Genomic DNA, 284,274 nt, shown 5'->3' with positions numbered 1-284,274 from the left:
AGATCGGGCGGCACTCAGAGACTTAAGTTCAGTGAAAAAAATGCAGTGACTTTAATGTCAACATCAGATCTACGTTTCGGGGTCGCAGCCCCGTCGTCAGGATAAGTGACAGTGTAAAACAACAGTGTTTAAATACCTTAGTGTGGAGTATCACCTCCCACCAGTTCAGACATCGCTGCCCGGTTTCCGGCCACGTCTCCCCGGTCCCTCCGGATATGACACTGCGCCGGTCCGCCCAGCTCGCGTGCTGTTACTGTGGACAAGGTTACCATAGTTACATATAAACAATTTTTGTGCTAGAAGAGGAAGCATATCGTCCAGGCATATGTGTAATGGCAAACAGTAGATTCTGTAACCTGTTCAAATAAAGTGCATAGTGCAAAATAAAACATAATTCATACAATAAACGTGCTAAACAAAAAAACTACGTGTTGGTTACAGAATGCTGTACCCTAAAAATTGTGTTAATAAAAACAACCTCATAAAAAAACAGACAAGTAAACAAAACAAATATCATCTTCCCTCTTGTTGGATACAAAGCTATATTATATTTAAATTAATATCCATACAGGGAAACCTCTATTGATGTATAGATGGACTTAACTTTAAATTATAATTAAATATGAAATATTAAATATTAAATATAGGAGATGCTACATATTATATCTGAACTATCACAAAAAACTACTTTGCTACTGACTATATCTATCTCAGACCATATACATCACAGAAGACCATCTTAGAGAAAACATCGAAGATACAAAGACTCATTAAGTCCCTTTGGGTGGATGGTGTTCAATTTATAGATCCATCTGGATTCCAGTTGCAATAATTTTTTTGATCTGTCTCCACCACGTAAGGATTTGGGGACGTGGTCAATGATCTTATATCTAAGAGTGGCCATGCTATGTTTGGCCTTTGCAAAATGCCTAGCTACTGGCTGCTCGCTATCACCTTTCTTAATAGCTTCCCATATGGCATACCTATGTTGAGCCATGCGTGTTTTAAAGGCACAATCCATCTTGCCTACATAGGCCAGCCCGCATGGGCATGTCAAAAGATATATCACGAATTTAGAATCACATGACAGGGGATATTGAATGGTGAATAATTTGCCCGTGTGTGGATGTCTGAAGTCATCACCCTGAGTAAGGTAGCTACATGTAGTGCACCCACTACAGCGGTAGCATCCCTGTTTCCTACTCATGAAATGTAATTTGGGTTTCTCAAAGTCAGAGATGTCTGTCTTGACTACATAGTCTCTAATACTTTTATTTCTAGTATGACTAACCAACAATTTAGAGTTGTTCACTTCACCCAAATATTTATCTGAGGCTACAATGGGCCATAATTGTTTCACTCTCCTAGAAAGATACATGCTACTGGAGTTGTATTGTGTGACCCACGGTAGCCTGCCTTCCATCGATTTTTTATTGTTGGGTCTAAGCAGTTGTTCACGTGTGAATGAAAGAGCTTTAGCTCTATCTTTTTGCAGATCACACAACGGGTAGCCCCGATCTAAAAACTTTTTAGTCATCTTGGTCAATTCTTCATCCCTAACCCCTAGATCACTGTTTATACGACACACTCGTAGGTACTGTGAGTATGGAAGACTTGCAATAGTGGATCTAGGGTGGAAACTATCATACTTAAGAAGATTGTTTCTATCAGTTAATTTAACGTATAGTGATGTACTAATTACCCCTGCTTTCAGGGAGATTTTGACATCTAGATAGTTGATGGTACAGGTGTCCATGTTGGCTGTAAATTTTACTGGGCTGGTGAAGTGGTTATGTGTTTCTAAGATGCTTTGAAGATGTGTCTGCGTCCCTGTCTAAAAAATAAGGACATCATCTATGTATCTAAGATATAAGCCTAAATGGCATGTTATCAGACTATCTTGTAGAAACAGATCTTTCTCTACCTCCCACATAAAAGCATTTGCAAATGCTGGGGCTACTGCTGACCCCATAGCGCATCCTGTGCGCTGGATGTAATACTTTTTGTCATATAGAAAGAAATTGTGAGGAAGTGTATATTCCAATAACTCCAGAAAAAATTCAATTTGGGGGCCTTTATACAGGGGATTGTTAGTAATTAGCCTTCTGACTGCTGCTAGTCCTGATGCGTGTGGTATGCAGGTATATAAGCTAGTTACATCTGTTGAAGCCAAAATGGTATGCGGAGGAAATACACCCAGTGCTTCTAGCTTTCTCAGAAGCATTGAGGTGTCCTTAAGATGTGTACTTGTTTGCTGAATACACGGTTGCAAATATGTGTCACAAAAGACTGCCAGAGGTTCACAAAGAGATCCCCTGGCCGAAATAATGGGCCTACCTGGGGGATTGTGTGGGTCCTTATGTAATTTGGGAATGCTGTAAAAAATGGGTACTACCGGGTATTCTCTAGACAATGCTTTAGATAATGATACAGAAATAATGCCATTACTAACCGCCCTAGACAACAATAGGTCAAGCTCACGTTTGAACACATTAGTGGGGTCTGCTTGGAGGCAACTATAAGTATTCTGATCAGATAGCAATCTTTCACATTCCTTTTTATAATTAACTATGTCTAGTACCACTATGCCTCCCCCTTTATCAGCATTCCTAATAATAATGTCCCTCCTTTTGCCCAAGGATTTAAGGGCTGCAAACTCCTCTTTGGACATATTAGGACAGGGCTTCTCGCATGTTTCTTTTTCCAATGTGTCCATCAGTCTGTGGAACGTTTTAATCGAAGGATTCACAGAATTAGGCTCAAATGTCGATTTGCTGAGTCTACTCACCTGAGCCGGGGTGTCAGATGCAGATAAAGCCCCTTGATCAGGTGGTGACTTATGAAAATGTTCCTTAAGTTTAAGGGAACGTGTTAATTTGAATGACTCTATCTTCCATTGCATTGGATTGAGCGAGTTAGTTGGTACATATCCCAACCCTTTACTTAACACTTTACGCTCAATTGGAGACAGGTCTTTAGCAGAAAGATTGAATATTAGTTGCGTCCCCTCCTCGGCGGTTTGGAATTTGCTCTGGGACCTCTCCTTCCTCCTCGTTTGACCCCCTCTCCTCGTGAACGCGGTCCTCTTCCTGCGACCACCGCCCTGGTTCGTACCCCTAAAGGGACATCCGCTGTTTGTTGTGTGTGCCCTTGAGTAACATACTCCACTTCACTTGCTGAGGTACTTGAATAAATGGGACGTTGTTCACGGCGCTTGCTATAATGCGGCCGCCCAGGGGCCTGTCTCACAGTGCTGTTATATAACCAGGAATAAACTCTATGTTGCGCATAGTCCTGTTGCACCTGTGTGAGTTTCTGCTTTTTAAATTTAATTAAATTGATTTTATACTGCTCAAGCTCTGTCTCTAACTTGTTCAGCCATTCAGGGGGCGAGGATGTTGAAATACCATGTTCTGTGGTAAATGTCTCAATTTTCTGTTTAGTGCTATTCATTTCCCGTGCTGACTCCTCAATAACAAGCAGCAGGAGATCCATAGAGCACTTGTTTAGCACGGAGATCCATTTTCTGCAGAATGTCACATCATATCTGCCTATAGTGGGCATATTATGAATGCGAAATCCTCGCGGGATTTGCTTAGCCCTGAAGTAGTCCGATAGAGTCATTCCATGATACTGGTAATCTATCTCCCGTTTACGTAATTTCATCAATTCTCTGTATAGGTCCTCATTTGTAGAACCAGCCGTAGATTCAAAGGCAGAGGTTTTAAACAAAATATTTTCCGCTTCAGCCTCAGAGAAGCTAAGCGTATCTGAATTGTCACATTGTAAAAAGTGTGTAGCACCATCACTGTCTCCTGTTTCCATAGCTGCCATGTATAGATGGGAAGTATGCAAAAGGCTTGCCTGTGTGGAAAAGTGCTAAGTGCTGTGCAAAGTAGTGCGTCCGCAAAGTGCAATGTGATGCGGGTGGGAAATCTCCTGATTAGAAAAGGAAGGATGCCCCGGTGCCTTGGTCCAAATAGGAATCCTGTGCAGGGATCCAATTTAAATGTATGCTGCAGAATGACCCGGCGGCACTCAAATATCCTTAAATAGATTACTCACTGCTCACGGTGCCTTCCCACAAGGCTTCTCAGCCAGTAATACACACGAACAGATCGGGCGGCACTCAGAGACTTAAGTTCAGTGAAAAAAATGCGGTGACTTTAATGTCAACATCAGATCTACGTTTCGGGGTCGCAGCCCCGTCGTCAGGATAAGTGACAGTGTAAAACAACAGTGTTTAAATACCTTAGTGTGGAGTATCACCTCCCGCCAGTTCAGACATCGCTGCCCGGTTTCCGGCCGCGTCTCCCCGGTCCCTCCGGATATGACACTGCGCCGGTCCGTCCAGCTCGCGTGCTGTTACTGTGGACAAGGTTACCATAGTTACATATAAACAATTTTTGTGCTAAAAGAGGAAGCATAGGCAGATATGATGTGACATTCTGCAGAAAATGGATCTGCCTTTGAATCTACGGCTGGTTCTACAAATGAGGACCTATACAGAGAATTGATGAAATTACGTAAACGGGAGATAGATTACCAGTATCATGGAATGACTCTATCGGACTACTTCAGGGCTAAGCAAATCCCGCGAGGATTTCGCATTCATAATATGCCCACTATAGGCAGATATGATGTGACATTCTGCAGAAAATGGATCTCCGTGCTAAACAGGTGCTCTATGGATCTCCTGCTGCTTGTTATTGAGGAGTCAGCACGGGAAATGAATAGCACTAAACAGAAAATTGAGACATTTACCACAGAACATGGTATTTCAACATCTTCGCCCCCTGAATGGCTGAACAAGTTAGAGACAGAGCTTGAGCAGTATAAAATCAATTTAATTAAATTTAAAAAGCAGAAACTCACACAGGTGCAACAGGACTATGCGCAACATAGAGTTTATTCCTGGTTATATAACAGCACTGTGAGACAGGCCCCTGGGCGGCCGCATTATAGCAAGCGCCGTGAACAACGTCCCATTTATTCCAGTACCTCAGCAAGTGAAGTGGAGGATGTTACTCAAGGGCACACACAACAAACAGCGGATGTCCCTTTAGGGGTACGAACCAGGGCGGTGGTCGCAGGAAGAGGACCGCGTTCACGAGGAGAGGGGGACAAATGAGAAGGAAGGAGAGGTCCCAGAGCAAATTCCAAACCGCCGAGGAGGGGACGCAACTAATATTCAATCTTTCTGCTAAAGACCTGTCTCCAATTGAGCGTAAAGTGTTAAGTAAAGGGTTGGGATATGTACCAACTAACTCGCTCAATCCAATGCAATGGAAGATAGAGTCATTCAAATTAACACGTTCCCTTAAACTTAAGGAACATTTTCATAAGTCACCACCTGATCAAGGGGCTTTATCTGCATCTGACACCCCGGCTCAGGTGAGTAGACTCAGCAAATCGACATTTGAGCCTAATTCTGTGAATCCTTCGATTAAAACGTTCCACAGACTGATGGACACATTGGATAAAGAAACATGCGAGAAGCCCTGTCCTAATATGTCCAAAGAGGAGTTCGCAGCCCTTAAATCCTTGGGCAAAAGGAGGGACATTATTATTAGGAATGCTGATAAAGGGGGAGGCATAGTGGTACTAGACACAGTTAATTATAAAAAGGAATGTGAAAGATTGCTATCTGATCAGAATACTTATAGTTGCCTCCAAGCAGACCCCAATAATGTGTTCAAACGTGAGCTTGACCTATTGTTGTCTAGGGCGGTTAGTAATGGCATTATTTCTGTATCATTATCTAAAGCATTGTCTAGAGAATACCCGGTAGTACCCATTTTTTACAGCATTCCCAAATTACATAAGGACCCACACAATCCCCCAGGTAGGCCCATTATTTCGGCCAGGGGATCTCTTTGTGAACCTCTGGCAGTCTTTTGTGACACATATTTGCAACCGTGTATTCAGCAAACAAGTACACATCTTAAGGACACCTCAATGCTTCTGAGAAAGCTAGAAGCACTGGGTGTATTTCCTCCGCATACCATTTTGGCTTCAATAGATGTAACTAGCTTATATACCTGCATACCACACGCATCAGGACTAGCAGCAGTCAGAAGGCTAATTACTAACAATCCCCTGTATAAAGGCCCCCAAATTGAATTTTTTCTGGAGTTATTGGAATATACACTTCCTCACAATTTCTTTCTATATGACAAAAAGTATTACATCCAGCGCACAGGATGCGCTATGGGGTCAGCAGTAGCCCCAGCATTTGCAAATGCTTTTATGTGGGAGGTAGAGAAAGATCTGTTTCTACAAGATAGTCTGATAACATGCCATTTAGGCTTATATCTTAGATACATAGATGATGTCCTTATTTTTTAGACAGGGACGCAGACACATCTTCAAAGCATCTTAGAAACACATAACCACTCCACCAGCCCAGTAAAATTTACAGCCAACATGGACACCTGTACCATCAACTATCTAGATGTCAAAATCTCCCTGAAAGCAGGGGTAATTAGTACATCACTATACGTTAAATTAACTGATAGAAACAATCTTCTTAAGTATGATAGTTTCCACCCTAGATCCACTATTGCAAGTCTTCCATACTCACAGTACCTACGAGTGTGTCGTATAAACAGTGATCTAGGGGTTAGGGATGAAGAATTGACCAAGATGACTAAAAAGTTTTTAGATCGGGGCTACCCGTTGTGTGATCTGCAAAAAGATAGAGCTAAAGCTCTTTCATTCACACGTGAACAACTGCTTAGACCCAACAATAAAAAAAATCGATGGAAGGCAGGCTACCGTGGGTCACACAATACAACTCCAGTAGCATGTATCTTTCTAGGAGAGTGAAACAATTATGGCCCATTGTAGCCTCAGATAAATATTTGGGTGAAGTGAACAACTCTAAATTGTTGGTTAGTCATACTAGAAATAAAAGTATTAGAGACTATGTAGTCAAGACAGACATCTCTGACTTTGAGAAACCCAAATTACATTTCATGAGTAGGAAACAGGGATGCTACCGCTGTAGTGGGTGCACTACATGTAGCTACCTTACTCAGGGTGATGACTTCAGACATCCACACACGGGCAAATTATTCACCATTCAATATCCCCTGTCATGTGATTCTAAATTCGTGATATATCTTTTGACATGCCCATGCGGGCTGGCCTATGTAGGCAAGACGGATTGTGCCTTTAAAACACGTATGGCTCAACATAGGTATGCCATACGGGAAGCTATTAAGAAAGGTGATAGCGAGCAGCCAGTAGCTAGGCATTTTGCAAAGGCCAAACATAGCATGGCCACTCTTAGATATAAGATCATTGACCACGTCCCCAAATCCTTACGTGGTGGAGACAGATCAAAAAAATTATTGCAACTGGAATCCAGATGGATCTATAAATTGAACACCATCCACCCAAAGGGACTTAATGAGTCTTTGTATCTTCGATGTTTTCTCTAAGATGGTCTTCTGTGATGTATATGGTCTGAGATAGATATAGTCAGTAGCAAAGTAGTTTTTTGTGATAGTTCAGATATAATATGTAGCATCTCCTATATTTAATATTTAATATTTCATATTTAATTATAATTTAAAGTTAAGTCCATCTATACATCAATAGAGGTTTCCCTGTATGGATATTAATTTAAATATAATATAGCTTTGTATCCAACAAGAGGGAAGATGATATTTGTTTTGTTTACTTGTCTGTTTTTTTATGAGGTTGTTTTTATTAACACAATTTTTAGGGTACAGCATTCAGTAACCAACACGTAGTTTTTTTGTTTAGCACGTTTATTGTATGAATTATGTTTTATTTTGCACTATGCACTTTATTTGAACAGGTTACAGAATCTACTGTTTGCCATTACACATATGCCTGGACGATATGCTTCTTCTTCTAGCACAAAAATTGTTTATATGTAACTATGGTAACCTTGTCCACAGTAACAGCACGCGAGCTGGGCGGACCGGCGCAGTGTCATATCCGGAGGGACCGGGGAGACGTGGCCGGAAACCGGGCAGCGATGTCTGAACTGGCGGGAGGTGATACTCCACACTAAGGTATTTAAACACTGTTGTTTTACACTGTCACTTATCCTGACGACGGGGCTGCGACCCTGAAACGTAGATCTGATGTTGACATTAAAGTCACTGCATTTTTTTTCACTGAACTTAAGTCTCTGAGTGCCGCCCGATCTGTTCGTGTGTATTACTGGCTGAGAAGCCTTGTGGGAAGGCACCGTGAGCAGTGAGTAATCTATTTAAGGATATTTGAGTGCCGGGTCATTCTGCAGCATATATATATATATATATATATATATATATACACACACACACACACACACACACACACACACATTCTTGATTTTAAAATCTACTCCGAATTTTCTGAACATTTAGATGTAGTGCAGCACCATCCAATACACCTTTCCCAGAAAGTATAGAAGTAGAGAGTGCACAATTGTGAATTTAAAAAAAGTTATAGATATACTGTAGTATAAAAACACATATATCTAAAATCAAGATGATAGTATATCACCAGAAAGACATAGGCATATCTGCTGATTTCAACAGTAACATAGTAACATAGTATCAAAAGGTTGAAAAAAGACAATTTTCCATCGAGTTCAACCTATTTGTGGTCTCCTATGCAGGATTAATTGGTCTAAAATTTTGACTGATGCTGATGTCAGCCATTGCGTTTTATCCCTCTTTTTATAGTAACTATAGTGCGTGACTATGCACCATAAGCCTGGATATCCTTATCCATTAGGAATTTATCTAACCCATTCTTAAAGGTGTTGACTGAGTCCGCCATTACAACCCCCTCAAGCAGGGAATTCCAAACACGTATTGTCCTTACCGTGAAAAAACCTTTACGCCGTATTGTGCAGAATCTCATCTCCTCTAACCTGAGCGAGTGTTCACGAGTCCTCTGTGTTGATCTAACCAAAAACAGGTCCCGCGCAAGCTCTGTGTATTGTCCCCTTATATATTTGTAGATCTTGATAATGTCCCCTCTTTGTCTCCTCTTTTCCAGTGTAAACATGCCTAGTCTTGCAAGCCTTTGCTCATATCCCAGCGTCTCCATGCCCTTAATTAGTTTGGTCGCCCGCCTCTGAACCTTTTCTAGCTCCAGGATATCCTTTTTGTAGTATGGTGCCCATATTTGTACACAGTATTCAAGGTGTGGCCTCACTAGTGATTTATATAATGGGAGTATAACACCCTAGTGCCTTGCATCAATTCCCTGTTTTATGCATGCTAATATCTTATTAGCCTTCTTTGCTGCAATCCTACTTTGGGTACTGCTGCTTAGTTTGCTATCTATGAGAACAACTAAGTCCTTTTCCAGTACAGTATCTGTGACAGGACGGTCCCGTACGAAAGCACTCGCCGCTTTCGCGTCCCGTCTCCTGTGCACAGAATGGAGGGTTAGGTCACACGGGACCTGAACACATAGGGGATTCCCGCTTACCGTCAGTAACAGCCTGTTACTGACTCCACCCACTGCGCTGTGGGCGGGTTTATGCTGCCACCACCAAACTCCTAACCTGCCGTGGCGTTTGGAACCACGGTTCTGCTCTGTATGTGCCGACGCACTGCCTTACCACACCTGTGTGGTGTTGACGAATCCCCACTAGCCACTTGCTAGGCCTCTACCGGTAGCTGGCGGAAGGCGGAACTTGGAGACGTTAGGTGCTTTCCTGGACAGCCGGAGGACGGGGCTATGTTTGGCATAACCCTGTAGGTCACAAGATGAAGCAATCTTCTTGAGGCAGATGTTTATTTGCCCAATAATAGCCTTAAAAAAGACTCATCCCTATGGCTAGGGGCAACAGCATACAGCAAGATGTTCCAGCAGAATGAAGATGGTACAATACACTTGGAGGCTCACAGGCATCCTCTTTTTATCTCAGTTCTACACATAGTACCACAGGGGGGTAAGCCCTCCCCGTCTTCTCCAACCAATCAGGTTATCACAGAAAATATAAATAAATACAAGTTACATTTCAAAAGTTAAGAATTAGATAAAGCACATTCCTGCTCCTCTTCATATATAACCAAACCAGTGTGCTTTCCCAAACACAATCTGATTATCATGTTCCTGTCTCTTTCACAAATGTAAATGTAACTTGCATTTCAATTGCATTCACCCTCTCACACATAGACAACGTTCTTATACTGTAAATTAAACATAATCTGCATCACACATAATGCAGCCTAAGAAATCTTACATCAAACTGTTGGTAAACGAAACACACTGGTTTGCATTCATAAAACACAATCTGATTTAGCAGCAACTTGTGTCTCCATGCAAAACCAGCTCACACAATATTCAGAGAAGACAGCAAACAAATCCTTTCACCTGCATGTGTCTATAAAGTTACACAGAGACACATCTCAATCTCAAAGAAATAGCTTGTCCACAGACCCCTTTCCAGGTGCCAGGGTCATCAGCATCTCAATTCCTAGGTGAGAAGCTTCCAAGGCCATTTGTCCTCAAACGTAAATGCATTTTAAAACCAACACAGCTTACACATTCCTTCTAAGTGCTGGCATTTGCATGCATTGTAAATGTGCAATCCTACAACTGTGCCTAGAGCATTAAATATAACATGGTGAAAACACAGTATTAAACATATTTTGAAATACCCGATGCCTAGCACCCACAATACATTTAAAGATGGCGCCTAGCGCCAGTGCACAGTTTAAAAGTGTCGCCAAGCGCCCATTGTCCTTGAATATGGCGCCGGTCACTGGGGGTTAACCCCTTCTGTGCCGCGCCACCATTGTCCACGTGGGCTGGGGGTCTCTCCGGCCACACTCCTCCCCCCCCCCCATTCAAGCGGGTCAACCAGGAAGCCATGTCCCAACGATTTGACTCCTGGTCCCGCAGTCTGTTGGGTTGAAGGGGACGCTACCTGGGGGGTGTAGGCTCCGGCCTAGACAGTTCATCCATAGTGCTGTGGGCCTTTCTTCGTGGGTGCACACTATTCAAATAGTTCACCTGAAGTCCAAGTTCAAGGCTCCACCACAAAAGTCTGTCCAATTTCCCCAAGGTAGGTTGCAGCCACCTAACAGGTGGGTGGTAGGTCACCACGGTGGGGGGCCAGTTACACACAAGTGCCACCCAAGGTGTCCCAATTGTGGCATACCCCACCTCCCACAATAGCAGTATACTGCTCAAACAGGCCACAGGGTGCTCCTGCCCATATGGCTCTTTCTGGCTCGGTACTGCTCCCAGTTCGTGCAGTGGCGCAGTAGTTCGTAACACACAGTTCTGTTCAAGAATGTGCGCCATCAGCACTGGAGCAGGTACCAGAGCCTCCTTCAATGACTGGAATGCCAACTCGCAAGCAGGTGCAAAGTCCACTGACTTGGGAATGCCCTTCCTAGCCATCTCTGTCAAGGGGTTCACTACAGGACTAAAGTCAATGACAACGTGTCCGTAGGGCCTTACAGGTTCTAAGGTCAGTACCGGTCTGGGTGATGTGGGTCAGGGACAGCCTCTGGTGGCCTCCACCCCCTCTGGTTTGGGCCTACCCCGGTCTCCTCCCACATAGTGCCCCAGGCACTGCACCTCCGTCATACCTATCTGGCAACTGTCTGCCCTAACTGTCAGACCTGCCCTCCAATCCTCCTCCGTCGACCTATGACTCGGGAAACCTACCCTGTCACCTCGGCCTACTTCACCAGCCTCTGGATCCTGTGTGGCATCCACTACAGGGAGGCTGCGTATCTTCCCCGATCTACTGCGCACAGGCAGGGGACCTGCTATGTCAGTGTTTCCCAACCGCGGTCCTCAAGGCACACTAACAGTCCTGGTTTTAGTGATATCCAGGCTTGAACACGGGTGACTTAATTAGTACCTCAGTTATTTTGATTTAACCATCTGTGCTGAAGCCTGGATATCACTAAAACCTGCACTGTTGGTGTGCCTTGAGGACCGCGGTTGGGAATGCCTGTGCTATGTCCACAGCAACTTGCTGCAAGGGTTCCCCTATGGGCAGAGGCCCAGAGACAACACAACCGCTGGAGTGCCCCAGCTGCCAACGCATGGCACCAGCCTTACAGTTGGTCTGGGCGTCATCCAACATTCCAGACCAGGGTAAGCACTGTGTTAGGCACTTCAGGGTACGGTCTATCTCAGGGTTACTGTCCAAAGGGGTTTCGCTGGCAACCGACACCGGTTGCGCAGGAAAGTTCCCTGGGGGGACCAGTTGGACACATTCCCTATCTGGTCTATCCCCTCCCACTTTCCTGTCTACCCTGTACCTTAACCCTTCCCGCCAGGTCAAACTTCCAGCCCCAACCCTGTCAAGGCCGCTGCCAGAGTGGCGCCTCATGCCTTTCGGGGATGGGTCAGAGAGTTGAGCCTCCCTAAACTCCTGCATGTGGCCCTCGATCTCTCCTAAATTGGGACACTCTACAGGGGGATCTAGGTGGGGACTACTAGGGTCAGTCTGGTAGGGGTCAGTCATGGAAAAGTCAGTGTGGTTTCTCATACTCACCGCCGGAGTTGGCAAACCACTTGGGTCAGGAGCATCATTGGGTACCCCCACAGGATCAAACGAGCTGGAACCAACATCCTCTGCGTTGCTAGGGGACGTAGGCATACCAGAGGCAAAAGGCATGCGGGGTCGATGTGCCGATCTAGCCGCTGTAATCTCTTCCTCTGGGCTGGTTGATGCTGTGCTGTGCTGGCAGTTGTCTAGCAGCTGTAGTCTTTTCCTCTGGGCTGGGCTGTGCTGGAGTAGCTGATGTCAACGGTGGTTGTGGAACTTGACTCCGCGGAATGGCGCCAGCAAACGTGGTGACAATCCCACCACCCAGGTCATTTCCTAGGACCACATCAGTTGGGAGACCATCCATGACGGCAACTTCTCGCAACTCTGGTCCAGCTCCCCAGTCCAGGTAGACTCTTGCCATGGGAACCTCTTTCTCCATTCCATCTGCCAGGGTGACCTTGGCAGTGCGACCCTGCAATACTGCAGCAGGATCTATAAGGTGGGGGCTCACCACAGTGATTGAGGCCCCAGAGTCTCTTAGGCCTTCCCCCTGCAGGGGTCCCACGTGGACCGGCTGCAGGTGCCTCCACATATTGTGTAGGGGCTGTTTGGCCATGCAGGTGACTCTCTCCGCAGAGTGCACCTGTGTCTCGCCACACTCCATCGGACTGACTGGAGGGGGAACAGTCTCTGTAGGCTCATCTCCTCTCGTCAAACAAGCGAGCCGGGCTCCAGCACTCGGATCTGGGGCACGAGTCTGGGGTGCTTGGGATGCAGGACAGTTCATCCTCAGATGTCCGATTTTCCCACAGCCGTAGCACTTCTTCTCCAGTCGTGGCACCGATGATCTCTGATCAGTTGCAGGGACGCCTCGGTGCAGTTGCTGGCCAAGAGCACCCGGGTTGGAAGATGCTTGTCTTTGTTGGTGATGAGCTGAAGAGGGGGGTCCCCTTGGTGGTACAGTCTTTTGGAGCTGGCTGCTGGCTGGGCGCTTCTGGCCCTGTGGCCGAATTGCCACATACTTGTCTGCTAACTGGGCAGCCATCTTTAAGCTGGGTGGCTCCCGGTCTAGCACCCACTCCTTCACTTTTGGGGCACACCTGCGATAGAACTGCTCCCTGCAGATCAGGTCGATCAGTGCGTCCCATGTAGTGGCTTCAGAATCCTTTACCCACTGCACCAAGTACTGCCGCAGCTGGGTGGCGAACTGCCCATGGGTGCTGCTAGGATTCTTGGGCAAGTCTCTGAACTTCTTCCTGTAAGACTCTGGAGTGATGAAGAATCGCTGGAGGAGGGCCTTTGCGACTTCGTCGTAATCCCCACAGTCCTCCGTGGCCACTCCTCGATAGGCCTCCAATGCCTCTCCATGCAGAGTAGGCACAAGGTGTCTCACCCACTCTGACTTGGGTAGATCGTGTAGTTTACAAGTCCTTTCAAAAACTTGCAAATGTCCATCAATGTCCCCATCACTGTCTGCAAACTTGGCAAACTGAATGCGTCCCGATCTGTGTACAACAGCTGACAACGGCTCCCGGGGTACCACGGCCTGTGGTGCCTGCTCATCACGCCACATCTGGATGATGATCAAGTGCTCTTGCTCCATTGCCCTTTCCCCCAATTCCGCTAGCCGATCTGCTAGGGTATCTGGGCCGCCCCCCCTGGGACGTTGGGATCCTGGCCCTGCTAGGGATTGCTGGGAAACATTGCTGCTGTCAGAGGGGGCGGGGCTTGTGGGTCTCACCGGTTCCTTACGAAGGTCCACTGTTGGGCCGTCCTCTCCGATACTGACGCCGTCAGTGCTTTCCACCTCCGCCCGGCGGGACTCCTCCAAGCTCATGAGCGCTGCCTTCATGACGCTTCTGGACGCGTTGAAAGGGATATCCACCCCCTTCTCCTGGCACACGATCTCCATATCGCCCTTAGACGTTCCGCTGAAGTCCGTCATCTTGTGCGTTCTCCTGCGCTGCAGTTACTCCTCTCCTGAGTAACTCGGCTTCTCCAATTGGGTGACCGAAAATCCACCTGGGATTATCCCACCACTATGCCACCAATTTCTGTGACAGGATGGTCCCGTACGAAAGCACTCGCCGCTTTCGCGTCCCGTCTCCTGTGCACAGAATGGAGGGTTAGGTCACACGGGACCTGAACACATAGGGGATTCCCGCTTACCGTCAGTAACAGCCTGTTACTGACTCCACCCACTGCGCTGTGGGTGGGTTTATGCTGCCACCACCAAACTCCTGTGTGGTGTTGATGAATCCCCACTAGCCACTTGCTAGGCCTCTACCGGTAGCTGGCGGAAGGCGGAACTTGGAGACGCTAGGTGCTTTCCTGGACAGCCAGAGGACGGGGCTATGTTTGGCATAACCCTGTAGGTCACAGGATGAAGCAATCTTCTTGAGGCAGATGTTTATTTGCTCAATAATAGCCTTAAAAAAGACTCATCCCTATTGCCAGGGGCAACAGCATACAGCAAGATGTTCCAGCAGAATGAAGATGGTACAATACACTTGGAGGCTCACAGGCATCCTCTTTTTATCTCAGTTCTACACACAGTACCACAGGGGGGTAAGCCCTCCCCGTCTTCTCCAACCAATCAGGTTATCGCAGAAAATATAAATAAATACAAGTTACATTTCAAAAGTTAAGAATTAGATAAAGCACATTCCTGCTCCTCTTCATATATAACCAAACCAGTGTGCTTTCCCAAACACAATCTGATTACCATGTTCCTGTCTCTTTCACAAATGTAAATGTAACTTGCATTTCAATTGCATTCACCCTCTCACACATAGACAACGTTCTTATACTGTAAATTAAACATAATCTGCATCACACATAATGCAGCCTAAGAAATCTTACAACAAACTGTTGGTAAACGAAACACACTGGTTTGCATTCATAAAACACAATCTGATTTAGCAGCTACTTGTGTCTCCATGCAAAACCAGCTCACACAATATTCAGAGAAGACAGCAAACAAATCCTTTCACCTGCATGTGTCTATAAAGTTACACAGAGACACATGTCAATCTCAAAGAAATGACTTGTCCACAGACCCCTTTCCAGGTGCCAGGGTCATCAGCATCTCAATTCCTAGGTGAGAAGCTTCCAAGGCCATTTGTCCTCAAACGTAAATGCATTTTAAAACCAACACAGCTTACACATTCCTTCTAAGTGCTGGCATTTGCATGCATTGTAAATGTGCAATCCTACAACTGTGCCTAGAGCATTGAGTATAACATGGTGAAAACACAGTATTAAACATATTTTGAAATACCCGATGCCTAGCACCCACAATACATAGAAAGATGGCGCCTAGCGCCAGTGCACAGTTTAAAAGTGTTGCCAAGTGCCCATTGTCCTTGAATATGGCGCCGGTCACTGAGGGTTAACCCCTTCTGTGCCGCGCCACCATTGTCTACGTGAGCTGGGGGCTCTCCGGCCACAGTATCCCTTAATTTTACCCCATTCAGTATGTGTTATATTTGTTCTTGCTACCACAGTGCATTACCTTACACCTGTCTGTATTGAAGCACATTCTCCATTTGGCTGCCCATGCTTCTAATTTAACTTAGTCATTCTGAAGAGACTCCGCATCCTCCTCCGTATTTATAGCCTTACACAATTTGGTATCATCTGCAAAAATTGACACCATGCTCTCTAAACCTTCTGTTAGGTCGTTAATGAAAATGTTGAACAATAGCGGTCCTAATACCGAGCCTTGTGGCACACCACTTAACACTTCAGTCCAATTTGAAAAAGATCCATTGACCACAACGCGCTGCTCCCTATTATCTAACCAATTTTTGACCCAAGTGCATATTGTGCTTCCTAGCCCTATTTCTTGTAGCTTGTAGATAAGTCGCATGTGTGGTACTGTGTCGAAAGCTTTGGCAAAGTCTAAAAGATTACATCCACCTCTTTACCCTGATCGAGGTTTGCACTTACTGTTTCATAAAAGCCAAGTAAGTTTGTTTGACAGGATCTGTCCTTCACAAATCCATGTTGATTCCTTTTAATGACTTTATTGGCTTCAAGGAACTTCTGAATACTATCCCTTAGAATACCTTCCAGTACTTTCCCCACTATAGATGTAAGACTAACTGGTCTATAATTACCCGGTTCAGCTTTACTTCCCTTTTTGAATATAGGCACTGCTTCCGCTATACACCAGTCTTTGGGAACCATACCTGATATAACTGAATCCTTAAAGATCAAAAATAATGGTTTTGCAAGTTCAGGTGAAGCTCCATTAGAACCACTGGGTGAATTCCATTGGGACCAGGTGACTTATTAATCTTTAAATGTTTTAATCGGTCACAGACTACCTCCTCACTTAAATAAGTACCTATCAGTGGGATATTCTCATTATTGAGATTGTGTGTTAGTCCCTGAATTGGGTCCTCTCTAGTAAATACAGTTGAAAAAAACTCATTTAGTGTGTCCGCTATGTCATTAGCATTTTTGATTAAGACTCCCAACTTGTCTTTTAAAGGGCCTATACTCTCCTTCTTTAATCTCTTGCTATTAATGTATTTAAATAATTTTTTGGGATTCGCTTTGCTTTCCTTTGCTACTAGTTTTTCAGTTTCTACTTTAGCCGCTCTTATTTATTTTTTGCATATTTTGTTACAGTCCTTATAGTGCTGAAATGATTCTGCATTCTCGTCAGATTTGTATTTTTTAAATGCTCGCCTTTTCTTGCCCAAAAGTTCCTTTTTTTTTTTTTATTAAGCCACATCGGTTTATGATCTTTATTCCTTTTTTGCTGCACGTAGGAATAAATTTGAGAGTATTTTTAGCTAGCAGTGATTTTAATACATCCCATTTCTCCTTAGTATTTTTTCCTAGGAACAAACCTTCCCATTCAATATCCCTTAACGTTTCCCTCATCATTTCAAAGTTGGCTTTGCTAAAGTTTAGAGTCCTAGTTGAGCCAGTATAGGACTGTTTATGAAAACTTATATTGAATGTGACCATATTGTGGTCGTTGTTTCCTATGGGCTCCCCTACTATAATACCGGATACCAATTCCCCATTGTTTGTTAATACCAGGTCTAAGATTGCATTGTACCTGGTAGGTTGCTCAATTAGTTGAACTAAGTAGTTATCATTAAGTGTGTTGAAAAACATATTACCCCTAGCAGTGTCACATGAATCATTTTCCAGTTTATCTCTGGATAGTTAAAATCTCCCATCACTACTATGTCACCAATTCCTGCTGCTCTTTCAATTTGCTTCAGCAACAATTCCTCATCAGATACATTAATACCAGGTGGCCTGTAGCATACACCCAATACTAACTTTTTTATTCCTTTTTCCCTGCATGCAATTTCTACCCATAACATCTCAACAGTGTCTACAGTCCCCTCCTACATATCTTCCCATATATCAGGTTTTAAAATGGTTTTACGTAAAGACACACCCCTCCACCCCTTTTATTTAGTCTGTCTCTCCTAAACAGTGTATAGCCCTCTAGAATGACTGTCCAATCATGAGATTCGTCCCACCAAGTTTCAGTAATGCCTATAATATCATACTGTTTGCTTGCTGCAAGTATTTCTAGTTCGCCCTTTTTACCAGTAAGGCTTCTAGCGTTCACATACATACAACTAAGATAAGTATTTCCCCTAGCGTTAGGGACATCATTCACCTTATGAAGCAACGATGACCCGTAATCGTTATTAGTTAGTGCTTTGGTAAAACTTCTTTTAGTACCCATGTTAATACCATTGCCGGCTGCTCTTACCCTCCCCCCAACTTCTCCCCCATTTCGTTTACTACCACCATCCCCACTATTCTCACTGCACGACCCGTAGTTTCTAGCTAAACCCTCCCCCAGGCTCCTAGTTTAAAATCTCCTACAACCTTCTAACCATCTTTCCCCCCAGCACCGCTGCCCCCTCCTCATTAAGGTGCAATCCATCATGACAAAAAAGATGGCACCTGACTGAGAAATCCGCCCAGTGTTCCAGGAACACAAACCCCTCTTTCCTGCACAATCCCTAAACCACACATTTACCTCCCTAATCTCCCTCTGCCTTCCTGGACTAGCGCGTGGCACGGGTAATATTCAGAGAATATTACCTTAGATGTCCTTGCCTTAAGTTTCTTGCCTTAGTCCCTATAGTCTTTCTTAAGGACATCCCACCTTCCGCTAACCTTTTCATTGGTGTCAACATGTACCAAGACCGCCGGGTCTTTCCCAGCCCCTCCCAACAATCTATCTACCCGGTCCGCCGTGTTCCGCACCCCAGCACCTGGGAGACAACAGACTGTACGACGATCACGGTCCCGGTAGCAGATTGCCCTATCTGCCTTCCTGATGATAGAATCCCCTACCACCACAATCTGACTAGGTACCTCACTATCTTTTATCCCAACTGCGCCAGAGGGACCGCTCCTCTGGATGCTAGAGCAAACAGTCCCCTCCGGCACCATCATTTACTCACTATCATCCTCCGAATCCTTGCCCAGTCGTGCAAGTTTATTTGGGTTTGATAGTTCGGAGATGTCGAGCCTCCCCCTCTTTTTCTTCCTTCTAACTGTGACCCAGCTGGCTACCTGAGTTTCCTCTTCTACCAGTGACCCTTCCCACAGCTCCTCCACCATTCTATCTAATCCTTGCTCCCTCAGTCGCGTAACGGTTTGCTCTAGATCGGTTACCTGGGCTTCCAGGGCACCCTCTAGATCAGTTAACTAGCGCTACCCAGTCTTTAAGAGACTCATAGAATATCTGCCAGGATCACTCAGTGATGAAATGCATTGGGTGGGCCAGATTACATCACTCTGTTCTCAGCACGGACTTCGCCAGGGTGTTATAAATAAAATGTAATCTCTCATACATACACATACTAGTTCAATGTCACCTCAGGCTCCACCCCCTGCTCATCGACACCCCCTCTGTTGTCCCCATTGTGGCTTCATCCAGTCTCCCTCACATTGGGAGCCATTGAGGCTTACTCACTGAGCAGACTCCATGATAAAATAAATATTGTTTGGGCAATATTGCACAACCACCTGTAGAATTGTATCACCTTTAGACCAGATGAGCAATAAACATTCCACTCTAGACATTCCGTATAATTACAATATTAAGCTTCTTTAGTTGAAATTCATATGCATTAAAATGTAAGTATATTTGTGCAATTCTCCACAAATGATTCTGCCTCAGTTCCATTACACATATGGAACAATCAAATCCCTAATTTTTATACAACTCAAAAAAGTTCTGTAGTAATGTCATGTAGAAAAATTAGCCCAAGAACAGCTTTGTCAAGTATGAGCAGCTACCTGTCTGCTTCCAACATTCAGCCCACCATAGTGCGTGCACTACTTCTGATCCAACTTTACATGTTAAATCCCCAATAACCCCATCCACCTATATAAAAAAGGGTACAAATGAGGCAATTTGCTCAATTTTTGAGTAATTCCTTCGCCCCGAGTTACGCCAACCTCTTCATGGCCTTCTAGGAGCAGTTGGAGGTCTGGAGGAGGGGTGTGCTCGGGGCGTCTCTGGTGTCCTGGCTGAGATTTATAGATGATGTCTTTTTTATATGGTGTGGATCGGAGGATTCACTTGAGAGTTTTTGTACGGGACTTAATGAGAACCCTTTTAAAATTAATTTAACCTTTACTAGTAGTAAGGTAGAGATTTCATTCCTGGATCTATTAAGTTATATTAAGGATAACCATATATATATACAAAGATTTTTAGAAAGTCTACAGATTCAAATTCCTACATTGAGAGAAATAGTTTGCATCACAGAAACTGGCTTGAGGGCATTCCCTATGGCCAGTTTGTTAGGGCAAAAAGGAACTGCTCAGAGACAGACCACATGCTTGGAGATGACCACACGCTTTAAGAACAAGGGTTATACTAATGAAACCTTAAAAAAAGCAAAAGAGAGAATAACTAAGGTAGAAAGAAACTCTTTATTGATGTAAAAAGAGAAGGGGTCAAATGTTACAGCAAGCCATGAGTGTGCTTTTTTGAGTCAATTTAATGTTCAATATAAGGAAATTGAACATATTTTTAAAAAGAATTGGCCCGTATTAAAGAAAGACCCAATAATAGGAGCAACATTACCAGAGAACCCCACTTTCATTTATAGGAAGGCCCCCTCCTTGAAGAATACAGTAGTTTGGTCAGAAGCTCTTTAGATGAAAATAAATGAATAAGTCCACGGAATCAGGGTTTTCATAGGTGTGGCATGTGCTTAATGTGCCGCTCGGTGAAAGGTGAGAGGAAATTAAAATAATTCACAGTTACTGAACAAATATATAAGATCAAGGAATTTATTACATGTGATTCTAAAAATTTTATTTATGCCCTCCAATGTAAGTGTGATCTCATATATATATATATATAAGGTAAACTGGGAGAAATTTAAAAGTTTGCTTAGCTGAACATATTTATAATATAAGGAAGGGCCTTGACTCCCATAGAGTATCCTCTCACTTTAAATCTACTCATAATTGTAAAGAATCTGGATAAAAAGCATTTTGGGCGATCCAACATATTCTCCCTAGGTGGAAAATGAGGGATGTTGAAGTAAGACTTTCTAAGAATGAGATGAAATGGATACATACTTTGAAAACTCTGGTTCCAAAAGGACTAAATGGGGAGTTTGAGCTTAAATGTTTTTTTAAAATAATTATATAACTTTTAAACTATTATTGTTATTTATATTTTTATTACTTGTATTGTAATTTATTTTCATGTAAGATTATTTATGGACACTTCCGGTTTCCGTTTGTTTGCGGAGGTGGCAGTGTGTTTAATTTTATTTGATCCTATAAGATGCTCCCTTAGATGCAGAACATCTTCCCCTTATATAGTACACTATATAGTAGTCCGTATTAATGTCTATGCGGAAGTAGTTTGAACCGCATGTGGAACGCATAGACAAAATCACGGGCACTTCCGGGTTCCGGTTTCGCCGCTGCTGAGATAATTAATTCCTCTATTGAATGGCTAACGGCATTTACATAATTTCCAGAAGGTATGTTACTTCTGGTCTAATGTTGGTTTGTGTAAAAGTGCGGGAAAATGCGCCGTGGCCGGGATTATTAGTTCTTTTATCGAATGGTTAACATGGGATTTGCATCATTTCCGGCGGGTATGTCACTTCCGGTCAAACGTCGGTCTGTGTAAAAGTGCGGGAAACTGCGCGCAAAGGAGGGGGAGGAGCATCAATTAGACTCAGTATATTAGGACATTCGGGACAGACAGCATGCTTCTGATGAAGAACCTTTTATGGTTCGAAACGCGTTAAGCTGCTGTTTATTGTTGCCCACAGTGGACCTGGAGCTGTTTTTAGGAGACTGGTTTCCTTATTATTGCACGTGCACTTTTCCATCTGCAAGGATTACCTGCTTCTTGATCACTAACTCTGGGACCCAGGTTTTGGGTAGATATGCTTGTGTTTGTTTGTATAAATGTAAGTGCAATGTATTAAACTATTGTTTTTTGTTTATTTTTAAACGTTATTTGCACCATCATTTGTCTCTTTTGTTTGGGGACATTGCATTTGAGGATTGCCCATTAGAGGCATCACTTTAGAGGAAGAAAACGACCATCTAAATCCTGAAAATCACTCACAATCAAGTGAGATATATGCCTTCTCCCACTTATGAAATATGAGTGCAATTTCAATTTATTTCTGTGTTTTAATTCCACACAGGATTGCACTATTATTGACCTTCTTTTTTTTGGGGTACACTCTGATTAGCTGCAAAAAGGAATTTGTCTGGAAGGAGGCAAGGATCCAAGAATTTTGGGACTTTTTTTGCCGCAAAAGGATCCACCTAAGGGAAGATTCCTCTATTATTCATTCGGGTGGAATTGACTCACTTGTTTTGTTTTGTTTTTGTGTCCATGTAGCCTATTGAAGTCTCCACATTGTCTTTTTCTTCACTTGTTTGAGAAGTTGGGTGCTACTTCTGAGAGGCTTTTTGGCTGTCTATGTGGGGTGTGGTGCGCCTATTCATATATCATTTATTTGGGATTATTCCTTTCCATATCCCAAAGCTCCAAGATTAATATCCAATTGCAATACTCTAATGCCATTCCTGTCCTTATTACAGTACTTCCTATACATTACAGGTCATCTGATCTCCAAGACCTTTTACTAACCTTATGGTATAAGCAAGGACCCACAAACTATTTAATGTTTTTACGTTAAGGAATTAAAATTCTTAAAGTAATTTTGATTTGGAAACATTAACCATCTATAAATCTTTTCAAAACAAGTTGGTTCCCGTTTCTACATCATGTCTTTGAGAAACACTTGTCTGAGTATATAAATGTGCATATATGTAATTTTTTATGATGTCCTGAAGAATAGCATCTCCAAATCACCTGAAACGGATAATCAGAACTAAACCTTGTGTTGTTCAATCAAAAGGTCATATAGCTAAACATTAAACATATGGTACTTCCCCTCATTCCAGCACAAGGAATATTAACATAGGTTCTCAGACCAGTTTTCTATGATGTATTCATAGTGGAAATATGAATTCTAATGCATTTTCATGTGTTGCAATAACATTTTGCCCACTAACAATACAGCTAAGTAGACAAGATGCAAGACCATTACCCATTCAAGATATCCAAAAATGTATACAGTATTATTCTGGCAGCATCGATGGTGTAATGGTTTGCATTACTGCCTCACAGCACAGTTCATGTGTTCATTTCGTACTATGGCCCTGTGTGGAGTTTACATATTCCCCATGCTTGCTTGGGTTTCTTCCAAGTACTCCGGGTTCCTCCCACAATCCAAAAATACAGTATACTGGTAGGTTAATTGACTTCCAACAAAATTAACCCTAGCGTGTATGTGCGCACAATCACATGTAGTAGGGAATATAGACTGTAAGCTCCACTGAGGCAGGGACTGATATGAATGGGCAAATATTCCCTGTAAAGCGCTGTGGAGTGTGTGTGCGCACTAAATAAATAACTGGTATTAATATTTCATTTAAATCACCCTTAAATGGGAAACACCAATTCCTGTTCAAAACACACAATTTTAATGTTTAGCATTCCATTAGAACAAGATAACACCACCTCCTCATCTTTTCTACTCCATTGTCCATTCTAAGGGCCCTATTTAACAAATATCAGTTTATAACATTTTGAATTGTAAAAGGTGCTTAAGCAACTATCCAGGATCTCTTGAGGCAGATACTGTACTGCAAAGATGGGATGTCCTTCTGAGGAAGCCGCCAAGGGTGTTGGAGGTGGAGAAACGTGTAAAGGACTTATCACCCACCACACTACATCAGTACCTGCCTTGTTTGCACAAGCCTTTCGATACCTCTAAGGATGGGGGATCTCTGGAGATGGTTGCCTAATCAATGGTTACTACAGCACCAACAGCCGGGAGACATGAGCCCCAACTCTACATCAGACCTCCGACTGGAGCCTGTCAGTACAAGTAGGCTACATATTTTTAAATTGTATTACCTGGCCATGAGTGCAGTATATCAGGAGGTGACAACTATCCATACTGGAAGCCTAAATTATCACTGTCGATTTTCTACCCAGGCATATATGCTTCAAAATTGCATGGCTTGTTCTAACTGGTTCCAACTATCACTGACTGTTACTAACAATTTGCAATAGCTAATCTGAGAAGGCAAAGTGTTTTTATACACGTTTGAAAATCAAATTAATGACTTTTCTCTAAAGCCTATAGGGTATATTCAATTGAAGTTCAAAACTGCCGTCTGTCGAAAAGACGGCAGTTTTCGACTTTTTAAGGTTGATTCCTGATTCAACCTATTCAATATTTAGCTAAATTTTTCGACAAGTCGATAAATTTGACTTGTCGAAAAGCACGTGGATTGGCGGAATAGCTGCCGATCCACGTGTTGATGTCGAAAACGGGGCCAAATCAGTCAGGTTTTGGCCCCCTTTTTGACCATCTCAATCGGACATCAAAATGATGTCACAATGAGATGCGGACCCAGAGGAGGCGAGGGGGGGGAGCCGCAGGGAGACAGGGGGACAGTTGTCAAGCATACAGGGAGATCAGCACTACAGTAGCGCTGCAGCTGGATGTCATTCAGCCGCCCGACCTCACGGCAGCTTCCACCCGCTCCAGCACACTGCTGAAGCCAGGTGGAAGCTGACGTGAGATCGGGCGGCTGAGTGACACCCTGCTGCAGCTGATCTCCCTGTATGCCCGCCAGCTGTCCCCCCGCGGCTCACCCCCCCCCCCCCCCTTCTCCTCCTCTGCGTCCCATCTTAATTCGACTTGAAAAAGTAGAATTAAGATGGGATTGAATAGGGGTTGCCGGATCCATTCCGACAAATACATGTCGGAATGGATCCGACTTTAATTGAATATACCCCTTAATCTAACACTGTGCAACTGACATGTACTAACATGGACTTTTAGAATAATTTCCTTTAGTTTATGCAACGGCCGGTACTGTGTACTACTATGATGTACTATTATGTATATTGATTTTAATTGTTTTTGTAATCTTTCTTTATATAAAATGTAATTACTATAATACCTGTTTTCCAAGCGCCCTGTCTTTTTGCCGCTATTCTTTGATTTTTTTTTTTGTGGGAGTGAAGTAATCTCCCTTCTCAGTGGCAGCTGACAACACAGGTATTGATTTTAAATTGTTTAGAATAACTCCAGCGCCAAATAACTCCTCTTATTTTGTATCTCCAGATACTGTACTGCAGTTTGCCTAGTTGTAGTAGGCAGTGCTCTGTTACTTTCTCCCACCCATACAAAATGAATGGGCTTTGTAGCTCACAACAAGTGATGTCTGAGTCTTAAGCTGGGTACACAGTGGGACAAAGGGAATTCGTTTAGACATCGGAGCGAATGCCTGTCAGCCCAGATTGCTGTACACACTGCAACGATGTTAATGATCCCGTTCCATCCTTCATTAGCATAAACAAGGTCACTAGCAATACAGCCTGGTTTGATAAGCAGCATGTCAAACCTAGCGACTATCGCTAGCAACCACGGGAGTGCGCAATCACCCGTACACACTGAGATATAGGTGATTTGTCATTCCGAAAAGTCAAATCATTCAGACATCACTCCAGTGTGTACCCAGCTTTACCGCTTGTTGTGAAGATTTGAACTTGCCAGGAATGCCTGGAGTCCAGCTACACCAGTGAGTGGCAGGTCCGGCTCCAGGATTACTAGCACCCTGAGCGAGAAAATTTAGACGCCTCCTCCCCCCCCCTTTCCTGGAAAAGTGGGCGTGACCTCGCAACTTCATATTATCAAATTATAAATAAAATAAGAATTTACTTACCGATAATTCTATTTCTCGGAGTCCGTAGTGGATGCTGGGGTTCCTGAAAGGACCATGGGGAATAGCGGCTCCGCAGGAGACAGGGCACAAAAAGTAAAGCTTTCCGATCAGGTGGTGTGCACTGGCTCCTCCCCCTATGACCCTCCTCCAAGCCTCAGTTAGGTACTGTGCCCGGACGAGCGTACACAATAAGGGAGGAATTTTGAATCCCGGGTAAGACTCATACCAGCCACACCAATCACACCGTACAACTTGTGATCAAACCCAGTTAACAGTATGATAACAGAGGAGCCTCTGAAAGATGGCTTCCTAAACAATAACCCGAATTAGTTAACAATAACTATGTACAATTATTGCAGATAATCCGCACTTGGGATGGGCGCCCAGCATCCACTACGGACTCCGAGAAATAGAATTATCGGTAAGTAAATTCTTATTTTCTCTATCGTCCTAGTGGATGCTGGGGTTCCTGAAAGGACCATGGGGATTATACCAAAGCTCCCAAATGGGCGGGAGAGTGCGGATGACTCTGTAGCACCGAATGAGAGAACTCCAGGTCCTCCTTAGCCAGAGTATCAAATTTGTAAAATTTTACAAACGTGTTCTCCCCTGACCACGTAGCTGCTCGGCAAAGTTGTAATGCCGAGACCCCTCGGGCAGCCGCCCAAGATGAGCCCACCTTCCTTGTGGAGTGGGCCTTTACAGATTTAGGCTGTGGCAGGCCTGCCACAGAATGTGCAAGTTGGATTGTGCTACAGATCCAACGAGCAATCGTCTGCTTAGACGCAGGAGCACCCATCTTGTTGGGTGCATACAATATAAACAACGAGTCAGATTTTCTGACTCCAGCTGTCCTTGCAATATATATTTTTAATGCTCTGACAACGTCCAGTAACTTGGAGTCCTCCAAGTCACTTGTAGCCGCAGGCACTACAATAGGCTGGTTCAGATGAAATGCTGACACCACCTTAGGGAGAAAATGCGGACGAGTCCGCAGTTCTGCCCTGTCCGAATGGAAAATCAGATATGGGCTTTTGTAAGATAAAGCTGCCAGTTCTGACACTCTCCTGGCCGAAGCCAGGGCTAGTAACATGGTCACTTTCCATGTGAGATATTTTAAATCCACCTTTTTTAGTGGTTCAAACCAATGAGATTTTAGAAATTCCAAAACCACATTTAGATCCCACGGTGCCACTGGAGGCACCACAGGAGGCTGTATATGCAGCACTCCCTTAACAAAAGTCTGGACTTCAGGAACTGAAGCCAATTCTTTTTGAAAGAAAATCGACAGGGCCGAAATTTGAACCTTAATAGATCCCAATTTGAGACCCATAGACAATCCTGATTGCAGGAAATGTAGGAATCGACCCAGTTGAAATTCCTCCGTCGGAGCACTCCGATCCTCGCACCACGCAACATATCTTCGCCAAATGCGGTGATAGTGTTGCACGGTTACTTCCTTCCTTGCTTTAATCAAAGTAGGAATGACTTCTTCCGGCATGCCTTTTTCCTTTAGGATCCGGCGTTCAACCGCCATGCCGTCAAACGCAGCCGCGGTAAGTCTTGAAACAGACAGGGACCCTGCTGAAGCAAGTCCCTCCTTAGAGGTAGAGGCCACGGATCTTCCGTGATCATCTCTTGAAGTTCCGGGTACCAAGTCCTTCTTGGCCAATCCGGAACCACTAGTATCGTTCTTACGCCTCTTTGCCGTATAATTCTCAATACTTTTGGTATGAGAGGCAGAGGAGGAAACACATACACCGACTGGTACACCCAAGGCGTTACCAGCGCGTCCACAGCTATTGCCTGCGGATCTCTTGACCTGGCGCAATACCTGTCCAGTTTTTTGTTGAGGCGAGACGCCATCATGTCCACCATTGGTCTTTCCCAACGGGTTACCAGCATGTGGAAGACTTCCGGATGAAGTCCCCACTCTCCCGGGTGAAGGTCGTGTCTGCTGAGGAAGTCTGCTTCCCAGTTGTCCACTCCCGGGATGAACACTGCTGACAGTGCTATCACATGATTCTCTGCCCAGCGAAGAATCCTTGCAGCTTCTGCCATTGCACTCCTGCTTCTTGTGCCGCCCTGTCTGTTTACATGGGCGACTGCCGTGATGTTGTCCGACTGGATCAACACCGGTTTTCCTTGAAGCAGAGGTTCTGCCTGGCTTAGAGCATTGTAGATTGCTCTTAGTTCCAGAATGTTTATGTGAAGAGACGTTTCCAGGCTCGTCCACACTCCCTGGAAGTTTCTTCCTTGTGTGACTGCTCCCCAGCCTCTCAGGCTGGCGTCCGTGGTCACCAGGATCCAATCCTGTATGCCGAATCTGCGGCCCTCCAATAGATGAGCACTCTGCAACCACCACAGAAGAGATACCCTTGTCCTTGGAGACAGGGTTATCCGCTGGTGCATCTGAAGATGCGACCCTGACCATTTGTCCAACAGATCCCTCTGGAAAATTCGTGCATGGAATCTGCCGAATGGAATTGCTTCGTAAGAAGCCACCATTTTTCCCAGGACTCTTGTGCATTGATGTACAGACACCTTTCCTGGTTTTAGGAGGTTCCTGACAAGCTCGGATAACTCCTTGGCTTTTTCCTCCGGGAGAAAAACCTTTTTCTGAACCGTGTCCAGAATCATCCCTAGGAACAGCAGACGAGTTGTCGGCATTAACTGGGATTTTGGAATATTCAGAATCCAGCCGTGCTGTTTTAGCACTTCTTGAGACAGTGCTAATCCCCTCTCTAGCTGTTCTCTGGACCTTGCCCTTATTAGGAGATCGTCCAAGTATGGGATAATTAATACGCCTTTTCTTCGAAGAAGAATCATCATCTCGGCCATTACCTTTGTAAAGACCCGAGGTGCCGTGGACAATCCGAACGGCAGCATCTGAAACTGATAGTGACAGTTTTGTACAACGAACCTGAGGTACCCCTGGTGTGAGGGGTAAATTGGAACGTGGAGGTACGCATCCTTGATGTCCAAGGACACCATAAAGTCCCCTTCTTCCAGGTTCGCTATCACTGCTCTGAGTGACTCCATTTTGAACTTGAACTTCTTTATGTACAGGTTCAAGGACTTCAGATTTAGAATAGGTCTTACCGAGCGGTCCGGCTTCGGTACCACAAATAGAGTGGAATAATACCCCTTTCCCTGTTGTAGAAGAGGTACCTTGACTATCACCTGCTGAGAGTACAGCTTGTGAATGGCTTCCAAAACCGTCTCCCTTTCTGAGGGGGACGTTGGTAAAGCAGACTTCAGGAAACGGCGAGGCGGATCTGTCTCTAGTTCCAACCTGTACCCCTGAGATATTATCTGCAGGATCCAGGGATCTACCTGCGAGTGAGCCCACTGCGCGCTGAAATTCTTGAGACGACCGCCCACCGCCCCCGAGTCCGCTTGAGAAGCCCCAGCGTCATGCTGAGGCTTTTGTAGAAGCGGGGGAGGGCTTCTGTTCCTGGGAAGGAGCTGCCTGTTGGTGTCTCTTCCCCCTTCCTCTGCCTCGTGGCAGATATGAATATCCCTTTGCTCTCTTGTTTTTAAAGGAACGAAAGGGCTGCGGTTGAAAAGTCGGTGTCTTTTTCTGTTGGGGAGTAGCTTGAGGTAAAAAGGTGGATTTCCCGGCTGTAGCCGTGGCCACCAAATCTGATAGACCGACTCCAAATAACTCCTCCCCTTTATACGGCAAAACTTCCATATGCCGTTTTGAGTCCGCATCGCCTGACCACTGTCGCGTCCATAAACTTCTTCTGGCCGAAATGGACATAGCACTTACCCGTGATGCCAGTGTGCAGATATCCCTCTGTGCATCACGCATATAAAGAAATGCATCCTTTATTTGCTCTAAAGACAGTAAAACATTGTCCCTATCCAGGGTATCAATATTTTCAATCAGGGACTCTGACCAAGCTACTCCAGCACTGCACATCCAGGCTGTCGCTATAGCTGGTCGTAGTATAACACCTGTATGTGTGTATATACTTTTTTGGATATTTTCCATCCTCCTATCTGCTGGATCTTTAAGTGCGGCCGTCTCAGGAGAGGGTAACGCCACTTGTTTAGATAAGCGTGTGAGCGCCTTGTCCACCCTAGGAGGTGTTTCCCAGCGCGCCCTAACCTCTGACGGGAAAGGGTATAAAGCTAATAACTTCTTTGAAATTAGCATCTTTTTATCGGGGGCAACCCACGCTTCATCACATACATCATTTAGTTCTTCTGATTCAGGAAAAACTATAGGTAGTTTTTTCACACCCCACATAATACCCTGTTTAGTGGTACCTGTAGTATCAGCTAAATGTAACGCCTCCTTCATTGCCAAAATCATATAACGTGTGGCCCTACTGGAAAATACGGTTGATTCGTCACCGTCGCCACTGGAATCAGTGCCTGTGTCTGGGTCTGTGTCGACCGACTGAGGCAAAGGGCATTTTACAGCCCCTGACGGTGTTTGAGGCGCCTGGACAGGCACTAACTGATTGTCCGGCCGTCTCATGTCGTCAAACGACTGCTTTAGCGTGTTGACACTATCCCGTAATTCCATAAATAAAGGCATCCATTCTGGTGTCGACCCCCTAGGAGGTGACATCCCCATATTTGGCAATTGCTCCGCCTCCACACCAATATCGTCCTCATACATGTCGACACACACGTACCGACACACAGCAGACACACAGGGAATGCTCTTAACGAAGACAGGACCCCACTAGCCCTTTGGGGAGACAGAGGGAGAGTTTGCCAGCACACACCAAAAGCGCTATATATGACAGGGATAGCCTTATAATAAGTGCTCCCTGTATAGCTGCTTTTATAATATAATTTTTGCCACTATTTTGCCCCCCCTCTCTTGTTTTACCCTGTTTCTGTAGTGCAGTGCAGGGGAGAGACCTGGGAGCCGTCCTGACCAGCGGAGCTGTGTAAGGAAAATGGCGCTGTGTGCTGAGGAGATAGGCCCCGCCCCTTTTCCGGCGGGCTCGTCTCCCGCTCTTTAGTGTATTCTGGCAGGGGTTAAATATCTCCATATAGCCCCCGGAGGCTATATGTGAGGTATTTTTTAGCCAAATAGGTTTTCATTTGCCTCCCAGGGCGCTCCCCTCCCAGCGCCCTGCACCCTCAGTGACTGCCGTGTGAAGTGTGCTGAGAGGAAAATGGCGCACAGCTGCAGTGCTGTGCGCTACCTTTAGAAGACTGAGGAGTCTTCTGCCGCCGATTCTGGACCTCTTCATGTTTCAGCATCTGCAAGGGGGCCGGCGGCGAGGCTCCGGTGACCATCCAGGCTGTACCTGTGATCGTCCCTCTGGAGCTGATGTCCAGTAGCCAAGAAGCCAATCCATCCTCCACGCAGGTGAGTTCACTTCTTCTCCCCTAAGTCCCTCGTTGCAGTGATCCTGTTGCCAGCAGGACTCACTGTAAAATAAAAAACCTAAGCTAAACTTTCTCTAAGCAGCTCTTTAAGAGAGCCACCTAGATTGCACCCTTCTCGGCCGGGCACAAAATCTAACTGAGGCTTGGAGGAGGGTCATAGGGGGAGGAGCCAGTGCACACCACCTGATCGGAAAGCTTTACTTTTTGTGCCCTGTCTCCTGCGGAGCCGCTATTCCCCATGGTCCTTTCAGGAACCCCAGCATCCACTAGGACGATAGAGAAATATATTTTCCCACCCCTTCTACATACACAATTAGCAGTCTTACACATAACAGCCACAGTAGTGTTCCTTACACATAATGTCTCCAGTATAGTGCCAGATACATATAATGACCTGAGTAGTGCAGTGCCAGATAGACAGGATATGCCCCCCAGCAGTGCCAGATAGACATGATATGCCCCCCAGCAGTGCCAGATACACATATGGCCCCAGCAGTGCCAGTTACACATTATATGGCCCAAGCAGTGCCAGATACACATTATATGCCCCCACAGTGCCAGATACACATTATATGCCCCCTCAGTGCCAGATACACATTATATGCCCCCACAGTGCCAGATACACATTATATGCCCCCAGAGTGCCAGATACACATTATATGCCCCACAACAGCATATGAGGAAAAGAAATTACCCTTAAGGCAGGGCTTACTTTGAGCGTGTGCTCAGGAGTCTGCTCTAGTGACAGTGTGCGTGTAAAGGGACAGCAGCAGCGTACCTTCCGTGGCCCGCCTCCTAGCAGTGGCTGTGACGATGAGGGGTAGTGCTGTGTGCGGGCCAAAGCTAAACTATGTGCGTGCTATGCCAGATGCCAGTGCCGCACAGCCCACACATAGTTTAGCTTTGGCCCACCCACAGCACTCCTCCTCCTCGTCACAGCCACTGTTAGGAGGAGGCCCGCGGGATGGGCACTGCTGCTGGCTCCAGGCTCCAATATGGCGTCGAGAATAGCTGCGCCCATTAAGTGTGGCACCCTTTTCGGACGCTCTATTGGAACGTGCCTGGAGACGGCTCTGACGATGGGTAGCCAGCATCCGGACAATTACACCCCATGCAGTACTACAGCTCCCTATTGGGCGATTCTCCAACATACCAAGATTTTATTTGGTTTTAAGTTATAGGGTAAGGCATTGCTAATAAGCAATTAAGTTTTCATATAACAATTTCTTAACAGACCAGTTTAAAAGGAAACAAAAATTAAATGCGTGTGATGCACAGGACTTTATGCTCACGTTCTGGAGAATCACCATACTGCTCTCTGCACTGAAGTCCTCACAATCAGTCTGCGCATGTGCCAGCTGCCGGGACCTCGCATGGATGCTCATTAATTTAGTCTGCGTCCATGGATCAGAAAGAAAACCCTGCTGCCTGGAAAAATACTACAGCTTGCTGCAGGTTAGTGCTAAATACCAGCAGCAGGAAACTAAACAGTGCTGTGAGTGGGAAGAAGAACAGGTACTATGGGCCTAATTCTGAGTTGATCGCGGCAGCAAATTTGTTAGCAGTTGGCAAAACCATGGGGGTAATTCCAAGTTGATCACAGCAGGATTTTTTTTTTAGCAATTGGGAAAAAACCATGTGCACTGCAGGGGAGGCAGATATAACATGTGCAGAAAGAGTTAGATTTGGGTGGGTTATTTTGTTTCTGTGCAGGGTAAATACTGGCTTTTTTATTTTTACACTGCACATTAGATTGCAGATTGAGCACACCACACCCAAATCTAACTCTCTCTGCACATGTTATATCTGCCTCCCCTCCAGTGCACATGGTTTTGCCCAATTGCTAACATAATTACTGCTGCGATCAACTTGAAATTACTAGAGATGAGCGCCTGAAATTTTTCGGGTTTTGTGTTTTGGTTTTGGGTTCGGTTCCGCGGCCGTGTTTTGGGTTCGACCGCGTTTTGGCAAAACCTCACCGAATTTTTTTTGTCGGATTCGGGTGTGTTTTGGATTCGGGTGTTTTTTTCAAAAAACCCTAAAAAACAGCTTAAATCATAGAGTTTGGGGGTCATTTTGATCCCAAAGTATTATTAACCTCAAAAACCATAATTTCCACTCATTTTCAGTCTATTCTGAATACCTCACACCTCACAATATTATTTTTAGTCCTAAAATTTGCACCGAGGTCGCTGTGTGAGTAAGATAAGCGACCCTAGTGGCCGACACAAACACCGGACCCATCTAGGAGTGGCACTGCAGTGTCACGCAGGATGTCCCTTCCAAAAAACCCTCCCCAAACAGCACATGACGCAAAGAAAAAAAGAGGCGCAATGAGGTAGCTGTGTGAGTAAGATTAGCGACCCTAGTGGCCGACACAAACACCGGGCCCATCTAGGAGTGGCACTGCAGTGTCACGCAGGATGTCCCTTCCAAAAAACCCTCCCCAAACAGCACATGACGCAAAGAAAAAAAGAGGCGCAATGAGGTAGCTGACTGTGTGAGTAAGATAAGCGACCCTAGTGGCCGACACAAACACCGGGCCCATCTAGGAGTGGCACTGCAGTGTCACGCAGGATGTCCCTTCCAAAAAACCCTCCCCAAACAGCACATGACGCAAAGAAAAAAAGAGGCGCAATGAGGTAGCTGACTGTGTGAGTAAGATAAGCGACCCTAGTGGCCGACACAAACACCGGGCCCATCTAGGAGTGGCACTGCAGTGTCACGCAGGATGGCCCTTCCAAAAAACCCTCCCCAAACAGCACATGACGCAAAGAAAAAGAGAGGCGCAATGAGGTAGCTGACTGTGTGAGTAAGATAAGCGACCCTAGTGGCCGACACAAACACCGGGCCCATCTAGGAGTGGCACTGCAGTGTCACGCAGGATGTCCCTTCCAAAAAACCCTCCCCAAACAGCACATGACGCAAAGAAAAAAAGAGGCGCAATGAGGTAGCTGACTGTGTGAGTAAGATAAGCGACCCTAGTGGCCGACACAAACACCGGGCCCATCTAGGAGTGGCACTGCAGTGTCACGCAGGATGTCCCTTCCAAAAAACCCTCCCCAAACACCACATGACGCAAAGAAAAAAAGAGGCGCAATGAGGTAGCTGACTGTGTGAGTAAGATAAGCGACCCTAGTGGCCGACACAAACACCGGGCCCATCTAGGAGTGGCACTGCAGTGTCACGTAGGATGGCCCTTCCAAAAAACCCTCCCCAAACAGCACATGACGCAAAGAAAAAAAGAGGCGCAATGAGGTAGCTGACTGTGTGAGTAAGATAAGCGACCCTAGTGGCCGACACAAACACCGGGCCCATCTAGGAGTGGCACTGCAGTGTCACGCAGGATGTCCCTTCCAAAAAACCCTCCCCAAACAGCACATGACGCAAAGAAAAAAAGAGGCGCAATGAGGTAGCTGACTGTGTGAGTAAGATAAGCGACCCTAGTGGCCGACACAAACACCGGGCCCATCTAGGAGTGGCACTGCAGTGTCACGCAGGATGGCCCTTCCAAAAAACCCTCCCCAAACAGCATATGACGCAAAGAAAAATAAAAGAAAAAAGAGGTGCAAGATGGAATTGTCCTTGGGCCCTCCCACCCACCCTTATGTTGTATAAACAGGACATGCACACTTTAACCAACCCATCATTTCAGTGACAGGGTCTGCCACACGACTGTGACTGATATGACGGGTTGGTTTGGACCCCCCCCAAAAAAGAAGCAATTAATCTCTCCTTGCACAAACTGGCTCTACAGAGGCAAGATGTCCACCTCATCATCATCCTCCGATATATCACCGTGTACATCCCCCTCCTCACAGATTATCAATTCGTCCCCACTGGAATCCACCATCTCAGCTCCCTGTGTACTTTGTGGAGGCAATTGCTGCTGGTCAATGTCTCCGCGGAGGAATTGATTATAATTCATTTTAATGAACATCATCTTCTCCACATTTTCTGGATGTAACCTCGTACGCCGATTGCTGACAAGGTGAGCGGCGGCACTAAACACTCTTTCGGAGTACACACTTGTGGGAGGGCAACTTAGGTAGAATAAAGCCAGTTTGTGCAAGGGCCTCCAAATTGCCTCTTTTTCCTGCCAGTATAAGTACGGACTGTGTGACGTGCCTACTTGGATGCGGTCACTCATATAATCCTCCACCATTCTTTCAATGTTGAGAGAATCATATGCAGTGACAGTAGACGACATGTCCGTAATCGTTGTCAGGTCCTTCAGTCCAGACCAGATGTCAGCATCAGCAGTCGCTCCAGACTGCCCTGCATCACCGCCAGCGGGTGGGCTCGGAATTCTGAGCCTTTTCCTCGCACCCCCAGTTGCGGGAGAATGTGAAGGAGGAGATGTTGACAGGTCGCGTTCCGCTTGACTTGACAATTTTCTCACCAGCAGGTCTTTCAACCCCAGCAGACTTGTGTCTGCCGGAAAGAGAGATCCAAGGTAGGCTTTAAATCTAGGATCGAGCACGGTGGCCAAAATGTAGTGCTCTGATTTCAACAGATTGACCACCCGTGAATCCTTGTTAAGCGAATTAAGGGCTCCATCCACAAGTCCCACATGCCTAGCGGAATCGCTCCGTGTTAGCTCCTCCTTCAATGTCTCCAGCTTCTTCTGCAAAAGCCTGATGAGGGGAATGACCTGACTCAGGCTGGCAGTGTCTGAACTGACTTCACGTGTGGCAAGTTCAAAGGGCATCAGAACCTTGCACAACGTTGAAATCATTCTCCACTGCGCTTGAGACAGGTGCATTCCACCTCCTATATCGTGCTCAATTGTATAGGCTTGAATGGCCTTTTGCTGCTCCTCCAACCTCTGAAGCATATAGAGGGTTGAATTCCACCTCGTTACCACTTCTTGCTTCAGATGATGGCAGGGCAGGTTCAGTAGTTTTTGGTGGTGCTCCAGTCTTCTGTACGTGGTGCCTGTACGCCGAAAGTGTCCCGCAATTCTTCTGGCCACCGACAGCATCTCTTGCACGCCCCTGTCGTTTTTTAAAAAATTCTGCACCACCAAATTCAAGGTATGTGCAAAACATGGGACGTGCTGGAATTTGCCCATATTTAATGCACACACAATATTGCTGGCGTTGTCCGATGCCACAAATCCACAGGAGAGTCCAATTGGGGTAAGCCATTCCGCGATGATCTTCCTCAGTTGCCGTAAGAGGTTTTCAGCTGTGTGCGTATTCTGGAAAGCGGTGATACAAAGCGTAGCCTGCCTAGGAAAGAGTTGGCGTTTGCGAGATGCTGCTACTGGTGCCGCCGCTGCTGTTCTTGCGGCGGGAGTCCATACATCTACCCAGTGGGCTGTCACAGTCATATAGTCCTGACCCTGCCCTGCTCCACTTGTCCACATGTCCGTGGTTAAGTGGACATTGGGTCCAGCTGCATTTTTTAGGACACTGGTGAGTCTTTTTCTGAGGTCCGTGTACATTTTCGGTATCGCCTGCCTAGAGAAGTGGAACCTAGATGGTATTTGGTAACGGGGGCACACTGCCTCAATAAATTGTCTAGTTCCCTGTGAACTAACGGCGGATACCGGACGCACGTCTAACACCAACATAGTTGTCAAGGCCTCAGTTATCCGCTTTGCAGCAGGATGACTGCTGTGATATTTCATCTTCCTCGCAAAGGACTGTTGAACAGTCAATTGCTTACTGGAAGTAGTACAAGTGGGCTTACGACTTCCCCTCTGGGATGACCATCGACTCCCAGCAGCAACAACAGCAGCGCCAGCAGCAGTAGGCGTTACACGCAAGGATGCATCGGAGGAATCCCAGGCAGGAGAGGACTCGTCAGAATTGCCAGTGACATGGCCTGCAGGACTATTGGCATTCCTGGGGAAGGAGGAAATTGACACTGAGGGAGTTGGTGGGGTGGTTTGCGTGAGCTTAGTTACAAGAGGAAGGGATTTACTGGTCAGTGGACTGCTTCCGCTGTCACCCAAAGTTTTTGAACTTGTCACTGACTTATTATGAATGCGCTGCAGGTGACGTATAAGGGAGGATGTTCCGAGGTGGTTAACGTCCTTACCCCTACTTATTACAGCTTGACAAAGGGAACACACGGCTTGACACCTGTTGTCCGCATTTCTGTTGAAATAGTTCCACACCGAAGAGCTGATTTTTTTTGGTATTTTCACCAGGCATGTCAACGGCCATATTCCTCCCACGGACAACAGGTGTCTCCCCGGGTGCCTGACTTAAACAAACCACCTCACCATCAGAATCCTCCTGGTCAATTTCCTCCCCAGCGCCAGCAACACCCATATCCTCCTCATCCTGGTGTACTTCAACACTGACATCTTCAATCTGACTATCAGGAACTGGACTGCTGGTGCTCCTTCCAGCACTTGCAGGGGGCGTGCAAATGGTGGAAGGCGCATGCTCTTCACGTCCAGTGTTGGGAAGGTCAGGCATCGCAACCGACACAATTGGACTCTCCTTGTGGATTTGGGATTTCGAAGAACGCACAGTTCTTTGCGGTGCTACTGCTTTTGCCAGCTTGAGTCTTTTCATTTTTCTAGCGAGAGGCTGAGTGCCTCCATCCTCATGTGAAGCTGAACCACTAGCCATGAACATAGGCCAGGGCCTCAGCCGTTCCTTGCCACTCCGTGTGGTAAATGGCATATTGGCAAGTTTACGCTTCTCCTCCGACAATTTTATTTTAGGTTTTGGAGTCCTTTTTTTACTGATATTTGGTGTTTTGGATTTGACATGCTCTGTACTATGACATTGGGCATCGGCCTTGGCAGACGACGTTGCTGGCATTTCATCGTCTCGGCCATGACAGTGGCAGCAGCTTCAGCACGAGGTGGAAGTGGATCTTGATCTTTCCCTAATTTTGGAACCTCAACATTTTTGTTCTCCATATTTTAATAGGCACAACTAAAAGGCACCTCAGGTAAACAATGGAGATGGATGGATACTAGTATACAATTATGAATGGACTGCCGAGTGCCGACACAGAGGTAGCTACAGCCGTGGACTACCGTACTGTACTGTGTCTGCTGCTAATATAGACTGGATGATAATGAGATGTAGTATGTATGTATAAAGAAGAAAGAAAAAAAAACCACGGGTAGGTGGTATACAATTATGGACGGACTGCCGAGTGCCGACACAGAGGTAGCTACAGCCGTGGACTACCGTACTGTACTGTGTCTGCTGCTAATATAGACTGGATGATAATGAGATGTAGTATGTATAAAGAAGAAAGAAAAAAAAACCACGGGTAGGTGGTATACAATTATGGATGGACTGCCGAGTGCCGACACAGAGGTAGCTACAGCCGTGGACTACCGTACTGTACTGTGTCTGCTGCTAATATAGACTGGTTGATAATGAGATGTAGTATGTATGTATAAAGAAGAAAGAAAAAAAAACCACGGGTAGGTGGTATACAATTATGGATGGACTGCCGAGTGCCGACACAGAGGTAGCTACAGCCGTGGACTACCGTACTGTACTGTGTCTGCTGCTAATATAGACTGGTTGATAATGAGATGTAGTATGTATGTATAAATAAGAAAGAAAAAAAACCACGGGTAGGTGGTATACAATTATGGATGGACTGCCGAGTGCCGACACAGAGGTAGCTACAGCCGTGGACTACCGTACTGTACTGTGTCTGCTGCTAATATAGACTGGATGATAATGAGATGTAGTATGTATAAAGAAGAAAGAAAAAAAAACCACGGGTAGGTGGTATACAATTATGGATGGACTGCCGAGTGCCGACACAGAGGTAGCTACAGCCGTGGACTACCGTACTGTACTGTGTCTGCTGCTAATATAGACTGGATGATAATGAGATGTAGTATGTATGTATAAAGAAGAAAGAAAAAAAAACCACGGGTAGGTGGTATACAATTATGGACGGACTGCCGAGTGCCGACACAGAGGTAGCTACAGCCGTGGACTACCGTACTGTACTGTGTCTGCTGCTAATATAGACTGGTTGATAATGAGATGTAGTATGTATGTATAAAGAAGAAAGAAAAAAAAACCACGGGTAGGTGGTATACAATTATGGATGGACTGCCGAGTGCCGACACAGAGCTAGCTACAGCCGTGGACTACCGTACTGTACTGTGTCTGCTGCTAATATAGACTGGATGATAATGAGATGTAGTATGTATAAAGAAGAAAGAAAAAAAAACCACGGGTAGGTGGTATACAATTATGGATGGACTGCCGAGTGCCGACACAGAGGTAGCTACAGCCGTGGACTACCGTACTGTACTGTGTCTGCTGCTAATATAGACTGGTTGATAATGAGATGTAGTATGTATGTATAAAGAAGAAAGAAAAAAAAAACCACGGGTAGGTGGTATACAATTATGGACGGACTGCCGAGTGCCGACACAGAGGTAGCTACAGCCGTGGACTACCGTACTGTACTGTGTCTGCTGCTAATATAGACTGGATGATAATGAGATGTAGTATGTATAAAGAAGAAAGAAAAAAAAAACCACGGGTAGGTGGTATACAATTATGGATGGACTGCCGAGTGCCGACACAGAGGTAGCTACAGCCGTGAACTACCGTACTGTGTCTGCTGCGACTGGATGATAAATAATGATATAAAAAATATATATATATCGCTACTGCAGCCGGACAGGTATATATTATATAATGACGGACCTGCTGGACACTGTCAGCAGAATGAGTTTTTTATAGAATAAAAAAAAACACACCACACAAGTCACACGACGAGTGTTTAACTTTTTCAGGCAATCACAATATAGTATACTATACTGGTGGTCAGTGTGGTCAGGTCACTGGTCAGTCACACTGGCAGTGGCACTCCTGCCTGCAGCAAAAGTGTGCACTGTTTAATTTTAATAATATGTATGTACTCCTGGCTCCTGCTATAACCTATAACTGCTCCCCAGTCTCCCCCACAATTAAGCTGTGTGAGCACAGTCAGATATTATACATAGATGATGCAGCACACTGGGCTGAGCACAGATATGGTATGTGACTGAGTCACTGTGTATCGTTTTTTTTCAGGCAGAGAACGGATTATATTAAATAAAACTGCACTGGTGGTCACTGGTCAGTGGTCAGTCACTAGTAAACTCTGCACTCTCTAGTACTCCTAAGCTCCAGTAAATCAAGTGTCTCTGTCTCAATCTCACTCTCTCTCTTCTAATCTAAATGGAGAGGACGCCAGCCACGTCCTCTCCCTATCAATCTCAATGCACGTGTGAAAATGGCGGCGACGCGCGGCTCCTTATATAGAATCCGAGTCTCGCGATAGAATCCGAGCCTCGCGAGAATCCGACAGCGTCATGATGACGTTCGGGCGCGCTCGGGTTAACCGAGCAAGGCGGGAAGATCCGAGTCGCTCGGACCCGTGTAAAAAAACATGAAGTTCGGGCGGGTTCGGATTCCGAGGAACCGAACCCGCTCATCTCTAGAAATGACCCCCCATGTGCAGTACAGAGGAGGTGGGGGGCAGATATAACATGTGCAGAGAGAGTTAGATTTGGGTGGGGTGTATTCTAAATGAAATCTCAATTGCAGTGTAAAAATATAGCAGCCAGTATTTACCCTGCACAGAAACAATATAACCCATCCAAATCTAACTCTCTCTGCAAATGTTATATCTGCCTCCCCTGCAGTGCACATGGTTTTGCCCAATTGCTAACAAACTTGCTGCTGCGATCAACTCAGAATTACCCCCTATGTTCCACCAGTTTTTCTTACCCTTGTTAAATGGAGCCCAATGAGTATTTTTTAATTCCATGTAGTAGATGTAAACACAAAGAAACGTATTTAATCATATGCAGGTTTATTTTTAATATAATGCTTAAACATCAAATATTTGGTACATTTATTTTTTGGGAGTATAAATAGGATATGGGAGAAGATCCATAATAAACTGCATACATCTTAAATACTTTAATGCAACAGGGTTCTTCTATGTAGATACAAATCTTTCAAAATATGAAGTGTTCAATCATTTTGACAAATTATAGATTTTTTCTTTCATAGCCCTTGTTTTCCCACTTGGTTAGAGCTGCTCTGACTGAGTCTCTGCTTCTCCCCCATATGTGGAAGTCGCGGTCAGGTCTGAGGACCTCAGGCAACGGTCTATTGTTGGTAGAGAGTAAAATCCCGGAATTTAGACCATTAACCTCTCCCAGCACCTTAATTAGCTGTAATAAATCTTTTGCAGAAGTATGCAGGTCTGTGACAGCTGCCTCAATATCTTTGGTCACTGCTTAGAGGTTACAACCACAATGGTGACCAGCAGTCTCACTGCACAGAGAGGAAAATGCTTTGGCCGATAGAGAGGTACTGTTGAAAAACCTCTCCACGTCTTGCTTCATTGTTACAAAGTCCATTGCTCCATCTGTAAATCAAAACACTGTTACACGCATCTGGTGGAATAGTCTGCATTTACACTACACGTTTTAACCAGTAGGCACAGATTTACACAGCGGCCAAAAGTAAACAAAACTTAAATACTTTAGTTTTTTTCCCCCTCTATAGAATTGGCCAAGCTGAAATTTTGGATCCATAAGTCACTAGTATTAGAAAAGAAAATATATGAGTAATGTTTTGAGCAGTGAAAGACTGGAGAAGTGGGCCAGTGGAGAAGTTGCCCACATCAATCAGCTTTGAGGAAGCATTTATCAAGAATATTCTATAAAATGATAGATAGATAGATAGATAGATAGATAGATAGATAGATAGATAGATAGATAGATAGATAGATAGATAGATAGATGTTGATTGGTTGCTATGGGAAACTTCTCTGCTGGTCCACTTCTCCACTCTTTTCACTGCTTCATCCAACAACTGCAACATTCTTGATCTGGTACCAGTGTAGTTACAAACATAAAACAATAGTCCACTTCCTTCACTGCTCATTGTTAATATGTTCTCTTCAGTTATGTTTGCAAAAAGTATATTTAAGTTATACATTCAATAAAAAGGGTCAGTAGGTAATTGGGAAAATAAGAACTAGTATGTTAATGGTTAGCAACTTTGGAATATAATGGGGCAGATAGGGGGCTAAGGAGGACCAATGGTTCCAGTCTCACCAGCCCTCAGGGCCCACTACTGCCTATATCAGAGGTCCTTAAACACAGTCCTTAAGGTACCCCAACAGTCCAGGTTTTAGGTATATCTATCGCTCAGCAGAGATGGTTAAGTTAAACTGACTGAGGTTCTAATTAAGTCCCCTGTGGCCAAGCATTTATAAACTTAAAATCTGGACCATTGGGTGCCTTAAGGACTGCATTTGAGAACCTCTGTCCTATATAGTTTAATTTATTTATATAGTTATTTTGGTCTCTGGTAGCCCAGGACTGAAGCACTGTGGGCAGGGCTGCTGAGGGGGAAGGGTCTTTGGGGAGTGGGTAATCTTTATCTGGGCCTGTTGGAGGGGCCTGTGATGTTAGTGTATTAGAATACTTAATATTTGTAGACACTCCCTTACTAATCTGTGTAAGCCTGAATCTTCAGTGATGGTCCCTGGGACCAGGGTCGGATCTAGACTTTTCTTTTAGGGGGGGCGGTTTACGGTTTAATCTTGACCCCTCCCCTCTCCAGTCCCGACTCCTCCCCTCTCTCGTCTTGACTCCACCCCTCTCATCTTGACCCCTCCCATCTTGACTCCTCCCCTCTCCCGTCCAAATTCATCCATCACACAAATAGGTATAATTGCAGGTAAAGGATTTGTTAGTGGATGTTAGGTATAATAATCACTTCTACAACACATCAAAGCAAAGTTGCCCAATATGACATCTATCCAAATCCCTCCTTATGTTCATCATAATGTATGACACGTCATGTACAATTGTGATACCTACAGTATAAAAAGTTATAATCCCCTAATATTGGGGTATAGCAAAAGAAAATTAAATATAAACAAAATGTCTGGAGTAATTATTTGCAGCTATTTCTCATCTTAATATGAGGTACTGATATAGAGACAGTCAATCATCAAGGTTTATATGTCAACGTCGTTATGAAATACAGTATTATCATAAACCTTGATGATTGACTGAATCTATATAAGCGCATTATATTAAAATGAGAAACAGTAACAATGTGATAATACCTATAATTCCTTTCTTTGGGATACTAGCAACTTTTATGGATACAAATGGTAACAACTGGCATTTTATGTGTTACTGAACCAGGAAGGGAAGACACATTATAATACCCTGTTATATTATTATAATAAGGGGAACTGCTGAATAGTACCAAGGGGATTTTAGGCACAGAGTCTTGGGGGGTTAGACCAATTATTTGATAATCCCACACAGTACTCAACACTTGCCAACCCTAATAGATGAATTCCACATTTGTAATTGTCCAATAATGGAGTTTGAGACTAACCAGGATTAAGTGAGAGTACGTAATACTCGCAGGAGTTCACCTGTAGATTAAAATCCCTTTTGCATCTATGTGCCACATAGGTTTGGGAAATCCCCCCACCACCCTTTTTTTTCCAGAAAAATGTTGCAAGTATACCATAGTTATCTGATTGATACAATTAATTTAAGGAATTATAGGTATTATCACATTGTTGTATAGAATTTAGCCAGTGCTACTGCATATGTAGGTTGTTCATAAATATACCACTTCAGATACAGCAGATGTCATACTTCTTATTAGGCTCATTCAGCTATCTCCAATGAAAGGGATAAGCAAATATAGTGAAGTACTGTTTAATAATTGTAAATTTCAGCCAAACCTGAGCCTGCACCAGTGGGAGAACCCAGGACTTGCACTGTTTCAAGTGCATTCTGAACTGCTTAAATAACAGTTCATGTCTAGCTGGAATTGTCAAAATTTGGCCACTTGGAAATACATGTGATCTGTGTGGAGTTTATATGTTTTCGTTTTTCTCATATTAAATCTTACAATTATTAAACAGTGTTTCACTATAATTGCTTATCTCTTACATTTTGGGTATATCTGAATGAGCCTAATAAGAAGTATACTGTGAGATATGACATCTGCTGTATCTGAAGTGGTATATTTATGAATGACCTACATACTGTATGCAGTAGCGCTGGATAACTTCTATTCAACCTTTTTTGGCACATATTTGGTGAAGATGTGAGGATACCTTTAAGTAAAATATTGAGCTCACCGAGCTGCTTTTTTTCTGCTTGTGCGCACTGCTAGGATTGTCTATTTTATATATCTATTATCAGATTGTTAATGTTTCTCGTGTTAATATGAGGTGCTGATATAGAATAAGTCAATCATAATTAATCCAGACATTCTGCTTTAATTTAATATTTTTTTGTTATACCCCAATATTAGGGAATTACAACTTTGTATACTGTAGGTATCACAACTGTACAGGACGTGTCATAAATTATGATGAACATATGGATGGCATAATAGAGGGCCATCAAAATACGGCATTTGTGGCAACAGTAGTGACAAGACATTGGGCATAATTCAAACTTGATCGTAGCCGTGCAGCTACGATCAGTTACTCAGACATGCGGGGGGGGGGGGGGGGGGACCCAGCACAAGGCTAGTCCGCCCCGCATGTCTGACTCCCCACCGTACAAGTTCAAAACCATCGCACAGCGGCAATGCTTTTGTACTTGATGAGTAGCTCCCTACCAGCGCAGCTCCTGCGCACAGGCAGGGAGCTACTAGTCACTGACCGGGTCACAGCGGCTGCGTGTGACGTCACGCAGCAGCCTGCCCCCCGCACGGTCCGGGCACACCTGCGTTGCCTGGACCGCACCCCTAAAAAGGCAGCAAAACGCCACCGGCCCGCACCCTCCTGCCCAGCGTCCGCCTCTGCCTGGCAGGGCTGAGATGGCCGTCGGCTGTCTGGCATGCACCAGCGTATATGTGCAGTTCAAACCTGAACGGCTGCTGTGAGAAAATGCACAGCAGTGATCAGGTGTGAATTAGGCCCCTTGTCTGTAATGACATCAGTTATAAGAGAGTGAGGCTCCCGAGGACGCACCATATCAAGCAATTGAAATATTTCTAGGGATTTGGATAGATGTTATATTGGGGGACTTTGATTTGATGTGTTGTAGAAGTGATTATTATACCAAACACCCACTAACAAATCCTTTACCTGCTTATCTTGCAATATATCCCTACCAGCTATTAGGGTGCCATTTATAATCAAGGGATCTCTCCCACTGATATATAAACTGATGCACATTATAGGACCAATGCTATACAGGAACTTGAAGACGTTAAACTTAATACTCATTTGTGAGGCTATAGTGAGGGCACCTTGTAGGGGAATTACACGGTGAGGACAATTCCGAGTTGATACCTTGTAGAAGGAGTATGGTGTTATGAGAAAGTAACCAAATAGAGGACAGATTAGCATACACCATATTTCTTGTATAGCATTTTTATACACATTTTCTGTACTTTTACACGCATCTCTCTATTATTTTAGTATTTCACTGACAGGACATGATATGTAATGTTTAATATTATGAAATACAAGGAATATTTTAAAACCTATAAGTGCATCTACTACAGACATCCTCTGTTCTACTGTATCGCACATATGTGAGACTCAACCTGTAATACCCTGCCTAGGGAATATGGCAAGAAGATCTCTTACTGGCTGGTTCCTCTGCAACAGGCTGGTAAGATGGTCCCTTTTCCACAGGCTGGTCAATGGCACAGATTGGCAGGAAAGTCCCTCTGGCTGGTCTCTGGGTGCAGGAATGCAGCATGCTCTCAGTGTGGAAAAAAGTAAACACACTATAGTATACTGTTTGTATTAGCCCACTAGCCTGTCTTATAAGTGAAGCCACGCCCCCAACACACAGCCACACTTCCTGGATCTGTTATCAGCAAGGAGACGCTGGGGAGATGAAAGCAGTCTCAATCAACAAACTATGTTGATTGATTAACTGCCGTGCAGGCCAAAAGGGTGAGTGAGGAGGAAGGGGCACCCGCTGTGAGCTGCTGCGACTCACACCACTGACTATAGCTGACTGACTATAGCTGACGGCCAGCTGAGATAGGAAGGGGTTAAGGAGCAGGACTTCACAGACAGATTGTCTGTAGGCAGAAGTGTGCTAGGGGGGGCGATCGCCCCCACCGCCCCCCTCTGTATCCGTGCCTGCCTGGGACCAGGGGGATGCTGGGAAGTGGGTGGTCCAGTGTACAGTGTGCCTGGAGTTGGTAAGGGAATAAACAGCACAGCAGTGAACTCACATGTCTCTGTGTCCTGATGACTGGATTTACAAACGTATGAACAAAATAGGGCCCGTGTGCACCCCACACATCCCCTACCTGCAATGGCACTTCAGGAAGGGATATGTAGGCTGCTTTTCCTGCAGCAACCTCTCTCCCCAGCCAGCACATGGATCTGCCCCTCTCTCCCCAACCAGCTCTGAGCATGCACAGTATATTTTTGGTCTGCTAGTAAGGAGGGGGCCTGGCTACACCTCCCTGAGTTGGCCACACCCTATCTGAGTACCAGCACCCTGTACAAGTACTGGACTAATGCTTCAATCCAAGACAGTGCAATTACTCAGAGGGAACATAAACTCCAGGATTAGGAGTTTATGGATAGTAAAGGTGTTCCTAGAGAATAACCTCCTACCCATCCTAGCGGGCTCCCTATGTGGTGAGTCTGACACTGCACTGATAGAGATCGATTAATTTAGCTAGAAGACTCGATTAAGAGGAGAGCACCGACTTCTCCAACTAACATATTTTATTCTACTGAATAAAACTTCTTACATTCATATAAACTCCTTTGATATACAATGTGAATACCCACCACTTTAACATGATCACACACTTTCATACATACATCCATAATCCTACCCATTTCCCATCATTTACCTACTTTAGTGCCGCGCTGAATCAATCCTCATGTACCTTTAACATGAAGGCTGGATACCTTCTTATTTAACAGCGCCTTTTACAGATCCCTGGAGCCTTCCCAGTCCCAGCAGTGAGTGCAGTGATACAACGGCAGTGCTATCAGCAGCCCTGACTGTGGGAAGAAGGACTGTTTGGGCATGGGCCTTCATTCAGCTCTAATCCTGCTGAGGTGTTCTGTGGGGAAGTAATTCAGCACTGCACACTGTACATCACTGAGTAGCTGATATATACTGGGCACATAGTATTTTCCCACATAGACCATACTGATAGGAGCTGCTGCTACAATACTGGAGCTTCCTTCTGCCAGATGCCATAGCGGGAATCCATGAGGGAGCGTGGGGCATAATGTGTGATGATGGAAAATCCTTCATGGACTCTGAGAAAGGATTGTGCCAACCCAAGAGACATTTCAAGCTACAAGTGAACAGCTTCACACATTATGGATTCCATGTCAATTACTAGAACATTTGTAAAGCTTTACAGAACCTGTAAATGGAGCTTGGCTTTTTATATCCTGCTCCATTCGTACTTTTGCCATTAGGTAAGTTCAGTGGCAAACGTAGGATTTATAGAGGGGGGTTTTCCAAATGCAATCCACAATCTCCCACTCTGTGGAACATTGGAGTAAGGCGGTTATTCAGAGATGAACGCAGATCACTGCATATGCAGCCAGATCTGTGTTCATCTCTGAACATGCTGGGGGCCGCCCAGTACAGGGCAAGGCAGCCCTCCAATGTGTCCGCAATTAGATTGCAGAGGCATCAGATTTAAGGTTGACCCCTGGGGCGCTGTCAGCAGACATTTTTTTGTAGCGGCTGCGTGTGATGCCACGCAGCTTCCCCGAAAACCGTCCCGGCCCACCCTCGTTTTCCCAGCACCGCCACCGCAAGGCCCCGCATCTGTCATTCATATTGCAGCTGCATCTGTCACACACAACGGCCAGTGCACACGCGCAGACCACCTGGATGCGGCCGCTGCGAGCGACCATATGGCTGCGTCCAGGTCTAAATCAGACCATAAGTACGGGAGTCTGGGGGAGCAGCAGAAGATCCTAACAACCCTGGAGATCATTGTAAACATTAGTCTTTTTATAAACTGTCTACTGTATGAAATACAGTATTAATATTTAACACTATAGATGGTCTATAGCAGGCTTTTTCAACCAGTGTGCCGTAGCACACTAGTGTGCCGCGACCAGTTGCAAGGTGTGCCGCGGAGCCAGAGCAGCTTCCTGCATCTACAGGAGTTAACTATTGGCCCGGGCTCTTCTTAGAGGATTAGTCATGCTCCGGCCGTGACCTATGCCTTCAAGACGCGGTGATATCATAGGTCACGGCCACCACATCTCACCACCCAGCCAGCTCACCTGCCTGCATACACATCTTCCAGTTTCTGCCTGCATACACAGCTTTCCTTGCCCACCCACATCCACACCTGCCCGACTTCCCGCTGCTCAGTATTCGCAGCACTCCACTATGCACAACCCCCACCACTGAGGGACAGGAAGGAGGACAGCTGACCGGTAGGGGCTAATATTTGTTATTTTCGTTTTCCTGTGGGGAACAGTAGGATTTATGTGGGGAGAATAAGGATTTATGGGGGGAACAATGTGAATAATTCATGTGGGGAGCAATAGGATTTATGTGGGGAGCAATGTCATTGATTTATGTGGGGAGCAATAGGATTTATGTATTGAGCAACATGATTTATGTGGGGAACAATGTGATTGTTTTTTTCTGTGTAGGCCAATGTATGTGTGGATTTTTTTTTACTGTGAGGGCTAATGTGTGTTGTTTTTTTTCTGTGGGGAACTTATGGTGTGCCTTGGCAATTTTAAAATATTGTTCGGTGTGCCGCGAGTAAAAAAAGTTGAAAATCACTGGTCTATAGGTTGTATCACACATTTAAATATAAATAAGTGGTTAGGAAAAAGGTTAAACCATAATAAATACACAAACATAATAGAACCAGTACTGCACTTTCTAAGCACACTCTGTCTCCTACCTCATGGTAAGGCTACTATCTCTTCTTTCTGGTAGTGCACTGGGCATGTGCAGCAGGTCTGCTCTGTACCGTAAACTGCATGATGTGGCGGCAGCTCTATTACTACTGTCCTAATTTGAGCCACTTGCCAAGAGGAGGGGGGTTTATGAGCAACAAGAAGCCTCCCCCTCCCCCCCCCTCCCCTTGTCCTCCTCTGCGTTTGCCTATGATAGTTACATAAGATCAACTTTCCAAGATATTCCTGCAAGACCGCAGCCCAAACCACATTCTTATTTGGCAATTACAGCATACCTGTCATATATTGTATACTTTTAGCTGTGATGTCCTTCCATGCCAAAACAATGCTGCTGAGGTGGCAGGCGAACCTTTTGTATAACTCATGGAGCGAGAGATCCTGGGAGTAGTTTGGGTTTTGGTTCTTACTGGATTGGAATTGCATCTGAAATGGATTGTATAAACCAAGTGGAAGCGAATGTTAATTAGGACTTTATCTCTACAATGTGTAGCACAATATACCTGGGTTTCCAAGCCTAACGTCACAAGGTAAAGGTCAACACTGATTCATATATATATATATATATATATATATATACACACACACACCCATACATATACACACACACACACATATATATAACACACACACATATATATATATATATATATATACACGCATATATATAAGTTTTAATGTATTCAAGTTATGGATGGTTAGAATTAGAAAAAAAGTGTAATCATTAGTGCCCTCTGATCTGTCCAATACATGTTATCCTTGAACCTTAGCTGGCAGGAAGTTCATCTAGAGGTGCTGCTTCAGGTACCTCCAAGTGCCCCTATCTCATAATATTTTATATATATATAGATATAGCAGACATAGGAACTGCGGCACTCATGATGATTTTGAAAGAAGATGCTGTTTTACTGAATCATATCCAATATACAGATGCCCAGCATGGCCAACGTTTCGGTGCAACACGCACCGTTTTCAAGGCAGGCATAAACATAAAACAAATAGACAAACAGGACAAACAGAGAATGCTCACCTAAATAGGGAGAAGCCATCACACCGCGGGAGAGCCGGGACCGGCTTGCGCTTCCGTCAGCCGCAGCCGCGAGTACGTCACATCCGGTGACGTCAGCCGACATCCGCTTTGGTTACCCCGGCTGCATGTCCCATTGCCCTGGCGACGCGTCCAGTTGCCGGGCCGCCGGCGCGATGCCGCTGACTAATCTTCCCGGCCCTCCTAGCGGTGAGCTGTAAGACAGCCAATGTCAGTTAACAATGAGCATGATTCGCATAATCAAAACTGGTAATGTTGTGCTAAGATATAAATACATTACGCTCATTATACCGTCACTGATCCACAACAAGTGGCTTTCAAGAAAAATATGACTGGAGCTAGAACAGTGGCCAGAAACTACAGGCACATATGAAGCAAATCAAAGCACATATTAAACGACATTAGTATCTAGCAATATGAAAGAAAAGCACCCAAATAACCCCTAATAGAGAGTGCAGACATGTTACACTGAGGCAAAATACACGAAGAGAACATTAGACCGAAACTGTATAGCTAATCATTGTCCTCCAAATACATTCCAATTGAGTCATTCATTTATCCCATGAGGGGATACCGTATTGAGGACATGGGTCCACCTGCTCTCGCACCTCAACAATTTACCGTCCCGGTCCCCACCTCTTAATGATGGTGGGACATGATGAATGAGAATATGTTTTAATTGAGCCAGGGTGTGGCCCGCTGATAGAAAGTGGCGCGCCACCGGTTGGTCTGCCACCTTAGTCTTCAAAGCTTTGTTAATCGATGAGCGGTGTAGAGCCATGCGCTCACGGACAGTCCGTGTGGTTTTGCCCACATAATACAAATTGCATGGGCAAATGATTATGTAGACAATGGGGTAAATTTACTAAGGTGGGAGATTTTTAGAACTGGTGATGTTGCCCATGGCAACCAATCAGATTCTACTTACCATTTATCTAGCTGCTTCTAGCAGATAATAGATATAATCTGATTGGTTGCTATGGGCAACATCACCAGTTCTAAAAATCTCCCACCTTAGTAAATTTACCCCAATGTGTGTCGATAAACATGATAGTGCAAATTTGATCTTGAAACTGCGTTCTGTGTGTGGATGATTAAACGAACTGCCCGTGATCATGTGGGTACAAGTGGTACATCTGGGACACTTGTAACAACCCGCTGGTCTGGTCATAAAATGTGGTTCCACTTGTGACTGACTAAAGCCTGTAATGTCTGTATGGACCACCATGTCACGTATATTCCTACCCCTAGTAAAGCAGGCCATGGGTCTTTTCCTTCTGACACATTGCAGTTCTTTATCTGTCGCTACAATAGGCCATAGGGCCCTGCTTGCTCTTTGGACGACTTGACTGGAGGTGGTGAACGCCATTTTCCATGGTATAACGTCATTATAAGTACGTTCTTTCGGAAGTAGTAGCTGATTCCGGTCCATAGATAATACCTCCTGTTTTTGTTGTTTCAGAAGGTTCAAACTGTATCCTCTCACTACAAACCTGTCAATCGTGGCATCAATCCCAATTCCATCACTGCTGCAAGAGGGATTGACGGAAAAGACTCCTAACACACTCTTCATTACTCAGAAAACTTCAATAGTTGTATACAAGCCAATCCCGTGACATCTAGGGCGCAGTAATTTTTATTTTTAATCACGATTTCTTTCTTATTCACATCATTCTACTTTTCCTTTTAAAATTTGCTGGTTTCTTATTGAATATTATAATAAAAGTTATATTTTAATATGTGCACCACTATAGGGCATTTCGAACCTTTTCTCTCTTTTTCCTTTGCTTCATATGTGCCTGTAGTTTCTGGCCACTGTTCTAGCTCCAGTGATATTTTTCTTGACAGCCACTTGTTGTGGATCAGTGACGGTATAATGAGCGTAATGTATTTATATCTTAGCACAACATTACCAGTTTTGATTATGCGACTCATGCTCATTGTTAACTGACATTGGCTGTCTTACAGCTCACCGCTAGGAGGGCCGGGAAGATTAGTCAGCGGCATTGCGACAGCGGCTCGGCAACTGGACGCGTCACCAGGGCAACGGGACGCGCTGCCGGGGTAACCAAAGAGGATGCCGGCTGACGTCACTGGATGTGACGTACTCGCGGCTGCGGCTGACGGAAGCGCATGCCGGTCCCGGCTCTCCCGCGGTGTGATGGCTTCTCCCTATTTAGGTGAGCGTTCTCTGTTTGTCCTGTTTGTCTATTTGTTTTATGTTTATGCCTGCCTTGAAAACTTTGCGTGTTGCACCGAAACGTTGGCCATGCTGGGCATCTGTATATTGGATATGATTCAGTAAAACAGCATCTTCTTTCAAAATCATCATGAGTGCCGCAGTTCCTATGTCTGCTGCTACTACTACTTTACTGAGGGCACCGTAAAGTATCATCTACAGCATTGAGTGACGGTTCATTCCAGCCAATATATACATATATATATATATATATATATATATATAGAGGAAAAGGTGCAAACAGCGCTAACCACTCAAAATCAGATTCCCAGCTACCAAATTAATGCTTCTCAATAGAATAAACTTCTCAATAAATTATACCAAAATGCATAAAATGTGTATAAAGCAAGTGTAAAATAGTGAACAATCAATAGAGGATAGATAATAGAAAAACACCCCCAATCAAACAGGTGTCGCGACCAGATTTCAAAATAGTCCAATTCACAAGGAGACCAATTTAAAATGTTCTAGTGGTAAATCAGTCGCGCCTTCAGTGTTAAAAACAAGTGATTCAATCACGATATCCTCAGACAACATTCAAATGTGCGTACCGGACGTAAGGGGATCAAGCATCTTATACGAAGTGTCTTTAAACGCTGGATCACTCGTATTCCTTCTCCTCTTAGACTCGTCCCGGCATAGGTGTAGAGTTTATATGTGGATGTGTAAAAAATATATATACACACAGGTTTCAGTAACTTTGCTCTTAAAAGTGATTGGGTGCTGATATGTGCAATATTTGCAATAAAGTGACTAAGTGCAGTATAAAGTGCTAAAGTGCTAGGTTATAGAAGCATTACATAGGCTCATGCGTTTGTGCTGACCCACTATAGGTAATGTGCTTATTTACCACTTTCTGGGGGTGCAACACCAGTTTTTAGTGAGCAAGATTTAAAAAGTTTGGAAAACAGCACTCACATTGATACTGCACTCCGTTAGGTACTGCCCTTGTTCAATCAGCAGTAATGGGATGCCTTAAAAATCAAAACAGAGCTCCCATATGGGAAAGAGAGAATCTCTGATAGTGTAGTATTATTTGAAAATAAGTTTTTTAATAAAAAAAATACATAAATGACAAGAAAAACAAATAGATGGACTCGTACAATTTTTACAAAAACATGATGCTTATCTGTTGTTTCTCATACAGAGAGCGGGGAGCCGGTAAGTGTCCGGTGGGTGTCCAACGCGTTTCGTCCCTTTGTGCAGTTGTGGGACTTCCTCAGGGGTCAATAGTAGCTTACCCTGCACTTGCACACCTTATAAACCAATGTATGGATCATGTGTCCATCACGGAGGGGGATTCGTGGACGTTCGTGGCGCGGAAGCGCCATTCCGCGCATGCGCGAGGTTTCCGTGATCACGCGAGAGGGCGGCTGTGGTACACTGAACTACACAGCCGGGTACATGACTGCGCATGCGCGTCTTCCGTTCTCGATCGCGCAGACAGCAGCCCATGTCACACATAGGAATTAAGTTTCATGTGTAGGTTGATACAGTAAGTAAGGTGCTTTTGAGTGCAAGGGAGGCCACTCTTAGGGATAACGTATCCAGAGTGACACAGTGTGGAATATTGATAAACGTTGCTCATAATTTTTCTTATGGCTGCACTATTATATTATCTGTGCTTCATCAATTGAGTATAATATAGCATATAGAATTAAAAAATACATAGAATTAAAAATTACATAGAATAAAAAAATACAGAATAATATATATATATATATATATATATACAGGAATATGGACTATATAATGTATCCAATACATATAAAGTGCACACGTATATAAAAAAAATGCATATAAATAAAGTGCAATGTATACATATGTAAAAGGAATGGAGAATTAATATAAGCACCAAAATTGTTGTTACACTTTTTTAACGCTTTTTTCTATATATATATATATATATATATATATATATATATATATATAAAAGGGGTGTGCTTTCTTGCTCCAATATTCAGTCCACATATGGCAGCTACATAATGTGGTATCAGAACATAGAGCCCACCAGAGAACAGGGAAGGACACAATGAATATATCTTGCACACACACAATATAGATATACAATATAAAACTATATATATATACGTGTGAGATAAGAGAAAAATAAGAAAAATAAGATTAAGAAGAAGAAGACGGAGTGAGTTCATAGTGTTCGATTAATGTCCCAAGTGTTTGGATCCAGAACATTTCTCTTTGCGCTAGTTTCTTATCTCTGTCTCCGCCCCTGGGTCCTAGTACCACATGCTCGATGGCCTTAAAGGTCATTTGATCCGGGTTCGAGTTGTGGACTTTGTTAAAATGTTTCGGAACTGAATGGTTATCCATCTTATTTTGATTGCTCTCACATGTTCTTGTATCCTGAAGCGGAGAGGTCTCTTTGTCTTGCATATATATTTTAATCCGCAAGTACATTCTAAGCAGTATACAACGTAATTTGTTGAACAGTTGATTAAGTCTTTGATAGTGAATGTTTCAGACAGATTCGAGGTGGTGAATTTCTTTCCATCCTTGTGCGCAAACTTACAAATGCAGCAGTGACTGCATTTATAAAATCCTTTTGATTTGATCCAAGAGTCAGTGGGTTCCGAAGGTACAGGTCTTAATAAACTAGGTGCTAAAAGGTCTTTCAAATTCTTGGCTTTCCTGTAGATGGTTCAAGGTCGTTCCGGTAAGATGGGGTTCAGAATTCTGTCCATCTTAAGAATGTGCCAATGTTTCTTTAGGGCTCCCTCTATTCTTTTCTCTCCGTCATTAAAGGTGGTAATGAAATTTAATTGGTGATCCTCTTCTTCTCTGACTCTGTATCTCAGGAAATCTTCTCTTTTCGTGTGGTTCGTTTTCTCTCTTGCCGTGTCAATTATTCTTTGAGGGTAACCTCTTTCTTTGAACCTGTCGGAGTAAGTATCCAGTTGTATTTGGAAATCCTCATCTTTTGTACAATTCCTCTTTAGTCTGCAGAACTGTGAAAAAGGAATGTTTGTTTTCCACTTTTTCAAGTGTCCACTGTTAAAGTGGAGATAGCTGTTTTTGTCCACTGCCTTTATATAGTTCTTGGCCACTATTTTCTTGCCTTCCGTTGTAAAAACTAGGTCCAGATATTCTATTTCCGTCTTGTGTATTTTATATGTAAAGGTTAAATTAAAATCATTCTCAGAGATAAAATTGAAAAAATCCAGGAAAGAGCCCTCACCTCCTCTCCAAATCAGCAGGATATCATCTATGTACCTGCGGTATGTGATATTGGATTGGTACAAATCACTTACATATACTTGGTCTCTCTCCCAGCTCCCCATATGCAAATTGGCGAAGCTGTGCGCAAAAATTGTACCCATTGCGGTCCCGCAGACCTGCAGATATATATATATATATAAGAAGAGGAGAACACAAGCGCCAAAATGTGTTTTTTAAAATATATAAAAAAGGTGAACACGGATAGGTGAGGTGGTAGGTTTGACTTCATCCCTTATCTGATTTAGATATGCAATGATCTGTCATCCTTCATTTGGATTCAGTACATGGAAATAAAAACAAAGCAAAACATAGTGTGAACCATTCATAAAACATGTCGCATATACACTGTCAGGATCAGAGCGGCATCATTAGGGATTTAGCAAATTCCCATTAGTAAATATTTCTTAGCCACATCAGTGTAAAATTTAAAAACATAAATTTAATTCAATAATATAAGAATGGCTGAATGACACACGTACAAGAAATAAAAACATATAAAGCTTATCTGTCCCAGGGACGCTTTGCAGATATCCAATTTATGGACAGATAAGCTTTATATGTTTTTATAAAGTGGGGCGTGGACAGCACCTGCTATATAAACCCTCTTCTCAGGTTAGGCAGATGCTGCTGAATCTTTGTTGGTTAGTCAGTTCCTGAAAGCTAGCTAGTACTGTGTAAACTTTGTATTTGTTTGTTGCTTACTGCAAATAGGCCTTGGGATTTGGTATTACACTCTGCCAATCCAGACCTAGCAGTAAGACTGGAGTCAGTCGTTTAACCTGCTGGGGTTCTATTGCTACTCTGTGAACCTAGCAAGTTTGCGGCTGTATTCTCAGACTTGCCTGCCAAAATCCTTTCTCACTGTGCAAAGTGTTCAGGTGTCAGTTTAGTGGCAGTAAGCTGAACCAGTGCACTGCAAGTGAGGACTAGGATTGTGGAGACTCTCCTTGTGTCTATTATTCCATCTCTGACCAAGGAGTTTACTGCCACACCCGTTGGTAACCCTTTAGGGTTTTGCTGTTGCCCTTAGCAACAGCATTTCGGGTTCTCTACGTATTAAATCACAACATCTCGCTTCTTTCCATCTGAGCATTCCTAATACTAGGGAGACACCCAGTTTCTTAGCCTTTGGGCTTCTCTGTTCACTTTGTGTTTATTTTGTTACCCTATCACCTTCTGTGTATGTAATGTCATATTCCCCAGTCTGTCTGTGAGTTCATTTGTTTTGCATCCCTCACCGTTCAGACACCAGTACATTCCTGCTGGCACTGGTGTGCATAACATATTCAGCAGCCCAATACTCCTGTTGAAATTTTGTGGGAATATGGAGCATACCCCTCAAAATACTTTGCAACAGGTGGTCGATCAGGTGCAGGTCCTGACTCGACAATTTAATGATTTGTCCATTAAAATGCACACCTCACAGGCCGCTGGCGGAGCTCCCGCAGCAGCAGTACCTTCAGGGATTAAGGAGCCGAAAGTAAATCTCCCAGATCGTTTTTCTGGAGATCGCTCGCAGTTCTTTTGTTTCAAGGAGAGCTGCAAGCTATATTTCCAGCTTAGGCCTCAGTCTTCTGGGTCGGAGATTCAGCGGGTGGGCATAGTGATTTCCTTGCTACAAGGAGACCCACAGGTCTGGGCATATGGGTTGCAGCCTGACTGTCCGTCGCTTAAAAGTGTTGATGCTTTTTTTACGGCACTGGGCATGTTGTATGATGACCCTGACAAGACGGCCTCAGCCGAGGCTCAGATTTCGATCCTTAAGCAAGGGCGAAGGCCAGTTGAGGTTTATTGTACGGAGTTTCGGAGGTTGGCCCATGATACCCAGTGGAATGACCCAGCCCTGAGACACCAGTACCGAAGAGGTCTTTCTAACCAGTTAAAAGACCAACTGGTACAATATCCCTTGCCTGATAGCTTGGATCAGCTCATGCAGTTATCCATTCGGGTGGATAGACGGCTGAGAGAGCGCAGGCTTGAAAGGGAGACCGAGGTTTCCTTCTTTCCCAAGGGAACCTCAGACTCTGAGGAATTTTCCGAGGAGCCTATGCAGATTGGGGCTACCCGCCTCTCCTCGCGTGAGAAGACACGGAGGAGACAGCAGGGGCTATGTTTGTACTGTGGGAATAAAGGTCAAGTGGTAGTATCATGCCCAGAAAAGCCGGAAAACTTCAGGGCCTGAGGGTGATGGGAAATATCCTGTCAGGCCAGAAGTCAGAATTTCCCAAGAAGACTTTTATCATTCCGGTGACCTTGAAGATCCTCGGTCAAACTGTCAAGACTGAGGCCTTTGTGGACAGTAGGGCCGACGGGGTTTTTATGGACCACCAATTCGCCCTGAAACACTCTGTTCCCTTAGTACCCTTGGCATCGGAAATTGAGATTTGTGGGTTAAACGGGGAACCATTATCCCAGGGTAAAATTACCTCTTGCACTAGCCAGATTTCTTTGTTTATTGGAGCCACACACTCTGAAAAATTGTCCTTTTATGTGACTGTCTGTACTTTTGCCCCATTGGTGTTGGGGTTACCCTGGTTAAGGGCCCACAATCCTCAATTTGACTGGGTCTCTGGGGAGATTCTTAGTTGGGGTACTGATTGTTTCAGGAGTTGCTTGAGCCTTCCAGTCAGGCTTTCGCAGCTAAGTTTGCCAGGATTGCCAGGATGTTATGCAGATTTTGCGGACGTGTTCTCCAAAAGAGTTGCAGAGGTACTACCTCCCCATCGCCCCTATGACTGTGCCATTGATTTGTTGCCGAATGCTAAGCTTCCCAAGAGCAGGTTGTACTCCCTGTCACGTCCTGAGACTCAGGCTATGGCAGAGTACATTCAGGAGAACTTGGCTAAGGGATTTATCAGACCTTCACAGTCTCCAGTTGGGTCGGGGTTCTTCTTCGTGGGTAAAAAGGACGGTTCGTTGCGACCCTGCATCGACTTCAGGGAATTGAACCGTATCACGATTAAAAACTCATACCCACTGCCTCTCATTTCGGTCTTGTTTGACCAGCTTCGTACTGCCACCATTTTTTCTAAGATTGACCTACGCGGTGCGTACAATCTAATCCGAATAAGAGAGGGGGATGAATGGAAGACTGCCTTTAATACCCACTCAGGGCATTATGAATATTTGGTGATACCTTTTGGGCTCTGTAATGCCCCGGCAGTCTTCCAGGACTTCATGAACGATGTGCTCAGGGAATATTTGGATAGATTCTTAGTTGTATACTTAGATGACATCCTAATCTTCTCCCATTCCCTGGAGGAACATCGGAAGCATGTACGCTTAGTCCTCCAGAAACTCAGAGACCACCGGCTTGGGGCGAAGCTGGAGAAGTGCGAATTTGAAGTTCAGCAAATCGCATTTCTAGGATATATTATCTCCCCAGAAGGTTTCCAAATGGAGGGTTCCAAGGTACAGGCAGTCCTGGATTGGGTGCAGCCCACTAGTTTGAAGGCGCTTCAGCGTTTTCTGGGCTTTGCAAATTTTTATAGACGATTTATCGCTGGATTTTCGTCTATAGTGGCGCCCTTGGTGGCACTCACTAAGGAAGGGGCGGATGTTGCTCACTGGTCTTGTGAGGCCAAAGCGGCTTTTGCCTGTCTCAAAAGGGCATTTGTCTCGGCCAAGGTGCTGCGACACCCAGATCCAGAGCGTCCTTTTGTGGTGGAGGTGGATGCCTCTGAGATGGGTATTGGGGCAGTGCTCTCTCAGATGGGGGTGTCTGATAATCGCCTTCATCCCTGTGCTTACTTTTCCCGTAAATTTTCGCCTGCCGAGATGAATTATGACGTGGGTAACCGGGAATTGTTGGCTATTAAGGATGCACTCGAGGATTGGAGACACTGGCTTGAGGGGGCTAAGTTTGTGGTCTCAATTCTCACCGACCATAAGAATTTGGCATATTTAGAGTCAGCGAAGAGCCTCAATGCCAGGCAGGCACGATGGGCTTTGTTTTTTGTTCGCTTTAATTTTTTGATAACATATCGCCCTGGGTCAAAAAACATCAAGGCTGATGTGCTCTCGCAGAGTTTTGCTCCTATCCAGGAGACCACCGAGGAGCCATTGCCCATTGTGTCCCCATCATGTATTAAAGTAGGCATTACCCAGGACCTCTTGTCATTAGTCCTTAGAGCACAGGAGCAGGCTCCTCCAGACCTTCCGGTAGGTCTTTTGTTTGTGCCTCCTAGGTTAAGACAGCGAGTGTTCCTGGAATTCCATGCCAAGAAGTCGGCAGGTCACCCGGGTATTGCCAGAACTCGGGAGTTGCTATCTAGGGCGGTGTGGTGGCCCTCGGTGGCTAGGGATGTGGATCAGTGGGTTCGGGCACGTGACATCTGTGCCCGAAATAAAACTCCTAGAGGGGTTCCTGTTGGCCCATTACATCCACTCTCTATTCCATCTACGCCATGGACTCACATTTCAATGGATTTTGTGGTGGACTTGCCCAAATCCTCGGGGATGACAGCCATCTGGGTTGTCGTTGACAGGTTTTCGAAGATGGCGCACTTCGTTCCATTGGTTGGGCTGCCATCGGCCAGACGCCTGTCTGAATTATTTATGCTGCATGTTGTGCGCCTCCACGGGTTGCCACTTGATGTGGTCTCTGACCGCGGATCCCAGTTTGTGGCCAAATTCTGGAGGGCATTTTGTTCCGATCTCCAGATTTCTGTCAGCTTGTCGTCAGGCTACCATCCGCAGTCTAATGGGCAGACTGAAAGGGTGAACCAGTCCTTGGAGCAGTTCCTCAGGTGTTATGTCTCCAAGTGTCAGACTGACTGGGTGGCTCATCTGTCCATGGCGGAGTTTGCCTATAACAACGCGGCTCACTCTGCTACAGGGATCTCTCCCTTCCTTTGTGTGTATGGGCATCGTCCTAAGGCCAATTCTTTTGACCCCCTGGACTCCACGCCTGGTGGTTCCTCTGTGGTTTCGGTCCTTAGAGGTATTTGGAGGAAAGTGAAGAAAGCCCTTGTGTCTGTGTCATTAGTAACCAAAAGGGTTTTTGATAAGCGGAAAAGACCCTGCAGCTTCAAATTAGGAGACTTCGTCTGGTTGTCTACCAAGAATTTGAAGTTGAGACAGCCATCTCATAAGTTAGGCCCCCGGTTCATCGGTCCTTATAAGATCACTAGGGTTATCAATATGGTGGCATTTCAGTTAGATCTACTCCGTTCTTTGGGTATCAATAAAACATTTCATTGTTCCCTTTTAAAACGGGCGATTAGTAATCCTTCTTCCAGTGGAAGACCTTCCCCTCTTCTGATACGTGGCCAGAGGGAGTTTGTTGTTGAAAGGATTCTTGACTCCAAGATGGTTCGGGGTCGGCTGTAATTTTTGGTGCACTGGAAGGGGTATGGCCCGGAGGAGCGGTCATGGGTGCGCAGTTGTGATCTTCATGCCCCCAGACTGTTACGCTCTTTCTTCTTGCAGTTCCCCGATAAACCCGGTGGTAGGGGTTCTTTGACCCCTCGTCAGAGGGGGGGTACTGTTAGGGTCTCCTGCTCTGTGCTGCCACGTCGTCATGGCAACCAGGAGACAAGTGCTAGCGGAGTAACCTGAGCGTAGCTGATACTCCGGTTCGGGTCTTTTGCTGTGCAGTGGTTACAGGCTCTGTGCAAGGCAGGGGATCCGGTGCTGGTTTTTGTGCTCACAGTCTGTGAGGTCTGAGTGGGGCGTGGACAGCACCTGCTATATAAACCCTCTTCTCAGGTTAGGCAGATGCTGCTGAATCTTTGTTGGTTAGTCAGTTCCTGAAAGCTAGCTAGTACTGTGTAAACTTTGTATTTGTTTGTTGCTTACTGCAAATAGGCCTTGGGATTTGGTATTACACTCTGCCAATCCAGACCTAGCAGTAAGACTGGAGTCAGTCGTTTAACCTGCTGGGGTTCTTTTGCTACTCTGTGAACCTAGCAAGTTTGCGGCTGTATTCTCAGACTTGCCTGCCAAAATCCTTTCTCACTGTGCAAGGTGTTCAGGTGTCAGTTTAGTGGCAGTAAGCTGAACCAGTGCACTGCAAGTGAGGACTAGGATTGTGGAGACTCTCCTTGTGTCTATTATTCCATCTCTGACCAAGGAGTTTACTGCCACACCCGTTGGTAACCCTTTAGGGTTTTGCTGTTGCCCTTAGCAACAGCATTTCGGGTTCTCTACGTATTAAATCACTACATGTCGCTTCTTTCCATCTGAGCATTCCTAATACTAGGGAGACACCCAGTTTCTTAGCCTTTGGGCTTCTCTGTTCACTTTGTGTTTATTTTGTTACCCTATCACCTTCTGTGTATGTAATGTCATATTCCCCAGTCTGTCTGTGAGTTCATTTGTTTTGCATCCCTCACCGTTCAGACACCAGTACATTCCTGCTGGCACTGGTGTGCATAATTTACGGGTAGCCAGAATTACATCGGATGATGAATTACTACCAGGGGCTCTTGCTGTAATGGGCACTAAATTTATTGAGAGGGGATATGACCCCAAAGAGGTGCAGCAAGCAGTTTCCAAATGTTTGACAATTGGTCATAAAGAATTAATGAGACCTAAAGCAAAAGATAATGATCTAGAATGACTAATTTTTCCAGCACATATTTGATTGGATCCAGTTTGATGAGGCGTGCGATCTCTAATTACTGGTATATCTTACAAGCAGATTCAACTATGGCTGAATTTTGTGGCGATTTACCGTTGTTTTTCTACAAACGCAGCTTGAATCTTAAAGATCAGATTACCTTTTCAGATATTGTTCCAGTACCGCAGCAAGGTTGCAACTGGTTACAACCAAAACATGGAGCACACAAATGTGGATCCTGCGTCAATTGCAAACATATGCGCACAGGCACCAGTTTTACACACCCGACTAAGGGCAACATATATCACTTGCATCATCGCATGACTTGTGAAACCAAATACGTTGTTTAACTGATCTTTTGCCCTTGCAACAAAGTGTATATTGGAAAAACTATTAGAATGCTAAAAGAACGTATAGCCCTTTATCGTTCATCCATTAAGAAAGCATTTATTAAAATAGAAAATTCAACACCTCCGGTTGCAAAACACTTTGTTCAACAAGGTCACTGTATCAAAGATCTTCAGTTCATGCCCATTGACCATGTGCCACCGCTCAAAAGGGGTGGAAACGACCATAAATTATTACTACAGCAGGAATGTCTGTGGATTCTTCGACTTGATGCTTTAACTCCGGTTGGACTTAATGAGGATTTTTCATTTACACCATTTTTGTACTTTCAAAATTTTTGGGGGTACATGTGAGCCGTGACCTATTGATGGTTGTCATCTAGATCCGTTGCCTGATTGTAGATGTATATTTGGTATTTATATATGTTTTATGTATAGCATGATATGTTTAATCATTACTACATGTGAAGTGCAACATTGGCCTTTACCAGTGCCGTAACTAGGCATTTTAGCGCTGTGTGCAAGAAACGACATTGGCGCCCCCCCCCCATGCAAGATAGGGGCAGTGTGCGCCGTAGGCGCGCAAAAACTGTATAGGGGCGTGGCTTCATGTGGAAGGGGCGTGGCCACAAAATAATAGCAATTCATACTACGGTGCACAGTAGTCTCCATACGCTGCACAGTAGCGCCACTACACCAGGTAGAGCCCCTTTTATACATTACAGCAGACAGCGTCCCCCTTTTTACACATTACAGCAGACAGTCCCCCTTTTTACACATTGCGGCAGCCAGGACCCCTTTTTACACATTGCGGCAGCCAGGACCCCTTTTTACACATTGCGGCAGCCAGTCCCCCTTTTTACACATTGCGGCAGCCAGGCCCCCTTTTTACACATTGCGGCAGCCAGTCCCCCTTTTTACACATTGCGCCAGCCAGTTCCCCTTTTTACACATTGCGGCAGCCAGTCCCCCTTTTTACACATTGCGGCAGCCAGTCCCCCTTTTTACACATTGCGGCAGCCAGTCCCCCTTTTTACACATTGCGGCAGCCAGTCCCCCTTTTTACACATTGCAGCAGCCAGGCCCCCTTTTTACACATTGCAGCAGCCAGGACCCCTTTTTACACATTATGGCAGACGGTGTCCCCCAGAGAGAGAGAGAGAGAGAGAGAAGGAGAGAGAGGGATATACTTACCTTCTCCCCGCTGACAGGCTCCTCGTGCTGGCATCTCCCTCTGTGCATGGAGGAACCGCATCCCAGCATCCACAGCAGCGCCGGGCAGCCTATACGGAAGGAGAGGGGGATGCTGCAGCGGCGCTTACTACCAATGAAATAGCGCTGCTGCGGCTCCAGTCCCCCTCCCTCCTCCTCCTTCTCAGCTGCCTCCGGCGCTTCTCTCTCCTCCAGCGCGGCTGCGGCGCACGGCGCAGACTTCAGAGGCGGCATGTAATGAGTCAATTTGACTCATTACATGCCGCTGGCCGTGCGCCCTCAGGGCAACTGCGCTGTGTGCCAAGCCCACTTGGCACACACGTAGTTACGGCCCTGGCCCTTACTGCTTTAGACTGATAATCTATTGACTTTAGACTAATAAGCTGTTGTGAAGGAGAATCATATTAGTGGGTATTCCACTTTGATTATGTCTGAGGTATTTACAATTGGATTTGGTAGCCTCCTTTGTACTCCAGATGTTAGTTGTTTTTTCTATTTTGCTTTTTTTATTTTTTACTTTTCTTTATGTAATATATATTTTGTATATCTGTGGGCTGATCCCTCCCTTTCCGGAAAACCAGGGAGGTTTCTGTTTAGTTCCAACTGTCCTGTTGGACAGGGGAGCTATTACATGCCCCCTACATGATGTCACATCCGTGTGGATTCACAGGATGTGGCGACATGTGCAGAGAGACTGCAGGCATGGGAGCGTTTCACTTCCGAGTGGGGCTGGTGCGCCTGCGCTGTCCACCATTTGATGCGGGGCAGTGCGGGCGTGCCAGTCTCCGGGTGACATCATGTGTGGCCGGGAGGGAGGCACAGCGCTCAGGTAAGGCTCTACACACTATAAATTAGAGATGTGCACCGGAAATTTTTCGGGTTTTGTGTTTTGGTTTTGGGTTCGGTTCCGCGGCCGTGTTTTGGGTTCGAACGCGTTTTGGCAAAACCTCACCGAATTTTTTTTGTCGGATTCGGGTGTGTTTTGGATTCGGGTGTTTTTTTTCAAAAAACCCTAAAAAACAGCTTAAATCATAGAATTTGGGGGTCATTTTGATCCCAAAGTATTATTAACCTCAATAACCATAATTTCAACTCATTTTCAGTCTATTCTGAACACCTCACACCTCACAATATTATTTTTAGTCCTAAAATTTGCACCGAGGTCGCTGGATGACTAAGCTCAGCGACCCAAGTGGCCGACACAAACACCTGGCCCATCTAGGAGTGGCACTGCAGTGTCACGCAGGATGGCCCTTCCAAAAAACACTCCCCAAACAGCACATGACGCAAAGAAAAAAAGAGGCGCAATGAGGTAGCTGTGTGACTAAGCTCAGCGACCCTAGTGGCCGACACAAACACCTGGCCCATCTAGGAGTGGCACTGCAGTGTCACGCAGGATGGCCCTTCCAAAAAACACTCCCCAAACAGCACATGACGCAAAGAAAAAAAGAGGCGCAATGAGGTAGCTGTGTGACTAAGCTCAGCGACCCTAGTGGCCGACACAAACACCTGGCCCATCTAGGAGTGGCACTGCAGTGTCAGGCAGGATGGCCCTTCCAAAAAACACTCCCCAAACAGCACATGACGCAAAGAAGAAAAAAAAGAGGCGCAATGAGGTAGCTGTGTGACTAAGCTCAGCGACCCTAGTGGCCGACACAAACACCTGGCCCATCTAGGAGTGGCACTGCAGTGTCACGCAGGATGGCCCTTCCAAAAAACACTCCCCAAACAGCACATGACGCAAAGAAAAAAAGAGGCGCAATGCGGTAGCTGTGTGACTAAGCTCAGCGACCCTAGTGGCCGACACAAACACCTGGCCCATCTAGGAGTGGCACTGCAGTGTCAGGCAGGATGGCCCTTCCAAAAAACACTCCCCAAACAGCACATGACGCAAAGAAAAATGAAAGAAAAAAGAGGTGTAAGATGGAATTGTCCTTGGGCCCTCCCACCCACCCTTATGTTGTATAAACAGGACATGCACACTTTAACCAACCCATCATTTCAGTGACAGGGTCTGCCACACGACTGTGACTGAAATGACGGGTTGGTTTGGACCCCCACCAAAAAAGAAGCAATTAATCTCTCCTTTCACAAACTGGCTCTACAGAGGCAAGATGTCCACCTCATCATCATCCTCCGATTCATCACCGTGTACATCCCCCTCCTCACAGATTATCAATTCGTCCCCACTGGAATCCACCATCACAGCTCCCTGTGTACTTTGTGGAGGCAATTGCTGCTGGTGAATGTCTCCATGGAGGAATTGATTATAATTCATTTTAATGAACATCATCTTCTCCACATTTTCTTGAAGTAACCTCATACGCCGATTGCTGACAAGGTGAGCGGCGGCACTAAACACTCTTTCGGAGTACACACTTGTGGGAGGGCAACTTAGGTAGAATAAAGCCAGTTTGTGCAAGGGCCTCCAAATTGCCTCTTTTTCCTGCCAGTATAAGTACGGACTGTCTGACGTGCCTACTTGGATGCGGTCACTCATATAATCCTCCACCATTCTTTCAATGGGGAGAGAAAAATATGCAGTGACAGTAGACGACATGTCCGTAATCATTGGCAGGTCCTTCAGTCCGGACCAGATGTCAGCATCAGCAGTCGCTCCAGACTGCCCTGCATCACCGCCAGCGGGTGGGCTCGGAATTCTGAGCCTTTTCCTCGCACCCCCAGTTGCGGGAGAATGTGAAGGAGGAGATGTTGACAGGTCGCGTTCCGCTTGACTTGACAATTTTCTTACCAGCAGTTCTTTGAACCCCTGCAGACTTGTGTCTGCCGGAAAGAGAGATCCAAGGTAGGTTTTAAATCTAGGATCGAGCACGGTGGCCAAAATGTAGTGCTCTGATTTCAACAGATTGACCACCCGTGAATCTTGTTAAGCGAATTAAGGGCTCCATCCACAAGTCCCACATGCCTAGCGGAATCGCTCTGTGTTAGCTCCTCCTTCAATGTCTCCAGCTTCTTCTGCAAAAGCCTGATGAGGGGAATGACCTGACTCAGGCTGGCAGTGTCTGAACTGACTTCACGTGTGGCAAGTTCAAAAGGTTGCAGAACCTTGCACAACGTTGAAATCATTTTCCACTGTGCTTGAGACAGGTGCATTCCACCTCCTATATCGTGCCCAGTTGTATAGGCTTGAATGGCCTTTTGCTGCTCCTCCAACCTCTGAAGCATATAGAGGGTTGAATTCCACCTCGTTACCACTTCTTGCTTCAGATGATGGCAGGGCAGGTTCAGGCGTTTTTGGTGTTGCTCCAGTCTTCTGTACGTGGTGCCTGTACGCCGAAAGTGTCCCGCAATTCTTCTAGCCACCGACAGCATCTCTTGCACGCCCCTCTCGTTTTTTAAATAATTCTGCACCACCAAATTCAAGGTATGTGCAAAACATGGGACGTGCTGGAATTTGCCCAGATTTAATGCACACACAATATTGCTGGCGTTGTCCGATGCCACAAATCCACAGGAGAGTCCAATTGGGGTAAGCCATTCTGCGATGATCTTCCTCAGTTGCCGTAAGAGGTTTTTAGCTGTGTGCGTATTCTGGAAAGCGGTGATACAAAGCGTAGCCTGCCTAGGAAAGAGTTGGCATTTGCAAGATGCTGCTACTGGTGCCGCCGCTGCTGTTCTTGCGGCGGGAGTCCATACATCTACCCAGTGGGCTGTCACAGTCATATAGTCCTGAGTCTGCCCTGCTCCACTTGTCCACATGTCCGTGGTTAAGTGGACATTGGGTACAACTGCATTTTTTAGGACACTGGTGAGTCTTTTTCTGAGGTCTGTGTACATTTTCGGTATCGCCTGCCTAGAGAAATGGAACCTAGATGGTATTTGGTACCGGGGACACAGTACCTCCAACAAGTCTCTAGTTGCCTCTGCAGTAATGATGGATACCGGAACCACGTTTCTCACCGCCCAGGATGCCAAGGCCTCAGTTATCCGCTTTGCAGCAGGATGACTGCTGTGATATTTCATCTTCCTCGCAAAGGACTGTTGGACAGTCAATTGCTTGGTGGAAGTAGTAAAAGTGGTCTTACGACTTCCCCTCTGGGATTACCATCGACTCCCAGCAGCAACAACGGCAGCGCCAGCAGCAGTAGGCGTTACACGCAAGGATGCATTGGAGGAATCCCAGGCAGGAGAGGACTCGTCAGAATTGCCAGTGACATGGCCTGCAGGACTATTGGTATTCCTGGGGAAGGAGGAAATTGACACTGAGGGAGTTGGTGGGGTGGTTTGCGTGAGCTTGGTTACAAGAGGAAGGGATTTATTGGTCAGTGGACTGCTTCCGCTGTCGCCCAAAGTTTTTGAACTTGTCACTGACTTATGATGAATGCCCTGCAGGTGACGTATAAGGGAGGATGTTCCGAGGTGGTTAACGTCCTTACCCCTACTTATTACAGCTTGACAAAGGCAACACACGGCTTGACAAATGTTGTCCGCATTTCTGTTGAAATACTTCCACACTGAAGAGCTGATTTTTTTGGTATTTTCACCAGGCATGTCAATGGCCATATTCCTCCCACGGACAACAGGTGTCTCCCCGGGTGCCTGACTTAAACAAACCACCTCACCATCAGAATCCTCCTGGTCAATTTCCTCCCCAGCGCCAGCAACACCCATATCCTCCTCATCCTGGTGTACTTCAACACTGACATCTTCAATCTGACTATCAGGAACTGGACTGCGGGTGCTCCTTCCAGCACTTGCAGGGGGCGTGCAAATGGTGGAAGGCGCATGCTCTTCACGTCCAGTGTTGGGAAGGTCAGGCATCGCAACCGACACAATTGGACTCTCCTTGTGGATTTGTGATTTCGAAGAACGCACAGTTCTTTGCTGTGCTTTTGCCAGCTTAAGTCTTTTCATTTTTCTAGCGAGAGGCTGAGTGCTTCCATCCTCATGTGAAGCTGAACCACTAGCCATGAACATAGGCCAGGGCCTCAGCCGTTCCTTGCCACTCCGTGTGGTAAATGGCATATTGGCAAGTTTACACTTCTCCTCCGACGATTTTATTTTAGATTTTTGAGTCCTTTTTTTACTGATATTTGGTGTTTTGGATTTTACATGCTCTGTACTATGACATTGGGCATCGGCCTTGGCAGACGACGTTGATGGCATTTCATCGTCTCGGCCATGACTAGTGGCAGCAGCTTCAGCACGAGGTGGAAGTGGATCTTGATCTTTCCCTATTTTTGGAACCTCAACATTTTTGTTCTCCATATTTTAATAGGCACAACTAAAAGGCACCTCAGGTAAACAATGGAGATGGATGGATACTAATATACTTATGGATGACGAGCGACTGCCGACACAGAGGTAGCTACAGCCGTGGACTACCGTACTGCGTCTACTAGTATAGACTGGATGATAATGATATAAAATATATATATATATATATATCACTACTGCAGGACAGGTATATATTGTATAATGACGGACCTGCTGGACACTGTCAGCACTGCAGACTCCTAAACTACTAGTATGAAGAAGATAGAAAAAAAAACCCACCACAGGTAGGTATACAATTATGGACGAGCGACTGCCGACACAGAGGTAGCTACAGCCGTGGACTACCGTACTGCGTCTGCTAGTATAGACTGGATGATAATGATATAAAAAATATATATATATATCACTACTGCAGGACAGGTATATATTGTATAATGACGGACCTGCTGGACACTGTCAGCACTGCAGACTCCTAAACTACTAGTATGAAGAAGATAGAAAAAAAAACCCACCACAGGTAGGTATACAATTATGGACGAGCGACTGCCGACACAGAGGTAACTACAGCCGTGGACTACCGTACTGTGTCTGCTAGTATAGACTGGATGATAATGATATTAAAAATATATATATATCACTACTGCAGGACAGGTATATATTGTATAATGACGGACCTGCTGGACACTGTCAGCACTGCAGACTCCTAAACTACTAGTATGAAGAAGATAGAAATATAATGAATGACGGACCTGCTGGACACTGTCAGCAGAATGCGTTTATAGAATTAAAAAAAAAACACCACACGAGTGTTTAACTTTTTCAGGCAGACAATATACTGGTGGTCACTGCTGGTCAGTCACACTGGCACTCTGGCAGCAAAAGTGTGCACTGTTAAATATGTACTCCTGCTATAACTGCTCCCCAGTCTCCCCCACAATTAAGCTGTGTGAGCAGTGAGCACTACTCAGCACAGTCAGATATACATAGATGATATTATCATGCAGCACACTGAGGCTGAGCACAGATATGGTATGTGACTGTGTATCGTTTTTTTTCAGGCAGAGAACGGATTATATTAAATGATAAATAAAACTGGTGGTCACCACTAGTATAACTATCAGCAAAACTCTGCACTCTCTGAGTACTCCTAATGCTCCAGTAAATCAAGTGTCTCACTCTCTATCTAAACGGAGAGGACGCCAGCCACGTCCTCTCCCTATCAATCTCAATGCACGTGTGAAAATGGCGGCGACGCGCGGCTCCTTATATAGAATCCGAGTCTCGCGATAGAATACGAGCCTCGCGAGAATCCGACAGCGGGATGATGACGTTCGGGCGCGCTCGGGTTAGCCGAGCAAGGCAGGAAGATCCGAGTCTGCCTCGGACCCGTGTAAAAAGCGTGAAGTTCGAAGGGGTTCGGTTTCCGAGGAACCGAACCCGCTCATCTCTACTATAAATTGGTGGTTGTGTTGGCATTTTTTAGCACATGACACTTTTCTGAATAGTACTGCTGACTGCGCAGTGCGTTTGCACCATGGCACTTTATATCCCCTGATAAAGGTGGGCGAAACAGCTGTCAGGATGATGAATATTTGAAGTTTACAATTCTTGCTGCTCTACTTTGATATGTGCTAGATGTTGGCTGCTTTAAAATGCACTGTACTGGAATAAGTAAATTTTTTCTTGGACAGAAAATAGTGTGCTGGATTTTCTGAACTTGGGCTCCCTGGTGGTTTCTCTGGTTTGGACATTGATATATATATATATATATATATATATATAACTCCAAAGAAAGAGGACGGCACTCACAGGGTTTTGATTATAGCATTTGTAATCCAAATATGTCAAAACTTCATCGACATTTCGGTGTCACAGCGCCGTCATCAGGATATATAACTGTAAATAAACGTGACCAAGACAACTACAAAGAGCCACTTACCACACTTATAAAGAAGCCAAAATCCCAGAAAACACCCACACCTGTGAAGGAGCCCGGTCCGTCCGCTGGCACGGCGAGACGCACCGCAATGACGTCACCCACTGGTGCGCCAGAGTGACGCGACGCCGCTGCTAAGGCAACAGGACGCAACCACCCCTGTTGCTAGGACACAACACGCATCGCAGCACCAAGGAGTTAGCGACCCCTGCTGTCTACAGCGGGACAGGAACGGGATCACAAAGTCTGAAAAAAAGGGGAAACCACACATGATAAAAACACATGTGGGAAGAGGTTAAAAACGCAATGTGCATCACACTGCGTACATAATAAGCTGCTGAGCAAAAGTGAAGCTTACAGGAATGACACGTTATAATGCATGAATAATAATCATACTAAACACCACTGATCAACACAGACTATTTCAACATATCTTCTCGTTCAGCCCATGGGGAGCCACAGTATCGAGACGGACAATCCAACGAGCCTCCATGACCAATAATTTCTGATTCCTATCACCGCCCCGATTCAATTCGGGGAGGTGATCAATGATCATATGTTTCAAGCTGACCAAACTATGGTTCCTGTTGGCAAAATGTTGGGCCACCGGCTGTTCACTTTTGCCTGAAATTAAAGCCGCCCGGATTGCTGAGCGGTGTTGGTTAGCTCGTTCCTTGAAAGGGCGGATAGTCTTGCCCACATAATAGAACCCACAAGGGCATCTAATGATGTATACCACATACGCTGTAGTGCATGTAACTGCATGTTTGATGGAAATATACTTCCCACTGTGCGGATGTCTAAATGATGCCCCTGTGTCCATATGATTACATGTAGCACAATTGATACAACGGTAACAACCCGCCTTGCGGGTAGTTATCCCCCTAGAACTGAAACGTCTAAAGTCAGTAATGTCCGTGCGGACCACAAAGTCCCTGATGTTTCTTCCTCGGCAATAACAAGCCATAGGTGTCCCAGATTGTACTCCACGTAACTCAGTGTCGGTACTAATAATTGGCCATAACGCCTTTGTTGCCTGTTTGGTGATGGTACTGCTAGTAGTGTAATCAGTTGTCCACATAATCCTGCCAGTATGTTTGTTCTTATTTTTCCGGGAACTAGAATTAAAGAGAGTCTCTCTAGGAATAGCTAAAACCTTCTTTTTATGTTGCAATAATAGCTGCTCAGGATACCCGCGACTCAGAAACTTTGATATCATGGCGTCCAGCTGTGTTTCCAACATATTTCTGTCATTATTATTAGTACCGACACTGAGTTACGTGGAATACAATCTGGGACACCTATGGCTTGTTATCGCCGAGGAAGAAACATCAGGGACTTGGTGGTCCGCACGGACATTACTGACTTTAGACGTTTCAGTTCTAGGGGGATAACTACCCGCAAGGCGGGTTGTTACCGTTGTATCAATTGTGCTACATGTAATCATATGGACACAGGGGCATCATTTAGACATCCGCACAATGGGAAGTATATTTCCATCAAACATGCAGTTACATGCACTACAGCGTATGTGGTATACATCATTAGATGCCCTTGTGGGTTCTATTATGTGGGCAAGACTATCCGCCCTTTCAAGGAACGAGCTAACCAACACCGCTCAGCAATCCGGGCGGCTTTAATTTCAGGCAAAAGTGAACAGCCGGTGGCCCAACATTTTGCCAACAGGAACCATAGTTTGGCCAGCTTGAAATATATGATCATTGATCACCTCCCCGAATTGAAACGGGGCGGTGATAGGAATCAGAAATTATTGGTCATGGAGGCTCGTTGGATTGTCCGTCTCGATACTGTGGCTCCCCGTGGGCTGAACGAGAAGATATGTTGGAATAGTCTGTGTTGATCAGTGGTGTTTAGTATGATTATTATTCATGCATTATATAACGTGTCATTCCTGTAAGCTTCACTTTTGCTCAGCAGCTTATTATGTACGCAGTGTGATGCACATTGCGTTTTTAACCTCTTCCCAGATGTGTTTTTATCATGTGTGGTTTCCCCTTTTTTTCAGACTTTGTGATCCCGTTCCTGTCCCGCTGTAGACAGCAGGGGTCGCTAACTCCTTGGTGCTGCGATGCGTGTTGTGTCCTAGCAACAGGGGTGGTTGCGTCCTGTTGCCTTAGCAGCGGCGTCGCGTCACTCTGGCGCACCAGTGGTTGACATCATTGCGGTGTGTCTCGCCGCGCCAGCGGACGGGCCGGGCTCCTTCACAGGTGTGGGGTGTTTTCTGGGATTTTGGCTTCTTTATAAGTGTGGTAAGTGGCTCTTTGTAGTTGTCTTGGTCACGTTTATTTACAGTTATATATCCTGATGACGGTGCTGTGACACCGAAATGTCGATGAAGTTTTGACATATTTGGATTACAAATGCTATAATCAAAACCCTGTGAGTGCCGTCCTCTTTCTTTGGAGTTATTGCAACGTGGACACGTGTTTGGACTGGGAGCACCGAGGTATTTGTGTTTTATTATTTTGAGTGCCGATCTGCTGGAAGTTTTATATATATATATATACATATATATATATAATGTATTCAAGTTATTATGGATGGTTAGAATTAGAAAAAAATTTCATCATTAGTGCCCTCTGATCTATCCAAAACATGTTATCCTTAGCTGGCAGGAAGTTCATCTACAGGTGTTGCTTCAGGTACCACCAAGCACCGCTATCTCAAAATATTTTATATATATATATATATATATATATATATATATATATTAGAGATGAGCGGGTTCGGTTCGTCGAGATCCGAACCCGTCCGAACTTCACGTGGTTTACACGGGTCCGAGGCAGCCTCGGTTCTTCCCGCCTTACTCGCAAAACCCGAATGAGGCAAAACGTCATCATCCCGCACTCGGATTCTCGCGAGATTCGGATTCGTTATAAAGAGCCGCGCATTTTCACTCGTGCATTGTAGATTGAGCGGAGAGGACGTGGCTACGTTCTCTGCCTGAATAGCCCAATATCAGCTAAATATCAGCTCAATATCTGTGCTCAGTATCAGTGCTGCATTGTGGTGACCAGTATACTACAGTACAATTGTCCATTGCTGTATCTTGCTGCACCATGTCAGTTCTAGTATCCTGAACAGTGCTCAATATCTGTGCTCAGTATCAGTGCTGCATTGTGGTGACCAGTATATAGTAGTACAGTACAGTAGTCCATTGCTGTATCTTGCTGCTCCGTGTCAGTTCTAGTATCCTGAACAGTGCTCAATATATGTGCTCAGTATCAGTGCTGCATTGTGGTGACCAGTATATAGTAGTACAGTACAGTAGTCCATTGCTGTATCTTGCTGCTCTGTGTCAGTTCTAGTATCCTGAACAGTGCTCAATATCTGTGCTCAGTATCAGTGCTGCATTGTGGTGACCAGTATATAGTAGTACAGTACAGTAGTCCATTGCTGTATCATGCTGCTCCGTGTCAGTTCTAGTATCCTTATCAGTGATCAATATCTGTGCTCAGTATCAGTGCTGCATTGTGGTGACCAGTATATAATACTACAGTACAGTAGTCCAGTGCTGTTCTTGCTGCCCAGTGTCAGTTCTAGTATCCTCATCAGTGCTCAGTATCACTACTCATTGTCTTGTGCTGCATTGTGGTGACTAAAAGTCCAGTGTCTTGTGCTGCATCTTGCTGCTGTAGGGTGCTGTGGTAGTGTCCTGTCACTGCATAGGTCATCATCATTCCAGTCACAGTGGTATCTGGTATATATCTAGTGGTATCTAATTCCAGACATTACTGCCGTCTAATTCCAGATATATTACTGCCATATAATTCCACACATTAAAAAATGGAGAACAAAAATGTGGAGGGTAAAATAGGGAAAGATCAAGATCCACTTCCACCTAGTGCTGAAGCTGCTGCCACTAGTCATGGCAGAGACGATGAAATGCCATCAACGTCGTCTGCCAAGGCCGATGCCCAATGTCATAGTAGAGAGCATGTAAAATCCAAAAAACAAAAGTTCAGTAAAATGAGCCAAAAATCTAAATTAAAAGCATCTGAAGAAAAGCGTAAACTTGCCAATATGCCATTTGCGACACGGAATGGCAAGGAACGGCTAAGGTCCTCTCCTATGTTCCTCATGACTAGTGGGTCAGCTTCACATGAGGATGGAAGCACTCATCCTCCCGCTAGAAAAATTCAAAGAGTTAAGCTGGCAAAAGCACAGCAAAGAACTGTGCATTCTACTAAATCACAAATCCCCAAGGAGAGTCCAATTGTGTCAATTGCGATGCCTGACCTTCCCAACACTGGACGGGAAGAGGTGGCTCCTTCCACCATTTGCACGCTCCCTGCAAGTGCTGGAAGGAGAACCCACAGTCCAGTTCCTGATAGTCAAATTGAGGATGTCACTGTTGAAGTACATCAGGATGAGGATATGGGTGTTGCTGGCGCTGAGGAGGAAATTGACAAGGAGGATTCTGATGGAGAGGTGGTTTGTTTAAGTCAGGCACCCGGGGAGACACCTGTTGTCCGTGGGATGAATAAGGCCATTGACATGCCTGGTCAAAATACAAAAAAAAAATCACCTCTTCGGTGTGGAATTATTTCAACAGAAATGCGGACAACTGGTGTCAAGCCATGTGTTGCCTTTGTCAAGCCGTAATAAGTAGGGGTAAGGACGTTAACCACCTACGAACATCCTCCCTTATACATCACCTGGAGCGCATTCATCAGAAGTCATTGACAAGTTCAAAAACTTTGGGTGACAGCGGAAGCAGTCCACTGACAACTAAATCCCTTCTTCCTCTTGTACCCAAGCTCCTGCAAACCACACCACCAACTCCCTCAGTGTCAATTTCCTCCTTAGACAGGAACACCAATAGTCCTGCAGGCCATGTCACTGGCAAGTCTGACGAGTCCTCTCCTAACTGGGATTCCTCCGATGGATCCTTGAGTGTAACGCCTACTGCTGCTGGCGCTGCTGTTGTTGCTGATGGGAGTCGATAGTCATCCCAGAGGGGAAGTCGGAAGACCACTTGTACTACTTCCAGTAAGCAACTGACTGTACAACAGTCCTTTGCGAGGAAGATGAAATATCACAGCAGTCATCCTGTTGCAAAGCGGATAACTCAGGCCTTGACAACTATGTTGGTGTTAGACGTGCGTCCGGTATCCGCCGTTAGTTCACAGGGACTTAGAGAATTGCTTGAGGTAGTGTGTCCCCGGTACCAAATACCATCTAGGTTCCATTTCCATTTTTATATGTGAGAATGTATGATAGAGTGACCTGGGCGCCCCCTTTCAGTGGCTGGGTGCAGAAGTAATTACTGATGATTCACTTTTTTAACCCGTATAATCAGTAAATATCTCAAAATGAATGTCATCCAATTATATAAAAAAATGACAATAAATTTAATACAATGAGATAAAACAAACATGCATAAAATATTTCTAAGGACAAATGTCCCAAACTCAGAATGAAATCGTACCCATAGGGTAGCAAAGGAGCCGCAGGTGGTATATACGGCAGGGTGGTCCAGACTTCACCCTGCTCTGGCTCCTAAGCTTACCAGTGGAAGTCTATCCGCAAACGTCCTGGATCCGGAAGTGTGGATGTCCAATAGCCAAACGTGTAGATGTCCAATAGCTCCTTTGCTACACTATGGGTACGATTTCATTCTGAGTTTGGGACATCTGTCCTTAGAAATATTTTATGCATGTTTGTTTTATCTCATTGTATTAAATTTATTGTAATTTTTTTATATAATTGGATGACATTCATTTTGAGATATTTACTGATTATACGGGTTAAAAAAGTGAATCATCAGTAATTACTTCTGCACCCAGCCACTGAAAGGGGGCGCCCAGGTCACTCTATCATACATTCTCATATCTGTTTCATTTGGGGGTAAGGGAATCCCCTCAGTGTGTCCAAGGCAGCACCAAAAAACTTTCAGCGCCCAACGAGTTACTCCAAATTCCATATTTCCATTTTTATATGTGTCTGTCTGCAACGTTTCTGCAGAGGAAGGGGGCCCTGCCTATTTTGTCAGTCCGAGTCCCCACAATTTCTGATGGCAGCCATGTGGACTGGTATACAGAAGTATCGGTAACACGGGTGGACTGGCCAGCTCAGAGTCCAGATCTTAATCCCACTGAGAACCTCTGGGACAAATTGGAGTGATGGGTGCATTCTAGATCGGCTCAACCTTCTTCAGCATCGCAAAACATACCTCCTGCTGTTGCCCAGGAATTTGTGGACAGTTTGCCAAGAAGGGTGTCTGCAGTAACCACTGCACGTGGTGGACCTAAGAAGTACTGACGTCAATAAAATCTTGTTGATCTACTGACTGTGTCCAATCACTTGTCTATATAGTGTAGTTATGTATTGCAGCTAGAGATGAGCGGGTTCGGTTCCTCGGAATCCGAACCCCCCCGAACTTCAGCCTTTTTACACGGGTCCGAGGCAGACTCGGATCTTCCTGCCTTGCTCGGTTAACCCGAGCGCGCCCGAACGTCATCATCCCGCTGTCGGATTCTCGCGAGGCTCGGATTCTATCGCGAGACTCGGATTCTATATAAGGAGCCGCGCGTCGCCGCCATTTTCACACGTGCATTGAGATTGATAGGGAGAGGACGTGGCTGGCGTCCTCTCCGTTAGAATAGATAGAGACACTTGAGTTGATTTACTACTAACTTAGTAATTTTGGGGAGCATTAGGAGTACTCAGAGTGCAGAGTTTTGCTGATAGTTACTAGTGACCACCACCAGTTTTATTTATTATTTAATATAATCCGTTCTCTGCCTGAAAAAAAACGATACACACACAGTCACATACCATATCTGTGCTCAGCCTCAGTGTGCTGCATGATAATATCATCTATGTATATCTGACTGTGCTGAGTGCTCACTGCTCACACAGCTGAATTGTGGGGGAGACTGGGGTGCAGTTATAGCTAGAGATGAGCGGGTTCGGTTCCTCGGAATCCGAACCCCCCCGAACTTCAGCCTTTTTACACAGGTCCGAGGCAGACTCGGATCTTCCCGCCTTGCTCGGCTAACCCGAGCGCGCCCGAACGTCATCATCCCGCTGTCAGATTCTCGCGAGGCTCGTATTCTATCGCGAGACTCGAATTCTATATAAGGAGCTGCGCGTCGCCGCCATTTTCACACGTGCATTGAGATTGATAGGGAGAGGACGTGGCTGGCGTCCTCTCCGTTAGAATAGATAGAGACACTTGAGTTGATTACTTAGTAATTTTGGGGAGCATTAGGAGTACTCAGAGTGCAGAGTTTTGCTGATAGTTAGTTACTAGTGACTGACCACTTTATTATTTAATATAATCCGTTCTCTGCCTGAAAAAAAACGATATACAGTCACATACCATATCTGTGCTCAGCCTCAGTGTGCTGCATGATTGATAATATCATCTATGTATATCTGACTGTGCTGAGTGCTCACTGCTCACACAGCTGAATTGTGGGGGAGACTGGGGTGCAGTTATAGCAGGAGTACAGTGCACACTTTTGCTGCCAGTGTGACTGACCAGTGACCACCAGTATATTGTCTGCCTGAAAAAGTTAAACACTCCTGTGGTGTTTTTTTTTTTTATTCTATAAACGCATTCTGCTGGCAGTGTCCAGCAGGTCCGTCATTCATTATATTATATAAATATTTACCTGCAGTAGTGTTATATTTTTTTTGTTCATCTCTATCATCTTTATCATCTCTATATTAGCAGACGCAGTACGGTAGTCCACGGCTGTGGCTACCTCTGTGTCGTCAGTGCTCGTCCATAATTGTATACCTACCTGTGGTGGGTTGTTTTTTTCTATCTTCTTCATACTAGTAGTTTAGGAGTCTGCTGACAGTGTCCAGCAGGTCCGTCATTATATTATATATACCTGCAGTAGTGATATATATATATTTTTTATATCATTATCATCTCTATACTAGCAGACGCAGTACGGTAGTCCACGGCTGTAGCTACCTCTGTGTCGTCAGTGCTCGTCCATAATTGTATACCTACCTGTGGTGGGGGTTTTTTTTCTATCTTCTTCATACTAGTAGTTTAGGAGTCTGCTGACAATGTCCAGCAGGTCCGTCATTATATTATATATACCTGCATTAGTGATATATATATATATTTTATATCATTATCATCTCTATACTAGCAGACGCAGTACGGTAGTCCACGGCTGTAGCTACCTCTGTGTCGTCAGTGCTCGTCCATAATTGTATACCTACCTGTGGTGGGGTTTTTTATTCTATCTTCTTCATACTAGTAGTTTAGGAGTCTGCTGACAGTGTCCAGCAGGTCCGTCATTATATTATATATACCTGCAGTAGTGATATATATATATTTTTTATATCATTATCATCTCTATACTAGCAGATGCAGTACGGTAGTCCATGGCAGTAGCTACCTCTGTGTCGTCAGTGCTCATCCATAATTGTATACCTACCTGTGGTGGGGTTTTTTTTTCTATCTTCTTCATACTAGTAGTTTAGGAGTCTGCTGACAGTGTCCAGCAGGTCCGTCATTATATTATATATACCTGCAGTAGTGATATATATATATTTTTTATATCATTATCATCTCTATACTAGCAGATGCAGTACGGTAGTCCACGGCTGTAGCTACCTCTGTGTCGTCGGTGCTCATCCATAATTGTATACCTACCTGTGGTGGGGTTTTTTTTTCTATCTTCTTCATACTAGTAGTTTAGGAGTCTGCGGACAGTGTCCAGCAGGTCCGTCATTATATTATACATACCTGCAGTAGTGATATATATATATTTTTTATATCATTATCATCTCTATACTAGCAGACGCAGTACGGTAGTCCACGGCTGTGGCTACCTCTGTGTCGTCAGTGCTCGTCCATAATTGTATACCTACCTGTGGTGGGGTTTTTTTTTCTATCTTCATACTAGTAGTTTAGGAGTCTGCTGACAGTGTCCAGCAGGTCCGTCATTATATTATATATACCTGCAGTAGTGATATATATATATATTTTATATCATTATCATCTCTATACTAGCAGACGCAGTACGGTAGTCCACGGCTGTAACTACCTCTCTGTCGTCAGTGCTCGTCCATAATTGTATACCTACCTGTGGTGGGGTTTTTTTTTCTATCTTCTTCATACTAGTAGTTTAGGAGTCTGCTGACAGTGTCCAGCAGGTCTGTCATTATATTATATATACCTGCAGTAGTGATATATATATTTTTTATATCATTATCATCTCTATACTAGCAGACGCAGTACGGTAGTCCACGGCTGTAGCTACCTCTGTGTCGTCAGTGCTCGTCCATAATTGTATACCTACCTGTGGTGGGTTTTTTTTTTCTATTTTCTTCATACTAGTAGTTTAGGAGTCTGCTGACAGTGTCCAGCAGGTCCGTCATTATATTATATATACCTGCAGTAGTGATATATATATATTTTTTATATCATTATCATCTCTATACTAGCAGACGCAGTACGGTAGTCCACGGCTGTAGCTACCTCTGTGTCGTCAGTCACTCGTCATCCATAAGTATACTAGTATCCATCCATCTCCATTGTTTACCTGAGGTGCCTTTTAGTTGTGCCTATTAAAATATGGAGAACAAAAATGTTGAGGTTCCAAAAATAGGGAAAAATCAAGATCCACTTCCACCTCGTGCTGAAGCTGCTGCCACTAGTCATGGCCGAGACGATGAAATTCCATCAACGTCGTCTGCCAAGGCCGATGCCCAATGTCATAGTACAGAGCATGTAAAATCCAAAACACAAAATATCAGTAAAAAAAAAGACTCAAAAATCTAAAATAAAATCGTCGGAGGAGAAGCGTAAACTTGCCAATATGCCATTTACCACACGGAGTGGCAAGGAACGGCTGAGGCCCTGGCCTATGTTCATGGCTAGTGGTTCAGCTTCACATGAGGATGGAAGCACTCAGCCTCTCGCTAGAAAAATGAAAAGACTTAAGCTGGCAAAAGCACAGCAAAGAACTGTGCGTTCTTCGAAATCACAAATCCACAAGGAGAGTCCAATTGTGTCGGTTGCGATGCCTGACCTTCCCAACACTGGACGTGAAGAGCATGCGCCTTCCACCATTTGCACGCCCCCTGCAAGTGCTGGAAGGAGCACCCGCAGTCCAGTTCCTGATAGTCAGATTGAAGATGTCAGTGTTGAAGTACACCAGGATGAGGAGGATATGGGTGTTGCTGGCGCTGGGGAGGAAATTGACCAGGAGGATTCTGATGGTGAGGTGGTTTGTTTAAGTCAGGCACCCGGGGAGACACCTGTTGTCCGTGGGAGGAATATGGCCATTGACATGCCTGGTGAAAATACCAAAAAAATCAGCTCTTCGGTGTGGAAGTATTTCAACAGAAATGCGGACAACAGGTGTCAAGCCGTGTGTTGCCTTTGTCAAGCTGTAATAAGTAGGGGTAAGGACGTTAACCACCTCGGAACATCCTCCCTTATACGTCACCTGCAGCGCATTCATCATAAGTCAGTGACAAGTTCAAAAACTTTGGGCGACAGCGGAAGCAGTCCACTGACCAGTAAATCCCTTCCTCTTGTAACCAAGCTCACGCAAACCACCCCACCAACTCCCTCAGTGTCAATTTCCTCCTTCCCCAGGAATGCCAATAGTCCTGAAGGCCATGTCACTGGCAATTCTGACGAGTCCTCTCCTGCCTGGGATTCCTCCGATGCATCCTTGAGTGTAACGCCTACTGCTGCTGGCGCTGCTGTTGTTGCTGCTGGGAGTCGATGGTCATCCCAGAGGGGAAGTCGTAAGACCACTTTTACTACTTCCACCAAGCAATTGACTGTCCAACAGTCCTTTGCGAGGAAGATGAAATATCACAGCAGTCATCCTGCTGCAAAGCGGATAACTGAGGCCTTGGCATCCTGGGCGGTGAGAAACGTGGTTCCGGTATCCATCATTACTGCAGAGCCAACTATAGACTTGTTTGAGGTACTGTGTCCCCGGTACCAAATACCATCTAGGTTCCATTTCTCTAGGCAGGCGATACCGAAAATGTACACAGACCTCAGAAAAAGACTCACCAGTGTCCTAAAAAATGCAGTTGTACCCAATGTCCACTTAACCACGGACATGTGGACAAGTGGAGCAGGGCAGACTCAGGACTATATGACTGTGACAGCCCACTGGGTAGATGTATTGACTCCCGCCGCAAGAACAGCAGCGGCGGCACCAGTAGCAGCATCTCGCAAACGCCAACTCTTTCCTAGGCAGGCTACGCTTTGTATCACCGCTTTCCAGAATACGCACACAGCTGAAAACCTCTTACGGCAACTGAGGAAGATCATCGCAGAATGGCTTACCCCAATTGGACTCTCCTGTGGATTTGTGGCATCGGACAACGCCAGCAATATTGTGTGTGCATTAAATCTGGGCAAATTCCAGCACGTCCCATGTTTTGCACATACCTTGAATTTGGTGGTGCAGAATTATTTAAAAAACGACAGGGGCGTGCAAGATATGCTGTCGGTGGCCAGAAGAATTGCGGGACACTTTCGGCGTACAGGCACCACGTACAGAAGACTGGAGCAACACCAAAAACGCCTGAACCTGCCCTGCCATCATCTGAAGCAAGAAGTGGTAACGAGGTGGAATTCAACCCTCTATATGCTTCAGAGGTTGGAGGAGCAGCAAAAGGCCATTCAAGCCTATACAACTGACCACGATATAGGAGGTGGAATGCACCTGTCTCAAGCGCAGTGGAGAATGATTTCAACGTTGTGCAAGGTTCTGCAACCTTTTGAACTTGCCACACGTGAAGTCAGTTCAGACACTGCCAGCCTGAGTCAGGTCATTCCCCTCATCAGGCTTTTGCAGAAGAAGCTGGAGACATTGAAGGAGGAGCTAACACAGAGCGATTCCGCTAGGCATGTGGGACTTGTGGATGGAGCCCTTAATTCGCTTAACAAGGATTCACGGGTGGTCAATCTGTTGAAATCAGAGCACTACATTTTGGCCACCGTGCTCGATCCTAGATTTAAAACCTACGTTGTATCTCTCTTTCCGGCAGACACAAGTCTGCAGGGGTTCAAAGAACTGCTGGTGAGAAAATTGTCAAGTCAAGCGGAACGCGACCTGTCAACATCTCCTCCTTCACATTCTCCCGCAACTGGGGGTGCGAGGAAAAGGCTCAGAATTCCGAGCCCACACGCTGGCGGTGATGCAGGGCAGTCTGGAGCGACTGCTGATGCTGACATCTGGTCCGGACTGAAGGACCTGCCAACGATTACGGACATGTCGTCTACTGTCACTGCATATGATTCTCTCACCATTGAAAGAATGGTGGAGGATTATATGAGTGACCGCATCCAAGTAGGCACGTCAGACAGTCCGTACGTATACTGGCAGGAAAAAGAGGCAATTTGGAGGCCCTTGCACAAACTGGCTTTATTCTACCTAAGTTGCCCTCCCACAAGTGTGTACTCCGAAAGAGTGTTTAGTGCCGCCGCTCACCTTGTCAGCAATCGGCGTACGAGGTTACTTCCAGAAAATGTGGAGAAGATGATGTTCATTAAAATGAATTATAATCAATTCCTCCGTGGAGACATTCACCAGCAGCAATTGCCTCCACAAAGTACACAGGGAGCTGTGATGGTGGATTCCAGTGGGGACGAATTGATAATCTGTGAGGAGGGGGATGTACACGGTGATGAATCGGAGGATGATGATGAGGTGGACATCTTGCCTCTGTAGAGCCAGTTTGTGCAAGGAGAGATTAATTGCTTCTTTTTTGGTGGGGGTCCAAACCAACCCGTCATTTCAGTCACAGTCGTGTGGCAGACCCTGTCACTGAAATGATGGGTTGGTTAAAGTGTGCATGTCCTGTTTATACAACATAAGGGTGGGTGGGAGGGCCCAAGGACAATTCCATCTTGCACCTCTTTTTTATTTCATTTTTCTTTGCGTTATGTGCTGTTTGGGGAGTGTTTTTTGGAAGGGCCATCCTGCGTGACACTGCAGTGCCACTCCTAGATGGGCCAGGTGTTTGTGTCGGCCACTAGGGTCGCGTATCTTAGTCACACAGCTACCTCATTGCGCCTCTTTTTTTTCTTCTTTGCGTCATGTGCTGTTTGGGGAGTATTTTTTGGAAGGGCCATCCTGCGTGACACTGCAGTGCCACTCCTAGATGGGCCAGGTGTTTGTGTCGGCCACTAGGGTCACTTATCTTAGTCACACAGCTACCTCATTGCGCCTCTTTTTTTTCTTCTTTGCGTCATGTGCTGTTTGGGGAGTATTTTTTGGAAGGGCCATCCGGCCTGACACTGCAGTGCCATTCCTAGATGGGCCAGGTGTTTGTGTCGGCCACTAGGGTCGCTTAGCTTACTCACACAGCTACCTCATTGCGCCTCTTTTTTTCTTTGCGTCATGTGCTGTTTGGGGGGTGTTTTTTGGAAGGGCCATCCTGCGTGACACTGCAGTGCCACTCCTAGATGGGCCAGGTGTTTGTGTCGGCCACTTGGGTCGCTGAGCTTAGTCATCCAGCGACCTCGGTGCAAATTTTAGGACTAAAAATAATATTGTGAGGTGTGAGGTGTTCAGAATAGACTGAAAATGAGTGGAAATTATGGTTATTATTTAATAATACTTTGGGATCAAAATGACCCCCAAATTCTATGATTTAAGCTGTTTTTTAGGGTTTTTTGAAAAAAACACCCGAATCCAAAACACACCCGAATCCGACAAAAAAAATTCGGTGAGGTTTTGCCAAAACGCGTTCGAACCCAAAACACGGCCATGGAACCGAACCCAAAACCAAAACACAAAACCCGAAAAATTTCCGGTGCACATCTCTAATTGCAGCGTGCCCTTACAGGCTACTTTTTAATGCAGGGTACTCTTACAGACTAGTTATATTTCGTAGAGTTCATATAATGCCAGTGTGGCCGGAGAGCCCCAGCCACAAGGCAAATGGCCGCCTTGGCACTGAAGGGGTTAATCCCTAGTGCCCGGCGCCATTTGTTAAAGACAATGGGCGCTTGGCGCCAGATTTAAAAATGTATTGTGGGCGCTAGGCGCCGTGTTTTATTAATATAAAAAATGTATTTTATGGTTGTGCCGTGGTCCCGGACCTCTCCGGAGACCACGGCAGGGAGGACAGCCCCCGGCGCGCTCAGCAGAGTGTGCGCGCCGGGGGAGAGGAGGCAGCCGCTGACCGCCGGAGTCCGGGAGCTCCGCTCCCGGCAGCGGTCAGTGTAGCCCCGGGCGCACTGGAGTGTGCGCGCCGGGGAGAAGGGTGAGCGCTGCGGCTGGGAGCTCGGCTCCCGCTGCAGTGCTCTATGTGAGAGCCGCCGCTGGGGGCCGGGAGCTCTGCTCCCAGCGCCTCAGCCCAGCACGGGTGGCCAGCCGCAGCAGCCGGGACGGACGTCCCGGGCTGCTAGCCGGCGAGGGGGGTGCGCTGCAGCTCGGCTCCCCGCCGGACGCTGCAGCGAGGCTACCAGACAGGCGCCGCTCATGGGGGACCGGGCTAGCCGGCTCCCTAGCGGCGTGGGTGAAAGTAGGCTGCCCAGCAGGATGGTGAGCGCTGGGGTCCGGGAGCTACGCTCCCGGCGCCTCAGCACTGAAACAAGCCAGGGTCACGGCGGCCGGGACAAGTGTCCCGGGCCGCCGGACTTCGGTACAGGGGGGTGCGCCGCTGCGTGCGGCGGGGCCACAAAAGTAGTGCCACACTGGGGGGACAGGGAGAGCCAGCTCCCTGGAACCCCAGAGGCAGGAAGGCAGGCTGGAGGATGGGGGAAGCCAGCCCCATACCTCCAGCACAGAGGGAGAGCCCTAGCAGCCAGGCTGCAGGGCTAGGGAAGGCACAGTAGTTAGGACATTGTGTAAAACATGCAGTGCCTAGGTATGTGGAGCCTGTGCAGGCTCAGAGTGTATTTAAATGTATAAACATGTACAGTGTGATTTAAATGTAATGTATGTAAAGGTAAAATGCACTTACTTGATTGTGTGTCCCAGGAGGGGGGAATCCATAGCTGTGCAGGCTGATGGATTCTCCCAGACCTTTTCCCTAAAAACGGAATGCTTTCCCATCCAGCCTCACAGTTCCAATGGGCACAGGGAGAAAGAGAAGCAGCTTAGCTATGAAACAAGCTGAGTGGTTTCTTGGAGCTCCATGGAGATCAGCCGTAGTGGCCAGGAAACCTGGACCGGGGAGCCAGGCTGCCCAGCTCTGGAGCCCAAATCCAGGCTGCAGGCAGTGAGAGGGGTCCCGGGCAGGTTTCTGGAAGTCAGATTTAGGAGGGAAAACTTCCCCCCAGCCAGACTGAACGGCACCGTGGGAGTATCCTGCTCTCCCAGATGGGAGAGTCACAGGAGACCGACCACTCCCCACTGTCCATAGGGAACAATGTTAGGTGTGCATGAGACCAGAGCATGCACAGCTCATGGGTAAACATTGATTGGTTGTACACCACAGGGCGGGCTTACCCCCTGTGGTAAGGGGTCTTGGAGAGGGATAAAAGAAGGGCAGTTGGCCCATAGGATTGTGTATTGTAACATCTTCTTCTGCTGAAAAGATCTTGATTGTATGCTGTTGCCCCTAGCAATAGGGAGGAGCCTTTTTAAAGGTTATTTGAGCAATAAACACCTTTGCCTCAAGAAGACTGCTTCATCTTGTGACCAACAGGGTTAGGCCAAACCTAGCCCCGTTCTCCGGCTGTCCAGGGAAGCACCTGACGTCTCCAAGCTCCGCCTTCCGCCAGCTACCGGTAGAGGCCTAGCAAGTGGCTAGTGGGGATTCGTCGACACCACACAGGTGTGGTAAAGCAGTGCGTCGGCACATACAGAGCAGAACCGTAGTTACAAACGCCACGGCAGGTTAGGAGTTTGGTGGTGGCAGCGAGAACCCGCCCACAGCGCAGTGGGTGGAGTCAGTAACAGGCGGTTACTGACGGTAAGCGGGAATCCCCTATGTGGTCAGGCCTCGTGCGGCTTGACCTTCCATTCTGTGCGCAGTCAACGGGACGCGGAAGCTGCGAGTGCTTCCGTACGGTATCGTCCTGTCACAGAAATTGGTGGCATAGTGGTGGGATAATCCCAGGCGGCTTTTCATCACCCGATTGGAGAAGCCGAGTTACTCAGGAGAGGAGTAACTGCAGCGCAGGAGAACGCACAAGATGGCGGAATTCAGCGGAATGTCCAAGGATGATCTGGAGATCGTATGCCAGGAGAAGGGTGTGGATATCCCTTTCAACGCGTCCAAGAGCGTCATGCAGGCGGCGCTCAGGAGCTGGGAGGAGTCTCAGGTGGAGGTGGAAAACACTGACGGCGTCAGCATCGCAGAGGACGACCCAACAGGGGACCTTCGCACAGGACCGGTGAGACCCACAAGCCCCGCCCTCTCTCACAACAGCCATGTTTCCCAGCAATCCCTAGCAGGGCCAGGATCCCAACGTCCCAGGGGGGGCGACCCGGATACCCTAGCAGATCGGCTAGCGGAATTGGGGGAAAGGGCCACGGAGCAAGAACGCATGCTTGTCATTCGGATGTGGCATGCGGAGCGGGCATCACAGGCCGTGGTACCCCGGGAGCCGTTGTCAGCTGTTGTGCACAGATCAGGACGAGTTCAGTTTGCCAAGTTTGCAGACAGTGATGGGGACATTGATGGACATTTACAAGTTTTTGAAAGGACTTGCAAACTACACGATCTACCCAAGTCGGAGTGGGTGAGGCACCTTGTGCCCACTCTGCATGGAGAGGCCTTGGAGGCCTATCGAGGAGTGGCGACGGAGGACTGTGGGAACTACGACGAAGTCGCGAAGGCCCTCCTCCAGCGATTCTTCATCACTCCCGAGTCTTACAGGAAGAAATTCAGAGACTTGCCCAAGAATCCTAGCAGCACCCATGAGCAGTTCGCCACCCAGCTGCGGCAGTACGTGGTGAAGTGGGTGAAGGATTCGGAAGCCACTACGTGGGACGCACTGATCGACCTGATCTGCAGGGAGCAGTTCTACCGCAGGTGCGCCCCAGAAGTGAAGGAGTGGGTGCTAGATCGGGAGCCACCCAGCTTAAAGATGGCTGCCCAGTTAGCAGACAAATATGTGGCAATTCGGCCGCAGGGGCAGAAGCGCCCAACCAGCAGCCAGCCCCAAAAGACTGTACCACCAGGGGGACACCCCTCTTCAGCTCATCGCCCCCCAAAGCAAGCATCTTCCAACCCGGGTGCTTTTGGCCAGCAACCGCCCCGCAGTGCCCCTGCCAGTAATCAGAGGCCATCGGAGCCACGCCTGGACAAAAAGTGCTATGGCTGTGGGAAGATCGGACATCTGAGGATGAACTGTCCTGCATCCCAAGCACCCCAGACTCGTGCCCCAAATCCGAGTGCTGGAGCCCGGATTGCTTGCTTAACCCGTGAAGATGAGCTTCCAGAGACTGTACCCCCTCCAGTCAGTCCGATGGAGTGTGGCACGAAACAGGTGGACTCCACGGAAAGAGTCACCTGTATGGCTAAGAAGCCCCCACCAAATATGTGGCGACACCTGCAGCCGGTCCAAGTGGGCTCCCTGCAGGGCGAAGGCTTAAGAGACTCTGGGGCCTCCATAACCATTGTAAGCCCCCACCTGGTCGACCCTGCTGCCGTACTGCAGGGTTGCACTGCAAAAGTTACAGTGGCCGATGGGCTAGAGCGAGAAGTGCCCATGGCCAGAGTCTACCTCGACTGGGGAGCTGGACAAGAGCTAAGAGATGTTGCCGTAATGGATGGCCTCCCAACTGATGTCGTCTTGGGGAATGATCTCGGTGGAGGGATCGTTACTGCCTTCGCGAACGCCATCACCCGGAGTCAAGCGGCCAGACTACAGTCTTCATCGTCTCTGCCAGCACCGCCCAGCCCAGAGGAAAAGACCCCAGCGGCTGAACAACCGCCAACCACAGCGTCAGCCATCCCAGAGGAAAAGACCACAGCGGCCAGATCAGCACATCTGCCCCTTGCCTCTGGTGGGCCTACGTCCCCTAGCAACGCAGAGGATGTCGGTTCCAGTTTGTTGAATCCTGTGCGGGTGCCCAGTGATGCTCCTGTCCCTAGTGGTTTGCCAACTCCGGCGGTGAGTATGAGTGACTACACCGACCCTACCATGACTAACCCCAACTTGACTGATCCCAATATTCCCCCTGTAGAGTGTCCAAACTTAGGAGAAAGTGAGGGTTGCAGGCAGGAGTTTAGGGAAGCTCAGCTCTCTGACCCATCCCTGGAAGGTATGAGGCGCCAAGCTGGCCGCGGCCTTGCTGGGATGGGGGCAGGGAGCGTGACCTGGTGGAAACGGTTACTGTACCGGGTAGCAAAGGTAGAAGGGGATAGGCCAGTGCGGGAGCAAGTTCAACTGGTGGTTCCCAGGAGCTTTCGGGAGCAACTGATGTCAGTTGCCCATGAAATTCCTTTGGCGGGACACCAGGGGAGGGACCGAACACTGAGGCGCCTGACGCAGAACTTTTTTTGGCCCGGAGTGTCGGATGACGTCCGGACCTACTGTAAGTCCTGTGATGTGTGCCAACGGCTTGGTCGCCCCAGTGCTCGGGCTCCCCTGAGGTCTTTGCCAATAGTCGGGGAACCTTTCCAACGAGTGGCCGTGGACATAGTCGGTCCCCTACCTGTGCCCAGTAGATCGGGGAAGAGGTACATCCTCACCGTGGTGGATTATGCTACCCGGTATCCAGAGGCTGTGGCTCTGTCCGCCATCACTGCGGAAAAGGTAGCGGACGCTCTGCTAGGCATATTTAGTAGAGTAGGGTTTCCCAGTGAGGTCCTAACCGATCAAGGGACGCAGTTCATGAGTGATCTGGTCCAGTGTCTCTGGGCGAAGTGTGGAGTGCGCCAACTCCGCACTGCCCCCTATCATCCCCAGACTAACGGACTTTGCGAGAGATTCAATGGCACTCTGAAGCAGATGCTACGGGCATTTGTGACTTCGGAGGGAGGAGACTGGGAGCGATACCTGCCGCACCTCCTGTTTGCGTATCAGGAAGTGCCCCAGGAGTCAACCGGATTCTCACCCTTCGAGTTACTATATGGCCGCAGAGTCCGTGGACCTCTTGACCTGTTCCGGGAGTCTTGGGAGGGGGAGCTGATCCACCAGGATGAGTCCGTGGTGGAGTATGTGTTGAAGCTCAGAGATCGGTTAGAGAATCTCATGGGACTAGCGCAAGCGAATCTTGCGGAAGCACAGACCAAGCAGAAGACTTGGTATGACCAGGGCGCGCGTGCTCGGGTCTTTGGAGTAGGGCAGAAGGTGCTGGTTCTGGTGCCCACACGTCAGAACAAGCTCCAGGCTGCCTGGGCGGGACCATACACGGTCGCAAAACGCCTAAGCGACATCACCTACGTGGTGTCATTTGACAGCGATGGTAGGAGGCAGCGTACCTACCATATAAACATGTTGAAGGCATACCACGAGCGTGTGGAGTCGGTAGCCGCTGTGTGCTGCCTGCCGATGGAGGAACCAGGAAAAGATCCCATTCCTGACCTCCTCGCGGATGCCAAGGGTGAGGGTGGTGTAGAGGAAGTTAGCTGGAGCAGTGAGCTTGGTAACCACAAGAGGGAGCAGCTGGAGTCAGTGCTGCAGTCCTTTGAGGCCCAGTTCAGCAGGAAGCCCGGCCTGACTTCCCTATGTGCCCATCATGTAGACACTGGTGAGCATAGGCCAATTCGGCAACCCGCGTATCGGGTCTCGCCAGAGGCACAGGCGAGTATCTACCAAGAGGTGCAGGAGATGTTAGCGCTAGGCGTAATCACGCGCTCCAACAGTCCCTGGGCCGCCTCCGTTGTACTGGTTCCCAAGAAGGACCGGACAACCAGGTTCTGCGTAGACTACCGCCGGTTGAACGAAGTAACCAAATCCGATGCCTATCCCCTACCCCGCATTGACGCACTGTTAGACGAGCTGGCTGGGGCGAAGTACATCTCTACGTTCGACCTGAGCAAGGGGTATTGGCAGATACCAATGACTCCCGAGGCTCAGGAACGGTCCGCTTTCATCACCTCCTTTGGCTTGTTTGAGTTCAAAACGATGCCATTTGGGATGAAGAATGCGCCAGCCACCTTCCAGAGTGTGGTCGATGACCTACTGAAGGGGTTCCGAGAGTTCGCCCAGGCCTACTTGGATGACATTGCTGTCTTCAGCCGAACCTGGGAAGAGCACCTGGGCCATGTGGGGTTGGTGTTAGAGAGGATTCGGTGGGCAGGTCTGACCATCAGGGCAGACAAGTGCCAAATGGGGATGACAGAGGTACAGTACCTGGGGCACCGTGTGGGGGGAGGTAAGGTGAAGCCTGAACCAGCGAAGGTGGAGGCGATCCGCGACTGGCCCCCGCCCACAACCCAGAGACAGGTCCTGGCTTTCTTAGGGATCGCAGGATACTACAGACGTTTTGTCCCTGACTTTAGTTCTGTGGCCAAACCCCTGACTGATCTGACTAAGAAGAAACTCCCCAAGATAGTTGACTGGACGACCGCATGTGAGTTGGCATTCCAGTCGTTGAAAACTGCTCTAGTACAAGCCCCAGTAGTGATGGCGCCGGACTATAGTAAAAACTTTGTTGTACAAACTGATGCGTCACAGTACGGACTCGGGGCAGTACTGAGCCAGGAGGGGCCGGATGGACAGGAGCACCCTGTGGCCTATTTGAGCAGAAAGCTGCTACCGCGGGAGGTGGGGTATGCCACAATTGAAAAGGAGTGTTTGGCTATTGTTTGGGCTGTGAAGAAGCTTCAGCCCTATTTGTATGGCCGCCATTTTACGGTGGTAACGGACCACAATCCATTACGGTGGCTCCAACACACCACGGGGGAAAACGGCAGACTGTTGCGGTGGAGCCTTGCTCTTCAGGTTTATGACTTCCATATTATCCACAAGCAAGGCAAGGCTCATAGCAACGCAGACGGACTGTCACGGCAGGAGGAGCCTGAACCCCCAAAGAACTCCCGGTAACCCCATTAAGGACTGCGGAACCAGGACCCAAATCGTTGGGACATGGGTCCCTGGTTGACCCGCTTGAATGGGGGGGGAGGAGTGTGGCCGGAGAGCCCCAGCCACGAGCCAAATGGCCGCCTTGGCACTGAAGGGGTTAATCCCTAGTGCCCGGCGCCATTTGTTAAAGACAATGGGCGCTTGGCGCCAGATTTAAAAATGTATTGTGGGCGCTAGGCGCCGTGTTTTATTAATATAAAAAATGTATTTTATGGTTGTGCCGTGGTCCCGGACCTCTCCGGAGACCACGGCAGGGAGGACAGCCCCCGGCGCGCTCAGCAGAGTGTGCGCGCCGGGGGAGAGGAGGCAGCCGCTGACCGCCGGAGTCCGGGAGCTCCGCTCCCGGCAGCGGTCAGTGTAGCCCCGGGCGCACTGGAGTGTGCGCGCCGGGGAGAAGGGTGAGCGCTGCGGCTGGGAGCTCGGCTCCCGCTGCAGTGCTCTATGTGAGAGCCGCCGCTGGGGGCCGGGAGCTCTGCTCCCAGCGCCTCAGCCCAGCACGGGTGGCCAGCCGCAGCAGCCGGGACGGACGTCCCGGGCTGCTAGCCGGCGAGGGGGGTGCGCTGCAGCTCGGCTCCCCGCCGGACGCTGCAGCGAGGCTACCAGACAGGCGCCGCTCATGGGGGACCGGGCTAGCCGGCTCCCTAGCGGCGTGGGTGAAAGTAGGCTGCCCAGCAGGATGGTGAGCGCTGGGGTCCGGGAGCTACGCTCCCGGCGCCTCAGCGCTGAAACAAGCCAGGGTCACGGCGGTCGGGACAAGTGTCCCGGGCCGCCGGACTTCGGTACAGGGGGGTGCGCCGCTGCGTGCGGCGGGGCCACAAAAGTAGTGCCACACTGGGGGGACAGGGAGAGCCAGCTCCCTGGAACCCCAGAGGCAGGAAGGCAGGCTGGAGGATGGGGGAAGCCAGCCCCATACCTCCAGCACAGAGGGAGGGCTGCAGGGCTAGGGAAGGCACAGTAGTTAGGACATTGTGTAAAACATGCAGTGCCTAGGTATGTGGAGCCTGTGCAGGCTCAGAGTGTATTTAAATGTATAAACATGTACAGTGTGATTTAAATGTAATGTATGTAAAGGTAAAATGCACTTACTTGATTGTGTGTCCCAGGAGGGGGGAATCCATAGCTGTGCAGGCTGATGGATTCTCCCAGACCTTTTCCCTAAAAACGGAATGCTTTCCCATCCAGCCTCACAGTTCCAATGGGCACAGGGAGAAAGAGAAGCAGCTTAGCTATGAAACAAGCTGAGTGGTTTCTTGGAGCTCCATGGAGATCAGCCGTAGTGGCCAGGAAACCTGGACTGGGGAGCCAGGCTGCCCAGCTCTGGAGCCCAAATCCAGGCTGCAGGCAGTGAGAGGGGTCCCGGGCAGGTTTCTGGAAGTCAGATTTAGGAGGGAAAACTTCCCCCCAGCCAGACTGAACGGCACCGTGGGAGTATCCTGCTCTCCCAGATGGGAGAGTCACAGGAGACCGACCACTCCCCACTGTCCATAGGGAACAATGTTACGTGTGCATGAGACCAGAGCATGCACAGCTCATGGGTAAACATTGATTGGTTGTACACCACAGGGCGGGCTTACCCCCTGTGGTAAGGGGTCTTGGAGAGGGATAAAAGAAGGGCAGTTGGCCCATAGGATTGTGTATTGTAACATCTTCTTCTGCTGAAAAGATCTTGATTGTATGCTGTTGCCCCTAGCAATAGGGAGGAGCCTTTTTAAAGGTTATTTGAGCAATAAACACCTTTGCCTCAAGAAGACTGCTTCATCTTGTGACCAACAGGGTTAGGCCAAACCTAGCCCCGTTCTCCGGCTGTCCAGGGAAGCACCTGACGTCTCCAAGCTCCGCCTTCCGCCAGCTACCGGTAGAGGCCTAGCAAGTGGCTAGTGGGGATTCGTCGACACCACACAGGTGTGGTAAAGCAGTGCGTCGGCACATACAGAGCAGAACCGTGGTTCCAAACGCCACGGCAGGTTAGGAGTTTGGTGGTGGCAGCGAGAACCCGCCCACAGCGCAGTGGGTGGAGTCAGTAACAGGCGGTTACTGACGGTAAGCGGGAATCCCCTATGTGGTCAGGCCTCGTGCGGCTTGACCTTCCATTCTGTGCGCAGTCAACGGGACGCGGAAGCTGCGAGTGCTTCCGTACGGTATCGTCCTGTCACAGCCACACTTATCCTGTTTTAGTTAGTAGTGTATTGATCATGTCTGGAGGTCCTGTCTGCTTATTGCACTCAGCATAGTAAATCATCCCCATAAATTGTAATCCAACACTGCCAACTATAGTATAAATCTTCTATCATTTACTTGTGCCCCTTACCTCTGCCTGCTCCAAGCCACATTGTTCTTCCAGAGGCTGAATGAAGTTAGGTTGCCTAGTAATGGAGATTTGGCCCAGAAAACCAGCAATGACTGCGATAGATTGGTTTATCTGTTTCTTTGACTTTTTCAACATTGATGTAATGTCACATTCACAACCCTGTGCAAACAAAAGGATAGTTGGCATGAGATGAGGCATCTGTAACTAATTCAGACTGCAACTGTGGCAATCATAATCAAGGGGAAAAAAAACCTTTACACTGCCATTTATATGAAGTGCCCATATTAATGACATTCACTATGTACTATGCGCATAACCTCAAACCATACTTAAAATTGTCCAATATGCTCACTGCTTGCCACCATACAATGTTTGGCATGCAAAGCTTTTGTTTTAAATCCCGGAACTGTGTGAATTTGCAAAACTTGAGACAACGCAACAGAAAACCCTTAAGTTGCTATAACATCTTACTGTGAGACTTGTTAAAACTAAACACTGCCATTTTCTAATTCACGGCATGTCAACTTTATGAGCTGTTCTCTTAAACGTCCTTTTTGTTTTATTACTGGCTATCAAACGACTTCTTTCAGAGCCATGGAAACCAAAAATACTTTGCCCTGAGATGCTGCCTGCAAATACAGGGTGGAGGTGGGGGTTGGGGTGGACTTACATGGAGCAGAAATGTCACACTGCTCCCCAGTTTCTTTACTTCACCAACTAGCTGATGTGTGAGGTAGGAGGACTGGGATATATGAAGCTGCTGGACAGATACAGCCATATGTTTGAAAGCGGAGGATATGCTGAGGATATGGTGCTGGATACCCACATCACCTAATTCTTCAACAGAGGAACACATGACATGAAGTTAGAATGGAACACAGAATACTATTTATACTTTAACATTTAAACAAAAATGAGCTTAGGCTAAATTAGTTCAGTCCTACAAATCTACATAGTCTGACAACACTATCAGAAAATGTTACACTTTTATGTTAAAGTAGTGTACACTGGCTGTTCGAGACTTAATATTTAAGTGTAAAATCTAAATCATACCAAGCCAAAGTCATCAACACTAAGGGTAATCATGCAGTCATGTAAGTCTGACATCAGTTTATACAGTATATATATAAAAAAAAACACAAAAACACACACACACACACACACACACACAAAACCTGATCTGTCATTTATTTAGAAAGGTACTTCAAAAGGGATTTTAGATTGTCATCCCTGCACTTCAACAGTGTTGTATTTTGTGTACAGCTGAAAGCAAAAGGAAATTGCAAGATATAATAATTAAGTGTACAACAGGATAGATGTGTCCCTACAATAGGTAGTAACCTGGCACCTGCCATACAATACCTAAACCATCTGTGCACCCGCCATACAAAACCAAAGGCATCTGTGCTACCGCCATACGGTATGTACACTTACCACCAGTAAAGTAAGAATAAGGTGACAAGGATTGGTTGAGGGTGCACAACATATGGCAAGGGAAGGGTTGTTTGTCTCCCAACTGTATGGTTATCAAAATAATGCTCTGCTGTATTTTGGTTACTAGAATGCCTTCTGTTGTATGGAGGTCACTAAGAATTCACTGCACCATTCACAGAACCAGTGTTTGTATTCCACACTTTGGTGTTTCCCATTTGTATTTGCTTCATCTTCCAGTGTACTAGTTTATCAACTTATAAAATGACCCCTTCTACAGTGGCAGGCTCCACCTACCACTGTGTTGCTAATTGATGTGGCTACAGCCAATTGTGTCCTAACCCGAAGTACAGTACATTTGTGCTTATCCCACATACCGTTGGTTTTACTTCTAAGCGCATGAGACAACTTTCAGAGGTTTTTCAGGTGACATTAAAGCTCCCAATCTGCCCCAAACTAAATTAGCAGGTTACTCGCACATTACTCCCAATAACAGATGATTGCTTTAGATTTGCTCGGTTATGTACGGATCTCAAAAACGGCATCTCATTAGCTATCCAGATGTTACGTGTTTGGGATAGCCAGTAAGACAAATTTAAACTTGCACTAAAAAGAACTGAATAAAACTGAAGTGATCTCTACTCCCAAAACCACCGAGGTTGCATTTTCTCCAATTCACAATAGTCTAGAAGGATTTCACCATGGTTAGGGAATGCACTCCCTCAGTCAAAATGTACAGGCACCCTACCCTAAGCTCCACTAATGTGACTGACCAGTATAAAATGTTTACATCAAACAGGCATAAAATGGGGGATGATGGTAGTTGACTGGACTAAAATGGTACCCTGACGTTTCTTTGAGAGAAGGCGAATTCTGGGGAAATCTGAATTAGGGTTACTGTACAGCTCCTTGAATTTTAGGCCCAGATTCATCAAGCCTTGGAGAGAGATAAATTGCACGGTGATACAGTACCATCAATCCGCTCCTGTCATTTTTCAAACACAGCCTGTAACATGGCAGTTAGGAGCTGATTGGTTGGTACTTTATCACCGTGCAATTTATCACTCTCCAAGGCTTGATACATTTGAGCCATTTGAAGCAGAAAAAGGAGTATCTTCCTTCTGCCTAACTGTAGCACACAAATTACAACTCACTTTACATCATTTGCTCACCCTGCTGCTCATAGATTTCAACATCATTGCTTGATGTGGAGATTTCATGGAGATCAGTTAGCAGTTGAAGAATGAAGCCTTTAGCGGTTGAGACTGCAAGACAAAAACACCTGGGTCACTGGTACAGCAACGCAACACAGGTTCTCCATGGAATGCTGTATGAGAGGACTATTGGGTGGAGACATGTTTTGCTTTTCATCTGAATGGAAGATGTGTGATGTTCTACAGGTGGACATAGCTTACCAAGAACAGACAAATACTTCACCTTTTCCTATTAGGAACCCCGAAGTATGTCTGGAGTGTGAATTCCTTCCTCTAGGAGAAAATATATATATATATATAAATAAATGGGAGGAACATATTTTGAAAGATTCAGGCATAATGTTCACCATAAATATAACTTTCTATTTGCCATTTTGTTCACCGTGACACGTTAATGATCCATCTGTGGTTGATGCCTTGAAGCATACAGGAACTTGTATGTTGCAGTATTTTGTCCATTCATCCAGGTGGTGAGTAGAAGTAGGTACTAAATGGACAATTATCTAGATAATAAACAATTCATATGGCTTGAGGTTTATTTCTACATTATTTATGAGCAATCTTGCAATTTTATGAGCAATCTATAATCTACTAAAAGAGGTTTGTTTACACGATCACCACTTAGTCATGTTGCTATTTTCTATACTCCAGAACTGGAAAGTACTTTAAGAATTTGAAATGTATAGAAGAACAGTGTGCTACAAAAATGTTAAGAATGGACAGGGGAACAAATGTGAAAGTGTTTCTGATTGGTTCACCCGTCTGCCAACCACTAAGTGCTGCAGACTTTGCTAACCATTCAGGACTTTACTTCCTATACACTGACTAGGACTGCCCCAAACCACTGTCAAGATTTGTCCCATTGACCCCTTTGTTCTTTGTAAAGTAAATTGAAGGTTCCTTAGTCCTCAGACTACAAAGACAGCTGCCAAGGGAAAAACTTAATCCATCTAGTAGCTGAAGAACAAAGAATAAACGCCAGCTAACTACCTAGGGTATATTCCCCTGTTCCTTGCTGGAGTGTCCATATTTGCACAATAGTGAATATCCAGTGACTAAGCTCAGTGTGCACAGGTTAGCACATTGTATATATTTTGGACATAGTTCTCTATAACACATAAAGAAGTGAAATCATACAGTAGTTATGGTTTGAGGGTTCACATACCCATTAAAGCTTTAACCTTACACATCCCATTGGACTCCGAATTACTATAACCCTTTTATGTCAGTATTTACTCAGTTGGTGTTCATAAAATGTCAAAGTGATACTATGTACAGAATTTCCAGAGGGAGGCTGCATTTTCAATGAGTCAGCCCTAGCAGCGTGCCATAAATCAGGGGTGTTTTAAGATACAAGTAACAAGAGTTGTTGACAAAAACAACATCATGTACAAACTATTCTTCTATGGACTTAGAATTGTTGATCTAGCTAGAGGAAGGCAAAGCAAAGTGAAAAGCAGCTGATATGTTATTATGGGGAAATAAATATCTTGGCATCAGAAGACTGATTAGATTTCTGTACCCATCTTTCATTTTAATAGTTGTAGCTGGAGATTTGTGTAGGAAAGGCATCTGGTCCATATTTTGTACACCACCTGCTCCTCCTCTTTGGATAAAGACCTCCACAGTACAAGTGATTGCAAAACATCTCAGGGCAGGCATGTCCAAACTGCGGACCTCCAGCTGTTGTGAAACTACACATAGGTTCTGAAACAAGAGAAAAATCCGCACAGATCATATAGGTCATATATTCATGTCAGTCAGTTACTTCCCATTGTTTATATTTGAAGACAATTCTCAGAGAAAATTCTTGGTATTAACCATTAATTTGGGGGTGCTCCCTGGAATAAATTCATCATAATAAAACACAAAAAGAAAAAGTATTCCACATTGGGGCACTCATCTGTAACTTACTGTAATGACAAATCTGAATCTAGGTATAGGACAACTTCCTATAAAACATAACCTTTATTGTAATTGGTTTAAAATACTAATAGTGGATAGCTGGCGAAGTATTCAAAAAGAATATGTGAAATAGTGAATAGTGCAGAAGAAAAAATAAAAAATATAATCAGAACACACACTAGTCTCTAATATAATCAGTCAGCTAGATAATTCTTTCTTGTAATAATCATACAACTATATCATTGTGCTTATTGTCAATATTGACCTATAGGATTGTATACATAAATTGTGCGCTCCCCTCCTTGGGATATTATGGCTTGCTGTTGGGATAATTAAATTGAGGATTCCACTATTAATCACAGAATAAAGTGATCAAAATCAGTAATTCATGTATAAATACCTTAAGTGGATACCATTCTAAAACACTTGTGATTACTGCTAATAATGAGGGATTGTTAGAGTGACCCTATCTCAATAAATAGCGGTTTTATTTATGTGGTCCCAACTGTTCAAAAAATTCTAAGTATATTCCCAACAGGACATATTCTCACCATGTAAGGTTTGTGTGGACAACTAGGACACTGCAGCAATGTGATCTAAACACTTAACTTGTGCAGAACAAAATCACTTAGATGGATATTCTCATATGACATGCATTCACACACGTCAGTTAGGGGGTTAATCTTATTGGAGAATAGCCTTCCACAGTACTGGGAGTTAGTAAATTGTCCTCAATCTCCTGTATGTAATAGATAAGAGGCAGCACAAACAAGCCGTAATAATATTGCTAAGTCAGAAGGTATAAATGGTATACACTCCCAGTGTTTGATCTATATCACTTAAAACAGTGTGTCATCTACGGCTGATTGAATCAAACTGGAATGGTCTTACTGCAATAGAAAGTATCACTAACGTGTTATGCAGACAGTAGACCCATGTATTCAGTGATCCGCAACAAATGTTTCAAAATTCAGCCGTGTCAGTGCTATCATAGCCTGGCTGATTTACAATGTATCCAAAGCTTGTGCTGCTGGTTACATTCTCCTGCAACTGCCGTATAACATAACACACAGTCTGCACTATACATAGAAATGAGGATATCTGTTTCTGTGAATTAACCCTTTTCTACTGACTGAATGAAAACGAAGATTAGCTGTCAATTAGCTGCGTGTCCTATTGTTCATTGCCGTAATAAGCAATTGTGCATAATATTATGCTTAATCTCTCAGCTATAGCCAGATAAGCCTTACTAAATCCTTGGTGAGAGGGAGACAACACTTATTTAATATCTGGTAACGTCCTAAGGTACATTTGTCCGGTGCCCCGGATATCAGATTTACATCAATAATTGCACATTTCAATTTAGTGTATGGAGACAGTGTGATCTTTTAAAAACACGGCACCCAGAAGGTGGATGGCGTGCTAACCAATGCGCATTTCGCATATAAGCTTTAACGAGGTGAACCCGAGCGCCGGGCGGAAGGGCATTATAACAGACAAATGAACCAGTCAGCGTCCGTACGTTCTGATTGACAGGCAATACCACCTAACAGTTCCGTTCTTCCCCTAATGCAGGGACATCTCATTCCAAATATATACTGTAATTGGCCATGGCGTTGATTGATAGCCTGAATAGCCAATACAAATCTCCTTTAGTCCTCATCAGGGATTGCTTGGTCCGTGTTGACATCATGTGGGAGAAAGGTGAGTGACAGCTCCATTCACCAATCCGAATAGTTCATGCAAGCCGTATTCCGGAGTTATTGAATCACAATAGTCTGTTATTTCTCCAGATAGGTACACAGCAGCTTGATTAAATATGTCTGCATATGTGCATCAATAAATGATTAAAACTTAAACATTACACCTGTGATTATGTGGATTGTGAAAAGGAGGGGTGACAAAATAAAACCCTGTGTAAACAATAAATAAAGTAGTGATGATAGCTTCATGCTTATTATACAGAACCTATCAAATACATTAATTATAAATATTGTATGATGTAATTAGTGTACATGAGCATGTGTCAGTAAAAGTGACTATAGCCCTGTGTAGTAATCAAAGGTTATTGGATGTTCATAAGAAGATTAATAGTGTATGATGTATAAGTGAAGAAAATAAAAATAAAAATTGTGCTAACACAAAAGCCTAAAAACAAAACAGAAGTGAAAAAGGTGTCAAACATATGTTACCCTATCTATAGTGACAAACAATATATGTATTCATACAGATATAAAATATATAATTGATCATTAAGTTTCTGAATACTCAGAACCTTTATTCTAATTCAAAAATGCACTATAATTAATATATTCATTTAGACCCTCTGGATGCAGACCCCCTAGCATGAACGTCCAGTAGCTTTCCCTCCTCAGTAATTCCTGGGTCAGATTTCCTCCTCTAATTCCCAAGTGAATCTTTTCCAGTCCAAACACCCTTAATTCGTTAAAATTCGAATCATGTTGCATATAAAAGTGTCTTGCAACTGATGTAAGGGGTTTGAACTTATCGAGGTCCCCTTTGGAATTCCTAATATTCCCCACATGCTCCAGCACTCGTTGCTTCAATGGGCGTGTAGTCATCCCTACATAATGTTTGTCACAGGGACACATTAGACAGTATACCACCCCTGTGGTTTTACAATTAATGAAGTCCCTGATGGTATGTCTGTGAAGATATTTATCTTGGACTTCTGTAGTGCGTTGCATAAAGCTACAGGCTTTACATCCTCCACATCTATAGGAGCCTCGTACTGTTGGTGGCTTCTTCTTAATTTTGACAAAATGGCTATCTGAGAGCTTATCCTTTAAGTTGGCCGATCTTCTCCAACTTATGGGTATCCTTGAGCCCAAGGCTTTGTTAAGATCTGGATCCAATTTTAATACAGGTAAGAATTTCTGTAATGTGTATTGTATGTTCTGCCATTCTGCACAGAAATCCCCTACAAATCTGATGGTATTGGACTCTGATTTGTTCTTTTTCTCTGAATAAAGGAGAATATTTCTGTCCTTATTCCTTGCTTGATATAAGGCCTTCTTAATCGCTCTCTTGCTATAGCCGCGTTTAATTAATCTCTCCGATAGCTCTTTAGCGCGTTGTTCAAATGTTGAATTATCTGAACAGTTCCTTTTCAAACGCAGGAATTCCCCTCTTGGAATGCCTTTTAGAACAGGTGGGAAATGAGCACTAGTCCTATGCAAGACACTATTGGTGGCAGTGTGTTTTCTATGGAGATCCGTCATGATTCTCCCATCACTTGACCTTTCAATCCTCAGGTCCAAAAATGTGATCTGTGTTTCACTCATCTCATAAGTAAGTTTGAGATTGAGGTTGTTATTATTCAATTTTCCAAGGAATTCGACAAATTCATCTGCTGACCCGTCCCATAGGATCAGAAGGTCGTCTATATACCTCATCCATATAAGGATTTTTTGGGTGTATTTTTCGTTCTCTTCATTAAACACATGGGTCTCCTCCCACCACCCCAAATATACGTTCGCATACGTGGGGGCACAAGCCGCCCCCATCGCAGTGCCCCTGATTTGCAAGAAAAACTGGTCATTAAACACGAAGAAATTCTTGGTCAGTACAAAGGTAAGTAATTGTAATAGGAAGAGGCTAAAATCTGTCAGACCTTCTCTTTCCAAAAAATATCGTACTGCCTGTACACCAATCTCGTGTTTAATGCTCGTATAAAGAGATTCCACATCACATGTTATGAGCAGAACCCCTTCATCAATCTGGATTTCATCCAGTTTACGTAAGACATCTCTTGAATCTTGTGTATAGGATGGTAGGTTAGTGACGAATTTCCTCAGATGTGTATCTAGGAAATTACTTGCAGGTTCTGTTAAGTTTTTAATTCCTGACACAATAGGGCGACCTGGTGGCATTTTCTCATGTTTATGAATTTTAGGTAACATGTAAAAGGTCGCCACTACAGGTTCATCTACCTCCAAGAATTTATATTCTGTCTTGGTGATTGTGCCATCCTGAAGTGCCTGAGTTATCATTATTCCATAGTCAGTTTTGAATGTCTCCAGGGGGTTAGTTCTTAATCGTTTATAGCAAGAAGCATCGTTCAACTGTCTTTTTGCTTCTGAGATATACGCCTCCTTGTCCCAAAGGACAATGTTGCCCCCCTTATCTGACTGCTTGATGACAACATTACTCCAAGATTGTATCTCTTTTATAGCTTCCATTTCTTCTTTGTTCATATTGGAACTAATCCTACCATAGCTGCCAGTCCTATCCATCATCTTATCAAGATCTCTTGATACCAGGTCCATGAATGTCTGTACTGCTGGGCAGATATTAGTCTGTGGGCAAAAAGTGCCTTTTTTCTTGCAAACGGGTCTAGATGAAGGGAGTGTATCTCCTCCTTCATCTGCTAATTGTTGCAGGGTCACAATAGCTGCTTGATCTTCAATGGATAATTCCATAGGTGAGTTAAGACTTTCCCTGATGTCAATCACTGGGTTGTTGAGATTTAAGCTAGTTGCTTGTTGACTTTGTCTAGGATCAGAAGAGGAGTTGACATAAAATTTTGTAAGGAGGAGCTTTCTTCCAAATAATTGTAGATCTTTTTCCCACTTAAAACGATCAAAGTGGGATTCTGGGGAGAAACTAAGTCCTCTGCTGAGGACTTTCATATGGCACTCACTCAACTCCTGAGAGGTCAAGTTAATTATTCTCAACTTGTCCTCTCCCAGATCACAACAATTTATCTCCTTTTGTAAGTTTTCTTCTGATGTTTCCCAGTGTCTTTTGTCTCCCATCTGTTCTTGTTTCTGGTGTTTCTTCCCCCTCCTAATCTTTCTCTTTGGTCCAAAATGGGACCCGAGGGTTGATCTAAAAAATCCCTTGACGAGTGTGATGGTAGATTCTCCTTGATTGAATAAGATCTACCAGTATCTTCAGTCCCTGAGGATTCCTGGTCTGATGATGTGTATCCATGTGATGGTCTTCTCTCATTCCCAGTGGTCTTTCGTACATTCCATCTGAAAACCTGGTTGAGGGCATAATCCCTCTTATCCCTAGAAAATTTCCCTCTTTTGCGTTCAATAATTACTTTCTCTTGTTCTGCTAATTCTCTCTTATATTTATCAAACATTGTTTGAAATTGTGTTTCTTGTTCGAAGTTTTTCAGTTTATTTGTCAGTAAATCTATTTCTTTTGTATATTGATCTAACAAGAGGTTGTCATGTTTTATAAGTACCATCATGAGATCATGTGTACATTTCTTTAAAATATCCTCCCATTCTGTTCTTAAATTTTCGGTTGCGAGTTCAAAAGAGGGAAATACCCTTGGGCGTAGACCCCTGGGCGTAATTTTGTGTTTAACATAATTTTCGAACGTAGTCATCTCCCACCAAGTTCTCGATTGTTTAGAGAGATAATATTTTAATTGTAATAGATCTTCATGCCACCCCTGTGTTGAGGTCTCTTCCCTTCCATTTTCTGGGAAGATACTGTCCAATTCACTTGTCCAACGATCCCTTCTTTTATTTATTTCAGCTGATAAGCTGAAATTAGCCATTGTTACAATATACTGACTGCTTTTGAAAAAGGAAAGTGTCCCCCTACCTACAATAATATTAATTATATTTCAAACAAATCAACCCTATATATTATTGATCGTGCTGGATAAAGAAGCCTGAGAGAAGATCTCAGATTAAATATAGGTTCTGAAACAAGAGAAAAATCCGCACAGATCATATAGGTCATATATTCATGTCAGTCAGTTACTTCCCATTGTTTATATTTGAAGACAATTCTCAGAGAAAATTCTTGGTATTAACCATTAATTTGGGGGTGCTCCCTGGAATAAATTCATCATAATAAAACACAAAAAGAAAAAGTATTCCACATTGGGGCACTCATCTGTAACTTACTGTAATGACAAATCTGAATCTAGGTATAGGACAACTTCCTATAAAACATAACCTTTATTGTAATTGGTTTAAAATACTAATAGTGGATAGCTGGCGAAGTATTCAAAAAGAATATGTGAAATAGTGAATAGTGCAGAAGAAAAAATAAAAAATATAATCAGAACACACACTAGTCTCTAATATAATCAGTCAGCTAGATAATTCTTTCTTGTAATAATCATACAACTATATCATTGTGCTTATTGTCAATATTGACCTATAGGATTGTATACATAAATTGTGCGCTCCCCTCCTTGGGATATTATGGCTTGCTGTTGGGATAATTAAATTGAGGATTCCACTATTAATCACAGAATAAAGTGATCAAAATCAGTAATTCATGTATAAATACCTTAAGTGGATACCATTCTAAAACACTTGTGATTACTGCTAATAATGAGGGATTGTTAGAGTGACCCTATCTCAATAAATAGCGGTTTTATTTATGTGGTCCCAACTGTTCAAAAAATTCTAAGTATATTCCCAACAGGACATATTCTCACCATGTAAGGTTTGTGTGGACAACTAGGACACTGCAGCAATGTGATCTAAACACTTAACTTGTGCAGAACAAAATCACTTAGATGGATATTCTCATATGACATGCATTCACACACGTCAGTTAGGGGGTTAATCTTATTGGAGAATAGCCTTCCACAGTACTGGGAGTTAGTAAATTGTCCTCAATCTCCCTGCTCCTGTATGTACAACAAAAGGAGATAAATTGTTGTGATCTGGGAGAGGACAAGTTGAGAATAATTAACTTGACCTCTCAGGAGTTGAGTGAGTGCCATATGAAAGTCCTCAGCAGAGGACTTAGTTTCTCCCCAGAATCCCACTTTGATCGTTTTAAGTGGGAAAAAGATCTACAATTATTTGGAAGAAAGCTCCTCCTTACAAAATTTTATGTCAACTCCTCTTCTGATCCTAGACAAAGTCAACAAGCAACTAGCTTAAATCTCAACAACCCAGTGATTGACATCAGGGAAAGTCTTAACTCACCTATGGAATTATCCATTGAAGATCAAGCAGCTATTGTGACCCTGCAACAATTAGCAGATGAAGGAGGAGATACACTCCCTTCATCTAGACCCGTTTGCAAGAAAAAAGGCACTTTTTGCCCACAGACTAATATCTGCCCAGCAGTACAGACATTCATGGACCTGGTATCAAGAGATCTTGATAAGATGATGGATAGGACTGGCAGCTATGGTAGGATTAGTTCCAATATGAACAAAGAAGAAATGGAAGCTATAAAAGAGATACAATCTTGGAGTAATGTTGTCATCAAGCAGTCAGATAAGGGGGGCAACATTGTCCTTTGGGACAAGGAGGCGTATATCTCAGAAGCAAAAAGACAGTTGAACGATGCTTCTTGCTATAAACGATTAAGAACTAACCCCCTGGAGACATTCAAAACTGACTATGGAATAATGATAACTCAGGCACTTCAGGATGGCACAATCACCAAGACAGAATATAAATTCTTGGAGGTAGATGAACCTGTAGTGGCGACCTTTTACATGTTACCTAAAATTCATAAACATGAGAAAATGCCACCAGGTCGCCCTATTGTGTCAGGAATTAAAAACTTAACAGAACCTGCAAGTAATTTCCTAGATACACATCTGAGGAAATTCGTCACTAACCTACCATCCTATACACAAGATTCAAGAGATGTCTTACGTAAACTGGATGAAATCCAGATTGATGAAGGGGTTCTGCTCATAACATGTGATGTGGAATCTCTTTATACGAGCATTAAACACGAGATTGGTGTACAGGCAGTACGATATTTTTTGGAAAGAGAAGGTCTGACAGATTTTAGCCTCTTCCTATTACAATTACTTACCTTTGTACTGACCAAGAATTTCTTCGTGTTTAATGACCAGTTTTTCTTGCAAATCAGGGGCACTGCGATGGGGGCGGCTTGTGCCCCCACGTATGCGAACGTATATTTGGGGTGGTGGGAGGAGACCCATGTGTTTAATGAAGAGAACGAAAAATACACCCAAAAAATCCTTATATGGATGAGGTATATAGACGACCTTCTGATCCTATGGGACGGGTCAGCAGATGAATTTGTCGAATTCCTTGGAAAATTGAATAATAACAACCTCAATCTCAAACTTACTTATGAGATGAGTGAAACACAGATCACATTTTTGGACCTGAGGATTGAAAGGTCAAGTGATGGGAGAATCATGACGGATCTCCATAGAAAACACACTGCCACCAATAGTGTCTTGCATAGGACTAGTGCTCATTTCCCACCTGTTCTAAAAGGCATTCCAAGAGGGGAATTCCTGCGTTTGAAAAGGAACTGTTCAGATAATTCAACATTTGAACAACGCGCTAAAGAGCTATCGGAGAGATTAATTAAACGCGGCTATAGCAAGAGAGCGATTAAGAAGGCCTTATATCAAGCAAGGAATAAGGACAGAAATATTCTCCTTTATTCAGAGAAAAAGAACAAATCAGAGTCCAATACCATCAGATTTGTAGGGGATTTCTGTGCAGAATGGCAGAACATACAATACACATTACAGAAATTCTTACCTGTATTAAAATTGGATCCAGATCTTAACAAAGCCTTGGGCTCAAGGATACCCATAAGTTGGAGAAGATCGGCCAACTTAAAGGATAAGCTCTCAGATAGCCATTTTGTCAAAATTAAGAAGAAGCCACCAACAGTACGAGGCTCCTATAGATGTGGAGGATGTAAAGCCTGTAGCTTTATGCAACGCACTACAGAAGTCCAAGATAAATATCTTCACAGACATACCATCAGGGACTTCATTAATTGTAAAACCACAGGGGTGGTATACTGTCTAATGTGTCCCTGTGACAAACATTATGTAGGGATGACTACACGCCCATTGAAGCAACGAGTGCTGGAGCATGTGGGGAATATTAGGAATTCCAAAGGGGACCTCGATAAGTTCAAACCCCTTACATCAGTTGCAAGACACTTTTATATGCAACATGATTCGAATTTTAACGAATTAAGGGTGTTTGGACTGGAAAAGATTCACTTGGGAATTAGAGGAGGAAATCTGACCCAGGAATTACTGAGGAGGGAAAGCTACTGGACGTTCATGCTAGGGGGTCTGCATCCAGAGGGTCTAAATGAATATATTAATTATAGTGCATTTTTGAATTAGAATAAAGGTTCTGAGTATTCAGAAACTTAATGATCAATTATATATTTTATATCTGTATGAATACATATATTGTTTGTCACTATAGATAGGGTAACATATGTTTGACACCTTTTTCACTTCTGTTTTGTTTTTAGGCTTTTGTGTTAGCACAATTTTTATTTTTATTTTCTTCACTTATACATCATACACTATTAATCTTCTTATGAACATCCAATAACCTTTGATTACTACACAGGGCTATAGTCACTTTTACTGACACATGCTCATGTACACTAATTACATCATACAATATTTATAATTAATGTATTTGATAGGTTCTGTATAATAAGCATGAAGCTATCATCACTACTTTATTTATTGTTTACACAGGGTTTTATTTTGTCACCCCTCCTTTTCACAATCCACATAATCACAGGTGTAATGTTTAAGTTTTAATCATTTATTGATGCACATATGCAGACATATTTAATCAAGCTGCTGTGTACCTATCTGGAGAAATAACAGACTATTGTGATTCAATAACTCCGGAATACGGCTTGCATGAACTATTCGGATTGGTGAATGGAGCTGTCACTCACCTTTCTCCCACATGATGTCAACACGGACCAAGCAATCCCTGATGAGGACTAAAGGAGATTTGTATTGGCTATTCAGGCTATCAATCAACGCCATGGCCAATTACAGTATATATTTGGAATGAGATGTCCCTGCATTAGGGGAAGAACGGAACTGTTAGGTGGTATTGCCTGTCAATCAGAACGTACGGACGCTGACTGGTTCATTTGTCTGTTATAATGCCCTTCCGCCCGGCGCTCGGGTTCACCTCGTTAAAGCTTATATGCGAAATGCGCATTGGTTAGCACGCCGTCCACCTTCTGGGTGCCGTGTTTTTAAAAGATCACACTGTCTCCATACACTAAATTGAAATGTGCAATTATTGATGTAAATCTGATATCCGGGGCACCGGACAAATGTACCTTAGGACGTTACCAGATATTAAATAAGTGTTGTCTCCCTCTCACCAAGGATTTAGTAAGGCTTATCTGGCTATAGCTGAGAGATTAAGCATAATATTATGCACAATTGCTTATTACGGCAATGAACAATAGGACACGCAGCTAATTGACAGCTAATCTTCGTTTTCATTCAGTCAGTAGAAAAGGGTTAATTCACAGAAACAGATATCCTCATTTCTATGTATAGTGCAGACTGTGTGTTATGTTATACGGCAGTTGCAGGAGAATGTAACCAGCAGCACAAGCTTTGGATACATTGTAAATCAGCCAGGCTATGATAGCACTGACACGGCTGAATTTTGAAACATTTGTTGCGGATCACTGAATACATGGGTCTACTGTCTGCATAACACGTTAGTGATACTTTCCATTGCAGTAAGACCATTCCAGTTTGATTCAATCAGCCGTAGATGACACACTGTTTTAAGTGATATAGATCAAACACTGGGAGTGTATACCATTTATACCTTCTGACTTAGCAATATTATTACGGCTTGTTTGTGCTGCCTCTTATCTATTACATACAGGAGCAGGGAGATTGAGGACAATTTACTAACTCCCAGTACTGTGGAAGGCTATTCTCCAATAAGATTAACCCCCTAACTGACGTGTGTGAATGCATGTCATATGAGAATATCCATCTAAGTGATTTTGTTCTGCACAAGTTAAGTGTTTAGATCACATTGCTGCAGTGTCCTAGTTGTCCACACAAACCTTACATGGTGAGAAGAATATGTCCTGTTGGGAATATACTTAGAATTTTTTGAACAGTTGGGACCACATAAATAAAACCGCTATTTATTGAGATAGGGTCACTCTAACAATCCCTCATTATTAGCAGTAATCACAAGTGTTTTAGAATGGTATCCACTTAAGGTATTTATACATGAATTACTGATTTTGATCACTTTATTCTGTGATTAATAGTGGAATCCTCAATTTAATTATCCCAACAGCAAGCCATAATATCCCAAGGAGGGGAGCGCACAATTTATGTATACAATCCTATAGGTCAATATTGACAATAAGCACAATGATATAGTTGTATGATTATTACAAGAAAGAATTATCTAGCTGACTGATTATATTAGAGACTAGTGTGTGTTCTGATTATATTTTTTATTTTTTCTTCTGCACTATTCACTATTTCACATATTCTTTTTGAATACTTCGCCAGCTATCCACTATTAGTATTTTAAACCAATTACAATAAAGGTTATGTTTTATAGGAAGTTGTCCTATACCTAGATTCAGATTTGTCATTACAGTAAGTTACAGATGAGTGCCCCAATGTGGAATACTTTTTCTTTTTGTGTTTTATTGTGAAACTACACATCCCAGCATGCCATGACACAGCTTTAGCATTCTCTGACAGCAAAACTGTGTCAGGCATGCTGGGATATGTAGTTTCACAACAGCTGGAGGGTCGCAGTTTTGACATGCCTGTCTCAGGGGATGTCCCATAATCACCTTCCACAGTCCAAGGTCTGAAAAGCTGAGAAGGTTTGTATGGATCATGGAACTTTTTATACATAGTAAGTTAGCTTACGCCACATTTAATAAAAAATAAATAAATTTTATATATATATATATATATATATATATATATATATATATAAATAGTATTTGTATTCGGCACTCATGAAATAAACATCACAGTCAGCTTGCCCGGTGCCCTCTAAATCAACTTTGCAGGTTGAAGATATAAGCACAATGAAGCGGCACTCCAGGACTTAATTCAAATAAACGGGTCCAGTCTCTCGATTTTGATGTGCAACGTTTCGGTTTTAATCACAAACCTTGTGATATGACAAAGTCCTGGAGTGCCGCTTCATTGTGCTTTTATATATATATATATATATATATACATTTTATATATATATATATATATATAGTGCCGCTGTTTGTGGACCCTATATTAGAGTATATATATTATGCAATATGTGTTATATATCTACACACGCACATATCTATCTACACACACACATATATACATACACACTGTATATATTAGTCTTCTTTATAGTCTTTGTAAAGACTAATATATTTGTATAAATTGTCCTCTTCTAAAGCCTTTCTTGAATATAGATGCCAAAAAACTGTAGCTAATACAGCAACCCATTTTAAGCATTGCAGGGCTTTATTAACTTCTCATAGCATATGGAGCCAGGTACTGTACTACTCTCTGAAATCAGTGGCAACTTAGGTCCAATACAAGTAGCTAGTAAATAACATTCTTAAGCTGGGTACACACTGGACGATATTTAAAACAATATTGATAATGACGTTTCTGAATGACATTCTGCTCATATCGTCCAGGGTGTACGCACTATACCGTCAATGATGCGTGCTCCTGTGGGTTGTTAACGAGGTCCTCTGTTGTCCATACAGGCAGCTCAGTTTTGGCTATGTTGCTAATGACAAGGTGCATATCATCCAGTGTATATGCAACAAGCAATGATAAATTAGACAGAAACCAAACAATTTGGTAATATCGGACAACTCTTGTAAATAGTTGGTCATTTGTAAAAATCGATGTGCACGCACTATATCATTTGTCCGTGACTCCGGGAAGTTCAAGTGAAAATGTTCAACGATATCGTTCATGTTTCATGACGTCCAGTGTGTACCCAGCATTACGATCAGCAATTCGTCACACGGACACCTGATAAACCTATAGTCATAAAACATCCATTTACACATAAAACACAACAGTACCGATGTTAGTGGAACTGTTCTCATTCAGGAATTCAGAAAGGAGTATCTTAGTTGTTGGGGTGTCCTACAGCTCACCATCCAGTGTATGCAGCGGTGCATGTGTCTCTGGAGACATTTGTAACAGGTCTCATCGGAGCTATGTGGAAAATTACTGTTTCCCACATTGGTGCCATGCATGTGCTGTACTTGGGTCAGCAGCCATCTTGGAGCAGGGAATGAAGCCTCCCTGGAGATGCTGGAAATGTGTTTTTCAAGCTTGAGATAGTGATTGGCTCACTATGGCCATCTTGGATTTTAAAAAATGGCACCACAGCTATTTTTGAAAATCCGAGATGGCCACAGCAAGCCAATCACAGCTCGCCTTGCCTTCTTGTACCTGCTAATATTAGCAAGTGTAAGGCTGGGGAGGGAGTTCAACGGTGGAGGAGGAGTGATGAAGAGCTCCTGAAAATAGAAGATGCTGTAAAAATCCTATTTGGGCGTCTGCTATGTAAAAGAGCTTAAAAGCTGCCGCTGCCGATGTTCTGTCTTTAATGTTTCTTTTACACGGGGACTATAGGTACCAGTGAGCCTTTAATACCCCGCCTGCTGGCACTCTTGGTTCTCCAAATACCAACATGAGGGGGAGGCTTGATGGGACCTGTAGTCCTCCTGTAAAAGAAAGTATTATTTCACTGATGGACTATCAACTCCCCCCTCTTTGCTCCCCATCTCTATAGTGTTTTATTTTTATTTATTTTTTTCTTTTAAGGGAGGGGGGTGCACAGTTTGTCATCCTGCCTGGGCACCAAAGCCCCTAGTTCTGCCTCTGCTCACTCCACCGCTTGCATTAAGTAAATTCTCAATCATTTTCAGATCTCAGGGTCTTGTGCCGGTGGCCTGCTTTATTTTCTACAAGCATCATGTTTACTGCAATCTTCTTTGCTACTGCAGATCTCTCTGATGAAGTGCATGTGTGTCATTTTTGTGAAGTCACCTATGAATGTCACAAGTATGTGTATCATCTTACTGACTTCACTTCCATTGGACCACACACACACACACACACACACACACACACACACACACCTCTAAATATAGTGGTTTATAGCTCTACTTGCTGACTGGATATGGATCGACCTGAAAAAGGTCCAGTGTCTAGGTCGACCCCAAAAGGACGACTTGCATAAGGTAGACGTGGGAAAAAGCACGACATGGCACAAGAAATGGTTGACATTAACTTTTTGGGTGTTTTTTCCGTAACATGACCAGGACCTCCAAGTAGCGCACCACGTCCAGGGCACTGATGGCTGTAAGATTTGTTCCAATTTCTGGTACATAAAGCAAGTCATGATCGCCGACTAATGTTTTTGTTCCAATTAACTGGGCTTTAATTGTTCCAACTTTAGTAGCTGTAAGTACATGGCTGCCAGTCCCTTTCATTGTGATAGGGTCCCAATTTGTCAATCTTTGGTCACACGTGGTTATCGTGCCTGGGCCCATAACCTGTTGGACATGTATGTGCACAGGTTTGAGATTGTAGCAGTTTTTGTACATACCAGTGTACAGCAGTGACGTGCGGTGAGGCAGAACTTTTCCAGCTCCTTCTCTGGCAGGCGCACCACTACATACATTACAGCGGGCAGCTGCCTTCCCCTCCCATCTCTGGTCACAGTGTCTCCTGATTTTCGAGAGACAGTCCAGTTTTTTTCGTACTGTCCCGCTGTCCCACCCGTGGGCCGCAAAGGCCGCGGTGGGAGGCTCCTGCCACTCACTGCTCTGCAGAGCAGTGGTGAATAGACAATGTGCGCATGTGCACAGCGTCTATTTATGGGAGATAGAAGGCGAGAGGACATACCAGCATCTCGGAGTGCTGGGCATGCCCCCTTAGTGACAAAAACAGGGGGCATGGCTCACAATTGCTGCGTTCCAGTGAAGCCACTCCCCTTTTGCATAGGCTATTCCCCTTTCAGACGTGGGCTCGGTTTCGCCTCGCAGTTGTCCCGCTCACCGATTCAGAAATGTTGGGAGGTATGGGTCTACACACAAGGGAGGTCTATGCTGCAGGTGAATTGTGACAGCCTCAGTCCTCTGCTATATAATTTTTCCCCATTAATTGCTGTTTGTGGAAATGTGGCTTCATGTACTGTATGGTGCACATGTGCTGCACAACTACATGAAAGCACATACACAGGGGAATGGCTTTTAAGTATATTGTACATCATAGGATCACTCCTACCCTAAACTCAGCAATCAGGAAATGACCAGATTATATACAGAACACATACCTCCCAACTGTCACGGTTTTCACGGAACAGTCCCATTTTTTGGGGACTGTCTCACTTGCGGGCCACAGTGTCCCGTGGTGGGAAAGGGGGCCAGTTGGGAGGCTCCTGTCAATCAGAGCAGCATCGAATAGACGCTGTGCGCATGCGCATAGTGTCTGTTCAATGGAGATAGGGGGAGAGGAGGCATGCCAGCAGCTCACAGAGCACTGGGCATGCCCCCTCAGTGACCGAAAGTGAGGGCATGGCTTGCGATAGTGGCACTGCTGCAAAGCCATGCCCCCTTTCACATAGGCCATGCCCCTTTTTGGGGGGGCGCACTCAGGAGTCCCGTTTTAGTTCATATCAATGTTGGGAGGTATGAGAACATATAGTAGATATGCTGGGACACATCTTGCAGCATAGAGCTAGCAGGATATCAGCCTGTAATGTTCATGATACAGAAGGATATAAGTGGCTCCACTGTGGCGTAACATGTATAAGGGGCTCTACTGTGTGGTGTAATGTGAATTGGTACTATTTTGCAGCCACAACCCTTCCCCATGAAGCCACACCCTTATATTTTTGACGTGCACCTTTGGTGCGCACTGTCCCTATTTTTAATATGGGTAGGTAGGGAAACCACAATGTCTCCCTGAAGCTAAGTTTAACACTACTGTGTTGCACTATGGTACACTCACACAGCTCAAGATGGTCCTGCACAAGCTCAGTAGTAGCATCAGCTGACATCTTTGGAAAGGGAACAAAGCTTCCCTAGAGGAGCAATATGAAGCCCAGGTGCAAATGCAGGATTTCTAGAGGGGATGGGGGTTCAAATGCAGTCCACAATCTCCCACTCTGCAGAACATTGGAGCAAGTGTGGGAGTTTGGGGGAGTGGTAGAAGAACCTAGTAATGATGACCCCTGGACATTAACGTAAACATTGGTATTTTTAATGCACTGAATACTGTATGGAATACAGTATTGATATTTAACACTATAGATGGTTTATAGTATAGGCTGCATCAAACATGGAAATATAAATAAGTGGTCAGGAAACCATATACCATAATAAATACACAAACATAATAGAACCAGTACTGCGCTTTCTAAACATACATTCTCCCACCTCATGGTAAGGCTCCTGTCTCTTCTAGCTATTTTCTGGTCCAGTGCACAGATTGAAAATGCAAATCTACACACACTGCAAACTTGGTAGAATTACCTTAAACTGCATGTTGTGGTCAGGGCCGGTTCTAGACCTTGTGGCGACAAGGGGGAAAGTTTCTTTATGCCCCTCGCCCCCACCCATATTCAAAAAAGGTTTAGCGTGTGCCGGAGGCGCGTGTAAAAAAAATAGGGGTGTGGCTTCACAGGAAGGGGTGTGGCCACAAAACAGTATGAATCCACATTACACCGCACAGTAGTATCAGTTAGTGACATTACACCACACAGTAGTACCCCTTACACACATTACACCACAGTAGAGCCCCCTATATACATTACACAAGGTAGAGCCCTTTATACAACACAGGAAAAAGAAAAACACAGGGAAAAAAATCATGCCCTTTACAATATTTGTAATTTCTTCCTTATAGTAATGCCCATTACACAGTGTGCCACACCGTAATGCTCATTATGCCGCACATAGTAATGCCAATTACGCATTATGCCACACACCATAATGCTCATTCCACATTATGCCACACACCATAATGCCCATTACATATTACTCGACACACCGTAATGCCTATTACACATTATGTCAAACACACAGTTTGGCCCCTGACACCATTTTATGCTCCACACACAATAATGTCCCTTACAAATTATGCCCCACAGTATGGCTTCTAATTACTTTTAAATTACCTGCTTGTTGCAGGGGTCTCATGCTCGTTGTCAAGGGTTTCATGCCCTGAGTTCCATTCTCGTTGCCAGGGGCTTCCTGCTCGCTGCCAAGGGTCTCATGCTCATTGCCAAGGGTTTCATGCTCATTGTCAGGTTGTAGTCACCGCATCACTGATGAGAAGCTCTGGCTGCACACTGACTGACACCGGGTCCCAGCATCACACACACGCACCACGCTGCTGCTGCTGTCGGGACTGGGAAGCATTTTGAACTTACTCTCCCAGTAGGGAACCTGTCCATGGTAGTGGCCTACCTCCCCTACCACTAGGCACCGGAGCAGGATGACACCATGGATAACATGGTTGCAAAGCTTGTATAGCAGACCCGCTGGTGCCCGTTGTCAGCCTCCTCCCTGCAGCAGCTGGATGTGTTTACAGTGGGCTCCTGGGATAATGAGGTATTTACAATATTACTGGACACATCTCACTTCCAGCTCGCATCGCTGCAAAATCATATGGCCTGTGTGGATATGAAAAGTTTGATGGTGCTAGTGGGGCAACTCTGGCAGGTGCCCTCAGGCTGCAGTACCCCAGGTGACTGCCCTGCTTGCCCACCCCTAGTTCCGCCTCTGGATGTGGTGGCAGCTTTAGTAATTTTATTATATATTATTGCTATTGTCGTCATAAATGGGAGCCACTTCCCAAGAGGAGGGGGGTTTCTGGGCAACCAGACTTCCCCCTGCCACATTTGCCTATGAAGCCGGAGCAGTAGTGCACTCCACACTTTACAAAATACTGTGCAATCTTGGAAAAGAGGAGGCTGTCATGACGCAACTACCAGCTGCCCCCAAGGAGTGTGTTGGTCTCCGAATTGAATTATCAAGGAAGAAAAAGGAAAGGTGGCGCTAGTGGTTTTCGGAAAAGAATGAATACATATACTGTGCAATCTTGTTGCTTTTAACCAATCAGCATGACCATCATAGATTGTACATCGTGTAGTGTGCATGCAAGACCACACAATGGGGCAGATGTATTAAGCCTGGATAAGGGATAAAGCAGTGATAAGTGTAAGGCAATAACGCATCAGCCAATCATTGCGGATTTGAAAAATTACAGTTAGGAGCTGATTGGCTGGTGCGTTATCACCTTGCACTTATCACTGCTTTATCTCTTCTTTATCCCTTCTCCAGGCTTAATACATCTGCCCCATTATGTTGGACCCTGCAAACATGTAGAACAGACTTCATAGTGTGTACAGTAGCCACAATTTGATACTATCACTGGACAAGATATATTGTGTCATCGTTCTGAAAATTGATAAGTGTGTATGCTAGAGGACTTTACACTAAGGGGGTCATTCCGAGTTGATCGCTCGCTGCCATTTTTCGCAGCGCAGCGATCAGTTAAAAAACCAGCAAATCTGCGCATGCACCGCAATGCGCACGCGCGACGTACGGGTACATCAAGCATCGTGGTTTTGCACAGGTTCTAGCGACGTTTTCAGTCACACTAGTGGTTGCAAGAAGATTGACAGGAAGTGGGAGTTTCTGGGTGTCAACTGACCGTGTTCTGGGAGTGTTTGGAAAAACGCAGGCGTGGCCGGGCATTTGCTGGGCGGGTATCTGACGTCATTACCGTGTCACTCGTCGCAGCAATCATCGCACAGGATAAGTAACTACAGGGCTGGTTTTGTTTTGCACAAAATGTGATTGCAGGTACGCACTACTGCAAAGTGAAAATACACTCCCCCCGTGGGCGGCGACTAGGCGTTTGCACGGCTGCTAAAAACTGCTAGCGAGCGAACAACTCGGAATGACACCCCATGTGATATGTTACAATTACAGTATATTGCAGCTGCACTTTTGGGACACACTTATTGTGCAATACAGCTATATTTTAAGAATGTTTTTTAAAGCCATAACTTGATTGATAATTATTTATGTACAGTACCTGCTTTGGCCAGAAATTGAAGTCTATCATGTAAGGATACTGTCAACATTGACAAGGGATGGGGGGAATTTAAGTGGATCCCATTTCCTCCAAGCCAACCTTGTAGCCATCTAAAAATCACCCTGGTTGTTAATGAAGTAAGGTGAACCGTTTTCAAAATGTAAAAAAATTAAAACACATGACAAAGCACAAGGGGAAATTAATATCTGGATTCAGACTTTAATATGAGTATATGAAGTGTTTCTATACTGTCAGCTGAAGAAAGTGAGACACATCCACTGCTACAATAACCTCTAATCTCACATTTGCAGATTGTCCTTTGTGCCCTCTGTACACTGCCCAAATCACTGGTTAATAGCATGGCCTGACAGCTGCATTGTGTCACCAGTATCACAAAGACACAGCACTCAAGGAGAGCCTACTGTGCTAGATAATGGTGCATAAACCTGTGATGTTTGCTGCTTTGCCACTTGCTGGAAAAGCCAAAGTGACCTTGATTAAACTTGTTTTTGGTACGCAGTGTTCAAATTGGTTAACAATAAAATCAGTCAGAACTACAGGTTTACCAAAGAAAAAGTTGGATTATACAAAAGATTACACCGCAGCATCTGACTTCTTATTTTCTCAGTTCTTGCTTAATGACAGTCAAGAACGCATATTAACTACCTGTACTACATATAAAGTTATTTTGTTTATGAAGATATTTTAATTTGTTTAAATTATCTGTTTTCATCATCTCATTTGCAGACAAGTAATACCATAGTATCAGGGACATCAGGACTGGTACTGACCAACTTATTGCCCTATCCAAGTTTCTGCTTGGTGCCCCACCCCAATGTGGGACCATCATTAAATGGGCATGGCCTCATAAAAGTGGGGGTAGTCTGGGGAGGCAGTGGGTGTTCGGGTCACCAGCCATCAAATCTCTACACTAGTGTGTCTCCAGCCATCAAATCTGTCACTTTCTCTCCAGTAATACATTCCTCTCCCGCTTGTTGGTCTCCAGCAATTCAATCCCCAACCTCTCTAACAAGCTTTGATAATTGACTTACCTGTGCTGTCTTCCTTCTGCTTGTCTCCTCTGCGGCCCGCACTGCTGTGAATGACCTTAGATCATACTGATAAAAGCTACAGGATCAGTGTGATTGGCGCTAGGCTGTACAGGCTGTCTGCTGCCTGTCATGTGACAGGCATCCCATCGGATGACAGTCACGGTAAACTGGGACTTCTGAAATCTGAAGCGGCACAGCAGAGCTTAGATATCCAGCCTGCCCAGGTGCCCTTAGGAATTTGCCTATGCCCGGGCTCTGAGTGGCATGCAACTCAAGCTCAAACCTATGTCAACCAGAATTACTAGAAATCGTTCTTGGAGAGGCTAATTGCCTAACCAATGTAACAGTGTAGTGTAATGTAACCAGGCTTCATCCTCAGATGTTCAGTAATTAAAGATTACAGTACTTGCCTTTTAGGAGATGGTTGTTTGGTCATCTTCACTGTTGTCAGAGTAGCCCTGTGGGTATAAGAGTGTCATGTTATCTGCATTGTGCCAACTGCAAACGGCCACTGTCAATTTCCTGATTGCTGCAGCCATCTGAGCGAACTTGGAGGTTTAGAATTAAACAGAACAAGAACAAAGCTAACATACAGCGATTGTAGACAGGTAAATTATAATAATTAATCTAATGCACTCCATTGTGTGCAAAATTCCAAAAGACACTTTATTTTAAGACTAGTGATCTGCCCAACTTAGCACATGAGCAATGTTGACTTTATAGAGATTGCCTTTTTTAACTGAGTTCTCATAAGGTTTCTGAAAAAATGCCCTAGGGGTCTAGGGCATTGATAGCCACACCTACCTAGTGCCTACCTTGCCCACACATCTCTGATCAAAACTCACATTTCCAGCAGTATATACTGCTGAACCTTTGTATAATGCCCGCATGAACCCTCTGGTTCATATGTGTGTGTAAATCTGGATCAGATACTAGCCAGTGCCTCCCCAGCTGTTTACCTCCCCACACATCATTGCCCACTATTAATAAAAAGTAAGTATAAAGCAGGCAGATCCAGGGCTATATCAGTTGAACCCCTTAGATTGAGTGCAGTCATGCCAGCACCCACTGCAGCATCAGCCTTCTAGAGACTGTAGCTCCCCAGGACTATATGGGCACCAGCCCAAAATGGTTTTAGCCCTCAACAAACCTCCAGAGCCAGCTGGAGACAGTGATCCATATGGCCAGTCACCAAGCAGGGAGCAGTGTCCAGGAGGAGGATGCTGGCAGGAATTCTGCGATGACATCTCCCACAACTTAAGCCTATGGCAGTGGTTCTCAAACTGTGTGCCGTGACACCCTGGGGTGCCTCTGGACACTTGCAGAGGTGCCCTGGGTTGGTGGTTCAGGACCAAATCAAACTATTTATGTTCAATGTAATAGGCAAAACCAGTGCTTGTGGCTGTCATTCATAAAGTATGTGGACAAACAGAAGGTAATCTTGCCCCTCACCACATAATTGAACTTAAGGATGACATATAAACACAATTTGCTTAATTAATATTTCTTTCTAAATTTCTAAATAAGAAACTTTTGGTCTAGGGGTGCCGTAAAAAAAATTCTGATGCACTAGGGCGCCGTGATTCAAAAAAGTTAGAGAACCACTGGCCTATGACCTCACCTAACAGAGGAGGCCACGGTGGAAGTCAGCAAGTCGCAGCCCCGAGACCAGCCACAAAAGGGAGCGCCAGGTGGAGGTAAGTAAGCGGGCACGCAGGAAAGCTCAAAGACCAGCAGGGATGTCACCCAAACTAATTCTGGGAGACATGTCCTGCCAAGATCTCAGCACACACACTCCCTCATAGTATCTCTATTCCTTTGTAGGCGTCTCTCTGTTTGTGCTAATCTCGAGAACCACTGGTTGGATTTTACGTGTTTCATACACCTAATCCTTCATTGACAAATGCTCTATAGACTGGTGAAAACTGCATCAAAATCCGTATAGTGGTCGAGATTATCCAGAACAGACGTCTAACGGGGGCTTTATTTTATACTATGTAGAGATGTATATAGAGCAATAAACACAATTTGAGTATATAAATAAAAACAAGAAAAAGATTAATAAGCAGTGGTTGCAGGGTTCAATATACCTGTATTCTACAATAGTTGTTTTAAATGTTAAAATCCATGCTGACAAAATTCCTGGCATGCCGCTCAAAAGCAGGTCTGGTAGTCAGCATGTTGCTAGATTTCAGAAATAAGCAGGAGGCGTTCACTACTTTTCCAACATAGGCCCTCATTCCGAGTTGTTCGCTCGCTAGCCACTTTTCGCAGCAGTGCACACGCTAAGCCGCCGCCCTTTGGGAGTGAATCTTAGCTTAGCAGAATTGCGAAAGAAGTATTCGCAATATTGCAAAAAGATTTTTCTTTGCAGTTTCTGAGTAGCTCGAGACTTACTCTTCCAGTGCGATCAGTTCAGTGCTTGTCGTTCCTGGTTTGACGTCACAAACACACCCAGCGTTCGGCCAGACCAGTGGCGTCATGAGGTGGGTGCGGGGGGTGCGGCCCGCACCCGGGTGTCACCCTTCAATAGGGTGACACCAAAACGAGCCGCGCACTCACACGCACCCCCATCCCCTGACATGAGAAACACTGGTCCACGGCTGAGACCATACCCCCTCCTTCCAGGCCCCGCCTCCTAAAGTCCGACACTCTCACCTGTTTAGTGAGATCAGCAGGCAGCGCAGTACAGAGCCGTGCAGGCAGTGCAGTGGCCGACCCTCCCCTTTCCTCCAGAGTCCGGACACTCTCTCCTCACTCGGGTCCTGAGCCTGACACACACAAGCTCCGCCTCCCACACTATACTACAGGAGGAAGGAGCTGCTGGTGATGTGCTGCATGATGCCAGCCAGGTAACTTCTATAAATGCTCCATGATTAGCAGAATCGATTTATGAGGTGTGTGTGTATGAGGCTGAATGTGTTAATGGGCATTGGGATGTAGAAATTGTTGGGTTACTGAGTGTTAGGTGGGGGGGGGAGCTAATTGGGGCTGTGTTAATGTAGTATGGGTGCCGCTTGTGACTGTAGTATGAGTGCTGTGTGAGCATAGTATGGGTGCCACTGTGTGAATGTAGTATGGGTGCTGTGTGAGAGTAGTATGGGTGCTGTGTGAATGTAGTGTGGGTGCTGTGTGAGAGTAGTATGGGTGCTGTGTAGTATGGGTGCTGTGTGAGCGTAGTATGGGTGCCGCTGTGTGAGTGTAGTATGGGTGCTGTGTGAGCGTAGTATGGGTGCCAATGTGTGAGTGTAGTATGGGTGCTGTGTGAGTGTAGTATGGGTGCTGTGTGAGCGTAGTATGGGTGCAGCTGTGTGAGTGTAGTATGGGTGCTGTGTAGTATGGGTGCCGATGTGTGAGTGTAGTATGGGTGCTGTGTAGTATGGGTGCTGCTGTGTGAGTGTAGTATGGGTGCTGTGTGAATGAAGTGTGGGTGCTGTGTAAGAGTAGTATGGGTGCTGTGTAGTATGGGTGCTGTGTGAGCGTAGTATGGGTGCCGGTGTGAGTGTAGTATGGGTGCTGTGTGAGCGTAGTATGGGTGCCGATGTGTGAGTGTAGTATGGGTGCTGTGTGAGCGTAGTATGGGTGCCGCTGTGTGAGCGTAGTATGGGTGCCGCTGTGTGAGTGTAGTATGGGTGCCGCTGTGTGAGAGTAGTATGGGTGCTGTGTGAGCGTAGTATCGATGCTGTTGTGTGAGCGTAGTATGGGTGCTGTGTGAGCGTAGTATGGGTGCTGCTGTGTGAGCGTAGTATGGGTGCTGTGTGAATGTAGTATGGGTGCTGCTGTGTGAGCGTAGTATGGGTGCTGTGTGAGTGTAGTATGGGTGCTGCTGTGTGAGCGTAGTATGGGTGCTGTGTGAGTGTAGTATGGGTGCTGCTGTGTGAGCGTAGTATGGGTGCTGTGTGAGCATAGAGTGGGTGCTGCTGTGTGAGCGTAGTATGTGTGTGAGCGTAGTATGGGTGCTGTTTGAGCGTAGTATGGGTGCTGCTGTGTGAGCGTAGTATGGGTGCTGTGTGAGCGTAGTATGGGTGCTGCTGTGTGAGCGTAGTATGTGTGTGAGCATAGTATGGGTGCTGCTGTGTGAGCGTAGTATGTGTGTGAGCGTAGTATGTGTGTGAGCGTAGTATGGGTGCTGTGTGAGCGTAGTATGGGTGCTGCTGTGTGAGCGTAGTATGTGTGTGAGCGTAGTATGGGTGCTGTGTGAGCGTAGTATGGGTGCTGCTGTGTGAGCGTAGTATGTGTGTGAGCGTAGTATGGGTGCTGTGTGAGCGTAGTATGGGTGCTGTGTGAGCGTAGTATGGGTGCTGTGTGAACGTAGTATGGGTGCTGCTGTGTGAGCGTAGTATGGGTGCTGTGTAAGTGTAGTGTGGGTGCTGCTGTGAGGGAAGCTTTATGGGAGCTGAAAGGGTGGGTGGATGAATGTGCTAATGGGTGTTGGGAGGAGGGATTGATAATGAATTGGGGAGAGATGGGGTAATGGATGTACGTGGATGGAGTGCTTCAGTAATGGGTTCTTGGACAGGGATATGTTTGCGGTTGCTGTGTAGGGGAGATTAATCAGTGCCACCACCAAGTACATCTAATGCCACCTCTAAGACACCACATGATACCACATATCCCCACATGTCACCACCAAGATGCCACATTTCACCACAACACCACAATTCACCACATGACACCACATTTCAATACATGATACCCCATATCCCCACATGTCACCACATGACACCACATTTCAATACATGATACCCCATATCCCCACATGTCACCACATGACACCACATTTCAATACATGATACCCCATATCCCCACATGTCACCACATGACACCACATTTCAATACATGATACCCCATATCCCCACATGTCACCACATGACACCACATTTCAATACATGATACCCCATATCCCCACATGTCACCACATGACACCACATTTCACCAGCTGAGCTGCGGTTTAGTACGCTGCTCATGAATTCCTATGGGTGCTTGTACTTAGACGCACACGTGCACCCTAGTCGTGATTGACGCAAATATGCCAAGCTGCAGGATGGAAGTGTGTAGGGGCAGGGCAATTAAAGGAAGGCTCTTGATACAACCCATGATGCAGATCACACCACCACACCACACCACTGGTCATGCCCCCCACATCACTAGTCACATCCCCTGTGGCAGCACACAATAGGCCTTTCATGAATTTCAGCTCCAGGCCCATGTGAACCTTAATCTGGCACTGGCTATGACATCAGTCTTCGTGATGTTACCATGCCCGCCAGCGCCGCTAGCAATACTGGGAGGGAGAAGTGGGAGGAGACTGCATTCTGTAGTGCTGCCGCTGCATTACAATAGGGAGGACCTGTAATGCAGTGTGCAGTTCATTGAACTTGGAGTCTCCTGCTGGCTGCTGCTGTCACTCCCTGGCTGGCTGTCAGTCGTTTCAGCTGCCAGTTTGGAGCAGCAGAGCGTACCGTAGCACGCTCCCACTACACAGACAGAAATAGAACGCCTCAATTGTGGACGCAGACAGCGGGAGAGTGATGCTCCCACTGCCCAGAGCAGTAAGGGGGAATAATAAGGGGTAGTGGGAAGCAGTGCTCCAGCTACCCGTAATTTTTGCTTTAATATTTGGGTCGCTAGCGGGTGCGTGTGTATGCACTCATCCATGACTGTTGACATATCAATGGATTTTGGGCCTAATTCAGCATCAGTAGTAGTTTTGCTAAAAGTAGCAAAACTACAACTGCTTTCTCTAGCATGTGGGGGGGCTCCCCAGCACAGGTTAAGGGCACCCCACATGCCAAGTCCGCCCCCCCCCCCCCCGCTGATATGCGAGCGCATTGCTATACATAGATGCGCTCGCATTTTAAGGGTAGCCCTCTCCCTCCGCAGCCTAGCTGTAAAGGCAGTCGCCTGGCCGCCATCTTTTGGGTCGCAGCGGCTGCGTGTGCTGTCATGCAGCCACTGCAGCCCGCCCCACATATGGTCCAGAAACGTCTGCGTTGTCCGGACCACGCCCCTGAAACGGTGCATCGACGCCCCGTCACCACCCCCCGCCAAGATTCCGTGTGGTATAATATGGGAGGAAGTACGTGGGGGGTGACACCATGAGTTACCACACCGGGTGACACCAACCCTAGTGACGCCTCTGGGCCAGACACTCCTCCGTTTCTCCAGCCACTACCGCGTTTTTCCCAGAAACGGCAGCGTTTTTTCACACACTCCCATAAAACGTCCAGTTTCCGCCCAGAAACACCCACTTCCTGTCAATCACACTACGATCAGCAGAACGAAGAAAAAACCTCGTAATGCCCTGAGTAAAATACCAAACTTCATAGCAAATTTACTTGGCGCAGCCGCAGTGCGAACATTGCGCATGCGCAGTTAGCGGAAAATCGCACCGATGCGAAGGAAAATAACGAGCGAACAACTCGGAATGAGGGCCATAATCAGCAATCCTATGGCTGTCATACTTGATTTCTCCCATGTGCACTGGGGTCTGTTTGCCAGCAAAAGGCACTTGGAGCCAGTGTTAAAAGTGACCATATTAAATGAACCACAGGAGCTTCACTATGTTGTTCTGACGCATTTTGTCACGAGAGGTGACTTTTTCAAGCGTCCTTTTGATGTTGGGAACCTTGTACAAGACCCAGCAACCACTGTTTATTAAACTGTATATTAAACTTTGCAATAAAGTGTATTTTGGAATTTTACACACTTTAGAATTTGTTTTTATTAATTTTGTTAAATGCACTGTAAGATTTGTTCTTAAACCATCACCACCACCTAGCACTCTTACTTTGTAGAGCTCCCTCCTGAATGTCGCTTCACTTCAAACTTTATTTATACCCAAGTGCGTGTTGGCGACTTTGATATACACAGCTTTCTCCTCGCCATTCAGAGCAGGTGGATCATACCTGAAAAGCAATATTCAATCAGAAGAGAGCATCACAAATTTGACAGAAACCGTTGAGGCAGGGCCGGTGCAAGGTCTCTCTGAACTCTAGGCAAAGCTTCAGCCTAGCGCCCCCTAACCTGCTAATCCCACCACCTCCCGGAGGTAAGATGCAGGGGGCCACTAGATGTGCTGGGGTGAATTATGCTTCATTATACATATACAGAGAAAAGGGACAACACTTTTAAAGTGATAAAGTATATTGTAAACAAGTTATTTTGATCACACAATATGCCGTTGCTTTAAAAGTCCTTGAGTGCCGTCTATTCTTTATATACTGTATAATACTGTATATGGGGTCTGCGGGGGATATTTAATAGAGGTTGGGTACAGGATGCCACCGGTCAGAATACAGACAGCAGCATCCCAACCACCATAATACTGACATTTTGAATGAAATCAATTAACCTTACCCTTCCTCTAACTCTCCCTCCCCACAGCCTAATCCTAACCCTTCCTGGCACATTTAGGATGCCGGCTGTCAGAATTCCAGCATCAGCATTCTGACAGGTGTCGGGATTCTGGCGCCAGTATTCTGAACGCCAACACCCATCCTTCAAGGTGCCATCTACATCCCCTTAAACAAACACACACACACACACACACACACACACACACACACACACACATTTGTATGCTCAATATTGTGTTCCATTCCCCCATCTGTAAGTTCATTACTAACTTACTAACATACAGAGACATCCTTCAGTTTTTTGCTAGACGAACTCAGTGGTGCCCTCCAGTGTCCGGCGCCCCTAGGCAGCCGCCTAAAGCTGCCTAATGGTAGAGCCGGCCCTGCGTTGAGGAGCTTGTATGAGCAGGTTACTGTAGAAGCCATTACACCAGGTACTGTACTCAACATCCTACCTTTTCAAATACTAGACTAAACCAACCTTTTACCAATACTTCTAAGACATATATATAAAACCACAGCTGTCTAAATTTCCAGCTCCTTTAGTGACAAATACAGTCAAACTGATTAGTATTTTACTTGTTCTGTACCAGCAACCCACTTCCCCAATTAATATTCTGTAGCAGAATGTTTTTATAGTGCACCGCACAACTAGTACAATATTGCATATAGTTGTGTCCTTATACATCTGGCCTCAACATGCCATGAGCACGAAATAGTTATGGTAGACTTACTGTTAATAACTCTATTTCTCCTAAGTCCACAGCATCCACAGGATAAACATTGGGATATAAGGGAGCGACAGCAGATTGGCACCAACGATCAAAGCTTTTGGCCTCCCAGAATGCAACGGGACAGTCCCCTATATCCCCCACCTCCTGGCTCAGGCAATTCAGTTGTTTTCCAAAGCTCAAGGCAGGAGCATCATAGAGAACCCTAATCAGGCGAGAAGAACACACATGCAAACACTTCCGTACAGGAAGGAAGAGGCTAGTAGGTGAAAGGATCCTCAAATTAGGTGCATCAGGGTGTGATCCCTGTGGATACTGTGGACTTAGGAGAAAGAGTTACCAATGTGAGTCTACCATAACTATTATTTCTACTGCAGGGTTCACAGGTTATACACAGGATAAACATTGGGATGTCCCAAAGCAAAATTTAGTGGTGGGGATGCTCCTGATTGGACCGGAGAATCCTTCGCCCGAATTCAGCGTCCTGAGAGGCAAAGGTATCAAAGGCATAATCTGTTCAGCTGAAGCATCACGTTGTGCTGCCCATGATGGACCTACCTTACGCGTAGAGTGAGCAGAGATATTACCCGTAATAAGAAGATCAGCTTGAGAATATGCTTCTGAAATCGTCATCCAAAGCCACCTCGCCAGTATCTGCTTGTCAGCAGGAAATCCTCTCTTGTGAAATCTGTAGAGAACAAAGTGTCTGTCTTTCTGATGACACTGGTACAATCCACGTAGATCCTTGAGGCACGAACTACATCCAACGATGCATCTTCTGCATAGGCCGGGACTACAATTTCTTTGTTAAGGTGGAATTTAGACACCACCCTAGGAAGATACCCAGATTTGGTTCTGAGAACCGCTCTATCTGGATGAAAAATCAGAAAAGGAGGGTGACAATGCCCCTAAATCTGAAACTCTTCTAGCTGAAGCAATAGCCAGAAGAAAGAGAACTTTAGTTGTCAGCCATTTAAGATCCACTTGCTTTAGTGGTTCAAATGGAGCAACTTGAAGCGCCTTTAGGACTAAACTTAAATCCCAAGGCACTGCAGGGGGAACAAAAGGAGGATGGATGCGAAGCATTCCCTGGAATAAAGTGCAAACATCCTGTAGGTTACCAATTTTCTTTTGAAACCATATAGTCAATGCTGACACCTGCACTCTCAAGGAAGCCACCTGTAGACCTTTGTTCATTCCTCCCTGAAGGAATGCTAAGACTCTGGAAACTCTGAAAGACCTAGGGTAAAATTTCCGGTCACCACACCATTGAATATAGGCTTGCCATATTCGATGATAAATGCGAGCTGAGGATTTTTTCCTTGCTCTGAGCATTGTTTGAATGACCTGTTATGAGAATCCTCTTGCTTTCAGGATGGAAGTCTCAAGAGCCACGCCGTCAAAGACAGACGATCCAGATGCTTGTAATAGCAAGGACCCTGGGACAGTAGAACTGGACGTTGAGGGAATAGGAATGGAAAATCCATCAACAGCCTCTGCAGATCTGTGTACCAATGCCTTCTGGGTCAAGCCAGAGCTATTAGTATCACGGCGCCCTTTCCTAGTTTTACCTTTCGCATCACCCTGGGTAACAAGGCGATCAGTGGAAACACATAGGCCAGATGAAAGTCCCATCTCACTGACAGGGCATCCACAAAGGTTGCTTTGGGATCCTTTATTCTTGACCCGTATGTGGGAACATTGTTGTTCTGATGGGATGCCATGAGATCTCTCTCTGGTAACCCCCACTTGTCTACCAGAGTCTGGAAGACCTCGGGGTGTAAAGCCCATTTGTTTGCATGAATGGCATGTCGACTGAGAAAATCCGCTTCCCAGTTTAAGACTCCCGGAATGAATACTGCAGACAAGGCTGAACGATGAAGCTTTGCCCACCTTGGCTGCGTGTTCCATCCTGATGATTGAGGTACGCTACTGCCGTTGCATTGCGAATTTGAACTGGTTTCCCCTGGAGGATGTCCCTTGCCTGAACGAGTGCCATATATGACCTGAAGTTCCAATATATTTATTGGCATACAACTTTCTTCCTTGGTCCACTGCCCCTGGAAGCAACACTGCTCCCCAGACCTGAAGACTGGCATCCGTTGTCAGAACATCCCAATCTGATATCCAAAAGGGTCTCCCTTTGTCCTGATGGGATGTCTGTAGCCACCAGGCTAATGACCTCCTTACTTTCAGAGGAAGAACCATAGTCTGTGTTTTCATTGTCTGATGTAACCCATTCCATCTGGAAAGGATCAGATGTTGTAGAGGCATCGAATGGAATTGAGCATACTCCACCTTGTCGAATGTCGACACCATATGTCCCATCACAAGCATTGCTGCATGAATGGATACCTTTTGACTGTGTAGCAGCTCCTGGATCCTTGACTGAATTTTGGATATTTTGTTCAGAGATAAAATTACTCTCTGAAGACTCGAATCCAACACAGCCCCCAAGTGAGTCATACTTTGACCAATTTATGAGCCAACCGTGTCTCTGCAAACAAGCTATTGTCTGTTGCAGATGACACTGAAGCAATTCCTGAGACTGTGCCAAGATTAATAAGTCTTTGAGGTATGGAAAAATTCTTACCCCCTGCTGACGGAGATAAGCTGCCATTACCACCATAATTTTGGTGAACGCTCTAGGAGCTGTGGCCAGTCCAAATGGTAGGGCCTGAAACTGAAAGTGTTGCTGGAGGATAGCAAACCTAAGATAGCACTGATGGGACAGTACTATAGGAACATGCAGGTAAGCATCCTGGATATCCAAGGATACCATAAAATCCTCCGGCTTCATGGCCAAAATAATGGAACGTAAAGTCTCCATATAAAACCGAGGCACCCAAATGTACTTGTTTAGCACTCTGAGTATGGACCGGAACGACCCATTTGGCTTCTGAGCCAGAAACAGGTTGGAACAAAAACCTTGTCCTCGTGCACAGAAGGACCTGGAATTATCACTCCTGACTGAAGCAACTTCCGAACTGCCTCTTGCAAAGCCCTGGCCTTCGTTTCCACTGAAGACGGGCTGGTACAAAAAAAAACCTTTAAAGATGGTGTTTTTTTGAAGGCAAATGTATAACCATGAGATACCGCTTCTTGCACTCAGGTATTCGTGGTGGACTGCTGCCAGATCAGTGCAAAATTAAAAAGTCGGCCTCCCACCCTGGGATCCCCCAGGTGAAGGCCCACACCATCAGGCTGATGGCTTTTCTTCTGACTTGGAAGCCAGCCCTCTGGTAGCCCAATGCTTTTTAGTCTTACCAGACTTGTCAGATTGAGACGGTTTGCCATAACCCTTTCATTTTGCTTTTTCTTGAGTCCGAAAGGGCCGAAAAGCTGGAAATTTAGACTTGGATTTGTATGCAGAAGGAAACTTCACTTTCTTGGAGTCTGCTTTTGATTCCAAAATACTGTAACTACATATATAAAAATGTAAGGAATCTCCCCTTCCTATATACATTATACGGGTAAGCACAGGAGCTGCTGCTACACATGCTCAGCAGCTCCTTCCACTTTGAGTTATGTGTCCAGTACAGAGAGCTCTGTTGATCAGAGCGCTCTGTGAAGAGCATTCACGGCCGTTCGTTAGTGCCTGTGGGTGAAGGGGGGCTTCTAGAGGGGGTGGAGCCAAGTATAGGAGGCGGAGACTGAGGCATTATGCACTCTGTAACCTGCCGCAGTGCCTTCCAACAGTCATGTAATATGCAGTGTAGAAATGGTGGCACTCATGGACTGTTCATCATCCAGAAATGAAGACTCACAGACGCCCGCAGGATACACCAATGTTTTATAATAACCTACATCATGGTATCCTGAATGTTATAATAAAGCAAAACATTGGCCACCATTTCTATACTGCATATACATATATATATACACCCACACACTGTGTGTATATAAAAAACAACAAAACATCGGTCACCACCTGCGATGGATTGCGGCATGGGGGTTTCTAGGTAGTCAAAAACCTACTTCCCCCTGCGTGCGCTAGTCGCCGGGTGCAAATTCGTCTGAACTTCATTAAAAAAACAAAAACATGCAAACTGCCAGTTCTTGACGGCAGGCACGAGGGGCCCTTAGATTTGGGGGGCCCAGGGTAATGTGCAGAGCCGGCCCTAACCAATATGATGCCCTAGGCAAGATTTTGGCTGGTGCCCCCTAGCACTGCCACTAGTTCTGCAGGAAATGCCTGGCTCTGCTAACGTCGGGCGCCTTTTGTTTATGAAAATGCATCTTATTTGCATTACTATGTGGCTAGGATGCACAAGCAGCTTCTGCTGATTAAAATGATATGCGGCATGTCTATATTCTGTGTGCGACTACGGCTGTATCTGCATACGAAATGCTACATTACAGTGGTTTCCAGGAATACACGCAACGTAGCATTCAGTATGCAGATACAGCCGTAGTCACAAACAGAATATAGGCATGCCACATATCATTTTAATCAGCAGAAGCTGCTGGTGCCCCTAAGCATACCAAATGCCCTAGGCATTTGCCTAGTTTGTATATGCCTAAGGCCGGCCTTGGTAATGTGTCCCCTGGGCTCCCCCCTTAATCCGGCTCTGGTCTAGATACCAATGAAAGATCATCCTTCAGTGCATCATCCCAGGCTGCCACTGCTTTTGCCATCCAGGCTGAAGCCATAGCTGGTCTTACGATTGCTCCAGACAAGGAGAAAATGGTTTTTAAAAAAACATCTATTTTCCTATCAGTGACATCATTTAATAATGTTGAAGGCAGAGGTAATGTAGATTTTCACACCAATCAAAATGACATGCATATCTACTTTGGAAGCCACTTCCCTTTTTAAACAGTCCCCAGCCGGAAGAGGATAATTGGACTCCATTTCTTTGAAATTCTAAACTTCTTACTGGGTGTAACTTAAGCCTCTTGCATAATTTCCGTCAGCTGTTCTGACCCAGGAAACTCAGTCCTAACTGTTTTGAGACGTTTAAACACAGGTGCCTTAGATTTTAACAAAGGTTCTGCTGCTCCTCTAAGGATAGAATGGCTTTAATAGCACTAATTAGCTCAGGTATGTCCACTGAGCTAAGGCCTTCATCCTCGTCTCTGTATGCAGACCCGGAGTGCGATGAGTCCTCATCCTCTGATGAGTCCTCTTCTGAAACATGTGTAGACTGTGAAGATGTTGTTTCATGTCTATGTGATTTACTTACCACCGGCCTTTCAGCCTGTCTTTGTTGAGAGGCTGCAGATTCCTGTACTGGATGTGATAAACCCCAGTTGGATTGTTGCATGTAAGGGTTAATAAGGTAACCTATCCCTGGTATAGGAGCTGGCGTTATCCACTCAGCTATACTGGATAATATCTGTGCAAAAGTAGCCCATGGGGGTTCAACTTGAACCTGTGCCTGCCTTGGATTATTCAGGAGGCTTTGGTGAAAGCTAAAACAATTTGCACATAATCTATTTTGAACCAGATCCTGAGAGGTTAACCCAGCTTTGCAAGACAAATATGAACTGAGTGTTGGTGCTGCAGTGGAGAGTGTATCCTCCTCACTCTTGCCTCACTTAGACATGATAAATAAATCACACACCTATGCAGTGTTACTACACAATTTGTGACTGAAATCACTTTAAAATTTGTTAAAGTGACATACAATCCGATTCCACCCTGCTTTTGCACCAGCATTGAGGATCGGAATAAACAGAAAACTGACAGAATTATAGTAAAGTCAGCAATCACACTAGCAATCAGTCACAGGTTATACATTAGTATAATAAGCAATATGAGCACATAATCAACTACAGATACATTTCAAGTATGTAGGAGAAACATATTACTGCATTACCTTATATAGGAGTTTAAATGTATTCAGTCACTCAGCGAAATAAACAGCAGCAATAGTTTACAGACTCGTATGCATCAAGCACTTATCCAACTATTCGTACTCAAAGGTAGATAGAGACGTAGTGCTGTATCCCCCGACTCAGGAGAGTGGGATACAGGGAGACTTCACCCCGTTTCCAGGATCGTTCAATACATTAGTGAACGCTGAGTGGATCCAGACGCTATTAGTGTACACAACCCCCCTGTGAACCTACAGTGAACACAGACGCCCAAGTGAACACTGACGCACCAGTCATACAGCCGCCTATGCTGTGACTGGGTCCTTTTAGATACACTGAATCTCAGATGGAAGCGAGAACTCCGTTCATGGAGGGAAACTCGGAGGAAACTGGTCATGAACCGAGGGGAGGGGTGACCAAGGGAGCATCTTACTCCCTACTTCTGACATCAACCCTAGGGATCGCGGCCTCATTCTACTCCTGGGGCCTCTGATCCCTGAGGCCTAGCGCTGGTGCACCCAAGGTGGCAGCCACATCAGCGACTGTTCGGTAGTCTCCATCCCGAAACAGTGCGGCTGTGTCTCGCGTTTCCCCTACTAAGTGGAACCGATGCCTTACCTTCTCCCCGTGCTCCGGCCACAGCCTAGTAACATTTGCTGGACTTGCTAGTGCATCCCACACAGACACCTGCTGAAACAGCACTGTACACATGGGTAAGTGTTGTCGCGACCCGTCGGGGAGTTGTTGGAGTGACTCAAAGGTACGTGTAAGACGCTTTTTAGAAAGATCACTCAAACAAATAGTAAGACCATAAAAATAATATTTTAAAAAGCTTATGGCTGCTAAAAACCAGCAGGCCATTGACCATGGTCCGACTCCTGCCGCACCAAACAAAACTGAATTGCCTGAGCCAGGAGGCGGGGCTATAGTGGATTCTGGGAGGCCGAAAGCTTTGATCGTTGGTGCCAATCCGCTGTTGCTGCCTCATATCCCAATGTTTATCCTGTGGATAACCTGTGGACCCTGCAGGAGAAATGCAACATCTGCTAAAAATGTATGTTAGGGTCTACAGTCTCTACCACCGAGCTGGCCAAACCAGTTCTTGAGATCTACCAACAGTTCATGTTTTCCAGGCCTCCTGGAGATCTGTAGAATGGTCAGTTAAGAATGAATGCAGCACATCTTTATTAGTAATGACTACACCTGTGCACCAGCTAGGTGGTCTGGACAATGGGGGTAATTCCAAGTTGATCGCAGCAGTATTTTTTTTAGCAGTTGGGCAAAACCATGTGCACTGCAGGGGAGGCAGATATAACATGTGCAGAAAGAGTTAGATTTGGGTAGGTTATTTTATTTCTGTGCACACGGTAAATACTGGCTGCTTTATTTTTACACTGCAAATTAGATTGCAGATTGAACACACCACACCCAAATCTAACTCTCTCTGTACATGTTATATCTGCCTCCCCTGCAGTGCACATGGTTTTGCCCCATACTTGCCTACTGTCCCGGAATGGCCGGGAGGCTCCCGAAAATCGGGTGTCCCTCCTGGCCCCACGGAAGAGCAGGCAAGTCTACCGGAATCGGGGGTCCCCCTGCCCGTCCGCCCACTTTGTGTGTAAAGTGGGCGGTCCGGGCAGTTGATGACGCGATTCTTGCAGAATCGCGTCGTCATAGCCACGCCCCCTGCAGTGTAATGCAGGAGATCGCGGCATTACAGAGCGGGGGCGTGGCTTAAAGCGGGCGTCAGTGAGACCCCGCCCTTGCTCCGCCCCCGTCCAGCCCTTGCTCCACCTCCGTCCCGCCTCCGGACCACCTCCTCAGCACATCCAGCCCTCCCTTGCCCCCTTGCTGTGCTGACCTGGCTGCTCTCTCCCGCAGAGAGCAGCCAGAATGTCGGCAACCCTGTTTTGCCCAACTGCTAAAAAAAATACTGCTGCGATCAACTTGGAATTACCCCCAATGTGAACTGTTGGTAGATCTCAAGGACTGGTTTGGCCAGCTCTGCTCTACCAGCTTTGTCAGATGAAAGGACGCCTTCTAGATACATTTAGGGGAAACTGCAAGGAATAAAAGGAGAGTTCAAAGTTAAGATTTCACCTGGAAAACAGTCTGTTTCTTCAAACTTGTACTGATTGAGTTTGCTTCTTGCAAACTGATAGAAAGTTGCAAAGCTTTCCACTGTTCCTGTTCTGAAGATAAACTGGGATTAAAGAGCAATTTCCATGTGCACAATAAAATCAGGAGCATAAATCATGCAATCATAGTTCATTCATTGGCTAATTAAGGGGAAAATATAGTGTGCCATCACCCAAAATGTATTAAAATAATTTTATATATATATATATATATATATATATATATATATATACACACACACACACACACACACACACACACACACACACACACACACACACACACACACACCATACATACATACATACATACATATACACACAAACAAAAAATCACCACAGTGTAAAAACAAAACTGAATGAATATACAGGATATAATATATAATATAACATGGTATGCTAAAAAAAGTCTATCATACCATAAACATTATATCTCAATAGCGCCTTCTCATTTCAAAGTATCAGTGAGGTCACTAAAATACCACTATTGTAGGCCTGGCCAACCTGTGGTTTTCCAGCTGTTATGAAACTACATAATCCAGCATGCCCTGCCATAGTTTTAGCATTCCCTAATATCAAAACCGTGATAGGGCATGCTGGGACCTGTAGTTTAACAGCTGGAAAGCCACAGATTGTCCAGGTCTTCACTATTGTAACACCGAACTGCAAACGAGGTTGTGCTCTCAGTCTTGCTGTGTAGGGTGCAAAGCCAAAAGGTGACACAATCTGCCCGGTGGCACATTTCCAGACATCCTACAAGCCACAGACCTGAACCCTGGAGATCTGCTGGAGATAACTGCCCTGCATGTACTTACTGTATTATGTTCCAGGTGTTCAGCTTCCGGGTCCCAGTGAAAGACCTCCAATTGATTTCCCTACTGCAGCTCAGACTCAGAAAATAGCTTTTCATTTACTGTATACTGTAATCCTCCAGATGAGCCTCAAGGTATGCTTACCACCACCACCACCACAGTAATCTGTGAATTTCACACTTGACACTGCCATTGATTACACTTTACTGCTGAGCAGAGGTGTTCGTTGGTGCAGGCACTGTTGACAGTATCACTGAATCTCACACGGAAGAGTAGCCTAGTACGAACGGTGTGATAGAAATACTTGGCGTAGAAGACAAGATTTCTGCCAAGGGTCAGTTTGGGATCAAAATGAATATATAGCTATAGAATACTGAACTAATCAAAGTTTCGTAGATGGGGTTGGGTACAAAATACTGTCAGTTGGTATCCCAACAATCAGAAGACAGCAGAATCCCAACACATCCCAGTAAGTATTCCTAGCCTGCCCTACTCCTTACCCCTTCCTCCCACCCTGGACCTTAACTCTAACCATCCCCCTAGTGCCTTACCATCCCCCACCGCCCGAGCCTAACCCTAACCCCCATACTTACCTCTTGGATGTGTTGGGATTCTGACCATCTGGATCCCGACTATTAGTACTTTAACCACATCCTCCATAAATGATACAGTAGAAAATAAGAATTTACTTACCGATAATTCTATTTCTCGTAGTCCGTAGTGGATGCTGGGGACTCCGTCAGGACCATGGGGATTAGCGGCTCCGCAGGAGACAGGGCACAAAAGTAAAAGCTTTAGGATCAGGTGGTGTGCACTGGCTCCTCCCCCTATGACCCTCCTCCAAGCCTCAGTTAGGATACTGTGCCCGGACGAGCGTACACAATAAGGAAGGATTTTGAATCCCGGGTAAGACTCATACCAGCCACACCAATCACACTGTACAACCTGTGATCTGAACCCAGTTAACAGCATGATAACAGCGGAGCCTCTGAAAAGATGGCTCACAACAATAATAACCCGATTTTTGTAACAATAACTATGTACAAGTATTGCAGACAATCCGCACTTGGGATGGGCGCCCAGCATCCACTACGGACTACGAGAAATAGAATTATCGGTAAGTAAATTCTTATTTTCTCTGACGTCCTAAGTGGATGCTGGGGACTCCGTCAGGACCATGGGGATTATACCAAAGCTCCCAAACGGGCGGGAGAGTGCGGATGACTCTGCAGCACCGAATGAGAGAACTCCAGGTCCTCCTCAGTCAGGGTGTGCCCCTGACCAAGTATCAGCTCGGCAAAGTTGTAAAGCCGAGACCCCTCGGGCAGCCGCCCAAGATGAGCCCACCTTCCTTGTGGAATGGGCATTTACATATTTTGGCTGTGGCAGGCCTGCCACAGAATGTGCAAGCTGAATTGTACTACACATCCAACTAGCAATCGTCTGCTTAGAAGCAAGAGCACCCAGTTTGTTGGGTGCATACAGGATAACAGCAAGTCAGTTTTCCTGACTCCAGCCGTCCTGGAAACTATATTTTCAGGGCCCTGACAACATCTAGCAACTTGGAGTCCTCCAAGTCCCTAGTAGCCGCAGGTACCACAATAAGCTGGTTCGGGTGAAACACTGACACCACCTTAGGGAGAAACTGGGGATGAGTCCGCAGCTCTGCCCTGTCCGAATGGACAATCAGATATGGGCTTTTTTGAGACAAACGCCGCCAATTCTGACACTCGCCTGGCCTAGGCCAGGGCCAACAGCATGGTCACTTTCCCTGTGAGATATTTCAAATCCACAGATTTGAGCGGTTTAAACCAATGTGATTTTAGGAATCCCAGAACTACGTTGAGATCCCACAGTGCCACTGGAGGCACAAAAGGGGGTTGTATATGCAGTACTCCCTTGACAAACTTCTGGACTTCAGGAACTGAAGCCAATTCTTTCTGGAAGAAAATCGACAGGGCCGAAATTTGAACCCTAATGGACCCCAATTTGAGGCCCATAGACACTCCTGTTTGCAGGAAATGCAGGAAACGACCGAGTTGAAATTTCTTCATGGGGCCTTCCTGGCCTCACACCACGCAACATATTTTCGCCACATGTGGTGATAATGTTGTGCGGTCACCTCCTTCCTGGCTTTGACCAGGGTAGGAATGACCTCTTCCGGAATGCCTTTTTCCCTTAGGATCCGGCGTTCAACCGCCATGCCGTCAAACGCAGCCGCGGTAAGTCTTGGAACAGACATGGTACTTGCTGAAGCAAGTCCCTTCTTAGCGGCAGAGGCCATGAGTCCTCTGTGAGCATCTCTTGAAGTTCCGGGTACCAAGTCCTTCTTGGCCAATCCGGAGCCACGAGTATAGTTCTTACTCCTCTACGTCTTATAATTCTCAATACCTTGGGTATGAGAAGCAGAGGAGGGAAGACATACACCGACTGGTACACCCACGGTGTTACCAGAACGTCCACAGCTATTGCCTGAGGGTCTTTTGACCTGGCGCAATACTTGTCCAGTTTTTTGTTCAGGCGGGACGCCATCATGTCCACCTTTGGTCTTTTCCAACGGTTCACAATCATGTGGAAGACTTCCCGATGAAGTCCCCACTCTCCCGGGTGGAGGTTGTGCCTGCTGAGGAAGTCTGCTTCCCAGTTGTCCACTCCCGGAATGAACACTGCTGACAGTGCTATCACATGATTTTCCGCCCAGCGAAAAATCCTTGTAGTTTCTGCCATTGCCCTCCTGCTTCTTGTGCCGCCCTGTCTGTTTACGTGGGCGACTGCCGTGATGTTGTCCCACTGGATCAATACCGGCTGACCTTGAAGCAGAGGTCTTGCTAAGCTTAGAGCATTGTAAATTGCCCTTAGCTCCAGTATATTTATGTGGAGAAAAATCTCCAGACTTGATCACACTCCCTGGAAATTTTTTCCCTGTGTGACTGCTCCCCAGCCTCTCAGGCTGGCCTCCGTGGTCACCAGCATCCAATCCTGAATGCCGAATCTGCGGCCCTCTAGAAGATGAGCACTCTGTAACCACCACAGGAGAGACACCCTTGTCCTTGGAGATAGGGTTATCCGCTGATGCATCTGAAAATGCGATCCGGACCATTTGTCCAGCAGATCCCACTGAAAAGTTCTTGCGTGGAATCTGCCGAATGGAATCGCTTCGTAATAAGCCACCATTTTTCCCAGGACTCTTGTGCAATGATGCACTGACACTTTTCCTGGTTTTAGGAGGTTCCTGACTAGCTCGGATACCTCCCTGGCTTTCTCCTCCGGGAGAAACACCTTTTTCTGGACTGTGTCCAGAACCATCCCTAGGAACAGCAGACGTGTCGTCGGAAACGGCTGCGATTTTGGATATTTAGAATCCACCCGTGCTGTCGTAGAACTACTTGAGATAGTGCTACTCCGACTTCCAACTGTTCTCTGGACCTTGCCCTTATCAGGAGATCGTCCAAGTAAGGGATAATTAAGACGCCTTTTCTTTGAAGAAGAATCATCATTTCGGCCATTACTTTGGTAAAGACCCGGGGTGCCGTGGACAATCCAAACGGCAGCGTCTGAAACTGATAGTGACAGTTCCGTACCACGAACCTGAGGTACCCTTGGTGAGAAGGGCAATTTGGGACATGGAGGTAAGCATCCTTGATGTCCAGGGACACCATATAGTCCCCTTCTTCCTGGTTCGCTATCACTGCTCTGAGTGACTCCATCTTGATTTGAACCTTTGTATGTAAGTGTTCAAAGATTTCCCATTTAGAATAGGTCTCACCGAGCCGTCTGGCTTCAGTACCACAATATAGTGTGGAATAATAGCCCTTTCCTTGTTGTAGGAGGGGTACTTTGATTATCACCTGCTGGGAATACAGCTTGTGAATTGTTTCCAATACTGCCTCCCTGTCGGAGGAAGACGTTGGTAAAGCAGACATCAGGAGCCTGCGAGGGGGAGACGTCTCGAATTTCCAGTCTGTACCCCTGGGATACTACTTGTAGGATCCAGGGGTCCACTTGCGCGTGAGCCCACTACGCGCTGAAACTCTTGAGACGACCCCCCACCGCACTTGAGTCCGCTTGTACGGCCCCAGCGTCATGCTGAGGACTTGGCAGAAGCTGTGGAGGGCTTCTGTTCCTGGGAATGAGCTGCCTGCTGCAGTCTTCTTCCCTTTCCTCTATCCCTGGGCAGATATGACTGGCCTTTTGCCCGCTTGCCCTTATGGGGACGAAAGGACTGAGGCTGAAAAGACGGTGTCTTTTTCTGCTGAGATGTGATTTGGGGTAAAAAAGGTGGATTTTCCAGCTGTTGCCGAGGCCACCAGGTCCGATGGACCGACCCCAAATAACTCCTCCCCTTTATACGGCAATACTTCCATGTGCCGTTTGGAATCTGCATCACCTGACCACTGTCGTGTCCATAAACATCTTCTGGCAGATATGGACATCGCACTTACTCTTGATGCCAGAGTGCAAAATAGTCAATAAAATACTGTCCCTGTCAAGGGTATCAATATTTTCAGTCAGGGAATCCGACCAAGCCACCCCAGCGCTGCACATCCAGGCTGAGGCGATCGCTGGTCGCAGTATAACACCAGTATGTGTGTATATACCTTTTTAGGATATTTTCCAGCCTCTCAGCTGGCTCCTTGAGGGCGGCCCTATCTGGAGACGGTACCGCCACTTGTTTTGATAAGCGTGTGAGCGCCTTATCCACCCTAAAGGGTGTTTCCCAACGCGCCCTAACTTCTGGCGGGAAAGGGTATACCGCCAATAATTTTCTATCGGGGGAAACCCACGCATCATCACACATTTCATTTAATTTATCTGATTCAGGAAAAACTACAGGTAGTTTTTTCACACCCCACATAATACCCTTCTTGTGGTACTTGAAGTATCAGAAATATGTAACACCTCCTTCATTGCCCTTAACATGTAACGTGTGGCCCTAAAGGAAAATACGTTTGTTTCTTCACCGTCGACACTGGAGTCAGTGTCCGTGTCTGTGTCTGTGTCGACCGACTGAGGTAAATGAGCGTTTTACAGCCCCTGACGGTGTTTGAGACGCCTGGACAGGTACTAATTTGTTTGCCGGCCATCTCATGTCGTCAACCGACCTTGCAGCGTGTTGACATTATCACGTAATTCCTTAAATAAGCCATCCATTCCGGTGTCGACTCCCTAGAGAGTGACATCACCATTTCAGGCAATTGCTCCGCCTCCTCACCAACATCGTCCTCATACATGTCGACACACACGTACCGACACACAGCACACACACAGGGAATGCTCTGATAGAGGACAGGACCCCACTAGCCCTTTGGGGAGACAGAGGGAGAGTTTGCCAGCACACACCAAAAACGCTATAATTATACAGGGACAACCTTTATATAAGTGTTTTTCCCTTATAGCATTTTAATATATATATACATATCGCCAAATAAGTGCCCCCCCTCTCTGTTTTTTAACCCTGTTTCTGTAGTGCAGTGCAGGGGAGAGCCTGGGAGCCTTCCCACCAGCATTTCTGTGAGGGAAAATGGCGCTGTGTGCTGAGGAGAATAGGCCCCGCCCCCTTTTCGGCGGGCTTCTTCTCCCGTTTTTCTGAGACCTGGCAGGGGTTAAATACATCCATATAGCCCCCAGGGGCTATATGTGATGTATTTTTAGCCAGAATAAGGTACTATCATTGCTGCCCAGGGCGCCCCCCCCCAGCGCCCTGCACCCTCAGAGACCGCTGCTATGAAGTGTGCTGACAACAATGGCGCACAGCTGCAGTGCTGTGCGCTACCTTACGAAGACTGAAGAGTCTTCTGCCGCCGTTTCTGGACCTTCACTTTTCGGCATCTGCAAGGGGGGTCGGCGGCGCGGCTCCGGGACGAACCCCAGGGTGAGACCTGTGTTCCGACTCCCTCTGGAGCTAATGGTGTCCAGTAGCCTAAGAAGCCAATCCATCCTGCACGCAGGTGAGTTCACTTCTCTCCCCTAAGTCCCTCGTAGCAGTGAGCCTGTTGCCAGCAGGACTCACTGAAAATAAAAAACCTAACAAACTTTTACTCTAAGCAGCTCTTTAGGAGAGCCACCTAGATTGCACCCTTCTCGGCCGGGCACAAAAATCTAACTGAGGCTTGGAGGAGGGTCATAGGGGGAGGAGCCAGTGCACACCACCTGATCCTAAAGCTTTTACTTTTGTGCCCTGTCTCCTGCGGAGCCGCTAATCCCCATGGTCCTGACGGAGTCCCCAGCATCCACTTAGGACGTCAGAGAAATAAAGGATAGTCCTGTGGTCTGCAAGCCTTATAGTCAACATTACGTCTGACCTTTATTTCAGAGGGTTAAAAGGGCACACATTTTATACATATATATATATATATATATATATATATAAAGAGAAGCTGGGGATCAGGGCGACTGATGATACTCGAAAACTAAAAATGACATAGGACAGCCACCACATGGGTGTGTTGGAAGATCTGCTAAGCTACAAATTAGCTTTAATATGTTGACAATTGCATCCAACTCATTGATAACTTAACTGGAAAATGTAAACTCGGGCAACGCCGGGTACTTCAGCTAGTTGACTATAAGTATCAGAGTTTGAGAATCTCTCTGACAGAAATACTGTAGGTCCTGTAAAACCATTTCTATACTAGCCTGAACCTGGAATTTAACGCATTTCATTATCTGCCTGATGTCTAGCATACCAACTGCAGTAGGTGTCTTTCCCTTGAGAGATTTGGCAAGATTTTCAATGGGGTATCTTCCTTAATGTTACCTAAAAGATTTGTTACCATCCAAAAAAAGTCATCCCCAACATTTGTTGCCATCTTGGAACAAAGTCCACATACCGTGTCTGCACCAACAGATGGCTCTGATCACAAGGAGGGCTGATTACTTTTATTACTGCTACAGTTCTAGTTCCTTTGTATCCAAGTCAAAAATGCAATGACAGATCATATATAGAGGACTTGTGTCTCTTCAGAATCATCACTTACTTTCTGCTGATATGCTTCTTTTTCTACTTTGATGTATTTTTTCCATCTGTCTAGAGAGAGTCTCCTTCTCCAGTCCCAGCACCTATACAAGTTTACTGTGGGTATAATCCATTTTACAAATCTGCAAAAATTCAGATTATGGGATACTCAGCATCTGATGGAGGAGATTACAGTCTGAGTGGCCCTTTTAGGCATCTGTCTAGTTATTCTGTGTTTTGAGGTGCAGAACAAAAAAAAGTAAGTTTTCCCAATTTCCATAACTATTTGCCAAGTACACCTTGGCTCCCTGAAAGTCACTATCCAGAACTTGCATAAGTTGCTCTCATTGTTTTTCCATACTGATAAAAATGGGTTTCTCTTCCACACTACGTAGGGAAATTCAGGTGTTCCTAATTGAAAGTACACCAGGACTGTCCATCTATATGGAACTCACATTTAGAGGTCTCTAACATGGGAAGTCACTTTCCTCATTTCTGCATTTTCCTTCCACAGAAAACCTTCTGCCTGAGACAGCTGCCTTCTCATAGGTATGTCCCTTAGAGCTATACGATAAACAAGTTTTCATGAATACATACTATACACACTTGTTTATTCACTACAAGTCTGGTTAAATACAACCCAAATGACTGCTGCAACATAAATACAAGGGTATGCAACACCTACTGTAACTGCCATGTCACCAGTGGAACTCTAACATACTATAGGACTGTGTGTAATCCTTTGACTACCCAACAGGCAGTTGGGGATACAGAGCCAATTTGGAAGCTTGCCCAGGGCACCAGGAGTCTAAGGAGCCGATTTATCAACATCCGGTAAATATACTTACCAGTCCAGGGAGCCGGTGATCAGTGCTCATGCAGGGCTGCCAGGCATCGGATCCTGTGCGCTGCCATTTTGTAGCATCACTTTACTGCACCGGGAGTCACAGCACCGCACAGGAGGTCCCGATGACCAGCAGTCCTGCAAGAGCACCAATCACCAGCTCCCGGGACTGATAAAACTGAGCTGATCGCTCGAGCCCGCTCCCAGCATAGCTTTCTCTGCAGGGGGGTAGAGAAAGTTGTAATGAAGGGTTCCCTGTGATAACGCCCGCTGCAGCTTGCGTAATCACAGGGCTCATTGCGGGTTTTTTAAACAATTTTTTTAATTTAAATCTGCCCACATCACATTATAAGTATGGGAAATGCGATCTGATTACTAAAAAATTTTTAAAAAGAAATTAAGAGTTTGGAGCAGTTTCACAAAAACTGCTCCAAAGGCCCTTTAATACATTTCAGTGACACTAAAATAATTATTTTAGTATAAATAATGTTAATAAATATGCCCCTATGTACTGTATCACCCTATCTGGTCAGCTGTTTGGACAAATTAGACAGTGACACTCTTTGGACAGAAGGCATATTCATATTTCATACCATACGTGAACCTTTAGAAATTTGTTCTACTAAGTACTGTATGTAGTTCCATTCTTCCACAAGACTTACGACCAGCAAAAAACAATTTAATCTATTCCAACAATAGATTTGAAGGGTATTTTTCTAAAATGACATATCCTATTTAAACACCGCCTCTCATTTGCAGAGTAAAGACTGTATAGGTAGATTATATTACTAGAGATGTGCGGCTGGCACTTTTCGTGTTTTGTGTTTTGGTTTTGGTTCTAATTCCACTTTCTCTTACGTTCTAGAGGATGCTGTGGTCCACATTAGTACCATGGGGCATAGACGGGTCCATTAGGAGCCATTGGTACTTTAACAGTTTGAGAGTGTGGGCTGGCTCCTCCCTCTATGCCCCTCCTACTAGACTCAGTTTAGAAAATGTGCCCGGAGGAGCCGGTCACAGCTAGGGGAGCTCTACAGAGCTTTTTTAGTAAAAGTTTTAGAATTTTTTATTTCTGCTGCGGGGTACACTGGGCTCCACAAGTCTGGACAATGGGGTGTAGAGTAGGATCTTGATCCGAGGCACCAACAGGCTCAAAGCTTTGACCTTCTTCCCAAGATGCATAGCGCCGCCTCCTATATCACCCCGCCTCCCAGCACAGGAGCTCAGTTTGTCAGTTGGTGCTGCAGTAAGCAGGCACTTAACAGAGGGGCTGCTCCAAGCAGCCCTGAGAAAGCTTTTGATGAGGTAAAAAGTGAAGACTTCAAGGGCAGCAGCGGTGGTAAATGTCTTGTGACATTCACTGCTGCAGCTCCAGCTCTCCCCAGCGGCACTGTACACTCCCGAGCCCTGGTTGCCGGGTACCTACAGCGGAGGCTCCGGTTTTCTTCATGTTAGACACACACGGCTGGGGCTCTCCAGGATCGCGTGGCCACGCTTCGGGAGGTGGTAAGTGGGTCCCGCTCGCGGGACCCGTCTGTATCGCGATCCGGCGCGGTCAGTGGGAGGCGGGCCGCGCGCTGGCGGTGGACACTGTGGATACAGGTGATCCCACTAGATCACCAGGGCATGGGCGCAGGTCAGGTTTTCTCTTAAAACCGATTTTAATATCGCCCACAGTACCCAGTGGTTTTGCCAGCAAGGGGGATAAGGCTTAGACCTGAAGCCCCTCCCCCAGCCCCAGGGCGCCATTTCCAGCAAGTGTGCCCGCCCTGTAGCTGCATCTCTGTCTTTTCCTCACTCCCTGTCAGTGTCTGCGGCGCTATTATCCCTCAGCTCACTGATCCTGGGACTGCTTGGGCAAATCCTCCTATGTAAAGCCGCCTGGTTGTCAGTGCTGTGCCTTTACATGACACTTAAGTATTCTACCTGCCTTTTTAGTCAGTGTTAGTAAGAAAGAGTGCATTTAGTCAGGGGTTTATAGTACAATTACCCTGTGATATACATCCAGTTTCTTACTGTGTAGTGTTATATCTATTGACTATATAGCTGTGTAAACTAATCCAGTGCAGTATTATTGTCTGTAATAACCTCTGCATTGTACAAACTGTGACTATTTGTGTGTGCATTGATAGCTGAGTGGTGTCCATCTCCTGTCTTTCACTCGACTTGCTATCCCTATATTCTATAACCTGAGGGGGCTTGGTGCGTCAGGTGTTATTTAATATAGGATTTTCACAAAGATATACTGTATTACGTATTTTTCTCTGTGATTTAGTCACCATATCTCTCCTTGATCTCTGCTAGTGCTGACTACACTGCGCAGGGGTTTGGATTTAGGGATATAGTGCTGCTAATAATTGTACTGTGTTACCTCATACTGCAAGTTATATCATGTCTGCTTCTGAGGGTAACGGTTCTGGGTGGAACACACTGCTGGTGTTGCTGAAGCCACAGGCACATATGGGGAGAATATAGCAGCTGTGGGCTCTGGTTCTGGGGGCTCCTTGCCCCCCAGTGGGACTGTGGCAACGGAGGCACATACTGACCCTCCGTGGGCCGCTTTTTCCACGCTTCTGCATACGCTAGTTCATAAACTAACACCCCCTATGGGACCCCCAATGCCGGTACAACCGTATGTGGTCCCTGCAGCTAACCCGCCGTGGGCGGACGATTTATCTGCTCAATTAAAGAAGTTGAACCAGTCCCTGACTACTAAAAAGTCTGACCAACGCTCTCCTAAGTCCAAGAGGTCCTCTAAGCGAGCGCTCGTCTCCTCACAATCCACTGCTGTCACTGACATCTCGTCTGATGAAGACAGCACATACACTGACCCCACAGGTTCTGACTCAGATACGGCTGATGGGGAGGGTAGTTCACATGTGGATGTTCCTGATCTTTTGGAGGCTATTAAGTTAATTCTGCAGATTACGGATGATCCCGAGCCATCCGTTCCTCCTAAGAAACCAGGTAGGTTCAAACGTCAGAAGGTGATTAAACAAGTTTTACCTCACTCTGATCACCTAGTGGATATACGTCAGGAACCCTGGCAAAGACCGGGTACGAAGTTTGTGCCTCAAAAGAAGATGCTGGCTCGCTATCCCCTCGCACCAGAGCTGTCTAAAAATTGGGAAACGCCTCCTCCAGTAGACTCACATGTGGCTAGGATGGTGGTTTCCTCAGCTCTACCTGTCACTACCATCACGTCTCTAAAAGAGCCTACGGATAAACGTGTCGAGGGTTGTCTAAAAGCGATTTACACCCCCGAGGGTGCTGCACAAAGGCCCACTATTGTAGCTACATGGGCGGCAGAGGCTATTGAAGCATGGGCCTTAGAGTTAGAAGCTGAAATCTCCTCTAACCATGCTAGACAATGCTTGTCATATATTGTCACAGCTTCTCGCTATATTAAAGAGGCGGCTTCTGATGCCGGTATCCTAGCAGCCAAGCCCTCTACTACGTCAGTCCTGTCTCGCAGGATATTGTGGCTGAGATCCTGGTCTGTGGATCTGGACTCTAGAAAAACCCTGGAGGTACTCCCTTTCAAGGGGGATATTCTGTTTGGGGAGGACTTAAATAAGATAGTGGCTGACTTGGCTACTGCCAAAACTGCGTATCTGCCTAATACAGCTCCTTCTGTGTCGAAGGCCAAAGGCACGTCCTTTCGCCCCTTTCGTCCTTCAGGTAAAGCAAAAGGTCAGGCGTACCATAAGTAGGCCCGCACTTCCAAACCTGGTAAGCCGAAGCCCAAAAGAGCCTGGGCTGCCCGTCACCCTGCAGCCAAGACCGATAAGCCTGCCGCATGACGGGGCGGGCCTCCCCCTGGGGGATCCCAGGGTGGGGGGCTGGCTTCTAGGTGTACCCAGGAATGGTTGAAGACCACTTCAGATGTCTGGGTATGGGAAGTCGTCACTCGAGGTTACGCCATAGCCTTCAAAAACCGACCCCCTCATCGATTTTGCCAGACAGACGTCCCGTCGGACCAGACAAAGGCAAACACTCTGCATTCGGTGGTACAGACCCTCCTGGATACAGGAGTCGTAGTACAGGTGCCTCTTGCTCAGAGGGGCCAGGGGTACTATTCTCCGCTGTTTCTAGTCCCGAAACCGAATGGGTCCTCCCGGCCCATTCTCAACCTCAAGGCACTGAGCAAGTTTGTGAAGGTTTCCAAGTTCCGTATGGAAACCCTTCGCTCTATAGTTCTGGCCTTGGAACCTGGGGACTACATGGTCTCCCTGGACATACAGGATGCTTACCTGCATATTCCTATAGCAGTGTCACATCAACAATACATGAGGTTCGCTCTTGGCAACCTCCATTACCAGTTTCGGGCTTTACCTTTTGGTTTAACAACGGCTCCGTGAGTATTCACCAAAGCTATGGCGGTGATGACGGTGGTACTCCGCCGTCAAGGGGTCAGGATACTGCCGTATCTGGATGACTTGTTAATCCTGGCAAATTCCCCAGATCTTCTCCTGCGTCATCTGGATATGACGGTCCGGTTTCTACAAGCCCACGGGTGGCTCATCAACTGGAAGAAATCCTCCCTGGTCCCTGCTCAGAGCATGGTGCATCTGGGAGCGCTGTTGGACACTCACAACCAGAGGTTGTTCTTGTCTCAGGAGAAAGTCCTGAAACTTCAGGACAGGATTCGTTGCTTCCTTTCTCGTCCGCAAGTGTCGATACATTCGGCAATGCAGGTGCTGGGCCTCATGGTATCAGCATTCGACGTGGTGGAGTATGATCAATTCCATTCTCGCCCCCTCCAGAAGCTGATTCTAGCCAAGTGGGACGGCCTGCCTCACCGGATCAGGTCTCAAATGATCTCTTTGACTCCTGAGGTCCGTCTGTCGCTACTCTGGTGGCTCCAGGACAGACAATTGTGCAGACGCCGTCCCTTCTGGATATCCACCTGGGTCCTGTTGACGACAGATGCCAGTCTAAGAGGTTGTGGCGCGGTGCTGGAGTAGCACACCTTGCAGGGTCGGTGGACCAAGGAGGAATCTCTCCTCTCGATCAACATTCTGGAATTGCGGGTGGTCTTCAATGCGTTGAACCTAGCCCAGCATTTGATTCAGAACCGTCCTGTTCAAGTACAGTCAGACAACGCCACCACAGTGGCTTACATAAATCATCAAGGTGGCACTCGAAGCCGTTTGGCAATGAAGGAAGCCTCACGGATTCTACGTTGGGCAGAACGCCATCTACCGGTAATATCGGCAATATTCATTCTGGGAGTCCTGAATTGGGAAGCGGACTTTCTCAGTCATCAGGACGTGCATGCCGGCGAGTGAGGCCTCCATCCAGAAGTGTTTCAACTCCTCGTGGAAAGGTGGGGTCTTCCAGATGTGGATCTGATGGCGTCTCGACACAATCACAAGGTTCCGGTCTTCGGAGCAAGGACAAGGGATCCTCAAGCAGCATTCGTGGATGTGCTGGCAGTGCCGTGGAGGTTTCGGCTGCCGTACGTGTTCCCTCCGGTGTCACTCCTGCCCAGGGTAATTTGGAAGTTCAAGCAAGAAAAAGGAAATCTGCTTCTCATAGCTCTGGCGTGGCCCAGACGGCACTGGTTCTCAGACCTGCAAGGCCTATCGTCAGAGGGTCCACTTCTACTTCCACAACGCCCAGACCTCCTCGTTCAGGGCCCCTGTGTCTACCAGGACCTAGCCTGGCTGTCTTTGACGGCGTGGCTCTTGAAGCTTCCGTCTTAAGAGCTAAGGGTTTTTCTGAAGAGGTCATTAAAACTATGTTGTGGGCCCGGAAACCGGCCTCTACTCGGATTTACCATCGGGTCTGGCATTCCTACTTTGTTTGATGCGCATCTAACCATTATGACGCTTCCAAGTTTAGTACAGCCAAACTTTTGGCTTTTCTACAGCAGGGCCTAGATTTAGGCCTGCGTCTGGCCTCCCTCAAGGTTCATATTTCTGCCTTGTCGGTGTGGTTTCAGAGAAAAATTGCGACTTTACCTGATGTTCATACTTTCACTCAGGGTGTGTTGCGTATCCAACCTCCCCATGTCCCGCCTGTGGCTCCTCGGGACTTGTCGGTGGTTTTGGAGGCGTTACAAGAGTCTCCATATGAACCTCTTGGTTCAGCTGACCTTAAGTGGCTTTCCCTTAAGGTGGTGTTTCTGTTGGTTATTGCCTCTGCTTGAAGAGTGTCCGATTTGGGTGCCTTGTCTTGTAGTTCCCCATATCTGATTTTTCACCGTGACCGGGCGGTTCTTAGGACTCGTCCCGGATATTTGCCTAAGGTGGTTTCTTCGTTCCACCTTAATTAGGAGATTGTGGTTCCAGCTTTTGTCTCTCCTGATTTGTCTCCCAAAGAGCGGTCTTTGGATGTGGTACGGGCTCTCCGTATCTATGTGAAGAGAACTGCTTCTATTCGAAAGTCTGATTCTCTCTTTGTTTTGTTTGGATTTCACAAACGTGGCTGGCCTGCTCCCAAGCAGACCATGGCCAGGTGGATCAGAATGGTGATTGCACATGCTTATGTGAAGGCTGGTCTGTCAGCTCCTGTTCACATTACGGCCCATTCTACTCGGTCTGTTGGACCTTCTTGGCGGCCCAACGTGGTGCGACCCTTGATCAATTGTGCAAGGCGGCTACGTGGTCCTCCGGGAACACGTTCATAAGGTTCTATGCCTTCGATACTGTCGCTTCCCAGGATGCTTCCTTTGTACGCTGGGTTCTTGTGCCCGTTACAGTGCGTCCCCTCCCATAAGGAACTGCTTTAGGACATCCCCATTGTACAGACTTGTGGAGCCCAGTGTACCCCACAGCAGAAAACGAGTTTTATGGTAAGAACTTACCCTTGTTAAAACTCTTTCTGCGAGGTACACTGGGCTCCACAAGGCGCCCACCCTGACGCACTTAGCTTCTTTGGGTTGATATGGCATTAGCCGCTGACACTTCTCTTGTCGTGAGAGTGTGGTGTATGTGGCTAATAACCGTTGTCATCTCTTTTCCTGCTACTGCATTGGGCTGGTTAACTAAATTGAGCTTCTGTGCTGGGTGGCGGGGTGATATAGGAGGCGGTGCTATGCATCTTGGGAAGAAGGTCAAAGCTTTGAGCCTGTTGGTGCCTCGGATCAAGATCCTACTCTACACCCCATTGTCCAGACTTGTGGAGCCCAGTGTACCTTGTAGAAAGAGTTTTAACAAGAGTAGGTTCTTACCATAAAACTCGTTTTTACAGGGAGGCTGCTGGCAACAGCCTCCATGCTTCATGGGACTAAGGGGGGAGTAGTGTCCGCACTGCTGGGTCTGAGCCACTTACTCCGCTGACAGGACACTGAGCTCCTGAGAGGATAGATCGCTCCCTGCCACAGGGGATTGCTCACCCCAGCAGCATGCCGCCACCCCAGCAGCATGCCGCCACCAGAGCTGAAGATCGGTGGAGAGTGAGACACCGACCCCCCCTAGCAACCGGGGGGCCGGTGTGAAGATGGCGGCATCAGGGTGGGAGCGTGGTCTCACCTGCGCTCCGGAGGCTCAGCGGTACATATTGCGTCACTGTGAGGGGCGCCCTGAGCCAGCTCCTGCACCCTACACTGGTCACAAAGCCTGTTGGGGTCCCAGGATCTCAGCCAGCATCAATCCTCAGGCCAGTATAATCCTATGAAGAGCAGGAAGACAGCGCCATTTTGGGGGCGGAGCTTCTCCTCAGAGCGGACTCAGCAGCGTTCAGTGTCATTTTCCTGCCTGCACAGCGCTGATCAGGGAAAGCAAGTCCCTCCACAGCAACTCCGGCTATCTCTCACGGTACCAGGGGGTTGTGGAAGGGGGGGGAGGCTGCAAAACGACTGTGTAACCTATTAAGGTGCACAGTCAGCGCTTATAAGGGGTCTCCCTTTATATTAAAAGTGCTTTCCCTGAGGAGGATGGGAAAAAGTGGGAAAACCCGCCCATTGTTGACGCATCTGTGTCCAGACTCTCAAGAAAGGTAGTTTTACCTGTTTCAGGATCTACCGCCTTGAAGGAGCCGGCTGATCGTAAAATGTACACTGCTTCTGGGGCCATACTGCGTCCCACTTTTTCTAGTGCGTGGATTGCAAAAGCTATAGCAAAGTGGTCAGGCACCTTACTTGAGGAGTTGGATACAATGGATAAAGGGGACGTTGAATTGTTTTTGCGTAACATTCAAGATTCAGCATGTTTTCTGGTAGAATCCATGAGAGACCTGGGTTCCATGGCTGTAGGAATCGCTTCCATGTCTGTTTCAGCTTGTCGGGGGCTGTGGCTGCGCCAGTGGTCTGCCGACGCGGAATCCAGAAGTGTGGAGACCCTACCCTTCACAGGTCAGGCTCTCTTTGGGGAAGCATTGGATGCATGGATATCTACGGCTACTGCGGGTAAGTCTCCGTTTCTTCCCTCAGCTGCACCTGCTCCGAATAAATCTTTCTCTTCACCTGCATCACAGTCCTTTCAGTCTAACAAACCTAGAAAGGCCAAACCGTCTAATACCTTCTTTAGGGGAGGTCGAGCTAAATCCAAGAAACCTGATGCTGCAGGTTCCCAGGAACCTAAGCCTGCTTCAGGTACACCGAAGTCCTCCGCATGACGGTGGATCGCGCGGCCTGGAGATGCCCCAGTGGTAGTGAGACTCAGACAGTTCAGACACGTCTGGGTGTCATCCGGTCTGGATCCCTGGGTGCAAGATATTGTATCCCAGGGGTACAGGCTGGAATTTCAAGATCTCCCTCCTCACCGATTCTTCAAATCAGGCTTGCCAGTATTGCTGGCAGACAGGGCTATCCTTCAGGAGGCCGTCCAGAAGTTGGTAGATGGTTCGGTCAGACCCATTCTGAACTTAAAATTGATAAATCCCTTCCTGAGTTCAAGTTCAAGATGGAATCTCTAAGGGCAGTGATATCAGGCCTGGAAGAGGGGGAGTTCCTGGTATCCCTGGATATCAAGAATGCTTACCTCCACATTCCGATTTGGCCGCCGCATCAGGCTTATTTCCGCTTCACTCTGTCAGACTGTCATTTTCAGTTTCAGGCCCTACCGTTCGGCCTTTCCACAGCACCGAGGGTTTTCACTTTTCACCAAGGTGATGGCGGAAATGATGTTTCTCCTCCGCAGACAGGAGGTGAACATAATTCCATATCTGGACAATCTGCTGATAAAGGCGTCGTCCAGGGAGAAGCTGTTGCAGTCCATTGTCCTCACAACCAATCTGCTCAGAATACATGGGTGGATCCAAAATCTTCCAAAATCACATTTGGAACCAACCAGGAGGTTGTCCTTTCTGGGAATGATCCTCGACACAAAAATATTTATGTATAATATATACAAAATATATACATAATATATAAATTGCAGGCAGAGTCCCCATTTATATACATTATGGCGGCAGCGTCCCCCTTTTTTACACATTACGGCAGCAGTCCCCATTTTTACACATTACGGCAGCAGTCCCCCTTTTTATACATTACGGCAGCAGAGTCGTAAAATGGCCTCTGCTCCCACCCTTTAGCGAAGATAGCTGAAAGATGAACTACTTTCAGCTCGGCGGACCCACCCTGCTCCCTCCACAAGCCCCTCCGGCTACGGCACAGCAGTCCCGCCCAGCTCCCTCCCCAAAGCCCCTCCGGTTATGGTGATGCGGTCTTGCCCTACTCCCTCCACAAGCCCCTCCGGTTATGGCGATGTGGTCTTGCCCAGCTCCCTCCACAAGCCCCTCCGGTTATGGTGCTGCGGTCCCGCACTGCTCCCTCAGAGATGCATGTTTGAGGAGCATCTTGTAGCAGCACATTGTGAAGTGAGTTGCTGCCAACAAGTTTGTGTCCCTGTGTTATATACACTGCTGTCACAGGTCAGCAATGTATATACCACTGCCCACCAATGATTTTAAAGCCATTAATATATACATTGCTGGCACAGTCCAGCAATGCATACGTTATCGGCGCCACTGGCCACCAATGTATATGAATGAGAGGGTAACGTATACATTGCTGAAAATCTCTCATTAGAAAGGCTACTTACATAATAGGCTGGGCCAGCAGTCTTTTGACTCCTGAAAATCTCTTGCTCTTTGGGAAAATAGCTCAGTGTGTATGCACTACTTTGGGTGAAAGATATATCTTTCAGAGATGTTGTCAAAGGTGGTCTTCCGAGTTGATCGCAGCCAGCAACTTTTTGCTGCTGCTACGATCAACTAGTACACGCCTATGGGGGAGTGTATTTTAGCTTAGCAGGGCTGCGATCGATTGTGCAGTCCTGCTAAGCTAAAACTTTTCAAGCAGAACAAGAGTAGCCCTATACCTACTTACCCTGTGCGACAATCTCTGCGATGCTATAGCCGGCTTTGACGTCAGACATATACCCTCCGTTCTCCTGGACACGCCTGCGTTTTCCTAACCACTCCCCGAAAACGGCAGCCAACGGTCCAGATCCGCCCAGGAATGCCTTCTTCCTGTTAATCTTCTTGCGGACGGCTCTGCGACCGCTTTCTTCGTAGGATGCGACGTAACCCGGCGACGCCTGTCACCGGGCAACGTCACGCACGCACATTGCGGCCGGTGCGCATGCGCATTCCGGACCTATTCGCACCGCAGCGATAAACCGCTGCGTGCGAACGGGTCGGAATGATCCCCAAAGTCTTTTGAAATGAAAATCTCCTACAGTAGTGTGTATGGGACTTTAGTTAAATTCCACATTCTGTAAATCAGTAATTGTAGCTCTGAACATAATGTAAATTGCCTGTAATTATCTCTTTAGTTACAGGTTCATAAAAATGCACAGGAGGCAATAACATTTCACATGTAAATTAAAAATTACAGATTAACATAATAGTAAAAATATTTCTATTTCATATGTTTGTCACAGATGTTTCTCTTTCACCTAAATGGGACAGTATTTTAAATTGTGCAACTGGGAAAATTACCGGTTGTACAACTAGGGAAGTACAGCCTCTCTGGAAATAGGACGGTTTCAGAGCTGTCTATACAATTCCATTTACTTTAGTAAAATTTAATTAGTGTTTTGATGTGAATCACTCCCTAAGAGCAAAAAAGTTATTTTTCTAATTTAAAATGCAGCTGTCGCCATGTACTTACATTTTACTTCAATTAAATATATTTGCCACAAAGTTGAGAGGGAAGATTAGTTGAGGCTGCAGCTAACCACTCCATTCAACTCAATGCTGGGCCTCCTGTGTTATACATGAACGTGATTTAAGCACTTCTTTGCCATTTAGGATTACGGGGGTAATTCCAAGTTGATCGCAGCAGGAATTTTGTTAGCAGTTGGGCAAAACCATGTACACTGCAGGAGGGGCAGATATAACATGTGCAGAGAGAGTTAAATTTGGGTGAGGTGTGTTCAATCTGCAGTCTAATTTGCAGTGTAAAAATAAAGCAGCCAGTGTTTACCCTGCACAGAAACAAAATAACCCACCAAATCTAACTCTTTCTGCACATGTTATATCTGCCTCCCCTGCAGTGCACATGGGCCCTCATTCCGAGTCGTTCGCTCGTTCTTTTTCATCGCATCGCAATGAAAATCCGCTTAGTACGCATGCGCAATATTCGCACTGCGACTGCGCCAAGTAATTTTACAATGAAGATAGTATTTTTACTCACGGCTTTTTCTTCGCTCCGGCGATCGTAGTGTGATTGACAGGAAATGGGTGTTACTGGGCGGAAACACAGCGTTTTAGGGGCGTGTGGATGAAAACGCTACCGTTTCCGGAAAAAACGCAGGAGTGGCCGGAGAAACGGGGGAGTGTCTGGGCGAACGCTGGGTGTGTTTGTGACGTCAAACCAGGAACGACAAGCACTGAACTGATCGCACAGGCAGAGTAAGGTTGAAGTTACTCAGAAACTGCTAAGTAGTTTGTGATCGCAATATTGCGAATACTTCGGTCGCAATTTTAAGATGCTAAGATACACTCCCAGTAGGCGTAGGCTTAGCGTGTGTAACTCTGCTAAATTCGCCTTGCGACCGATCAACTCGGAATGAGGGCCATGGTTTTGCCCAACTGCTAACAAAATTCCTGCTGCGATCAACTTGGAATTACCCACTACATGCATTGAAATCCTGAGTTCAGGTACTGGACTGCACTCCATTCACTGAACCAAAATGATCATGATTATTGAATGAAAAACATACAACTCCATCAGTACTTCGTGTGTGTGTGTGACGTCCCCCTCCCCCCCCCCCAAAAAAAAAAAAACCACTGCTCCTATCTTAACTCAGATCCCTTGAGCGAGATACAGGAGATGACCACTTTGTTTGCTTTACCTTAATTGACATTCAAAAAACCTATTCACTGGTACCCAGGCCCAGACTACCCATCTGGCACTTCTGCCAAATGCCAGAAGGGCCAATGGACTTGTGGGCCAGTCCAGTCCACAGAGAGCTGGGAGGGCCATGCGCAGCTCCCAGCTCTGTGGTTTGTCCGCCGCCCGTAGTGCCCTAGTTGCTAAGAAATATGGGGGCGTGCCGTGAGTCCACATCCCCCGACTCATGGCACGCCCCATTTGCAGTGTTCATGCGCCCCTTTCTCATCACACACACACCCCCTTTCACGTGTGCGCGCGCAGATGCCAGGGCCATAAAGAGGCCCCAGTCCGTCCCTGCTGGTACCCCATTCTATTTACGTTTTTGTATAAAGGAGGTAACTCAGGCTGGGGGTTTCCAGGCTGGATAACGTCCAAGTAGCAGAAGGCAGAAAATATGGAGGAAAGCTCAAGAAAATAGCCAGTGCATTGATATAATATAAAATACAACCATAGACATTAAATTCAGGATAAAGTAAGAATGCTTTCAAAAATAGGATCAGGACTCTAGGTCAACAGTAACTAGGTCGACACTATCTAGCTAGGTCGACCACTATTGGTCGAAGTAACTAGGTTGACAGGGTCTCTAGGTCGACATGTTCTAGGGTCGACATGTTCTAGGTCGACAGGTCAATAGGTCGACAGGTCAAAACGATTTCTTTCATTTTTTGTACCTTTTCATACTTAATGATCCACGTGGACTACGATTGGAAAGGTAATCTGTGCCGAGCAAAGTGGTAGCGGAGCGAGGCACCTTGCCCGAAGCTGCGAGGGGACACGGTGCACTAATTGGGGTTCCCGGTCAATCTACGAAGAAAACGACACCAAAAAAACATTAAAAACTCATGTCGACCTTTTGACCTGTCGACCTAGACCATGTTGACCTAAAGACCCTGTCGACCTAGAGACCCTGTCGACCTAGTTACTATCTACCTTCCATACCACACCCTTCAAAAATAGTAGTGTTCATTTATTTATCAGTTAACAAAACGCAAAGTGAATGAACAGAAATCTAAAATCAAATACAGGCAGGTACTTATCCATCATGTAATACCATCAGGGAGGCGTCCGATTGCCTCCAAATTTATCCTGCACAGGACGACCCCAAACAGACAGCTAATGTCATTAAAAACCATCTTCAGTGTAAAGAACAAGGAGTCCAGGAAGTGATGCTATGGACCCCAGAGCCCTGATCTCATTATCTATTCTGTCTGGGATTACATGAGACAGAAGGATTTGATCAGTGGTTAGTTCTCAAAGAGGTTTGGAACAACCTCCCTGAAGAGTTCATTCAAAAACTGTGTGCAAGAGTGTACCTAGAAGAATTGATGCTGTTTTGAGGGCAAAGGGTGGTCACACCAAATATTAATTTGATTTCTATTTACTTTGCATTTTGTAAATTGATAAAAATAAAACTATTGACACATCTATGTATTATTCTTACTTTGCAGCATTTTTCCCACATCTGCCTAAAACTTTTGCACAGTACTGCAAACCAAACAGATAATATATCTCCATCTCCATCTAATCTGCTTACGAAATCACTCCGAAGCAAACTCTCCAAACATCTCTCATTTACAGAACTGTCTAAAAAAATCACAAATATATATATAAAATATAAATATATCTTTCAATGCTCTAATTGTTAGTATGTGCTATGCTACGGGGTACACAGATGTAGTAGATGCCAGTGAAAGTAGAATTTGGAGCACACCAGCCAGATGGACTTAACCAGGAACTGTGGTTGGTCATAATGCACAGAACACATTACTGACATACTCACAGATATACAGGTGGATAGCGGAGATGGAGCAGAGCATACAGCAAACCAGCTGGTTACGTATGCAGGCACTGGCAGCAGGATATTGCAGGGACGACAACACCACTTACAGCTTTTAATACATCATGCTAAAGAGTACTGTATGTCTAAATTGAAAGCAGCTCACAAAACACCTAACACTTAGGGCTGAAACACACGCGCCGGCTACTGCCGGCCGGGAAAAAGCCGTCCGGCTTTTTCCCGTGCCGGTATTGTGATGAACAGTGTGAAGGGTAGGGTCCTTTCACACTGCACGGCCCCGGCTCGGCTGCCGGGTTGCAGCCGGAAATATCCACTGGAAGGTCCGGCTGCCGGGCCGGGGCCGTGCCGTCTCTGCAGGCAGTGGACCGTGTGTGTGAAGGGGAGCTTTCACACACCGTTTTTTTTCCAAGCCGTGTCTAATGCTGCGCATGCGCACAGCATTACACACGGCTTTTCTTGAGATATGGACTATGGGGGTAATTCCAAGTTGATCGCAGCAGGATTTTTGTCAGCAATTGGGCAAAACCATGTGCACTGCAGGGGAGGCAGATATAACATGTGCAGAGAGAGTTAGATTTGGGTGGGGTGTGTTCAATCTGCAATCTAATTTGCAGAGTAAAAATAAAGCAGCCAGTATTTACCCTGCACAGAAATAAAATAACCCACCCAAATCCAACTCTTTCTGCACATGTTATATCTGCCTCCCCTGCAGTGCACATGGTTTTGCCCAATTGCTATCAAAAATCCTGCTGCGATCAACTTGGAATTACCCCCCTATGTGTGCTTACGATTTTGGCTTATGTGAGATGTCATTTACATGTGAGATGAACTAGATAGTACACGATCTAGCAAGGATTGACTTGCCTGCACAGTCTATCTTTTCTTGCGATGCCGACGTGGCGGGACCGCGCATCGGGATCGAATTGGGATCGCAAGGGGACTTTCACCTTGCGATCTGCACTAACTTTTCTTGCAATTTTGACTATATAGTCAAAATCAAAAGAAAATATCTCACCATGGCCCTCATTCCGAGTTGTTCGCTCGGTAAAAATCTTCGCATCGCAGCGATTTTCCGCTTAATGCGCATGCGCAATGTCCGCACTGCGACTGCGCCAAGTAAATTTGCTATGCACTTAGTAATTTTACTCACGGCTTTTTCATCGGTCTGGCGATCGTAATGTGATTGACAGGAAATGGGTGTTACTGGGCGGAAATAGGCCGTTTTATGGGCGTGTGGGAAAAAACGCTACCGTTTCCGGAAAAAACGCAGGAGCGGCCGGAGAAACGGAGGAGTGTCTGGGCGAACGCTGGGAGTGTTTGTGACGTCAAACCAGGAACGACAAGCACTGAACTGATCGCAGATGCCGAGTAAGTCTGAAGCTACTCAGAAACTGCTACGAGGTGTGTAATCGCAATATTACGAATACTTCGTTCGCAATTTTAAGATGCTAAGATTCACTCCCAGTAGGCGGCGGCTTAGCGTGAGCAACTCTGCTAAAATCGCCTTGCGAGCGAACAACTCGGAATGACCTCCCATGTGTACACACCTTTACTTTCATTCTCACTCCACTGTTCTGTGCCAAGCTACAGGGTTCACTTCCTGCCACGTCCACCAAGTTGACTCTACAAGTTCTTGTGTGGTCATGAACTTCTCCTTCCAAAAGTTCAGTCTAGAACATGTCCACATAAACAGGTTCTTACATTCATTTTATTGCATTTTGTTCCAGATTAGGCCTCTTACCCACAGGTGTTAACTTTAAAACCCATGGGTTAAAATGAACTGTACAGTATGTATACAGACGGGTTCACTACGATATGCCGGCAGTCGGGAGCCCGACCGCTGGCTTACCGACAGTGTGGCGAGCGCAAATGAGCCCCTTGCGGGCTCGCTGCGCTCACCACGCTACAGGCACAGTGGCGCCACGCTATTTTATTCTCCCTCCAGGGGGGTCGTGGGGGGCGAGGGAGAATAAGTGTCGGTATGCCGGCTGTCGGGATCCCGGCGCCGGTATACTGTGGGCCGGGATCCCGTCAGTCGGCATACTGAAGACCACCCATACAGACACAAAAGCAGCTTGTCTACATTTAAAACTATTTGTATTTGCTTTTCAAAAGCATTTGAGGTCATGCATCTTTTATCTAAACACAATTGAATGAGGCAAGCAACAACAAAAAAAACCACACACCGGAACAGCGTAGCCAGTGCACCCAAAAGCTTGTAACATTGGCCCTCATTCCGAGTTGTTCGCTCGCTAGCTGCTTTTAGCAGCATTGCACACGCTAGGCCCCCGCCCCCTGTGAGTGTATCTTAGCTTAGCAGAATAGCAAACGAAAGATTAGCAGAACTGCTACTAAATAATTTGCTGCAGTTTCTGAGTAGCTCCAGACCTACTCCTAGACTGCGATCACATCAGTTCGTTTAATTCCTGGTTTGACGTCACAAACACGCCCTGCGTTTGGCCAGCCATTCCGCCGTTTCTCCAGCCACTCCTCCATTTTTCCAGGCACGCCTGCGTTTTTTAGCACACTCCCTGAAAACGGCCAGTTTCCGCCCAGAAACACCCACTTCCTGTCAATCACACTACAATCACTCGAGCGATGAAAAAACGTCGCTCGAGCTTGTGTAAATCTACAAAGTTTTGTGTGAAAGTACTTAGCGCATGCGCATTTTAGCCATTTTTTTTCTTAATCGCTGCACTGCGAAATTCGTCAGCGAGCAATCAACTCGGAATGACCACCATTGTTTATATGGTATTATGACACAATGTCCCATTGTCAGACCCATTCGTATGAGCTGTACTAGCGATAACACATGGAATTAAGGGGCATATGTACTAAGCCTGTCAGCGTCCAGAGTCTTACCAGTACGCTGGAGCCGCGGGGCTGGCTTCTCAGGCGGCGTGCGGGCAGCGGCGGAGGTGGGCTGCTGCTCCGGGTCCGAGGGCAGCAGTAGCGGCGGTGAGGGGGTCCGCTCGTGGCGGCGGGACGCCGCTGCAGCGGGTCCTAGCCATTGCTAGGAGACCTGGGGCAGTGAGCTGTGTAGCTATGCAGAAAGGTCTGCATTACTGGGTGCCGCCATGTTGGAGACCAAGTTTGAGGCATAGTTCTTGTTTCCTGTTTCTTCCAGCCAATCCAGGGGAAGTTCTCCCTATAAAAGGGGGCTGGTTTAGGACAGGGATGCCAGTGCTTCAAGTCACAACCCTGTTGTAGGTGCTTTAGCCTGTGTTCCCAGGATTCTTGCTGTATTCTGGTTACTCCTGACCCTGCTTTGCCGGTTCTCTGTTGCTGCTGCAGCCCTGCCGTTCCTAGCCTGCTGCTGCCTGTGGAAGCGCTCCTGGAAAACCCAGTCCAGTAAGACTCTCTGGGCACGGTCGGTCCCGGGTCTTCTGCCTCGTCTTTCAAGCCACTCCCCACATATCTACATCTCCAGCCACGTCTTTAACCACCATCCACAGTTCTGCAGTTCATAATCTACAGCCTTGTCTTTCAAGCCACAGTCCACAGTCCTTTGTCTCCAGCCACGTCTTTAACCACTATTCACAGTTCCGCAGTTCATTATTCACAACCTCGTCTTTCAAGCCACAACCCGCAGTTCTTTGTCTACAACTACGTCTTTAAGTCATCGTTCACCAGCCACAGTTCTCTACCTCAGCCCTGTCCATAAGAACTACAATCCACTGACTCTTGGCTCCGCCTACGTTCTTCATTGCCCCTTGTCCCATGAGAAGGAACTATATCCAACCCCCTCGTCTCGATTATCCACAGCCAACTACCTCCTTGGGCAAGTCTCAGCTGCCGGATCCTCAAACCTCGCTAGCCGTGACAAAGCCTTGGAGAGATAAAGGACCAACCAATCAGCTCCTGCCATTTTTCACACCATTTCAACAAGGCAGTAAGGAGACGATTGGTCGGTACTGTATCTCCATCCACTTACCTCTCGAAGGCTTACTACATCCTCTAAATGTCAGTGGGATGAGGCCTTGTTTGCACCATATAATAAAATGACCCCTCAGTCTTACCATAGTTTGTGTTACAGATAGTGTGAACACTGAATGAGACCGCGAGCTCTTGCCGTTCATTCCTGTGGCTGCCGTGGCCCTTTGTTTGTTGCCGAACTCTAGCCATGTCTAGAAGTAAAGTACCCAAATCAACTACATTTTCTTGATAAAATAGAGCAACAAAAAAAAAAAATAGATCTAAAATGTCCAACTATAAAGTCAAAACTTTTAGAAGACATAGAAATAATTCGAGTTTCAGACACACTGGTATTTGAAACAAAATGTATTTGCCATTGCAGATTTAAAGCTATTTAGGTTTGTACACATCACTACATGAACTACAGCATAGAGAGAATTGCATCTTATACAACTGAATATTCTCCTTTTGAAAGAGTGTATGCTGAGGAAGGCCTTATTATGCTGGCTTGCTGGCTGAGGTGTCAAGAGGAAATGTAATCAAACATTGGAAAGAGATAGTGGATATTTTGTCCTAAGCAATTAGGCTCTTACTATCATTTATCTAGCACAGTCTTAAAATGACTGAAGCCAATGGTATTTCCAATTTCTCCACTTTAGCTCTCTTAGGGGTCTATTTACTAAGCCTTGGACTGAGATAAAGTAGATGGAGATAAAGTACCAGCCAATCAGCTCATAACCGTCATGTTACAGGCTGTGTTTGAAAAATTACCATTAGGGGCTGATTGGTTTGTACCTTGTCTCCGTCCGCTTTATCTCAGTCTAAGGCTTAGTAAATAGACCCATACAGCTACCCTTCAGTGAGAAACAGTTCCATCAGTGTACACCACTTTTTAACGCAAACTACTTTATGGACTCAACCCTGAGTACATCACCACATCTACTGTATACGATTGAACCAAGTTCTCATCCATACAAGGCCTGCAGGTGGCCCTCCTCAGCTGTTAATGCTGTGTACAAGCCATTGGTTCCATACTTAATTTATGCGGTGTTATTTAATTTATGGCTATTTAATTTCGAGATGCAGCTCAGCTGGGTTAGTCAAATGGCGTTGCCCTTAGTTACAGACATGTTTTCAGTAAGTGAGTAGAGAATAGATTGAGAGCTTAAGAGGGGAAAGAGAATGGTGTTGCTTAGCACTAGTGAGCACCACTATCGGCTAGTGTTCTCCAAGAAGTGATTAAGTCATTATCTTTAGCTTGGGATTGATGTGATTTACTACGCAAACTTATTTAGCGATACATCACTCTACAGCTGTGTTTGCATACTAGTGATTTAAGATACTATAGGGATCCACACCACATACCCTGCACCTATTTCGTATATTTACCTCTCTGGAGTCCCATGTCAGCACTGCACAAGTCATGGTTAAGATGGTCTGGACACCATTTTCCCAGAGATTTGCACACACGCAGTACAGAAGTGACCAGAAACATGTTCACACAGACTCTGATATAAAGTCTATTTTCATCTGATCATTTTAAAGCAATATCACAATTTGCTAATCACTGTTGACTGCTAATGATGGATGTCCATCTTTTGGGTAAAATGTTTAATTGCATTATACAGCAGGAAAAATTCTGCATGATCTGGGAATGAATTTCAAGCTACTATATAATGAAGACAGTATTGAGTATTATTAATAAAGTCATAGAAATTATGAACGGTTTATTTTACTTTGTCAACGTTTCAAAATTCTTTAAAGTGACTGCAGCCACGTCTGATAGACAAAAGGGAAAGGCTTGAAAGATATTTCTTCAACTTTTTGAAAACTATAAAAAATCAAAACAAAACAAAAAGCAGAAAAGCACGACCATACCCTGAGGTGAGTGGTTTCATTGAGGGATTAAAAAGAGATTCTCATACTGTATTTTGCTAATCATAAACTAGGCTTAAACCGCACAAAATAAAATATTTTAGCAAAGATGGCTAGTATAATAATGTTTTTGGAAGAGAAATTAAGAATGTATAAAGACAAAGATATTTCACTAGTTTTCAATGTTTCCATAAGATTTATTAAAGAAATACAGAAAATTACAGGAGGATATTGGAGCTACTGTACTTTCACTGCAAAAATTAACGCGTTTCAGATGAAACTGTAAATGTAATACAGGTTGAGTATCCCATATCCAAAATGCTTGGGACCAGAAGTATTTTGGATATTGTTTTTTTCCGTATTTCGGAATAATTGCATACCATAATGAGATACAGTATCATGGCGATGGGACCCAAGTCTAAGCACAGAATGCATTTATGTTTCATATACACCTTATACACACAGCCTGAAGGTCATTTAGCCAATTTTTAACTAACTTTGTGCATTAAACAAAGTGTGTGTTCATTCACACAATTCATTTATGTTTCATATACACCTTATACACACAGCCTGAAAGTCATATAATACAATGTTTAATATCTTTGTGTATTAAACAAAGTTTGTATACATTGAGCCATCAGAAAACAAAGGTTTCACTATGTCACTCTCACTTAAAAAAATCTGTATTTCGGAATATTCCGTATTTCGGGAATATTTGGATATGGGATACTCAACCTGTAAGTACTTCTGTTTCAACCCAAAATTCGAGGCAATGATTTTAAAGAAAAAAACAGCATATCTATTTTAATATAACAGTTTTAAATTTCAGTTGCAAAACACGCAGAGAAGAGTTAGCTTGCAAATACTGCCGCTTCGCAATTATCCTCCAAGACTCATATCATAATCTGAAGATAATTAGAGTGCATAGATCAGCTGAATATATGTGATTGGTCATAAGATGCCTTCTGTTTAGGAGACTTATGAGAAACTGAAAGTTGCTAGCTTTTTGACTGATAATAGCCATACTGTATCAATCACTTGTTTAACCCACTGCCAACTGATAGGTGCTTTAAAACCATTATGTGACATACTACACGTTTCCAAAAATTGTTTTTTCTTCAGCCATTGTTAGAATGAATTTGAAATAAGTGGTGCTGGATAATATTTATGTATGATTCTCTGTTTCATTGGGTCCTGTGGTGACCCACATGTATTTTCGTTGACAGTTTATTTATGTGTTTTGTTTAAGGACAAGTCTGCATACTTTACAGCTTGTGTAAGATGCACAAAGATGTGTTAATGAAAATCCAAAAACCAACCAGCTGATTTACAGAATGACATGGAAGTATATTCAAAGAAAAAAAAAAAAGGATTATGAAAAAAAATAAATAGTCTGACAATCTGCTGCAGTGACCTGTCTACCCTGCCAGTGTGCCGATAAGTTAGTTTAGAATTTTTTTATTCAACATCCAAAATATATTTCTATTATAATCTGAAATTATGTTTAAATAAAAAAATGCAACCTCAGTGCAGCAAGTACTTTGAAAGCACATGGTTTTCTAAATATGTATATTTTTTGCATTACCTCAACAGGATATGTGGAATAAAGTTAAAAAAAAAGTATATACAGAATTTATATATATTTTTAAATAAATGTACATTACTATTTTGTTAGTACTTTCCTTTTGTTTATTTCTTACCAACACTTGAGGTATATTATTTACAAATTGACTGTTCTCAGCAATTTTTAAAGCAGCTCTAATAGCAAGTGCAAAGCTCAGAATGTTTTGCATTTAATATTAGCATCCCTTCACAGTTTGAGGCCAAACCCACCAGGAACTTTTGCAAATTTAATATACCCCTTGGATGTAGTTAATTCGGGATGTAGTTGACATGCCGGAGGGTTAGGATTAGGCTGCAGTGTGGAGGGGATGGGGCGATATCTAGTAAAGGTACAAATACACCAGTGGATATACATTGAGACCTACTGATTCAGAAAGGCTGGGGGCATCTTACAAGAAGAGTTGCAGATAAAGGAATATTTATCTTTCCTGGCACACACAGTGTTAAACTTGTTGCCGCAGGGACCTGTCACACAAGTGCTTTCCTTCTAGCTGTGAAACTTTTTAAAGAGTTCACCCTCCTTCCTCCCTCCAGCTGTGTGTGACGGCCAGTCCAACGCATTACGGGGCGCTGCTGTAAGGATGCCTGTGGCTACATTTTTTTAGTAACTTAGGAGTCCTGGCTCGTGACTGTCATTCAGCATAAAATGACAAGTGTGAAGTTCAACAAAAGAGCAAGGGAACTTTTGATTGTTAACACAGGATAATCAAACCCCTGTTAAAAACAAATTTAATGCAACTGCACACATACCACTGTAGACACCTAAATTGTATAATTTTGAGTAAAACAATAAAAAAAATGGTACTGCAACCTCAAAAAGATATTCTGTGAAAATATATCCTGTGGGATACTCTTGCCAATAGTACATGTCTCACCACTGGTTTGAGTGCTTAGTAAGGGGTTAAGGGGTACCATACAGCAACAAACTCGATTCCAATTTAACAAATAAGCTAATTTGCCGATCTCAGATACTGGGATAATCAACAAATTTCAATATTTTTGAAATCAGACTTTACAATTCTGATTAAAGATTTCCAGCATGTTTTAGTTTGCCAATCATATGACCCAGTCATCAAAATATACAACTGGCCCAATTAAATATTGTTGCATGTGCCCCTTTAGTATATCAGATTGATTTGGTTAATCTTGGTTGGCAGTTCCATCGATCTTGACTTTCAAATACCATGTGCATAGGAAATCTGCCAATGTCAGACAGGGGTCAACCTGCCCAATAACCTTTGGTAGGTATGTAGCAGCCTACCAAGTGTTATTACAGTAAGTTGGTGTGGACCACTTCAGATTTGAAGCAAAAGAGAGACCTACTACCACTGGCCCTAGGGTGCAAACAGGGGGACTGAAATACTTTGAGGGTTGTGATAGGGGGGCAAGTACAGTATGAACCTCTTCTCCAGACATTAATAAGCTCTTACCCTGCTTCGATAAACATTGTTAGAAGGAGCAGACATCAACTTCATTACAGAGCAGTTTAAATTGCTATGAAGACTAGGGAGGTACAAAGCTTGGTGGCAAGGGGTAATTAATATAGGGGGGTGGTGAGACCAGATAGAAAGGTGCAGCAACGGGTGGAAGGCAGGGTGTCACATTCAATAATGAGTAGGAAGGCATGTGCACAGGTGACCAGGCTAGAGGGAGTAAAGGTGGGGGCCAATGAGGTGTATTGTACAAGGAGTCAGACACAGTAGTCTTAACCTAAAATTGACCTAAAAGGGTGTATAAGTTTAGACTGTATGTAGACAACTGTTGCCCTTTACAGAATGCCTACATAACATTTAATAAAATTGAAATCCAGACTCCTGACTAATTAGAAAGCTTACATTGTTTCTTCTATAGGAAACTTGTTCCTTATTGATATTTCTTAAGATGTTTTGCAGACCCCCTCCCATCTTCTCATTTAGAATTACAGATGGAGCCTCGCTCATCTAGCCTTCTCTTCTGCGCCTAGGTGCCCCATTGTTTATTAGCATAATCCTTTCATCTGTTGTTCTGAGCTGCAATACAATACAGAGAGAACAATACAGCAGGGGATTAAGTCATTACAGCAAGGGATTAAGTCCGACTGCTCTGGCTCAATTAATCCTATGAAAAAGGGATAGATGAGGAGGGCTCCATCTGTACTCTAGTACATATTTATTTTTATTTTTTTGTATCTGCGCCTGGCAGTAACTCTGCTGCGCATTACTGTATTGTCTTGTGGGTCCTCTGACAACATATTTATTTTTATGTGTTCCAGTATTTCAATATAGATTGCAAAATAAATGTTTAAAAATCCTCCATTCCACAGGTCAAGATTTGTTTCATTCTCTACTACTGAGCACATTTTGAAACTAAAGCTGGGTACACATGGAAAGACTGAAAGATTGAAAGACCAGAAGATAAAATATTTCACTTTCAGCTCCCTGCTCCTGACTCAATGATCTAGAATGTACACATGGAAAGATCTAGCCAAATCTTTCAAAGATCTTGGCTAGATGGTTTTTGGCTCCAAATTGCAATATTTTCTTAGTGGCTAGATGACATCTAGGCAAAATCGTTCATCGTTCATACACTGTAGACAGTGAACGATCATGAATGATCTAGCCAAAATTTACCTTGCTGCACAGTCTATCAACGATTTTGTCGTTTACCCGAGGAAGCGCGCCTAGTGAACGATCTAGCCTGTACACACGGAACAATATTATAGTTCAACGGCTTCTCTAGCCAAAATAGTTGGCTAGATCGTCCCGTGTGTACCCAGCTTAGCAGTCAGAAGGGAGAGAATGTAATTTCGGCACCTGAGATAAAGAAACAGTTACATTTCTGATTAAGCTTGACAATCCCACTACAGTATGTAGCATGCTTTGCTAGTTCTCCAGAAGGTACCTTCTCCCATGTTGGTCGGAGAAGGTGGGGGTGAGGTCACTGATGCTACGCAATAAAACAGGTGTGCGGTATAAATCTGAAAACTCCAAGGGCTTTATTAAGCAAAAATCTTGATATTGTGCCGATCATTATGAGGAAATATCGACACAATATATATTTCTCTAACGTCCTAGTGGATGCTGGGGACTCCGTCAGGACCATGGGGATTAGCGGCTCCGCAGGAGACAGGGCACAAAAATAAAGCTTTAGGATCAGGTGGTGTGCACTGGCTCCTCCCCCTATGACCCTCCTCCAAGCCTCAGTTAGGTTTTTGTGCCCGTCCGAGCAGGGTGCAATCTAGGTGGCTCTCCTAAAGAGCTGCTTAGAAAAAGTTTTTAGGTTTTTTATTTTCAGTGAGTCCTGCTGGCAACAGGCTCACTGCAACGAGGGACTTAGGGGAGAAGAAGTGAACTCACCTGCGTGCAGGATGGATTGGCTTCTTAGGCTACTGGACACCATTAGCTCCAGAGGGATCGAACACAGGCCCAGCCATGGAGTCCGGTCCCGGAGCCGCGCCGCCGACCCCTTTGCAGATGCCGAAAAGCGAAGAGGTCCAGAAACCGGCGGCAGAAGACTTTTCAGTCTTCATGAGGTAGCGCACAGCACTGCAGCTGTGCGCCATTGTTGTCACACACTTCACACCAGCGGTCACGGAGGGTGCAGGGCGCTGCAGGGGGCACCCTGGGCAGCAATGAGAATACCTTGTTCTGGCTAAAAAATACATCACATATAGCCCTTGGGGCTATATGGATGTATTTAACCCCTGCCAGGTCTCACAAACTCCGGAGAAGAGCCCGCCAAAATAGGGGGCGGGGCCTATCTCCTCAGCACACAGCGCCATTTTCCTGCTCATCTCCGCTGCGAGGAAGGCTCCCAGGACTCTCCCCTGCACTGCACTACAGAAACAGGGTAAAAAAGAGAGGGGGGGGCACTTTTTTTGGCGTTTTTGATATATATTAAGCTGCTATAAGGGAGACAACACTTCTATAGGGTTGTTCCTATATATTTATAGCGCTTGGGTGTGTGCTGGCAAACTCTCCCTCTGTCTCCCCAAAGGGCTAGTGGGGTCCTGTCTTCGATAAGAGCATTCCCTGTGTGTCTGCTGTGTGTCGGTACGTGTGTGTCGACATGTATGAGGACGATGTTGGTGTGGAGGCGGAGCAATTGCCGGTAATGGTGATGTCACCCCCTAGGGAGTCAACACCGGAATGGATGGCTTTATTTATGGAATTACGTGATAATGTCAGCACATTACAAAAATCAGTTGACGACATGAGACGGCCGGAAAACCAGTTAGTACCTGTACAGGCGTCCCAGACACCGTCAGGGGCTGTAAAACGCCCTTTACCTCAGTCGGTCGACACAGACCCAGACACGGACACCGAATCTAGTGTCGACGGTGAAGAAACAAACGTATTTTCCAGTAGGGCCACACGTTATATGATCACGGCAATGAAGGAGGCTTTACATATCTCTGATACTGCATGTACCACAAAAAGGGGTATTATGTGGGGTCTGAAAAAACTACCTGTAGTTTTTCCTGAATCAGACGAATTGAATGAAGTGTGTGATGAAGCGTGGGTTAACCCCGATAGAAAACTGCTAATTTCAAAGAAGTTATTGGCATTATATCCTTTCCCGCCAGAGGTTAGGGCGCGCTGGGAAACACCCCCTAGGGTGGATAAGGCGCTCACACGCTTATCAAAACAAGTGGCGTTACCGTCTCCTGAAACGGCCACCCTCAAGGATCCAGCAGATAGGAGGCTGGAAACTACCCTGAAAAGTATATACACTCATACTGGTGTTATACTGCGACCAGCCATCGCCTCTGCATGGATGTGCAGTGCTGGGGTGGTTTGGTCGGATTCCCTGACTGAAAATATTGATACCCTGGATAGGGACAGTATTTTACTGACTATAGAGCATTTAAAGGATGCATTTCTATATATGCGAGATGCACAGAGGGATATTTGCACTCTGGCATCGAGAGTAAGTGCGATGTCCATATCTGCCAGAAGAAGTTTATGGACGCGACAATGGTCAGGTGATGCGGATTCCAAACGGCATATGGAAGTATTGCCGTAATAAGGGGGAGGAATTATTTGGGGTCGGTCTATCGGATTTGGTGGCCACGGCAACAGCCGGGAAATCCACCTTTTTACCTCAGGTCCCCTCCCAACAGAAAAAGACACCGTCTTTTCAGCCGCAGTCCTTTCGTTCCTATAGGAACAAGCGGGCGAAAGGACAGTCATATTTGCCCCGAGGCAAAGGAAAGGGTAAGAGAGTGCACCAAGCAGCTTCTTCCCAGGAGCAGAAGCCCCCCCCCCGGCTTATGCAAAGCCCTCAGCATGACGTTGGGGCTTTACAAGCGGACTCAGGGGCGGTGGGGGGTCGACTCAAGATTTTCAGCGCACAGTGGGCTCACTCACAGGTGGACCCCTGGATCCTGCAGATAATATCTCGGGGTTACAGGTTGGAATTCGAGAAGTCTCCCCCTCGCCGGTTCCTAAAGTCTGCTCTGCCAACGTCTCCCTCAGACAGGGCGACGGTATTGGAAGCCATTCACAAGCTGTATTCTCAGCAGGTGATAGTCAAGGTACCCCTCCTACAACAGGGAAAGGGGTATTATTCCACACTATTTGTGGTACCGAAGCCGGACGGCTCGGTAAGACCTATTCTAAATCTGAAATCTTTGAACCTGTACATACAAAAATTCAAGTTCAAGATGGAGTCACTCAGAGCAGTGATAGCGAATCTGGAAGAAGGGGACTTTATGGTGTCCCTGGACATCAAGGATGCTTACCTGCATGTCCCAATTTGCCCTTCACATCAAGGGTACCTCAGGTTCGTGGTGCAAAACTGTCATTATCAGTTTCAGACGCTGCCGTTTGGATTGTCCACGGCACCTCGGGTCTTTACCAAGGTAATGGCCGAAATGATGTTTCTTCTACGAAGAAAAGGCGTATTAATTATCCCTTACTTGGACGATCTCCTGATAAGGGCAAGGTCCAGGGAACAGCTGGGGGACGTAGTAGCAAATAGTGCTGCAACAGCACGGGTGGATTCTGAATTTTCCAAAATCTCAATTGACCCCGACGACACGTCTGCTGTTCCTGGGAATGATTCTGGACACGGTTCAGAAAAAGGTGTTTCTTCCGGAGGAGAAAGCCAAGGAGTTATCCGAACTTGTCAGGAACCTCCTAAAACCAGGGAAAGTGTCTGTGCATCAATGCACAAGAGTCCTGGGAAAGATGGTGGCTTCTTACGAAGCGATTCCATTCGGCAGATTCCACGCACGAACTTTTCAGTGGGATCTGCTGGACAAATGGTCCGGATCACATCTGCAGATGCATCAGCGGATAACCTTATCGCCACGGACAAGGGTGTCTCTGCTGTGGTGGTTGCAGAGTGCTCATCTGTTAGAGGGCCGCAGATTCGGCATACAGGACTGGGTCCTGGTGACCACGGATGCCAGTCTGAGAGGCTGGGGAGCGGTCACACAGGGAAGAAACTTCCATGGAGTATGGTCAAACCTGGAGATGTCTCTTCACATAAATATACTGGAGCTAAGAGCGATTTACAATGCTCTAAGCCTGGCAAAACCCCTGCTTCAGGGTCAGCCGGTGTTGATCCAGTCGGACAACATCACGGCAGTCGCCCACGTAAACAGACAGGGCGGCACAAGAAGCAGGAGAGCAATGGCAGAAGCTGCAAGGATTCTTCGCTGGGCGGAAGATCATGTGATAGCACTGTCAGCAGTGTTCATTCCGGGAGTGGACAACTGGGAAGCAGACTTCCTCAGCAGACACGATCTACACCCGGGAGAGTGGGGACTTCATCCAGAAGTCTTCCACATGATTGTGAACCGTTGGGAAAAACCAAAGGTGGACATGATGGCGTCTCGCCTCAACAAAAAAACTGGACAGGTATTGCGCCAGGTCAAGAGACCCTCAGGCAATAGCTGTGGACGCTCTGGTAACGCCGTGGGTGTTCCAGTCAGTGTATGTGTTTCCTCCTCTGCCTCTCATACCAAAAGTACTGAGAATTATACGGCAAAGGGGAGTAAGAACGATACTCGTGGCTCCGGATTGGCCAAGACGAACTTGGTACCCGGAACTTCAGGAGATGCTCACGGAAGATCCGTGGCCTCTACCTCTAAGACGGGACCTGCTTCAACAGGGACCGTGTCTATTCCAAGACTTACCGCGGCTGCGTTTGACGGCATGGCGGTTGAACGCCGAATTCTAAGGGAAAAAGGCATTCCGGAAGAGGTCATTCCTACACTGGTAAAAGCCAGGAAGGAGGTGACTGCACAACATTATCACCGCATTTGGAGAAAATATGTTGCGTGGTGTGAGGCCAGGAAGGCCCCCACGGAGGAATTTCAATTGGGTCGATTCCTACATTTCCTGCAAACAGGATTGTCTATGGGCCTCAAGTTGGGGTCCATTAAGGTTCAAATTTCGGCCCTGTCGATTTTCTTCCAGAAAGAATTGGCTTCAGTTCCTGAAGTCCAGACTTTTGTAAAAGGAGTACTACATATACAGCCCCCGGTTGTGCCCCCAGTGGCTCCGTGGGACCTTAATGTAGTTTTGGATTTTCTCAAACCCCATTGGTTTGAGCCACTCAAATCGGCGGATTTGAAATATCTTACATGGAAAGTAACCATGCTACTGGCCCTGGCTTCAGCCAGGAGAGTGTCAGAATTGGCGGCTTTATCGTATAAAAGCCCATATCTGATTTTCCATTCGGACAGGGCAGAACTGCGGACGCGTCCTCATTTTCTGCCTAAGGTGGTGTCAGCGTTTCACCTGAACCAGCCTATTGTGGTGCCTGCGGCTACTAGCGATTTGGAGGATTCCAAGTTGCTGGACGTTGTCAGGGCATTGAAAATATATATTTCAAGGACGGCTGGAGTCAGAAAATCTGACTCGCTGTTTATACTGTATGCACCCAACAAGCTGGGTGCTCCTGCTTCTAAGCAGACGATTGCTCGTTGGATTTGTAGCACAATTCAACTTGCACATTCTGTGGCAGGCCTGCCACAGCCTAAATCTGTCAAGGCCCATTCCACAAGGAAGGTGGGCTCATCCTGGGCGGCTGCCCGAGGGGTCTCGGCATTACAATTCTGCCGAGCAGCTACACCACGGGGGAGAACACGTTTGTAAAATTCTACAAATTTGATACCCTGGCTAAAGAGGACCTGGAGTTCTCTCATTCGGTGCTGCAGAGTCATCCGCACTCTCCCGCCCGTTTGGGAGCTTTGGTATAATCCCCATGGTCCTGACGGAGTCCCCAGCATCCACTAGGACGTTAGAGAAAATAAGATTTTACTTACCGATAAATCTATTTCTCGTAGTCCGTAGTGGATGCTGGGCGCCCATCCCAAGTGCGGATTGTCTGCAATACTTGTACATAGTTATTGTTACAAAAAAATCGGGTTGTTATTGTTGTGAGCCGTCTGTTCAGAGGCTCCTACGTTATCATACTGTTAACTGGTTTCAGATCACAAGTTGTACGGTGTGATTGGTGTGGCTGGTATGAGTCTTACCCGGGATTCAAAATCCTTCCTTATTGTGTACGCTCGTCCGGGCACAGTATCCTAACTGAGGCTTGGAGGAGGGTCATAGGGGGAGGAGCCAGTGCACACCACCTGATCCTAAAGCTTTATTTTTGTGCCCTGTCTCCTGCGGAGCCGCTAATCCCCATGGTCCTGACGGAGTCCCCAGCATCCACTACGGACTACGAGAAATAGATTTATCGGTAAGTAAAATCTTATTTTTTTTCACAGCTATTCAGCAAACTTTGCAGGAACAGCAGTTGCAGTAACATACTTTTGTTCTAGGCTTTGTTATGGGAAGTCTAAAAAAATAAAACCCGTTTTTAATTCTTAATGCGAATTGTATATAAACCACATAAATCAAAGTTTATGGACTAATATAACTTTGGGAGGCTGGAGCTGGGCTTACAATTGCCACTCGTTTCAAGCAGGGACTGATGGGAAAATTTCCCTCTGTCCCTGCATTTTCCATCAAAATTATGGATTTTCTTTACATAACGCCATTCTGAAACGGGATATAGTTATTCAGGTCGACAGTCACTATGTCGATCCCATATGGTCAACGTTGAAAAGGTTGGCATGGTCGACAGGGTCATTAGGTCGACATGTAAAAAGGAAGAAAATGGAAAAGATTGACCAGTACAAAAGGTTGGCACATAAAAAAGGTTGACATGAAAAATGGAACGAACAAAAAAGGTCAACATTTATTTTTTGGGAGTCTTTTTGCCGTCACACTTAGAACCCCAATTAATGTACTGCTTCCCCTTCAATTGCACGATTCACTCAACGTGCTTCCCTTCAATTGCATGATTCACTCAACGTGCTGTGGGCAAAGTACCTCGCTGCGCTCAGCACAGATTACTATTACCAATCATAGTCCACCTGTATGGTAAAGTATGAAAAAATTTTGATAAAAAAATGCTAAAAACCTTAAAAAGTGTCGGCCATATGTGTGTCGACCATTTGAACCCGTGGACCTTTTGCACCAGTTGACCATAAGCTCTGTCAGCCTAATGACTATGTTGACCTTTTGACCATGTCATCCTAATGCATGTCGACCATATGTGGTTGACCTATTGACTGTCAACCTTTTTACTGTTGACCTATAGTCTAGATACCCTGAAATTATGTCATAGTAAAACTTTATCGGAAAGTTTAACATTTTTATGCTTGCTGTATAGTAGATATTCAGTGAGGTGGGTATGAATGGAGAAGATAATTGTGTTATCTTCTCTGGTAACCCTTTGCTAAATAAAAGGGTTACTTTGAAAATGCGGAAACACTTCTTTCTGTATTTTTGATAAGATAATAAACATCCTGAATAGAGCCCCAAATGACTTTTTTATGTACTTCTTCACTGTTCACAATGTAATACATGAAAGTAGTTGGAGATTTTCACATACAGTAGCTCCATTAGGTCTATAAATCAGAGGTTTCCTAGATAACCAACTTTGGGGAACAATTGGGGAACATTCAATTACCTGTTTTTGCTGTGCAGGTGAAGCTCTGGGTTTAACACCTAGAGCTATTCAATTAATTATTAATTTCCCCTCATGGTAAACCTTGCAGTGCACATTGACCAAAGTTCTGGAATCTGTATGTTTCCCTATGCATTATGACCCGGAGGGTGGATTTTTCCTTGCAGATCACGAGGCTGTAAGGAAAAAATCTGCACTAACTTAATGTGCAGGGATGTTGCACAAATTGAATAGGTCCAGGCAGACAACTAACTAACCACTGTAATTGAATCGGCTCCCATAGTATTTTAATGGAGGAGAATTCCAGTGTGGATTTGAAGGCAGACATTCCTATGCAGGCGATATATAAATAAATTTAACTACATTAAAATTGCTATTGTTACATTCAGATTAATGTATGCTGTGTGAAGTGAGCGGCCCCCCCGTCGTCGTCGCTCAGCACACATCGCGCTGTGCTGAGCGGGGGGAGAGATGTGTGCTGAGCATTCTGTGATAGATCGCTCAGCACACAGCTCTTTAGTGTGTACCCCCTTAAGGACAGCAGATTGTAGCAATATCCTAAATAATGTTTAAATCAGAGTTTCATTCACCCCTAATTAAGAATAATGGGATTACTCACTACATAATGAGTTTTTTTCTATCCTAAAAAAAAAATAAAAAAATAGTCATTTATTATGCACCATTTCCCATATGTAAGTCAGATTTCATGAAAAAAAAAATTAAATGTGTTTCTGAATAGGAGACTGTAGATTAGTCTTGTTATCAGCTATACCTGTAATTCTTGGGAAAATTGCAGCATTTTAAATAAGCAGCAGATGGCGCTGGTGACACAGAATCAGACAAACGTACCTTTACATCTGTGAACGAAGCAATCACATACCTGTGAGGATAAGAGGCAAAATTACTAGAAGGTAAAATAATAATTCTAGGACATCTGCTTAGTTGTATCGGACCAAGAGGGAAATAACGTAGTTGTCCCCTCCAGCAAAAACCTGCTGTTTTCTGTCCCCTGGCGCCAAGGCACCAACTGCTCCAATGTTTAGATGCCAATCCAATTGTAATGCCTGCAATCCACCTCGGGACCTGTTTATTTAAAACTTTATCAAGTATAGAGAAACAACTGTGTTATACGGAGGGGGCGGGGAGAGCATCTGCTACGAGGATATTGTGTTTATCAGGTGGAGTGAACTGAAGGAGTAGGCACAGAACACCAGTATATGAATGTAAAACATTGTAATACAAGGCACTGCAGGTTTCTCTGAAAGGTGGTATTAGGAGTCGCAAACAAATAAGAAACTAGTTCTTTTACCCTCGAGAAGACTTAGGGGTCTATTTACTAAGCCTTGGATGGAGATAAAGTTGCTGGAGATAAAGTACCAGCCAATTGGCTCCTAACTGTCATTTTTCAAACACATCTGTGACATGGCAGTGAAGAGCCGATTGGCTGGTACTTTATCTCCAGCAACTTTATCTCCATCGAAGGCTTAGTAAATAGACCCAGGGCCGGTGCAAGGTGTCTTAGCACCCTAGGCAAAACTTCAGCCTACTCCCCCCCCCCCCTTTCCCCCCATACTTATTTTTCAGCTAGGCACTGCCGACAGTGCAGAGGCTGTGTAGTGCTGTCATCCTGGAATGCTGTGTGCGTGTGTCTGGTACCTGCAGTCACTACTGGTGTCCTGCATGGGAGACAATGGCATACATACAGTCCATAGTCCCCTGTTAATATTAATCGTTTCTAGAGTCGGCAGTGCCCCCACCAGACCAGGCTCCAGCCACAGGGGAGCATGCACTCAGTGTGACCAGTACAGTCACAATCACACTAACCTGAGTCCATATGGTTCTGCTCAGGGACTCTCTGCTGTTAGTGGGTCTCCTGTTGATTGCCCATGCTTCCACAAAGAGTTGCAGGGATGGATAAGCTGGTGAAGCTGTGACACAGGATCTGGTCACATGAAGGGGGAGAGGGACACAAGACCTTGAGGCATGAGGGGGAATGACACGGGACATGCGGACATGAGGGCAGTGCCGTAACTAGACATTTTAGCACTGTGTGCAAGGTAGGGCATCAGCCCCCCATCTATGCAAAAGAGGTGCAGTGCGCGCCGTAGGTGCGCGCAAAATATATAGGGGCGTGGCTTCATGGGGAAGGGGTGTGGCCACACAATAATCCCAATTCATATTACATATTATGGTAGTCGCCATCATTCAAATTACAATGCACAGTAGCGCCACTATAAGAGGCAGAGCCCCTTTTACACATTACGACAGACAGCGTCCCCTTTTTACACCTTACATCAGACAGCATCCCCTTTTTACACATCACGGCAGACAGCGTCCCCCTTTTTTACACATTACGCCAGACAGCGTCCCCTTTTTACACATCACGGCAGACAGCGTCCCCCTTTTTTACACATTATGGCAGACAACGTCCCCCTTTCTACACATTACGGCAGACAACGTCCCCCTTTCTACACATTACGGCAGACAACATTCCCTTTTTACACATCACGGCAGACAGCGTCCCCCTTTTTTACACATTACGGCAGACAGCGTCCCCTTTTTACACATTACGTCAGACAACATCCCCTTTTTACACATTACGGCAGACAGCGTCCCCTTTTTACACATTATGGCAGACAACATCCCCTTTTTACATATTACGGCAGACAGCGTCCCCTTTTTACACATTACGGCGAACAGAGTCCCCTTTTTACACATAACGGCAGACAACGTCCCCCTTTTTACACATAACGGCAGACTATGTCCCCTTTTTACACATAACGGCAGACAGCGTCCCCTTTTTACACATTACGGCAGACAGCGTCCCCTTTTTACACATTACGGCAGACAGCGTACCCCTTTTTACACATTACGGCAGACTGTGTCCCCCTTTTTACACATTACGGCAGACTACGTCCCCCTTTTTACACATTACGGCATGGGGAGGGAGGAGAGGCATGGTGGGAAGAGGTGAGGGAAGGGGAGGGGAAGAGACATGGGGAGGGAAGAGGCATGAAAGAGAGAAAGCGAGGGGGGAGAAATGTTGAGAGAGAGACATGGCAGTCTCATACTTACCAGGCTCCTCTTCTGCAGCTAGCAGCCCGGCGACCTCCTGAGCAGGTCCCGAGCTGTAAGACAGCGCTGAGCTGCAGTATCGTCCAGGGGTTAAGTGCATATGATCAGCACCGCGGGGTGCTTGATTGTGTGGCCCGCATCCCCAGCCTGGTAAGCAGCAGTCCACGCTGCTTCCGGGTATTGTGGCCAGGGTCTGACTCTTGACGCTGGGGAGGGGAGAGGGATGCGGCAGCAGGGACGTGGCGGGTATACATGGGAGGATGCAGGGGAGAGGATGCCGGGCAGGCAGCAACAAACAGCCCTGTAAGCGGGCAGCACATGCTTAAATTGCTTAGCTGTGAATCCGCAACTGATACGGCCGGCCCTGTGTTTGTGCCAGCGGATGCGCCCACAGTGCAGATGCGCTGTGTACAACGCACCGCTAGCACACACCTAGTTACGGCCCTGCATGAGGGCGATGGGGAGTTGGGAGGAGGGACACAGGACACTGACCATGAGTGGGTGTGGCACAGGACCTTGGCACATGAGGAGGGAAGAGGGTTACACAAGACATGAGGGGGAAAGGGGAAGAGAGACACAGGACCTGGGGACATGAGGGGGGGTGACATAGGACTTAGGAGGATGACAAAGGACCTGTGCATATGAGGGGGAGAGGGTGACACTGGAAATGGGGCGTGTGGGCACAAGACCTGGAGGCATGAGGGACACAAGACCTGGGAACATGACCTGGGGGCATGAGGAACACAGGATTTAGGGTATTGACACAGGGCCATGGCACATGAGGGGGAAGGTGGGGACATAAGGGGGGTGGAGAGGGGGAGTTGGGACACAGGACATGGGGATATTAGGGGGTGGAGAGGGGAAGGGGGGACACATGACCTGGGGACTTGAGGGGGGGGGGGGTGACACAGGACCTGGGCACCTGAGGGGGAGGGGGTGTCACGGGACATGAGGGGGTGAGGGGGGACACAGGACCTGGGGACTTGAGGGGGGGGGCGGTAACAGAGGAGCTGGGCACCTGAGTGGAGGGAAGGGGGTGTCACGGGACATGAGGGGGGTGGAGAGGGTGAGGAGGGACACATGACCTGGGTACGTTAAGGGGGGGGTGACACAGGACATGAGCATCTGAGGGGAGAGGGGGTGTCACGGGACATGAGAGGGTGGAGAGGGGGAGGGGGGACACAGGACCTGCGGACTTGGGGGGGGGGGGGTGACAGAGGAGCTGGGCACCTGAGGGGGGGGGAAGGGGGTGTCACAAGACATGGGGACATGAGGGGGGTGGAGAGGGTGAGGAGGGACACATGACCTGAGGACTTTAAGGGGGGAGAACACAGGACCTGGGCACCTGAGGGGGGAAGGGGGTGTCACAGGACAAGAGGGGGGAAAGGGGGCGTGACACTAGACATAAGGGGGGAGAGGGGAGAAGGGACACAGGAGCTGGGCACATGAGGGGGTGCCACGGGACATGAGGGGGAGGAGGGACACATGACCTGGGTACATGGGGTGGGGGGGAGCATCACGGATCATGGGGACATGACGGGGTGGAGAGGGGGAGGAGGAACACAAGTTGTCAGTGTCACACAATCTGGGGACATGAGGGGGGTAACAGAGGACCCGGGGGAAAATCGGGGAGAAGGAGGGCCGCAGTATACCGAACCGCTGCGGCGGACTTGCGCTATACGAGCCGTTGTAAGATGGGGGGGGGGCAGCCGCGGCGGCTTCTTGGCGGCGGGCGGCAGCGACGGTATCTTCCCTCACCTTGGCTCAGTTTCTATTCCTCCGCCCGGCGGCGAGAACTCACCAAACTTGTGCTGACGTCGACGGGCGGGCACAGATGCTCTCCTTTCTCTTTGCTGCCTGTGACGGAGGCTGTCAGCGCTGCACCCTCTCTCCCTGGTGCTGATTTGTATGCTGGGACTGGGAGTCACTTGTGTCTGACTCCCTGAGGAGCTGTGTGGATTGTGGTCACATACACTGCTCCAACCACCAATAGAAAGCTTTCAGACATTTTTTTCTTCTAGGCAGCCGTAGCAGGCCGCCCTCAGGTACCGCCGCCCATAGGCAGCTGCCTAAAGCTGCCTAGTGGAAGCGCCGGCCCTGAATAGACCCCAAAATCACTTAAGAGTATCAATTTAAAACATTTTGTTATACATCATATATACTGTGTAGCTGTGTAGCACTTGCAGGTGTGCCACTGGTTGGGGTGTCAACGACCAAACCAAATTATTTAAGGTCCATGTGATGGATAAGAGCAGAGCTGATGGCTGCCAGTCACAAAGTATGAACAAACAGAAGCGCAGTCCTGTCCACTAACACAAACCTGACCCTAGGGATGGCAGGTGAGCACAACTTCATCAAATCATTGTGAGTTTCTCAGTAGGAGACGTTTGACCTAGGGGTGCCATGGAAAATATATTGATATTCTATGGCGCAGTGATTCAAGAAAAATCGGGAACAGCTGCTGTATAGAAAATATACTGTACACCACATTATTATATGAAACATAAAAAGTGACCAGCATTCCGTAAAAATATAGCGTTCTACAGAAAAGGTGCTTTTATACAAGACACAATTTCAGATTTACATTAGAATACACAGGTCTGTCTCAGCGGTGTCACTGGGTTCCCAGATACCCAGTGCTGCAGAAAGAGACCTTTGCACACCGACACAAAAGTGGCATGGCCCGACCCATTTTGGCACTCTGCGGAACACGCTATGCATCCACGGAGATGCTAGGCTGCTCCAGGATATGTGTGGCTGCACCTCTGGCTCTTACACTGACAATAGAAGCCGAGTTCTGCACGTAATAAGGACTGAACGCTGAACCTATCCAACATCCTCTGAACACCTCAGAAATATATAGATATTTACAGGATTATATGGTAGAATGTACCACTTACTATAAATTATTTGCAACACATCGATGATCATCTCCCAATACAGTACATTGTGTTTACCACAATTCTCAATGCACTACGTCAGTGGTCTCCAACCTTAATTGGGGTGTGAGCTACTTTTGGAAAATAAAACCTCTGAAGGAGCTACCCCCTCCTCCCAATGCGCGTGCGTTCCTGTGAAAGTGGGTGTGGCCTCACAAAAGTGGGTGTGGCCTCACAACTACAAGTAATGCCAACCACCCGCGTAGTGCCAGATACACAAATAATGCCCCTCAGCAGTGCCAGATATTCAAATAATGCCTCCCAGCAGTGCCATATACGCAAATAATGCCCCCAGCAGTGCCAGATACACAAATAATGCCCCCACCAGTGCCAGATACAATGCCCCCACCAGTGCCAGATACAATGCCCCCCGCAGTGCCATTTAAAATGCCACCCGCAGCGCCAGATAAAATGCCCCCCCCCCCCCCCCCACAGTGCTAACCCTTGCTGGCTTCTTCTACTGCCAGGGTGCTGCTCCTCCTGTATGAGGGACGGAAGGGGAGGAGAGCGCAGCACACGCCTCTCCTGTGAAGTCTGGAGAGCGGCTGTGGTGAGGGTGAAAGAGTCTCCGGTGGCGAAGGGCATTTAAAATATGGTGCCGGTAAGTGAGCCAATCAAAACTCACGGTCCGGCAGCCAATCAGGTGCCACCACTGCCGGTCCATGAGCTCTGATTGGCTGACGGCCGGCACCATATTAAAAATGAAGGGAGGAGGAGTGCCAGTGACTGCTCAAGCCCGTGCGCTCTGTGAGCTACTGAAAATACTACTGCGAGCTACCGGTAGCTCGCGAGCTACAGGTTGGAGATCACTGCACTATGTATTCCAAAAATCACAATGTTGCAGCAATGACAAACTCACCTGTTCTATGAGTCCTTTGACCACTGCTGCGCATGCAACTGTTGTTGCGCAATTTTAATTGCTGCGCAAAAGCAAAAATACTAACTACTAGAAAGATTTTCACATTCTGTACTAAATACAAAGAAGGTGATCCCCTATCTATCCGAAAGATCGATTCAGGGCCACTGATTGGTAACATCTAATTAGGAACGGCCAATGACCTGAACTCATATTTTTATATAGGTCACAGAAACCTGGGGAGATTTGGAATATCTGCAATGATGTAGAACAAACAATACATTTTCTAAAGTACAAAAGTTAATAAACTTTTAATGTGGATCTATGTCTTGACAAACTAGCGCACAATTATTTACAGACTCCAAATGACAGACATAATGAAATTGATGGCGACTGACTGTTTGCCCATGTCCTCTCTCACCATTGCCGCTAATCTTTGTTGCTGCTCTGCCAAGGGCAATTTATAGCCACTGCTGCTTTCCCTTGTGCTCTAGTTTGAGCAATAAAAATAATTCAGACTGAGGATGCGGCCTACAGAGAGTCAATGGCATGACATCCTATTTCTTACAACACAGGTGGCATCCTTGGCCTCTGGAACAGGTATACTTATAGTATGTTGCTCAGGAGAAGGCCATCCAGTTGTCAGGAGAGGTAAGTGAAGCATGTGTAGTTGCTATACATGTGTAATCATCAGACAACACACCATTTAGATATTCACATGTAAAACTCCTGCGTTGTACTGAGCAAGTTCTCACTCCTTTGTTATATATGTGAGTGACTGTTAGGTCTTGAGAGACAAGGTGTGAGCATTTAACTAAAGGTCCAAACTAACGGGCCTTTACATCCTTCAGTTAGGGTAAACTTAATTTTCGTGTTCTACTAATTCAATTCCAGACCACTCCAGAGATGATGCTTGTTGTGTGAACTCTAATGCCAAGTTGGCTAATCTTGTGTATGCTGCCAAGTGCTGGGAATGCATTCAAGTAATAAAAACGTGGAAGTTGAACTTGAAACCAAAGAACTATGATACTGCGGAGTGCCATGGATGAACACTCAAGAGTGCTTCTAGGTCAGAAGCCTGATAGCATGTGGGTGAGGTACTGAGTTTTTACTCCAAGCGACACCCATGCAGTCAGAGTTTGAACTTGCTTGTGACCTTAGTGCAGAAGAATAGAAAGGGATGAGTAATACCCCTTTCACACCGCACAAATAATCCAGTATATTGCCGGGTCGATGTCAGTGGCGGATTATGAGTCTGGGGGGCCCAGGGCACTTGAGACAGGGGGGCCCTATCTCATTGCTGTGCCTGCTGAGGGTTCGGGGGCGTGGCCTAATTGCTGGTTGTGTGACCATGCCCCCTTATGCAAATTCCGGGAATTGGTTGTTTTTTTCATGGGATTTTCGCCCCTCAGCTAGTGCTAAATCCAGAGGGGGGAGCGATCAGTGTGATCGCTCCCCCCTACACACCCGCACAGGCAGAAGAAAGCAGGGAGGGCGCTGCTGTTGCTGGCAGGACGGGGGAACTTCAGAGCTGGGACAGAGCTACTCCAGCCAGGGGGCCCACTAAAACCTAAAACTGTGGGGCCCGGGGTACGTACACCCTGGGCCCGCCCCGCCCCCTCCTTAATCCGGCTCTGGTCGATGTGCATATGAAAGTGGTAAGTCCGGAATTCTCAGGTCACCTATTTCAACTCGGCAATAAAACAGGGTTATTCTCAGGTTATTACCAGGTCAGGTGTGGTTTGAATGGGTTACCCGACGCGATCCGATCTGGAACCCGTTCACTCTATGGCAGAGGCGGCATGGAGACTATCTCATCTCCCAGTGCCTCCTCCGTACTCACCCCCGATGCCTCCACAATCCCCATATTGCCAGGTCGCGTTGTCAGTCTGAAAGGGGTCTCATGGCGAGTCGCACCTGGGAAGGAAAAGGGTACAATTCCTGGGTGCGATCCACACTTGCGGTGTGAAAGGGGTAGAATCAGTGTGAGGAAGCTGTTGCTACAATGGCTGTGCAGGGGAACAAGTAAAAGTAGACTGACAACCCCCCTCTATGCAAATCTCAGCTCATGTCAAGTAATTGTACTGCCTAAAGTAACCAAGGGTACTGGGCTGCAGTGCGACATCTGAAATGAAGTAATTTTCAACATTGTAACAGTTTCCCATGACACCCATATCAAAATTAAAGACTACACAATGTATACCTAACATATTGTAAACTGCATTGCAGTCATGTATAGAAGATTTGCTTTAGTACTGTATGTACACAATTGGATTCAAACTTGCTACATTCTAGAATTCTTTATAATAGACAATGGATCAGGCAGAAACCAGCACCGCAGCATAAGCACAATCGCAGTGAAGGCAGGAAATCAGCATTTTGCTTTCTGTCAATCTCATATGAACTCATCTATAATCCATGTGCTTCTAAAGCTTGCTGGATGACGGACTGTTGGGTTTAGAGAGTGTGGGGCTCTTCCATGTGTTCATTCACACTCTGCTTACTTCTGATAGAACAGAACAGTAACTTTCTCTGCAAGTTAATGCTCTCTTCTGACAAGACAGGATGGAAGGAGGGGTTGTAATAGAAAGACTGATGCAGTCTTCCATCATTCAATTATCACACCTCCAGTACTGTGTTCTCACCCATTATCAGATGAAGTTGGTGACAAAAAGAAAAAGGTTCATACACTTCAGCAGAAAGCTGCAGCACAGCACAAGGGGCTGAGAATCATACCTTTTATCTGTGGGTAATGGGCAGCAGATGTTTTACCCAAGGTCAGTATTAGTGCCCATCTTTATTCAACCTTCTTATAAAAAGACAATCTACAAAGTTACTGATGATGCCACACTATGTAAAGTACGTAAAACAGGATTTAAACGTGCAGCAGATAAATGTAGACAATCCATAAATATACCAGAGCAAACTTGCCAACAAATTAAGTGTCAATGTGATACACCATGACTGCAGTAATGATTTATTTTAACTATACAACTTTTACATGGTTTGGAAATACCATTATGAGAACAAAGATGGAACAAAGGGAACAGCAGTGGCAAATTTCCCACTATGCCCATAAGGCACTTGCCTAGGGGCATCACTTTTAAGGGGGGGGGGGGGGGGCACTAGGGCTCATGTTTCATTACTGAAAATATGAAGTCACCAGTAACTACAAAATGTTTACACTGTAATGTACTGTACAGTCTTCAGTTGAGTTTGAATGGGTAGGACATGGCAGACTGCCCTGTAAGCTGAACGACTTAGTAATATGTATACATAATTAAACAATAAATGAAAGGTCATGGCTCGTTTTATTAATAGGCAATATTATACAAAACTACAAATTGCCAAAAAATTAGGGATTATACTCAAACAATGAAAATAAACTTACATGGCAGGGGTAGCCAATACTAGCGCGCCCCAAGGTACAACACCTAAATCTGCCCCTAGGGAACAGGAATAGTTAATATCTACTTATTGGCAGTTGCCATTTTTTTCAATTAATCATTTTTAGTGTATACTTTATGGTATTTCAGTTACACATACTCACCTAATTTCACCTTTGCGGATACTTAATGGCTAAAAATATGTGGTGAATTATCTGTATGTACTTTCACCAACTAATTAAGGTGTGGTATGTAGGTGTGGTTTTTTCTTAAATTGATCATTTAATAAAAGTTAAGTTTTAACTAATTCATATTTGCAAAATTCAAGAGTGCACCCACACAAGTGTCTTCTGTAAGTTCATTTTTTTCAAAGAAAAGAAGAAGAAAGATTGCTTTTTTGGAACACTCTTATATTTTGTATATGTGATACAGGTTGAGTATCCTATATCCAAATATTCCGAAATACGGAATATTCCGAAATACAGACTTTTTTGAGTGAGAGTGAGATAGTGAAACCTTTGTTTTTTGATTGCTCAATGTACACAAACTTTGTTTAATACACAAAGTTATTAAAAGTATTGTATTAAATGACCTTCAGGCTGTGTATATAAGGTGTATATGAAACATACATGAATTGTGTGAATGTACACACACTTTGTTTAATGCACAAAGTTATAAAAAATATTGGCTAAAATGACCTTCAGGCTGTGTGTATAAGGTGTATATATAACATAAATGTATTCTGTGCTTAGATTTAGGTAACATCACCATGATATCTCATTATGGTATGCATTTATTCCAAAATACGAAAAAATCCCATATCCAAAATACCTCTGGTCTCAAGCATTTTGGATAAGGGATATAGGCCCTACACACTGGCCGATTTCTTGAAAGATATGAACGATCTCGTTCATAAATGAACGAGAACTCGTTCATATCTTTCAGTGTGGAGACTCCAGCGATGAACGATGCGCGGCCCCGCGCTCGTTCATCGCTGGTCTCCCGTCGGCTGTGCATGCAGGCCAATATGGACGATCTCGTCCATATTTGCCTGCACTTCAATGCAGCCGCGTGACGGGAGGAGTGAAGAAACTTCACTCCCCCCGTCACTGCCCCCCCCCGCCGCCGGGTCGCTCGTCGGCCGTATCCGCCGTCGGGCAGCTCGGCGGCGGGTCGGCCAGTGAGTAAGCCCCTTACTCAACCTGTAATTAAATTGATATAATTGTTCATTTTAAAACGTAACTTTTAATATTCTTACTTAAGATAATAGGGGTAAGTAATTGTGATTTGTGTGACTTTATAAATAATTCAATGTATGTCACCCCCTCCTTATTGTAAATATTTATTAAAGGACAATATTTGTCTACGTGGTGAATTTTTTTTGCATGAATGAAATTTTTACTTAAATCCAATGTATGGATAATCAATGCCTAAATCATACAGCTTAGATCAAAGTATCATAAGTAATTCATTTAGGGCATAGTTATTTGCCTATTTTAGCAGTGATATGTTGTTATGGCCGCTACAGCATAGAAAACATCTCCTTATAAGATTATAGGTTAGGAATCGGTTTTCAACTTTATTGATAATTATTTCATAAAACCTTCACCAGTTTAGACCTGTAAATATATCCTGGATGTAAGAAGAATATTACATAGCTGTCATAGACACACTCCTATATACAATTTCACAATATAGAATCATCAGACAGTCATCAATAGAAACCCTAAGTCAATAACACAGGCAGTGATTCTTTGCTATGTACAACAAGGAGTGTATCACTATCTTATAACCGATGGTCTTTAGGATTCTAAATCGGTATTGACATGATACATTATTGCTCTCGCTGGATACTTCATAATAACGGATGCAGTTTGCGCATTCCAGTTATATAGAGAAAAAGTATAACCTCCTAATTATGCTGCACCTTTTAATTCAATCAGTAAATGCAGCTGGATACCACATAGTCACGGAAACATTTATGCATTCCGGCTGCATAAGAGAAAAAGCATGCCCTCCATATTCAGCACATCACACTGCACCTTGATGTTAAATGCAATCAACAAATGCAAACACAAAGCAGTTTTTACCAGATATACATTGTGGTGTTGGCAATTAAATAAAATTTGCCTGATATATAGAATCTTATTGGTATCGACCGTACCCAGGTTTCATTCCTTGATATTGTGTTAAATGGGGTACCCCTTATCCAGGAGTGACAACAGTTAGAGTGCAGTGAAAAATTACAACTTATCTTCACTGCAGCTGTTTCCATTGCTCACCTCCCACTGCCATATGAAAAAATATGTCTGGTACACGTGCATTTAAAAGAATTGAGCATAATTTCAATACTGTAGGAGATATGTTTGAGGATTGTTATTCTGATATAGGAGGTAGTACAGCATGTATAGCAGTCATCCTCATCTGCTTCCCGTCATCATCATTGGAGCGGATAACGGGTGTTAGTAAGAATTTTTGCCACACTGATAGAAACACAGATACAGCGCCACTACATTTCCCTGTGTATGGTGTTAGGTGGACCTTGATACCAATGGCATTGCAAAGTCCAAATGCACCAACAGGGAACGTGTGAGCACTGGGAAGAAAGAAAGGTGAAGGTCGTATGGGTTACCGTGCTGAAAGTAGCTGTTAGACACTGCTGGAAACGGCTTCCTCCTGCAGTGAGGCACCGGTAAGTATACTGACACTGAACATACTTTTCACCACGCCAGCTTGGTCACTAGTTAGCCTGACGTGATGTTAACTGTCCATTGTAATTTCTTCACCTGTCGCTGGTTGAACTGTGTTGGGCAATTTCTCTATAGGCTGTAACACACTACCCGGTTTTCCCCGGATGGCAAAAAGCCGGACAAACTTTGTCCGGCTTTTTGCCATCCGGGAGGTTTTTCACACACAACGGATTTGAGCCATGTGTAATGCTGTGTGCATGCGCAGCAGCGGCGGCTAAAAAAAACATTGTGTGTGAAAGCTCCCCTGCACACACATGGTTCACTGCCTCCAAAGATGGCATGGCCCTGGCCCGGCAGCTGGACCTTCCAGTGGATAGTTCCGGCTGCAACCCGACAGTCGTGCCGGGGACGTGCCGTGTGAAAGGACACATTGCTCTTAATGTGTCTCTACAGCGCGGCAGCATTAAAAAGCCAGGCGGGATTTTGATGGGCGGTGGGAGCCGGCGAGTGTGAAACAGCACTAAAGCTGTGCATGAGCAAGTTTACCAATCAACCCTATTTTTACCCTTATGGTAAATTAAGTCTAAAATAAAAAGAGTATTTAATGTACAGTTGTGCTCATAAGGTTACATACACTAGCAGAATTTGTGATTTTCTGTCCATTTGTCAGAGAATATGAATGATAACTCACAAACTTTTCTTTCACTCATGGTTAGTGGTTGGGTGATGCCATTTATTGTCAAACAACTGTGTTTACTCTTTATAAATCATAATGACAACAGAAACTACCCAAATGACCCTGATCAAAAGTTTACATACCCTGGAGATTTTGGCCTGATAACATGTACTCAAGTTGACACAAACGGGTTTGAATGGCTACTAAAGGTAACCATCCTCACCTGTGATCTGTTTGCATGTAATCAGTGTGTGTGTATGAAAGGTCACTGAGTTTCTGGACTCCTGAAAGACCCTTGCATCTTTCATCCAGTGCTGCACTGACATGTCTGGATTCTGAGTCATGGGGAAAGCAAAATAATTGTCAAAGGACCTGCGGGAAAAGGTACTTGAACTGTACAAAACAGGAAAAGGATATAAAAAGATATCCAAGCAATTGAGAATGCCAATCAGCAGTGTTCAAACTCTAATTAAGAAGTGGAAAATGAGGGATTCTGTGGAAACCAAATCACGGTCAGGTAGACCAACAAAAATTTCAGCCACAACTGCCAGGAAAATTGTTCGGGATGCAAAGAAAAATCCACCAATAACTTTAGCTGAAATACAGGACAAGTGATGTGGTTGTTTCAAGATGCACAATAAGGAGGCAGTTGGAGAAAAATGGGCTACATGGTCGAGTCGCCAGAAGAAAGCCATTACTACGCAAATGCCACAAAGCATCCCACTTACAATACTCCAAACAGCACAGAGACAAGCCTCAAACCTTCTGGAACAAAGTCATTTGGAGTGATGAGACCAAAATTGAACTTTTTGGCCACAACCATAAACGTTACATTTGGAGAGGAGTCAACAAGGCCTATGATGAAAGGTACACCATTCCTACTGTGAAACACGGAGGTGGATCGCTGATGTTTTGGAGATGTGTGAGCTACAAAGGCACTGGAAACGTTGTCAAAATTGATGGTAAGATGAATGCAGCATGTTATCAGAAAATACTGGAGGAAAATTTGCACTCATCAGCCTGGAAACTGCGCATGGGACGTACTTGTACGTTCCAACATGACAATGATCCAAAACACAAGGCCAAGTCGACCTGTCATTGGCTACAGCAGAATAAAGTGAAGGTTCTGGAGCAGAGGCGTAACTAGGGTAGGGCGAGTGGGGCACGTGCCCTGGGCGCCTTGGCAGGCCCAGGAGAGGGGGGCGCCGCCGGCGGCCAGGGCATCATGCCCCACTCGCCCCTGTTACACCTAAATGTGAGGGGAGGAGAGCGCAGCGTCTCTCCCTCCCCTCACCGCCACTGCCAGCACTAGCAGCGCTGCTGTGTCCGGTCTCCGGCGGCGTTAGCCAATCAGAGCTTGCGGACCGGCTCCTGATTGGCTGCCGGTCCGCGAGCTCTGATTGGCTAGCGAACCGGCGCCACACAGCCGCCGGAGACCTGGAGCGATGAGGGGAAGGAGAGGCACTGCGCTGAGCTCTCCTCCCCTCACATATCAGAGGCGAGCCAGAGCCACAAGCGGTGAGTGACCGGGGGGGAGCACAGTGGGGCATGTATCTGGCACAGTGGGGCATGTAACTGGCACAGTGGGGCATGTATCTGGCACAGTGGGGCATGTATCTGGCACAGTGGGGCATGTAACTGGCACAGTGGGGCATGTATCTAGCACTGTGGGGCATGTATCTGGTACTGTGGGGCATGTATCCGGCACTGTGGGGCATTGTATCTGGCACTGTGGGGCGTGTATCTGGCACTGTGGTGCATGTATCCGGCACAGTGGGGCATGTATCTGGCACTGTGGGGCAATGTAACTGGCACTGTGGGGCATGTAACTGGCACTGTGGGGCATGTATCTGGCACTGTGGGGCAATGTAACTTGCACTGTGGGGCATGTAACTGGCACTGTGGGGCATGTATCTGGCACTGTGGGGCATGTATCCGGCACTGTGGGGCATTGTATCTAGCACTGTGGGGCAATGTAACTGGCACTGTGGGGCATGTATCTGGCACTGTGGGGCAATGTAACTGGCACTGTGGGGCATGTAACTGGCACTGTGGGGCATGTATCTGGCACTGTGGGGTATTGTATCTGGCACTGTGGGGCATTGTATCTGGCACTGTGGGGCAATGTAACTGGCACTGTGGGGCAATGTAACTGGCACTGTGGGGCATGTATCTGGCACTGTGGGGCATGTATCCGGCACTGTGGGGCATTGTATCTGGCACTGTGGGGCAATGTAACTGGCACTGTGGGCCATTTTCAGTGGCCACACCCCTTCCGGAGTGTGGCCACACCCTTTATGGTGTGTGGTCACGCCCATTTCCACACCGCGTGCGCCGTGCTTCTTTTGGTGGTTTTTTTTTTTGGGGGGGGGTGTCATTTTCCATCTTACCCTGGGCTCCGAAAACCCTAGTTACGCCTCTGTTCTGGAGTGGCCATCTCAGTCTCCTGACCTCAATATCATTGAGCCACTCTGGGGAGATCTCAAACGTGCAGTTCATGCAAGACAGCCCAAGAGTTTACAGGAACTGGAGGCTTTTTGCCGAGAAGAATGGGCAGCTTTACCATCTGAGAAAGTAAAGAGCCTCATCCACAACTACCACAAAAGACTTCAAGCTGTCATTGATGTTAAAGGGGACAATACACGGTATTAAGAACTGGGGTACGTAAACTTTTGATCAGGGTCATTTGGGTAGTTTCTGTTGTCATTATGATTTAAAAAGAGTAAACACAGTTGTTTGAAAATAAATGGCTTCACCCAACCACTAACCATGAGCAGAGGCGTCGGAATGGGGGGGGGGGCAAGGGGGCAGCTCGCTCCCCCCAAACATGAGAGAGGCGCCTGCCACCACAGTACGCGGCTGAGATAGGCACCGCACATAACGGGCGCTTCAGCTGTGGACCGCGATTCACTGTCTGGCAGTGACAGTCAGTGCTGCTGCTGCTACTCCCGTATTGCTCTGATCACGCATATGTAATGAGCGGCGGAGCGTCATGACGTCAAGCCGTTCATTACATATGCGCAAGCTTTGCTGGGGCCGGCCACGGATGTCGCAGGGGAGAGACTGTCACTGAAAATGCGGGGGCCGCCCGCTCCTGATTGCCCACCCGCCTGCCTGGCCAGCCAGCCAGCCAGTCAGTCAACGTTCTGTGGGGGTATGTGTTCCTGGCACTGTGGGGACATATGTATATCTGGCACTGGGGACATATGTATATCTGGCACTGGGGACATATGTATAATTGTTTCTGGGGGCGCAGTGCCTGAATCCTTGGCAAGCAAGGTGGGCCCTATTCTTTTCTCATTCTGACTTTAAGTTAATGTTTAGACCTGGCTCACAAACTGTTAAGGCAGATGCATTGTCTCGCTCTATGAGCTCAAATGAAGAATCATCAGAACAAGCTGCTCGACCAGTACTAAATCCTGTGGTATTCGCAGCTACAGGGGTGTCTCAAGTGACACCTCCAGGCAAGATGTTTGTCTCTCCTGAGCTTCATCCAAACCTTCTGTCCTGGGCTCATACGTCCAAATTTACTGGTCACCCTGGAGTCCTAAAGACTTTCAAGTTCCTATCTCAAACTTATTGGTGGCCTCATATGAAAGTAGATATCCAAGAATTTATAGCTTCATGTCCCAAATGTGCTCAGCATAAGGTTCCTCGTCAGGCTCCCGCGGGCCAATTGCTACCAAATTCCATTCCCAGGCGCCCCTGGTCTCATTTATCGATGGATTTTATTTCAGATCTTCCTCCCTATGATACCATCTGGGTAGTGGTCGATAGGTTTTCAAAAATGGCGCATTTCATTCCACTCATGGGGTTACCCTCTGCTCCAAAGTTGGCACAGTTGTTTCTTCATGAAATATTTAGGTTACATGGACTTCCAACAGAAGTCATATCTGACCGAGTTGTACAGTTTGTGGCCAAGTTTTGGAGGGCTCTGTGTTCTGCGCTGCAAGTGAAACTTAAATTCTCTACGGCCTATCACCCTCAAACAAATGGGCAGACAGAGAGGGTAAATCAAGAGCTTGAGACCTATTTGAGACTGTATATTTCCTCTTCACAGGATGACTGGGTAGATTTATTGCATTGGGCGGAGTTTGCTCATAATTTACGTTTATCATACTTCCACAGATACTACTCCTTTTTTCGCAGTTTACGGTCAGCATCCTAGAGTACCGGATTTCCAAGATTTACCCGTCATAGATGTGCCTGCGGCTGCTTCCGCTCTTCAGCGGTTCTCTCAAATTTGGAAGAAGATCCATTCATCTCTTAAAAAAGTTTCTCAACGGTATAAAATGTTTGCTGATCAAAAGATATGAGCAGTCCCTATCTTAAAGCTGGGCGACAAAGTCTGGTGATCTAACCGAAATCTCCGTCTCAGAGTTCCTTCAATGAAATTTGCTCCACGATTTATTGGGCCATTTCCAGTAGAAAGTGTTATTAATCCGGTGGCTTATAAATTAAAACTGCCTTCGTATTTGTAAGATCCCAACTCATTCCATATTTCTCTCCTCTGACCACTAATTCTCAATCGTTTCCAGAGAATGCTTCCAGCAGCTCCAAAGGTACAAACTCATCGGTGTGTGGAATACGAGGTGGAAAAGATCTTGGACTCTCGACATCGCTATGGTCATTTGCAATACCTGATTGACTGGTCTGGATATGGTCCTGAAAAGAGGAGTTGGGTCAACGCCACGGATGTGTACGCTCCACGGTTGGCACAAGCCTTCCACAGACTCTTCCATGCCAAGCCTCGTGGGTGTTCGGTGCCCACCCATAAAGGAGGGGGTACTGTCAGGAATCGGCGTTCAGCTGCGTCTCACTTACCAGCGCGCTGGTGTGCAGGCCTCCGGAGGTCATGGCCCCAGTTGTGGCTGCATGGATGCGCTGACCGCGAGCATCATCTCCCGTGTCGCTGAGTACCCCTGAGTCTGGTCCTGTGTATATTCTACTGTGTGCCGGCATCCGGCCTGTATGGACGCTGCCATGACATCTGCACTCAGCTGATCCCGGCATCCAATCCAGCGCTGTGTTTCCAGCCAGAGTTCAGTGACCAATCACTGCAGAGCAAGGGGTATAAGTTCCAGTCCGTGGCTCACTCACATCGCCTCGGACAACGAGTCACATACCGTGTGCCTTGTTCTCCTGGTTCCTGTTTCAAGCGTTCCTGTTTCCAGCATTCCCCCGTGGTTATCTTCATTGTTCCAGTTACCATTTCTACACTTTTCCTGTTACTCCGGATTCCAGCTACATCCAGCACAAACCCATCAGCAGTAAGAGACTCTCCTCAGGTGTTCCTTTCATTACCTTACCTGTGCACTCTCTGCTTATTTGATTCCGGTAATGATCCATATATTGTGAGATATGTCTTTGCCTTTTTTGCTACCACATTTGTACCCCCTGTGTACTTGTTTTTAACATGTTACTATGTTATTGTCATTTTGCACTTTATGTTATTTTGTATTTCTATGTTTTTGTTTCTTTTAGTGTGATGACTCTGGTGGGCTGTGCAGCATGATGACGTCATTGGTGGGCGTCGGAACGCCGTGTCCACGCCGGAGCTCACAGCACATGAGGGGGGATATAAGGTATGTGTGTTTGCATTGTCTTTAACCTGAGGACGAAGTAAATAAACTTCGAAACGTTGTTATCGCTAACCTGCTGGTACACTTCATTATTACCTGAGTGCCGCCGACACCGTTGTATGTTTGACCCATTGCTGTGCGGGTCTAGGAGGGCACCGGAAAAGTTACTGTGTTTGCTGGGAGTGCTGCTGGAAATGCTTTATATATATATATATATATATATATATATATATCAGCAAATAGTCCGGCACTCACTATCATGAGGAATAAATGGCCCAGGTGCCCTCCGCAAAGCGATGTAGATAAAGGTAAAGGAAGACGGCGGCACTCCAGGACTTATGTAGTCAATTTTCGTGTATTACAACATCAAAAGATACAGCTTAAGACCGACGTCTCGGGGCACGTAGCCCCTTTTTCAAGGTGTATGTGCTGTGGGGTGTTAAGATCTTACCTTAAATACCGTGTAGAGACCCGCCAACAGAGTGAGGAGAGACATCCCCGGCCATTCTGTCACCGCCGCGTGCCCTGGACTTCCGGGATCTGCCGCGTGTGATGTCACGCGTTGTTACGTTGCAACTACTGGAGCTCACCTTGTGGAGGAACTACTTCCTATTCAATGGAAAATTCTTTGAACAACTATCTGGATGTGCTATGGGGAGTTTGGTCGCCCCGTCATACGCGAAAATTTTTATGTACCAGGAGGAGAGGAAATTTTTCTTTAGCCAAAGTAGTATATCTGAGCATAAAATACTATATACTAGGTTCATCGACGACATCTTCATGTTATGGACTGGGGGGTAACTAAATTCACACAAGTGATGGTTTGCATCAATGCATCCAGCTCGCCAATTAAATTCACTTTCACCTGTGACGATAAGTCTGCCAATTACTTGGATGTACAGATTTTGCTTACGATTCAACAAATTTCTACGAAGGTATATACCAAGCCGACAGACAGGAACAACCTGTTGTGGGCTAACAGCCATCACCCTAAACCACTGATTAGACACCTTCCGAGATCCCAGATGTTGAGGACAGCTAGAATATGTAGCAACTGGTCTACATTGAGTGATCAACTAGACCTGGTAGTCGACAGATTTGCCCAGAGAGGGTATGATTTGACCCTGTTGGAGCAACAGAAGGAGGAGGTGTTATCCATGGACAGGAGTTCTTTATTGAACCCGAAAATTAAAAACACTGATCAACAGATCCTACCATGGAAAACTCAGTACACAACATCTAGTCCTGTGATCCAACGAGCCGTGAGGGCTTTGTGGCCTATTGTAGCCACCGATGACAACATGAGGAGTCTTAGATCTAGGATACCCATGTCTTGTTTCACGAGGGGAAGAAACATTAAAGACAGCATAGTCCATGCGGACATTACTGGATTCAATCGAACTACTCCACACACGTTTCTTTCAAAAGCACCCGGGTGCTACAGATGCCTAGGATGTACCACGTGTACACACATGTTAATGGGACCCTCATTTAAATTCCCTTGCTTGGATCAAGTTGGTCACATAAGACATGTACTAACCTGCACCTCCCAGTTCATTGTTTACCTGATTGTGTGCCCATGTGATAAGGGCTACGTGGGCAAAACGACCAGAACTGTTAGAGAACGTATGGCTCTACACAGATCAGCCATTAATCAAGCACTAACAGGTAAAAAATTGGATCAGCCAGTCGCCAGACACTTCGCGGAGGCAAAACATCCATTAAGTTCCCTTAGACACATCATCATAGATCATATACCAGAGTCCATCTGTGGCGGGGACAGAGGAGCAAAACTCCTTAAATTAGACGCCAGATGGATTTTTAGACTCAATACAATCAACCCAGCTGGACTCAACGAAAAGATCTCTTGGAACTCTCTTCATTAGTTGGCAGAATGTGATATCCAATAGCTTTGGCTTTTCTAAATAATATTTGGTATTAGTGCACCCCTTCCCTACCTTCCCCTCCTTTTCCTCCCTAATTCCCCCCCCCCCTTTTTTCCCTGTTTCTCCTCTGTGTCTCTCCTCATGCACTCCCTTTCTATCATCATATTGTTTCTTATAACATCTTGTCCATGGCTTGGTCACCTTTAATTATATGTGCAGGTGGACTTGAGATTTATGGGTGGCCCTTAGAGAAGGTGATCAAAAGACATTGGCACATTTTGAAAGGCGACCCACTTCTTAAAGAAATCGTTCTGCATAGACCGCAGTTCGTCTATAAGAAGGCGAACAATCTGAGATCACTCTTAGTTAAGAGTGCTATACCAGAGAAGAAAACAGGGAGAATCAAGACTACTGGTTTCCATAGGTGTGGTGATTGCATTATGTGCAAATCTCATACGATCACGCCCAGAAGAGTAAATGAATTTATATCCACAGGAAATGGTAATAAATATCAGATTAAGGAATTTATTACCTGTAACAGCAATAATTGTATATACTTAATTCAATGTAGCTGCAATCTACAATATATCGGGCGCACCTCAAGAAAGCTTCGTGAAAGATGGGGAGAGAATACACGGAATATAAAGAAAGGATTTGATAAACATAATTTATCCAATCACTTTAAAGAAAAACATCTATGCTCTTTGGATTCTATCACTTTAGCTATTGGAATTAAATACATCGAAGGGAATTGGAGAAAAAAGGACACTAACACTTTACTAGCAAAAACGGAAATGAAGTACATATACGATATGAAAACTCTGATTCCGTCAGGCCTTAATGCAGAGTTCGAATTAAAATGGTTTCTTTGAGTCCTTCAGATCCATATTTATACTCCCATAACCCTTGTTAAAGATAGTTATACATTCATTTATTAATAAAAGTATGGATAGGATACATACATGTTACAAGCACATATCCATATAGATCCAATAATTTTTGGATTATCACTATTTCCCTCTGTCACAAAGTTTAAACTATTTAGGACTTCTCATTTAAATTTTAGGATCTAATATTCTGTTTTATGTTCCCATATTCCCTATTTTATTGTAAACTGTATGGTTCGCAGAGTGGAACGCACACTTCCTGTATGGTGGGACCCGTGGAACGCATTTGAGAGGAAGCATGTCATTCACATTTCCGGTATCTGGAACGCAGGCGTGCGTTCCAGATGTAATTCTAAGCCCCACCATGCTCCCTGTAATTGCGGAGGTGTATAAGAAATACATGACCCGCGCTCCCGGATGTAAATGTAAGTCCCATCATGCTCCCTGAAGCTAGCGGACATGTAGAGGAAACGTGTCACCCGCACTTCCGGTGTTTGAGGCGCAAACACGGGGAATGCGTTCCACGAACCCATCATCACTAGAGGACGTTATTGTTACCTCTAGTGTTTTCCATGCAATAGAGCATTTCATTGGTTCAAGTCCGGGTCCCCATGGTAACCACTATTAATGGCGAAACAATTAAATCCAGGCTGTTTTTTAATTTTTAATCTTTATGTAAGTTATCCTTAGTATTTTATACTTCCCCTGTACTAAGAATATTACCATTTGTATAATATGTTTTATATATCTAAATTTTAGTCCATTTTTCCACCAATTATCTGAAAAGGGGTGGGACCGGCCAGAGCTTAAATAGATTGCTCTGGGATCCCACCACCAACATCACCCTGAGGAAGACTAGAGTAGTCGAAACGCGTTGGTGGCATGCTTTCAGTGAGAACCTGGTAACCTTCATTTTTTGGCACCCAGCAGAATTGGTGAGAACATCTGGGCCCCTTTGTGTTTCCCACCTTCTACTGGAATTATTACATCTGCCTAAATAGGGTGACCCTCGCTCCCATTGTTAGTTTTTTGTTTTTGTTTTAATTTGTATTTTGTACACAATAAATCCGTTTTTTACCTAAAACGGCTGGTTTTTGGTGGAGATAACAGAAGGAGGTGATTGAAAGAAACCGCTATAGGAACATACCCTGCACACTTCAAGTAAGCATACATGTAAGCATGTTATGTTAGAAGATACCTGTTTTTTTGGATTTCACACAAGTTTGAAAGATACCTTTATATGCGTATACCTGCCTGTGTTTATGTAAGCAAAAGTAAGCTTTTTCTGTATTTGTGATCCATCACACAATTCGGGTGGTCCTTTAAAAAATCCATAGGACACAAAGGAGAAAGGGTCAGAATATCACCCATATATCCCATTCACTTATAATACAGGGTTCAGGAGAACCATTACATATTGGAATTTTTCTCTTTTTTTTATAAACCACTGTCGAGAGATACATCTATAAAAGCAAGTGAAAAGAGCGCACTTTGGAAAAATTGAAAGAAACCTTTATAGGAGTTCGTTCATGCATTATAAAGTAAGCAAGAAAGTGAGCATTCTGTGTTTTTAATCAAAACACTCTCCGGGTGGTCCCATAATACCATATAAAGACACAAAGGAGTGGATAATCGATACCCTTCAGTTACACCATATTCCCCACGTTTTTGAAAAGAACTACTACACATTGGAGATTTTTTGTTTTTGTTTTTTCTTTCATATGTACCTGTTCATGGAGAAATCATATTGAGACTGCAATTGCGATCTTTTGGACACTCGAAAACAAACTGGTCTGACATTTTGTGTATACATACCCATCAAGTGTTGTAGCGCATATGATATAACCTTTTACATTGTGACAATGCTCTTTGCACCAGGCTACTATTATCTCCTGCATGCTCTGGTGCCATATAACTATACATCCTGTATCCCCTGCATTCTTCGGGCATCTGCGCCAGTCAATTATACATTACATAATACATGTGTACTTTTCTAATGTATGTAATTTCTTAGACAGTTTTATTGCTCCAGATATGTTTCAGATGTGACTGTCAGTATTGGGTACCACCTTTCACTGGTTTTTGTTTACTTTTCACTTTTCCGCCAGCCCCCGGCCAGCGTGGTTGGTAGCGCCGGCTGCTGTCATAGCAACCCGACGTAACAACGTGTGACGTCACACGTGGCAGATCCCGTAAGTCCAGGGCGTGCGGCGGTGACGGAATGGCCGGGGACGTCTCTCCTCATTCTGTTGGCGGGTCTTCGCATGGTATTTAAGGTAAGATCTTAACACCCCACAGCACAAACACCTTGAAAAAGGGGCTACGCGCCCCGAAACGTCGGTCTTAAGCTGTATCTTTTGATGCTGTAATACACGAAATTTGACTACTTAAGTCCTGGAGTGCCGCCGTCTTCCTTTAACTTTATATATATATATACCCATCCACAATATGGATCCACAAATTTTTCACTGCTACAAGTCTCTGAGTGCCATCTCTGATATTGCTGGATATATATATATATATATATATATTAACAATAATAGATATAAAATATATTTACTAATTACAGCACCTGTATTACCAAAAAAATATATATTTTTATTTTTATTTATTTTTTATAATTTTTTTTTTTTTCTCTTTCATTCATTTATTAATACACCTATGATATTGATATCATTTATAAATACACCAATGGATTGTACATATGGGTACAACATTTAAGAACATTCACACATTTTTATTCACTTTAGTCACACATACATCCTCATATGTATTATATACATGGATGAGGCTTATTTAAATTCATATTTTTATTAGATTTCATATTCAATTTTATGCATCATGTTAACAATTCTGGGAAACATTACATAACGGTAACAACAATCTTTTATTGAATTAATAAGTATATGGTAGTTTATAACCTCCATATTATCCTATGACGTTATATCCACACAGCAGTAAGGAAGGGATTGCATGTGCTGCTGTCTCCAAATCAATCAGGGACATGATACAGCTGAGTGAGTACATCCGAATCCGATACAGCGGCACAGACCAGGTCCAGGAGGTAACGGCTGCTCAGTTTGAACTCACTTCGTTGGACAGACATTGGTCAATTAATCCTCATACGTCACACCACGGCTCTTCTTTTCCTATAAAATTAGCATATCCAGTGGGCGCCGTTCATTATAGTGCCCCGAGGAAGCCTATTAGGGCGAAATGCACATTGGTAGCAGCTTAGCGAAGCATCCTCCTTTTAATTACAGTTATTGAGCACTTAACAATAATGAACCTAGGATCTTTGACATTATAGGAATGTATATTGTGTGGTTTATTAGATAGTATCACATCAATACTATATTTATTGCTCCGGTGCATTTATGACTCAGTTCTAACAGCCGTTACCATAGGCAAACGCGGAGGTGGGGGGGGGGGTTTCTGGTTGCTCAGAAACCCCCTTCCTCAGGACAATTTGCTCACATTATGACAATAGCAAAGGTATATCATATAATTACTAGAGCTGCGGCCACATCATGCAGTTTAAGGGACAGAGCAGAGCTGCTGCACTTGCCCAGTGGTAGCAGCTTCTTCTACAAAGTTTGCTGTGTGTGTGGATCTGAGTCCTCAATCAGTGCTCTGGACCAGAGAGTAGCTACCAGGAAGAAGAGATGAGGTGGGAGAATGTGTGTTTAGAATGTGCAGTACTGGTTCTATTATGTTTGTGTATTTATTTACTATGGTATGTTTAACCTTTTAATGACCACTTTGTTTGATACAGCCTATACTATAGACCACAGGTTCTCAAACTCGGTCCTCAGGACCCCACACAGTTCATGTTTTGCAGGTCTCCTCACAGAATCACAAGTGAAATAATTTGCTCCACCTGTGGACCTTTTAAAATGTGTCAGTGAATAATGAATACACCTGTGCACTTGCTGGGTTACATGCAAAACATGCACTGTGTGGGGTCCTGAGGACCGAGTTTGAGAACCACTGCTATAGACCATCTATAGTGTTAAATATTAATACTGTATTCCATACAGTTGCCAGTGTAAAAAAAAGACCAATGTTTACATTAATGTCATGTCCAGGGTCATTACTAGGTTCTTCTACCGCTCCCTAACAGAGATTGTGGACTGGCATTTGGAAACCCCCATATAGAAATCCTGCGTTTGCCACTGGTTACGGTCCATATGCTGTATGCACATACTATGGGGCAGTGAATAGTGTTACAGTGGCGTTACTACTGATAGGTGTTTGTATACATACGATTTCATCACCATCAACACAGCATACACACCTAACAGCGGGTGGTCTTCAGTATGCCGACTGTCGGGATCCCGGCGCACAGTATACCGGCGCTGGAATCCCGATAGCCGGCATACTGACACTTTTTCTCCCTCGTGGGGGTCCACGACCCCCCTGGAGGGAGAATAAAATAGCGTGCCCGCAGCGTGGCGAACGCAGCGAGCCCGCAAGGGGCTCATTTGCGCTCGCCACGCTGTCGGTATGCTGGCAGTCGGGCTCCTCGAGCCGGTATGCTGGTCGCCGGGAGCTCGGCCGCCGGCATACCATACTACACCCCTAACAGCATATGTGGGGGTTTCTCTCATATTAGTACAGTGAGCCACATAAGTGAATGTGGTCACCGCATACGGATTACTACCTGCTAACAACTGTATGGTGTGACGCTGTGTAACATATATCAGTGTCTTTCACGCATTGACAGGCAAATTTTGCGGTCATTCTATATCTATAACTAATCACCATCAGAAACGCAATACAGTGCATTAGGTGTGACCCTAAGAAGGGCTGATTTTGAGTAATATATGGCATCTATTGATATCCCTAATATATTAAAAGAAAGGAATAATCTGGCCATATATTTATACTCCATAAACCTCTATTACCGCTGCACTAACATAATATGTATATATGACAATCTGATTGTCACGATCCGGGTATCTGGACGCCATTACTTACCCTTCAGATGCCTCCTAAGGCTGGCTCAGCGTTCCAGGACCGGATCCCGCTGTTCCTGAGTTTCCACATGCAGAATGTCAGAGCGGTGATTTCATCAGCCGCGGCCTCCGCTGTGCCCGCGTGGTTAAATGTGCGCTTGTCAGTCTGGCGTCTCCTGTCTCCTGTGGCCGGCGTCGCCATTACTGTTTCAATTCTCACATGGATTACAAACCAAACTTCCCTCCAAGTGTCTGCATGGGCGCAGCCATCTTGGATTTTGTCATCTGATTATTTCCACCAATCTGCTGTCTGTATTGTTGATTTGCATAATTGCCTAGCCAACCCCTTCCTTGCTGCAGGTATAAGTATGCTGTGCCTGAGCAAGGAAGGCGTCAGTGCTTTGGTTGTCTAACCTAGTTCCAGTTTGTCTCTCTCCTGTGGTTGTCTTCCAGGTTCCAGCTCCTGTCTCCAGACTTCTGCTATAGAGACCCGCACCAGCATTCCATCTGCGGTGTAGCCTGACTCTCCGATCCATTCTGGACTCACCTGTTTCCAGCTACAACAATCACCTGCTTCCAGCCCAGCTTCCAGCAGTGTACAGCTTCTCTTAAAGGGCCGGTGTCCTTTCTGCAGTTTACCACTCTCCACCGGTATTATTATTTCACCGCTCTCAAACAATCACCTGCTTCCAGCCCAGCTTCCAGCAGTGTATAGCTTCTCTTAAAGGGCCGGTGTCCTTTTCTGCAGTTTACCACTCTCCACCGGTATTATTATTTCACCGCTCTCAAACTCCAAACTTCATTATTATTTCATCGCTCTCAAGTTCGTTTATTATTTAACTGGTTCCAGCCAGTATCCACTCCGTACCAACAACAGTCTGGTTCCAGCCAGTATCCACAGCAGCCGTTTTACCTTCAGCAGCCCAGCCTTTCCTGGAACATCAGCTGGTACGATCCTGGGTTCTCTCCATTGCTACAGTCAGGCCTGGTAAGGACTTTCCAACTAGAAGATTATAAGAACTGTCTCACACTACCAGTGCCTGTGGCCCTTGCCACCCTGTAGTACCCAGGAATTGTATTTATCCTCTGTTGACTTTTATGTTTCCTTTTACTGCTGCTGTGTTACGGAGTTTGTCATAATAAACATCATTGACTTTTATCCTGGTTGTCGTGGTCACGCCTTCGGGCAGTTATTCTACATGTTACTTACATGTCTAGGGGTCTGATACAACCTCCCAGGTTCCGTTACATCTCAGCCCCTACAACTGAGGCTGCCTCCCGTCAGCTCAGGCCCTCAGTTGTGACAGTAAGCACTGACCTAATGAATCCAGCCGGAGACCAGGATCAAGCGGCCAGGCCGATGCAAGAACTGGCAGCCCGACTTGAACATCAGGAGGCTGCACAGGGCCACATCATCCGCTGTCTCCAGGATCTCTCTACACGGCTGGATGGGATTCAAACGACCCTCCGTGGACCTGGCACGTCCGGTGCATCCACTACAGTAACACCAGCTGTAACCCCACCCACCTTACCCATTTCCAGTCCACATCTTCATCTTCCAACGCCAGCAAAATTTGATGGATCTCCAAGGTTCTGCAGGGGATTTCTCAATCAATGTGAAATCCACTTTGAGCTTCTACCTGGCAATTTCTTCAGTGACCGTACCAAAATTGCCTATATCATCTCCCTTCTCAGTGGCTCAGCCCTTGACTGGGCATCACCTTTATGGGAGAAGTCTGATCCCCTGCTATCCTCCTATACTGACTTTGTAGCTACATTCAGGCGCATCTTCGACGAGCCAGGCCGGATAACATCTGCTTCATCTGAGATTCTCCGTTTACGCCAGGGAACACGTACTGTGGGACAGTATCTTATACAGTTTAAAATCCTGGCATCCGAACTGGCATGGAACGACGAGGCCCTGTATGCTGCATTCTGGCATGGCTTATCAGAACGCATCAAGGATGAGTTAGCTACCAGAGACTTGCCCTCTAAGTTGGATGAGCTAATTTCTCTTTGCACGAAGGTTGATCTACGTTTCAGAGAGAGAGCAACCGAGCGAGGAAGATCATCTACTCCTAAATCTTCTGCTCCTCCTCCTCGTCAACCATCTCCATCCAAGGATGAGCCTATGCAAATTAGTCGTTCCCGTCTATCTCCCGCTGAGCGCCGAAGACGTCTCTCTGAGTCTCTCTGTCTCTACTGTGCAGCTCCGTCGCACACTATCAATGCCTGTCCAAAACGTCCGGGAAACTCCAGATCCTAGCTCGCCAAGGAGAGGGCCGGCTAGGAGTAATGATCTCCTCTCCATCTCCTCATGACTGTAACCTCCCAGTGTCGCTCCAAATTGCTCAACGTTACAGGAACGTCATTGCCCTCCTTGATTCCGGAGCAGCTGGGAATTTCATAACCGAAGCTTATGTTAAACGGTGGTCCCTACCCACCGAGAGACTGTCCTCGTCCATCTCTTTGACTGCCGTGGATGGCAGCAAGATTTTTGACGCAGTCATTTCCTTAAGGACTCTTCCAGTTCGTCTGAGAGTGGGAGTTCTTCATTCTGAGTATATTTCTTTTTTAGTGATTCCAAGAGCCACACATCCAGTGGTTTTAGGCCTTCCATGGCTCCGTCTCCACAACCCATCAATTGACTGGACGACTACGCAAATACTGGCATGGGGTCCCTCCTGTGCTGAGACTTGTTTAGCCAAAGTTCTTCCTGTTTGTTCTTCCTTCCCCAGGTCATCTGATGTTCCGCCTCCTCCATATCAAGACTTCACGGACGTGTTCAGTAAAGCCTCTGCTGATATCCTTCCTCCTCATAGAGAATGGGACTGCCCAATCGACCTCATTCCAGGGAAGGTTCCACCGCGAGGCCGAACTTATCCGTTGTCTCTGCCTGAGACACACTCCATGGAAGAGTACATCAAAGAGAACCTGGCGAAGGGTTTCATCCGACCATCTTCTTCTCCAGCCGGCGCAGGCTTCTTCTTCGTTAAGAAGAAAGACGGTGGTCTGCGTCCGTGCATCGACTACAGAGGTCTGAACGACATTACCGTCAAGAACCGATACCCTTTACCCCTGATTACCGAGCTCTTTGATAGAGTTAGTGGTGCAACTATTTTCACAAAGCTGGACTTGAGGGGTGCCTACAATCTCATCCGAATCCGTGAGGGTGACGAGTGGAAGACCGCCTTTAACACCCGTGACGGACATTATGAGTACCTCGTCATGCCCTTCGGATTGAGCAACGCTCCAGCAGTCTTCCAGCACTTCGTGAATGAGATTTTCAGGGACATCTTGTACCGCCATGTCGTGGTTTATCTAGACGACATCCTCATCTTTGCTAATAATCTCGAAGATCATCGTTTCTGGGTAAAAGAGGTTCTTTCCCGTCTCCGTGTCAATCACCTCTATTGTAAATTGGAGAAGTGTGTGTTTGAAGTTAAAACCATTCCGTTTCTAGGTTACATTGTGTCCGGTTCCGGACTAGAGATGGATCCTGAGAAACTCCAAGCAATCCAGAATTGGCCTATACCCTTAAGCCTCAAAGGGGTCCAGAGGTTCTTAGGGTTCGCCAATTATTATAGAAAATTTATACGAGACTTTTCCACCATCGTGGCGCCTATCACTGCATTAACCAAGAAAGGTGCTAATCCATCCAAGTGGTCCGAGGAAGCTACACAGGCCTTTCACCTTCTGAAGCAACGGTTCATCTCTGCACCAGTTCTGAAACAGCCCGACACCGACTCTCCTTTTATCTTAGAGGTAGATGCCTCCTCCGTTGGAGTAGGAGCAGTGTTATCCCAGAGGGCCAAAGATGGACATCTACATCCTTGCAGTTTCTTCTCCCGGAAGTTCTCCCCAGCTGAGCGCAACTATGCCATTGGCGATCAGGAGTTGCTAGCCATCAAGCTCGCTCTGGAGGAGTGGAGATACCTGTTGGAGGGAGCTTCCCACTCAATCACCATACTTACCGACCACAAAAATCTTTTATATCTCAAAGGCGCACAATGTCTGAATCCTCGTCAGGCCAGATGGGCACTTTTCTTCTCTAGGTTTGACTTTAAACTCCAGTTCTGTCCGGGTTCTCAGAATCGTAAGGCCGATGCCCTTTCCCGCTCATGGGAGCAAGAAAATGAGTCCGAGTCTGCAGACAAGCATCCTATTATTAATCCGTTGGCATTCTCCACGGTAGGGATGGACTCTACGCCTCCACCAGGGAAAAGTTTTGTTAAGCCAGTTCTAAGGAAGAAGCTCATGCATTGGGCCCATGCTTCCCGTTTTGCTGGACATACAGGCATTCAGAAAACCCTTGAATTTATTTCTAGGTCCTACTGGTGGCCAACTCTGAAGAAGGACGTTATGGAATTTATTGCCTCCTGCCCAAAGTGTGCCCAACACAAAGTCTCCCGCCAGTCGCCTGCGGGGCAACTGGTTCCATTATCTGTTCCCCGTCGACCTTGGACCCATTTGTCGATGGACTTTGTTTCCGATCTACCTATCTGCAACAAGTTTAATACCATCTGGGTGGTAGTTGACCGGTTCACCAAGATGGCACATTTCATCCCTCTCACCGGTCTTCCGTCAGCTTCCAAGTTGGCTCAAGTGTTTATACAAGAGATCTTCCGACTTCACGGTCTTCCTGAAGAGATCATCTCGGATCGTGGAGTACAATTTGTAGCCAAATTTTGGCGAAGTTTGTGTCAAGCCCTCCAAGTCAAGTTAAAGTTTTCCACGGCTTACCATCCTCAGACCAATGGTCAAACCGAGAGGGTGAATCAGGACTTGGAGGCCTTCCTCCGTATATATGTGTCTTCCTCTCAAGATGACTGGGTTCAACTCCTTCCTTGGGCCGAGTTCAGCCACAACAATCAATACCATTCCTCATCTTCTTCTACACCATTCTTCATTAATTATGGATTCCACCCTAAAGTCCCAGAATTCCAACCGCTTCCCGCAACTTCTGTTCCAGCAGTGGATGTCACCTTGCGTCAGTTTTCAAATAACTGGAGGAACGTCCGCGCAGCCCTGCTTAAAGCCTCATTCAGGTATAAGAAGTTTGCCGATAGGAAGCGTAGAGCGGTTCCTGCTCTCAAGGTGGGTGATCGTGTGTGGCTGTCCACGAAGAATTTGAGGTTGAGAGTTCCCAGCATGAAATTTGCACCTCGCTACATCGGACCCTTCACGATTGAACAAGTCATCAATCCTGTTGCCTACAGGTTACAGTTACCATCCTTCTTGAAAATACCCAGGACATTTCATGTTTCTTTGTTGAAACCGCTGATCCTGAATCGGTTTCATTCCGCACTTCCTCCAGCTCCCAAAGTTCAGACTCAACGGGGAGTCGAGTACGAGGTGGCCAAGATTTTGGACTCACGTTTCCGTTACGGTCAGTTACAATACCTCATTGACTGGAAGGGCTATGGTCCTGAAGAACGCTCTTGGACCAATGCCTCAGACGTCCATGCTCCTGCCTTGGTCCGAAATTTCCACGCAAAGTTTCCTTTAAAGCCTAAGAAGTGTCCTGGGGCCACTCCTAAAGGGGGGGGGGGTGCTGTCACGATCCGGGTATCTGGACGCCATTACTTACCCTTCAGATGCCTCCTAAGGCTGGCTCAGCGTTCCAGGACCGGATCCCGCTGTTCCTGAGTTTCCACATGCAGAATGTCAGAGCGGTGATTTCATCAGCCGCGGCCTCCGCTGTGCCCGCGTGGTTAAATGTGCGCTTGTCAGTCTGGCGTCTCCTGTGGCCGGCGTCGCCATTACTGTTTCAATTCTCACATGGATTACAAACCAAACTTCCCTCCAAGTGTCTGCATGGGCGCAGCCATCTTGGATTTTGTCATCTGATTATTTCCACCAATCTGCTGTCTGTATTGTTGATTTGCATAATTGCCTAGCCAACCCCTTCCTTGCTGCAGGTATAAGTATGCTGTGCCTGAGCAAGGAAGGCGTCAGTGCTTTGGTTGTCTAACCTAGTTCCAGTTTGTCTCTCTCCTGTGGTTGTCTTCCAGGTTCCAGCTCCTGTCTCCAGACTTCTGCTATAGAGACCCGCACCAGCATTCCATCTGCGGTGTAGCCTGACTCTCCGATCCATTCTGGACTCACCTGTTTCCAGCTACAACAATCACCTGCTTCCAGCCCAGCTTCCAGCAGTGTACAGCTTCTCTTAAAGGGCCGGTGTCCTTTCTGCAGTTTACCACTCTCCACCGGTATTATTATTTCACCGCTCTCAAACAATCACCTGCTTCCAGCCCAGCTTCCAGCAGTGTACAGCTTCTCTTAAAGGGCCGGTGTCCTTTTCTGCAGTTTACCACTCTCCACCGGTATTATTATTTCACCGCTCTCAAACTCCAAACTTCATTATTATTTCATCGCTCTCAAGTTCGTTTATTATTTAACTGGTTCCAGCCAGTATCCACTCCGTACCAACAACAGTCTGGTTCCAGCCAGTATCCACAGCAGCCGTTTTACCTTCAGCAGCCCAGCCTTTCCTGGAACATCAGCTGGTACGATCCTGGGTTCTCTCCATTGCTACAGTCAGGCCTGGTAAGGACTTTCCAACTAGAAGATTATAAGAACTGTCTCACACTACCAGTGCCTGTGGCCCTTGCCACCCTGTAGTACCCAGGAATTGTATTTATCCTCTGTTGACTTTTATGTTTCCTTTTACTGCTGCTGTGTTACGGAGTTTGTCATAATAAACATCATTGACTTTTATCCTGGTTGTCGTGGTCACGCCTTCGGGCAGTTATTCTACATGTTACTTACATGTCCAGGGGTCTGATACAACCTCCCAGGTTCCGTTACATCTCAGCCCCTACAACTGAGGCTGCCTCCCGTCAGCTCAGGCCCTCAGTTGTGACACTGATTAGTGTGATTATTAGTGACTGACACTGTCCTGTCAGAGCCACAATCATTTCTATACTATCCACAATACATTAATTCCGTTCCTTTGCCCTGCTGATTTGCAACCCCTCTATTAAAATATTATATCTATGCATATTATTTATGTGCAAGATGTGAGTGTATTGCGACTGTTGTTGCACCTGTATTACAATCAAGGAGCGACTGTAATATTATTACACTGCTGGAGAACATATGTGCATTCAATTTAAATTTTATATTATTCATTTCAATTAGCATTACAACAGGACTAGTTTACATATACTGGGGCATTATTTGATGTTAATCGAGCAGGCTGTAAATTTATCATCACATATTGATATTATGCTCCAAGTTACAACAGTTTGAACAGCATCCTGTATGTTTCTCATTGCTATAAAAGTATATCTCTGACCAGCTACATTAACAGCAGTGAATTAGTCTCACCCTATAAAATATATTGGTCAGCTTTGAGGTATAACGTTTTGCACATACTGTATATGTTTCTTCAGCCATTGATAAGTGACAGTGTGCTCACACTGCAGCAATTCAATAGCATCAGACTATTGCTGTATATTTTTTGTTATGTGCTGTAATAACTGAGCACTAAGCCACATCACAGCATCAATTAATATATATCACTCACCCCTAGCTGATGAATAGTTGCAGTGAATCAACTCTGCAACATTCTGATACATGAGTAACAATTATTTTGTATCATTATCAGCAAATAGTGGAGAGCAACATTTCTTCACTACAAGACATCAGCTTATTATTTTACAATTTATTTAACTCATAGGATAATCACAGATCAGACTTAGGCCCTCATTCCGATTTGTTTGCTCGCTAGCTGCTTTTAGCAGCCGTGCAAACGCTAAGCCGCTGCCCTCTGGGAGTGTATCTTAGCTTATCAGAAGTGCGAACGAAAGGATCGCACAGCGGCTACAAAATAATTTTGTGCAGCTTCAGAGTAGCTCCAGACCTACTCCTAGCTTGCGATCACTGCAGACTATACAGTTCCTGTTTTGACGTCACCAACATGCCCTGCGTTCGGCCAACCACGCCTACGTTTCACCAACCACGCCTGCGTTTTTATCTGGCACGCCTGCGTTTTTCCACTTACTGCCTGAAAACGGTCAGTTGACACCCAGAAACACCCACTTCCTGTCAATCACTCTGCGGCCAGCAGTGCGACTGAAAAGCTTCGCTAGACCTTGTGTGAAACTACATCATTTGTTGTAAGAGTACGACGCGCATGCGCATTGCGCTGCATACGCATGCACAGAACTGCCGTTTTTTAGCCTGATCGCTGTGCTTCGAACAAAAGCAGATAGCGATCAACTCGGAATGACCACCTTACTGTATTAATGCTGTTACAGCATTTTACATAATCATAATTTCGAGGTTCATCATTGTGTAAATAAATGTTGGCCCGGTGGATTATGTAACTTTAGCAACGCTTCAAATAGAAAAATAACCATTTAATAGTTTCCAATAGAATATTGGTTATGGCGCCTTCACTTCTCTTTTTCGACGGTGTCAAGATCACATGAGCCACCCGCCATCATTTCGGCACATTTTCGGCCAAATGTTTTTTTATGTTACCTAGGTAACAGCAATGTGGACTTATCCGTTTGTGACCACTTCCTGTGGGAATGACGTGCGCTCCATGTTGCATGGAACGCACGCCAAGACTATCTATTCTCACTCAGTTCGGGATTTTAAACACACCAAGGGGTTATATTTATTAAATCATGTTATCCTCAGTTCCATTTGTGGTATTATGCAGCGTGTTGCTATGGGAACGGCGACGTCCGCCCGCACTTCCGGCGGAAATGACATGCGTTCCACAAGGTGTGGAATGCACGCCATAAGAAAGTAGCTTTTTAGGTCTTTATACCCATCAAACAGAATATTAGAGTCTTTATTCATCCTTCTATTTCACATGGGAATTACCCCATAAGGAAAAAGCCCGTATAAGAACTACACACAGATTTTTAGATTTGGTCGTTTGACCCGCCCCCTTAATGGATGTCACCATGCTGCAGGGTATTTAAACCCACATAGCACACCACCCAGTTACACCTTGACAAAGACTTTTTAGTTGAAACGCGTTGGTGGTTAAGGAGGCACGCCCCGATACCCAGGAGATCAGTACTTAGGAGTGTGGAAATCCGGATTTACCGCACCCCAGGTCTGTTTTTTTCACAACTACCTCCCAGTATTTGGATGTGTTCCTCCATTGCATACATGTTTAATTATGTTTTAAAAACTTTTTTGATGTTTTAAAACCGTTTTCTACAATAAATGGACATATTATCATAAAACCTTCTTCTTTGTGGGTTTTATGTACCTGGTGGCCCCGATGAGAGTTTGGTAGAGAAGAGGCAGGAAACCACTCTCTAAAGAAACCTTGATGTGCCTTCATAACTTCTGCAGAACGTGAGTTTGGGGTACGCATCACCCCCATTTTTTATTCTGAATTTCTGAAAGATACCTTTATAGGAGTATTACGTTTGCACCCATGTAAGTTTGGTACGTTCTTAATTACAAATAAGATTTACATCACCTTTGGCATTTTTATGTATTTTTTCTGACGACACTATATCGAACGTATTACACCATCGGGGTCTCCGCACCCCCTTGTCTTTCCTTGTTTTTGTTTTGGAGGGGAGTCTGTAAGGAAAGAAGACCTATAGAATCCATCATATTGCATGGAGGAGAAAGATACCTTTATGGACATTTCACGCACATTGTACATGTGAGTACGGTGCGTACCTATAAAGAGTTCTCCAATCACACATTCACGCTAGACTTCTGTTAATCACCGTCATTTAGGATCTTCTAACATCACTTACCTTGAATCATCTAGATTGTTGATGGCTCTCTTTCTTGGACTCTGAAATTTGGGCCTTTTTTTTACCATTGCTTGACAAACTGTCATTACTCTTGTCTCAGGACTTACGGATAGTGCAGCAGAAGGCGGACTCTTGTTTTTGTTTTATGATTGCTTTGGTGGAGAGAGAGTGACGTCTCCCTGGACGCCCTCACTGCTGCTATCTGTGGGCGCAGTAGATACTCACCTTTCATTGTCTGTATATTATCTGTTAGTCATTCAGGTGAGAAACTCACAGCAGCCACACAGTCCATTGGTTAATATGTTTGCACACAAAAATGTTAGAAAATAAAAATTTGAGGAAATCTTTTCTGAAAGGTATGAATCCACCAGTTCAGGTGATGAGGATTTGGAGGGCTTCATGTGTAAATTAGAAAAAGCATTGCTTAAAGAGGGCAGGATATGGTGGGAAATCATCTCCCTGGAAAGATATATCTCAGAAGAGATCATACCACGGGGGTTAAGAATAGATAAATTACCCACCTATTCTGATAGATCCCCATCTTTTGAAAAAGAGTGGTTAAAAATCATTGATTCCTGCTCTCTTTCCCTAATGAGATTGATTGTGAGGGAGAGAGGTAAAGAACTGAAAGATTTGGAAAACGAAATAGAATTTCTGAAATCTTTGGTAGACCCTCTTAAAGATCTACAGGAATATAAGGAGATGGAGATAGAGATAGTAGAGTGGATAGCCTCAAATGAGAGGGATCTTATGATGAAGAAAAAGAAAAAATACTTCCGTGATAAAATGGACTTCAAAGAAGGGAAGCAACACCTTATCACCAAAAAAGAGAAGAACTTCCAACATAAGGATCCCGAACCAAGAATACCACAAGTCAGATTTCAGGACGGTGTAAGAAATACCCGTCAGCCAAGGGAAGGCAAGATAAGGAGGAACTCCTATCGACATTGGAGTCAGAGGAGATCACCGCCGGACGAGCGACCATCAACCGAAAGGTTTAAGGTTAGGAAGGAAAGAACTGCGAGGAACCAAACATACCAGTCGAGAGAGATGGGAAAAAGAACGGTAAGGGAACGGTGGAGAAGACCATCCAGATCTGTCACCCCAGAAAGGGATGAACCTCGATATCCGAGACCGTACCATTCACATAGGACACCGGTATGGAGACCAAGGAGAGTAAATTCTTTCAGAGATATGAAAGATTACCTTTTTTTAGACGTGGATTGGGATCAAGAAAGAAGAATGTGATTAGGCACAAAAGGGGTTCACGGGGATGGAACTCTTCATTAAATCACCGTAAGAAATACCTTAAAAGTAGAAAGGAGAACACCAAAGCTTTGAAGACCAACATCAACACCGATACCAATCCAGTTTTAGAATACACCAAGATCTATAACCTCAGTAAACATATCTTAACTGAAGATGAGACTAATGTCTTGAGAAAAGGGTTGAAATATGCCCCATCCAGCAATATAGATCGCTTTGGAGCCTATGTGGACCTTCAGAGGTTCATAAGGAAACTTACCTTGAAGAAGTTCTTTCACGACCAACCACCCACAACTGAATCAGCGGACAGTGTATCATCCATCTTCAGACCTAAATCTGTCTTCTTTCCGACCCACAAAAAAGGTTGTTTCATTGAAACGGTCGAAAAAATGGTGAAGGAGGACATTGAGAATAAACCATTCAGGAAAATCAGGGAACCTAACTTAAACAATAGGGGGAGATGCCCTTAAAAACTTGGAAGAGAATATATCCATCGTCATAAAACCGGCGGATAAAGGAGGCTCTGTTGTTATTCAGGATGTAGAAGATTATAAGAAAGAGATCATGAGACAACTGGATGACTCAGCAACGTATAAACAACTCAGAGGTAATCCCTCAGAAGGGAGAAGGAAGAAACTCACAGATCTTCTGGAGAAGTTTGAATGAAAGGAGATAATTACAGAGAATGAAAGGAAGTATATGACAATCACCAATCCATCTATTCCTGTGATTTATACCCTTCCTAAAATTCATAAAAATCCAGAACAACCACCGGGAAGACCCATTGTGGCGGGTACGGAATCCATAACATCCAATTTGTCACAATTTATCGATCATGCTCTACAACCTTTAGCCCAGAAGACCAGATAATATCTAAGGGATTCCACAACGGTGATCGAGAGAATTAACTCCCTACAATGGGAGTCTGACTATACTCTGGTAACAGCCGATGTAACATCTTTGTACACGGCCATCGATCATGAACATGGCCTAGAGGCAACAAAATTTTTCCTTGATAGGGAAGAGTTTGATATAGAATACAAATCGTTCATTATGGAGAGTATTGAACTAATTCTCAAGAACAACTTCTGGTTTGAGGAATCTTTTTATTTACAATTGCATGGCATGGCCATGGGCACCAGGTTCGCCTCCAGTTATGCAAACTTATTCATGGCCCACTGGGAGGAACAATCGGTATACAGTGGGCATGAGCTGGGGGCTGACCTGGTGCTCTGGGTGAGATATATTGATGACATATTCTTCATCTGGAAGGGAGACTCCGAGTCACTGGAGAATTTTTGTGATCAATTAAATATGAATACGAGGAATATCAAATTGACATTTGAAAAAGACAAAGAAAAGGTTAACTTTTTGGATCTAACCATATTTGTGGATGATGGGAAGATAGAGACAAAAACTTTCATCAAACCTACCGACTGTAACTCCTTCATCCCTCACAATAGTAATCACCATCAAAACTGGTTATCGTCAGTACCTAAAAGCCAGTTCCATAGAGTGAGGAGAAACTGCTCGAGACTTAAAGATTACGAGGATCAGGTAACAGCGCTCAAAATGCAATTCCTTGGGAAGGGATATAAGGAGGATAGTATTACCAGCTCATTCTCAGATTATGGAAAAAGAAATAGAGATGAATTTATTCAGCATAATAGAGACCAGAGAGGGAAGAAGGATATAGGAAGCAGAACCGGTGTCACTTTTATTACAAAATATAACAGTCAGCACAAGAACTTAGAACAAATTATAAGAAAACACTGGGGAGTTTTACTTAAGGACCCCACTTTACAGGAATACATTACCGATAAACCCATATTTGTATATCGGAAGGCTGACAATATCAAGAACCGAGTGGTCAATAGCGTGTTGGGACGTGGACGTAAAAAGAATGGCATAAAATCGAAGGGATTCTTCAGGTGCGGTTCCTGCGCAATGTGCAGGAACTGCAAAGGCACAAATATAGCTACCACCAAATATACATCCACGAATACGATGAAAGAATTCCCCATTCATGATTTCATTACATGTGATAGTAAGAACGTCGTTTACCTAATGCAAATGTAACAAACAGTACGTAGGTAGGACTACCCGGAAACTCAAAGAAAGAATGAGCGAGCATGTTAGAAACATCAAAAAAGGATTGTCCACGCATGGACTGTCTGCACATTTTCAGAGCGCACATAAATGTAACATAGCGGACTTGGTGTCATTTTGTGGAATCCACATTATTAAGAACAATTGGAGGAAAAACAACTCTGAGGAGAGATTGGCCAGAAAAGAAATGGAAATTATTTTCAAACTGGGAACCTTGAACCCTAGGGGGTTAAACCTCGATTTTAAGACTAAGTGGTTCTTATAATTTTTTCTTCAGCTCTGTAGAAAATTTTAATTAGACTTCCGTCTGCTCTATTCCTTTCTGTTTTCCCACTCAGCCTTCTTCCACTTTTCCAAATTACAAGGAATTATTACAACCATAATACATTATTCACCTATTAGAATGTATGAGTCACCTTTTAGGGGGATATTGATTATGTGGGTTTGTGACTATAAACTTATATATATATGTACTCAATTGTTACAATCATTTCACCAAGATGTGGTTTATACAGACCTGGGGTGAGGGGACCTCCAAGATAAATAATAAACAATACCCTCGGGAGGTTCATAGGAATATCCCTTCTTTTAACCCCAATAGGTTTTTATGCACACATCCCAAAAAAACCTGTTACGTGGATCTGGGATCATATGTATATTTTTTTTACCTTTTTTGGCTATTCATAGCCTTTATTCAAGAAGCTCCCCATGTTGTCAGGGAAACGATTATGTGTATCAGTTTAATCATAACCATTTTTTCACATTTTTTAAAATCCGTTTATATACATTTATTATAGATTTATGAGGGGCATTTTTTAAATGGTTATGTTTCTATTTGAAGCATTGCTAAAGTTACATAATCCACCCGGCCACCTTCCTGGCACATTTTGGGTTCCATCATTTCCTTTTGGTACCCAGGATATAGTAGTGTCGACCAGCATTTTTGTAAAACCTTCGGCACATATGGCGTGCCTTCCATGTGGCATGGAAAGCACGCCAGTATTTTCACTCCAATTTTGAACCCTCTATTAGATTACATTCAATTAGTCCCAGGATATCCATTATCAGCCCTTATTTGCGGCATCATGTAGAGCGTTGCCATGGAAACAGGCACACTAACCACCCAATAGAGACTTGCATCCCTGGTACATGTCCGGTGGACATGGCATGCGTTCCACGACATGCCATAATAAAGGAGTTATTTAATAGTTTCCAATAGAATATTGGTTATGGCGCCTTCACTTCTCTTTTTCGACGGTGTCAAGATCACATGAGCCACCCGCCATCATTTCGGCACATTTTTGGCCAAATGTTTTTTTGTGTTACCTAGGTAACAGCAATGTGGACCTATCCGTTTGTGACCACTTCCTGTGGGAATGACGTGCGCTCCATGTTGCATGGAACGCACGCCAAGACTATCTATTCTCACTCGGTTCGGGATTTTAAACACACCAAGGGGTTATATTTATTAAAATAAGAATTTACTTACCGATAATTCTATTTCTCATAGTCCGTAGTGGATGCTGGGGACTCCGTAAGGACCATGGGGAATAGCGGCTCCGCAGGAGACTGGGCACATCTAAAGAAAGCTTTAGGACTATCTGGTGTGCACTGGCTCCTCCCCCTATGACCCTCCTCCAAGCCTCAGTTAGGATACTGTGCCCGGACGAGCGTACACAATAAGGAAGGATTTTGAATCCCGGGTAAGACTCATACCAGCCACACCAATCACACCGTATAACCTGTGATCTGAACCCAGTTAACAGCATGATAACAGAGGAGCCTCTGAAAGATGGCTCACAACAATAATAACCCGATTTTTGTAACAATAACTATGTACAAGTATTGCAGACAATCCGCACTTGGGATGGGCGCCCAGCATCCACTACGGACTATGAGAAATAGAATTATTGGTAAGTAAATTCTTATTTTCTCTAACGTCCTAGGTGGATGCTGGGGACTCCGTAAGGACCATGGGGATTATACCAAAGCTCCCAAACGAGCGGGAGAGTGCGGATGACTCTGCAGCACCAAATGAGAGAACTCCAGGTCCTCCTCAGCCAGGATATCAATTTTGTAGAATTTTACAAACGAATTTGCTCCTGACCAAGTAGCTGCTCGGCAAAGTTGTAAAGCCGAGACCCCTCGGGCAGCCGCCCAAGATGAGCCCACCTTCCTTGTGGAGTGGGCATTTACAGGCCAGGGCCAACAGCATGACCACTTTCCATGTGAGATATTTTAACTCCACAGATTTAAGTGGTTCAAACCAATGTGACTTTTGGAACCCAAAACTACATTGAGATCCCAAAGTGCCACTGGAGGCACAAAAGGAGGCTGTATATGCAGTACCCCTTTTACAAACGTCTGAACTTCAGGGACTGAAGCTAGTTCTTTTTGGAAGAAAATTGACAGGGCCGAAATTTGAACCTTAATGGACCCCAATTTCAGGCCCATAGACACTCCTGTTTGCAGGAAATGTAGGAATCGACCCAGTTGAATTTCCTCCGTCGGGCCTTACTGGCCTCGCACCACGCAACATATTTTCGCCAATTGCGGTGATAATGTTTTTGCGGTTACATCCTTCCTGGCTTTGATCAGGATAGGGATGACTTCATCCGGAATGCCTTTTTTCCTTCAGGATCCGGCGTTCAACCGCCATGCCGTCAAACGCAGCCGCGGTAAGTCTTGGAACAGACAGGGTCCTTGCTGGAGCAGGTCCCTTCTTAGAGGTAGAGGCCACGGATCCTCCGTGAGCATCTCTTGAAGTTCCGGTTACCAAGTCCTTCTTGGCCAATCCGGAACCACGAATATAGTGCTTACTCCTCTCCATCTTATCAATCTCAGTACCTTGGGTATGAGAGGCAGAGGAGGGAACACATACCCTGACTGGTACACCCACGGTGTTACCAGAGCGTCTACAGCTTATTGCCTGAGGGTCCCTGGACCTGGCACAATACCTGTCGAGTTTTTAATCATGTGGAAGACTTCTGGGTGAAGTCCCCACTCTCCCGGGTGGAGGTCGTGCTGAGGAAGTCTGCTTCCCAGTTGTCCACTCCCGGAATGAATACTGCTGACAGTGCTATCACATGATTTTCCGCCCAGCGAAGAATCCTTGCAGCTTCTGCCATTGCCCTCCTGCTTCTTGTGCCACCCTGTCTGTTTACGTGGGTGACTGCCGTGATGTTGTCCGACTGGATCAACACCGGCTGACCTTGAAGCAGAGGTCTTGCTAAGCTTAGAGCATTGTAAATGTCCCTTAGCTTCAGGATATTTATGTGAAGTGATGTCTCCAGGCTTGACCATAAGCCCTGAATATTCCTTCCCTGTGTGACTGCTCCCCAGCCTCGCAGGCTGGCATCCGTGGTCACCAGGACCCAGTCCTGAATGCCTAATCTGCGGCCCTCTAGAAGATGAGCACTCTGCAACCACCACAGGAGGGACACCCTTGTTCTTGGTGACAGGGTTATCCGCTGATGCATCTGAAGATGCGATCCGGACCATTTGTCCAGCAGGTCCCACTGGAAAGTTCTTGCGTGGAATCTGCCGAATGGGATTGCTTCGTAGGAAGCCACCATTTTACCCAGAACCCTTGTGCATTGATGCACTGAGACTTGGCTCGGTTTTAGGAGGTTCCTGACTAGCTCGGATAACTCCCTGGCTTTCTCCTCCGGGAGAAACACCTTTTTCTGGACTGTGTCCAGGATCATCCCTAGGAACAGAAGACACGTCGTCGGAACCAGGTGCGATTTTGGAATATTGAGAATCCAATCGTGCTGCCGCAACACTACCTGAGATAGTGCTACACCGACCTCCAACTGTTCCCTGGATCTTACCCTTATCAGGGAATTGTCCAAGGAAGGGATAACTAAAATTCACTTCCTTCGAAGGAATATCATCATTTCGGCCATTACCTTGGTAAAGACCCGGGGTGCCGTGTACCATCCATACGGCAGCGTCTGAACTGATAGTGACAGTTCTGTACCATAAACCTGAGGTACCCTTGGTGAGAAGGGTAAATTTTGACATGAAGGTAAGCATCCTTGATGTCCCGAGACATCATGTAGTCCCCTTCTTCCAGGTTCGCAATCACTGCTCTGAGTGACTCAATCTTGAATTTGAACCTCTGTACGTAAGTGTTCAAAGATTTTAGATTTAGAATCGGTCTCACCGAGCCGTCCGGCTTCGGTACCACAACAGTGTGGAATAATACCCCGTTCCCTGTTGCAGGAGGGGTATCTTGATTATCACCTGCTGGGAATACAGCTTGTGAATGGCTTCCAAAACTGTCTCCCTGTCAGAAGGAGACATCGGTAAAGCCGACTTTAGGAAACGGCGAGGGGGAGACGTCTCGAATTCTAATTTGTACCCCTGAGATATCACCTGAAGGATCCAGGGGTCTACTTGCGAGTGAGCCCACTGCGCGCTGAAATTCATTGAGACGGGCCCCCCACCATGCCTGATTCTGCTTGTAAAGCCCCAGCGTATACTGAGGGCTTGGCAGAGGCGGGAGAGGGTTTCTGTTCCTGGGAACTGGCTGATTTCTGCAGCCTTTTTCCTCTCCCTCTGTCACGGGGCAGAAATGAGGAACCTTTTGCCCGCTTGTCCACGAAAAGACTGCGCCTGATAATACGGCGTCTTCTCATGTTGAGAGGCGACCTGGGGTACAAACGTGGAATTCCCAGCTGTTGCCGTGGCCACCAGGTCTGAAAGACCGACCCCAAATAACTCCTCCCTTAATAAAGCAATACTTCCAAATGCCGTTTGGAATACGCATCACCTGACCACTGACGTGTCCATAACCCTCTACTGGTAGAAATGGACAACGCGCTTAGACTTGATGCCAGTCGGCAAATATTCCGCTGTGCATCACGCATATATAAAAATGCATCTTTTAAATGCTCTATAGGCAAAAATATACTGTCCCTATCTAGGGTATCAATATTTTCAGTCAGGGAATCCGACCACGCCAACCCAGCACTGCACATCCAGGCTGAGGCGATTGCTGGTCGCAGTATAACACCAGTATGTGTGTAAATACCTTTTAGGATACCCTCCTGCTTTCTATCAGCAGGATCCTTAAGGGCGGCCATCTCAGGCGAAGGTAGAGCCCTTACAAGCGTGTGAGCGCTTTATCCCCCCTAGGGGGTGTTTCCCAACGCACCCTAACCTCTGGCGGGAAAGGATATAATGCCAATAACATTTTAGAAATTATCCGTTGTTATCGGGGGAAACCCACGCATCATCACACACCTCATTTAATTTCTCAGATTCAGGAAAACTACAGGTAGTTTTTCCTCACCGAACATAATACCCCTTTTTTGGTGGTACTCGTATTATCAGAAATGTGTAAAACATTTTTCATTGCCTCAATCATGTAACGTGTGGCCCTACTGGAAGTCACATTCGTCTCTTCACCGTCGACACTGGAGTCAGTATCCGTGTCGGCGTCTATATCTGCCATCTGAGGTAACGGGCGCTTTAGAGCCCCTGACGGCCTATGAGACGTCTGGACAGGCACAAGCTGAGTAGCCGGCTGTCTCATGTCAACCACTGTCTTTTATACAGAGCTGACACTGTCACGTAATTCCTTCCAACAGTTCATCCACTCAGGTGTCGACCCCCTAGGGGGTGACATCACTATTACAGGCAATCTGCTCCGTCTCCACATCATTTTTCTCCTCATACATGTCGACACAAAAGTACCGACATACAGCACACACACAGGGAATGCTCTGATAGAGGACAGGACCCCACTAGCCCTTTGGGGAGACAGAGGGAGAGTTTGCCAGCACACACCAGAGCGCTATATATATACAGGGATAACCTTATATAAGTGTTTTTCCCCTTATAGCTGCTGTATAGTTAATACTGCGCCTAATTAGTGCCCCCCTCTCTTTTTTTAACCCTTTCTGTAGTGTAGTGACTGCAGGGGAGAGACAGGGAGCTTCCCTCCAACGGAGCTGTGAGGGAAAATGGCGCCAGTGTGCTGAGGAGATAGGCTCCGCCCCTTTTTCGCGGACTTTTCTCCTGCTTTTTTATGGATTCTGGCAGGGGTTAAATGCATCCATATAGCCCAGGAGCTATATGTGATGCATTTTTTTGCCATCCAAGGTGTTTTTATTGCGTCTCAGGGCGCCCCCCCCCCAGCGCCCTGCACCCTCAGTGACCGAAGTGTGAAGTGTGCTGAGAGCAATGGCGCACAGCTGCAGTGCTGTGCGCTACCTTGTTGAAGACAGGACGTCTTCTGCCGCCGATTTTCCGGACCTCTTCTGCCTTCTGGCTCTGTAAGGGGGCCGGCGGCGCGGCTCCGGGACCCATCCAAGCTGGGCCTGTGATCGTCCCTCTGGAGCTAATGTCCAGTAGCCTAAGAAGCCCAATCCACTCTGCACGCAGGTGAGTTCGCTTCTTCTCCCCTTAGTCCCTCGATGCAGCGAGCCTGTTGCCAGCAGGTCTCACTGAAAATAAAAAACCTAATCTAAAACTTTCACTAAGAAGCTCAGGAGAGCCCCTAGTGTGCACCCTTCTCGTTCGGGCACAGAGATCTAACTGAGGCTTGGAGGAGGGTCATAGGGGGAGGAGCCAGTGCACACCAGATAGTCCTAAAGCTTTCTTTAGATGTGCCCAGTCTCCTGCGGAGCCGCTATTCCCCATGGTCCTTACGGAGTCCCCAGCATCCACTTAGGACGTTAGAGAAATCATGTTATCCTCAGTTCCATTTGCGGTATTATGCAGCGTGTTGCTATAGGAACGGCGACGTCCGCCCGCACTTCCGGCCCACTTCCGGCGGAAATGACATGCGTTCCACAAGGTGTGGAACGCACGCCATAAGAAAGTAGCTTTTTAGGTCTTTATACCCATCAAACAGAATATTAGGGTCATTATTCATCCTTCTATTTCACATGGGAATTACCCCATATGGAAAAAGCCCGTACAAGAACTACACACAGATTTTTAATTTGGTCGTTTGACCCGGCCCCTTAATGGATGTCACCATGCTGCAGGGTATTTAAACCCACATAGCACACCACCCAGTTACACCTTGACAAAGACTTTTTAGTTGAAACGCGTTGGTGGTAAAGGAGGCACGCCCCGATACCCAGGAGATCAGTACTTAGGAGTGTGGAAATCCGGATTTACCGCACCCCAGGTCTGTTTTTTTCACAACTACCTCCCAGTATTTGGATGTGTTCCTCCATTGCATACATGGTGAATTATGTTTTAAAAACTTTTTTGATGTTTTAAAACCGTTTTCTACAATAAATGGACATATTATCATAAAACCTTCTTCTATGTGGGTTTTATGTACCTGGTGGCCCCGATGAGAGTTTGGTAGAGAAGAGGCAGGAAACCACTCTCGAAACAATTACTTAATTGCAGCGTCCTTCCAGTCCACTGCCCCCACGCTGTTGAAGGAGGCGAGGTACTCCTCCCTGACTTTCTTGGCCTTTGCATTGGCAGCTTGTGTGGTGTGTCCTACAGGCGTTTCAACACCAGGCCACCTGGTAGAGTCAGGATCACGTGGTGTGTCTATTGGTGGTGCTGTAGGTGGTGGCCTTGTGGGTATTTTTTTGCACCTAAAATAATTGTGCAAGGCGCAACAGCCAAACACCACCCCATCTTCTACAAAGACAACATTCAGCCCCTGCTTGCACTCCCTTGCTTTAGGCAGATGTAGCTTCTGTGTGAGGAGCCGCTGATAGAAGCCGGTGTCTTTTAATGAACCCCCATCAGAGGCTCTCCCATTTTTGCCAACATTTATGAAAATAAATAAATTCATAGTTGGCATTTACAATTGCCATGAGGACAAAGCTAAAAAAAGCCCTTATAGTTTTAGTAAACGGAGCCACTCTTTGAAGGTGTGATGCGTACGTGCTTCCCGTCAATTGCTCCGCCGCAACTGGGGAAATGCCACCGCTTTTCTAAATCCTCAGCAATGACTCCACTCCTTGGCAGCCGTAGGAAACGAAAAAATGTAAATAAAAAAACAATTGTAAAAATTTCCAAATGTAAATATACATTTTCAGATCACTCACAGTTCATACAGAGGCATGTTGGCATCATCTCATCAGATGGGAGCCCGTCACACGTGCTAGCCATGCTCGTATCCCAACATCCTGATGGTAAATTTACTATGAAAGGAGCACTAATTAATGCCCTCATTCCGAGTTGTTCGCTCGTTGCCGAATTTCGCTATATTGCGATTAGTCGCTTACTGCGCATGCGCAATGTCTGCAGAGCGCATGCGCTTAGTTATTTTACTCAAAAGTAAGGTATTTTACTCACGGCATTACGAGGAATTTTCTTCGTTCTGGTGATCGGAGTGTGATTGACAGGAAGTGGGTGTTTCTGGGCGGAAACTGGCCGTTTTATGGGTGTGTGTGAAAAAACGCTGCCGTTTCTGGGAAAAACGCGGGAGTGGCTGTAGAAACGGGGGAGTGCCTGGGCGAACGCTGGGTGTGTTTGTGACGTCAAACCAGGAATGAAACTGACTGAACTGATCGCAGTGGCAGAGTAAGTGTCGAGCTACTCGGAAACTGCTAAGAAATTTGTATTCGCAATTTTGCGAATCTTTCGTTCGCAATTCTGCTAGGCTAAGATACACTCCCAGAGGGCGGCGGCTTAGCGTGTGCAATGCTGCTAAAAGCAGCTAGCGAGCGAACAACTCGGAATGAGGGCCTAAGATGGGCTGTCCGTAGCAACCAAACTGATTCCAGGTATTATCTTCTACAAAGTGTTTAAAAATTGAGAAGTAGAATCTGATTATTTGCAAAGGGCAACAATCCATCTAAAAACATCTCTCAACTTAGTAAATGAACCTGGAGAGAGAATATAATATGTGGAGCACTTAATATCCGCTGCGTGGGGAGTACAGTGAGATCTTCTTTTGCATTTGTCCTGCAGCTGTCATTTCAGTGGGCAGCATCCCGCAAAAGGAATTAGGACTGCTGGGATCCAGGCTAATGGAAATACAATACCAACCCCATACCGATATGGGCCAAAACATGTGATGAGAAGTACTATGCAGTGGAAAGTGTGGAGAAGTGAGCAAGTGGTGAGTTTGGCCATGGCAACCACTCATATGGGAGGTTTTTAAATTCTCAAATGCATACTATATTACATTATATAGCAGATAATTGTATGCCATTGGTAACCTCTCCACTAGCTTACTTCTCCACACTTTACACAATTTATTACATGACCCCCATAGGTGCCTAGCCGGTGGTATGGATCCTGGCAGCCCGATTTTGGTCACGAATTACAGATGCCAAAATGGCAGCACGGAACAGATTAGATGCCCATGCACATTGCGCCTTTATGCCGACTGGGATGCCTGCATCAGCATGATGGCCACTGGGACCCCAAATGCCAGACACATGGCAGGAGGTAGCTAAAATACAGATTGTCTGTAACCAGCAGAATTTCACACCCCACAAACAATAATAAGAATTTACTTACCGATAATTCTATTTCTCATAGTCCGTAGTGGATGCTGGGGACTCCGTAAGGACCATGGGGAATAGCGGCTCCGCAGGAGACTGGGCACATCTAAAGAAAGCTTTAGGACTATCTGGTGTGCACTGGCTCCTCCCCCTATGACCCTCCTCCAAGCCTCAGTTAGGATACTGTGCCCGGACGAGCGTACACAATAAGGAAGGATTTTGAATCCCGGGTAAGACTCATACCAGCCACACCAATCACACCGTACAACCTGTGATCTGAACCCAGTTAACAGCATGATAATAGAGGAGCCTCTGAAAAGATGGCTCACAACAATAATAACCCGATTTTTGTAACAATAACTATGTACAAGTATTGCAGACAATCCGCACTTGGGATGGGCGCCCAGCATCCACTACGGACTATGAGAAATAGAATTATCGGTAAGTAAATTCTTATTTTCTCTAACGTCCTAAGTGGATGCTGGGGACTCCGTAAGGACCATGGGGATTATACCAAAGCTCCCAAACGGGCGGGAGAGTGCGGATGACTCTGCAGCACCAAATGAGAGAACTCCAGGTCCTCCTCAGCCAGGATATCAATTTTGTAGAATTTTACAAACGTATTTGCTCCTGACCAAGTAGCTGCTCGGCAAAGTTGTAAAGCCGAGACTCCTCGGGCAGCCGCCCAAGATGAGCCCACCTTCCTTGTGGAGTGGGCATTTACAGATTTTTGGCTGTGGCAGGCCTGCCACAGAATGTGCAAGCTGAATTGTACTACAAATCCAACGAGCAATAGTCTGCTTAGAAGCAGGAGCACCCAGCTTGTTGGGTGCACACAGGATAAACAGCGAGTCAGATTTCCTGACTCCAGCCGTCCTGGAAACATATTTTCAGGGCACTGACAACGTCTAGCAACTTGGAGGCCTCCAAGTCCCTAGTAGCCGCAGGCACCACCAATAGGTTGGTTCAGGTGAGACGCTGAAACCACCTTGGGGAGAAACTGAGGATGAGTCCTCAATTCCGCCCTGTCCGAATGGAAAATCAGATAAGGGCTTTTTCAGGATAAAGCCGCCAATTCTGACACGCGCCTGGCCCAGGCCAGGGCCAACAGCATGACCACTTTCCATGTGAGATATTTTAACTCCACAGATTTAAGTGGTTCAAACCAATGTGACTTTTGGAACCCAAAACTACATTGAGATCCCAAAGTGCCACTGGAGGCACAAAAGGAGGCTGTATATGCAGTACCCCTTTTACAAACGTCTGAACTTCAGGGACTGAAGCTAGTTCTTTTTGGAAGAAAATTGACAGGGCCGAAATTTGAACCTTAATGGACCCCAATTTCAGGCCCATAGACACTCCTGTTTGCAGGAAATGTAGGAATCGACCCAGTTGAATTTCCTCCGTCGGGCCTTACTGGCCTCGCACCACGCAACATATTTTCGCCAATTGCGGTGATAATGTTTTTGCGGTTACATCCTTCCTGGCTTTGATCAGGATAGGGATGACTTCATCCGGAATGCCTTTTTTCCTTCAGGATCCGGCGTTCAACCGCCATGCCGTCAAACGCATCCGCGGTATCAATCTCAGTACCTTGGGTATGAGAGGCAGAGGAGGGAACACATACCCTGACTGGTACACCCACGGTGTTACCAGAGCGTCTACAGCTTATTGCCTGAGGGTCCCTGGACCTGGCGCAATACCTGTCGAGTTTTTAATCATGTGGAAGACTTCTGGGTGAAGTCCCCACTCTCCCGGGTGGAGGTCGTGCTGAGGAAGTCTGCTTCCCAGTTGTCCACTCCCGGAATGAATACTGCTGACAGTGCTATCACATGATTTTCCGCCAAGCGAAGAATCCTTGCTGCTTCTGCCATTGCCCTCCTGCTTCTTGTGCCACCCTGTCTGTTTACGTGGGTGACTGCCGTGATGTTGTCCGACTGGATCAACACCGGCTGACCTTGAAGCAGAGGTCTTGCTAAGCTTAGAGCATTGTAAATGTCCCTTAGCTTCAGGATATTTATGTGAAGTGATGTCTCCAGGCTTGACCATAAGCCCTGGATATTCCTTCCCTGTGTGACTGCTCCCCAGCCTCGCAGGCTGGCATCAGTGGTCACCAGGACCCAGTCCTGAATGCCTAATCTGCGGCCCTCTAGAAGATGAGCACTCTGCAACCACCACAGGAGGGACACCCTTGTCCTTGGTGACAGGGTTATCCGCTGATGCATCTGAAGATGCGATCCGGACCATTTGTCCAGCAGGTCCCACTGGAAAGTTCTTGCGTGGAATCTGCCGAATGGGATTGCTTCGTAGGAAGCCACCATTTTACCCAGAACCCTTGTGCATTGATGCACTGAGACTTGGCTCGGTTTTAAGAGGTTCCTGACTAGCTCGGATAACTCCCTGGCTTTCTCCTCCGGGAGAAACACCTTTTTCTGGACTGTGTCCAGGATCATCCCTAGGAACAGAAGACACGTCGTCGGAACTAGAGATGAGCGGGTTCGGTTTCTCTGAATCCGAACCCGCCAGAACTTCATGTTTTTTTTCACGAGTCCGAGCGACTCGGATCTTCCCGCCTTGCTCGGTTAACCCGAGCGCGCCCGAACGTCATCATGACGCTGTCGGATTCTCGCGAGGCTCGGATTCTATCGCGAGACTCGGATTCTATATAAGGAGCCGCGCGTCGCCGCCATTTTCACACGTGCATTGAGATTGATAGGGAGAGGACGTGGCTGGCGTCCTCTCCGTTTAGACACTTGATTTACTAATTTTGGGGAGCATTAGGAGTACTCAGTAGTGTACAGTGCAGAGTTTTGCTGATAGTGACCAGTGACCACCACTTTTATTTATAATTCGTTCTCTGCCTGAAAAAAGCGATACACAGCACACAGTGACTCAGTCACATACATACCATATCTGTGTGCACTGCTCAGGCTCAGGCCAGTGTGCTGCATCATCTATATATATTATATATCTGTCTGACTGCTCATCTCACACAGCTTATAATTGTGGGGGAGACTGGGGAGCACTACTGCAGTGCCAGTTATAGGTTATAGCAGGAGCCAGGAGTACATAATATTATATTAAAATTAAACAGTGCACACTTTTGCTGCAGGAGTGCCACTGCCAGTGTGACTAGTGACCAGTGACCTGACCACCAGTATATAATATTAGTAGTATACTATCTCTTTATCAACCAGTCTATATTAGCAGCAGACACAGTACAGTGCGGTAGTTCACGGCTGTGGCTACCTCTGTGTCGGCACTCGGCAGCCCGTCCTTAATTGTATATACCAGTGACCTAACCGTGGTTTTTTTTTCTTTCTTTATACATACATACTAGTTACGAGTATACTATCTCTTTATCAACCAGTCTATATATTAGCAGCAGACACAGTACAGTGCGGTAGTTCACGGCTGTGGCTACCTCTGTGTCGGCACTCGGCAGCCCGTCCATAATTGTATATACCAGTGACCTAACCGTGGTTTTTTTTTCTTTCTTTATACATACATACTAGTTACGAGTATACTATCTCTTTATCAACCAGTCTATATATTAGCAGCAGACACAGTACAGTGCGGTAGTTCACGGCTGTGGCTACCTCTGTGTCGGCACTCGGCAGCCCGTCCATAATTGTATATACCAGTGACCTAACCGTGGTTTTTTTTTCTTTCTTTATACATACATACTAGTTACGAGTATACTATCTCTTTATCAACCAGTCTATATATTAGCAGCAGACACAGTACAGTGCGGTAGTTCACGGCTGTGGCTACCTCTGTGTCGGCACTCGGCAGCCCGTCCATAATTGTATATACCACCTAACCGTGGTTTTTTTTTCTTTCTTTATACATACATACTAGTTACGAGTATACTATCTCTTTATCAACCAGTCTATATATTAGCAGCAGACACAGTACAGTGCGGTAGTTCACGGCTGTGGCTACCTCTGTGTCGGCACTCCGCAGCCCGTCCATAATTGTATATACCAGTGACCTAACCGTGGTTTTTTTTTCTTTCTTTATACATACATACTAGTTACGAGTATACTATCTCTTTATCAACCAGTCTATATATTAGCAGCAGACACAGTACAGTGCGGTAGTTCACGGCTGTGGCTACCTCTGTGTCGGCACTCGGCAGCCCGTCCATAATTGTATATACCAGTGACCTAACCGTGGTTTTTTTTTTCTTTCTTTATACATACATACTAGTTACGAGTATACTATCTCTTTATCAACCAGTCTATATATTAGCAGCAGACACAGTACAGTGCGGTAGTTCACGGCTGTGGCTACCTCTGTGTCGGCACTCGGCAGCCCGTCCATAATTGTATATACCAGTGACCTAACCGTGGTTTTTTTTTCTTTCTTTATACATACATACTAGTTACGAGTATACTATCTCTTTATCAACCAGTCTATATATTAGCAGCAGACACAGTACAGTGCGGTAGTTCACGGCTGTGGCTACCTCTGTGTCGGCACTCGGCAGCCCGTCCATAATTGTATATACCAGTGACCTAACCGTGGTTTTTTTTTCTTTCTTTATACATACATACTAGTTACGAGTATACTATCTCTTTATCAACCAGTCTATATATTAGCAGCAGACACAGTACAGTGCGGTAGTTCACGGCTGTGGCTACCTCTGTGTCGGCACTCGGCAGCCCGTCCATAATTGTATATACCAGTGACCTAACCGTGGTTTTTTTTTCTTTCTTTATACATACATACTAGTTACGAGTATACTATCTCTTTATCAACCAGTCTATATATTAGCAGCAGACACAGTACAGTGCGGTAGTTCACGGCTGTGGCTACCTCTGTGTCGGCACTCGGCAGCCCGTCCATAATTGTATATACCACCTAACCGTGGTTTTTTTTTCTTTCTTTATACATACATACTAGTTACGAGTATACTATCTCTTTATCAACCAGTCTATATATTAGCAGCAGACACAGTACAGTGCGGTAGTTCACGGCTGTGGCTACCTCTGTGTCGGCACTCGGCAGCCCGTCCATAATTGTATATACCACCTAACCGTGGTTTTTTTTTCTTTCTTTATACATACATACTAGTTACGAGTATACTATCTCTTTATCAACCAGTCTATATATTAGCAGCAGACACAGTACAGTGCGGTAGTTCACGGCTGTGGCTACCTCTGTGTCGGCACTCGGCAGCCCGTCCATAATTGTATATACCACCTAACCGTGGTTTTTTTTTCTTTCTTTATACATACATACTAGTTACGAGTATACTATCTCTTTATCAACCAGTCTATATATTAGCAGCAGACACAGTACAGTGCGGTAGTTCACGGCTGTGGCTACCTCTGTGTCGGCACTCGGCAGCCCGTCCATAATTGTATATACCAGTGACCTAACCGTGGTTTTTTTTTCTTTCTTTATACATACATACTAGTTACGAGTATACTATCTCTTTATCAACCAGTCTATATATTAGCAGCAGACACAGTACAGTGCGGTAGTTCACGGCTGTGGCTACCTCTGTGTCGGCACTCGGCAGCCCGTCCATAATTGTATATACCACCTAACCGTGGTTTTTTTTTCTTTCTTTATACATACATACTAGTTACGAGTATACTATCTCTTTATCAACCAGTCTATATATTAGCAGCAGACACAGTACAGTGCGGTAGTTCACGGCTGTGGCTACCTCTGTGTCGGCACTCGGCAGCCCGTCCATAATTGTATACTAGTATCCAATCCATCCATCTCCATTGTTTACCTGAGGTGCCTTTTAGTTGTGCCTATTAAAATATGGAGAACAAAAATGTTGAGGTTCCAAAATTAGGGAAAGATCAAGATCCACTTCCACCTCGTGCTGAAGCTGCTGCCACTAGTCATGGCCGAGACGATGAAATGCCAGCAACGTCGTCTGCCAAGGCCGATGCCCAATGGCATAGTACAGAGCATGTCAAAACCAAAACACCAAATATCAGTAAAAAAAGGACTCCAAAACCTAAAATAAAATTGTCGGAGGAGAAGCGTAAACTTGCCAATATGCCATTTACCACACGGAGTGGCAAGGAACGGCTGAGGCCCTGGCCTATGTTCATGGCTAGTGGTTCAGCTTCACATGAGGATGGAAGCACTCAGCCTCTCGCTAGAAAACTGAAAAGACTCAAGCTGGCAAAAGCACCGCAAAGAACTGTGCGTTCTTTGAAATCCCAAATCCACAAGGAGAGTCCAATTGTGTCGGTTGCGATGCCTGACCTTCCCAACACTGGACGTGAAGAGCATGCGCCTTCCACCATTTGCACGCCCCCTGCAAGTGCTGGAAGGAGCACCCGCAGTCCAGTTCCTGATAGTCAGATTGAAGATGTCAGTGTTGAAGTACACCAGGATGAGGAGGATATGGGTGTTGCTGGCGCTGGGGAGGAAATTGACCAGGAGGATTCTGATGGTGAGGTGGTTTGTTTAAGTCAGGCACCCGGGGAGACACCTGTTGTCCGTGGGAGGAATATGGCCGTTGACATGCCAGGTGAAAATACCAAAAAAATCAGCTCTTCGGTGTGGAGGTATTTCTCCAGAAATGCGGACAACAGGTGTCAAGCCGTGTGTTCCCTTTGTCAAGCTGTAATAAGTAGGGGTAAGGACGTTAACCACCTCGGAACATCCTCCCTTATACGTCACCTGCAGCGCATTCATAATAAGTCAGTGACAAGTTCAAAAACTTTGGGTGACAGCGGAAGCAGTCCACTGACCAGTAAATCCCTTCCTCTTGTAACCAAGCTCACGCAAACCACCCCACCAACTCCCTCAGTGTCAATTTCCTCCTTCCCCAGGAATGCCAATAGTCCTGCAGGCCATGTCACTGGCAAGTCTGACGAGTCCTCTCCTGCCTGGGATTCCTCCGATGCATCCTTGCGTGTAACGCCTACTGCTGCTGGCGCTGCTGTTGTTGCCGCTGGGAGTCGATGGTCATCCCAGAGGGGAAGTCGTAAGCCCACTTGTACTACTTCCAGTAAGCAATTGACTGTTCAACAGTCCTTTGCGAGGAAGATGAAATATCACAGCAGTCATCCTACTGCAAAGCGGATAACTGAGTCCTTGACAACTATGTTGGTGTTAGACGTGCGTCCGGTATCCGCCGTTAGTTCACAGGGAACTAGACAATTTATTGAGGCAGTGTGCCCCCGTTACCAAATACCATCTAGGTTCCACTTCTCTAGGCAGGCGATACCGAGAATGTACACGGACGTCAGAAAAAGACTCACCAGTCTCCTAAAAAATGCAGTTGTACCCAATGTCCACTTAACCACGGACATGTGGACAAGTGGAGCAGGGCAGGGTCAGGACTATATGACTGTGACAGCCCACTGGGTAGATGTATGGACTCCCGCCGCAAGAACAGCAGCGGCGGCACCAGTAGCAGCATCTCGCAAACGCCAACTCTTTCCTAGGCAGGCTACGCTTTGTATCACCGCTTTCCAGAATACGCACACAGCTGAAAACCTCTTACGGCAACTGAGGAAGATCATCGCGGAATGGCTTACCCCAATTGGACTCTCCTGTGGATTTGTGGCATCGGACAACGCCAGCAATATTGTGCGTGCATTAAATATGTGCAAATTCCAGCACGTCCCATGTTTTGCACATACCTTGAATTTGGTGGTGCAGAATTTTTTAAAAAACGACAGGGGCGTGCAAGAGATGCTGTCGGTGGCCAGAAAAATTGCGGGACACTTTCGGCGTACAGGCACCACGTACAGAAGACTGGAGCACCACCAAAAACTACTGAACCTGCCCTGCCATCATCTGAAGCAAGAAGTGGTAACGAGGTGGAATTCAACCCTCTATATGCTTCAGAGGTTGGAGGAGCAGCAAAAGGCCATTCAAGCCTATACAATTGAGCACGATATAGGAGATGGAATGCACCTGTCTCAAGTGCAGTGGAGAATGATTTCAACGTTGTGCAAGGTTCTGATGCCCTTTGAACTTGCCACACGTGAAGTCAGTTCAGACACTGCCAGCCTGAGTCAGGTCATTCCCCTCATCAGGCTTTTGCAGAAGAAGCTGGAGGCATTGAAGAAGGAGCTAAAAGGGAGCGATTCCGCTAGGCATGTGGGACTTGTGGATGCAGCCCTTAATTCGCTTAACAAGGATTCACGGGTGGTCAATCTGTTGAAATCAGAGCACTACATTTTGGCCACCGTGCTCGATCCTAGATTTAAAGCCTACCTTGGATCTCTCTTTCCGGCAGACACAGGTCTGCTGGGGTTGAAAGACCTGCTGGTGACAAAATTGTCAAGTCAAGCGGAACGCGACCTGTCAACATCTCCTCCTTCACATTCTCCCGCAACTGGGGGTGCGAGGAAAAGGCTCAGAATTCCGAGCCCACCCGCTGGCGGTGATGCAGGGCAGTCTGGAGCGACTGCTGATGCTGACATCTGGTCCGGACTGAAGGACCTGACAACGATTACGGACATGTCGTCTACTGTCACTGCATATGATTCTCTCAACATTGATAGAATGGTGGAGGATTATATGAGTGACCGCATCCAAGTAGGCACGTCACACAGTCCGTACTTATACTGGCAGGAAAAAGAGGCAATTTGGAGGCCCTTGCACAAACTGGCTTTATTCTACCTAAGTTGCCCTCCCACAAGTGTGTACTCCGAAAGAGTGTTTAGTGCCGCCGCTCACCTTGTCAGCAATCGGCGTACGAGGTTACATCCAGAAAATGTGGAGAAGATGATGTTCATTAAAATGAATTATAATCAATTCCTCCGCGGAGACATTGACCAGCAGCAATTGCCTCCACAAAGTACACAGGGAGCTGAGATGGTGGATTCCAGTGGGGACGAATTGATAATCTGTGAGGAGGGGGATGTACACGGTGATATATCGGAGGGTGAAGATGAGGTGGACATCTTGCCTCTGTAGAGCCAGTTTGTGCAAGGAGAGATTAATTGCTTCTTTTTTGGGGGGGGTCCAAACCAACCCGTCATATCAGTCACAGTCGTGTGGCAGACCCTGTCACTGAAATGATGGGTTGGTTAAAGTGTGCATGTCCTGTTTTGTTTATACAACATAAGGGTGGGTGGGAGGGCCCAAGGATAATTCCATCTTGCACCTCTTTTTTCTTTTCTTTTTCTTTGCATCATGTGCTGATTGGGGAGGGTTTTTTGGAAGGGACATCCTGCGTGACACTGCAGTGCCACTCCTAGATGGGCCCGGTGTTTGTGTCGGCCACTAGGGTCGCTAATCTTACTCACACAGCTACCTCATTGCGCCTCTTTTTTTCTTTGCGTCATGTGCTGTTTGGGGAGGGTTTTTTGGAAGGGACATCCTGCGTGACACTGCAGTGCCACTCCTAGATGTGCCCGGTGTTTGTGTCGGCCACTAGGGTCGCTAATCTTACTCACACAGCTACCTCATTGCGCCTCTTTTTTTCTTTGCGTCATGTGCTGTTTGGGGAGGGTTTTTTGGAAGGGACATCCTGCGTGACACTGCAGTGCCACTCCTAGATGGGCCCGGTGTTTGTGTCGGCCACTAGGGTCGCTAATCTTACTCACACAGTCAGCTACCTCATTGCGCCTCTTTTTTTCTTTGCGTCATGTGCTGTTTGGGGAGGGTTTTTTGGAAGGGCCATCCTGCGTGACACTGCAGTGCCACTCCTAGATGGGCCCGGTGTTTGTGTCGGCCACTAGGGTCGCTAATCTTACTCACACAGCTACCTCATTGCGCCTCTTTTTTTCTTTGCGTCATGTGCTGTTTGGGGAGGGTTTTTTGGAAGGGCCATCCTGCGTGACACTGCAGTGCCACTCCTAGATGGGCCCGGTGTTTGTGTCGGCCACTAGGGTCGCTAATCTTACTCACACAGCTACACAGCTACCTCATTGCGCCTCTTTTTTTCTTTGCGTCATGTGCTGTTTGGGGAGGGTTTTTTGGAAGGGATATCCTGCGTGACACTGCAGTGCCACTCCTAGATGGGCCCGGTGTTTGTGTCGGCCACTAGGGTCGCTTATCTTACTCACACAGCGACCTCGGTGCAAATTTTAGGACTAAAAATAATATTGTGAGGTGTGAGGTATTCAGAATAGACTGAAAATGAGTGTAAATTATGGTTTTTGAGGTTAATAATACTTTGGGATCAAAATGACCCCCAAATTCTATGATTTAAGCTGTTTTTTAGTGTTTTTGGAAAAAAACACCCGAATCCAAAACACACCCGAATCCGACAAAAATAATTCGGTGAGGTTTTGCCAAAACGCGTTCGAACCCAAAACACGGCCGCGGAACCGAACCCAAAACCAAAACACAAAACCCGAAAAATTTCAGGCGCTCATCTCTAGTCGGAACCAGGTGCGATTTTGGAATATTGAGAATCCAATCGTGCTGCCGCAACACTACCTGAGATAGTGCTACACCGACCTCCAACTGTTCCCTGGATCTTACCCTTATCAGGGAATTGTCCAAGGAAGGGATAACTAAAATTCACTTCCTTCGAAGGAATATCATCATTTCGGCCATTACCTTGGTAAAGACCCGGGGTGCCGTGTACCATCCATCTGGCAGCGTCTGAACTGATAGTGACAGTTCTGTACCATAAACCTGAGGTACCCTTGGTGAGAAGGGTAAATTTTGACATGAAGGTAAGCATCCTTGATGTCCCGAGACATCATGTAGTCCCCTTCTTCCAGGTTCGCAATCACTGCTCTGAGTGACTCAATCTTGAATTTGAACCTCTGTACGTAAGTGTTCAAAGATTTTAGATTTAGAATCGGTCTCACCGAGCCGTCCGGCTTCGGTACCACAACAGTGTGGAATAATACCCCGTTCCCTGTTGCAGGAGGGGTATCTTGATTATCACCTGCTGGGAATACAGCTTGTGAATGGCTTCCAAAACTGTCTCCCTGTCAGAAGGAGACATCGGTAAAGCCGACTTTAGGAAACGGCGAGGGGGAGACGTCTCGAATTCTAATTTGTACCCCTGAGATATCACCTGAAGGATCCAGGGGTCTACTTGCGAGTGAGCCCACTGCGCGCTGAAATTCATTGAGACGGGCCCCCCACCGTGCCTGATTCTGCTTGTAAAGCCCCAGCGTATACTGAGTGCTTGGCAGAGGCGGGAGAGGGTTTCTGTTCCTGGGAACTGGCTGATTTCTGCAGCCTTTTTCCTCTCCCTCTGTCACGGGGCAGAAATGAGGAACCTTTTGCCCGCTTGTCCACGAAAAGACTGCGCCTGATAATACGGCGTCTTCTCATGTTGAGAGGCGACCTGGGGTACAAACGTGGAATTCCCAGCTGTTGCCGTGGCCACCAGGTCTGAAAGACCGACCCCAAATAACTCCTCCCTTAATAAAGCAATACTTCCAAATGCCGTTTGGAATACGCATCACCTGACCACTGACGTGTCCATAACCCTCTACTGGTAGAAATGGACAACGCGCTTAGACTTGATGCCAGTCGGCAAATATTCCGCTGTGCATCACGCATATATAAAAATGCATCTTTTAAATGCTCTATAGGCAAAAATATACTGTCCCTATCTAGGGTATCAATATTTTCAGTCAGGGAATCCGACCACGCCAACCCAGCACTGCACATCCAGGCTGAGGCGATTGCTGGTCGCAGTATAACACCAGTATGTGTGTAAATACCTTTTAGGATACCCTCCTGCTTTCTATCAGCAGGATCCTTAAGGGCGGCCATCTCAGGCGAAGGTAGAGCCCTTACAAGCGTGTGAGCGCTTTATCCCCCCTAGGGGGTGTTTCCCAACGCACCCTAACCTCTGGCGGGAAAGGATATAATGCCAATAACATTTTAGAAATTATCCGTTGTTATCGGGGGAAACCCACGCATCATCACACACCTCATTTAATTTCTCAGATTCAGGAAAACTACAGGTAGTTTTTCCTCACCGAACATAATACCCCTTTTTTGGTGGTACTCGTATTATCAGAAATGTGTAAAACATTTTTCATTGCCTCAATCATGTAACGTGTGGCCCTACTGGAAGTCACATTCGTCTCTTCACCGTCGACACTGGAGTCAGTATCCGTGTCGGCGTCTATATCTGCCATCTGAGGTAACGGGCGCTTTAGAGCCCCTGACGGCCTATGAGACGTCTGGACAGGCACAAGCTGAGTAGCCGGCTGTCTCATGTCAACCACTGTCTTTTATACAGAGCTGACACTGTCACGTAATTCCTTCCAACAGTTCATCCACTCAGGTGTCGACCCCCTAGGGGGTGACATCACTATTACAGGCAATCTGCTCCGTCTCCACATCATTTTTCTCCTCATACATGTCGACACAAAAGTACCGACATACAGCACACACACAGGGAATGCTCTGATAGAGGACAGGACCCCACTAGCCCTTTGGGGAGACAGAGGGAGAGTTTGCCAGCACACACCAGAGCGCTATATATATACAGGGATAACCTTATATAAGTGTTTTTCCCCTTATAGCTGCTGTATAGTTAATACTGCGCCTAATTAGTGCCCCCCTCTCTTTTTTTAACCCTTTCTGTAGTGTAGTGACTGCAGGGGAGAGACAGGGAGCTTCCCTCCAACGGAGCTGTGAGGGAAAATGGCGCCAGTGTGCTGAGGAGATAGGCTCCGCCCCTTTTTCGCGGACTTTTTTCCTGCTTTTTTATGGATTCTGGCAGGGGTTAAATGCATCCATATAGCCCAGGAGCTATATGTGATGCATTTTTTTTGCCATCCAAGGTGTTTTTATTGCGTCTCAGGGCGCCCCCCCCAGCGCCCTGCACCCTCAGTGACCGAAGTGTGAAGTGTGCTGAGAGCAATGGCGCACAGCTGCAGTGCTGTGCGCTACCTTGTTGAAGACAGGACGTCTTCTGCCACCGATTTTCCGGACCTCTTCTGCCTTCTTGCTCTGTAAGGGGGCCGGCGGCGCGGCTCTGGGACCCATCCAAGCTGGGCCTGTGATCGTCCCTCTGGAGCTAATGTCCAGTAGCCTAAGAAGCCCAATCCACTCTGCACGCAGGTGAGTTCGCTTCTTCTCCCCTTAGTCCCTCGATGCAGTGAGCCTGTTGCCAGCAGGTCTCACTGAAAATAAAAAACCTAATCTAAAACTTTCACTAAGAAGCTCAGGAGAGCCCCTAGTGTGCACCCTTCTCGTTCGGGCACAGAGATCTAACAGAGGCTTGGAGGAGGGTCATAGGGGGAGGAGCCAGTGCACACCAGATAGTCCTAAAGCTTTCTTTAGATGTGCCCAGTCTCCTGCGGAGCCGCTATTCCCCATGGTCCTTACGGAGTCCCCAGCATCCACTTAGGACGTTAGAGAAAAATCATTACACAATCAAATTACATTTCTCTGTCCTCTGTAGGGGACACTGGGGTCCAGTTTACGATGGAGTGTAGTCGTGGGTCCAGGAGCAGGTGCACTTTAAAATTCTTTAATGTGAATGTGGCTAGCTCCTCCCTGACTACGCCCCTCCCACCACTCAGTTTAGAAAAAAGTGCCTCAGTGAGCAGGTCGCAATCTGGAGGCTCCAGGAAGAATATATTTATTTTTTTATTCCATTTCATACAGAACAGGCAGACAGTTGGCCCCTGTCTATCTGCTCCGATGGAGCTACTGGGGTGACCCGTTCCCACCTCATGAGGTAGGTGCCCGGGTCCCCAGCTGCGGGACATTGGTCCCAGGGTGCCTCAACACAGTCCACTGACTGCGGTTTTGAGTCCCTGCAGCACATCATATCCGGCTAGCAGGCTGAAGATCAAGTCAGTGAGTATCTCTGCCTCCCTCCCTCCGTCTGTCTATCCTCATACACGGCCATGGAGCTTCACAGATCAGACAACAGCAGCGCGCCTTACCTTAATGAGGAGACGCGCTTACCTGGAATATTAGATCCCTCCAGGGGAGCTGTGAGCTCCAGAGCGTCTCCATGGTTACAAGGGGAGGAGCTAACAGCAGCGTGCTGTCCCTTAGTGGGGAAGACGCGCTGCGCGGGACAATGAATGATAGAGCTAGTGCTTCAGGACGGAGACTCAGCAGCCATTATAGCTTTTCAGATCCAACGATTCCTGGGCACAGGTGCCTGTCACAACACTGGACACCAGGTTTTGTGGTGGGGGAGTTGTGGAAGGGCTGTAAGGCACATATACACATAACAATATACTGACATATTGGAATCTGTTATTCCTTATATACCCATACCATAGTATAGCTATATATATTTATACTCAAATTAGCTTAAGTGTTTGCTGGTTGCTTCCTGACTATAGCACCTTATAACACAGTGGTACTGTTTAAAGGGCAGATGATTCAAGCCTGGAGAAGGCATAAGGAAGTGATAAACCAGTGATATGTGCAAGGTGATAAATGCACCAGCCAATCAGCTCCTAACTCTTAATTTACATATTGGCGCTGATTAGCTGGTGCGTTTATCACCTTGCACATATCACTGGTTTATCACTTCCTTATGCCTTCTCCAGGTTAAAACAACTGCCCCTAAGTTCTTTCTGATTATATCTATCAGTGTGTGTGAATTATGACTCGTAGGTGTTTCTTCTAAGGCCTCTCAGGCCTATACATGCAAGGGTTGCTCTGAGAAGTTTACTCACACTTCCGCAGAAAATTAGCTTTTTTGTGAAGACTGTACACAGAGTTTGCAATCTGCACAAGATACTACTCCAGCGTGGTTATCAACTTTTACTGGAGTAATGTCCACAATCTCTTCTGAATTGGCAGTTGCCAGGAAGGATACAGAGGATTTTTGGACGCACACCTTGCATGCTCCTGAACCGGTGTGGGCTCAGACTCAATGGAAAGTCTGGCCTCGGCTATAACGCCAGCTCAACAATCACCTGCCCCTCTTCCCCAGCAGACCGCTAAGAAACGCCAGCTACCAGCGGTGTTGCAGTTGGATTCAGAGGATGATTCCCCACAGCTGGAGGAGGGGGATTTCATGCAAGAATTGGAAGATGAACCAATACTGGAGGAAACAGTTAAGGAGGTCCTCAAGATTCCAGACCCCATGTCGGAACAGTCACAGCCCTTTCTCTAACGTCCTAAGTGGATGCTGGGACACCGTAAGGACCATGGGGAATAGCGGCTCCGCAGGAGACTGGGCACAAAAGTAAAAGCTTGAACTAGCTGGTGTGCACTGGCTCCTCCCCCTATGACCCTCCTCCAAGCCTCAGTTAGATTTTTGTGCCCGAACGAGAAGGGTGCATGCTAGGTGGCTCTCCTGAGCTGCTTAGAGTAAAAGTTTATTTTAGGTTTTTTATTTTCAGTGAGTCCTGCTGGCAACAGGCTCACTGCATCGTGGGACTAAGGGGAGAAGAAACGAACTCACCTGCGTGCAGAGTGGATTGGGTTTCTTAGGCTACTGGACATTAGCTCCAGAGGGACGATCACAGGTTCAGCCTGGATGGGTCCCGGAGCCGCGCCGCCGGCCCCCTTACAGAGCCAGAAGAACGAAGAGGTCCGGTGAAATCGGCGGCAGAAGACGTTCCTGTCTTCAACTAAGGTAGCGCACAGCACTGCAGCTGTGCGCCATTGCTCTCAGCACACTTCACACTCCGGTCACTGAGGGTGCAGGGCGCTGGGGGGGAGCGCCCTGAGACACAATAAAAACAGAAATACCTTAGGATGGCAAAAGAAATACATCACATATAGCTCCTGGGCTATATGGATGTATTTAACCCCTGCCAGTTTTCCAGAAAAAAGCGGGAGATAAGGCCGTCGTGAAGGGGCGGAGCCTATCTCCTCAGCACACAAGCGCCATTTTCCCTCACAGTTCCGCTGGAAGGACGGCTCCCTGACTCTCCCCTGCAGTCCCTACAGAATCAGGGTAAAAACGAGAGAGGGGGGGCACTATTGGCAGCTAAATTATAAACAGCAGCTATAAAAGGGAGTAACACTTATATAAGGTTATCCCTATATATATATATAGCGCTCTGGTGTGTGCTGGCAAACTCTCCCTCTGTCTCCCCAAGGGGCTAGTGGGGTCCTGTCCTCTATGAGAGCATTCCCTGTGTGTGTGCTGGGTGTCGGTACGATTGTGTCGACATGTATGAGGAGGAAAATGATGTGGAAGCAGAGCAATTGCCTGTATTAGTGATGTCACCCCCTAGGGAGTCGACACCTGACTGGATGGTTGTATTTAAAGAACTACGTGACAATGTCAGCACTTTACAAAAAACTGTTGACGACATGAGACAGCCGGCAAATCAATTAGTGCCTGTCCAGGCGTCTCAGACACCGTCAGGGCGATAAAACGCCCGTTACCTCAGTGGGTCGACACAGACCCAGACACGGATACTGAGTCCAGTGTCGACGGTGAGGAGACAAACGTAATGTCCAGTAGGGCCACACGTTACATGATCACGGCAATGAAGGAGGCATTGAACATTTCTGACACTACAAGTACCACAAAGAAGGGTATTATGTGGGGAGTGAAAAAACTACCAGTAGCTTTTCCTGAGTCAGATGAATTAAATGAGGTGTGTGATAAAGCGTGGGTTTCCCCCGATAAAAAAGTGCTAATTTCTAATAAATTATTGGCACTATACCCTTTCCCGCCAGAGGTTAGGGCGCGTTGGGAAACACCCCCTAGAGTAGATAAAGCGCTCACACGTTTATCTAAACAAGTAGCGTTACCGTCTCCTGATACGGCCGCCCTCAAAGAACCAGCGGATAGAAGGCTGGAAAATATCCTGAAGGGTATATACACACATACTGGTGTTATACTGCGACCAGCAATCGCATCAGCCTGGATGTGCAGTGCTGGAGTGGCGTGGTCGGATTCCCTGACTGAAAATATTGATACCCTGGATAGGGTCAGTATATTACTAACTATAGAGCATTTGAAGGATGCATTACTATATATGCGTGATGCACAGAGGGATATTTGCACCCTGGCATCAAGAGTGAGTGCTATGTCCATTTCTGCCAGAAGAGCGTTATGGACGCGACAGTGGTCAGGGGATGCGGATTCCAAACGACATATGGAAGTATTGCCGTTTAAAGGGGAAGAGTTATTTGGGGCCGGTCTATCGGACCTGGTGGCCACGGCAACGGCCGGAAAGTCCACCTTTTTACCCCAGGTCACCTCTCAGCAGAAAAAGACACCGTCTTTTCAAACTCAGTCCTTTCGTTCCCATAAGTACAGGCGGGCAAAAGGCCACTCATTTCTGCCCCGGGGCAGAGGAAGAGGAAAAAGACTGCACCAGGCAGCCTCTTCCCAGGAGCAGAAGCCCTCCTCTGCTTCTGCCAAGTCTTCAGCATGACGCTGGGGCTTTACAAGCGGACTCGGACACGGTGGGGGCCCGTCTCAAAAATTTCAACGCGCAGTGGGCTCACTCGCAAGTGGACCCCTGGATTCTGCAGGTAGTATCACAGGGGTACAAACTGGAATTCGAGACGTCTCCCCCTCGCCGGTTCCTGAAGTCTGCTCTACCAAAGTCTCCCTCCGACAGGGAGGCAGTTTTGGAAGCCATTCACAAGCTGTATTCCCAGCAGGTGATAATCAAGGTACCTCTCCTACAACAGGGAAAGGGGTATTATTCCACGCTGTTTGTGGTACCGAAGCCGGACGGCTCGGTGAGACCAATTTTAAATCTAAAATCCTTGAACACTTACATAAAGAGGTTCAAATTCAAGATGGAGTCACTCAGAGCAGTGATAGCAAACCTGGAAGAAGGGGACTATATGGTGTCTCTGGACATCAAAGATGCTTATCTCCACGTCCCAATCTACCCTTCTCACCAAGGGTACCTCAGGTTTGTAGTACAAAACTGTCATTATCAGTTTCAGACGCTGCCGTTTGGATTGTCCACGGCACCTCGGGTCTTTACCAAGGTAATGGTCGAAATGATGATTCTTCTTCGAAGAAAAGGCGTTTTAATTATCCCTTACTTGGACGATCTCCTGATAAGGGCAAGGTCCAGGGAACAGTTAGAAGTCGGAGTAGCACTATCTCAGTTAGTGTTACGTCAGCACGGGTGGATTCTAAATATTCCAAAATCGCAGCTGATTCCAACGACACGTCTCCTGTTCCTAGGAATGATTCTGGACACAGTCCAGAAAAAGGTGTTTCTCCCAGAGGAGAAGGCCAGGGAGTTATCCGAGCTAGTCAGGAATCTCCTAAAACCAGGCCAGGTATCAGTGCACGAGGGTCCTGGGAAAAATGGTGGCTTCTTACGAAGCGATTCCATTCGGAAGATTCCATGCAAGAACGTTTCAGTGGGATCTTCTGGACAAATGGTCCGGATCGCATCTTCAGATGCATCAGCGGATAACCCTGTCGCCAAGGACAAGGGTGTCTCTTCTGTGGTGGCTGCAGAGTGCTCATCTACTAGAGGGCCGCAGATTCGGCATTCAGGATTGGATCCTGGTGACCACAGATGCCAGCCTGAGAGGCTGGGGAGCAGTCACACAGGGACAAAATTTCCAGGGCTTGTGGTCAAGCATGGAAACATCTCTTCATATAAACATTCTGGAACTAAGGGCCATTTACAATGCCCTAAGTCAAGCAAAACCCCTGCTTCAGGGTCAGGCGGTATTGATCCAATCGGACAACATCACGTCAGTCGCCCACGTAAACAGACAGGGCGGCACGAGAAGCAGGAGGGCGATGGCAGAAGCTGCAAGGATTCTTCGCTGGGCGGAGAATCATGTGATAGCACTGTCAGCAGCGTTCATTCCGGGAGTGGACAACTGGGAAGCGGACTTCCTCAGCAGACACGACCTTCACCCGGGGGAGTGGGGACTTCATCCAGAAGTCTTCCAAGAGATGGTAAACCGTTGGGAAAAACCAAAGGTGGACATGATGGCGTCCCGTCTCAACAAAAAACTAGACCGATATTGCGCCAGGTCAAGGGACCCTCAGGCAATAGCGGTGGACGCTCTGGTAACACCATGGGTGTACCAATCAGTGTATGTGTTCCCTCCTCTGCCTCTCATACCAAAAGTACTGAGAATCATAAAAAGGAGAGGAGTAAGAACTATACTCGTGATTCCGGATTGGCCAAGAAGGACTTGGTACCCGGAACTTCAAGAGATGCTCACGGAGGACCCGTGGCCTCTACCTCTAAGAAAGGACCTGCTCCAGCAGGGACCTTGTCTGTTCCAAGACTTACCGCGGCTGCGTTTGACGGCATGGCGGTTGAACGCCGGATCCTGAAGGAAAAAGGCATTCCAGAAGAAGTCATCCCTACCCTGATAAAGGCCAGGAAGGATGTAACCGCGAAACATTATCACCGCATTTGGCGAAAATATGTTGCGTGGTGTGAGGCCAAAGAGGCCCCTACAGAGGAATTTCAACTGGGTCGCTTCCTACATTTCCTGCAAACAGGACTGTCTATGGGCCTAAAATTAGGGTCCTTTAAGGTTCAAATTTCGGCCCTGTCGATTTTCTTCCAAAAAGAACTGGCTTCAGTGCCTGAAGTCCAGACGTTTGTCAAAGGGGTACTGCATATACAGCCTCCTTTTGTGCCCCCGGTGGCACCTTGGGATCTCAATGTGGTTATGGGGTTCCTAAAATCACATTGGTTTGAACCACTCACCACTGTGGAATTAAAATATCTCACATGGAAGGTGGTAATGCTGTTAGCCCTGGCTTCAGCCAGGCGTGTCTCAGAATTGGCGGCTTTATCTTATAAAAGCCCTTACCTGATTTTTCACACGGATAGGGCAGAATTGAGGACTCGTCCTCAATTTCTCCCAAAGGTGGTTTCAGCGTTTCACGTGAACCAGCCTATTGTGGTGCCTGCGGCTACTAGGGACTTGGAGGACTCCCAAGTTACTGGACGTAGTCAGGGCCCTGAAAATATATATTTCCAGGACGGCTGGAGTCAGGAAATCTGACTCGCTGTTTATCCTGTATGCACCCAACAAGCTGGGTGCTCCTGCTTCTAAGCAGACGATTGCTCGTTGGATTTGTAGTACAATTCAGCTTGCACATTCTGTGGCAGGCCTGCCACAGCCAAAATCTGTAAAAGCCCATTCCACAAGGAAGGTGGGCTCATCTTGGGCGGCTGCCCGAGGGGTCTCGGCTTTACAACTTTGCCGAGCAGCTACTTGGTCAGGGGCAAACACGTTTGCTAAATTCTACAAATTTGATACCCTGGCTGAGGAGGACCTGGAGTTCTCTCATTCGGTGCTGCAGAGTCATCCGCACTCTCCGGCCCGTTTGGGAGCTTTGGTATAATCCCCATGGTCCTTACGGAGTCCCAGCATCCACTTAGGATGTTAGAGAAAATAAGAATTTACTTACCGATAATTCTATTTCTCATAGTCCGTAGTGGATGCTGGGCGCCCATCCCAAGTGCGGATTGTCTGCAATACTTGTATATAGTTATTGTTACAAAATTCGGGTTATTATTGTTGTGAGCCATCTTTTCAGAGGCTCCTTCGTTTATCATACTGTTAACTGGGTTCAGATCACAGGTTGTACGGTGTGATTGGTGTGGCTGGTATGAGTCTTACCCGGGATTCAATATCCTTCCTTATTATGTACGCTCATCCGGGCACAGTATCCTAACTGAGGCTTGGAGGAGGGTCATAGGGGGAGGAGCCAGTGCACACCAGCTAGTTCAAGCTTTTACTTTTGTGCCCAGTCTCCTGCGGAGCCACTATTCCCCATGGTCCTTACGGAGTCCCAGCATCCACTACGGACTATGAGAAATAGAATTATCGGTAAGTAAATTCTTATTTTTTCTTTGGACCCAGGGTAAAGCAGTCAGCCACCTTTCCTGTTTCTGGGGAATTGGATGCCTAGTTTGGTGAGGTTTGGATTAATCCTGACAAGAAATTCCAGGTCACAAAGAGAATTTTGAATACCTATCCATTTCCTATGGAAAATAGGCGGAAATGGGAAACCCCTCTGACTGTGGATCAGTCTGTATCCTGTTTGTCTAAGAAGACAGTACTCCCAGTTCCAGGGGCTACCGTGTTTAAGGAATCCTCAACTAGAAAATTGGAAAATACATTAAAATCAATTTATACAGCAGCAGGAGTGGCTCTTAGGCCTGCTATTGTATGATGCTGGGTGAACAAGGCTGTGGAAGCTTGGGCACAGAAACTTATAATTGGCATTGAAGAGGGACATGCCATGGAGGAGTTGATTGCTTTAGCACAACATATTCAGGAGTGTGCATCCTTTTTGTAAGGCATCCCTGGAGTTAGGCATATTCAACTTGAGAATATCGGCTATGGCTGTTTCAGCATGGAGAGCTAGCGGACCAGGAGTCAGTGGCGGATCCACGGGGGTGCACTCGGGCCCGTGCACCCCCTGTCATTTGTGGCAGTTCTCCCTCCGTCCCCCCTGGCGCCGCACAGGCAGATGACGGGCGCCCGCTGAGATTGTGTTACCAGCGGGCGCCCGTTTCCCTGCACAGCGGCAGTCGGAGGCAGGAGCTCAGTACTGAGCTCCGGCGCTGTCACTGTGCGGCATGCGCTATGGGAGAGACGTCAGTCATGACGTCTCTCTCATAATGCTGACTGAGGAGCAGACGCCAAGAGAGGAGGACTGCAGCGGTCTGGAAGCGGGAACGGGGCTCGGTAAGTATGTTGTGTTTTTATCTTCCTTAGTGCAGCGGGGGCATCTACTGGGGGCATCAACAAGGGGCATTACTACTGGGTGGGGCATTACAACTGGGGGCAAAACTACTGGGGGCATTATTACTGGGGGGCATCAACTGGGGGCATTTATACTGGGGGGTCATCTATTGGGGCATTACTACTGGGGGCAGCTACTGGGGGACATTTTTACTGGGGCGCATCTACTGGGGGCAAACTACTGGAGGGCATCTACTGGGGGACATTATTACTGGGGGGCATCTACTGGGGGCATTACTACTGGGGGGTCATCTATTGGGGCATTACTACTGGGGGGCAGCTACTGGGGTACATTTTTACTGGGGGGCATCTACTGGGGCAAACTACTGGGGGACATTATTACTGGGGACAAACTACTGGGGGGCATTATTACTGGGGGCAAACTACTGGGGGTAAGCTACAAGGGGGCAAACTACAGGAGGGCATTACTACTGGCGGTGTAACTACAGGGGCATTACTACTGGTGGCGTAACTACAGGGGCATTACTACTTATGGCGTAACTACAGGGGCATTACTACTTATGGCGTAACTACAGGGGCATAACTACAGGGGCCACACTACTGGGGGCATTACTACTGGGGGCTAAACTACAAGGGGGGGCATAACTACAGGGGCTAAACTACAATGGGGCAAACTACAGGGGGGCATTACTACTGGTGGCTAAACTACAAGCAGGCAAACTACTGGGGGCATTACCACTGGGAGGCTAAACTAAAGGGGGGGTAAACTACTGGGCTCATAACTGCAGGGGCATTACTACTGGGGGCATAACTACTAGGGCGCTAAATGACTGGGGGTATTACTACAGGCAACATTACTACTGGGGGCAATATGGACATTGCATAAGGGGCACCACTACTATGGGGTCTATATAAGGGGCACTACCAGTACAGTGGACATTGCATAATGAGCGCTACAACTGTGGGCATTGTATAAGAAGCGCTACTGTGGTGGGCATTATGTGTATTACGGGGTGCTACTACTATGGGCATTATTACGCTGCCCCCTGCCCCTCACACACTGCCCCCTGTACCCAGCACCTCACACACTGCCCCCTGCACCTTGACCCTCACACGCTGCCCCGTGCCCCTCAAACGCTGCCCCCTGCGCACTGCACCATGCACCGAAGCTGCACGCAAATGTACTTGCCCCTTCCATGGTGCCCCCCTATCATTTTCTTCTGGATCCGTCCCTGCCCGGAGTCAAAGAGGTGTCGAGGCACTACCATATAGGAGCGAGGCCTTGTTCGGTCCGGACCTAGATAAGTGGATCTTACAGGCCACAGAAGGGAAATCCACGTATCTCCCTTCTGCAGCTCCTCCATCAAGAACTTACTCAGGGCCCTCCTTTCGGTCCTTTCACCCCCCCCCCCCCCCACCCCCCTCCAGATTTAGAGGTCGTGCCAAAGGGACATCAAATGCAGTGCGAGGATACTTTTCTGGACAGAGAGCTGGAGGCTGTGGTTGGGCAGCAGTTGTCTCTTCCCAGCAGGACCCGAAGCCCACCACACAGCCATCAGCATGACAATCTTCCCTCTCACCTAGGGGATCCCAGAGTGGGAGCAAGGCTCAAAGATTTCAGACATCTCAGGGGAGATTGCGAGGACGCCTGGGTCAAGAAAATGATTACACAAGGTTACCAGATGGACTTCGAGATCAAACCTCCAAAACGGTTCTTCATTTCCGGGTTACCAGCTTTACAGCAGAAGTGACAAACTCTGCAGGAAGCTATCCACAGGCTGCTACAAGCCAGGGTGGTAGTTCCCGTGCCTCTGCATCAGCAGGGCAAGGGCTATTGCTCAAGTTTATTTGTGGTGCCAAAACCGGACGGTTCGGTCAGGCCAATTATGAATTTGAAATCTCTCAACCCCTACCTCAGGTTTCAAATTCAAAATGGAGTCTCTGCATACAGTAATTGTAAGCTTGGAGGAGAAGGAGTACTTGGTATCGTTAGACATCAAGGATTTTTATCTCCATATCCGGATTTGGATGCTACATCAGGCTTTCCTCCGGTTTGCACTCAGACTCCCATTATCAGTTTCAGGCCCTGCCTTTTGGCCTATCATACGCTCCACGTGTATTCATGAAGGTGATGGCGGTCATGATGATGAAGTTGAGACTACAGAGCCTGAATATAATTCCTTACTTGGACGATCTCCTTAATAAAAGCTTCTTCCAAGGAAGCCCTGCACAACAGCATACACCTAACCCATCACCTGTTAATACGACACAGGTGGATAATACATTTCTCGATGTCCATCTGGAGCCCACTCAAAGCATCCAGTTTTTGGGCATGATTATAGACACAGTTCTTCAGAAAATGTACCTTCCTCTGGACAAGGCCCAAGCAATCCAACAACTAGTACGATTTGGTATTACAACATCAGTGAGTCTCGGTATACCTGTGTATTCGACTTCTGGGAAAGATGGTAGCATCTTTCGAGGCGATTCCCTACGGCAGATTCCACTCAAGGGTTTTCCAGCTAGACTTCCTGTCAAAGTGGGCCAGATCTCACCTATCCATGCACAAAGTAGTTTGCCTCTCCCCCCAGTCCAAGATAGCTCTACTGTGGTGGCTACAGATTCCTCATCTGATGGCAGGACGTTAATTTGCAACATGCAATTGGACTCTCTTGACAACGGACGCAAGCCTCAGAGGTTGGGGAGCGGTAACACAACTCGCACTTCCAAGGACATTGGTCGAGTCAGGAAGCGTCTCTCTCCATCAATGTCCTGGAACTCAGGGCAATCTTCAATGCTCTTTGTCAGGCGTCACCACTTCTAAGAGGCCGTCCGATACAAATACAATCAGACAATGCCACCACCGTGGCATACATAAACAGTGTGGGATGTGAAGCAGAACAGCAATGAGGGAAGTCACAAGGATACTTCTCTGGGCAGAAAAGTATGCGACTGCACTATCAGCCATATTTATACCGGGAATGGACAATTGGGAAGTAGGCTTCCTAAGCAGACAAGACCTCCACCCAGGAGAGTGGGCTCTGCACCTACAGGTTTTTTAACAACTGATCAATCGTGGGGCTGTCCACAAATTAGATGTTCTCTTTCTTTTCATTAAAGCCGTCCCCAGCAACCATACTGTACTATACTATAACAGGAATAATTACTGTAGGGGATTATACTATTTGATCTGGGATAAGGGAAAATATCGTGGAAAGAATGCTGCAAGTGTATAATATGTAGAACTATTGCCAGGTTCTGACATTTGTCAAGTGAATTACCAATATACATTCAATTAATATTATATAGTGTACAGTAATTCAATATCAGACTAATTGATATAGTCAATTTGGATCAATAAAGACATGACACAGGTAGCGAACCTTGATATTAATAAAATTATTTCCATTTATTATATATGGTAATTACATTACACAAACTTATTGTACTTTATTTCGTGTTTAGACAAATTTTAATGAATTTATTAAAAGTTAATTTTTAAATCATCATTTGTGCGCCAGCAAAAGAGACATCCTTTTCTCTTCTCCTTTTCCTGCACAAATAGATCTAATGGCATCCCGACACAAGAAGCTCCCTTGTTACTGTTCCAGGACAAGGGACCAGGCAGCGGTAGCTGTGGACGCATTGACAACACCTTGGCAGTTTCAGTCAGTCTACCTGTTTCCTCCGTTCCCTCTGCTTCCACACGTTCTCAAGAGATTGAAGAGGAAAAACATTCTTGCCATTCTAATAGCACCGGATTGGCCTCGCAGAGCATGGTATGCCGATCTGCAGCGATTGAACGTAGACGATCCTTAGCCCCTACCTCTGAGACAATCTATTTCAACACGGTCCTTTTGTCTATCATGATTTACGGTGGCTACATTTGACTGCCTGACTGTTGAAAGGGCGTTATTGAAGAAAAAGGGTATCCCCACAACTGTAATCCCAACTATGATGAGAGCTAGGAAGGAGATCACTTCACAGCATTATTATCGGATATGGAAAGCGTACATCGTTTGGTGTGAGCTGCGTGGATTGCCAGTCACTTCCTTTCGGTTGGGACAGCTTTTATGATTTCTCCAAGCCGGCTTCAATACAGGATTGTGTCTAGGCTCTCTTAAGGTACAGATCTCTGCCTTGTCAATTTACTTTCAAAGGCGTTTAGCCTCAATTCTGGAGATTCAGACCTTTTTACAGGGGGTTCTGAAGATTCAGCCTCCCTTTGTTCCACCAACTGCTCCTTGTGATTGAAATTTAGTGCTCAAATTTCTTAAATCCCCTTTGTTTGAACCTTTGGAGACCACTGATCTCAAGTATTTATCCTGGAAGACTGTTCTTTTGGCTCTACAATCAGCCAGGAGAGTGTCAGAGTTGGGTGCTTTGTTATGCCATTCCCCCTATTTGATCTTTCATGAAGACAGGGCGGAACTTCGTACTAGGGAAGACTTTTTGCCAAAGGTAGTCTCATCCTGCAATATAAATCAGCCTATTGTGGTACTCGTCCTACAAGGGGATTCTCCATCTGATCGGGTTCTGGATGTCGTCAGGGCTCTGAAGATTTACATTCAAAGAACTACACTACGGAAATCAGATTCCCTCTTCGTCTTATAAGAGGTAAGACGACTGGGGTGGCCCGCTTCCAAACAGATTCTGGCGAAATGGATCAAACTGACCATTCGACAGGCCTATACTCAGTTGGCTCATACTATACCATCCTCTATTTCTGCACATTCCACCCATTCGGTGGGTCCTTCTTGGGTGGCAGCTCTCTCTATTACAATTGTGCCGGGCAGCTACTTGATCAGGTAACAACACTTTCGTTAAGTTCTACAGATTTGACACCTTTGCTAAGATGGAGTCTCAAATTGGTCATTCTGTACTTCAGGGTCACAGCGCCTTCCTACCTGAGAGGAAAGCTTTGGTACGTCCCCATCGTAAACTGGATCCCAGTGTCCCCTATAGAGGACAGAGAAAACAGGATTTTGGTACTTACCAGATAAATCCTTTTCTCGGAGTCCATAGGGGACACTGGACGCCTGCCCAGTGCTGTTCTTTTCTTCAGTATTTGGGTTGATGGTTTCCAAATGGTTGTGAATGTTTCTTAAGTTACTTCGTTTTCAGTTTACTTGATATTACTGTGTTTCTCTCCTCTCCGATGTGTCCCGTCTCTCTTCGGCCACGTTTTTTTTTTTTTTCTAAACTGAGTGGTGGGAGGGGTGTAGCTGGGGAGGAGCCAGCCACACTCACATTAAAGAATTTTAAAGTGCACCTGCTCCTGGACCCACGACTATACCCCATCGTAAACTGGATACCAGTGTCCCCTATGGACTCTGAAAAAAGGTTTTATCTGGTAAGTACCAAAATCCCGTTTTTACCTGTCACACAATGAAATGAATCCTCTTTAATTTCCCCCCTCCTTCTCCCCGGTTCATTACACACACCTCAGAAGCAAAACAGTATACACTGCTACCCACCAGAAAAGCATGCTGTCATTAACCCAGAGCTGGGTGACATGTTTAAAGCTATGCAGTAGCCCCTATTATAGACTGATAAAAGAATCCTGCATGTTTTTACCTTAAAATATTCCTGATTGTATACAAGGCCTTGCAAGTCTCTGGAATTATCCGCCCCAAAGCCTAAGGGGAGATAAGGCTGGTGAACTTTAGGTCCTGCAGCGATCTCCAGGTAGCCACATAGCGCAGAGTAGCCACCAGCCCATCCCGCGCAGATATGGTTTGACGCATGTTTGTATCCTGCTTCTGAATGAGGGGTGTCACCAGTCGCAGCAGCTCCTGGAACATCTCCTCGTCCATCCGCAGATAATTCCAGTAATCCTCCAGATTGTTCTCCTGAATCTGCTTCAGCAATGGCATATGAGAGAGAGATTTCCTCTGCAACAGCCACTGCTTGGTCCAACAGGATCGAGCACGTCTCCTCTCCCTCCTCTGTGCTCTCTCCATATCCCACACTGCCACAGCCTGAGCATATAATCCATAACGAAAAGCTATTTGTTCTGCCAAGCAAAACAACAAAGGAAAGCGCACTAGCAATGTGAAGCGTTCAAGTAGGTAAACCTAACTAGAACTAGCCACAGAGTATAGAATGCACCGGGTTAAAATGGCTGATGCTATTTCCACAATACTGACACTCCCGCACCATGTAATATTACCCTATTTTAGTGACACTCCTGCACCGTGTAATATCACCCTATTTTAGTGACACTCTCCACCCTATGAAAAATCCCTATGTGCACAGATAGTGACACTCCTCAACCCTGTAAAATCAACCTATTGAGTGTTTACTTCCCCACCCTGTAAAATCATACTATGACACTCCCCCACTCTGTAAAAGCATCCCCTTTATTGAAATGAGATAGTCAACTCAAAATAGATATAGTCAAAATCGCCCATAGCCAAAATCGCTGGTAAAGTTAGACAAAATCGCTGGTAAAGTTAGTCAAAATCTCTGGTAAAGTTAGCCAAAATCTCTGGTAAAGTTAGTCAAGATTGCCAGTTCAAGTGAAATCGCTCAGTCAAAATCTCGCAGTGTGTATACACCTTAACCGTAACCAACAATGAATCATAACTGTGCAGGAAGCCATTAGAGGAAAAGCTACTAATAGGTAATTGTTACTTTTCCCTTCAGCCTTTTCAGGCTGAAGGGAAAAATGGTGCTGATCTCCTCCTGATATGTACCCAGCCTTAGGAAACCCCAACTCTGGAGGCCGCAGCTCCCATTAAATGGGCACTGTTGTCTTGGTCAGTTTACCAAGCTCCAAAGGGATTCGTTTTACGAAATGAAGCCTAGATTTCTCACATCTTCGTCTCTTGTGAGTGTGCTAGAGAGATCTCCCTTGGTGCCTCCATGCTTCTCCTTCCCGAGCTACTGAAGTTCGTTCTGCACCCTCAGAATTAAACCACCACAAAGCAGTTTAGTTACTCAATGGTTGCGCCATACATAATTTGATCACATGAATTTGTGTTGACCTAGAGCAGCAGTGCATCACAAAGCCATGCATATATGTCATAATAGATAAACACCAACACAGGGGAGACCCAGTCCTTGTGATGGCAGCAGTGCCGTAACTAGACATTTTAGCGCTATGTGCAAGAAACCGCATCGGCGCCCCTCCCCCCCCATATACAAAACAGGGTCAAAGCACATGCCAAAAATATAGGGCCGTGGCTTCATGGGGAAGGGACGTGGCCACAGAGCTCCCTTTTACACATTACGTTAGGCAGAGCTCCCTTTTTCCACAGTACGGCAGGTATAGTCCCCTTTTACATATTACTGCAGCAGAGTCCCCATTTTTACACATTAAGGCAGCAGAGTCCCCCTTTTTAACACATTATGGCAGTAGAATCCCCCTTTTTTCACATTATAGTAACAGAGTCCCCCTTTTTACACATTAAGATGTGTGTTACTAGCCTGGGGGGAGTCCATAATTGGATCCGGGAGCTGGCAGATGCGGTGCCGCTCCAGAGCCCTGTTCAGCGGCAGCAGGAGACAGCCGGCGGCTCAAGCAGGACTCAGGGACAGAGTAGGGGGAGCAGCAGCGATGCTCTGCAGCCCTTTCCAGCGGCAGCAGGAGACAGATGGTTGCGCCATTGGGGAGATGACTGCTCTCAGATGGCGGCTGCGGCAGACCTCCCACTCCCTTGCAGACACAGGACTCAGGGGTGGCGATGGCGGGACTTAGGGACGGTGGCAGGACAGGGGGAAGGTGTGTGCTGCCAGATGGCCACTACAACAGCGCTCCCACTCCCTTACAGAGGCAGGAAAAAAGCGGCGACAGGACTTGAATTAGTGACTGACTGGCGAAAACGGACATACGCGGTGTGATGCCAGATGGTGTGCCTTCAGTGCATTTGCTCTGTGGGCAAGGCCCTGGATGGCAGGATTCAGGCACATGCCATCCCAGACTTTAAATAATGGGTAAGAGTCTTGGAGGATAATTCAGATATGATCGCTGGGCTGCATTTTTTGCTGCCCTGCGATCAGATAGTCGCCACCTACAGGGGGAGGGGAAAAGCGCTGTGCAAGTGTGCAATCGCTTTTTTGCAGAGCAGCACAAAAATCAATTTGTGCAGTCTCTGCACAGCCCAGGACTTACTCTTCATGTGCGATGGAATCCTGCTGCTTGGGGTCCAGAGCAGACGTTAGACACCCTCCCTGAAAACGCCTGATCCCGCCTGCATTTTTCTGGACACTCCTGGAAAACAGTCAATTGCCATCCACAAACGGCCTCTTCCTGTCAATCACCTTGCAAGCACCCGTGCATTCAGATTTTTCTCACCATCCCATCACTAGGCGCCGATGCCTGTCGCTATTGTGCAATGTGTCGGCGCATGCGCAGTTCAGATCTGAATTACCCCCGTAGTACATTCACATTGGTTGCTTATCTCCTTATATAGAGAGCATGCAAAGGGTTTTACAGTGCACACCTCCACCCAGAAAGAATCATTAGATTAATAAAACCTTGGTACAGTGCCTGATACTTGTGACTTAAAAAACTCACCTTAGAGGACATGTAAGTGCTTCTCTACTTGATATACAGTACACACCTCAAGTTACAAGATCCAAGGCAGCAGTTAACAATGAATATGCAGTACGTAATCCTTCAATTGACCTGACGGCTCCTGCATAGCCCATACCCATAGGCATCCCATTAGGCAACCTGCTGGCCACCACAGGCAACTGGCTAGATGGAGCTTGCAGTTTCAATCCTTTTATGCAGTTCTTATTCAACAAAACTGTTAAAAGGGGACTCATTCCCTACCACAATGTTAGAGGGCAGTATAGTAGTGATCGTAAGGGACCCATTAATTATTATTTAGAATTGACTCATGACAACTGCTAGTTGTGGCATCAGATACAATGCTGCTGAAGCAATGTACTATTGCTCCAATGCAGGTCAACTGCTCTGGAAAGCAGCTATCCCTGCAAGCCCTTAAGGTGCCCATACACCTTAAGATTTATCTTCCATTCTGGCTGGTTGGAAAGAAAATCTGGTAATGGATGGGAGCAAATGACAGTTGACCATTTGAAATGGTCAACTGTCATTTGCTCACATCCATTCCCTGATTTTCGTTCCAACCAGCCAGATTGGAAGATAAATCTTTAGGTGTATGGGCACCTTTACACTGACTATTCCATAGCTAAATAGTAGCGGTGGAATTTTACACTGCCAGGATGCACCCTGCAGTTTCAGAGTGCATGCATGAATTTAGTTCACACGTGCCCCAAATGCCATAGAGGGCATAGGGCTGCAGTGATCCAAACATGACCCTCTTTGCAACATAGAACTAATTCTGATGACGGCAAAAGGTTCCCAGTCAACCTTGTGAATGAAGGGTCCATACTACAATATGGGGATGATGGACTGGATCGGGAGTGAAAGGTGAGCAGGCGATATCAGCGATTTTGCATGTGTTATCTTTACAATGGATGAGTCCATTAATTAGTTCCTTCATAAGTAGGTGAAAACAAAATTTATTTCTCTACTGTAAGGAATGATCAATGAGCCCCATAATCGGGGTAATGACCCACCATAACAGTCCCAGCTATAGGCTTTCTTAATAAAGACCTCAAACTTTTTGCTTGGACACCTGATTGAACCAATTCCCTTCCCTGATAAACTATGGCCAAGCGGGCTTCATCCCAGAGGATCAGATGAAGAAAAGACTTGGGCTAGCCATTGATCTTATTCACATAGTAAACTCCAGGGAATCTACCACCATTGTACTTACTAGCTGAGCAAACGTTTGCTATAATTTCACGGAATTTTAAAAGATTTACTCTGAACTCTTTCAGTATATCTAGAGACTACCTAAAAAATACATCATGACACTTTATGCTGATCTTTCAGCTAAAATCTGAATGGATGTGCCATAAATATTTTTCGAACTCCCCCCAGAGGCTGTCTCCCTTTATTAAACAGTGTCCAGAAAACACCCTAACCAACTTCATCTGAAACCAAACGTCTCTAGCACTTTTAGCCAACATACTGGGGAAATCTACTGCTAAAGGAGGAAGAGTATTTCCATATGTAAAAGTATACTATCTGGAACCACATTATTCTGAAGTGGCTATGTTTTCTGACCTCCCCAGACCAACCCCTTGGCTTAAGTCTGGCTAAGTTTGAATGGCTGTCTTTCCACATAAAAAAAGACAAAAATAACCCTCCCACATCACCTCTATCCACTATCTGGGGAAAACTTCTGCCCACCTTCCCCCACAGCCCCTTCAGTGAGACGATCACCTACAGCCAGATTCTGTAAATTAAACTAAGCTGACCTTATATTTATTTTTTTATTCTTTATTCATGACTCTGACAGAGCTCAACAGAAGCGGCCTTTGTGTACACTGATACCAACTGGGGGGGGGGGGGGGGGGTAATTCAGAGTTGGACGCAGTACAGCAGCAGTCACTGCTGCTTAATTATGCAAATACTGTACAACATCAGGCATCTTGTGCAAAAAAACTCTTCCTGCATGCATTTGTGATCTGCTGCAATGTCCAAAGAAACTGCATCAGATAACTTGTGCAAACATCTGCAATCTGAGTAACCCTCAGGTTACCAAGAATGGCTGGGTTGGCCATGCTGCTGTGGCCAGGAAATTGGCACCAAAAGACTCATGCTCATGCCCCAGTTTTGTATAACACTACCCAGTGCCAACCCATCTCCGACCCCAATGGCACGCAGGACTCATTCTGTAAATGCAAAGTCCTACAAATATCAGAGATGTACATAAAGCATCCGGTTTATGTTCACCTCTGAATCAGGCCCAGAGGACAGTTCTTCCAAACGCCACATTTTCTGCTCTCCCTACTCTTGACCTTAAATTTACTTTTGCTTGCTGCTATCTGATGCTCATCGAATTACCATGAAGCAGAAGGGGAGCTTGGCCCACAACACAAGGAGGCCAGCGAGAACACAAGACTTGCTAATGCTGAACGATTTCCGCAATTAAAAAAAAAAAAAGCCTCTTACAAAGTGTACTTTTTGTGGTATTATACTCCTGTGACCCTCAAAGTATTACTCTATCTCCGAATGCTGGTGAAACTGCAACCACATGGGCATCATGCGTCATATATGGTGGACATGGTTGTACTTGGGGAAAAAAGTACAGAGACTTCTCTGTAACTTTTTCATGGATTTGTTAGCAAAGGACCATTGGGTCTATTTACACTGATCTTCCTCAAGACCTCAAATTCTCTAAGAAAATGTATAGCACTTTTCTAGCATTAGCCAAGTGCCACTTCCCAACAAATTACAACACACATCACCCACTTACCCAATCCATGCTTAAAAAAAATATATTCTGGGACTTGGCAACAATGGAATAAATAACCTACCAACTCCACTATGACAATGGTGGTCATGTGTTCAAGAGGGCAGTCTCTTTAGGGGGAAGGAGTAACATTTGAGTGTTTATTTTGGTACCAACACATTACTAAGCTATAGTTTCTTGTCTACTTGACAAAGGGTGGGATGTAATAATTATCGCATCCGCAATGCAATACATCCAGCATCTTATCAGGTACATACCAGCGTAAACAAGAAATGCAATTCAAATTGTGAAGGACAGCTCTCCCGATAGGAGCTGATATTTCAGGACTTCCGTATATACAAGCCCTTCAGCACATGCGTAGAGTGCCGTGGCAGCTGGGGAGGGGGGTCCTGAAAGGAATGCACTGGCGTATCTATAATGGGTGCAGTGCTCACGGGCCCCTGGAATCCAGGGGGATCCACACCCGGCACCTTTTTTTCTTGAATACTCTCTGGAGTGCTGAGTTGCAGCAGCGCTGCAGAAATCACTGTGAAAAAGGTGCAGCACCCATTTTCCCGGTGTTTTGCACATGCATAGTAGGAAAGTCACTGGTAAAATGGCCACCATGTCATTTTCCCAGAGACCTGCGCCACCTGTAGACCCTGGGCCAGTGTTATGGTCCCCTTGTGCCCAGAGTGAAGAGTGCAGCCGGCAAGAAATTGGGCCTAGAAGAAGACTGCACGAGGGCCTACTCCTCTATGAAGACACCTCTGGAGGGATTCGATTTGATCTCTCTCAAAGGCATCAAATAGCAAGAGAAGCCAATAGGCTTCTATTGGGTAACACAACATAAATATGGCATTATGCTCTAATTCGCAGCTCTTGGATGCATCGCATTCTGGAGCATGGTACATATGGGAAGTGTGGGCAAATTCCGAAAAAAAAATTCAGTTTTCAGATTTATGGCCATATTTACCCCTTAGAACATTCTGCCTAAGGGGTATATGCAATTCCGGGCGAATTGCGGCACTTTTTCGCTCGTTTTTAAATTCGACACAATTCGACCGTCGAAGTCCGGCAGGTGGGTGCCGGAATTTGACATATTCAATAAAAAACGAATTCGACAGTCCCGCTGTCGAAAAACGGCCGATTTGACGGATTTTGATTCGATTTTTAAAAATGTTTTAAAAACGGTAAAAAACTAAAAAACCCGAAAAAAATTTGCGTGGGGTCCCCCCTCCTAAGCATAACCAGCCTTGGGCTCTTTGAGCCGGTCCTGGTTGCCAAAATACGGGGGGGAAAATGACAGGGGATCTCCCGTATTTTAACAACCAGCACCGGGCTCTGCACCTGGTCCTGGTTCAAAAAATACGGGGGACTAAAAGAGTAGGCGTCCCCCGTATTTTTTGTACCAGCACCGGGCTCCACTAGCTGGACAGATAATGCCACAGCCGGGGGACACTTTTATACAGCGCCCTGCGGCCGTGGCATTAAATACCCAACTAGTCACCCCTGGCCGGGGTACCCTGGAGGAGTGGGGACCCCTTCAATCAAGGGGTCGTCCCCCCAGCCACCCAAGGACCAGGGGTGAAGCCCGAGGCTGTCCCCACCATCCAAGGGCTGCGGATGGGGGGCTGATAGCCTTGTTGAAAATGTAAGAATATTGCTTTTTGCAGAAGAACTACAAGTCCCAGCAAGCCTCCCCCGCAAGCTGGTACTTGGAGAACCACAAGTACCAGCATGCAGGGGGGAAACGGGCCTGCTGGTACCTGTAGTTCTACTGCAATAAAATACCCAAATAAAAACAGGACACGCACACCGTGAAAATACTTTATTTCACACATGCCGACACACATACTTACCTATGTTGACACGCCGACTCTGGCCACGTCTCCAATGTCGACGTCCGGGGCAGCTTAGGGCTGCCATGAAAAAATATACTGATATTCTAGGGCAGAGGTTCCCAAACACAGTCCTCAAGGCACCCTAATGATCATGGGGCAGATATACAGTATAAAGCCTGGAGAAGTGATAAAGCAGTGATAAGTGGAAGATGATAACTATGGTGGTCATTCCGAGTTGTTTGCTCTGTAATTTTCTTCGCATCGCAGCGATTTTCCGCTAATTGCGCATGCGCAATGTTCGCACTGCGACTGCGCCAAGTAAATTTGCTATGCAGTTAGGAATTTTACTCACACCATTACGAGGTTTTTTCTTCGTTCTGGTGATCGTAATGTGATTGACAGGAAGTGGGTGTTTCTGGGCGGAAACTGTCCGTTTTATGGGAGTGTGTGAAAAAACGCTGCCGTTTCTGGGAAAAACGCGGGAGTGTCTGGAGAAACGGGGGAGTGTCTGGGCAAACGCTGGGTGTGTTTGTGACGTCAAACCAGGAACGAAACTGACTGAACTGATCGCAGATGCCGAGTAAGTCTGGAGCTACTCAGAAACTGCTAAGAAGTGTCTATTCGCAATTCTGCTAATCTTTCGTTCGCAATTTTACTATGCTAAGATTCACTCCCAGTAGGCGGCGGCTTAGCGTGTGCAAAGCTGCTAAAAGCAGCTTGCGAGCGAACAACTCGGAATGAGGGCCTATACCCAGGCTTTTTAGGATCTAAAACTCTAAAATTAGGTTTTTTCAATCCATGTTTTAGGATTTTATAGGTTTTAAAAAAATTCTCAGTTTAGGAAAATAAAACAAAACCTTGCAACATATTATGTTTCAAACACTGCCTTTATTACAGATGTGTCCTGCAACCATACCTCCAAACTATTCTGATTTCTGACGGACATTCTTTGTTTTTTTTTTCTGGAGACGAGCCAATGTGCGCCTCTGTTGTGGGCCCCCTCCTCTCCGGCAGCGAGTAGACTGTCATCATACCAGGGACTGCTGCACATGCACAGGTCTCCGGGAACATGGCACATGTGCCTTATTCCTGGGGAAATCTCCAGTGTGCATGTGCAAATCACTCGGAAATGGCCATGGTGCCCATTTTCCAAGTGATTTGTGTCTGCAGTGCAGGGCCACTGCGGGACTCCAGGTGAGTATAATATATGGGTGTGGGGGGAGGTGTGCGGTGCGGACTCCCTGGACCCAGAAGCCTCTGTGCACCATACACCTTGCACTCATATAAATGTCTATGGAATTGAGGGCATGGCCAGCTCACAGAGTGCAGGACATGCCCCACAAAGACAGGGAGGCGTGACTCACAGCAGCTGCATTCCTGCAAGGTCACACCCCTTTTTGGGCATGCACATACCACATTGGGTCATTTTAGGTCCTGTAGAAATTAAGTATGTTATTCCCTGGTACATAAAAGATAAAAGGAAACTGAAATTTTGAGTGTACTGGCAAAGGATTAGAATAGGTTAGAATCTAAGAATCCTGGGCTCAGTGATAACGCACAGAGCCAATCGTTATGGGTTTGAAAAATGAGAGGAACTGATTGGCTGGTGCGTCATCACTTCTCCAGGCTTAATACATATGCCCCATGTTTGGTAACCTCTGCTCTGGAGAGCTGTGATTCAAGAAAGTTTGGGAGCCACTGCTCTTACCCTTATAGTGATAGTTGCTCTATGGCATTATTAAATCCCCTCTAGCTGGTATGCTTGACTAAATTTATGTTGTGACTCTCAAACCTTCTGAAATACGTCACTGATTTTAGTCATTGTCTTCCTTATAAATAAACTAAGTGAAATGAACGACACTCCCAGAGTGCCAGTGCATATGACAAGTAAATGCAATGTACAGTAGGTAGTGGATTCTTATACAAAATACATCATAGGAGCAGCTGTGTTTCCTCTGACTTCTCCCCTCTTTGCTGCTGTCCGTTTGTCACTTTTAATAGATTTCTTGGGGAGAGGATTGATTGTGTTGGCAGACAACATGTGGGATGAAGCTCTCTTACGCTGAAGGCAGTGTTCAAGGTGCTCTGAGGGTTATCACCTAGGGAGGAACCTCAGCACAGGGCCAATAAAGAAAGCTTCTTCCTCTAATTATAGTCCAGCATGTTCCTTGCCACATGCCAGCTCAGGGCAATTCCTTTGCAAACCTTTCTGTGGCGACACACCAGACATGTCTATCTTGCTGCAGAAATGACTGCTACATGCTAGCTTTACACTCCCACAGTCCCTGTGATGGTAAGGAGCCAGGGAAATTAGGATTGCACCAGAGCCCTCAGTGGGATACAGAGTTAGAAATACACCGTCCCTTTAACCTTCTTCTATTCCCACAGATACAGTAGAAATGTATTGAGGAATCATACTTAACATCTGCCCCCAGGCAGATTTGTTTTTCTGTGTTTTTTTTTTGTAAACATCCACAATCTCACTCTAAAAGCAATTAGAATACTTCCTCTCTATAGCAATTCAGTCATTGAAAGAGACATTTAAATGTACAGTATCAGCCACTTTACCATGGAAAAAGCAGATCTTAATCAAACATTTTCCCAGTGTCGCAACAGCAGATAAAGATAGCAGTTCTCTTTATTTTATTAGGAGAATAAAAAAATGTAGAATATATACATACATACATACATTTATTATTATTTATTTCTTTACAGTTTCTTACATAGCGCAGCAAATTCTATTGCGCTTTACAATTGGACACAATGATAAAACAAAACTGGGTAATAAACAGTCATAGAGGTAGGAGGGCCCTGCTCGCAAGCTTACAATCTATAGGGAAATAGTGCCTTTCCTTGTGTATCAATGCCTATCTATTGAATATTTGTCCACCGGATTGCAAAGGTTCTAGGTGGGTTGCATGATATCACATCACAGCAATGATGAACCCTGGTCAGAAAGAAGGGAAAGTGAAGAAAGAAAATATGTGGAGGATATGTTCGGACTGTACAGTGGGGATATAATCGGATAGGAAAGCTTATGAAGGTAGAGTGAGCGCTTCTGGAATGTGATAAGCTAGCCTGAAGAGGTGAATTTTCAAGGAAGGTTTGGAGACTAGGGGAGAGTCTTATTGTGCATGGTAGGGCATTCCACAGAGTGGGTGCAGCCCAAAGAAAGACCTGCAATCATGCATGGGAGCAAGTAATGTGTGGATGAGAGACGTAGATCTTGTTAAGAGCGGAGAGGTCGGGTTGGGAGATATTTTGAGATGAGCGACTATGTACATTGGTGTAGTATGGTTAATAGCCTTATGTGTGAGTAAAAGTATTTTATATTGAATACGGTAGAATACAGGTAACCAATGGAGGGACTGACAGAGTGGATCTGCAGACGAACGTCTAGCAAGGAAGAGTATCATTCAGAATGGATTGTAGTGGTGAGAGTCTTTTTGGTAAGACCAGTAAGAAGACTATTGCAATAATCAATGCGGGAGATAATGAGAGCATGGATTAGAGTTTTTGCAGTGTCTTGTGTAAGGTATGGTTGTATTTTGGATAGTTTTTTTAGATTCATGTAACATAATTTTGAGACAGATTGAATGTGGGGAGAAAAGGACAGTTCTGAGTCAAGTATGACACCTAGGCAGCGGGCTTGTGGTGTAGGATTGATTGTTGAGTTCTCAACAGTGATAGAGAAACCAGGGGGTATATTTACTAAGCTCCCGATTTTGACCGAGATGCCGTTTTTTCTTCAAAGTGTCATCTCGGTTAATCTCGGTCATTTACTAAACACTAATCACGGCAGTGATGAGGGCATTCGTAATTTTTTGCAAGTTCAGGTAAAAAATTACGAATGAATACACCATCGGTCAAAACGCGGCTGTTTAAGTATGAATCTCGGTCATTTACTAAGAAGTGCAAAGCCAAAAAAGAACAAACACTGCCGTCAAAAATTACAACTCGGAAAAAAGTGCTTAAAAAAAACAGACCTTTTTTTTTTATTCGTGATTGGATAGGCATGCACGGATCCATGAGATCCGTGCATGTATATCAGTGGGAAGGGGTGGGAAAGTGCTTATTTTTTCAAAAAAAATTGCGTGGGGTCCCCCCTCCTAAGCATAACCAGCCTCGGGCTCTTTGAGCCGATCCTGGTTGAAGAAATATGGGGAAAAAAATGACAGGGGTTCCCCCATATTTAAGCAACCAGCATCGGGCTCTGCGCCTGGTCCTGGTCCCAAAAATACGGGGGACAAAAAGAGTAGGGGTCCCCCGTATTTTTAAAACCAGCACCGGGCTCCACTAGCTGGACAGATAATGCCACAGCCGGGGGTCACTTTTATACAGCGCCCTGCGGCCGTGGCATCAAAAATCCAACTAGTCACCCCTGGCCGGGGTACCCTGGGGGAGTGGGAACCCCTTCAATCAAGGGGTCCCCCCCCCCCAGCCACCCAAGGGCCAGGGGTGAAGCCCGAGGCTGTCCCCCCCATCCAATGGGCTGCGGATGGGAGGGCTGATAGCCTTTGTTGTAAAATAAAAGATATTGTTTTTAGTAGCAGTACTACAAGTCCCAGCAAGCCTCCCCCGCATGCTGGTACTTGGAGAACCACAAGTACCAGCATGCGGCGGAAAAACGGGCCCGCTGGTACCTGTAGTACTACCACTAAAAAAATACCCAAAAAAAGACAAGACACACACAACGTGAAAGTATAATTTTATTACATACATACACACATACATACATACTTACCTATGGCCCCACGCAGGTCGGTCCTCTTGTCCAGTAGAATCCAAGGGGTACCTGTTGAATAAATTATACTCACGAGATCCAGGGGTCCAGGCTCCTCGGCAAATCCAGGGTTAATCCACGTACTTGTTAAAAATAAAAAAACGGTATTCCGACCACGAACTGAAAGGGGACCCATGTTTGCACATGGGTCACCTTCCCACGAATGCCAGAAACCCACTTTGACTTCTGTCTAAGTGGGTTTCTTCAGCCAATCAGGGAGTGCCACGTTGTAGCACTCTCCTGATCAGCTGTGTGCTCCTGTCTTCACTGACAGGCAGCACACGGCAGTGTTACAATGTAGCGCCTATGCGCTACATTGTAACCAATGCTGGGAACTTTCTGCTCAGCGGTGACGTCACTTTAGGTCAACCGCAGGGCAGAAAGTTCCCAGCATTGGTTACAATGGAGCGCATAGGCGCTACATTGTAACACTGCCGTGTGCTGCCTGTCAGTGAGGACAAGAGCACACAGCTGATCAGGAGAGTGCTACAACGTGGCACTCCCTGATTGGCTGAAGAAACCCACTTAGACAGAAGTCAAAGTGGGTTTCTGGCATTCGTGGGAAGGTGACCCATGTGCAAACATGGGTCCCCTTTCAGTTCGTGGTCGGGATACCGTTTTTTTATTTTTAACAAGTACGTGGATTAACCCTGGATTTGCCGAGGAGCCTGGACCCCTGGATCTCGTGAGTATAATTTCTTCAACAGGTACCCTTGGATTCTACTGGACAAGAGGACCGACCTGCGTGGGGCCATAGGTAAGTATGTATGTATGTATGTGTGTATGTATGTAATAAAATTATACTTTCACGGTGTGTGTGTCTTGTCTTTTTTTGGGTATTTTTTTAGTGGTAGTACTACAGGTACCAGCGGGCCCGTTTTTCCGCCGCATGCTGGTACTTGTGGTTCTCCAAGTACCAGCATGCGGGGGAGGCTTGCTGGGACTTGTAGTACTGCTACTAAAAACAATATCTTTTATTTTACAACAAAGGCTATCAGCCCTCCCATCCGCAGCCCATTGGATGGGGGGGGACAGCCTCGGGCTTCACCCCTGGCCCTTGGGTGGCTGGGGGGGGGGGACCCCTTGATTGAAGGGGTCCCCACTCCCCCAGGGTACCCCGGCCAGGGGTGACTAGTTGGATTTTTGATGCCACGGCCGCAGGGCACTATATAAAAGTGACCCCCGGCTGTGGCATTATCTGTCCAGCTAGTGGAGCCCGGTGCTGGTTTTAAAAATACGGGGGACCCCTACTCTTTTTGTCCCCCGTATTTTTGGGACCAGGACCAGGCGCAGAGCCCGATGCTGGTTGCTTAAATATGGGGGAACCCCTGTCATTTTTTTCCCCATATTTCTGCAACCAGGATCGGCTCAAAGAGCCCGAGGCTGGTTATGCTTAGGAGGGGGGACCCCACGCATTTTTTTGGGGGATTTTACATTGTTTAATTAAAAATAAAAATAAAAAAGAACCCCAGCACGGATCACACAGATCCGGCCGAGATTGATTGTAAATAAAAACGGCAGTGTTTTGCTAATCACTGCCGTAAAATTAGGTAAAAAAAAACGAATGACATCGACATCGGAAGAAAAGAAAAACACGAATACGACAGCTTAGTAAATCCATCGTAATAAATTCAAAAAGTTGCAGTTTTACACTGTCGATGTCATTCGTGATTGAACTTTGACCTATTTTCGGGAATTACGAATGTTAGTAAATGTACCCCCAGGTTGGTAACTACTATTGGCCGGTGGAAATCTAAGTTGCTCTGTTATGGAAATATTAAATTTGAGGTGGCGAAATGACATCCAAGCTGAAACATCAGAAAGGCATTCAGTGACCCTGACCAAAACAGATTGTGACAAATCTGGGTAGGATAGGTAGATTTGAGTATTGTCTGCGTACAGATGATACTGAAATCCAAACACACACACACACACACACACTATACATAAATATATATTTACACTGCTCAAAAAAATAAAGGGAACACTTAAACAACACAATGTAACTCCAAGTCAATCACACTTCTGTGAAATCAAACTGTCCACTTAGGAAGCAACACTGATCGACAATCAATATCACATGCTGTTGTGCAAATGGAATAGACAACAGGTGGAAATTATAGGCAATTAGCAAGACACCCCAAATAAAAGAGTTGTTCTGCGGGTGGTGACCACAGACCACTTCTCAGCTCCTATGCTTTCTGGCTGATATTTTGGTCACTTTTGAAAGCTGGCGGTGCTTTCACTCTAGCGGTAGCATGAGACGGTGTCTACAACCCACACAAGTGGCTCAGGTAGTGCAGCTCATCCAGGATGGCACATCAATGCGAGCTGTGGCAAGAAGGTTTGCTGTGTCTGTCAGCGTAGTGTCCAGAGCATGGAGGCGCTACCAGGAGACAGGCCAGTACATCAGGATACATGGAGGAGGCTGTAGGAGGGCAACAACCCAGCAGCAGGACCGCTACCTCCGCCTTTGTGCAAGGAGGAACAGGAGGAGCACTGCCAGAACCCTGCAAAATGATCTCCAGCAAGCCACAAATGTGCATGTGTCTACTCAAACGATCAGAAACAGACTCCATGAGGGTGGTATGAGGGCCCGACGTCCACAGGTGGGGGTTATGCTTACAGCCCAACACCGTGCAGGACGTTTGGCATTTGCCAGAGAACACCAAGATTGGCAAATTCGCCACTGGCACCCTGTGCTCTTCACAGATGATAGCAGGTTCTCACTGAGCACATGTGACAGACGTGACAGAGTCTGGAGACGCCAAGGAGAACGTTCTGCTGCCTGCAACATCCTCCAGCATGACCGGTTTGGCAGTGGGTCAGTAATGGTGTGGGGTGGCATTTCTTTGGGGGGCCGCACAGCCCTCCATGTGCTCGCCAGAGGTAGCTTGACTGCCATTAGGTACCAAGATGAGATCCTCAGACCCCTTGTGAGACCATATGCTGGTGCGGTTGGCCCTGGGTTCCTCCTAATGCAAGACAATGCTAGACATCATGTGGCTGGAGTGTGTCAGCAGTTCTGCAAGATGAAGGCATTGATGCTATGGATTTTCCCGCCCGTTCCCCAGATCTTAATCCAATTGAGCACATCTGGGACATCATGTCTCGCTCCATCCACCACAGACGGTCCAGGAGTTGGCGGATGCTTTAGTCCAGGTCTGGGAGGAGATCCCTCAGGAGACCATCCGCCACCTCATCAGGAGCATGCCCAGGCATTGTAGGGAGGTCATACAGGCACGTGGAGGCCACACACACTACTGAGCCTCATTTTGACTTGTTTTAAGGACATTACATCAAAGTTGGATCAATCTGTGGTGTGTTTTTCCACTTTAATTTTGAGTGTGACTCCAAATCCAGACCTCCATGGGTTAATAAATTTGATTTCCATTGATAATTTTTGTGTGATTTTGTTGTCAGCACATTCAGCTATGTAAAGAACAAAGTATTTAATAAGAATATTTCATTCATTCAGATCTAGGATGTGTTATTTTAGTGTTCCCTTTATTTTTTTGAGCAGTGTATATATTTTTATTACCAGTCATTTATATAGCGCACACATTTCACAGTGCTTTACAGAGAATATTTGGCCATTCACATCAGTCCCTGCCCCAGTGGAGCTTACAATCTGTATTCCCTACCACATTTACACACATTCACACTAGGGTTAATTTTGGTGGGCGGCAATTAACTTACCAGTATATTTTTGGAAAGCCTGGAGGAAACCCACGAAAGCATGGGGAGAATGAAGATTATCTTTATGATGTTATCTCCGAAACAACATTAAGGAGAAGGAGGAGACTATAGCAAATTACCTGCAATTGTCTTCAACGCTTAATGTCGTGTTGCTAGAAGTGTGGAACAACACATCTCCTCTGTATAAACACTGATATTCTTATTGTCTTTATGTTTTAATACATTTTTATTATGGAACATGTTATCATTATGTTTTAAACCGATTAAGTGTTTTGTTTAATATTAGGTGTTGACACGACCCCTTGGCGCCGATTCTTCTATTGTTACACACACACATATATATATATATATATATATCATTGTGGATGGAGTGGTAGAAGAAATACAGAATTTCTTAATTCTGGCCTCTGCAATTCTGCAATCGCAGTCCTGAAATGGGGTGATAGGATTCTTTGTAAATATGTTTTCTCATGTCTTGTATAGAACTCCAACCTAAAAACATATACGCTTTCCCTAAACAAAGACTTACACAAATACAATTATTATAAATCTATGGTGCCTAATATGCTTTTTCAATTTTTTTATTTGTTTGTAACTAGCTGGAGTACCCGGCATTGACTGGGATTTTAAGAATGTCTGTTTACAAAAATAAATGTAAATATTAAACACACAGTATAAATAACATTGTAGATAGCTGAATACCCGTGCTTCGCTACGGGATGAGGATGGTAAATTAGAATGATAGTTGTTCGTTAATTTACATTGGAGATCTAGTATATAGGCATATCTTGCCTCCCTGGCGCACTTTGTGTAGTGGCCGGACCCTTTTTGGTCCCCCAAGGGACCCTGCTCTTCCCACTATACAACTCTCAGTCTGTGGCTTCCTGCTGCCTCCATTCCACTCCTCACATCATGTCAGTGCCAGGGCTTAAAGTGGTCCTGGAGAGGTGGTGGAACTCATTTTACCCGCCACCTAACCCCCCCACCCCTCACATTAAGCGGAGCCAGGGCCAGTGCTAGTGTTTCGGCACCTCCCTGCAAACTATAAATTAGTGCCCTGCTTCCCATACTTTATAAAGGGACATTGATCTCACAAAAAAGCAGCTTGATCACATAATAGTACCCCCAGTACAAATTACACCACACAGTAGCACAATCTTATTCACATTACACCACATGTAATGCCCCGGATTTATATTACACCACATAGTAATGCCCCTTATTCAGATTATGTCACTCAGTAGTGCCCTACACAATAGTACTCTTTATGCATGTTATACCACACAGTAGTGTCCCTTATATACAATGCCCACAGTAGTGCCCCTTATGCACTATTCCACAGTAGTAGTGCCCCTTACACATAATGCCCTCAAAAGTAGTGCCTCTTACACATAATGACCACAGTAGTGCCGCTTATACACATAATGCCCACAGTAGAGCCCCTAATACATATCTCTGCCTCTGTCATCCAGCAGCTCACCACCTATGTCTCTCCAGCAGCTCCATGCCTTGTATCCCTTCAGCAGCTTCCCCACCTCTTCTGTCCCTCCAGCCACCTCTCATCTTGTCTTCAGGATGCCCGGAGCCTGCTCCTCTTCATGGCTCCTCTTCACTTCAGCAGTGGTGACAGCATAGCATCACATACACCATGGAAAAGGAAACCACTGGGACCTGGAGAGGGGATGAATGCTGTCCACCAAACACAGAGTTTGTGAATACCAGAAGGGATGGGTTGTAAATGGAGGAGGACTGTGCAGCCACCAGGACCTGAGGAAGGGCGGAACTATCGGTGGTGCAGCAGGTGCACTGCAGCGGGGCCCCTGCAAACGAAGGAGCTTGCCAGTGCCGCAGCCAGACCAGAAACCTATTTCCCTCGGCCACTTCCACAGCAGTTCAACTGATGACCAGTGGGGAGCCGCTAGTAATTCCCTGTCATGTTGGGGGTGGAATTCTTCCCCTGGTATTTACTTTGCTGCTCTACTAAGCATGCTCAAAAAGAACAGGAAAGTCATCCGAATGCAAGGCCTGTACTTCAATCAGCAGTTGCAAAGTTCAGATGCAGTCATCCACAAGACTTAAAGTACTGCAACATTGCTGGTATTCCTGTGCACCCCTGTGAGGAAAAACCTGCCATGTTGGTGGGTGTGGAATGGTAGGTATTTTATTAGCTGCTAGCTCTTGCTGTTACTTGCCAGACATGTTCTTACTTTCCTCTGTCTCATGAGGTGGTGACGGTACACAGCCACACACCTCACTGCAGGATTAAGGGGTCTATGTACTAAGCCTTGGAGAGAGATGAAGTGGATGGAGATAAAGTACCAGCCAACCAGCTCCTAACTCTCATTTCTCTAACGTCCTAAGTGGATGCTGGGACTCCGTAAGGACCATGGGGAATAGCGGCTCAGCAGGAGACTGGGCACAAAAGTAAAAGCTTGTGTGCACTGGCTCCTCCCCCTATGACCCTCCTCCAAGCCTCAGTTAGATTTTTGTGCCCGAACGAGAAGGGTGCATGCTAGGTGGCTCTCCTGAGCTGCTTAGAGTAAAAGTTTATTTTAGGTTTTTTATTTTCAGTGAGTCCTGCTGGCAACAGGCTCACTGCATCGTGGGACTAAGGGGAGAAGAAACGAACTCACCTGCGTGCAGAGTGGATTGGGTTTCTTAGGCTACTGGACATTAGCTCCAGAGGGACGATCACAGGTTCAGCCTGGATGGGTCCCGGAGCCGCGCCGCCGGCCCCCTTACAGAGCCAGAAGAACGAAGAGGTCCGGTGAGATCGGCGGCAGAAGACGTTCCTGTCTTCAACTAAGGTAGCGCACAGCACTGCAGCTGTGCGCCATTGCTCTCAGCACACTTCACACTCCGGTCACTGAGGGTGCAGGGCGCTGGGGGGGAGCGCCCTGAGACGCAATAAAAAACAGAAATACCTTAGGATGGCAAAAGAAATACATCACATATAGCTCCTGGGCTATATGGATGTATTTAACCCCTGCCAGTTTTCCAGAAAAAAGCGGGAGATAAGGCCGCCGTGAAGGGGCGGAGCCTATATCCTCAGCACACAAGCGCCATTTTCCCTCACAGTTCCGCTGGAAGGACGGCTCCCTGACTCTCCCCTGCAGTCCCTACAGGGAGTCGACACCTGACTGGATGGTTGTATTTAAAGAACTACGTGACAATGTCAGCACTTTACAAAAAACTGTTGACGACATGAGACAGCCGACAAATCAATTAGTGCCTGTCCAGGCGTCTCAGACACCGTCAGGGGCGATAAAACGCCCGTTACCTCAGTGGGTCGACACAGACCCAGACACGGATACTGAGTCCAGTGTCGACGGTGAGGAGACAAACGTAATGTCCAGTAGGGCCACACGTTACATGATCACGGCAATGAAGGAGGCATTGAACATTTCTGACACTACAAGTACCACAAAGAAGGGTATTATGTGGGGAGTGAAAAAACTACCAGTAGCTTTTCCTGAGTCAGATGAATTAAATGAGGTGTGTGATAAAGCGTGGGTTTCCCCCGATAAAAAAGTGCTAATCTCTAATAAATTATTGGCACTATACCCTTTCCCGCCAGAGGTTAGGGCGCGTTGGGAAACACCCCCTAAAGTAGTTAAAGCGCTCACACGTTTATCTAAACAAGTAGCGTTACCGTCTCCTGATACGGCCGCCCTCAAAGAACCAGCGGATAGAAGGCTGGAAATTATCCTGAAGGGTATATACACACATACTGGTGTTATACTGCGACCAGCAATCGCATCAGCCTGGATGTGCAGTGCTGGAGTGGCGTGGTCGGATTCCCTGACTGAAAATATTGATACCCTGGATAGGGACAGTATATTACTAACTACAGAGCATTTGAAGGATGCATTACTATATATGCGTGATGCACAGAGGGATATTTGCACCCTGGCATCAAGAGTGAGTGCTATGTCCATTTCTGCCAGAAGAGCGTTATGGACGCGACAGTGGTCAGGGGATGCGGATTCCAAACGACATATGGAAGTATTGCCGTTTAAAGGAGAGGAGTTATTTGGGGCCGGTCTATCGGACCTGGTGGCCACGGCAACGGCCGGAAAGTCCACCTTTTTACCCCAGGTCACCTCTCAGCAGAAAAAGACACCGTCTTTTCAAACTCAGTCCTTTCGTTCCCATAAGTACAGGCGGGCAAAAGGCCACTCATTTCTGCCCCGGGGCAGAGGAAGAGGAAAAAGACTGCACCAGGCAGCCTCGTCCCAGGAGCAGAAGCCCTCCTCTGCTTCTGCCAAGTCTTCAGCATGACGCTGGGGCTTTACAAGCGGACTCGGACACGGTGGGGGCCCGTCTCAAAAATTTCAACGCGCAGTGGGCTCACTCGCAAGTGGACCCCTGGATTCTGCAGGTAGTATCACAGGGGTACAAACTGGAATTCGAGACGTCTCCCCCTCGCCGGTTCCTGAAGTCTGCTCTACCAAAGTCTCCCTCCGACAGGGAGGCAGTTTTGGAAGCCATTCACAAGCTGTATTCCCAGCAGGTGATAATCAAGGTACCTCTCCTACAACAGGGAAAGGGGTATTATTCCACGCTGTTTGTGGTACCAAAGCCGGACGGCTCGGTGAGACCAATTTTAAATCTAAAATCCTTGAACACTTACATAAAGAGGCTTCAAATTCAAGATGGAGTCACTCAGAGCAGTGATAGCAAACCTGGAAGAAGGGGACTATATGGTGTCTCTGGACATCAAAGATGCTTATCTCCACGTCCCAATCTACCCTTCTCACCAAGGGTACCTCAGGTTTGTAGTACAAAACTGTCATTATCAGTTTCAGACGCTGCCGTTTGGGTTGTCCACGGCACCTCGGGTCTTTACCAAGGTAATGGCCGAAATGATGATTCTTCTTCGAAGAAAAGGCGTTTTAATTATCCCTTACTTGGACGATCTCCTGATAAGGGCAAGGTCCAGGGAACAGTTAGAAGTCGGAGTAGCACTATCTCAGTTAGTGTTACGTCAGCACGGGTGGATCCTAAATATTCCAAAATCGCAGCTGATTCCAACGACACGTCTCCTGTTCCTAGGAATGATTCTGGACACAGTCCAGAAAAAGGTGTTTCTCCCAGAGGAGAAGGCCAGAGAGTTATCCGAGCTAGTCAGGAATCTCCTAAAACCAGGCCAGGAAAAATGGTGGCTTCTTACGAAGCGATTCCATTTGGAAGATTCCATGCAAGAACGTTTCAGTGGGATCTTCTGGACAAATGGTCCGGATCGCATCTTCAGATGCATCAGCGGATAACCCTGTCGCCAAGGACAAGGGTGTCTCTTCTGTGGTGGCTGCAGAGTGCTCATCTACTAGAGGGCCGCAGATTCGGCATTCAGGATTGGATCCTGGTGACCACAGATGCCAGCCTGAGAGGCTGGGGAGCAGTCACACAGGGACAAAATTTCCAGGGCTTGTGGTCAAGCATGGAAACATCTCTTCATATAAACATTCTGGAACTAAGGGCCATTTACAATGCCCTAAGTCAAGCAAAACCCCTGCTTCAGGGTCAGGCGGTATTGATCCAATCGGACAACATCACGTCAGTCGCCCACGTAAACAGACAGGGCGGCACGAGAAGCAGGAGGGCAATGGCAGAAGCTGCAAGGATTCTTCGCTGGGCGGAGAATCATGTGATAGCACTGTCAGCAGTGTTCATTCCGGGAGTGGACAACTGGGAAGCGGACTTCCTCAGCAGACACGACCTTCACCCGGGGGAGTGGGGACTTCATCCAGAAGTCTTCCAAGAGATGGTAAACCGTTGGGAAAACCAAAGGTGGACATGATGGCGTCCCGTCTCAACAAAAAACTGGACAGATATTGCGCCAGGTCAAGGGACCCTCAGGCAATAGCGGTGGACGCTCTGGTAACACCATGGGTGTACCAGTCAGTGTATGTGTTCCCTCCTCTGCCTCTCATACCAAAAGTACTGAGAATCATAAAAAGGAGAGGAGTAAGAACTATACTCGTGGTTCCGGATTGGCCAAGAAGGACTTGGTACCCGGAACTTCAAGAGATGCTCACGGAGGACCCGTGGCCTCTACCTCTAAGAAAGGACCTGCTCCAGCAGGGACCTTGTCTGTTCCAAGACTTACCGCGGCTGCGTTTGACGGCATGACGGTTGACCGCCGGATCCTGAAGGAAAAAGGCATTCCAGAAGAAGTCATCCCTACCCTGATAAAGGCCAGGAAGGATGTAACCGCAAAACATTATCACCGCATTTGGCGAAAATATGTTGCGTGGTGTGAGGCCAATGAGGCCCCTACAGAGGAATTTCAACTGGGTCGCTTCCTACATTTCCTGCAAACAGGACTGTCTATGGGCCTCATATTAGGGTCCATTAAAGTTCAAATTTCGGCCCTGTCGATTTTCTTCCAAAAAGAACTGGCTTCAGTGCCTGAAGTCCAGACGTTTGTCAAAGGGGTACTGCATATACAGCCTCCTTTTGTGCCCCCGGTGGCACCTTGGGATCTCAATGTGGTTTTGGGGTTCCTAAAATCACATTGGTTTGAACCACTCACCACTGTGGAATTAAAATATCTCACATGGAAGGTGGTAATGCTGTTAGCCCTGGCTTCAGCCAGGCGTGTCTCAGAATTGGCGGCTTTATCTTATAAAAGCCCTTACCTGATTTTTCACACGGATAGGGCAGAATTGAGGACTCGTCCTCAATTTCTCCCAAAGGTGGTTTCAGCGTTTCACGTGAACCAGCCTATTGTGGTGCCTGCGGCTACTAGGGACTTGGAGGACTCCAAGTTACTGGACGTAGTCAGGGCCCTCAAAATATATATTTCCAGGACGGCTGGAGTCAGGAAATCTGACTCGCTGTTTATCCTGTATGCACCCAACAAGCTGGGTGCTCCTGCTTCTAAGCAGACGATTGCTCGTTGGATTTGTAGTACAATTCAGCTTGCGCATTCTGTGGCAGGCCTGCCACAGCCAAAATCTGTAAAAGCCCATTCCACAAGGAAGGTGGGCTCATCTTGGGCGGCTGCCCGAGGGGTCTCGGCTTTACAACTTTGCCGAGCAGCTACTTGGTCAGGGGCAAACACGTTTGCTAAATTCTACAAATTTGATACCCTGGCTGAGGAGGACCTGGAGTTCTCTCATTCGGTGCTGCAGAGTCATCCGCACTCTCCGGCCCGTTTGGGAGCTTTGGTATAATCCCCATGGTCCTTACGGAGTCCCAGCATCCACTTAGGATGTTAGAGAAAATAAGAATTTACTTACCGATAATTCTATTTCTCATAGTCCGTAGTGGATGCTGGGCGCCCATCCCAAGTGCGGATTGTCTGCAATACTTGTATATAGTTATTGTTACAAAATTCGGGTTATTATTGTTGTGAGCCATCTTTTCAGAGGCTCCTTCGTTTATCATACTGTTAACTGGGTTCAGATCACAGGTTGTACGGTGTGATTGGTGTGGCTGGTATGAGTCTTACCCGGGATTCAATATCCTTCCTTATTATGTACGCTCGTCCGGGCACAGTATCCTAACTGAGGCTTGGAGGAGGGTCATAGGGGGAGGAGCCAGTGCACACCAGCTAGTTCAAGCTTTTACTTTTGTGCCCAGTCTCCTGCGGAGCCGCTATTCCCCATGGTCCTTACGGAGTCCCAGCATCCACTACGGACTATGAGAAATAGAATTATCGGTAAGTAAATTCTTATTTTTTCAAACCTAACCTGTAACATGGCAGTTAGGAGTTGATTGGCTGGAAATTTATCTCCGTCCACTTTAACTCTTTTCAAGGCTTAGTAAATAGACCCCCTAAGTGGGGTAGGATGAGCAAGAGAAAAATAAAGCCTATCCTTCCCTTGTCCCTATCTTCTCTCAAGATATCAGTCACCATGGTTATTTTTGGGGGGGAGATGTAACAAACCTTAGAGAGATCAAGTGGAAAAGACCAGCATCTAGGTATCATTTAACACCGGGTTTGATTTAGAATTGAATACAACCCCGATGGTCTGCTTACAACTCCGATGGCGGGTGGACTGCGCATATACAGAGCCCATTCTTAGCATGTGCATAATGGGTCCTGTGTTGTGGCTCGCAGTGTCCCCCGGCTGAAGTATGATTAACATGCTGGTGGGAAGAGACAGGGACCATTACACAAAATGGGGACATGTCGCCCCAATTTTGAAGGTGTGCTGTGACCAGGGTCTGAGTCTTCTGATGCAGATTTCCTGGCCCTACCAGAGGAATCCCTGCGGTCATTCTGCGTAAAGGCTTACAAAGCTGGCCGATAGCTTTGACCATAGTAACCAGTGGTAGTGATGGTGATCTGATGTGGTGTCTTCAGATGTAGCACTTGGAGCATCAGGCGCCTCCTGCAGCATTAGCATATTTTTGCATTGGTGCGGCACATACTGCTGCCATAGCTGAATCACCCCCACTGATTATACTCCGTAATGGCAACTTCTCCACTTTAGCTCTATGATTTGATACATGTACTCCTTGCAATGATAGGCCAGTGACCTGAATGACCGTGCTGGATAGGGAGAAACAGGATGGGGGTCAGGTGGAAAGTTGGGAACCCTGCCTTACAGTCCCAAGGATAATGCCACCTGGGGACAATTGCATACCTTCCTCCCACCGGATGAGCAGCCATGGTATGGAGGGACCTAAACACTTTAAAAGCACTTTTGTGACTACTTATTTTTGATAAAAGTTTAATCACACTTTATGTACAACATGCTAGTATAATATCATACCTCCCAACTTCTTGATTTGTTGAAGAACATCTGCACATTCCTGAAATTAGGGTGCATGACATGGCTACAAGTGCTGCGGTCCCAACCCAATTTTGTCACTATGGGGGCATGAACGGTGCTTTGTGAGCTGCTGGCCATGCCTCCTGTCCCTCTGTGCCGGGGAATAGATGCAGAGCAACAAGTGAGAGGTTTCCCAACTTTCAGTGTGAAAAATGAGACTGTCCCGCCAAAATCAGGAAAGTTGGGAGGTATGTAATAGAGGGCCTAATTCCAAGTTGATCGCAGCAGGAATTTTTTTTTGCAGTTGGGCAAAACCATGGGGGTCATTCCGAGTTGTTCGCTCGGTAATTTTTTTCGCATCGCAGCGATTTTCCGCTTACTGCGCATGCGCAATGTCCGCAGTGCGACTGCGCCAAGTAAATTTGCTATGCAGTTAGGAATTTTACTCACGGCTTTTTCATCGTTCTGGTGATCGTAGTGTGATTGACAGGAAGTGGGTGTTACTGGGCGGAAACTGACCGTTTTATGGGTGTGTGCGGAAAAACGCTACCGTTTCTGGGAAAAACGCGGGAGTGGCTGGAGAAACGGAGGAGTGTCTGGGCGAACGCTGGGTGTGTTTGTGACGTCAAACCAGGAACGACAAGCACTGAACTGATCGCAGAAGCCGAGTAAGTCTGGAGCTACTCAGAAACTGCTAAGAGAGGTGTAATCGCAATATTGCGAATACGTCGTTCGCAATTTTAAGAAGCTAAGATTCACTCCCAGTAGGCGGCGGCTTAGTGTGAGTAAATCTGCTAAAAGCAGCTTGCGAGCGAACAACTCGGAATGACCCCTCATGTGCACTGCAGGGGAGGCAGATTTAACATGTGCAGAGGGAGTTAGATTTCGGTGTGGTGTGTTCAATCTGCAATCTAATTTGCAGTGTAAAATTAAAGCAGCCAGTATTTACCCTGCACAGAAATAAAATAACCCACCCAAATCTAACTCTTTCTGCACGTTATATCTGCCCCCCCCCCCCCCCCCCTGCAGTGCACATGGTTTTGCCCAATTGCTAAAAAATTTCCTGCTGCGATCAACTTGGAATTACCTCCAGAGGACTTTAAACTAGAGATGAGCGGGTTCGGTTCCTCGGAATCCGAACCCGCCCGAACTTCATTTTTTTTTACACGGGGCCGAGCGACTCGGATCTTCCCGCCTTGCTCGGTTAACCCGAGCGCGCCCGAACGTCATCATCCCGCTGTCGGATTCTCGCGAGGCTCGGATTCTATCGCGAGACTCGGATTCTATATAAGGAGCCGCGCGTCGCCGCCATTTTCACACGTGCATTGAGATTCATAGGGAGAGGACGTGGCTGGCGTCCTCTCCGTTTATAGAGAAGAGAGTGAGACTAGAGTAGAGAGAGACACAGTAGTAATTTTGGGGAGCATTAGGAGGAGTACTACTACTTGCTGAAGTGATAGATAGATAGTGTGACTGTATAATGTATATCTGACTTGTGGGGGAGACACTGACAGTGGGGAGCAGTTAGAGTCTGAGAGCAGGACTCAGGAGTACATATAACGTACAGTGCACACTTTTGCTGCCAGAGTGCCACACTGCCATTGTGACCACACTGACCACCAGTATAATATATATTGTGATTGTCTGCTTAGGAGTACTACTTGCAAGTTGCTGATAGTGTGACCAGTGACCTGACCACCAGTTTAATCATCACCACCAGTTTAATATATATAATATATATATATATAATTGTATATAATATATATATAATATTGTATACCACCTACCCGTTTTTTTTTTTCTTCTTTCTTCTTCTTTATACATACTACTATAGTAGCTTACTGTAGCAGTCTGCGGTGCTGCTGAGCTGACAGTGTCCAGCAGGTCCGTCATCAGTCATTACATAATAAATATATCTACCTGTCCGGCTGCAGTACTAGTGTGATATTATATATATATATATTGATTTCATCTCATTATCATCCAGTCTATATTAGCAGCAGACACAGTACGGTAGTCCACGGCTGTAGCTACCTCTGTGTCGGCAGTCGCTCGTCCATCCATAATTGTATACCACCTACCCGTGGTTTTTTTTTTTTTCTTTCTTCTTTATACATACTACTATAGTAGCTTACTGTAGCAGTCTGCGGTGCTGCTGAGCTGACAGTGTCCAGCAGGTCCGTCATCAGTCATTACATAATAAATATATATACCTGTCCGGCTGCAGTACTAGTGATATTATATATATATATATATATATATATATATATATATATTGATTTCATCTCATTATCATCCAGTCTATATTAGCAGCAGACACAGTACGGTAGTCCACGGCTGTAGCTACCTCTGTGTCGGCAGTCGCTCGTCCATCCATAAGTATACTAGTATCCATCCATCTCCATTGTTTACCTGAGCTGCCTTTTAGTTGTGCCTATTAAAATATGGAGAACAAAAATGTTGAGGTTCCAAAATTAGGGAAAGATCAAGATCCACTTCCACCTCGTGCTGAAGCTGCTGCCACTAGTCATGGCCGAGACGATGAAATGCCAGCAACGTCGTCTGCCAAGGCCGATGCCCAATGTCATAGTACAGAGCATGTAAAATCCAAAACACCAAATATCAGTAAAAAAAGGACTCCAAAATCTAAAATAAAATTGTCGGAGGAGAAGCGTAAACTTGCCAATATGCCATTTACCACACGGAGTGGCAAGGAACGGCTGAGGCCCTGGCCTATGTTCATGGCTAGTGGTTCAGCTTCACATGAGGATGGAAACACTCAGCCTCTCGCTAGAAAAATGAAAAGACTCAAGCTGGCAAAAGCACCGCAAAGAACTGTGCGTTCTTCGAAATCCCAAATCCACAAGTAGAGTCCAATTGTGTCGGTTGCGATGCCTGACCTTCCCAACACTGAACGTGAAGAGCATGCGCCTTCCACCATTTGCACGCCCCCTGCAAGTGCTGGAAGGAGCACCCGCAGTCCAGTTCCTGATAGTCAGATTGAAGATGTCAGTGTTGAAGTACACCAGGATGAGGAGGATATGGGTGTTGCTGGCGCTGGGGAGGAAATTGACAAGGAGGATTCTGATGGTGAGGTGGTTTGTTTAAGTCAGGCACCCGGGGAGACACCTGTTGTCCGTGGGAGGAATATGGCCGTTGACATGCCTGGTGAAAATACCAAAAAAATCAGCTCTTCGGTGTGGAAGTATTTCAACAGAAATGCGGACAACATTTGTCAAGCCGTGTGTTGCCTTTGTCAAGCTGTAATAAGTAGGGGTAAGGACGTTAACCACCTCGGAACATCCTCCCTTATACGTCACCTGCAGCGCATTCATAATAAGTCAGTGACAAGTTCAAAAACTTTGGGCGACAGCGGAAGCAGTCCACTGACCAGTAAATCCCTTCCTCTTGTAACCAAGCTCACGCAAACCACCCCACCAACTCCCTCAGTGTCAATTTCCTCCTTCCCCAGGAATGCCAATAGTCCTGCAGGCCATGTCACTGGCAATTCTGATGATTCCTCTCCTGCCTGGGATTCCTCCGATGCATCCTTGCGTGTAACGCCTACTGCTGCTGGCGCTGCTGTTGTTGCTGCTGGAAGTCGATGGTCATCCCAGAGGGGAAATCGTAAGACCACTTTTACTACTTCCACCAAGCAATTGACTGTCCAACAGTCCTTTGCGAGGAAGATGAAATATCACAGCAGTCATCCTGCTGCAAAGCGGATAACTGAGGCCTTGGCATCCTGGGTGGTGAGAAACGTGGTTCCGGTATCCATCATTACTGCAGAGCCAACTAGAGACTTGTTGGAGGTACTGTGTCCCCGGTACCAAATACCATCTAGGTTCCATTTCTCTAGGCAGGCGATACCGAAAATGTACACAGACCTCAGAAAAAGAGTCACCAGTGTCCTAAAAAATGCAGCTGTACCCAATGTCCACTTAACCACGGACATGTGGACAAGTGGAGCAGGGCAGGGTCAGGACTATATGACTGTGACAGCCCACTGGGTAGATGTATGGACTCCCGCCGCAAGAACAGCAGCGGCGGCACCAGTAGCAGCATCTCGCAAACGCCAACTCATGTGGGACTTGTGGATGGAGCCCTTAATTCGCTTAACAAGGATTCACGGGTGGTCAATCTGTTGAAATCAGAGCACTACATTTTGGCCACCGTGCTCGATCCTAGATTTAAAACCTACCTTGGATCTCTCTTTCCGGCAGACACAAGTCTGCTGGGGTTCAAAGACCTGCTGGTGAGAAAATTGTCAAGTCAAGCGGAACGCGACCTGTCAACATCTCCTCCTTCACATTCTCCCGCAACTGGGGGTGCGAGGAAAAGGCTCAGAATTCCGAGCCCACCCGCTGGCGGTGATGCAGGGCAGTCTGGAGCGACTGCTGATGCTGACATCTGGTCCGGACTGAAGGACCTGTCAACGATTACGGACATGTCGTCTACTGTCACTGCATATGATTCTCTCCCCATTGAAAGAATGGTGGAGGATTATATGAGTGACCGCATCCAAGTAGGCACGTCACACAGTCCGTACTTATACTGGCAGGAAAAAGAGGCAATTTGGAGGCCCTTGCACAAACTGGCTTTATTCTACCTAAGTTGCCCTCCCACAAGTGTGTACTCCGAAAGAGTGTTTAGTGCCGCCGCTCACCTTGTCAGCAATCGGCGTACGAGGTTACTTCCAGAAAATGTGGAGAAGATGATGTTCATTAAAATGAATTATAATCAATTCCTCCGTGGAGACATTGACCAGCAGCAATTGCCTCCACAAAGTACACAGGGAGCTGAGATGGTGGATTCCAGTGGGGACGAATTGATAATCTGTGAGGAGGGGGATGTACACGGTGATATATCGGAGGATGATGATGAGGTGGACATCTTGCCTCTGTAGAGCCAGTTTGTGCAAGGAGAGATTAATTGCTTCTTTCTCTGACGTCCTAGTGGATGCTGGGGACTCCGTAAGGACCATGGGGAATAGCGGCTCCGCAGGAGACTGGGCACAAAAGTAAAGCTTTAGAACTACCTGGTGTGCACTGGCTCCTCCCCCTATGACCCTCCTCCAAGCCTCAGTTAGATTTTTGTGCCCGAACGAGAAGGGTGCACACTAGGTGGCTCTCCTGAGCTGCTTAGTGAAAAGTTTAGTTTTAGGTTTTTTATTTTCAGTGAGACCTGCTGGCAACAGGCTCACTGCATCGAGGGACTAAGGGGAGAGGAAGCGAACTCACCTGCGTGCAGAGTGGATTGGGCTTCTTAGGCTACTGGACATTAGCTCCAGAGGGATCGAACACAGGCCCAGCCATGGAGTCCGGTCCCAGAGCCGCGCCGCCGGCCCCCTTACAGAGCCAGAAGCAAGAAGAGGTCCGGAAAATCGGCGGCAGAAGACATCCTGTCTTCACCAAGGTAGCGCACAGCACTGCAGCTGTGCGCCATTGCTCTCAGCACACTTCACACTTCGGTCACTGAGGGTGCAGGGCGCAAGGGGGGGGGCGCCCTGAGCAGCAATAAAAACACCTTGGCTGGCGAAAATACATCACATATAGCCCCCAGGGCTATATGGATGAATTTTAACCCCTGCCAGAATCCATAAAAAAGCAGGAGAAAAGTCCGCGAAAAAGGGGCGGAGCCTATCTCCTCAGCACACTGGCGCCATTTTCCCTCACAGCTCCGTTGGAGGGAAGCTCCCTGGCTCTCCCCTGCAGTCACTACACTACAGAAAGGGTTAAAAAAGAGAGGGGGGCACTAATTAGGCGCAGTATTAACAATACAGCAGCTATAAGGGGAAAAACACTTATATAAGGTTATCCCTGTATATATATAGCGCTCTGGTGTGTGCTGGCAAACTCTCCCTCTGTCTCCCCAAAGGGCTAGTGGGGTCCTGTCCTCTATCAGAGCATTCCCTGTGTGTGTGCTGTGTGTCGGTACGTTTGTGTCGACATGTATGAGGAGGAAAATGATGTGGAGGCGGAGCAAATTGCCTGTAATAGGGATGTCACCCCCTAGGGGGTCGACACCTGAGTGGGTGAACTGTTGGAAGAATTATGTGACCGTGTCAGCTCTGTATAAAAGACAGTGGTTGACATGAGACAGCCGGCTACTCAGCTTGTGCCTGTCCAGACGTCTCATAGGCCGTCAGGGGCTCTAAAGCGCCCGTTACCTCAGATGGCAGATACAGACGCCGACACGGATACTGACTCCAGTGTCGACGGTGAAGAGACAAATGTGACTTCCAGTAGGGCCACACGTTACATGATTGAGGCAATGAAAAATGTTTTTACACATTTCTGATAATACGAGTACCACCAAAAGGGGTATTATGTTCGGTGAGGAAAAACTACCTGTAGTTTTCCTGAATCTGAGAAATTAAATGAGGTGTGTGATGAAGCGTGGGTTTCCCCCGATAAAAACTGATAATTTCTAAAAAGTTATTGGCATTATATCCTTTCCCGCCAGAGGTTAGGGAAACATCCCCTAGGGGGGATAAAGCGCTCACACGCTTGTAAAAACAAGGGCTTGTAAGGGCTCTACCTTCGCCTGAGATGGCCGCCCTTAAGGATCCTGCTGATAGAAAGCAGGAGGGTCTCCTAAAATGTATTTACACACATACTGGTGTTATACTGCGACCAGCAATCGCCTCAGCCTGGATGTGCAGTGCTGGGTTGGCGTGGTCGGATTCCCTGACTGAGAATATTGATACCCTAGATAGGGACAGTATATTATTGCCTATAGAGCATTTAAAAGATGCATTTCTATATATGCGTGATGCACAGCGGAATATTTGCCGACTGGCATCAAGAGTAAGTGCGTTGTCCATTTCTGCCAGAAGAGGGTTATGGACGCGACAGTGGTCAGGTGATGCGGATTCCAAACGGCATATGGAAGTATTGCCTTATAAAGGGGAGGAGTTATTTGGGGTCGGTCTTTCAGACCTGGTGGCCACGGCAACAGCTGGGAAATCCACGTTTGTACCCCAGGTCGCCTCTCAACATAAGAAGACGCCGTATTATCAGGCGCAGTCTTTTCGTGGGCAAGCGGGCAAAAGGTTCCTCATTTCTGCCCCGTGACAGAGGGAGAGGAAAAAGGCTGCAGAAATCAGCCAGTTCCCAGGAACAGAAACCCTCTCCCGCCTCTGCCAAGCCCTCAGTATGACGCTGGGGCTTTACAAGCAGAATCAGGCACGGTGGGGGCCCGTCTCAATGAATTTCAGCGCGCAGTGGGCTCACTCGCAAGTAGACCCCTGGATCCTTCAAGGGATATCTCAGGGGTACAAATTGGAATTCGAGACGTCTCCCCCTCGCCGTTTCCTAAAGTCGGCTTTACCGATGTCTCCCTCTGACAGGGAGGCAGTTTTGGAAGCCATTCACAAGCTGTATTCCCAGCAGGTGATAATCAAGGTACCCCTCCTGCAACAGGGAACGGGGTATTATTCCACACTGTTGTGGTACCGAAGCCGGACGGCTCGGTGAGACCGATTCTAAATCTAAAATCTTGAACACTTACATACGGAGGTTCAAATTCAAGATTGAGTCACTCAGAGCAGTGATTGCGAACCTGGAAGAAGGGGACTACATGATGTCTCGGGACATCAAGGATGCTTACCTTCATGTCCCAATTTACCCTTCTCACCAAGGGTACCTCAGGTTTGTGGTACAGAACTGTCACTATCAGTTCAGACGCTGCCGTATGGATGGTCCACGGCACCCCGGGTCTTTACCAAGGTAATGGCCGAAATGATGATACTCCTTCGAAGGAAGGGAATTTTAGTTATCCCTTACTTGGACGATTCCCTGATAAGGGTAAGATCCAGGGAACAGTTGGAGGTCGGTGTAGCACTATCTCAGGTAGTGTTGCGGCAGCACGATTGGATTCTCAATATTCCAAAATCGCAGCCGATTCCGACGACTCGTCTTCTGTTCCTAGGGGATGATCCTGGACACAGTCCAGAAAAAGGTGTTTCTCCCGGAGGAGAAAGTCAGGGAGTTATCCGAGCTAGTCGGGAACCTCCTATAACCGAGCCAAGTCTCAGTACATCAATGAAAGGGTTCTGGGAAAAATGGTGGCTTCCTACGAAGCAATCCCATTCGGCAGTTTCCACGCAAGAACTTTTCAGTGGGACCTGCTGGACAAATGGTCCGGGTCGCATCTTCAGATGCATCAGCGGATAACCCTGTCA

The 284,274-nt window shown here is 46.1% G+C and overlaps 1 protein-coding gene and 2 long non-coding RNA genes across 7 annotated transcripts; all 3 read right to left on the bottom strand.

Annotated features, from left to right (window-relative positions):
* Positions 1-40,955: 40,955 nt before the first annotated feature.
* LOC134948694 (kinesin-like protein KIF14) lies at positions 40,956-117,686 on the bottom strand. 4 transcript variants are annotated; one of them, XM_063936862.1, is made up of 8 exons: positions 117,571-117,686; positions 97,177-97,297; positions 97,018-97,067; positions 96,753-96,845; positions 94,820-94,986; positions 94,150-94,308; positions 49,336-49,483; positions 40,956-41,536 (listed from the first exon to the last, which is right to left on the bottom strand). In XM_063936862.1, exons 2-8 carry the CDS (start codon positions 97,251-97,253, stop codon positions 41,406-41,408), a joined length of 825 nt encoding a protein of 274 aa, XP_063792932.1. In that variant the 5' UTR covers positions 97,254-97,297; positions 117,571-117,686; the 3' UTR covers positions 40,956-41,405. The 4 variants fall into 4 exon arrangements, 3 of the variants coding, with proteins under 3 accessions (XP_063792932.1, XP_063792931.1, XP_063792930.1); XM_063936861.1 differs by lacking the exon at positions 117,571-117,686 and adding an exon at positions 98,317-99,432; XR_010183003.1 differs by lacking the exons at positions 97,177-97,297; positions 117,571-117,686 and adding exons at positions 45,761-45,878; positions 98,317-99,432 and having other exon boundaries at positions 41,455-41,536.
* Positions 117,687-119,030: 1,344 nt separating this feature from the next.
* On the bottom strand, positions 119,031-179,786 carry LOC134947541 (uncharacterized). 2 transcript variants are annotated; one of them, XR_010182607.1, is made up of 5 exons: positions 179,614-179,786; positions 175,587-175,617; positions 134,632-134,723; positions 125,413-125,530; positions 119,031-119,080 (listed from the first exon to the last, which is right to left on the bottom strand). It is a non-coding gene; the product is annotated as an uncharacterized LOC134947541 (long non-coding RNA). The 2 variants fall into 2 exon arrangements; XR_010182606.1 differs by lacking the exon at positions 179,614-179,786 and adding an exon at positions 177,813-178,604.
* Positions 179,787-199,582: 19,796 nt separating this feature from the next.
* On the bottom strand, positions 199,583-238,132 carry LOC134947540 (uncharacterized). Its single transcript, XR_010182605.1, has 2 exons — positions 238,051-238,132; positions 199,583-199,917 (listed from the first exon to the last, which is right to left on the bottom strand). It is a non-coding gene; the product is annotated as an uncharacterized LOC134947540 (long non-coding RNA).
* Positions 238,133-284,274: the final 46,142 nt, after the last annotated feature.

Source organism: Pseudophryne corroboree, chromosome 8, assembly GCF_028390025.1.
Source record: "Pseudophryne corroboree isolate aPseCor3 chromosome 8, aPseCor3.hap2, whole genome shotgun sequence".
NCBI classification, from domain to species: domain Eukaryota; kingdom Metazoa; phylum Chordata; class Amphibia; order Anura; family Myobatrachidae; genus Pseudophryne; species Pseudophryne corroboree.
The sequence above is the reverse complement of the archived record's forward strand: the minus strand, read 5'-3'. Positions and strand labels throughout refer to the sequence as shown.

Bases quoted from the DNA above. Each gene is read 5' to 3' on its own strand.
- LOC134948694 (XM_063936860.1), bottom strand. From the start codon at position 98,456: ATGCCTGCCCTGAGATGTTTTGCAATCACTTGTACTGTGGAGGTCTTT. The intron at 97,068-98,316 runs GTACAGAAATCT...ATTTTCTCCTAG, and splicing joins ACTATTAAAATGAAAGATGG to AGGAAGGAATTCACACTCCA. The intron at 94,987-96,752 runs GTGAGCAAATGA...CCTCTGTTGAAG, and splicing joins TGAAATCTATGAGCAGCAGG to AATTAGGTGATGTGGGTATC.